Source organism: Mauremys reevesii, linkage group 7 (genome assembly GCF_016161935.1).
Source record: "Mauremys reevesii isolate NIE-2019 linkage group 7, ASM1616193v1, whole genome shotgun sequence".
Taxonomy (NCBI): domain Eukaryota; kingdom Metazoa; phylum Chordata; order Testudines; family Geoemydidae; genus Mauremys; species Mauremys reevesii.
The window spans coordinates 55,984,999-56,258,362 of record NC_052629.1 but is presented as its reverse complement, the minus strand read 5'-3'; the positions used below and the strand labels follow the sequence as shown (position 1 = coordinate 56,258,362).

At 42.9% G+C, this 273,364-nt stretch overlaps 6 protein-coding genes across 21 annotated transcripts; 4 read left to right on the top strand and 2 right to left on the bottom strand.

Annotated features, from left to right (window-relative positions):
• Window positions 1-21,405: 21,405 nt before the first annotated feature.
• On the bottom strand, window positions 21,406-37,996 carry DYDC1 (DPY30 domain containing 1). Of its 4 annotated transcripts, none has more exons than XM_039481375.1 (7): window positions 37,856-37,996; window positions 36,356-36,456; window positions 33,805-33,960; window positions 33,568-33,690; window positions 24,742-24,840; window positions 23,555-23,656; window positions 21,406-21,986 (listed from the first exon to the last, which is right to left on the bottom strand). In XM_039481375.1, exons 3-7 carry the CDS (start codon window positions 33,949-33,951, stop codon window positions 21,921-21,923), a joined length of 537 nt encoding a protein of 178 aa, XP_039337309.1. In that variant the 5' UTR covers window positions 33,952-33,960; window positions 36,356-36,456; window positions 37,856-37,996; the 3' UTR covers window positions 21,406-21,920. The 4 variants fall into 4 exon arrangements, with proteins under 4 accessions (XP_039337309.1, XP_039337311.1, XP_039337310.1 ...); XM_039481377.1 differs by having other exon boundaries at window positions 37,909-37,927; XM_039481376.1 differs by having other exon boundaries at window positions 37,750-37,860.
• Window positions 37,991-50,198, top strand: LOC120368804 (DPY30 domain-containing protein 1-like). 5 transcript variants are annotated; one of them, XM_039481365.1, is made up of 5 exons: window positions 37,991-38,117; window positions 40,908-41,090; window positions 41,206-41,328; window positions 44,131-44,240; window positions 49,143-49,910. In XM_039481365.1, the coding sequence occupies exons 2-5, from the start codon at window positions 40,944-40,946 to the stop codon at window positions 49,369-49,371; spliced, it is 609 nt and encodes a 202-aa protein (XP_039337299.1). In that variant the 5' UTR covers window positions 37,991-38,117; window positions 40,908-40,943; the 3' UTR covers window positions 49,372-49,910. The 5 variants fall into 5 exon arrangements, with proteins under 5 accessions (XP_039337299.1, XP_039337301.1, XP_039337298.1 ...); XM_039481367.1 differs by lacking the exon at window positions 37,991-38,117 and adding an exon at window positions 38,125-38,445 and having other exon boundaries at window positions 49,118-50,198; XM_039481364.1 differs by lacking the exon at window positions 37,991-38,117 and adding an exon at window positions 38,125-38,445 and having other exon boundaries at window positions 49,143-49,917.
• A 4,319-nt stretch (window positions 50,199-54,517) lies between these two features.
• On the top strand, window positions 54,518-61,486 carry EXOSC3 (exosome component 3; the record flags this gene model as incomplete). The annotated part of the gene is made up of 4 exons (XM_039547718.1): window positions 54,518-54,910; window positions 58,390-58,539; window positions 60,068-60,219; window positions 61,019-61,486. Coding segments are annotated over 4 exons (897 nt in total), but the record flags the coding sequence as incomplete, so codon positions are not given.
• A 13,893-nt stretch (window positions 61,487-75,379) lies between these two features.
• On the top strand, window positions 75,380-100,198 carry PRXL2A (peroxiredoxin like 2A). 5 transcript variants are annotated; one of them, XM_039481369.1, is made up of 7 exons: window positions 75,380-75,561; window positions 79,880-80,034; window positions 83,074-83,253; window positions 85,215-85,309; window positions 93,291-93,431; window positions 94,573-94,737; window positions 99,715-100,198. In XM_039481369.1, exons 2-7 carry the CDS (start codon window positions 80,025-80,027, stop codon window positions 99,820-99,822), a joined length of 699 nt encoding a protein of 232 aa, XP_039337303.1. In that variant the 5' UTR covers window positions 75,380-75,561; window positions 79,880-80,024; the 3' UTR covers window positions 99,823-100,198. The 5 variants fall into 5 exon arrangements, with proteins under 5 accessions (XP_039337303.1, XP_039337307.1, XP_039337305.1 ...); XM_039481371.1 differs by having other exon boundaries at window positions 75,385-75,561; window positions 85,218-85,309; XM_039481373.1 differs by lacking the exon at window positions 79,880-80,034 and having other exon boundaries at window positions 75,381-75,561.
• Window positions 100,199-101,891: 1,693 nt separating this feature from the next.
• Window positions 101,892-183,212, top strand: TSPAN14 (tetraspanin 14). 4 transcript variants are annotated; one of them, XM_039481361.1, is made up of 10 exons: window positions 101,892-102,044; window positions 103,120-103,325; window positions 141,733-141,830; window positions 160,330-160,380; window positions 170,010-170,156; window positions 171,616-171,786; window positions 176,032-176,157; window positions 178,407-178,451; window positions 179,108-179,227; window positions 181,166-183,212. In XM_039481361.1, the coding sequence occupies exons 3-10, from the start codon at window positions 141,750-141,752 to the stop codon at window positions 181,235-181,237; spliced, it is 813 nt and encodes a 270-aa protein (XP_039337295.1). In that variant the 5' UTR covers window positions 101,892-102,044; window positions 103,120-103,325; window positions 141,733-141,749; the 3' UTR covers window positions 181,238-183,212. The 4 variants fall into 4 exon arrangements, with proteins under 4 accessions (XP_039337295.1, XP_039337297.1, XP_039337296.1 ...); XM_039481362.1 differs by lacking the exons at window positions 101,892-102,044; window positions 103,120-103,325 and adding exons at window positions 107,686-108,093; window positions 108,175-108,310; XM_039481363.1 differs by lacking the exon at window positions 103,120-103,325 and having other exon boundaries at window positions 101,909-102,044.
• Window positions 183,213-187,433: 4,221 nt separating this feature from the next.
• Window positions 187,434-238,240, bottom strand: LOC120368994 (rap1 GTPase-GDP dissociation stimulator 1-like). Of its 2 annotated transcripts, XM_039481833.1 has the most exons (15): window positions 238,096-238,133; window positions 223,876-223,980; window positions 219,393-219,460; window positions 218,921-219,043; window positions 218,626-218,751; window positions 215,437-215,565; window positions 213,714-213,839; window positions 212,193-212,336; window positions 209,913-210,044; window positions 204,801-205,055; window positions 198,409-198,534; window positions 192,320-192,459; window positions 191,070-191,196; window positions 189,713-189,841; window positions 187,434-188,446 (listed from the first exon to the last, which is right to left on the bottom strand). In XM_039481833.1, exons 3-15 carry the CDS (start codon window positions 219,418-219,420, stop codon window positions 188,295-188,297), a joined length of 1,737 nt encoding a protein of 578 aa, XP_039337767.1. In that variant the 5' UTR covers window positions 219,421-219,460; window positions 223,876-223,980; window positions 238,096-238,133; the 3' UTR covers window positions 187,434-188,294. The 2 variants fall into 2 exon arrangements, with proteins under 2 accessions (XP_039337767.1, XP_039337768.1); XM_039481834.1 differs by lacking the exon at window positions 219,393-219,460 and having other exon boundaries at window positions 187,440-188,446; window positions 204,921-205,055; window positions 238,096-238,240.
• Between the last annotated feature and the right edge of the window lie 35,124 nt (window positions 238,241-273,364).

Sequence of the window (273,364 nt, the reverse complement as noted above, 5' to 3'; positions counted from 1 at the left end):
CCAGACTTTTTTCTGTATGTCAAAACATAGACACAATGGGAGCTGACAAACACCTGAGAGAAAAGCTTTCTGTGTGAACATTTCAGAACCTTTTCCTCTTCAACCGAGGACAGAGAAAGGTTCCACTCTAGTTCTCTTGTCCTCCAAGGAAACCTCCAGCAAAAACAGAACAGACAAGATAATGGAGATATCCTACCTCCTAGAACTGGAAGGGACCTTGATTTGACATTCTAAATATTTATAAGGTAAAACACAAACAGACAAATCAAAACACATACACAGACCTACCAAGCTTTCTTAGTTCAGTGTAAAGAAACAAGAACTCCAAAACACAAGCCCCAATCCTGCCAACACTGATGGATGTGAGTAACTGAAGGGGAATTGCCAATGAGCTTGCATGGACCACTGTTTGTTTTGCCTTTGCAGCTCCCCTTTAGGAATCCACATTTCTGGAGATGTGAACTAATGTTGCAGATCTTTAGAGAATTCTATGGCCTGTGTTAAGTGAGAGGTCAGACTAAATCAGATTGTTCCTTTCTGGCCTTGGAATCTATGAATCATCAAGTATAACAGAAGTGCATATGCTAATAATGTTCTAGAAATGCTATATAGCTACTGATCCATGTAAAAACAACCAGAAGTACTTGTGGCACCTTAGGTGCCACAAGTACTTCTCATTGTTTTTGCTGATACAGACTAACACGGCTACCACTCTGAAACCTGATCTATGTAAGACTTCCAGTTTGAACTGCTTCCGGGTATAGTTTTAATATTGGAAGTAACGCAACCAGAAATGTTTGTGCATGGAAATATTGCATGGCCATGGACCCCCTTGACATGCTGTTTTTCAGAAACTTTGTTACCAACCATGAGCCGTTATAGGTTACAATAATATTTAATTTGGCTTCTCTTCCCAAACTCCTTAATTTGTTAAATATTTGTAAAATGGCAAGACTGAGCTCTACTATCATGTGTAACTATCAACCCTCTAAGGCAAAAGAAACATAATAAAGTATTGCATGTGCCCAATTTTCCCCTTTCTCATTCTAGTGATAGTGGGCTCGATGCTGCAAAATCTACTCATTCTGGCTGACTGACTGCACTTTCAGATCATGGGATTGTCAGGAAAGTTATTTTGTAAAAACAGCACCTCCTTACCCATCAGTTCAGGTCCCTGAGTGTATTCATTCAGATCAGCTGACTTTAGTGACTACAAGGCAATATTCAAAGCCAATGAAGCCAGCGTGAATCTTTCCTTTGACTTCAAAGGTCTTTGGATCAGGCCCTATAATGAGCTTTTACTAATTTTTAACCAACCCAACAATGGGAGAATGTATTGTACTAGCTTCTGTCTCATACGTCGACAGAATCGTTCATTAATGTCAAAATGTAGGGCCAAATTCTGCTCTTAGTGAGCCCTGTGTGACCTCTTTGAAGACAATGTGATGGCACAGATGTTAATGAGGACTGAATGTAATGCACAGAATTTCAATCACTGGTGACAATGCACTAGCCAGAAAGATTTTAGGTCCCAGGTTGATCCAGAAAGGTTGGCAGCAATGAAAACAAATCCAACGTAATTAAGAGTCTAAAATATATATCAAGGGGTAGCTATGTTGGTCTGTATCCACAAAAATAACAAGGAGTCTGGGTGGCACCTTAAAGATTAACAGATTTATCTGGGCATAAGCTTTTGTGGGTAAAAAACCTCACTTCTTCAGATGCATGGAGTGAAAGTTACAACTGCAGGCATTATATAATGACACATGAAGAGAAGGGAGTACCTCATAAGCAGGGGCGGCTCCAGGCCCCAGCACACCAAGCGCGTGCTTGGGGCGGCAAGCCACGGGGGGTGCTCTGCAGCCTGTGATGTCTTCGGCGGACATCCTGCAGCATGTGAGAGGTCCGCCGAAGTGGCGGGACCAGCGGACCCTCCGCAGGCAAACCGCCGGAGGCAGCCTGCCTGCCGTGCTTGGGGCAGCAAAATCCCTAGAGCCGCCCCTGCTCACAAGTGGAGAACCAGTGTTGACAGGGCCAATTCGATCAGGGTGGTGTCAATTCCAGGAGAGGCAAAGCTACTCTAGCGACACCATCAGAGAACCCAACCACATCAGCCACACCATCCAGGGCTCATTCACTTGCACGTCTACTAATGTTATATATGCCATCATGTGCCAGCAATGCCCCTCCGCCATGTACACTGGCCAAACCGGACAGTCCCTATGTAAAAGAATAAATGGACACAAATTGGACATCAGGAATGGTAACATACAAAAGCCAGTGGGTGAACACTTCAATCTCCGTGGACATTCTATAACAGATTTAAAGTTAACTATTCTTGAACAAAAAAAACTTCAGAAACAGACTTCAAAGAGAAACAGCAGAACTAAAATTCATTTGCAAAATTAACACCATTAATTTGGGCTTGAATAGGGACTGGGAATGGCTGCCTCATTACAAAAACAGCTTTGCCTCTCCTGAAATTGACACCTCCTCATCTATTATTGGAAGTGGACTACATCCACCCTGATCGAATTGGCCCTGTCAACACTGGTTCTCCACTTGTGAGGTACTCCCGTCTCTTCATGTGTCATTATATAATGCCTGCATCTGTAACTTTCACTCCATGCATCTGAAGAAGTGAGGTTTTTTTACCCACAGAAGCTTATGCCCAAATAAAATATATAGATAGCAATCGAGAAATCATCCTAGAGCCAAGGAAACTTTATGGCAAAAATATAAGTATTATTTCTCTACAAAATATTCCTCAGAGGCCAAGGAACTTTCATAATTTTCTTAGCTGTTTTATGCTCATGCAAATACTTCCAGCACTGGCTGGAGTGCTAAGCATACATTGTGCACAGCCTGCACACAGCTTTTCCTGTCAATGCACCTCGTTGCTGACATGATGCAATAATCTCTTCTCTTGCAGGTCAGGGTAGGGTTTAAGAAAAGTGTCCTTCAGTGTGCACATATGTGATCCCTGTTGAAACTCAGGCAGCCTTTCCACACATTGTACTTCATTTCAGAAATCTAACAAGCCCCTATGTTGGTGATTCTTGGTCATTTTAGTCAGAGCCCCCTGAGAATTGTTATTTCTGTTTTTTAATCCCTGGGAGGTGCATAAATACTTGGGGTGTGGAGGGCTGTGTAAGAAAATAGATTAGATATGAGATAGAATTGACATTTTGGCCTGGCCCCAGACCACTCGTGCCTTGTTGCCATCACTCCCTTTTATTTGCCCATTTCCCCCCTCCCTTTCTCTATGCTGTCCTTATCTGCTCTTTTTGCCCCATCTTGTCCTTTTTTTCTCCTTTCTGTGTATTTTTCCTTCTGTTGTCCTCTTACCTTTTTTATTCTTGTTTGTCAAACCCATCACTCTCCCCTTTCTCCCATACAACTCACCATAAAGCCACAGACCACTCATGGAGAATCTATTGGTGGTGCTCATGGAGGAAATGGAGCCAGTGGGAGCAGAGAAAAGAAGCTTGAGTTAACAGGTTGAAGCCAGGTCGGCAGGGCTGCGGGGGGAGTTTTGCCCTCAGCTGTTTTCTTTGGAGTAATTTGCCACTTTATGAGTTGTGCAGGCCTGCTTTAAATCATGATTTGAGGACTTCAGAAACTCAGCCAGAAGTTATTGGCCTGTTACAGGAGTGGGTGGGTAAGGTTCTATGGCCTGTAGGAGGTCAGATTAGATGATTACAATGGTCCCTTTTGACTTTAAAGTCTTTGAGTCTATAAATAAGCTCTTTGGGTCTGCTTCTTATTGTGTGCTTATACAGTGCCTACCACAATGGATCATGCTCTTAGATGGGTCCTCTAGGTGCTACTGTAATAAAATAATTATTAATAACAATAATAAATAAAGTATAACCCAGACCCCATTCAGGCTTTGCCTCCAATCACAACAGAAAGATTACTTTATAAACATGAAACTATATAACTGTGTTGCCTGAGCTGAAGATATATTTGCGTGAGTTCACAATTAATATATTTTTTCATTCATTATTAAAGATATTCATTGGACTAAAATGGAAAAGCTTTTTGATCAGAAGTGGGCTTCCTCTAAACTCACAGTCATGCATGCTTTCCCCACAGGATAATTGTCCTTTGAAATGTAGATTAAATAATTGTCATTCATCTCAATAACATAGGGACAGATTATACCTAAAATGCACACGCATACACAACTCCCACTGAGCATCAGAGGGAATAATCTTGAATTTAAGAATCCTTGTTGGTACTTATCTATTTTTAATAGTAATTCTGCCAGGTCACCTGCCCATGTTGTCCCATACCTAATTAGATCAGTGGATTTCAATCCAGAACAGAATTTTGTCTTGAGAACCTTGGCACTCTTCCAAGAGCTCAGAATCTGTACAATTTCATCCATTCACATTGCTGGATATATTATTAGCATAAATAAATAAGATGCTCTGACCTACTAACTACCTCAGAAAATGGAGCCTTTTATCAGGGGTTCTCAAATTGGAGGTTGTGACTCCTCAAGGGGTTGCAAGATGGTTACATGGGGGTCATGAGCTGTCAGCTCCATGGGGCTGACAGCCCTAACCCCCATTAAATTAAATTAACTCCCCCATTTTTAATTTATAAGGGGGTTCACTCAGAGGCTTGCTATGTGAAAGGGGTCACCAGTACAAAAAGTTTGAAATGCAGGGGTAGTGTTTATAAGACTGTAAATAGACTTTGAACTGTGAAACAAATATTGACTCTAGCACATGAAGTCAGTATTTTGTGAACATCCAAAACCTACCCACAGTAACAGAGTTGTGAAGAGACAGCTTCTGTGAATCTAGGCAGGCTGGCTTCCTGACAAGGAACATTAGGTTAATTTCAGATACTTTGGACTTTGTCCAGGATATGAAACACCAGCAGACTCTTTCTTTCATGTGGTGCACAACAGTAATTGCATTACTTGATACATACTTAATTACCTACCGGTCAAAAAACATATATGAGTTTCTCTGCAAAAGTGCCCACAGTATTTGCAGTAGTACCCCATTTGCACATACAAAAACTCAAATTTCTGCTTGCCAGATATATACTAACAATTGCCTGATATAAGCATGTAAATGTCCATTTGTACACACAGATGGGGAGATTTGCACATACACGTGACAGGTCTCATAAAGGAGTATTTGGAGGCAGCTTGAAAAATTCGTTCCATTACGTGAAGAGGATCATAGGCCTGGTCTACACTACAGGGTTAGGTCAACATAAATTGCCTTGTGTCAACCTAGCTGTGGAAGTGTCTTCACTTACATTTGGCTCCCACTGACATAAGTGCCTTTTTTTCTGTTCCTGTTCTGGCAGAAGAATTCAACCCTCTGATGTGTACTTGCCAATTCTCACTTGATTGGAGTGAGTCTCAGACATTTGAGACAAATTTAAGGGCCATTTTTACAGCAGAGTCCCTCATATTCATGATGAAGGATTTTATGGAGTTTTTCAACACGACATTTAAAAATTCACTGATTTTTTTAGGTAGACTTGATGGCTTGGGGCACATTGGTAAAAAGCTCCAGAGCCTTTCAAGTTCCCCATTGCCTTAAATAACTAATGAATTCCCTCTCTCCCCCTCCTCCATGTTTGCAGCATTGTTGAGGTATTCCCTGTGGTAAATATAGGGAATATTATACTCTGAGAGCAATAGTGGCAAGTTCTTAAGGGAAATCATTGCAACAGTTGCTAGTTCCAATGCAGATCAGGGTACTAGTGAATGAAAATTCTCTTCAGACTTCGCTTCAGAGACCTATATGAAATGAGTGTGGTGGTCTAGGTCCACTTTCCAGTGAACAGGTGACTACACCACAAAAACAACATTATAGTTGTTACTAATATCCTTATTGGCAGACTGAACAGAAAGGCTGAGGCCTGAAAGAACAGAGATATTAAACTATCTTTGTATTCCTAGAGGCAGACCCTCCTGAGCAACGATGCAGCACATTAGTGGAGCAGTGTGGGGAAGCTGACAGAGCTGCTGTGCTCGTTTGGTAGACAGTATTTAGTAACACTTTATACTCACTTTGCACAGGTGTAAGCCCCAGGTTGTGCAACAACTCTCTTGCTCAGTGCAAAAGAGATTTCATTTTGACTAGATGAAATGGCAAAGCATGTAGCATTTAATATATCTGGATTGTTCTGCTATCCTGGATGGCAGATGAAATACATATCATGCATCCATATCAACCATTATTCCCCGTCCATGGCTACATGCTCCTTCCACCTTGCTGCAGGGCTTATCCAGAACCTTGACAATGTAAGGCTGCAGTAAACTGGCAAGAACATTACCTTATTGACCAACTCTATCTCCCTGCCATCCTTGCCACCAAAGCAGAGCCTGCCAGGGAGTAGCAGCAGGCAGGTAGCATATCTAATTACTTGTTCCAGGCAAATATATTGGCAAACAACATTATCTTTCACATGTGTTTGAAGGATTTTGTTGAAATTCAACGACAGCACAGTGGTTCTCAAACTTTTTTTTTCGAGGACCACTTGAAAATTGCTGAGGGTCTCGGTGGACCACTTAATGATCTTTCCAAATGTTGTTTGTACCATTAGCTAACTTTTGTAAAGCGCTTTGGATAAAAGTGCTATATTAAAAAAACTTAATAATCATTAACTTTTTTTGTTCTACAAATAAAAGCACACAACTCATATTTTAATATCAGTAGTCTTACCCTTCTAATGCAGTTGATGTGCCCTCTCCCCTGCCACAGCAGGCCCAGAGCTGGGGCTGGGAAGGAGGGCTGTTTCTCCCCAACAGCCACAGCCATGGAGCTAGGGAAAGTTGCCTCTTTCTCTGGCTACCACAGCCCTGAATGTCCCAAAATCTCCCCACCCCCTCTTCTCACCCCACTGCCCCCTTCCACCTACCCCCTATTCCTCCCAAGGCCATCACCTTACCTTACATGTGTGTCTTCTCCAGGGTCCAGACACCTGTGCAGCTCCACTAATTAGGTAGGTGGACCTTCATTCTCTCGTGTGTGGCTGCCCAGGCATGCACCTTAGAGCAGGGGTCCCCAACCTTTTTAGGATCAGGGACCGGTTTCGTCCTGCCCCCCAGGGCGGCATTTGCTGGACCCTCCGCAGTCATGCCTGTGGGAGGTCCAGCTGAGCCGCGCGACCAGCGGACCTCCCGCAGGCACGACTGCGGAGGGAGCGCTCGTCCCGCGGCTCGGGTAGACCTCCCGCAGGCACGCCTGCGGAAGCTCCACTGGGTCGGTTCGCGGCCCGGTTTCTAAGAGGCCGCGGACCGGTACCGGGCCGCGGACCGGGGGTTGGGGACCCCTGCCTTAGAGGGAACTATCCGTGAACCACCTGAATAGAGCTTGCTGACCACTGGTGGTCCATGGACCACAGTTTTGAGAACTTCTGGCTTAGCACATCTGAATAAAATACAAACCAAAACCACCAGGTGTCTGACAAAGAACCTCAAGATAGTAGGCAAAGGACATATAGCAGTAGGATAAGTGCATACATAGCACTAGGTACCTAATATATATTATGATCACTGGGCACTCCCAGGTGTAAGACTTATGGCCCAAAGCCTATGAGAAAAGAAAGGTAATTGAGTGAGCTCTCTGCTGTCATCTGCTGGAGAGCAAGCGGAGCCAACTAAAAGGGCAGGTCCTGGGGTGCACCTTAACTAAGGGTAGTTTGGGACATTGGAGTATAAGTTAACTAAATTTTGTATTTGAGGCCTGTATTTATGAGATTAGCCTTTTGGGAGCCCACTGGGGCAAAGCCTGAACAATAACTGGGTCTGGGGTCATCCTGATGAAAACTGATGTTTGCCTAGGTGGGGCAAGATGCCATGGACAGAGCTAAAGAGTGTGGGGGAAAGAAACTGCACTTTCCTGGCTTGCTGCTGGGAATAGCTTTCTGGGTGGTAGCCAGGGGCTTTGATGGGTTCCTAAAGCCCCTTATCACCTTGCATCTTCAAGAGTAGGGCTAAACACTATAATTGCCTTTTGTGGGTAGAGCTCACCAGAGATCCCAGTTGTCTAGCCGGTGGTGAGCAGAGAACAAAGCCCAGCCACAATTCCAGTCACCTGAACAGTGAGTAGAATAAGGCAGCAGCTGGGCCCAGCCACAACACCCAACAGGTGAAGCAAAGCAGCAGCTGGAGTCTTCCAGCAGGAGAGCTGCAGAGTGAGCACAGTTGTGTGTCCTACAATGGGAGAAGAATTCACAGCAACTATCTACGTCAGCCTAGCTACTCTGGTGAGGCCTCCCTATCCTAGCGGCTAAAATCACTATAACAGGACAGGTGGTAGACTCCCAGAGCTTCTTACAGAACAGGGACCCTAATTTCCTGGACTCCTGGAACCACAAACTCTGACTGAAGAAGGAGGCAGAACAAACTGTATCAGCCATTCAGGGTCTATGTGCTTGGAATTTATGCACCTTGAGGTAAATATGGTGGTGTTAATATTTGTCCCCATTCAACCTGGTCTTTCCATTTTATCCATGCCACCACCTAATACAGTTTAAACTTCTGTGCTTGCGAGTGGGTCCAGATTTGCCTAGCAAAGGCCTCAGAGGGATTATAGGTTCCCAGATTACTGGATGTGGGCTCGAGCCAAAATTAAAAAGAATCCCCTAAAATCAGGGCCGCCCGGGGGGGGGGCGGTGCAAGTGGGGCAATTTGGCCCAGGCCCTGGGCCCCACAGGGGCCCCCACGCAAATGCTCCGGCCCCGGCCCTGCCTCTGCCTTCCCTCATCCCCCGGCGCCTCAGCGCACCGTGACCAGGAGTGGCCCTGGACAGAGCTAAAGTGGCGTGGCTCAGGCGGGACCTCAGCTCCTCCCCGCTCAGAGCTGCGTGGTAAGGGGGTGGGGCTGCAAGCTCCGGTCCCGCCAGAGCCAGGCTTCTGCAGCGCTGTCCAGGGGCCAGGGCCGCTCCTGGATGCGGCGCGCTGAGGCTCCGGGAGAGGGGGGAGGCAGGGGTAAGCAGCATGGTAGGGGGCCGGGGATGGGGGGATTGAATAAGGAGCAGAGAGTCCCAGGGACAGTCAGGGCATGGGGAGTGTGCAGAGGCTCTGGGGGGGTGATCAGGGGACGGGGAATGCGGGGGTGGATTGTGGACATTCCGGGGGTCTGTCAGGACTTGGTAGGGGGGGATGAGGGTGGATAGGGGTTGGGGCAGTCAGGGAACAAGGGGTTGTTGGGGGTGGGTCCCAGGGTGGTGGTTTGGGGGCCTGTGGGGGGCAATGAGGGGAGTAGAAGCAGGATGGGTCGGGGATTCTGAGGGGAGCAGTCAGGGGGCAGGAAGTGGATGGGGGTCACATAGGGGGCAGGGCCAGGCTGTTTGGGGAGCACAGCCTTCCCTACCCTAAAGCTCATTCAGCAGTCTAAGGCTTGCAGACAGCTATTTAACACAAAGAGCCAAGCTGTTATCTTTTCCATGGTGGAGAGATTACATGAGAATAGCAATATCCTACACCACCTACCTCCTTCCCAACCCTACCAAGGGAGACTCCTCCCTCCCCCACGCTCCCGTGGATTCCCCGAGGCTCTAGAGGGGTGAATTCAGTAGTTCTCAAACTTTTGTACTGGTGACCCCTTTCACATAGCAAACCTCTGAGTGTGACCCCCCCCCCAAAATAAAAACACTTTTTTATATATTTAACACTATTATAAATGCTGGAGGCAAAACGGGGTTTGAGGTGGAGGCTGACAGCTCATGACCCCCAATAATAACCTCGTGACCCCCTGAGGGATCCCAATCCCAGTTTGAGAACCCCTGGGTTAATTTAATTTTAGCACCCTGTATCCATTCACATGCATGTGCTATTTTGAGCATTTCAGTTTTCACAACTTAAGCTCATCCCAGATTCTGGAACAAGCTCAAATGCTCAGTTCGTGGACTATGTACATAAGCTATACTAAAGACAAACCCACAGTAACCATCTCCAGTTTGTGAGGGACTCCATGGAGCCAGTCTCTAGGAAACAGATACATTCATGGAGGTTAAGTCCATTAATGGTTATTAGCCAAGATGGGTAAGGAATGGTGTCCCTAGCCTCTGTTTGTCAGAGGGTGGAGATGGATGGCAGGAGAGAGATCACTTGATCATTACCTGTTAGGTTCACTCCCTCTGGGACACCTGGCATTGGCCTCTGTCGGTTGACAGGATACTGGGCTGGATGGACCTTTGGTCTGACCCAGTATGGCCGTTCTTATGTTCTAAGCCAAATGAACTCAAAGTTATGGAGACAGATATGAGTCAAGGAAGCCAGCAGAGTATCAGAAACCTGGAAAAAAATCTCTGACTGGATGGGCTCAGGTGTTTGGTCACAAGCTGAGGTGGTTCAAAAGTTTTGGATTTTTTTTAAGCAGAATTTTTTTATTGTTTCTTTAAACAAACACAGCAAGCAGTAAATATTTGGCCACACACTTCTGAAACCCCAAACCATGTTCAGGTTTTGGCAGACTAATTTCAGCTTTTCAATTAAAAAAAAAACACAACAAATTTTGAAGGAAAGCAGACATTGTCCATGATTATTTTCTGCTTTTTAAAAACCCCTAGTTTTCGATCCAAAAAAAGTTTTGATGGAAAATATGTGTCCAACCCTTTTAATGAGCTTCAGTGCCTTTTAGCACTGGCTGATGCTGAGAACCAGTGATACCTTGTAAAGGTGACTTGAAAAGAAGTTTTCTCAAAACTGGGTTTGTGCCGAGATGCAGAAGGTTTTTAAATGTTTATTTTTCCCAGGGCTGCCCATGAGAATATAGTATTCTATAGTATTGCAACTTTTTTTTTATGGAAGGGGCCCCTGAAATTGCTTTGCCCCAGGCCCCCTGAATCCTCTGGGCGGCTCTGCCTAAAATAAAGACATGGCCCTTGTTGCTGCCAGTGCATTCATTGGCAGAAGGTTTACACAGGCTAAGGATACTCATTCTTAGGATGATGAGAGATCATGGTTTCAAATGGGTGTAGTTTTCACTGTATTTCATTAATCACTGAGAGCTTTCCATGGCCTCAGGCCAGGTCCACGTTCAGTATTCCCAGCTTTTGCAGTTTTATCATGTCTCATGATATTTGGTCTTTTTATACATAAACAACTTTCAGAAGTGTGAAACAAATCTTTTCCATTACTTTTTGTTCAATTTCCATCAAATACAAATGTTGTTTCATTATCATAGGGCTGCTTGGAAGAGCTGGCCAGCACACAACTGCTTTTTTATCGGGTTCTGTATTTTATACCTTGATCCTTCAGTGGTCTGCTGTGCCCACATGGCGGCCCATTTATCCAGGTGCAGCAGTCTGCCTGTGCATTGTACATTGCAGGGGCAGGGCCCTCCACTGTGTCCTCTATCACACAGCTGTTGCAATACAGTTTTGCGGCAGTTATGTTGCGATGTTTCATCACCATATTGCATCTGCCTTGGAGATATGTCGGGACTGTTTCAATGCCCTGTGAACTGTAGGATAGCCCCATCAAAATTGTGACTGTACCTTGAAAAAGAAAAATGGCGGGGGTTGGGGGGTGTGTGGAAGAGATAGAATTGATAAGATTGGCTGGGCTGTGAACTCTGGTTTTGTTGTTGTAGGGGTTGCTCATCATAAAGGCTACCTGCAAGTAATGTCTGTGGTTTTCAGTCATCAGTCGGTGCTTAAGGTGCTTTAAGAGCTGATTTATTCTGTGTCCATTTCCAACAGTCTCTGCATAACTGTGACCTTGGGAGCCCCTTAATGCCAATTGGCAGAGGGCCCATCATACTGTAACTCAAACCAGGCCTAACACACTCATTATCCCCAACACACTGTTGTCATAATGTGTATCTGAAAGGTGTCATGTCAGGTATTATATGTAAGCTGGTACCATGCTGGTTCTGCAAATTGTTCTGTGGTGTATGTACAGGTTGTGTACCCAGGGTTATATATGTCTGCTGGAATAGGTGCATAAAACCTATTGGGAGGCACAAACCCGACTTGCCCCAGACAAATAAATGTGCATTTATCTGTCTGACCAGCTTGATTACAGGTAGAGGACAAAGAAGGTAAATTTACATATAAGGCAAACAAAGCCATCAAACTAACAAGCAACAGAGGAAGGAGCTTAGTGAACTCACTGGAGATTGGAATCTGCACACCAGGAAGACTTCCTGGCTCTCAAATCTATTTATTTTGGTTAATTTAAGTGGAGGAAATCCATCACTTAGGGGACATAGAATACAGAACCCTCTGAACCTGTGATAGTTGGATCCCCTGGCTTGGAGGGCTAGAGATGCTGGTAACTTGAGGAAAGTAAGAAAACTGCTTAGGCAAAGATTGTTACTTGGTAAAATTAAATTTTAGTCACTAGAAAGCATGTTTTAGTTTTGTTTGTAACCATACCAGTCTCTTTTTCTCTTGCTTAGTATCACTTAAATCTCCGTTCTTTGTTAATAGACTTAATCTTGTTTTATTACAAAACCATCGCAGTGCTATGTATTCAAGTGAAGTGTGCATCTTCTGCTAATCTAATAGGCTGAGGTGTGCATTGTCTCTTTGGAGGCAGCAAATTTAATAATTCCTGTGAGTGTCACAGCGACTGAACATTGCAGAGAGGCATCTCTGGGGAAATTGGGAACTGGGGTTCACTGATTGTTACCTGCAAGGCAAGGTTCAGACTGGCAGGGTCTCAAGATGTTTGCTGGTAAAGTAGACAAGAGGAGTGTGTCAGGGAGCTGATAGTCTAATTGCCAGCAAAGCTCTCACTTCCTGAAGCAGAGGGGTAACGCAGTGGCTTACGGTTCTGGTTGTTCTGAGCAGAACATCACAATAAGATCAAGAGCTTCACAACATCTTGCCTAGACTCTCTGTCTGGGAAGCTCCACCCTTAAAGGCACAGTGCCCAGTGCCCATTTAAAAGAAAAATCTCTTGCTTTGGTAAAAAAAAAAATCACTAGATGCAGAGTTGCTGAAATTTCACAAACAATACAAAAATAGAAGAGACAAAAGCAGATCAACTATTTGTTTTAATCAACCTTCCCAATGTCCATTCAAAATGATAAGTAATAAAAATAACTGGTTCAAGCTTCTCATTTCCCATGTTGTTTGTTGTCCTGGAGTGAGTGCTTAGTGGTTTACACATCAAGAGTTTGTGATTTTAATATCGGAAAGTAAATGAGAACTACCACACAAACCTAGATTGACCTACATGCTTCCACTAGAAATAGCATATCACAACTTGGTCTAGTCTTTGTAAATAAAAGTCACTCCTAGACAAGTATGCACTAAGCCTATTTTGAGAATTTAAGTAGGACGTAAGCGGTGCACTCACCTTATTCTGGCCTTCACCACAGGGGGCAATTTCACTCAAAGGAGAGCCAAGTATGGAGGATGCCCCTACTGACACAGTCCTGGGGAAATGTATGAAAAGATAAGTAAAAACCTGAAGCTGCCCTGGTATCACTCCTTGCAGTATGAGTTAAGATTGAATATGGTTTTTGTTAGCTGATTTGGAATTAGCTTAAAATACAGCATGGCTCACATTCTGCTTCAACTTACACTCTGTGCAACTCAATTGACATCAGTGGGATTGCATGAGTTGAGCAGTGGGCTGCATTTGTCCCAGTGTATTCTTAAGTGTTTGTGATGTTTTCAGAGAGGGTGTAATGTGCACTCCTCTATTTCCACTAACAATAAGTTAAATGCAATGAGAAGAGGAAAACTGACACAGGAGTTATAGTAATTAAAGGAAATAAAAATGATTATTCCTTTCTATTCATTTTTTTTAAATAACAATATATCTTGTTATTAAATTCTTTGAAGATGAGAATTTTACAGACTAGGACCCTCTGCATGTAGCAACATGGAAAGCCAAAGTGTTTTTAACTAGCCCATATGTGATTAAACAGAAGAGAACAGATTAGCAGAGGGCATGTCATGTTTCAGTGTATCAACATGTTCACAAAGGTAAATATGTTCTTTTTCTCAACACCCTGCGAAAAGATCGATATTTGCCTACAGATGAAGAGATCTGCAGTAATGCCAACTCCAACTGTTCAAAAATCATGAGTGAGGCTCCAAAAAGCATAAGATTGGCTTACAAATCATGAGATTTTTTTAAAGAGTGTTGGGGTCTTCTAGTTTTTGATCCTTTAGGGTTCATGTTTTCAAGTTTTTCTGTGCAATTGTGAGGGCTAAACTCTTACATGTTTCCTTAAACATTAAAGCTGATATTTGCACTAAAGTATTGCTATCACAGTTATGGTTGATGATGTTTATTAGGGTAGTGCTGAGGGGCACTAGATCAAAGTGCAAACACAGAGTAATAGCTTCTCGTGCAATCACATCACCCCAGGAGCTGGGGTTTTAAGAAGCTTACTAACAATCGTGAGACCCACAATAAAATTGTGAGTTGGTAACTCTGCGTATAGGCTTTGATTGTGCCTTTAACACATTGGCCCATGTTGGGGGCTCTGCAGAACTGCACTGCCCCAGGGGAGTTCCAGAAATCAGTGCTTCAAGAAGGAACAATGCCTCCCCGGACAATTAGTGCACCAGGAAGCAGACTCACTCCCGTTGCCTTTAAAGGGGCACTTCCCATCACAGCTGGCAGCTCTATCTTCCTGTCTGTCCCTGAACTTAGCTCTAGCCCCTTCCCTTCCTTGCGTTGATGTATTCCCACACCCAGGCTTCCGCCCTCTTTTGTTGTTTGATGTTTTTGCTTTCTCAGCCCCTCTCCATTAATGTGTTGTTGCTGAGAGTGTGCCTCAGTTTCCCCCCATATTACCTCCTCTTTTTCTCCCCACCAGGGTTTCTGAGGATGGTGAGCTAAGTTCACACTCCTTCTTCCCACTGTCTAACAAGCATGTTGCCTGCAAATGAAGTATCTGTTCCATTGTAATGCCCCCACCCCAAGAAGCCAGAGGCCTCACCGGCAGCTCAGTAGGGGAGCAAAAGTCAGATAGGAGAAAGCACTCAGCAGTTTGAGCACTGCCACAGCTGCAGATTGATCTTTGGACCTCCCAAAAAGCCAGTACATGGGGCCCATGTCTCTGCCTGCAAGGTTGGCCCAGGACAAATGAGCCACGACAAACTTTCAGTCCCAGCAGCAGGTTTCCATTTCAAAGTATAGCTCAGCAATGGAAAAGGCTTGTAACTTACTATTTCTAAAAGGGAATATTGACATTAGCACTGGGCCATAAAACCAGCAGGCCTGTGGCCCTAGCCCTCCTGCACGTCCTGGCTGTCCGTGCGTTTGCACTCCAGAAGTAGAATCAGAACTAAGGCTGTGTCTACACCAGGATTTGTTGGCAAACATTTCCCACCATTGATCTCACTGCTGAAGCAACACAATTGTGAGTAATGGTGAATAGGGTGATATGGCTGCTAGGGTTTTCAGCAACATCACTCCATTTTGATGCCTCTGTGTCACTCTCTGGTAGCACAGAGGGTTCTCCAGACATAGGGAGCACCTTGGAGGTGTGGTCAGACTGTACCGAGGCAACAGCTGTAGCTGTTGGAATGGCCATTTGAGGTCATTGCTATATATAAAATAAAGCAGTTCTGATTTATGCCAAAAACCTGGCAAAAATACAGGGAGACATAAAGGTGGTTTAATTCCAGCTTTGATCCTACTCTATTTTTGTGCCAAGCACAGCTTGGGTGGGGTGCAGTATCAGGCCCCACATCACCTAACCCTGCTCAGAGCAGATCTAAGTGACTTGATGGTAAAAATGCTGGCAGACACAGGCACCTTGACTACACTAGTGTTCTCACCATTGCTATCACTTGTGCAGCTGCCCTGGTGTTAGCAGCAGTGGGAAACTTTTGCCAAAAATCCCCTGCGTAGACTGGTCAATGTCTATAAAAGCACGGAGTATGTGCCTACTGTGAGGATAAAGCAGTGGCAGTGAGGTGTGATTTGATTATGTTTTTATTAAGGAATCTGTTTTAAATGTCTTAAAAAATAAAACAAAAATGCATGGATGCCTTGCTTAACAGCAGGAGAGAAAATGAGCAGGAACAGTACCTTTTTCCATAGGTTACTCCCCTCCCTCCACCAACAAAAAAAAATGCTGTAAAATAGCTGCAACAAAACTTCAGTGCAAAAAGCCTCAGCCATGGAAATGTTCAGCTGTCTGTCAATGCCCATAGTAATTTTACAGTGCAGTTAGGGGTTAAAGTGAAACAAACAACTGAAGGCCATTGTTTCCAGGGTTACAATTATTAGCTAAATAAATACTTGGTTTTTTTAAATTACCGTATCTACTAAACGCACCGTTGGCAAAAACAAAACTGTTTGAGGCAATAGTGAATCAAACATAGGTGTGTTTGAATGCAGCCAGTAGTTTCTGAAAGAAGGTCTGAACAGGAGGTGGGGTGGAAATGAAGGATAATGATTGGACAGTCCCTCAGTACATTCCCAGAAATGCTACTTGAGACCGGCATGCTACTCAGAGGCCAGGCACTGAAAAAAGTGCATTAGCTGAACTCTTCTCTCCCCATCCCCCTGCAACAACTAATCTCATTTTTCTCCTGCAGAGTTTCTTCCCACACGTAGCCTGAGTCAGTCAAGGCACCCAAGTTTGTAAAGGCACACGGGGACTGTTCTTAAGGGACAGAAGCCCTGCTTGTCATATGGGCAGAGCCCAGAGCTGCTCCCCTTTTTGACTATGGGGGTTTTGCCTTTGACATCTGTGTGAGCAAGGTCAGGCTCCTGAGATGTTAACATATCCCCTGTGTAAAGAGGAGACCAAGACACAAAATTCAGATCCAGATTTTGAACACATCAAAGTTCAGGTCTGCTCAGAGCTGTGGTTTTGATTCAGCCCACTATAAATGTAAAGACAAACTGTGATATTTAGGTCTAGGTCCAGACTCAGACTCCATCCTTTCTTCCTCAGAAAGTTTCTCCATCTCTAGTTTTAAAGAACCAGTTTGACTATAGTACTTGCCCCACCCACACCAGAACCTTTATCAATTTCTCAAAGCAAATTCAAAATGAACCTTATTCAAAATTCCAAAATGTGCATAAAAGATTTTTCGCTTCCACTTTCCAGCTACAATGGAAAATACTGAAGTACCATGAGAATGGCCATTCTTGCAGTGTCTCTGCCCATGACTGAAAGCAGGAAGAGATGAGATCTCAGAAGAAAGTCTGTTCTCAGGATTTCCAACCCAGTCTTACAGTCTCTAAAGGTCTGGATAAATCAGATAAGCTTGGTATGATACCCAAAATTATTGGAGCCTGAGCTCCAAGCCTTTTCGGATTCACCAATTGCTAGTTTTAAGTTTGCTAGATGCATAAAGATGGGAGAGGGTGTATTTCAATTTATAGTTAATCATTTATATAATTACAGACAGCAGTGAGACTTTTTATTTGTTGCTTCACACTCAATTGCTCAGATAAGATGCAACATCTGTTTTTCCCCTGTAATTAAGACTTGATTCTTTTTTCATAATTTAAATATGTACCTGAACTAGTTGAAGTACACTATCATCATGCTAGTCGATTTCACTAACAATTGGTACATGTAACTCCCAATTCTAACCCTCCCATTTCCAAGTTTATTTGCTCCAAGACATGTTTTTTAAAAAATAGTTCTGTTCATGATGAGAGAGACAAGGTAGATGAGGTAATATCTTTTATGTGATGAAATTCTGTTGGTGGAAGAGGCAAGCTTTCAAACTTCACAGAGCTCCTCTTCAGGTCTGGGGAAAGTAACCAGAGTATTCATTTTGTTCATGACAGTCTTCTTACCCATGCCACAGACCCACCAGGGGTTTGCAAGCAGCTAGCAGTTTGAGATCTATTGAATCAGAAGACAATAATCCAGAAAACAACTTTGTCCCAAACCTTTTGATATAACCATGACATCACATGTCCTAATGGGCTCTGTCCACTTTTGTAATGGCACATTATACTACAGTTTGAGTTATTTCTTTCAGCCCAATTTTTTAGTGGGAGGACTCACATGCATCAGCTCACTTCTGGCACTACTCTTGGTGAAACTGCAGAATTAGCCACCTGTTTGCAAGAGGTTTAAGCATACATTAACAAGCCACTTTAGGCTGATGGGTTTGAAGCTGCAAAGGAAATGACTGAATCTTTCCTTTAGAGCTATATATTTCTCTGATGCCATCACAAAAGGGTACAGAATTCATTTTCTGTTATTACCAAAATGAATTAAGGCTGAGGGGTTGTGTCTAATTGCAGAATTCTGTACTACTAACCATGGCAGCTATATATTATTTTGGATATAATCTCTTCATTTTCCAGGGCATCAGGCACTCAGGGATCTATGGGAAAAGGTAAGCTTTGCATTCCCACCCTTTAACAAGAAGTAACAATGAGCCTCCTCTCCCCTTATTTAACTGTATATTCCTTTTCTCCTGAAAGGTAAGCATTTCACACTGTGTGCGACTGAGCTTCCCTTTTTTTTTTTTTTTCCTTTTTTTTTTGTGGAGGTCTGGCTAGTTAAACTAATTCATTTAGACCTTATTCTGGTCTTCATATCTGCTTTCCTCCTTACACTTGCTTCAGCTCTGGAGGAATGGCAACAGCTGTGAGGGGCACACTACTATCAGCACATTCTTTGGATGGTCTCTATATGGGGTCTCCTTTTAGCCTAAATAAACCTGCAGGCATTCTGAGGAAAGGAAGAGAGAACACGTTAATGATTCTTCTGTTAATATTTTGGCAGTATATTTTCCCCAACATTTTCTAACACCGGCTCCCAAATTCTACCTTTCCCCACAAATATATTTTAAGGGTAAATCATACTGCAGCTTAAGTTTCACTTACTGATTGCAGTTCTCAATACAGTGCCTTCCATTTTATTCAAGCAATGGTCAAATTTCATCCTCTGTTTAATTGGATTAAAATTTCTCAAATCGTGTGTATTAAGCACAACACAAATGCCACTCCGTGGGCCTCACAGGACGCACAGCCAAGAAGAGGAGAGGGCAAAGGTGATTTTAAGCCACCTTTGCACCCCTGGATTCCAGGACTGGCTGGGGACAGGAGTGGTCCCTTCTGTAATTTGCAAACGCGCTGCCCAGACCACCTGTAGACTACTCTGCACCCGAGAATAGTGTTGAGCTGTGGCCACTCCCTTTCTCACCCCTGTCCTCACACAGGAATGTCTCTATGAAAGGCCACAAACGTCAGCTCTGTTCTATTCCTGAAGGGGGGTGGGGCAGAATTCCCCTAGAAGCCATTTGAGACCCTTTATGAGCCCTCTAAGCTATTGCAGCAGTATTCATGAACTGCAGGGTGTAAAGGTGTCAGAATCTGGCCCTTATTTGATCCACTTAATCACTTCTAAGCAGGTAGTACTGGAAAATAAATCACTTCCTATAGAAAGCTGCTACTTAATAAGAGGGCTCATTCAGAATTTGGTCTAAGCAGAAAGAATCCAAAGAAAACCCACAATTATAACACAAAACAAAAAAAAAACTGTAACAAGACTGTTATGGACATTACAAATATTGCCATGTGAGACCAAGATATAATATGCACCCTGGTGGATGTGTATGTAACAAGATCAACAGTTTATTTCAAACCAAGTGATTGGAATGGAACTGAATGAAATAACAAGTAGGTACTGTGTTTCTATTGGTGTCATAGGGAATTAACAGCTGAAATTATTAATTAGCATGTTAAGGGCCACGGTCTTGTGTTTTGGTTGAATTTCCTAATTACATATCAAGGCTGAGATTTTCAAAGCTGACTAAGGGATAAGATATGGAGACACGGCTGTCATTAAAATTAGACAAATATGCATCAATTCAGAATAAATATATGCACTGCAACACTGGAACCCAAACCTCTAAACACTTATTCACACAAATAGTCCCATTTACTTTAATGAGACTATTTACATAATTAAGAATAGCTGCATGAATCAAAGTTTGTAGGAATGCATCCCAGACTATTGTTGCTATACTTTTGTGTTTTTAAAGCAAAGTTCTCTCTAAAACAGGCAGATGCCAATAAACAGCATAAAACTATCAACATGCATGGGCAATAGTATAGCTCTGGGTTTTCAATATTTATTTGCCAACAGAAATCCAAGGCTATTTTACATATTTTTTACTTGTTACTACAATGCAGCATTTTTTGGCACTTTGCAAAGATGCATTTAACCTATCAGCCCCATGCCACTTTCTAGCATGAAATTAAAGCATGATTCAAAGCCATTGTGAATCTTTCTGTTGACTTTAAGAGATGGAACCAAAGACACTAATGCACTGAAGTGAGGAATCAATAGCAGAGAGTGCACAAGGAGCAAAGATTTTCTTGGAGAATTTCATTATGAATCAATAGTGTTAAATCACGACATTTTGACAGGTTTCTGCTCAGTGCCAGCTTTACCATACGAACAGAGCAAGTCAAACTGGACAGGAAAATATTTATTGCATGACTGACCTTTGCCTGTAGGGTCTACATATTTTCTATCTTATAAAGGGCAGAAGAAATCCTAGAACGAGCTTTAGCACAGATTAATTATCAAACTGCTAAGCTATCCCAAAATCTCTCTTTCATCCCAAAACACAAAAATATCAATTAAAGGAACCATATACTGAATTTGTAATGGAGTAGTATTTTATTATATATTGTTGATCTTAACCGAATGTTGATTGCCCAACTAATCTGTACTGCTACAAGACACTGAGGTGGAAAGAAACCTTTTTATTTTATAACCAAGAGGCATCCAGTTTCTCAATTCATTCTGGTCTCCTTTCCAGACAAGTCAGTGTCTATTTAGAGCATGCAAGTTAACACTCTTGACAATCAGCAACAACGCACCATCATTTCCTTGTTAAAAGTAATCTGATTAAGAACAGAAGAAGCCATTTGGATAAAACTTGAACAATCAAATATCCAGCTCAAACTCAAAACAAATTTGAATTTTGCAAAGGTTTTATAGTTTGTTTTTTAAATGGACACATCAGCACTTGCTCGGTTCAACTGGGAATATAAGTAATGAAATATAGAAAAAAAATACCATAATTGTGGAATTTTTGGCCAGGAGAAAACCAGAAAATTTTGGAAATCAGGCTAAGTTCAGCATCTGAAGAAGTGGGCTGTAGCCCACAAAAGCTTATGCTCAAATAAATGTGTTAGTCTCTAAGGTGCCACAAGTACTCCTGCTCTTTTTGCAGATACAGACTAACACAGCTGCTACTCTGAAACCTTCAGATATGATGTTTATCTGATGCCTATTTGAAGTGAACTTCAAAACCTTTTGAGGTTTGCCCATTACTCACAAGAATTAATCAGATAACAACTGTAATTTAATATTCTACATAGCACCTTTCATTTGAAAGCATTTTGGACTCTGTCCTACAAGGTACTGAGCACTGCAGCCCACATACAGCAAAGCACTTAAGTATCTGTAAAATTTTCAATACATGAATAACCCCATTGATCCTAGAGAACTCAGATCAAGACCTTTATTATAAACAGTGTACATACAGGAATCACTTCTTCCACTAATGAAATGCAACTAGTTCTGGATGGAAGCAGTAACCAATCTAATAAATGAGAAGAGGAGAATTTTTGGACAATGACATCAGGATGAATCCCTAAGGTTACTTCCAGAGCTTTAATATTTAATATTCATGAAGGCCAGTCAGGATATTAGGTTTTGCGATACTTGTCTGAAAGTGAACTACATGGAATTCAGTGTATCAGCTTCAGAAGAGATTGTCTCTCCTGGTTCCATTGAATCTAGGTACAGTATTTACAACCTGATGCATAGAACACTACATGAATTAGTAATCAGTAGCAAGTCAAATCAGTTTTTCCCAGAATTTGAATGATTTTTATTTTTATGATATTTGCCTTAAATTAGCTGCCTTAAAACATTTTGTTATCTAACTCTCAAACCCCCAGGTATCATTGATAAATTCATTCCATATATTAAATACACAATTACAGTAAGTCACTAAACTTCAGGAATCAACTTTCATATCAGTTGGGTTTTCTTCCTCTGATTCAGCCGTGAGATTCGGTGCAGCCTAAGAGGAAAAAAAAAAAAAAAAAGGGAAAAGAATTACCAGTATTAACAGAAATTGGTAAAAAATGCTACAAAGCAAAGCAAACAGAAACAGTGTTTAGATAACCTTCAGCATGACTATGCATTCCCCTATTCAGTGAAATAACACTTTAGTTTTTATTCCCCTCTACCATCAACAAGTAAGACTGTATAGAGACAAATATCTCTGATTCCCAAGCCAACAAAGGGCACTAAAGGGTGCAAGTGTATAAAATACTGTACGAATATTGATCTGGTCCCACCGTTTTTATGTAAACTCGCTGACAATATCTTTCCAGAATGCAAAAAGAATGTGTCATCACCAGACTAAAGCTTATACAACTGTGAACCTAATTTATATGCCTAACAGTGGGTAATTACATAGGTGAATGGCTACACACATAATTATTACTTATTTGTATATTTCATTACCCAATTTGCATGTGAAAATGCAGTAATAACTACACACCAAATATGCCTGCAATTGCATGCATATGATTACATGAGCTTAATTGTGAAAACCTGACTTCAAATGTATTCTTAGATACATTAAAAATAAGAGCCACCTGTAAAACATTTGTAAAATAACAGGCTATTACATCCAAAACATGTTAACAAAAATTCCTCATGCAGTGTAAAATCAAAGCTGAAATTACATTACTGACAATAAAATAAGATAGGCAAGACAACTTAATGAATTTCAAAGAAAAAAAATTCTGGCAACAGCATACTGGAACTACAAACAGTCTTTACCACTATCTTGAGTTACACAATCATTTAGAACAAAATATATTCTGTTACTTGAAAACAACTTATTTCAAAAATGTTGAATTGAAAAGTGGGATCTAACACATTCTTTTGACCATCAAGATTTATGTAACTGGATACATTTCATTTCTAGTAGCTGGCCCAAGAGGTATTGTTATACACGCCACAATGTCTTGCACAAGTCAAAATCTGATTCACGTTCTCTCACTTCCCTATAGTGACAGATTCAAGGAGTATTGTGAGGACTGTGTGCTTTAGCACACCGGGAAAAGAAAGAGCCTCTAATTACTCTCAAGATTCACCTCCAGTTGATTAAATTAGCACTTATCATAGTCATATGATCACAGAGACAAAGGGAGGTAGCTGCTCCCCTGGGAATATTGAAACTTTCATTTGGAAAATGCGCTGAATGTACAAAGTTTGAAATTTAAGGATTTCCTTTACCACATTGGCTCCATCACCGTTTTCCTCAACTGCTGAAACAGGGGCACAGCTGGGGGAAAATGAGGCAGGGCAAGAGAGTTCCTATAATCAACTCATCCTTGGCTGTGGGAATGGCCTGTGGGGGCCACTGGCAGCCAACAACCAGAGAGAGCATTCCAAAGGCTGCTTTAACATGCACTGGGGATCAAGCTCTCTTCAGAAGGTCTGGAGAATATGGCCCAAATACTCTTTTTTAGGCCATAATGGAAGTGCTGACACAGCCTTAACTGTATAGACATCAGTGGGGACAGAAAAATCTCTATACAGGGATTACTTAGCCTTTTTTTTTTTCGTACTTACGTCAGATTGCCCACTCTCATCTATCTCCTCAACTCGGGTCAAATTAGGGGCTCCATATTTATCTGTAAGCTCAGCTAATGTCCTTGATTTATCCCCCGGTTCCTACAATTGAATTACAAATCTTACTGTGAGTTATTAGTAATTCTGTTAATTTTGTCACAAATGTATTTAAGAACTCAGAAGATATGTTAAAGAACCTTAGTATGCACTAAACTAATGAAAATAAACAGATGCCATAGATTAGAGATTTATGGTAACAAAGCCCTGGCATAAATAAATTAAGTGTGAAAAGGTCTATGTATTATCGTTAGGGCTAATATTAGTTGTTATTATTAGAAGAGTATGAACAACTTTAGGTTTTCATGTAGTACCTTTTCTCTATCTCACTTTTATAAAGTTTGATATTTAGAGTGATACATTGTGAATATTTTAACAAAATGATTTGAGAAAAATATTCTCCTTTAGATTGTGATGAACCCCATATACTGGAGGCTGGTCTATACTTAAAAGTTTTACCAATATAGCCATGTCAGTTGGGGTGTGATTTTTTTTTAAAGCCGTATGTAGACAAAGATATACCAGTGGAAAGATCCCTTATGACAGTATAATTTATTTTGCCTCACAAACCAGAATTAGCTATATTGGTATAAACACTTTTATCCTAGCATAAGTGTATCCACAGCAGGAAGGTTTCCTGCATTAGCTACAACATAGCTAAAGCAACAAAACTGTTAGTGTAGACAAACCCTAAGTGTGTTTGCATTTACAACTAGGACGACTGGGGAAGTTATTCACTTGTGTTCCCATTTAAACAAAAACACTGTCATAACCATAACTAAGGAAGACTGCAGCACCACTAAGCAAACAAATGTATACTAAGCTGCACTCTGAAACCATTTATACTTGGTTATGAAAAATACGCTGAAGAGACTGATAGTACAGCCCAGTGTGTAACTCGGGAAATTTGAAATGAAGCTGCAGGGCTAGACATGCATTCCAGAAACGTTCTTTCACAGATTTTGACATTTTGGTCAAATGTCCATAGGCTAAAAGCATACATACACAATTCCTGCGCTGATCAGAGAGGATGTTTGATATCTAAGCATGGATCTTGGAAAGACTGGTTGGTGATCTGTGACATTATCTAATTATTAATTATTATTATTATTAATGGAACTTTGTCAGACCTCTTCAGCTTTTTGCTGCAAGGACAGCTCTTCTGCTTTCTCTTTCTCTACCCTTTCTAGTTCCAGCTGAGCCTCCTCATGTTCTCGTTCCAGCTGAGCCTGCAGTCATTTTATGGAAGCAATATAACATGGACAAATTAAGAAAAAAAGGCGAACTACAGTAGGCTGACCTATGTTGGTGTTAAAGTTTGCAAAGCAGAGGTTTTATATATGTACTTTTTTTCAAGAGACAAGATGGGTGACGTAATATCTTTTATTGGACCAACTTCTGTTGGTGAAAGAGACAAGCTTTCGAGCTTGCACACCTCTTCTTCAGGTCTGGGAACTACTCGCAGTGTTACAACTACACCTCTACCCCGACATAACGTGACCTGATATAACATGGGTTTGCATATAGTGTGGTAACCCCGGGGCTCGGGCAGTGTGACTCGGGTCGCGCTTTAAAAGGCCCGGGGCTGCGGCTGCTGTGAGGAGCCCCGGACCCTTTAAATCACCGGCCCCGGGCCCTATAAATCACTGCTGGAGCCCTGCCACCACTACCCTGGAGCTGCAGCATCGGGGCTTGGCTGGTGATTTAAAGGGCCCGGGCTCCCCGCAGTGGCCGGAGCCCGGGGCTCTTTAAATCACCACTGGAGCCCTGCCACTGCTACCCCGGGGCTGCGGCAGCGGGGCTCAGCCGGCGATTTAAAGGGCCCAGGGCTCCAGCTGCTGCGGGGAGCCCCGGGCCCTTTAAATCACCATCGGAGCCCTGCCGCCGCCACCCCGGGGCTCCAGCAGCAGGGCTCAGGTGGCGATTTAAAGGGCCTGGGGCTCCCCGCGGCCGGAGCCTTGGGCTCTTTAAATCACTGCTGGAGCCCTGCTACCGCTACCCTGATATAACGGGGTTTCACCTATAATGCGGTAGGGATTTTTGGCTCCCAAGGACCGCGTTGTATCGGGGCAGAGGTGTAAATACAAGATGGAACAGATTGTTTAGCATAAGTAGTTAACATATTTCAAGGGAGCTTAAATTCATAACTAGACACTAAAAATCATGGACTGAATAGAGACACTAGATTTATGGCTTATTACAATGATCACCCACTTATTACAATGTTTGTTTTCTCCCCACTTCACCTTGAATGGTCCCTTGAAGTTTGTGTTAACTACTTATGCTAAACAATCTGTCCCATCTTTATGGCCCATCATTTCCAGTTTTTATTTTATTTATTTTTTCCTGGGCATGTATCAGTGTTTATTACTATAACAACAAAAAAAGCTGAAAATCAGTGCAAAAACTTTTACTAATTTTTCTGGGTAAATATTGGGATTTATTTTGGTGGACAGAAGGACGGGGGGAAAAGCATTCAACAGATTAATGCTTTCGTGAACAGAATTCAATGTGCTTTGCTGCAGAACTAAAACAGAACTCAAAACACAATGCCATCTCTGAGTTCAGGAAAACAATATATCGCTAATCCCCAAATAAAGCTTTTCATTTGAATAAGCAGTTTACTGTTGTAGACTTAGAACTATTAGACTATAAGTATTTACATTTAATAATTGGGCCCAATATTTTAAAATACTTATAAACACCCATTATGGGGTCCTTCAGTGTAATTTCCAAAAGTCCTGAGTAGTGTAGGCTCGCAGCAATTTTTTTAAGCAGTCTTTTCCCAGGCCCATTTTCCTACAGTCTTGGATGTAGCTGAATTTCAAAAATACTCTCTCCTCATCAGCTGAGCCAGGTGGGACACTGAGGATGCAAGAGACAGCATGGCTCAAAGTTGGACAGTCAGTGTGGTGGATTTTCCAGAATTCAAGAAGAGTGATGGAGTGGTTGTCTGTGGAAGGCACTGCCATATAGACACTTTCCAGTTTTGTATTTTCTTCATTAGAAGCCACAAAAAGGGAGATTATACAAGCATACTCTTTACATTTATCAGCTGAGGCCACACTTTTACTATGAGGGTCAAACAGCACAATGACTTTCCAGAATGATGATTCTCCCTGAAAAGCTGCAGGGGACACATTGCGAACATCAGGGGACGTATTGCGAGCTTCCCACTTCTTTGACAGCTCTTCGTAAAAACTTTTGAAAGCTTTCACAAGGTGGTCCTCCTGCACAGTGACTGGCAACGCAGACATGAAAAAATTTGTTTTTTTTCTGGAATCTCCCCAGATGTGCTTTTTTGAGAAAGTTCTGCAGAGATATTGTTAACCAGAATGCCAGACACCTCTGTATTAGACAGCTGTTAAAGAACTGGATTTCAATTTCTTCTGTGCTTCATGTAGCGGCTGAAGTGTTTCAATCAGGAATTTGAGTTTTTTACAAAGGCTTTGCCTAATTTCTTATATAGCTGCTTGAGATTTCAGCTTTTTGGCTTTTCCACTGTTGAACTCTTTGTGATCTAAAAGTTGCATTAATACACCTATTGCCTTCTGGACTCTCTGTGCAGCCAAATACAGACTAAACCATCTTGTCAGTACAACTGGAACTGAAATGCTGCATTCAAGTGCGATCTCTTTGCAAACATCATACTTTTTTTTTTATTTGAATGCTTGAAAACTGCACCAGCATCTATTACAGAATTTTTTTAATCAGCCATTTTGGGAACCCCTGTTGCATGAGAGACAGCAATGTGCAGCAGGTGAGCTGGGCAAGACAAACAAAGCAATTTAGGTTTTTCATTCAGCTTTACATCTTGTGTTAACTTCACGCAGTAAGAAGCTGAGTCAGAATTCACTGTAGCTCAAATCCTTCCAGATAAGTGCATATTCGTTAAAGTTTTACTGACACCAGCTGCAACTGTTTGACTGCTGACTTTACAAACTCCAGATCTGCCAAAATGAGTGCAGGCTTCTCCAAAACAAAATGAAAAATGAAAACAAAATCATGAGGATTAGCTGGTCGAGAACATCAGGCGATTCATCAAAAATCAAAGAACTAACTATATTTCCAGTCAACCTCCCTTTAATTTTGTTGGTCAGAGCATCATTATTCTCCTCCAGATATTTCTTGGTCATATTGATTGAATTTGGCAAAGATTTTTCTGCTGGACAGAAATTTCATACAAAGTCCTCCAAAGGATCTCAGCAAGGCTTAGCAGCTGCCCTGAAAAGCAGAGGGCATGTACAAATTCTCTTATTACATCGTTTTGATCTCGCTCTTTCTGCCGTGCCTGGACAAATGCTGATTCCAATGTTTGCTTGTTTCTATTTTCACCTTCTTGTTTTAGTCTTACTTGTCATTTGCTCTGCAAATGTTCTTTAATACAGTTTGCCTGAGTGTCAACTATGATGCCACACCACTTGCAGCACATACACTCAACTTCATCCTTTTCTCCCGTTTTGTTTATTTTAAATCTTTTGAATACTTCCTTATGTTCTGAATCATATTCTGATTTTCGTTTTCTTCCCATTTTAGTGTGTCAAATCTTTAAATCATTATCTAACAGCTTGAAATGGGTACAAGGTGAGTGTGAGATTCATCAGGACGTTCAGATGTGCATGCACTTCAGAGCTTGCGTGTAAGCCTGTTTGTTTATTGTGTGCATCTTCTAGACTAATATATAGCCTTACTTCAACAGGCAGCTTTATACACACAAACTAATATATTATCATAATACATATATCTCATGCAATGTACTGTATTTTCCTAATAAAACACGCTATTTTTATATGTTTTATTTATACAGAAAAAAACCAAATACTACTTTTTGAAAATACCAGAGATTTTTTCAGTAAAAACTGGTATAAACTGAAAATGAAGGGGCTTATCCATCTTGTATTTAGCTGTGACATTCTGGTTAAGTTTCCTAGACCTGAAGATGAGCTCTATGTAAGCTCGAAAGCTTGTCTCTCTCACCAATATAAGTCGGTTCAATGAAAGATATTATCTTACCCACCTCATCTCTCTAATATCCTGGAACTGACATGGCTACAACAACACTGCATACTTTTTTTTCACCATTTACAATGTATTTTATGCTTGAAAACATAAACATACAATAACTGAAATAATAAGAAGTTTAGATTTGTTGAAATATCAGGTGACTCAACAATCTTATCAGTTGTGGACCAGAATGGAGAGCAAGGTCTTTTAATTGTCAAAGGGAAAGCGGAATAGACAATTGAAGACCTTACCCTTCCATACCTCCCTCACACACTCTAATTAAAGGTCAAATCCAATGTCCATTTGAAGACAACTAGAACTCACAAGAATTTAAGACCCAGATTTTTAAAGGTGTTTTCGGTGCTACTGCATTTAGCGTTGCAATGTCTAACTCATTTAGGTGGCTAAATCTCATTTCAAAAGGGATTTAAGCACATAGGAGCCAAAATCTCATTGACAGTCTAAGGGGTTTAGGTTCCTAAATGCCTAATCTGTCTTGAAAATGAGATTTAGGCCCCTAAATCAGTTAGCTGTTGCAATGCTGAACGCATGAATGTCTACATACCTTTAAAAATCTGGGCCTAAGGTCTTTGCTGCCATAATATGTCAGAAATTGCATAATTTAAGTATACATAATGTTTTATTCATTAACACTTATGCTGGAGAATCAAATGCTGACAGCAAAAATCTTGTTTTATTTGCTGTCATATTTTGTGAAAATATATTAATAAACATGACCATTAAGTCCAAAAGTGGCATTCAGATGCCCTTTGGCCATATGCAGTCATGTAGAGCACATGCATGTTCCCAGAGGTAGTTGCTCAAAACTGTGACCCACTCACAACCAGTCCCTTGAAAAATTTGACTTTTCTGTGACAAAGCTGAGGGGAAAATTCATAACAAATAACTTATTTGATTAATTTAGCCTTTTCTTTCTTTGTGAGCCACATGCAGATATAACATCATATACTCATCTGTATTAATTATTTGAAATTAATTATTTGAAATTATTCAGCAAATAATTCAGTTTTCAAATTGTTAAATTGTAAATTAAAAAGTATAAAAATATACAATATGCAATTCATGCTATAACTTACACAACTAAACTAATGAGAGCAGCATGAGTTTAAAATTGTATATTTGATTGTCATATGCTTAGATTACACTGTTATGGTTAATTATGTAAGCAATCTCAATCTGGGAATGGCAACAGTACCATGTGATATACAAACGGGGCCATTTCAGACACTGCTCATTCAAACAGGTGGCTTCGGGTCATGGGGGGCAGAGGTCTGCTCTACCAAGGCCAGCTAGAAATGTGAGTGTAGTCTTTACTTCCCATGTTTCAGTTCTACATAATGTCACATACAAATGGTTTTATGCTGAAATAGCTCTACTGTGATGATAAATTGAGACATATGAAGAATCAGGACATCTCCTTAGCCCATGCTATCCCACACCACAGATTTTCCCTTCTTTTATTTAACAGGAAACCTCCATCCACTAATCCCGACTCTTTCCACAAACACACAATTTCTGGATACATTCACTATTACCTTCCCTTCCCACATGCAGATGTTAGAGCAGAGCAGTTGGGCAAAGTAACATGAAGAAGGTTACACATTAAGGCAGACATGCAAGTGGGGCCCAGTCAAATAATTGTGCAGTGGTTCCCTAGGTTTGCTTGAAGCTGCCCTTGTATGTAACTAACTAACACAGTATGAATTATGCAATTTATACTCAAATATACATCCTAAACATGTATTCTAAAAATATTGAAACATTCACTTTGCATGAACACTAGTAACAGTAATGCTCAAATGCTCACATAACATTTGTTGAAAGCAAACATGACAAAAATGCATACATGATCAAATCAAAATTCAACATCCAATTCAAACAAATATTTGCAACAAAACAAAAAAAAATTCTCAGCTCTAAATTCCACATAGGATAGGAGGCAACATCACAGATCAGGGAACCACAGTGGATGTGCTCCATGATCATACAATGGCAACCACTTGTAAAGTTGTGTGTGTGTGTGTAAATTACAGATTTGTTGATTGTCTGCCTCAATATAGGGAGCAGTCAACATCTACTGAGTACACCTACCATGTGCATGGACAGTAGGGCTGTCAAGCAATTAAAAAAATAATTGCGATTAATCGTGCTTTTAAACAATAATAAAATACATTTATTAAAATATTTTTGGAAGTTTTCTACATTTTCAAATATATTGATTTCAATTAAAACATAATACAAAGTGTACAGTGCTCATTTTATATTTATTTTTATTTCAAATATTTGCACTATAAAAAACAAAAGAAATAGTATTTTTCAATTCACCTCACAAGTACTGTAGTGCAATCTCTTTATCATGAAAGTTGACCTTACAAATGTAGAATTACATAAAAAATATAACTGCACTCAAAAATAAAGCAATGTAAAACTTTAGAGCCTAGAAAGTCCACTCAGTCTTACTTCTTGTTCAGCCAATTGCTCAGACAAACAAGTTTGTTTACATTTGCAGGAGAAAATACTGCCCGCTTCTTGTTTACAATGTCACCTGAAAGTGAGAACAGGCGTTCATATGGCACTGTTGTAGTCAGCATTGCAAGATATTTACGTGCCAGATGTGGGAAAGATTCATATGTCTCTTCATGCTTTGACCACCATTCCTAAGGACATGCATCCATGTTGATGACCGCTTCTGCTCAATAATGATCCAAAGCAGTGAGGACCAATGCATGTTCATTTTCATCGTCTGAGTCAGATGCCACCAGCAGAAGGTTGATTTTCTTTTTTGGTGGTTCGGGTTCTGTAGTTTCTGCATCAGAGTGCTGCTCTTTTAAAATGTCTGAAAGCATCTTCCACACCTTGTTTCTCTCAGATTTTGGAAGGCACTTCAGATTCTTAAACCTTGGGTCAAGTTCTGTAGCTATGTTTAGAAATCTCATATTGGTACCTTTTTTGCGTTCTGTCAAATCTGCAGTGTAAGTGTTCTTAAAACGAACATGTGCTGGGTCATCATTTGAGACTGATATAACATGAAATATATGGCAGACTGCAGGTAAAATACAGACCAGGAGATGTACAATTCTCCCCCCAAGGAATTCAGTCACAAATTTAATTAACCCACTATTTTTTTAACAAGTGTCATCAGCATAGAAGTATGTTTTCTTGAATGGTGGCCAAAGCAATTAGGGGCATACAAATGTTTAGCATATCTGGCACGTAAATAACTTGCAACTCCAGCTACAAAAGTGCCATGCAAACACTTGTTCTCACGTTCAGGTGACATTGTAAATAAGAAGCAGGCAGCGTTATCTCCTGTAAATGTAAACAAACTTGTCTGTCTTAGCAGTTGGCTGAACAAGAAGTAGGTCTGAGTGGACTTGTAAACTCTAATGTTTTACATAGCTTTGTTTTTGAGTGCAATTATGTAGTAAAAAAAAAAATCTACATTTGTAAGTTGCACTTTCATGATAAAGATATTGTACTACAGTACTTGTATGAGGTGAATTGAAAAATACTATTTTTTTGTTTATCATTTTTACAGTGCAGATATTTGTAATCAAGAATAATATGAAGTGAGCACTGTACACTTTGTATTCTTTGTTGTAATTGAAATCTATATATTTGAAAATGTAGAAAAATACCCAAAAATATTTAATAAAGTTCAATTGGTATTCTATTATGGTTTAACAGTACAATTAAAACTGCAATTAATCACAATTAATTTTTAATAGCAATTAATATTTTTAAGTTAATCGCATGAGTTAACTGCAATTGACCGCCCTAATTGACAGGCAACTATGCATAGTGAACGCCAGCACCCGACATGCCAATTGTAAGTTACTGATGCTTAGAGAAGCCTTAAATTGGGTATTCTTTGCCTCAGGGTTCTGCATTATTTAAGGAGATCATACTGCAAAATCAGTTTCCTTGCTTAGCCATGTTCTGGATGGTCATGTCACTTATTATTTGGCACAGATACTTTATGCAAGTCACATTATAGTGCTTTTATGCTGTGCTATTGTAACACTATTATACAGACATATGCAATATGTCAACCATAAGATACATATCTAGGCTGGTTCCAGTGTTATGAGTTAGGCTGTGAGTCTGTCGTGGAGGTCACCGAAGTCACGGACTGTGTGACTTTCAGGGACCTCTGTAGCGGCTGATGCAACTGGCCCGGGGGCCCCTGAACAGCTCAGGCAGCCCCTGGGCCCGCTGCACAAGCTGCTGCTGGGGCAGTCTCTGGCCACCATCTGCCTCCCCCAGCAGCAGCAGCAGCAGCAGGCGTTTGGGTGTGGGAAGGGGCTCAGGGCTGGGGGTTGGCATGTGGGAAGGAGTGAGGGCTCTGGGCGGCTCTTACCTCAGGGGGCTCCCTGGAAGTGGTGACATGTCTCTCCCTTAGCTCCTAGTCGGAGGCGCGCAAAGGCGGCTCTATGTGTTGCCTTCACCCACAGGCACCACCCTCGCAACTCCCATTGGCCGCAGTTCCCAGCCAATGGGTGCTGCGGAGCCAGCACTTGTGGAGCAGGCAGAGCGCGGAACTCCCTGGCCACCTCTGAGCCGAGGGACAGCCAGGGAGCCACGCGGAACCAGGTAGGGAGCCTGCCAACCCCGTCAAACCTCCTCCCACACCCAGCACCAGCGAGGGTCCTGGGTCACGCGCACCCCCACTCCTGAGCACCCACAGCACTACTGGGCTGCTCCCTCATCCCCCCATCCCTCCAGAGCACTCAAGATTTAGTCAGGGATATATAGTACAAGTCATGGACAGGTCACGGACATGAATTTTTGTTTACTCCCTCTGACCTGTCCATGACTTTTACTAAAAATACCTGTGAGTAAAACTTAGCCTTACTTATGAGGTGTCAATGCCACAGTATTATCTGCTAGACATTTTAATTATTTTTATTATTGACTATATTTTGCCATACCTGTTGCTCCTCTGCAAGTTTCTGCTGGATCATGAGTTCTTCTTCCTTCATTTTTTCTAACATTTCTAGTTCTTTCAGGGCCTCCTCACGCTCTTGCTCAAGTTCAGCCCTCTCCTGCCTCCTCTGTCATTGCAAGATATTGACAAATCAGAAACAAGATTAACTAATATTGGCTATATTCTCACTGAAGTTTGTGAAAGAGTAACAGTAATCATTTTTAAATGCAGAGAGATCCACCTGTTGTTCTTCATCTAAATTTCTCCTGTATTTGTAAATCCAGTATGCCAGGTACTCTATTGGGTCTATGGGCCGATGCTCTACCACTTCTGCAAGTCCCTTTGCCAAGCATATTCCTAGGCATCTCTTGAGGTATTCAGACTCCATTCACACCTCCTGAAAAATGTAAAGGAAGCAGACACTAAACAGTGATTGCCCATTTAAACCATATCAAATAGTTTAGCCAATGAATTCAGCCCTTTTTTTGTGAATGCTCTTTGAAGAGTTTGTGCATTGTATTAAAGACAGCGTTATCTAGTTCACAAGGCACTAGGTTAAGAGTCAGGATTCTCAGTTCTGCCACGACCTGCTGGATAACTTTGGAAAAGGTCATTTGTGTCGATTCCCGTCTCACCCCTTTGTCCATCTTGCCAATTTAGACCGCAAGCTCTTCAAGGCACAAACTTTCTCTCACTGTGTGAACAATGCCTAGCAGCAGGGGTCCCAATCTGAGTTGGGGGTCTATAGGCACTGAAGTATTACTAATAATAAATACTAATTTGCTCATTTTTTACAAGTGTTCAATACTTTGTGCATGAACATTTTATCACAGAGTTTTTGAGCTGGTTGCAATTAATATTTGCTATACATACTTTATGACCTAGTCATGTAAGTCACATGCTATTTGTCAGCTCCCTGATCAGATGGGCTAAACTTTATAAACTGGAATTCTCTTTTTTGTTCACAAATTATCTGTGAATATTTGTAAGTGTCAGACTAATGTGAGAGTAATTAAAACAGCTTTGCAACATGACTATGAGAGTAGTCCCAATACAAATGCTCTCATAAATAGATTTATTCATGCTAGGATTTGAGAGATTTTGCTTCCAGAAAGAATTCTTGTGAATAAAAGCTTGTTCTTCTGTGGCTAGGTGAATTAAAAGTCATGAATACAATCAAAACAAATTTGTAGGTTATATCCATAAAAATCTTCATTAATGCTGTGTTACTGACAAAGAGCGTGCACACATCTGATGTATTTTAATCAGAAAATGAAATGGACATGCACTTTCTGAAATAAATAATCTATATTATATGCCAGTATAGTATGATTTGAATAAAGCAGGAGACATCCCAGTCCTGTGCCTAACCACAATAACATCTTTAATTTACAAGCAAGCCTAGGCAGACCCTGGAAGTTGGTATGAACTTACACTGCCTAAGAAAGTACTTCACCCCAACTTTAGACATGCTCCCCTTTGCCAAAAGAGTGCCAATCTGCTAGATATTTTGAGAAAAACCATCATTCATAGAACATTTTTCTCAACTATGATTTACAGTGATTATTCATGAACTTGGCTTTTAATTTCCTCAGAATCTTAGACCCTCTGTCTTCTAACTATATTTGAAGCATATTAAAAGCAAATCAGACGAGGCTTGCTCTTGCTCCCATTGAAGTCAAAATCTCTGATTCGCCATTCATTCAGTTTGTAAAATAATATTTTACATAATATACTTCCCAGAATACCTTTGTTCTCCAGTCTAGTGAAGCACCACCATCGTCCATAGTTATACAGATAGTGAAATAATAAAAACAAGCTTTAAAATTTATTCTTACTGTATTCTGTTTATGTAAGGCCAGATTCTAAAATCTTACTTATGTTGAGTATAACCTTTCTCCACAAAAAAGTCCTATTGAGGTAAATGGGACTACTTGTTGAGTAAAATATTACTCAGTATAATTAAGGGTACTACAATCTATGTTGTACCAATTTCTTTACAATGTTATAACTTCTTGAAGGACATATCATTTCAGTTATTTTAAATGTTTTAACAATCTTTCTAACTAGATTACATTTAAGGAAACAACAAACTCTCTTAAACATGGCTCACGGTCAATTAGTTTTATAGAACTTCAGATGGTGATGCACAATGAGATATATATAACTCATCAATTCATAGAGAATTTATTACAATATGTACAGCGTAGCCTGTACAAGGGACCATACTTCTTTTACATCTGCCTGTATGTATCCAAAACAGAGAGTACAATTCTACTCCATTTGTTTCAAAATGTAATTTCCTTGAAGCAGTAGTTGCTTAATATAGTTTAGGAAATACTCACTTATCTCCAGTTACAATAGTACATGATCACTACAGTTTTCCTTATAGTGCTAAATTCTATTAGCTCTTCTCAAATAGTCCCAATTAGCTATTTTCTGTCCCTAAATACACACTTCACTGAATTCAATGTGGATTCCAAAGGAACCTAGAAGCTACTTAGAATTTAAATTATTTCTGTATATGATCTATTTAAGAAGAAGAAAACAGACCTACCTAAAGGCAAGTCACACAAATGCAGGAAGGAGAACTTGTTTGTGAGATCAGAAACATCACAGACTATTCCTTCCTTCTGGTCTCTTGCACAGATGCCCCTTAGGTATGCTTCCTGTTAAGTTCAAATCTTACTTTCTGGCACACTGGCATGTATCAGTGTTTTGTCACAATGCACCTCCATAGAATGCACATCTGAACACAGTTACCTCTTGAAGGTTCTATAGTTTCCTCTCACCTCAAAGGATTCTGCAACCCACTCTTCAAATATATTTACATTCTTGGCATGGTTTGTACACTTTGTTTTTGGGATGCTTGATTTTCTTGTTTAAACCATTTCTAGAACAAAAGAATAGTTAGGTATGAGACAAGTATAAATAGCATAAAAGACTTCATTTATGGGCATATGTCTCATCTCTGCTACTCATAAGATTAAAAATATATTCACTCCGAATGCAGGTTTTGTTTTCCTACAGCCTCATGTCAGCTAAGTTTTAAGCATGTGTATAAGTGTTTGTACAATCAGGACCCAATATATTACCACTATTACAATACTGTTATACTGTATAATAATGATATGACTATAACAATGATAATACTAACATCCTTGTTTTGGGATTTGTGTGTGAACACTGACCGAATATTGCTTATTGTCAGTACAGTACTGAAATCACGGTCTGTTTAGTATACGATTCCCAACGCTTTGGAAGTAATAAAAGATCACAGAAAAAAAATAATAGTTTGAATACACTTTCATTTTTAGTGTTAAACTTAGAACTCAAAATACATTTAGCTTTTTGCTATAATCTGCAAAATAACAGTTTTTTCTGAACCTTTTAGTAAGCACTGGCCCTTTACATATAGTTGAAGTAGAGGGTCAAACTGGAAAGCAAAAAATATATCAAGTGTAAAGAATATTTCTAATTTAGATACAAGGATAATAGCTCCCTTACAAATACTTAAGCACCATAAAAATGTAAAAGACCTAGTCAACATTTTATTTAGGCCAGGAGTATTCACAGTGCAATCTGTGGTGCGCTAAAACATAATTTAGGATTGTTCTCTTTGTATAAACAAAGAACGAGGACAGATCTGTCAGTTTTTAATGCTGGTGAATGGAGACGAAAAACGACTCTTTCCAGGAAGGTGAAAATGCAAGCAAAATTATGGTTGCCTGTATTTGTGTTTTGATTTTCAACAGCTGTAGCACCATCTAGCTTGGGCTACATCAGTGGTTTTCAATCTGTGGATCCCGGGGGCGGAGGGGTGTCCGCAGCCTATGCCTAAAATTTCCAAAGGGGTCCACACCTCTATTTGAAATGTTTAGGGGTCCACAAATGAAATAAGGTTGAAAACCACTGGGTTAGATGATTTGTTATGAACCAACACCATGACCCTGCTGGGTGGGGGGAGGCTGCTGGGAGACAGATGACCGGTAGCTGCGGCTGGTGCGTTGTTGCTATAAACGGACTGGAGGCGGTTTGGGAACAGGCGCGTGCTGCCCGCAGACGCACGGGAGGCCCATCGGCAGGGCAGAGCCACCCGCACGGGACCCCGGCCGCTCCTCGCGCCCGCTTCACCAGGGGAAACCGATTTGAAGGGTTCCCCCGCGCCACGGCGCCGCGCACAGACCAGAATCACTGGCGCGGAGCCGCACTGGGGACAAGGCCCGAGCTCATGCCCCCACCCCACTTCCCGGGGGGAGGCGCGACCCCCTGCTGCGGCCGGGGAGCCCTACCGGGCGCGTTCGCCAAGCAGCAGCGCAGCGCAGCGCAGCGCGTGCCACCGAACCGTGCGCGCGTGATGAGTAAACGGGCCTCGGCGGGCCAACGAGCGTCCCGTGTGGGGAGGGGGCGCTGGCCGTTGCTCCGACGCTTCGAGCAGCGCGCAGCCGCAGAGGACACCCCGCAGCGCGCGGAGGGGGAGCGTCCCGTCGCTAGGCAGCCGCCCGCGTGACCCGGGCGGTAGGATTGGTGGTGGGGTGGTGCGGGGGCTGTCACGTGAGTAAGGTGGCGGGATTAACCCCCTCGGGGCTGGGCAGTGGCAGAACATCGGCCCGGCCTGAGGGCAGCTCGCCTTGGAGAGCCGGGCACGGTGGGGTCCCGGCGTGTGGGCCGGACCGGGACGCGGCGGTGCCTGGCTCGGGGGGGCTGACCGCGCTGCGCCCACCCCTGGGCTGCGGCATCGCAGCAGGCACCTGGTGGGGTCAGCCCCGGGCGGGCAGGCAGCCTGGCTGGGGTGGGAGTGATGCGGGGCCCCCGCGTGAAGCACGGCGCGGGAGCCGGTCACCGTGTGTACAAAGGACTGGCCCGCCCCCCACACCCAGGGGTGAGTGACTGATCGTTACACAACAGGGACCTCCGCTACTTTAACTCTGTAATACCGGAGGCTGCTCATTGCGGTAGCTACCCATGGGGGGGGGGGGGGAGAGGAAGAGCCCCTGGGCTGTTCCTGAGAGGACACACTAACCTCAGTCACCTGGACAGTAGGGGGTCCCACTCAGACAGACGCCAGTGTACAAGACTTACTCCTGGTGGAATTCTGTGCCAAAAAATAAAAATTATGTGCAGTGTTTTAAAATTCTGCATATTTTATTTGTCAAAATAACAGTATAATTACACCAATTTTAATTATTATTGGTCATTTATTTCAAAATATCTGTCACCAAGTATGTCTGTGACAATACAGACAAGAAAAAATGATTCAGGAAATGTTTTTTGACAAATAGATTCCTTACTAGGCATGTTAATACAGAACTGAGTAATAATTCATTTAAACTACAATTCAGAACCATATTTACCACACCCCTCAGAAGCAAAGGCTTGGAGGACTCAGGGGTAATGGAGGAGCTGGGGGAGTAAATTGCTGGGAAAGAGCCAGGGTGTGAACTTGGAGGGTTGTGGGAGTGGGTGGGAAATGTGGGTATGGGTAGGAAAAGTATGTTTTTGAAGGTTTTTGAGGGGCGGGTAGGATTGTTAGAGAGCTATCCCCCTCTAGACCCTGGCTGATCCCTAGCATTTCCCATTCAGTCCAGCACATCTACCCCTGTCCCCATGTGTTCCCACACTCCCTATCCATGTGTCCCTCCACCCCCACTCAGTCTGCCCATCCCCATGTGGCTCTGTGCCCTCTTCCTCTGTCCCCAAGTGTCTCTGTGCCCCTACCTAGTCACTCCCTTGTCTCTATGTAGCTCTGCACCCCGTCCCCCATCACAATGTGGCCCTGCACCTCCCTCCCCCCTGTGGCCCTGTGCCTCCACTCCCATTCAACCCCTGCCCCAGTCTGTCCTCCCCAGCTAGCCCTTATGAGCCCCTGTCTGACACACACACACACACACACCCCAGCACTCCATGCTGTCTGTCTCCTGCTGTCTCATGACGTGGTCTGACAGGCGCTGCAAAGAAGGCAGGCTGTTTGTCTGCCCCAGCTGGCTGGGAGCTGCCGCTACTGTTCTTACACCACAGCACCCTGGTGGGCAGAAGGTGGAACTGCAGGAACATTTCGGTAGAAGCTTTTTTCTGCACAAAAAAATAAAAGTATGCACAGCTCGTTAATTATGCGCACACACAGTAGTGCAGAATTCCACCAGGAGTAAAGACTCAGTCTGAGGCCCAGTCCACACTAGGAATTTACATCACTATAGCTAAGTCTCTCAACGGTGTGAAAAATCCACCCCCCTGAGAAATGTAGCTATACCGACCTAACCCCTGATGTAGACAGCACTAGGTCAATGGAAGAATTGTTCCATCAACCTAGCTACAACCTCTCAGGGATGTGGATTACCTACACGAATGGAAAAATCCCTCCCCATTGGTTGAGGTAGTGTCTACACTGACGCATTATAGAGTTGTGCCGCTGTAACATTTAAATATAGACATCCTGTTAGGCTTTGCCTATGCTAGCACTTTTGTCAGAAAAACTTTTGTTGGTCCAGGGTGTGAAAAAACACCCCCCTGACCAACATAAGTTTCACCGACAAAAGAGCTGGTGTGGACAGTGCCATTGCCATGGCTGCCGCTTGGTAGGGGTGGTTTAATTATGCTGGTGGGAGAGCTTTCTTCCACTGGCATAGAGCAGCTATACGGGAGACCTTATATCGGCGCAGCTGCAGTGGTACAGCTATGCCGCTCTAAGGTCCATAGTGTAGACATAGCCTTAGTACTTAACTCCCATAATTGCCCTACACTGTCACTGCATTTTCAGTTTCTTATCGTTTACACTTTCTTCTGTAAAAGCCACTTACGCTGTCTAGATTAGCCTGGAAGCTTCTTTATAAATCCAACATTTTGTACTCTATTTGTGCAAAATGAAAACTAAGACTATTGCGTTTGGTTCAGTGCCATGCAGATTGTGCTAGTTAGGGCTACTGCAGATCCAGTAGGAATAAAATAATACTTAAGGAGTAATATTTTACCAAGATCGATACAGAATTTAATTAGAAGTGCAATACAGGGACTTTCACTTCTAGAGAACCAAGATGTTAGTAACCAAAAGTGGTTACCAGCGCATGTCTTTCCAACAGGCTATGTGAAATGAGTTGCTGGTATCACTGTGGTGATGTTCATCGCACAAAACCAACAACTCAGTTGCCACCTTTCTTAGCTGTGTCATTCAAGAATGTATTGGCCATTAAGGCTGAAATATTCCCTTACTACCAGAAATCGTTCCCCATGTCAGGGTTGAGATGTATCACCAAGGCAATGTAAACAGATTTGTATGACCACCAACGTCCATATGAAACCTTTTGTTAGTGCACATGTTCTCACTCAATAATGTCTAAAACATTTCAGTTAATATATTGGTGCAGCGCTTGGTGGAAGATAAGAATGGATACAGAGTACCTCAAGAAATGCATAGGAAAATGCTTAGCTGAGGGACTTGCAGAGGTGGCAGAGCATCGGCCAGCAGACCCAATTAATTATCTGGCATACTGGCTTTACAAATACAAGAAAAAATTAAATAAAGAAGAAGAGGTGAATTTCCTTTCTTTTTTAAAAAAAATCTTTTTTGACATTTAATCCCAACATGGCTGATTTTAGTTTCCATATTTTGTCATTGGTCAACATCATAATTTTTCTGCAATGCTAGAGGAAGGTAGAGAGGGACCAGCTGATACGAGATCGTGCAAAGGCCCTGATAGAACTGGAAATGGTACAAAAACTGAAAGCAGAAGAGCTCCTGATCAAGCAGAAAACTGAAGCACATTATCAGGTCTGGCAGAATTTAATCTTGTATACTACATTTTAAAACTGAAATCTTATTATCTTTACATGCTTAAGAAAATTGAATCTTAATACACAGCGTTCTTAATCTAATAATGCAGTAGTTTTCATCAATTTTTTTTTAATATTAAAAAATTAAGCCTCACAATTCTCCTGTAATTAGCATAGATAGGTAAATAATTTTTATCCCCATTTTGCAGACAAGAGATAAGGAATTCTCACCGTGTCCCCAGTTACCTGCCTAAGAGGGAAATTTAGATTATAATCCAACAGCTCATATTTATATTCTTCATCCTTGCAATGTCCAGGCTTACTCATATTGTCAGTTCCCTATCCGCTGTGTCACAAGTCATAAAAGCAGTTTGTCTACATTGGGAAATCTTTTCTAAACATTGGTAACATCGGTCCTGTTTCATCAGTGGTAGACACATTAGAAGTCCTAGTATAAAGAGACTGCCAGCATTTTGAATACCATGTCAAAATCACAGCTGACAAAATTTATGGATGATTCAAAGATTGGCAGAGTGGTAATGATGAGAAAGACAGGGCATTCATGCAGTGATCTGCATCACTTTATAAACTGGGCCTATTCAAACAAAATGCATTTTAATACAGCCAGCTGCAAAGTTATACATCTAGGACCAGATAATTTAGGGCAGTGGTTCTCAAACTGTGGGTCGGGACCCCAGAGTGGGTCTTCATTCTGTTTTAATGGGGTTGCCAGGGCTGGTGTTCAACTTGCTGAAGCCAAAGTCTGAGCCCCACCACCCAGGGCTGAAGCCGAAGCCTGAGTGCTTCATCCTTGGGCAGCAGGGATCAGGCTTCAACTTCAGCTCTGGTGGCAGGGCTCAGGTTACAGCTCCCCTGCCCAGGGCCAAAGCCCTCAAGCTTTGGCTTCGGCCCCACTCCAGGGAGGCGGGGCTTGGGCTTCGGTCTCTCTACCTGGGATCGTGTAGTAATTTTTGTTGTCAGAAGGGGGTCGCAGTGCAATGAAGTTTGAGAAACCCTGATTTAGGCTATACCTACAGAATGGTGAACTGTATCCTGGGAAGCAGTGACTCTGAAAAGGATTCAGAGGTCACAGTCGATGAGTAACTCAACATGAGCTCCCAGTGCAATGCTGTGGCAAAATGGACCAATGTAATCCTTGGATGTATAAATGGGAGTAGTGAGAAGGAATAGGGAGGTGATTTTTACCTCTGTATGAGGTATTTGTGTGCCAGATATGACAACACTGCAAACATTTCTGGTGCCCATATTTTAAAAAGAATGTTGCAAAATTGAAGAGGGTGTAAAAAAAAAAGCCACAACAATGATTTGAGGGCTTGAGAAAATGCCTTACAGTGAGAGATTTAAAGAGTGCAATCTGTTTAGCTTATCAAAAAGACTTAGGCTATGTCTACGATAGCACTTTTGTCGGTAAAACTTTTGTCATTCAGGGGTGTGAAAAAAACACATTCCTGACTGACATAAATTTCACTGACAATAGCACTGATGTGAACAGCTCTCCCATCAGATCAGATTAGGCAGCCTTCTGTCAACCTGATTATGTCAGTGTCTACACTACAGCCTTCCTCCCACCAATGCCCTACTACTCAAACATAATAACTCCACCTCCACGAGAGGTGTAAGGCTTATGTTGGTGTAATTCAGTAGTTCTCAAACTTTTGCACTGGTGACCCCTTTTCACATAGCAAGCCTCTGAGTGCAACCCCCCCTTATAAATTAAAAACACTTTTTTAATATATTTAACACCATTATAAATGCTGGATGCAAAGCAGGGTTTAGGGTGGAGGCTGACAGCTCGCAACCCCCTGTGTAATAACCTCATGACCTCCTGAGCGGTCCCTACCCCCAGTTTGAGAACCCCTGGTGTAGTTAGAGTGACATAGTGTCTGTGTAGACAATGTCCCTTACATTGGCTGTCTTGTCAATTTCTTGACAAGACAGCTGGGCAGATAGAGCCCAGCTACCCCCTGGTCCCTGGGAGAGCTGGGCTGCTGAACCCTGCTCCTGGCAGACCCCATTCCCAGCTGGGAACCAGGGCGAGAAGAGGAGGCAGCTTCGGACTCCACTCTCATCTGTGAGCCATCCCTTGGAGTGGGCTGGGGCTGAGAGCCAATAAGAATAGGCTGATTGGGAAGGCAGCCACAGCTGGGGCTACACAGCTGGCCCTATAAAAGGGCTGTGAGCCAGGAACTGAGTCTCTTTCTCTCCAGCCTTGGAGGGAGAAGGACCTGGCTGCCTGGGAGCTCAGGGAGCAAGGCAAGGCAAGGCAAGGCAAGGCAAGGCGAGCTCCAGCCTGGTAAATCCTCAGGCTGCAGGCCTTGCTAAAAGGCCAAAACAGGTAGTGGGGTTGCAGAGGCTGCAGCCTGGGCTTAGGCAGAAGCAGCTGGTCCGACCCCCTTGCCAATGATGAGTGGCCTTTACAGACTGCAGTTTGTCCCTGCTGAGATGAGAAACCCGAGCTTCTCTCTTCCTCCCCCCCCCCCCCCCCGCCTCCTTCAGGTGAGGATGTGCACCATCGACCCAAGGACAGTAGTGTGGATATACAGCCACCACAGTAATTACTGTGGTGATGCAAGTCAACCTAATATAGGTCGACTTAGGTTTGTAATGGAGACATACCCTTACTGTTAAAAAATATAGAAAAATATTCTGTATAGGGCTAATCCTGCTCCCACTGCAGTCAATGGCAAAACCTCATTGGCTTAACTGGGAAAGAGATGAGACATGTAGTCTGTCTGTTTCTCTTTTTGTTTGTTTGAATCAAATGTAACTTTTACCTTAGAAGATAATTATTGAACAGTATCCAAGAAAGATGACAGCAGAACTGACCACCAAGTCTGGAACCTCTAATTTGGCAATGGTTGTAGAGGATGATGAGGACTATTATTTAGAGTAAGTATTATACCTAGCAATACAAATAATGTCTAAACAGTTTTTCTCACCACATGTTCTAAACAGTCTTACTGGCTCCATTCATACGTACTACAGTTAACGTTCCTTCGGACTCAACCTGCTTTGAAAAAGTGAGTTGACGTATACCACTAGACAGCCACCAATCTTTAGTCAAATATAGAATGACTTCAGAAAACTCTTTTTTATGTAAATACATTTGTGTTTTAGATATAACATGATTTGTCCATAAAAATGTTTTTCTATAAAACAAGAAAACTTATTGCAACAAACAAGTAAAAGACAATCAATTTTTAATCTGCCAGGGAAACAATATGCTGGAAATGTGCTGCTTTTTTCAGTTTAGTTAAGGAATAGAATTTATCATAGTTTTGCTATTTGTGGGACTTACATTATGAACCAGTTTTTAAAAAGAGAAAATATTCCTGGAAGAATTTTAATGTGAGAAAACCCAGCTAAACTTGAATAAAAGCCATGTATTTAACAAAAAAAAAAATCACAAAGGTAATTTAAGTTTTGCAGCCAAATGTCTGTGTGTCTTTTTAAGTAATGTTGTGCCGTGGCCTGATTAAAGTTAGGAATTTCCAAAGTAAGGTAGTCTGACTCTATCTCCTTATCTATTAATTGCCTAGCTCGTATTCATACACACCCCTGAACAGTGTCACTGCAGTGCAGGCTCTTTGTGAACATCCGTAGTTCTGTTGCAGGTGGAGGGCTGATGATATGCCTTTTTAAACAGGAGCGATACCTTATGAGTGTAACAAAATTGTAGTTTGAAGCAGAAGCCGTAGCATGATACATCTGGCAAAAATCAACACCTGGGACCGTGGACTAATCTCTTAAATCACTGCCATGGATGGTATCTACACTCACAGATGTATGTCTCTAGTTGGTGGTCGGAAGGAGTTAAGGGAGGGAAAACCTGACCTTAAATAGAATCTATACACCTTCATCCAAAAAGAAATGGAATATGTATTCAATAACCACACAGCTATACAAGAGTGATAAAACAAGGGTTGAAAATCAAATTATATATTGCCAAATGAAGAACAGTCATAGTTTGCGATTGAGTGGACAATATTATGTGAGTAGAAAAGAAACTGGATAAATGTACTGCATACTGACAAAATAAACTCATGTACACTGATTGGCTGTGAACTAGAGTTCCTTGTGCAACAAAATTTATCTGTTGGAGTCATGAAGGTACCTCTCCAGAGCATATCAGAAATTAAGGACGCAAATAAGATGTTTGCTGTGTTTTTTAAAAAGCAACAAACTGTTCTAGCTTAATGTTAACCTCTGCAATTCACTGTCACAAGAAGTTCCTTCTCCCATCTGGTCAGAGAAGCTGCTTGAGTCCCACAATCCTGCTGACATTAGAAGCATTTCCTGTTTCCATCTTTCAAGGGAGCTGGATAGTTACAGTGAAAATAAATGGAGAAAATCTTGGACTTAAAAGAGGATTGTGCAAAATCCATTCCTTTCCTCCTCTCTGAAAACAAAAGCAACCTATTTTTTGGGTTTTTCTTTCTCTTTCCTGTCTCACTCTGAAATATTTACAGGAGCATAACATATATGTGAAAGGTTTTTAGATAGTAAATGCATTAAGTTTTAATTTCAGCACATGAATGAAAACTTTATTTTAAAAAGTTTAAAGTGATAAGAACAACAAATTTCTTGTTATACTTGTTATGAAACAATAAGAAAGTTGTAGCATTAGGTAAAAGCCTAGAAGATGAAGGCAAAAGGGTGGTAATGTTGGTGCCCTGGGAAAGGGGTAAATGGCTAGTGGGTGAAGTCACTTGTCATTGGATATTGAAGAGAGATCAGTGAGTGAAGTTATAAACTATTAGGTAGAGGGGGACTTGGTTTGCTAAAATTCAGAAATGTCAGATGTCCTGTCCACATTTTAAAAACATGGCTAAATAAAGCTGGCTGGCTAGCTCAACTTTCTTTGTCTTCACAGTGTTGAATTCACAAGGTAATTGTTTCTAACTGTGGAAAATGGAATAGTTGATATTTAATACCGTAAATGAGTGATTAAATGATGTTTGGTAATCAATAAACATTATCTGACTCAACATACTTAATATGAAAGAAAGACAAGGTGCGTGAGGCAATATCTTTTATTGGACCAATGGTTGGTGAGAGAGATGCTTTTGAGCCAGAAAGGTGGTCTTCAGGTCTGGGGGCAGGTGTACATTTAAAACACTGCATTGGCGCAGCTGTGCCACTGTAGCACTTAAATGAAGATGCTCCTATGCTGACAGGAGAGTGAATCAGCATAGTTAATCCATCTCCACAAGAAGCAGTAGCTATGCCGATGGGCGAATCCCTCCCGCCGACACAGCGCTGTCTACAACGGGTCAGGTCGGTATAACTACATTGCTCAGGAGTTTGGATTGTACTACTGATGTAGTTATACTGATATAAGTGTGTAGTGTAGACATGGCCTGGCAAAGCTACTCTGAGGGCAAGTCTACATTACAAAATTAAGTTGACATAAATTAGGTCGATGTACAGCCACCGCCATAATTAAATTGCTTTTTCATATCCACACTACACTCCTTGTTACGGCGGTGCGCATCCTCACCAGGAGCCCTTGTACCTGTTTAACTGTCAGTGTGGGGCACTGTGGGAAAGGTTCTGAAAGGCATCAACAGTTGCTGTAAACAATGCAGTGTCTACACTGACACTGGATTGACCTGTCAACCTAAGCCTCTTAAGGAGGTGGAGTTAAGTCGGTGTAGTAGGTGAGTTACATCGGTTGGAGCTACATTTTAATATAAATGCTTACAGAGTTAGGTCAACATAACCTAACTCTGTAGTGTAAACCAGGCCAGAGTCATAGCACAATTGCAAGGTGGAATAGATAGTGTAGTGTAAGTAGTTAGCTCATATTGTAAGGGACCATTCTAGAGTGACCCGTTAACACCCCTGCAGTCATAGGACAAAAAGAGGGAGTTAATGGGTTACAGATTGTTGTAATAAGCCATACATCCAGTGTCTCTATTCAGTCCATGATTTTTAGCGTCTAGTAAAGTTATGAATTTAAGCTCCCTGCCTTGTCTTTTGAGGATGAGGACTGATAGGTCAGAAAGAGAGTGATCACTTTGTGAAAAATATTTATCCACAGGTGATAGGGTGTTTTGTCTTATCATTCACCTTTGTGAGTTAATTCAAGAGCATGGTGATTGTCTGGTTTCACCTGCATAGTTACTATTGGGGCATTTAGTGCACTGTATGAGGTTTACCACATTATGATAGGCATGTGTAGGATCCATGGATCTTCAAAGGTGTGTTGTGGCGGGTGTTGACCATTGTAGCAGTGGAGATATGTCTGCAGGTTTTGCATCTGTTGTGCTGGCAAGGTCTGGTGCCACTTTGAGTTGGTGTGTTCTTGTCTGTGGGGAGCTGGCTCCTGATAAGCTTGAAGAGGTTAGGGGTTGTTTGGAAGCCAGAAGTGGAGGCTCAGAAAAAATTTATTTCAGGATGGGGTCCCCATCAAGTATGGGTTGTAGTTGTTTGATGATACCCCAATATGGATTCCAGTGTGGTGTGAAGGGTGACAACTAGGTTTGTGGTCAGAGAGGGTTTTATTTCTGTATTGAAGGATGTTTTCTTGGGGTATTTGGGTGGCCTCTTCCATAATTCAATCTACTTCTCTGGTGGAGTGTCCTTGTTTGGTGATGGCAGTTTTAAGTGCGTTAAGGTCTATATCCTGGACTTACTCTTCGCAGCATATTCTGAATGCTTGGCTGTAGGTAACAGATTTCTTGATGCATATAATATGAAAGAAGTAGTAGAAAAATAAAGACACAATGGAATGAGAAAATAAACAAATAATTCTTACAAAGTTAAATATAAGCATTGTCAAGAGTTAAGTAACTAGATAGGATTTGTGCTCATCTCAGAGAGTGCAGAAAATTGTAGGTGGAGGTGGTTAGTTATTCTCCAGGAATGAGTGCCATTGAATGAAACTTTGTCAATTGAAGTAGAAGAGCAGAACGTTGATCTGCAAGTGAGAGATTTTCAGTGCCATCATCAACTAAAGGTAGTGGCAATGATGATTTAAGTCCCCATTCCAGGCCTTTGAGCAACACCTCAACAGTGTTTTCTATGAATCACAAAATGATTTTTATAGGGATATTTGGCTCCAAAAGGAGAACTAAGGATCACATAGATGTGATTTAACCATACACTAAACCCAACTGTTGCATATAGGTACAAAATGTAAGAGATGAATGTATTAAAATTCATGAATGAAATTAAATTGTTCATGCCTACTTGCTTATAGAAAAGTAACAGTATTCTTTGCCTGCAACTCTTTGCTTATCATTTCATAATTGTAAAAGAATTACTCCATGTCATTGTAAACTTGTGGAGTAATTCTGTTTGTTTCAAGTGTTAGCTCTTGTACAAGTAAGGGCTGATGGTGTTTGGCTAGATCCTGGCACAGAGCAGACAAGCTACTGCAGTGTTCCTCACTCTGATCTGTCAATTCACCTCAGCCCTAACTTGCTGCTTATTTATTATTTTTCCAGCTCTGATACTCGCCTGGTCAAATACTCCCAAGTGTGCTAGATTATGGGTACATACTAGATTTCTGGTACAGTCAGATTTACTTCACAGATTAAGTTGTGGGGCAAAATGCTCTTGAAAGCTTTGATTGTACCCTAATTTTGGACCTCCAGAGACTGCTAAAAATCACTGAAAAAAGAGAATCAATGAATAAACAGTAATCCTGCCTTTTAGATATTATAAATCATTCTTCACTTGTGGAAATTAAATATTACAAAACAGATAATAATGTGATTTGATTATGTTGCCAAAAAGTGTATTTGTTTATGTTTGTACAGAAAAATTCATTCTTTTCATACATAGAAGGGGGGTAAGGAGAACGTTGTGGACATTTTGGCAGATGGTAAAGCTGTTGAAACAAACCAGGAACCATCAAGGGACAAACCTGACAGGGAAGACTACTCAATACATGAATGAGAGTGAGCTGAATGAATCACTAACAGTACATCTCATGAGGAAGCCTCAAATGAACACTGCAAGCAAAGATTCCATAAAGCTTTCTGAGATGACTGGTAGAATACAGCAAACCTAGGAATGAATAAGACATGCAAACCAAAGACACAGTAGTTCCACATGACAAATATGAATCCGGTGAAGAACTGAAATTAATATAAAGACAAAAAATAAGGTATGAGAATTGACTAAATTATCTTCCTATTGTGTACGGTGCTCTGGAAATGAGTAGGAAAGAGTCTTCCTTTCTGTTCATGATGGTCCACAGATACTAAGGCCCTGATCCTGAAATGTAATATGTGTGTGCAGCCTGGTGTCTGTATTTGCATGGGAAAGTAAAATAAAGTTTTTTCTTTAAACTTTCTGTACCTGTTGCATCCTACACCACCTATTATATTGATTTTTTTTTAAATATGTCCTGGGAAATATGACACTACTAATTTTATACTGATATTTAATGGATCCAATTTGATTACTGTATCTGTAATTGCTAATTTTGGAAATAGTGCATCCTTTTAAGAACACCTTCTTAAAGTGACAGATATTACTAAATCTCAGTCACAAAGCAAATGAAACTGGCAACTTTACATTTTGCCTATGAAACAGTATCCTGGATTTCTAGTTAAATAATTGAATAAAATATCTTCTGAATAAGTGCTACTGCTAAATTTAGAATTCTGCTTTGAAGTTTTTAATAAGGTTTTAACACAGCTTCTATGGCCGATCATATTTTAAAATCTAGGTTATTAAAAGCTATTTTATCCTGTATGTTCAGTTAGTTTATAGGTTTTTTACAGTTATGCATACTTTGGATCCAATTTGAATGAGGGAAGTGTCAAAGATCACGTTTTCTTGTATGTATTCAGGAGGCCATCAAAATAATTTGGATCAAAAGTTGTTGGGGTCTTTCCTCAATAAAAATGTATGATTTAAAAGTTTTATAAAACACTTATGCACATGACTTTGGACTAGAGAGATGGAATGTAAGAGCCTCAGTCAGTCTCTGAATAGGCTTTTCACATTGTAAGAAATTCCAGATGGGGTAAGGCAGAGGAGAAGAGGAATACTTTATAGCTGATCATGATTCTCCAGAAAGGCATTCACCATTAATCTATTTTACAGCCCTCATTTGCATGTAACTCCCACAGAAATCAGCTGGAATTCTGTGAAGCAAGCCCTAAATCTACAATTAGCAAACAAAAACTACATATAATGACAGTTAAGGTAGTAAATGGCAGGACATACACCATCCACCCCTCACGTTAGAATCATGGAAATAAGAGGAAAAACTTGTGCCCTTTCCACCTTCACATTACATACGACGACAACACATGATAGCACATGGGTTCTCAAACTGCAGGTCGTGACCACTCAAGGGGTCGCAAGGTGGTTATATGGGGGTCACAAGCTGTCAGCTCCATAGAGCTGACAGTCCTGAGTCCCCATGACATTATATTAAGCCTGCCTGTTTTTAATTTATAAGGGGGGGCCACACTCAGAGACTTACTATGTGAAAGGGGTCACCAATACAAAAAGTTTGAAAACCACTGTGATAGCACATTCCATAAGACATCCTCTTCCCTCTACAGCAGATACCCAAAAGCAATACATATGCCAGCTTCATCACATCTACACTCTAAAACAAAACCTTAACGGTGATTTCATATGCTTTTATATCAATTATATCAACATAGCACATCCAACTGTCACACATGCAATGCATTTGGGGAGCAATTGTGCCTCAACGTTACTGAGATCGCTATTAAAGGTTTGCTACTGCTATAACATAACAGCAATTACTATGTAAGTATGAATCTAATTGTATTGATCTTTTTTACACAATGAAGAGTCAGAGGCTTTAGGACAGGGGTGGCCAACCTAAGCCTAAGGAGCCAGAATTTACCAATGTACATTACCAAAGAGCCACAGTAATTCATCGTCAGCCCCTCATCAGTTTCCCCCTCCCACCTACCTGCAGCCCTGCCAATCATTGCCTCTCCCTCCCTCCCCACACCTCCCAATCAGCTGTTTCCTGGCATGCAGGAGGCTCTGGAGGAGGAGAGAGGGCATGGCAGGCTCAGGGGAGGGGGCGGGAAGCAGTGGAGTGAGCAATCCCGGCCCGTTGGAAAGTTGGTGCCTGTAGCTCGAGCCCCAGAGTCGGTGCCTATAAAAGGAGCCACATATTAACTTCTGAAGAGCTGCATGTGGCTCCGGAGCCACAGGTTGGCCACCCCTGCTTTAGGAGACAGTGTCATGAAATATGGGCAGTTACTTGAAGATTGCTTATTGTGACAGATATGGCAATTTCCCACACATCCTTGGGAGACCGTATTGAATTAAATTTAAGTATCTTTGGAGTCCATTGTATTCAGTTCAAAATATATGTATTATTGTGGGCCAGGATTACATATAACCTCTCCAGAAGGGAGATGTGTGGCCCGGGAGTTCAAAGGACTATACTGAAAATGTGCCAAATAAGAATGGACCTTGGGACAGTAAATGTGAAATAGATTTCCTGGAGAATACCCAAGGAGAGGTTAATGCAAATTCTTCACCTCTGGTTATGCAAAATCCCAGCCTTTTGAAGCTACACCTTGAGGTGTGGGTCATTGCTTGCTAATTACCTGTTCCCAGAGACTGGAGATCAAAAGCGTGAGCTATATAAACAAACAGCTGAACTGCTCAGCTGGGAGTTCTAGTTCTGAATCTGAGACAGGTATGAACCCAGTTGTGGATTTTTAAGGATTGACACCTACTAGAGCCTGTGGCTGGAGCTGGGGATGACCTCTGGTAACCGTTTTAGTACGTGTAGGTTCTTTCATTATTTTAATGTTTTCTCTTTAATGCTGTCACTTAAGAATAAATGTACTTTCTTACGAAGAGCTGTGTGGTAACTTGTAACTGCTGGCAAATCATAATGGCAAAGATCACACACACACACTGCCTTCCCACCACATGTCACAGTTTCAGGGTAACTGCACCTGTATTCCCAATTCATGGCCCACCAAAGGCACCCACTTGAAGATTTCTGGCTCCTTAGCCATCACCTGTGGAGATCCCCATCTCTCTCCCTCCTAACTGGGGTTTTTTAAGCTGCTTTACACTGTGATATTCTCAGCAAGCCAGACTGCCTAAAAGGGCCAGTGTCTGCACTTCGCTTTTCTCTTCACAGACTATGAACAGTGTAACTGCCAGCAATTAGAAATTACCACGCAGTGCTTTGAATTCCTAGGCTTCACAACACATCTCCCCCCTCACAGTCCACAATAACATATAAAAGTTGCATTTAATACAGTGGACCCCCTCAAAGATACTGAATTAAGTTTAAGGTAAATCTTCCAGAAAAATACAGGAAATTGCTATATCTGTCACACTTACATTTTAGTAGTATATAATAAAGATTACTATATATGGAGTCAACTTTTTTAAAGGTGCCTTAACTTGTATCCTTCGTTTGCTCATGCAGATTATACTATTTGCATGCTCAAATGACTGTGCAGCCAAAGTATATGGTAGAATTGGAAGCCACATTTAAAAAACTTGGGACTAAAACAAAGAAACAAAAGCTAACACACTGAAAAATGTATTAACTAGCAGTAAGGCTGTCAAGCGATTAAAAAAAATCGCCATTAATCGTGCTGTTAAACAATAGAAAAACATTTATTTAAATATTTTTGGATGTTTTCTACATTTTCAAATATACTGATTTCAATTAAAACAGAATACAAAGTGTACAGTGCTCACTTTATTTTGATTACAAATATTTGCAATGTAAAAACAAAATAAATAGTATTTTTCAATTCACCTCATGTAACTTTTGGAAGCAAGACAAGATTTAAAAGTTTTGTGTTACATCTGCCTTACGTTATTTTCTTCAATATTCTGAATATTCATGTTACATTTTTGAGCTGCAAATAAACTCTTGGGTTTCTTTTTATTTAAGATCATGGTACAAGATTATTTTGTTTTGCATAATTACAATAAGCCCTAAGAGTTATATTTCATATTTCTAGTCCCACACATGAGTGTCATACAAATAGGATGATCACACGCAGTAGATTATAAGCTTTGTAATGATATCTTATATACCCATTGGGTTCTGGGAAGATTGGCAGGTGAATTTCTAAGTCAATTTGATATGATTGTAGAATAATCAACCCCCTAGTACTTTTTTTGGCCAGGTGATGTCGCCACTGGTTAACAAGCCAGTGGCAGATCAGTCTTCTGTTCCGTTTTCTCATTCTGAGTCCAGTTTTCTAGTTTAGAAGTTAGTATTTATGTACACAAGTGAATTATTGAAATATTAGAGAAAAAACTGGCCTGTGTATATTTCAAATAGAACCAGTCAACCGTAACGAGTAAGCACTTTTGACTACAGCCAGTTCCTGCAGGCATCCGGGAGCTGGTCCTGCAATGTGTCGCACAGGGGCAGAGCCCCACCTCCGATCGCAGTTTGACTGTGAAGTCTGGGCACGGGCGGGAGTGACGCGGAGATGGAGGCTGACTTTACAGGCTTAGCAGCCAGCTAGGGCTACACTGAGGCCCGCAGTTAGTGCCTAGCAGCACAGGTGTGACCAGGGCCGGCTTTAGGAAGTGCAGGGCCCAATTTGAACAGTTTCGACGGGGCCCCGGCAGGGATGACTTAAAAAACAACAACACACGTAAAAAACCACACACATGTAAAAAAAACACGTGGGGCTTGTACTCCCCAGGGGGTGCTCCGAGTCTTCGGCGGCACTTTGGCAGTGGGTCCTTCACTCGCTCCAGGTCTTTGGCGGCACTAAAGGACCTGCCGCCGAAGACCCAGAGCAAGCGAAGGACCTGCCAAAGTGCCGCCAGGTGAGTAAAAATTAAAAAGGTATCTCTAGCCAGGGAAGGGATTTGCACTGGGCACGGGGCCCTCTTAGGCGCGGGGCCCAATTCGGGGGAATTGGTGGAATAGGCCTAAAGCCGGCCCTGGGTGTGACACAGGGCAGGGCCAGGCCCTGCGGCTGCACCAGGCAGCCCAACGCTCCTCGGCTGCGGGGCCCCCTGGCACCGGTACGGACACCCGCCGCCATGGCAGGGCCCCCGCGCGCCCCGCCCCGGCTGGGACAGCTCCGAGCGACGGACACCCCCGCTCCTTTCTCCCCAGCAGCAAAACTGCGCCGCCGCCGCCGATCCCGCAACTAGGTAAGCGCCAGCAGCCAGGCAAAGGCTAGTTGTGCGCCTGCGCACGGATGTGACGCACTCCCCGCCGGCTGTCTGTGCTTTCTGCGCACGCGGCCCCTTGTCGCGCACGCGCGTTAGGCTCCGGGAAGCCGGGCGGCCCGAGGAAGGGCCCGACCCTGAGCATGGCGGCGGCAGAGGCTGGGGCCCTGCCCGCCGAGGAGCGCGTGGGGCAGGTGGTGCTGCCGGGGGACGTGCTGCTGCTGCCCTCGCACCCCGAGGCGGATGGGGAGCGGCTGTGGCTGGGCCCGGGCGCCGCTCTGCCGGGCCGGCTGGTGTGCGGGCCGGGCCTGAGGAGCTGCGGGGCCGGGCTGCTGGTCACCAAGTGCGGGCTGCTGCGCCGCCGCCAGCCGGGCGGGGCCGGAGGCGGCTCGGGCGGGGCCTACTGGGTGGACTCCCAGCAGAAACGGGTGAGCGCGCCGGAGCCGGAGCCGGAGCTGGAGCTGGCGGGGGCGGGCCCCAGGCACGAGGGGCGGGTGGCGCTGCAGAGCGGGGGTGAGTGCGGTGGGTGCCTTTCCCCCGCTGGGCTCCGTGCGGCTGGAGCCCGGGTGAGCTTGCTCCGAAGCTCGCCCTTGCTGGGACCGTCCCTCTCTTCCTTCCCCTCGCCCCACTGTCTCACTCTCCAGGAGCTGCAGCTGCCTTCCTCTTTAAAGCTGGCTGGGGCACCCTTCGTTCAGCGCTTCATAGTCGCAGAGCCGGAGTGGAAACCCCTTCCACTGCTTTTCTTGGGAATTGCGGGGCTGCAGCCAACATCTGGTGTCCATTTAGTCCCCGTCCACACACAAATTACTACTATACTTTGCCACTAGTCAGTGGCGTGATTGACTACAGTCTGTTTAGGATGCTGCTTATAATCCCCGATTTGAAGGCTAGTGTGGCACAGGGATCAGTCCTCGTAAGAAGTTATGCACGCTATTACTTTGTTGTGCAGGGGTCACTCACTACTGTGTTCCTGTAATAACTAATCCTACCATAACACTGTACAGTTGTACATCCAAGGGTGTATATAAATTGCTGTTCAAGGCAGGGCAGTCCCTAGCCATTTGGGTTTCCTACACAGCCCCCCCAGACCCCTCCTCGTCTGGCTGCCCCGTGGCCCCAGCTGGAATGCGGCGGCGCACCCCGCAGTCCCGGCTGAGCTCCAGGCCCTTTAAATAGCCCCCAGAGCCCTGGGGTAGTGGGGGGCTCCGGGGGCCTCTGCCACCCCAGTCTTTTAAATAGCCATGGGAGCTCTGGGGAAGTGGCAGGGCTCCTGCGGCTATTTAAAGGGCGGGGGGGAGGTAGAAGCAGGGGAGCCCCGGGCCCTTTAAATAGCCCCCAGAGCCCTGGAAAGGGGGGGGGCTTGGGGGCTATTTAAAGGGCTGGGGCTTTAGCCAGCCCCTGCCGCGCCAGCCCCTGCCGCACCCCCCTGCCTGAAGCCAGCTAGTCTCACACTTCTCTGTCTCCAGCCCTGCCGCACCCCCCTGCGGCCCTGCCTGAAGCCAGCCCGACCCACACACCCCTGTCTCCAGCCAGCCCCTGCCCTGTCTCCAGACAGCCCCTGCCGCACCCGCTGCCCTGTCTCCAGACAACCCTTGCAGCACCCCCCTGCCTGAAGCGAGCCAGTCTCGCACTCCTCTGTCTCCAGCCCTGCCAACCCCTGCCGCACCCCCATGCAGCTCTGCCTAAAGGCAGCCCGCCCCCACACACCTCTGTCTCCAGCCAGCCCCACACCCCTTGGCCTGCCTGCAGCCAGACCCTACCTCCTGTCAGCCCCTGCCCTGCCTCCAGCCAGCCCCATGTCCACTGATGCCCTGCAGTTCCCAGGGCAGTAACCCTGCACACCTGCTTCAATGAGGGGGGCAGGGAGCAGCTGGGACCCACACGTGCACACATGTGAAACGGAGGTCATTAATAACGGATCAACAGCATATATGACGCAAGGTACATAATATATAATTCTATTATTTATATAGTTATGGAAAGTAAAATAATACATGGAAGAAATGAAAGGCTTTTTTTAACTTTTTTTTTTTTTTTTTAGTCATCCCTGCCGGGGCCCCACTAAAAATGTTCAAATTGGGCCCCACACTTCCTAAAGCCCGCCCTGCTCATAAGTACCAGGCTTTGGGCATTAATTTACCACTGATGTGGTTTCTCCAGTGGTAGCGAAAGTGGGAGTGCTACTGTATACAGGGTTTTTCTGCCCTTTGCTGCGTTCAGCAAACCAGCTAGATATGTTCCTTATTGGGTCGAGTGTTGCAACTGGTAGCTGAGAAAGCTAGAGGTATCACTGGTAAAAATACACTGCTGCTGGTAACAATGGGAGATTTTTTTCCTCTTTGTGCCAAAAGTGTGGGAATCCTCCACAGCATCTAAGCTTACCGAGAAGACTTAACTGTAACCTCATCTGGAAAGAAGGGGGCTGAGGAGGTACTAAAATAACCACACTAGGTGCAGGCTGCAGCAACTGATCGGACACTGTGGGATAGCTGGCCAAAATTAGGCAGAGTTGCTAATTACAGAAATAGAAACATGGCCCTAATGGCTGAAAAGTTGCTGTGTGATGGCAACTGTTATTGGTGAAGCTGACTGTGACCCTAATTGGTTGAAACTCTCAGTTCTAGTTCAAGGGTCCTCCTAAAAGAGAAACCATCCAAATATATACCAATGTAATGTTCAGCTCATTCTGCTGCCATACTGAAACAGTATCTTTGTGATGTGTAAATTGTTGTAGTAACCTTATTGGAGAGTTAATGCTGAAAATTAATGAAGATTTAAATTGCACAACTGATTATTTCGCTAGTCATCAGGTTAACAAATTTGTAGATACAATAGAAGTTAAAAATGAAGACCATTACTTCTAATTGATCCTGTTACCGTAGGGTTAGGGTTGTTCATTATAGCATCTTTACCAATGTCTTGTCCAATTTTAAATGTCCCTTGTGAATTTCCTGTCACTTCCTCTTAGAGAGAGACACACTATCAGGATGTCTTTTCCGCACTTTTTTTGCAGTTGTAATTTTATAGTGTTACTCTAAGGCCTTATCTTCACTGTAGTTCTTGTTAGTTTGCTCATTACTGTACTCAAAACTAGGTTAGTTCCAGTGAGAGTGACCACCACAGTAGAAAACAACACTGGAGTTACACAGAGTAATTGGATTTGCTACTGATGAGACTCTTGTAAGTTGAGCTGTTGCATTCACACCGCATCACTAGATTCAGCATCACTCAAGCATCAACCCACCCACTCCCTCAACGGGCCAGCTAGCTTGAGTTTAAAGCAACAGTTAACTTGAGCTAGAGATTTGTGTGTGGATGGAAGTCAAGTTAGGTAACTCTTCATCTAACTGCTGTGAAGACACACCTTTAGGGTATGTCTACACTACAGCTGGGAGTGTGCTTCCCAGTGCAGGTAGATAGGTGTGCTAGCTCAAGCTAATACACTAAAAATAGAGGTGTGGCAGCAGCTAGTCTCCTGTGGACATACCCACAGTGTCTGGTATTATTGTAGCCTGTGCCATCCTGGCCGCACTGCTATTTTTAGCATGCTAGTTCAAGCAGAGCTAGCGTATGTGTCTGCTCGCACTGGGAAGCATGCTTCTAGCTGCACTGTAGATTTACCCTTATTTATAAAGACTGAAGCCCTAATCTTGCAAACGCACATGCTTAACTTTTATGAATAATCCTGTTGAAGTAAATAGACCTACCTATGGTGTAAATATTTTCAGTGGGTCTGTGCCTTCTAAAAATAGAAGTTCATTTTGATACTGTATCGATTTTTTTTTCCAGCAACTTTTATTTTGCAATTGTTTTGTCACTCAGCTTCTTTGTACACAGTGCTTGTGTGTGTATATACATGTAAAAAGATATATTTATTTCTTGTACATGTCTTTGTTTTAATTTTCAGTATGTCCCAGTCAAGGGAGATCATGTGATAGGCATAGTGACTATCAAGGCAGGTGACATATTCAAAGTGGATGTTGGTGGAAGTGAGCAAGCTTCTTTGTCCTACTTGGCATTTGAAGGTGCAACCAAAAGAAACAGACCAAATGTGCAGGTAATGTTCTTGTTATATATATTGGCAATATTGAAGCCTTTAAAGTATTATATTTTCACTTTCTTGCAAAGTGACAATTTAAAATATACTCAAAAAGATTTGCATGTATCCCTCAGTTATAAGATGTTCTGATATGTGATAGATTTTCCATTTCATGTACAAACTTCTTTCTGTAGTGACTTTGTTCCCATCCCTTTCTCCTAGGCCTTTATGTTGGGCTATGGCAGAGGAATTCAGTTACAGATCCTGGATTATTTTCTTTTGATCACTGACTGTCACAGCAATAGGTGCCAGGCTTTGCCATTCATTGTACAGAGTATGTTGCAGCTGTATCTTCTCATGATATCACAGGCAGAAGATGGCAGTTCTGTGGTAGAATAGCCCTTCAAAGAGAGTCTGAGATCAGTTTAGGCCTAAAATTCACATTTCATAAATCAGGCTCTTATGAAGTGTGACTGTCACGCTGTCTGGAATAGCTCCCGACTGTGAGAGCCTATCTAGGACAGACTGTCAAACAGGGTAGACACCCCCCACACCCCGGTGATGTGTTCTATAATTAGATTTCACCAAGCCAATAACAAATGTAAACTCCTGGATCACTGCAGCAGTCTTACCAGGGAATCACAGACACTCCTCTTAGACTCTCCAGTCTATCTTGCCACCCAGACAAGCTGGACTAATAGTCACTTAAACCAAAAGTCACTCAATGTTCAGACTGCTTTGTTGCTTTCAGTCCAAGAGACATTTATCCCAGATAATTTGGTACCCAAGATCTTATATACCAAAGACCATGCCTTTAGTTTATTACAGGATTGGCTATCTAAAAATTTGTTAATTAGGAAAAAGAAATAAGAGTTACTTACAGGTTAAAGCAAGTAAGTGTGTACATATAAATTAGTTATAACCTAAATCCCAAGAGCATGAGAGCTGTAATGATCTGTCAATTTCTCTGCCTCAGCTTAGACTGTCTGGCCCAGTCAGAGTTCAAACAGCAAAGAGGGAGACAGAACGTTTTCTTGAGACTTTATTTCCTTCATTCAGCTTCCAAGTCCACAGGATGAACTTCCTTGCACATAGCATTTCCAAGATGGGATAGGGTCATTAACTAATCCATTGTATCTCAATGTTCCTTGATGGCCCATCTGATTTTGATAGCCCTACTAGAGGGGGGGGGGGGAGATGATTCCAGTGCCTGGGTTCAGAAGTTCAGTGCAAACATTTTCAAAGTTATAAAGAAAAATGTAGATATTTTCTTATAGCATAGAACAGGGGTTCTCAAACTTCATTGCACTGCAACCCCCTTCTGACAACAAAAATTACTACATGACCCCAGCAGGGGGACCGAAGCCTGAGCCTGCCTGAGCCATAGGCGCCGACTCCATGGGTGCTCTGGGGCTGGAGCATCCATGGGGAAAAATTAGTGGGTGCTCAGCTCCCACCGGCAGCCAAGAACCTAGGGACGAGTTTAACAAAAAAGATATACAGACATGATACAGTTTCTCTGAACATTTCCCATCACTTGTTTTAGGTGGGAGATCTTATTTATGGTCAATTCGTTGTAGCCAATAAAGACATGGAACCAGAGATGGTCTGTATAGACAGCAGTGGAAGAGCGAATGGAATGGGAGTAATTGGACACGAAGGCCTGTTGTTTAAGGTTTCTTTAGGTCTGATAAGAAAGTAAGTACTACAATTTTTTAACTTCCCAGGAATGAGAGAGAAGCTGAATTGTCTCAATTTTTTGAGTTGTGACAGATGAGTGAAAATCTTTATCTTGATGGAAACTGGTATGCACCCTAATGTTTAATGCTGTAGCATTGGATGTCCATAACCAGCAGGTCTGAGCAGTATGACAAGTGGAGTAACAGATGTGTATTATATTGTTCTTAGGGCATGTATTGTCAACATTATTGCCTGACAAAGTTATTTGATCTTTGTGATCCTAAGTTTGTAATCTGCATAAAAATATAATATAGTATAACAAAAAGGGAAATGAATGATAAAATACAATAAGTAGAAACCAACAGATGTCACAAAACTAAAAATGCTCCTCTCTCTGTTCCTCAACTACAAACTGGCCTTTTAAATTAATAAGCCTCTGGCATGTTTGCTGCTTCCTTGAGAAAGCTGTACTCTAACCATATTCTACTGTAAACTTTACCTTTTAACTTTAATAGGTGGTAGTGTATTGAAGTGGACTTTCTTTTCTACTTGATCTTGTTGCTACATTATTTAGAAAATATTGTGAACCCAATCCATCAGAAACTTGCTTTTGTCACCTATGGAGGCTAATCATAAATTTGCTATGAACATATTCAGTCTTCAGTGGTAGAGTAGAATCTGTATATAGCATCTGTATATAGTATGCCTTCATACTACTGGTAGTATTAGCAGTGGTCCTGTTATTGACTAGCAACACTGAAATATATTTGTTACACAACAATTTCTTCTTCTGACATCCCTTTTACGTTGTTTTCAGGCTGTTAGCTCCCAATTGTGAAATCATTCAGGAATTGGGACAACTCTATCCTTTTGAGATAGTGTTTGGAATGAATGGAAGAATATGGGTAAAGGCAAAAACAATTCAACAGACTTTAATTGTGGCAAATATCTTGGAAGCCTGTGAGCACATGACAGCAGAACAAAGAACGCAAGCATTTGCAAAACTATCTGAGAGGTGATGTAAAGAAAACATCTTGGGTTCATTTCAATCTTTGCAATGATTGTAATATTTTTGTATTCAGATATATATTAACAACTCATTTTTAAACTCTGTGTCTCTCCCGTTTGTTAATTTTTTTACCCACCAGTCCCTCTTTCCCGTTCCCTCAATCTGTTTAGTCTTCTGCATTCAAGAATTCTCACTTTCTTAGCAGCAGTGTTTGATTATTAAAAGATTATATCTATTTGTTTCATAAAGTCTCTCTCAATAAAGAGTTATTGCAGAGCACAGTGATTTTTGCCACACAGAATTCAGTAGTAACACTAATTCTTCCATCAAATGAGAGCAGAAAACTCAGTTGATCACCTACACGCATTTGGTGTTACTTCCACCAAGAGGTTCTATATATTGCTTTCTTTGCTGGTTCTTCAAGCTCATCAGTGTTTTAAGCCTTAATATATTAACTTTTAAAGAGCCAGTTCTTCTGCCTTTCTTAACAAAAGATCCGGATGGCACAGGCCAAATGCTAAAATAGAAGATGAGGAAGACATGAGGATGGAAGTTCAAGTTTCTTTAATAAGCTACGTGGGAAGTAAGGCACTAGAAATGACATACTGAACAAAAAAACAATAGATCCAGAATTACATGATGGTTCAAACATCCTTTAAAGAATAAGCCAATTACTCCAAAAGCCAAAATCAATTACTCCATATTCCTAAAAATATATGGCTAGCAATAGTTAAGCAAAAAGATAACAGTGTAAAATAATCATCTTATGCCACAGTGATTAGTAAGTGTCCAAAATTGATGTGATTATAGTGCTACATACCCCTCCATGGGGAACACTTTATGCCCCTGAGGCATATTTGATTACCATTATCTTAGCATACACAGCTGCAAATAGTGTTGGCCATAAAAAATTATTCAGCTCTATTTGAATTCTTTCCATGGGCATGACTCAATCTTCTATGGAAGTAAATTCCACAGGTTGGATATACCAGTGCTGTTTGAAGTATTTGTTCTAAACTTGCTTGCCACTGAGTGAGTGACTGTCTTGTTATCAGACTGCATAATCAAAGGACCATCGGTTTTCATTACAACCTGCTGTTATCTTGCACTTAAATTGTATGTTCTCTGGAGTAGGGATGGCCTTTTTGTTCTGTTTGTACAGTGCCTGGCACAATGGGGTCATTGTCCCTAATTGGGGCTGCTGGGCATTAGGATAATACTACTACTAATAATGTTAAATACCCCTGAATAACTCATGGGGGGACATCACTTCAGGGCCTTTCTCAGACTCTTCTACAATTGTCTCTCATCCTGCAAGTTTGTGTTAGCTAAAGCTTACTAATTCACAGTCATTGGTTCCATTGCATACCAATCTGGTGGTGTATAAGCCTTAGTCATTTTTATCCTACAATAATATGTTCAGAAGCATGCTGAGTCAGTCATGCTGCATACATGACTCCCACTCTGGCTTCCAAAAGATAGGGATTTGGAAAACGCCCTTCTTCAGCTCTTGGCCCTGGTCTACACTACAAGTTAGGTCGAATTTAGCAGTGTTAGATCGATATAACCCTGCACCCGTCCACACAACAAAGCCATTTTTGTAGACTTAAAGGGCTCTTAAAATAGATTTCTGTACTCCTCCCCGACGAGGGGATTAGCGCTGAAATTGACCCTACTGGGTCGAATTTGGGGTAGTGTGGACTCAATTAGACGGTATTGGCCTCCGGGAGCTATCCCAGAGTGCTCCATTGTGACCGCTCTGGACAGCACTCTCAACTCCTATGCACTGGCCAGGTAGACAAGAAAAGCCCTGTGAACTTTTGAATTTCATTTCTTATTTGGCCACCATGGTGAGCTCATCAGCACAGGTGACCATGTTCCAGAATCGCAAAAGAGCTCCACCGTGGACTGAACGGGAGGTACTGGATCTGATCGCTGTATGGGGAGACAAATCTATGCTATCAGAACTCCATTGTAAGACTAAAATGATTAAGTGCAGCCAGACACCAGGGTGATTAGAAGAGCGCAGCAGGGCATGCTGCGCATCAGAGAAGCTTTGAAAACCAGTTTCATGACTGGCCAGGCTACGGTCACGAGCGTAGTGAGCGGGGGAGCGACTGCTCCCTCACTGAGCATAAGTAGCGCCTTGTCAATTTCTTGGTGCCTTTGTACTCACCCGGGGGAGTGATTTAAAAAAAAAAAAAAGATGCCACCCCAGTACCCCAGGAGGAGTGGGGGAGGAGGGAAGCACAGGGTTGGGGTAGTTGTAGGGGCACCCCCTAGAATGGCATGCAACTCATCATAGAAGTGGGATGTCTGGGGCTCTGACCCGGAGCAGCTGTTGCCTCTATGGTTCTAAGTTAAGCTTGCCTGATATTCCAGGCAGGACTGAATCTCCATTAGACGAAACTTAAAGAAGGGAATGACATGGAGTCATTCCCATTTATGTCTAGGTGCCCCCAACCGACCTCACCGAGGCCAGGAGCACCCATGTCTGCCCAGGAGCTCCCAGCTGACCTCACCGGGGCAGCCAGTAGGAACCAGGAGACAGCAGCAGATGGTACAATATGGCTGCTAACTGTCGTTGCTAATTTGCAAAGGCAAGGAGCTGCAGCTGTGTAGTACTGCAGTACTGCGTCTGCCAGCAGCACCCAGGAGACGTATGGTGACAGTGAGCCCAGTGGGCTCCATGCTTGCTGTGGTATGGCACCTGCACGGAAAAAAGGCGAGAAACGATTTTTTGCTGTTGCTTTCACGGGGTGGGGGGCTGACGACATGTACCCAGAACCACCCACGACAATGTTTTTGCCCCGTCAGGCATTGGGAGTTCAACCCAGAATTCCAATGGGTGGCGGAGACTGCGGGAACTGTGGGATAGCTACCCTACTCCGAAAGTTGACGCTAGCCTCGGTACTGTGGATGCACTCTGCCGATTTAATGGTCTTAAATGGGGACACACACAATCAACTGTATTAAATCGATTTCTAAAAAATTGACATATTAAATTGACCTAATTTCGTAGTGTAGACATACCCTTGACAATGGGGTTTTAACCATTGCCTTTCAATCCTGGTTGAGAGATGAGACCTACTCATTCTTTCACATGGTTGTGAGGGGATCTCAGTGGCTTTGCCTGGCATCTTGTTGAAAGGGCAAAGATATCCTAGAAATTCCTCCTCGATCTTTTCATGAGAGAGATATGGTTCTTGCTGGCACTTCCTGTAACTGACCACAGAGATGGAATTGATCCCAAAACACCAGTTGATATTTGGGCTGAGCATGGCAAGTGGTGCTTATCTCCTTCTCTCCCTGACTGTTCTTGGAGGGAGCTGAAGAACGACCTTTTCAGCCAGAGCTAAGGCAGAAGGCCCTGAGGCATAATTTTCTATTTCCATACTAAAGGTAATGGATTCTTTGGAGCCCAGTACTCGGTCTTCCTAAATTTGGAAGCCCCTCTCCAAACAAAGGACCTGGATTCTGCCTCAGAGTGCCATTTCGTGCTGTTTGCTTTCTGGCTTTCCTGCTTTGTGAGTTTAAAAAAGATTTTAAATTTTTTTTAATCAGCTTCTTTAAGCAAAGCACTTTCTCCAAAGCATGTTATGTAATAGCAGGACTAATCAAGAAATGGAAACATGTTAATATATCATGAAAGGCCTCGGGATGCTGTACACTCATTACAAGTTGCTATCAAAACATTGGGAGTGTTGTCCTTTTAGCATAGATGATGGGTATCTGTTGTTACAAATCTTAGTGATGAGCTATGTAATGGCATGTTAGGGAAAAATTGGAAAGTTTTCAGAAAGACATTCTTCAAATGCAATCAAGCATGCTGCTGTGTCAACAGATTATGCAGAACAAAGGAAAATAAGTCAGGCTGGGTTTTCTTTTTATTAGCATTATTAAAAGATCTGACAGGAAAAATACTGTTTGTGCTTTAATGTTGGCATCTGCCTAGTCCAGGGGTAGGCAACCTATGGCACGCATGCCGAAGGCTCATTTTCATGCAAGCTCATTTTCAGTGGCACTCACACTGCCTGGGTCCTGGCCACCGGTCTGCGGGGCTCTGCATTTTCATTTAATTTTAAATTAAATTCTTAAACATTTTTAAAACCTTATTTACTTTAAGTACAACAATAGTTTAGTTATATATTATAGACTTACAGAAAGAGACCTTCTAAAAACGTTAAAATGTATGATTGGCACGCGAAACCTTAAATTAGAGTGAATAAATGAAGACTCGGCACATCACTTCTGAAAGGTTCCGACTCCAGGCCTAGTCTGTGCAGTGTTTTCTCAGCACATTTAATTCAAAATGGTTATTAACACAATTTTTAATGAAAGAATCTATAGTGTAGGATTTGAGGGGTTGTGTTGGAAAACTAAACTATCACTGATCACAAGGAGCCTCCCTCACCAAGATAATGAAGACAGTAGGAGTGCAGTTTAAAATATTTTTTTAAAGTTAGTTTGTTTTCCAGGCAACTTTCCTGCAGTGACCTAGATGCCTTTCTATCATCATACGGGAAGTAAAGCAGTAGCAGCCCAAAGAGGGCCAAAATAACTGCTGGAATAAGATGGTGAAATTTCTCTAACTGCAGAGCAGCTGAACCCTTTCCCCAGTGGCGAGTGTGGCCCTGAGCCTTTGTGATGAGGGGGTCTGTTAGCTATGCCGGCTCCAGTGTTTTGGCTCTACCATTTTCATTATGCCACTGGGCCCTTTTTATTATCCTGGATATACCATTGAACTAATAGTATGAAGTTTTCTCTTTGCAGTGTAAAATTAAGAAAACTGCCTTGCTTGAACTCAAAATACATTGGATTTCCGCCCCCCGGTCTAAGTCCCATGAACTCAATTAAGTTACACCAGGGACTAATTTTGTTTAATTTATGCCCCACCCCTCTGCAAAAATGTCAAAGTTTAATTAGGAAATGTGCAAAAAGCTCTGAATAACAATGGATTTCTACAGTAAGTAAAATTCAAAGGACAAAAAAGCTGAAACTACCCATGTAGAGATCTTCATTGCTTCTGAGCAATAGAACTATCAACCAGATCTGAAGGGCTTAACTCTTTAGTAACCAGTCTTGTAACTTTTGTAGTCTTCTCCAGATATGGAATTCCTGCAAAAAGGTCTGTCTTGGTTTGTTTTGTTGCCTTTCCAAGGCACCATAATTTAATGATTAAAATGAAGGCTGCAGCTTCAGGAGCCCAGGGTTCTGCCTTTTGACAAACAGCAGGGCCAGCCTCTTGTAATGTTATACTATGATGATTCTCAGGGTACCCAGGAGTGAGTCACTTGTTGCTGCCCTGCCTCCAGGAGGAGGGAGACTTGTTTGTGCTTAACTAGCCTGTTAGCCACCCAAGCACTCTCTTCTGGCCTGTGGCAGCCCTTATTTTGCCCTGTATGCTAACAGTAAGTGCATGAGTCCCTTCAAAGTGTTCCTCTGTAGTCTCCATTAGAGCCGTGCGCAGCACTTCTTTTAATCCCACTCCCGCTGTTATGGCAGCAGCTCCTGCAGGACCCATGGGATGCCAGTCCCGCTGCAGGGTTCTACACAGGGCCAGCTCCAGCTTTTTTGCTACCCCAAGTGGCAAAAAAAAAAAAAGACGAGTGGCAGCACTTCGGCGGCAGCTCAACCGCGCCGTTTCTGTGGCAGTTAGGCAATGGGTCCTCCCTTTCTTCCTCTTCGGCGGCAATTCGACAGCAGCTCAAAGAGGAAGAGGCAGAATGAGGGACCCACCGCTGAATTTTCGCCAAAGACCCAGATGTGCCGCCCCTTTGAATTGGCCGCCCCAAGCAGCTGCTTGCTACGCTGTTGCCTGGAGCCGGTCCTAGTTCTACACTAGTTCCGTACAGGGTTCTAGGCTCCAGTCCTTTATCCACTCACTACAGAAATACTAGGTCTGCTGTCCCCAAGGAAACAGTTTGTATGAGTCAATGCAGGATCAGCACCTTGCTTAATACCACAACAGTGAGAGATATTTGTGGTAAAAACAATAAGTTTTATTAGCAAAGAGTCAAGAGACAGTGAGTAAGGATAATGGAAACAAAAGGTTACATATAAAACAAAGTCATAATGTGCTTTCTAGAGATTAAACAAACAGGCTAACCCCATCTAAAGAAGTTTATCTTATCCTAAATGTCCTACCCAGCATTGCAACACAGACTGGTTTTGATTTCGTTTTCATGAATGTAAACCACTGTCTGTTTACTTCCTAGGTTGGGGAGGACGGGGTATCTTTTTTTGTTGCCCAAACAAAGCTTTGAAGTTCATGTTAAAATAAGGTTCTCTTTCCCCTCTGTGTACCTGTGTACCTGTTAGTTCTTTCTGTTGACTTCACATCTCTCTGTTGACTTAAAGTGTAAGCGTGCCTCTCTTACAATGCTTAATTTACATGCCGACAGAGAGACAGGAGAATAAACATCCAGTGTCTGATAGAAAGCCTGTCTTAACTCTGCCTACATACAGACTTTAAAACATATTTGCAGTATATATACATAACTCCTTATATAGTATCTGTGCATACATTTCACAACTATATTCGTGACCAGTATGACCCTGGCTGTCATCTAAACCTTGCATGGCATTCTTTGATGAACTAGAATGTACATACTATACCAGAATCAGGATATCTTTGTACTCTGCTCCCCCTTGCCAGTTGGCATTGACGGGTTCTTGGGTCACAAATACCTACATGTGGGATCATTCAAACAGCAAATAATTTCCCTTTTATGCTGTTTGTTTACTCTTTAAATCCTCTTAGCTTGGATACCCTAGCTGTACTGTTTAGTTTCACTCCTTGTTTATCATCACTTTCTGATTCTTCTACATTGGTCATCCAAGTTTTGATCTTCTGTCACAAAGCAAAAACAAGTGGTGGTCTCCAAGCAGTGACACTTCCTGGGAATTGCAACCTAATCTAGAACACATTCAGGCTTTCCAGAGATTATTTTTCTGCAGACTAAAAACACCCCAAGCACCTCTGTCCACCCTGCATGGCTGCTTTGTATTTTTTTAAATGTACCTTAGATTCAACTTGCCATTAAATTTGTACATAATAGGAAAACCGGAGGGGCAATGAACATACAAGAGTACAAAACTAGAATCAGAAGAGATTAGAGAGTGTCTCCTGCCACTGTGGGAAGATCTAATGCAAGTAAAGTCCTACAGTCAGAGAAAAAAATAAACAGAAAAAATATAGACTGGGGGGCCAGAGTCAAGCAGTCACATCCATCAATTTAAAACTACTTTATTTTCATCTTGTTTCTCTGATTCTGTGTACTCAAGTGCTCCAGTTGTTGTAAGGAAGCTGTGGGACTGAGGCTGGAAGGGGAGTTGGACCATGCAGATCAGAATTTGAGAATGAGTGCGCTAACAGCTCATCAGTAGATCTCAAAAGACTTACAAAGGAAGTAAATATTATTTTCTGCATTGTATAGATGAGGAAACTGAGGCATAGAGGTGAAGTGACTTGCTCAAGGCCAACCAGCAGGCCAGTGGCAGAGTTAGGAATAGAAGCCAGGTCTCTTGAGTCCCACTCCAGTGCTCTGTTCTCTGGGAACCACTAGTACAATGCCTGTTGGGTTAGAATTTTCTTCACTAAATCATCCCAACAAAAATTTTGTTAACTGACATGAAAAAAAAATAATCATGAAAGCATTTATTAGGTAGTCTTAAATGTCATTTGCTCCCTCCACTCCTAACATGCTTTTCCTTTTTTTTTATTTAAACAAAATCTGAATTTTAGGCCAAACAGATTTGATACCTCCTTTAAGACCAGTTTATCTCTGATGAGTTTCCTTGCTTGATTGGTTTCATTCAGAGCTGCAAGGCTATTGAAGTGTAGTATCTGCATTACTCCCTGTGGGCTACTGGGGTGAAGTATTTGAAATTTGCTGTTAGTTAATTTATAAAAATTGTTGTCCTTAATGTACATGCACCCAGAGCACTGACACACATTATTAAATGTGTGCAATTGGTGTAAGTCTTTATGGAAAACTCCACTGCAAACTCAGTGCAGCAGACCATGCAGGAATTAACTAGCTTTTGTATAATACAAAAATTAGGCATAAACTGCATAGGAATGGATGTTGCATCTTCTAATACAGACAATGATGAACAGCGAAAATCTGAATCAGTATATCATCTACCGTAAATAAGCTACACACTAAGGGGGTATTTTTACTAATCATACAGATTACAAATAATTAAATATTTATAATTAAGCTAGGCTCCTAGGCTTTCCTGCTTGGCACAGATTTATTCCAGCTCTAAAAAGCTACACTTACTAGAGTATAGTAGTTTTAAAGTAGGTTTTCATCATGCAATTTGTTCTTCAATCCTTTTTTGATTGAAAATCTGTGAAAACAGGATTTCATGCTTATACCTGTTGGGATAACTGCCCTCAGGTTTGACAGTTACCATTTAAAGAACCCAGCCCTGAGAAGAAGGAAACGCACATGCTATTAGGGATGGGCCAGTGCTATTGCTGAAAAGTCAAAGCTGGTTTCAAAGTTCAGAAACAAGGAATGCTGACAACCTGCAGAAACCAAGATTTTAATATATGATGACAGACATAATTTATGGCAGTCATGTTATCACTGTATCATAATTATGTACAGTGAGGTGGGGAGGAGAGAATCTATTTTGTTTCCAATTTGTCTTCAAGACAGTGAGAAAGGCACTAAGCTGTATTATGCTTAGTGGTTTAAAGAGAGAATTCTTGCACTGGGTGGGGGCTTAACTAGGGAATTATATCTTCGTAACTCTCACCAGCCTGTCTCCCATCACAAATTCTAAATCCTGGGACTGCCTTGCTTAGAAAATCTCTCTTCTGCTTGTTCTTATAAATGTTGAATTTAGCCTGGTTATTCACTACCCGTACCAAGGTGGCTTGCTGATTATTTTCTATCCATTGCCTTCGCCTGGGACAATTAGGGTACATTTTCAAAGGCAGTTGTAACAATTTCATGGCTTCATAGACTTCATAGTGCTCCTGTATATTCTGCACACCATGGTCACATGTGCTTAATGGCTGTCATTGGGCATAGGATTCAGTTAACAAAATACAGCCACTTGACCTAAAGAAGCGTCTACATTGGCTGTAGGGGTCTTAAGGCACATAGCTTCAGTAAGACGCAGCCCATAGAAGAAACATTAAGGTCAGATATTCTATCAAGCAAACTGTAATGGTGCACATGCATAGTGACAAGCCACTATATATTAGAAGGTGCACAGGATGTACTACACCTCTACCTCGATATAACGCTGTCCTTGGGAGCCAAAAAATCTTACCGTGTTATAGGTGAAACCACATTATATCGAACTTGCTTTGATCCACTGGAATTCGTGTTATATCGAGTCGTGTTATATCGGGGTACAGGTGTATATGGTGCCCCACTATTGAAACATGATCGTTGTGTGATGTGTTAAAAATATAATTTGGAGGAATACTACAGCAGACACATTTCTGGGTTTGTGTGTGTGTTTCTATAGTATGTAAAATGTGATAATCATGCACATCCCTGATGTATACTCCACCTAATTTGGGGCCTGACCCTCAAAGTGTTTTTATCCATAGATGTAGTAGCCTCATGAATAGTCTGAGTCTCACAATATGACAAACTTTTATATTTGAACATCCATATACTTTTGGGGGAACTGCCCTGTATGATTGTCCCAAACATTTGCTAAAATGATGTAAAAGCTTGTGGTGGTGTTTTTTTCCCTAGTGATTGCATATGGTCTTAAAGAAAGCAGTATTGTGTAGCTATGTGAATCCTGGTATCTTCATATTTTTAAAGCCAGTTCAGTTTTGCTGCTACAATAATTCACAATCAGTAGAATAAAAAGAAAGTAAACTCACTTTCAACTTTCACACATTACTGCAGTGAAAATATCTATTGACTGTCTTCTGTTTTTCAGCTGTTGTGGGCAAAGGTAGAGGAGTAGAGTTAAGGTAGTTTGAGTGACTTTAGCTGTGTATTTCCACACATAGAATTGCAGTAATGTAGGGGTGGAAGGGACCTTGAGAAGTCATCAAGTCCAGTCCACTGTACTGGGGCAGGACCAAGTAAACCTAAGCCAACCCTGTCAGGGTTTTGTCTTAATTTGTTTTTAAAAACCTCCAGTGATGATAAAAACCTCCACAGCCTCCCTTGGAAGCCTATTCCAGTGCTTAACTACCCTTAGGGTTAGAAAGTTTTTCCTCAAAACCAATGATATTTCCAAATGTCTAACCTAAATCTCCCTTGCTGCAGATTAATCCCATTTCTTCTTGTTTTACCTTCAGTGGACATGAAGAACAATTGATCACCATCTTCTTTATAACAGCCCTTAACATATTTGAAGACTATCAGGTTCCCCCCTCACAGGCTTCTGTTGTCAAGACTAAACATGCCCAGTTTTTTTAACCTTTCCTCATAGGTCAGGTTTTCCAAAACTTTTATTATTTTTGTTGTTCTCTTCTGGACTCCCTCCAATTTGTCCACATCCTGCCTAAAGTGTAGCACACAGAATGGGACATAGTACTCAAACTAAGGTCTCACTAGTGCTGATTGGAGTGGGACAGTTACCTCCCATGTCTTACATACAATACTCTTTTTAATACACCCCAGAACAATGTCAGCCTTTTTCATAGTTGCATCACATTGTTTATATAGAATTTGTGATCCACTATAATCCCCAGATCCTTGTCAGCACTTGGCCAATTATTTCCCATTTTTAGTTGTGCATTTGATTTTTTTCTTCCTAAATTTAGTACTTTGCACTTGTCTTTAATGAATTTCATCTTGTTGAATTCAGATCAATTCTCCAATTTGTCAAGGTTATTTTGAATTCTAATCCTGTCCTCCAGGGTGCTAGCAACCTTTTCCAGCTCAGTGCCATCTCCAGATTTTATAATCATACTCTCCACTCCGTTATCCAAGTCATTAATGATAATATTGAATAGTACCAGACCCAGGGCAGACCCCTGCAGGACTCCACTTGATACCCCCTCCCAGTTTAACATTGATAACTACTCTTCGACTATAGTCTTTCAACCAGTTGTGCACCCATCTTACAGTAATTTCATCTAGACCACATTTCCCTAGTTTGCTTATGAGAATTTCATATGGGACTGTGTCAAAAGCCTTACTAAAATCAAGATATGTCACAGTGACTGCTTCCCCCATTCCCTAGGCCAGTAACCCTGCCAAAAAACATTGCAATGTCTTATGTAAGGTCAAACTTGAATTTCCAAGATTTCTAATATTTGTATTTTTATGAGAAAAGTACAGTGTTCTCAAATATTTTTCTTCCATAGTTCATTGACAGGCATTCTTCCAACTTTATTCCCGGTTAACTTAGTTTTTCACCTTGGAGTTTCTGTGGATTTTGAATATATCTGGTGAGAGTGCTCATGCTACTTTGGTGTCAATTACAGTCCATTACATTTCTAAAAGGTGTATATATTGGTTATTGCTTCAATTAAAAGCAAAACAACGTGAGTAACAGCACTGCAGCATCATGTTTAAAATACAAAAGCTTTATTATAAAAAGTCTACTCCAGATATCATAAGGCAGACATGGCCTAGCAGCAAAGACATGAGCCTTAGGAGGGCCAAAACCATGACATTGCTGCCATCATGGCAAAATCCCCCAAACAATTGCACTGCAGATTCGTGGCTTGCCAAAGTGCAGTTCAGTAAAGTTCTACCGCAGTACTTTCCAATTTATAGTAGTAATATAATGTCCTGTAGAATATTTAATAGTCATGTTCATATGCTTTTAGGTATTTATTGTGATGCTAAGGCCTAGTTTGGAGAAATGTTTCACAATGACATTCTGTAGTGGAATCCCATCAATGCTTCCTGAACCCTAAAACTGTGGACTTTTCTAGCCTTGCAGCAGAAACCCACCAGTAACTTGGTGCCAGCCTCTGGCTTGTTGACAACATACGGGGAACAGGCTGGAGGAAAGATTCTCAGAAAATGGAGCTGTGTATCAGCAATGAGAGCAGTTGATGGTACTTGAAGCTGCAAGCAACTAGGTGGAAAAGTGCAGGGCGGAGGGGATAGCTCAGCCTTGGTCTTGGCCTTGAGTATTAGCCTGCTAAACCCATAGTTGTGAGTTTAATCCTTGAGGGGGCCACTTAGGGATATAGGGGCAAAATCAGTACTTGGTCCTGCTAGTGAAGGCAGGGAGCTAGACACAATGACCTTTTAGAGTCCCTTCCAGTTCTATGAGATAGGTATGTATCCATATACCATGTATCCATATGCAGGAGGGATAGCTCAGTGGCTTGAGCAGTGGCCTGCTAAACCCAGTATTGTGAGTTCAATCCTTGAGGGGACCATTTAGGGAACTGGGGTAAAAAACTGCCTGGGGATTGGTCCCCCTTTGAGCAGGGGGTTGGATTAGATCAGTGCTTCTCAAAGCTGGTCCGCTGCTTATTCAGGGAAAGCCGCTGGCGGTCCAGTCTGGTTTGTTAACCTGCCGCGTCCACAGGTTCGGCCGATCATGGCTCCCGTTTGCTGTCCCAGGCCAACGGGGGCTGTGGGAAGCAGCATGAGCCGAGAGATGTGCTGGCTGCCCTTCCTGCAGCCCCCATTGGCCTGGAGCGGCAAACCGCAGCCAGTGGGAGCTGCCATCAGCCAAACCTGTGGATGCGGCAGTTAAACAAACTGGCCCGGACTGCCAGAGCCTTTCCCTGAACAAGTGACTGCCTGACTTTGAGAAGCACTGGACTAGATGACCTCCTGAGGTCCCCTCCAACCCTGATATTCTATTTGCATTGGTAGATGACGAGAACCCTGTGCAGATACAAAATTTGTATCCACACACCTGCTCTGCAGATATCTGCAGATTTGCAGGGCTCTATAGGTGACTTCCAGACAGGAACAGGAATGAATAGATGTCAAGAAAAAGTCACAGGGAAGGCACTGGGGGACTAAAAGCTCTCTCATTGTTTTGTGGTACTAGTGAACACACTACAGATAGCTTGAGTTAGCAGCTGACACAGGAAACATACTCAAGGTCTGGCCTCTATTCCCAGTCACGCCACCCAACTTGTATAGTTACAACAACTTCACATGACCAATGCATTTGTGTGTGGACAGGGGTCAAGTTCATGAGAACACTCAAACTGTACATCATATTACCTCACTAGTGAGGATAAGTAGAGCCCTGCAAATCTGCAGATATCCGCTGACCATGTTTGCAGATCGGATGCAGATACAAATTTTGTATCCACACAGGGCTCTAAGGATAAGCACTTGGACTGGTTATGGGTGATGCCTAATAACCACAAGCAGTTGGCAGTCTCTGTTCCTGGGGGACTTCAATGTTTATTAAACATTGTGACACATTACTGGCTGATTAATGCCAGGAAATATAGTCTATTGAATAATTGAATCTACCTGTATGTAAGCATTTCAGAAGCAACTATCACTGTATTAACTAATGAATACTGGAATACACTGTCTTTGGCTTTAAACCAGTGATTTCACTCTTTCCACTTTTAATAAACTGAAATTCACCAGTGAAAACTCTCAAAATAAATCTTGCCCTCCACCACCTCAGACAGCTAATGTAACCCTAGTGAAGAGACAAAAAGCTCGTTTAATAAAAAACTCTATGAAAGGCATTTACTCATTTTGCCTTCTTAAATGAGATACTGTAATCTTACTTATCAAAAGAGCTTTCTGTAATTCCAGTGTAGTAAAGGATGGCTGAGACCAAGAGGTATATTTATTATGCAAAGAGTTGATTAGGTACAAACTACTAGTGTTAAACGGCATAAGGAAGAATATATCAACATACAAGGTTTTCATTGACTGGGTTGAGCATGAGGGATTTAAGAAAGCACTTATGCCTGTTCCCCTGCCCATCCCTTTCAACAAAGAATTTGAGCATAGGCTTAACTGTAAATTGAGGCTTAATGGGACTCCCACACCTCATTAAATGCTTTGCTGAATGCGGATGGATTTAAGGCTGGTTCTGTGGTTTCAGATTTTGCAGGTACTGATTCTCCTTGGTTCAGCTAAGCCACGTTCCTGAGCCGTCACAAATAACAACACATTCATGCTCCCTGGTTTTAACTCCCCTTATCTTGCTATCTTGCTGAGTTACGCGCGCGCACACAGTCCAGCAGTCCCCGGCGGCGCGCTGCAAAGGTGCTCTCCCAGCTTGGGACTCGGGGCACGTGGTGTTGATGAACCACCCTGCAGGGAGGCTGGGAATATCGCGCCGCGCCGCGCGGGGGCTGCGAGCGATCTGTCTGCAGAGGCGGGGGGCCGGCTCCCAGGAGCAGGGAGGAGTCGCCGCTGCGGCTTCCCTGCGCACGTGAGCTGCCGGGATGCAGCTCCAGTGTGAGTATCAGCGGCCTCCCCCACCCCGGCCGGGGCTGGCGGGCCCAGCGATCGCTGATGTGCCTGGGGGGCTGCAGCTAAACAGCCCCAGTCCCAGCCGGGGAGAGCGGGTTGGCGAGCCCGGGTGTAGAAAGTGCAAGGAGGCGGCTGGCTCTTCTGACTCCGTCCCTTGCACCCCGCATGTCAGGTTGGAGGGGGGGCTGAAGCACGATCCCGCAGAGCTGCATACAACAAAGGGGGCCGGGTTGGAAATTGTAGGTCGGTGCCTGGGAGGGGGGAAGGGAAGCGATCTCTCCTTGTAGTGCCTCCCCAAAGGAACTCGGGACTCACCTTTGTTGACTCTTAAACGGGGCTTCTGACGGTCTAATTAGCGTGGGGCCAGATGATCGGATTGGAAAATCTGCCTGATGCTGGTTGTTTAATTTTGTATCCTCGCAAAGGGGCTCATCATTGGCCAGCAGCCAGCAGGAAGCTGCCATGTTTATCATCTGAGCGATTGAGGAAACAGGGTTAGAGATTGGGAGGAGGGAGCAGCAGAGCTGTGCAGTAGATAAACCCTTGGTGACCTGAATTGTGGTGACAGGCTGGACTTGTTCAAACGTATTGTGTAAGGGGAGGTGCATTAGTAGCAATCTCTGCCTTGCTCTACGGTCAGTCCACAACATTGCTAAGCTTCATCTTTCTTGTGTGGGACCAAGGCCATTTTGATAACACAAAATGTACACAAGGATCCCAGGCTAGATTTCACAATCTAAACAGACAAGACCGATAACAGGTAGGATCAAGGAGGTATTCCTAGTCCCATTTGACAGATAGGGAGCTCAAACTCAGAGATTAAATGATCTTGCTTTGAGCCACATAAGGAATCTGTAGCAGCACTGGAATTGGACCCAGATCTCCTGAGTTCCAGTACAATGGCTTCTACACAAGATCTCTCAGCTGAGAAGAGAGAAGCACTAGCATCTGTGTTGTGGAGTAATTTGGGCTTCTGGTAGTAAATTTTTAACTTCCATGTATTTGAAAACCAGACCAGATTGCTTAATTTAATTTTTCCCTAATGAAATTGTGCATGTATGGAAATGGATTGTTGGTTGCCAAGTCCTGAGTCTGCAAGAAGGCATCTTGACTTGCCCTAGAAACATTGGCATCCGCAAATCTGCTACAGCTTCAAAGCTCAAGCTGTTTGCTTTGCAGTGGTTGCTGGAGGGGTGTGGGGAAAACCCATTGAGGTGATTCAGATGGGTGACTGAAGTTTCAGAATAAGGAGCTATCACTCTTCAATAAAACTGGCTTTGGAATTGCTTTTTTAAAAGGTTTAAACCTGTTGGACTGAGGAAGAAAGAGGTGGAGGTAAAACTTGTTTTCTTTTTGTTACTGATTGACAGACATCTGTTAGCACTGCACTGACATTGGTGTCCTGTATCAAGGAGCAAAGGACTTGAACTTTGATGACTAATAAATACTTGTGTAGCTCCATAAATGTCCATGGAACATTGTGCAACATACAAAAGACACAGCCCCTGCTCTGAAGGACTTGCTTCTGTTCCTCAAAGTGTTACCGGGGGGGATGGGGGGGAGGCAGAATTTGTCCCTTTATCCCCACTTTTGTATGATTGCAAAACTGATCTCCGTTCTTGATGTGTTAGTGGTGCATTATATAAAATGAATTAAAGTCATTTCTGTGATTGGCTGAACTACTTCTGATGCTATAATCCTTTCCCCAATCTACTCATCTCACAGTGGCCTTGAAATCTAATAGCCACTTCTACCGACTGCACTTCTTGTGATGACTTATTTAACCTGTTCTGGTGTTTCAATATTACTAGTTGTTCTCCCTCTTATTAGACAATATATACGCTGAACAACAAAACGAATAAAAGGAAAGCGGGGGATTCTAGGTGTTGTTAAAGAGTAGTTTATTCTGTGTTGCTAAGATCTGAGATGCTACATACATTTGATGTAAACTATAACAGGGCCTCATCAGGACCCTTTTAGTGTCAGTGAAGGTCCCTAAGACCTTGTATGACACTATGTCAGTTTGTGCACATTACTGTTACCTCATCCTTCCTATAGCTATTTGTGAATGTCATCATCTGTTTGTTGTCACAGCCTTGATTGTGAGGGACTATCTCTTTACAGCATGTCTGTACAGAGCCTAGAACAATGAGGCCCCACTTGGTACACCACAAACAATGATAATAGAAATGGTGCAACAATAATTAACGGAGCTTTCTTCCTTCTTACAAAATAAACAGTTGCTAGTGCTCTGGGTTTGGAGACTGTGACAGACACTAAAGCTAAAATCCTAAGCGTAGAGCCAAGCTCACAAAGGTCAAAGGCACAAGGCAAAAGAAGGAAATTCTCAATCTGAACTTGCATTCATGGCAGCTATCACAGGATTTAAGCAGGAGAAGAGAGCCCTGAGGGTGCCTTTTGGGAACAGTATTTCTGCACAGTTTACAGATCTATTGGCTACACTCCTGCCTATCCACCAGCTTCCACAGAGCTTGGCTCTGCAGCATACAGAGAACCCCTGCAGCCCCTGTTGGAGTTTGGGGAGCTCAGCTCTTCTGAAAATCAAGCCCATAGAATCCCACTAGATGGACACTGCCAGTTCTCCCCTTTTCACATTCCTCAAGAGCTATGAGGATTTTTTCAGTTCGTGGCTGGAACAGGGCTCTGCATTCACCCTAGCACGGTATCTAACTCATTATCATTCACTTTTTGAATACCACATGTGGGGCTTGGAAACTTTGGATAAGTGAGAGGGGTAGAGGGCCATGCTAGATCTGCTGTTGCTGATGTTTTCCCTGGAGGGGACTGGGAAGCCAGGGAGCAGGGATTTTGTTAACAAGTCTTTATAAAGAGAGAGAGAATGCTGTTAGACCATGTGACCTGGCCTCAAACTCCCTTTCTTTGAAAGAACGGTAGAACATAGCATTGCTTATTTGACACAATGGAGTTCTCTTGGATTAGATGCTATGCTGATGAGTGCTGTATAAAAGCCTAGCTGACCAGAATGCTTGATACAAGAAATGACCTAAAAGGAGAAAGTTCTTAAACAGTAGTGAATAAAAATCTTCTCCATGGTGGGAGAACCACTTATGTTCACACCTCAACAATTTGTTAAAAGGTTCTCTCATTTGTTTTTATGTTTCATCTCTGAATGCTTGTGGTAGAAAGAGTGACAGTCCACAATAGATTTGGTAATGTGCAGAAAGAGTTAATTTGATAAGACTTCTACAAAGCCTACATGCTGGATGTAGGTAGGCAGAAACTGGCTGTGTGTTTGTAGCCCATGCTAAGTGTGGCTGTGCCACATGTAGAGGCTTATGAAGATGCTACTACCGCCTAGCATGTGTATGGGATGATTTACTACAGCTCTCTTGTGTGTTTTTACTCGTTGGTAGGCATGTGTTGCTAGCACTGGGTAAACTGCACTGGTGCTACCACAGTGGTGAGATTTTCAGAATAACCCAACTGTAGACAAGGCCAGCGTACACGGGAATTGGCCACCAGTCTGGGGGGCTCTGCATTTTAATTTAATTTTAAATGAAGCTTCTTAAAAATTTTAAAAACCTTATTTACTTTATATACAACAATAGTTTAGTTATATATTAGAGACTTGTAGAAAGAGACCTTCTAAAAATGTTAAAATGTATTACTGGCACATGAAATCTTAAATTAGAGTGAATAAATGAAGACTCGGCACACCGCTTCTGAAAGGTTGCCGACCCCTGCTGTAGTGAATGGAAGCTTCAGGCAATACTGGTAACCTGATGTGTACACAGTAGGGTTAATTGTGTGATTTAGGCAGCCAGTTCTGAAAACTTGGTCTTGTATGTTGTTGAACCTTCCTTCCAATAGTGCTGCTTTGTTTCCAGAGTCACAGAATTGCTTTATCAGTCCATAGAGGAGGGGAGGTTAAAAGTAGAATTGAACAAAACATTAGGAGTTGGACAGAGGATATTTACCATTAAAAATCCTCAGTAACAATTCTGCATGAAGCGCTCTCCGTTATAGTACAGAACCCTCTCCTCAGTGCTATGGTGTTCCCTTGGGTTGCCTGTGACCCTGCCCCACCACCACCACCTAGCAGAGTAACATTATAACCTAGATGGCTTCAAACTTCTCAGCATCTTAGAATACCTTTTAAGCAGTCTCATCTCTTGAGGGACAGCTGTTATCTTGTAATCCAACCGCATTTGAATGTGATGAGTATTGCTCAAAAACGTTCTGACTTATGCACTGGCAGTAACATAAAAGTTTCCTTGCTGGAATCCTGCCTGGTCCTGCCCACCTAATCTGCCTTCTTTAGGAGGAACAGCCTAAGGAACCTCCTCAGGACCAGCAGTAGCACACAGTAGCTGTTTGCCTTCTCCCCTGGACCGTTCCTGCTTCTCTCCTGATTCAAATGGAGTTCAAGTGTTAAAGTTGGTGAGGTGTATGCGCACACTGGCCCCATGGGTTCTGGTGAGTGCATTATTCTAAAATGTTAACAGTCTGCTATTATGGGATGCTTTGGGTTTTTTACATGTAAAACTCCTCATGGCTTTGAATCAAAAAGCATTAATATTGTGGAGCTTCGGATCACTTTGAGATGTGTCACAAGAGCTGCAACTGATCTGTGGAAATGGAAAAAGCAATGCTACAGCATATGGGCAGTGAGACTAAAGAAAACTATCTCTAACTTGCTAAGCAGTAGAACAGATGTTTCAGGGCTCAGGATCTTCAGTCTGCTAGTGTTTTATTGATCATGGTAGTTGCCGCTGCACATGTGCATTATTTAGTATACTTCACTGTTTGTTGATTCCCACTCAGCTGAGCAGAAGCAGGAGTTTCATGTTATTGTGGAGCGAGCTATTTCTTCCATGCCCCTATTTACTTGATCAGTAGGTTTGCTCTTAGTTTCTCTAGAACAGCCTTTGTGTTAGCCAAGAAAGAAACATCAAAATTATCCCAGTACAGCTGAAAAAGTTTTGTCTCTTGGTCCAGGCTAATGCTGTCCTTTCTATTGGAACAAAAACCAACTCCTTATAGAATTGTAAACTACAGGCCAGATCTGAAGTGTGTATAAATCAGCATAGCTCCATTTATACCTGCTGGTGATCCGACTGTGGCTTTTTAAAAGACATGATAGGGGATAGTGGTTTGTGGGGAAATTTTTTTACATCACATTTGTTCTTGAAAGATAATCTGCCCCAACCACTGTCAGTAATCTTCTGAGGAATCAAGAATTGTACAATACCACTTTTGTCTGGCAAGATAGGAGCTGGTGGGTGTTAACCTCCACTTTTATCATCCACCACCCACACACCTAATAATTAATTACACAGGACCAGACAAGACTCAAACCTAAAGAGTAGACTTCTTAGTTTATGATAGGAAGGACAGGCTCAGTGGAGCAGAGTTATGGATCAGTGGGGATACAAAAAATCTTCTCTCTCAAGGGACGTCTCAATACTTACTGCAATATCAGGTTACATTATACAAACAAGCTCTGGCAGTTTGTATAATGAGTTGGTCTCTGACTCAGTTAATTTCTTTTCAGAGTTTTACAGACCATTTCTAAAATGGCCTTAGTAAACTGCATTCACTGGCCAGCCAGTTTCAACAGGTGATCACTAATTTAAAAATTACTGTCATGATATGGCCTTATGTTGAAAAGTCATTGCATTTAAAAACCCACATAGGGGAAATCAGTGTTGACATCATTGGAAGACTTCTACATTGGAAAGAAGAGATGCAACTGGCTAGACCTTGCTCTCTTATCTGCACTACGTTTGTGTAAACCGGCCTTGTCTCCCATTCAGTGTCCTGAAATACAAGATATTTAAGAGTCTGAGACTGAATGCAGCACAAGAAGAACAAAACAATGATTAAATGCTTCCAAATTCCTTTAACAGTTTTGCAGCAAATACTAGCAATTCTGGAATTAGGATTTTTACCACTTCTAACTGAGAGTCTACCTTTAAAGGGGGAGGGGGAAGATGGTGTCAGGGAATCTCCATCCTCAAAGCATTTTGATGCATAACCAACAAAATCCAATCAATCTTTTTTCTGTACCATTTTCAGTTAATTGGTTGGATTCCACTATTCCCTTCAATAGCGACAGGCTTATATTTGCTTCTGTGCAAAGTTCATAACTGCTGCTCTCTCACTGAAACAGTGCTTCCAGGAGGGGTAGCTTGGGCCGACTCTTTGAATGTTGGCAGGAGTAAAAATGGGGCGTTTGGGGCCCTTCAGGGAGGATATGTCTAGCCTTTAATAAAACAATATGAGCTACAGAGAGAGTGGCACCAACATTTTGGTGAGGTGCAGATATGTTCATAACATCCAGTGGCTGCCTCTGGGACAGTCAGCACAGTTTGTTTCCATTTCAGCTTTATCTATTTCAACCAGCCAGGCTAAGGTTAAGTTGTTTGTTCCTGACATGTCTGCACAAACTGATAAATGGAATCTAGTTATCAAGGCTAAATTGCAGAGGCCTTAATGGGCAGTAGGAGCTGTCTGGAGTGTATTTGTAAGGCTGGGTCATATACGGTGATCTGAATTATGTCAAGGGCTTAGATGTTTCTGCATCAGCGCTCCAAACTGACAGATCTGCTCTGTCTCACTCTGCAGCTTCAGTTTAGGGTTGAAGCAGAGACAGCCAATTGTACTGAACTGTATCTCGATATTCTGTTCCTTCTCTCATAGACGCACTGTAGCATATTTGCAAAATCCTCTGAACTTTTCTAAAATAACATCAAGACCAAAAAAAGGCAGGGCCCATTGTAGCCCTACCAACATTCCTTTGATTTAAACTATCTGCCATGTTTTACAGTAATGGCTTAACATGCATTGCGGAGTAATCCTAATGTCATCTTTTGTTACTGTAGTTAGGGAATCCCTTTTCTAACAATCATTCTACACAGCAGAATGCCATAATAGCTGAATGCCTCGCAGGCTGTATTTATTCTTCATACCCCTGTGAGGCAGGGAAGTAATAATACCCCATTTTACTGATGAGGCAGTCTGGGTTAAAGCTGGGATTGAACGTAGATCTCCTTAACCATCAGACCATCCTTTTACCTATGCCAAAAGGTGTTATCCAGGGGTGCCCAACCTCTGGCCCACGGGCTGTACACTGCCCACCAAAGTATTTCATAAAGACCGCAGCCTGCTTCAACACAATCTACTAATCAATTCACTAGCGTTTTGTTGTCACGTTTACATTATTTTAGTTTACACAGGTATGTAAATAGACAATACTGTACATGGAAACAACCTATCTAAATACATACAAAACAAGCTGAACTTAAAATATAAATCAATACAGGTGACTTTAAATCTTATTAAAATATGTAGAATCAGTTTGGCCCACACAAGGTTGTGCTTAGGTTTATGTGGCTCTCCAGTGTAATAAGGTTGGGCACCACTGGCTGATGACTTCTTCTTAACTCTCCCTCCCCTCTCCTTGGAATTTATCCAGCAGCTGGAATAATTCTTTCTTCCTCCTCTTATTTCCAGAAATGTCTTCCCTGCCAGACTTGGAGCTCTTCACCATGGGGATGTGGTCTATCGGCCTTGGGGCTATTGGCGTTGCCGTGACAGGGATTCTTCTTGCTAACACCGACTTGTTTCTCTCCAAACCGGAGGCAGCCTCGTTGGAGTTTTTAGAGACGACCGAGCTAAAATCTCTGGGAGAAGGTAAGAATTGGCTTCCTCTGGAAATCTGAGCTCACATTCTACAGTGATGGACTTTATAAAAGTACCTAGGTAGAGCTAATCTTACCGTTCGAGGCCAGGGTTGAAAACAAGGGTTCCTAGGACAAGTGGAGTGTGTTTGGAAGGGAGAGTTGTCCCAGGCTAAACCCTATCTATTAGCAGTTCAGGGCGGGCATCAGACCACTCTTGCCTTTCCCTGCTTCAGTAAATGGTGTGGGCAGTAGCTGACCCTTCTTGAGAAGGGAAGGATGGTGCTGAAGTGACAGACCTCTCTGAACAAATAAGATGCATCTAATTTTGACTGAATGGCTGCCAGATGAATGATGATAATACCCAGCTCTTATTTAGCACTCTTCATCCATATATCTCAAAGCACTTTACAAAAGAAGTCAGTATTATTATCCCATTTTACAGATAGGGAAATTGAGGCACAGAGCGGTGAAGGTCAAGGCCCAAGATCAAGTAGCAGGCCAATGGCAGAGCTGGGAATAGAACCAGGTTTCCCAAATCTTATCCAGTGCTCTCTCCATTAGGCCATGTGGCCTCCTCTACAGTTCTGTGTCGTCTTTTGCAGACTTCGTTACTTTCTGATCATTCTTCATGTCAGCTAGATAATTTTTCTGCCTAACATACAAAATGTTTTTTTCCTGTTGATTTGTTGCTTATTTCACAAAGAGCACTTTTTTCCAGCCTGTCCAAACCATCACATGCCTGATGATAGGATAGGGATTGGCAACCTTTGGCCCGCAGCCCGCCAGGGTAAGCACCCTGGCGGGCTGGGCGGGTTTGTTTACCTGCCACATCCTCAGGTTCCGTCAATCGCGGCTCCCACTGTTCGCGGTTCTCCGCTCCAGGCCAATGGGGGTGGCGGGAAGCGGCAGCCAGCACATCCCTCAGCCCGCGCTGCTTCCTGCAGCCCCCATTGGCCTGGAGCAGTGAACCGCAGCCAGTGGGCACCGCGATCGGCCGAACCTGTGGACGAACAGGTAAACAAACTGGCTCGCCAGGGTGTTTATCCTGGCAGGCCGCGGGCCAAAGGTTGCCACTTCCTGTGATAGGAGCTAAAGGGTGAAAACAGACTGAGTAAACATAAACAAAAAATTTAAAACCCTTCCCCAAGGTTCTGTGCAGTTTAATTCTATTACAAAAGCCCAAAACGAGGTGGAGAATTATTCAGGTGTGCAAGGTCACACGCAGAAGTCAATAGAGATTAAAACAGAGAATGCCTCTTTAGAGTTTTCAATGTCATTAATATTGCCTGTTACTGCAGGATGGGGGGAAAAAATTCAAGTGAACACATTGACATCTGATTCACAGATGTACACAGGGGAACTGAAAGAGGATGTTTTGTGCTTGAGTGGGAAGTAACTTATACACCATAATGCTATTTCCAGACATAAGGCCTGATTCTGCATTGCTTACGTTTGACTGTTGAATTCAGTAGAGTTATACTAGCACAAAACTTGCATAACACAGTGGAAAATCTAAAATCTAAAAATGAGAGGGGTTTCATTCTATGGCACAAACTGATGGACCGCTTTTTGTGGCAATAGCTCTTGTTTCAGAACATAAGCAATATTATTCAAAACGTGCACCACTAATAAATACAATTGGAGGCAACCAAGCAGGGGATGGAAAGTTGGGATGTTTGGCAGAGCTGGGAGCTGACTCCCATGTGCAAAACTAGAGATGACAATTCACACCTGTCTTTGAAAAGTGCTATAAATTCAGGGATCTTAATAAAACTGATACTTTAAAATGGACTTTTTTATATACATTTAATTGGAATTTAAATACACTTTGAAAATCTCCCCCTCTGTCTTAATTAGAATATAAACCCACATGGAATACTGAACTGGGAATCTTTCACCATGCTTAGTGTTCATCAGAAGTTGTAGTTATATAAATAGATGCCATAATTCATGCTATTTCTCCCTTATAAGCAGAAGAAAGAACATTCAAGGCAGGTGAGCTATGGAAGAAGAATGGTGCAGTGATCATGGCTGTGCGGAGACCTGGATGCTTTTTGTGCAGAGAGGTATTGTGATGGGCTTGGGGGTTAATTCAGAGAGTTTTGCTGGAGTTACGTGTCTTTGTGTTAGATGTGGCCAGGGAGGCAGTCAGCTAAAGCACGAGTTTTGCATATCTGAAAATCTTGTTTTCAATCCCAGATTTGCTCCCACGTGAAAATGAGCTTCATTTATCTCTGTCTCCATTTGTCAATATTATGGGCTAAATTCTCAGCTGGTGTAAATCAGCATACATTTATTGACTGATGGGGTTATGCTGATTTACACAGGATGAGAATCTGGCCCCGCAGATCCAAAATAAATTTGGCTAGATAGGTGGTCTGTGGTCAAGAGAAGCCCGGAAATGGACTAGCAGGAATCTTGCAGGTACTGATACAGCAGCATTGCATGGGAGGGGGAAACATCTATCACCAACATGTTCAAGTCAGTGTTTCATTTCCTGGAGATTAAAGTCATTCTTTCAAAGGGAGGAAGGAAAAGCCTGCTGTTCACACATCTGCTGTTCACGATCTGTTCGATACTCTACTGAATGTAAAACCTGCCTTGTATTTGTCACTTATTAGGCTATTTCCACCGTAGCAATTATGTTATTACTCACCAGTTAATAAAACAGAGCAATTAGTCTACCAACCACTTAATTATAGGGTCTACTTAGTCCCTACACTGCATAATATTGGAAAGAGTTGTATGCTTCAGTGAATTTAGTTCTCATGGAAAGAGACAGACAGATTGAAATATTATGATCATGGAACAAGTCCTTACTGCTGGGGGGATTCTGTGGGACAAAATGTGCCATGACCCCTCTGCAGATTTTGTGTGTTTCCCAACAGAAAATGGCAGAGAAGCAAAGGGAAACCATGGGTGCAGTTTTTTTGGGAGGATTGCCCCCTTCAAACAGAGGCAAGGCATGGGGGGGGCGCATCGGGGGGCACATGGGGTTACATACCACTTCCCCCTCGCCCCCATTCTGCAAACGCAGAGCTGCCCAGCTGAAGGAGGCTGTCTCTCTGCTCCACTGACTGCAGCTGAGCCCGCCTCCTGGGTCTTAGTGCCAGTTGTTCTCCCCCTTTCTGTGTGCTGGGAGCCTTCCTGTTTTCTATTCTGTGCAACAGTGAGTGCCTGCGGTGGGGCTGGATACGGGGTGGGTGGTGGGGAAGAGGCCATGGGGAAGGAAGTGGGGGTGGAATAGGGCAGGTGGGAGGGGAATGTGGGAGTGAGGGGAGGGGATGGAGAAGAAAAGGGGATAGGGTGGGGGGAAGTGGGAGCCCACCATGCAGCATCCCCCTCAGCAGCAGCTGGGGCTCCCCCATTAAGCAGGCCCATCAAACCTTCACCCTGACAAGCCCTGCCCCCATACACTTGGACCCCTCCGAGCCCTCCACGCCCAGATCTCTATCCCACTGATCCCCAACCAGCTGCACCTGTGTCAGGATCAGGTGCAGCCTCCCTGCCGAGTCTCTGTATTGCGGGGAGGTGGGGGCTTCAAGGTGATCTCCCACCTCAATGCAGCCAGTGGCCTGTGCTACCCACTACCATGCTGGAGCCACATTTATTTATTGACCAATAAAATTTCCAGAATTTTGCAGAATTTTAAAACATTGTGTGCATAATTTTTATTTTTTTGGTGCAGAATTCCCGCAGGAGTAACAGGTAGCGTGCAGGCAGGGACAGAGTAAGCTCCACCCCCCTCACACCCATTGCTTCAACAGTGGACCTCAATTCTGAACTGGAGGGGACCACCACTAGGGAGTGCCACACTCTCTGTCACCTTGGGGGTGGCGAGGGTGGGAGGGAGGAGATTTTTCAAAGACATAAAGGACAGTTAGGTACCCAGCTCCCACTGACTTGTGCCTTTGAGAAGCTCTTCCTTAATCTTTGCCTTCTCTGCTGAGATGGCCAATGGTGGTTTTGCTTGAAGTGGTGGGGTTGTGTAGAAGAGATGTGGATACTTGTCTTTCCACAAGGATTGGGGCGAAGACCAGCCGTTTGCTTCACACAGGCCCCAAGCTGTGGGCCATCAGGTGGCAACAGCATGTAGTGACACTATGGGCCTCCCCCTTAGAGGTGGCGAGAACCCACAAATCCCATTAAAATTAGTGCTCTGAGAATCAGGCCATGTGGACTTGGAGTAGAGTTGAGCCAGTGACATAGAGGGGGAAAGCTCTGTATACCATCATGTATCCCCTAAACCGTCCAGTCCCCTGACAGTAAGCAGTCTTCACTGTATTAAATTGGACTTCTTTTAACCAAGTTTTAATATGAATCTTAAAAATACCTATGTAAACATGAGGGAGCAGGTTGCCAACTTAGGAGGAAAAGTCGATGATCTGAGACTAACTCACTGTCAGTTTCTTGCTGCTCTTTCTACCTTGTGGTTCTGACCAGGGGCACTGGGGAGAGGCTTGCCCTTGAGATGGACATGGAAGAGAAAACTACTGTTTAACCATTGGTTTTGCAGATGATGATACAGTGATTTAAGTGGGCAAAAAGGCCAGAGGTATGCTGAATGCCATAGGCTATGCTGCAAATGTTCACTGTGTCCTGAGTAAGGGGTGAGGTGTAGCTGCTGCACCACCCCATGAGCAGACCAGGGAGGGAACTGTGACAGACTGACTTTTCTCGTTGGCCACCCCTTGCTTGTTGTGGGTGGAAATAATCTGTTTCTGGTGCAAACCTGGTTTGCCAGCTGGCAGGGAAGGGCAGAGCCAGGTTCTCCTCCCTGCCTGGGGATTGCCACTGTTCAGTCTGCTCTCCTCTCTGATTTAGACTGACCGGGTGCATACCCTGCCCAAGGGAGTGGTTTGTTCTCTTGTGTGGGCACATGTTGCTACGCTCAGGGCACAGTTGTATTAGCCTCTTTGATGGGAGTTTAAAAAAGCCAAGCAGAGACTGACTTCTTTCTCTGCCTCTGTTCCCACACCTATGTGCTAGGGCTTCCCCTCCCCCTGGCTACTGACAGGTACATGGGTTCCTGATCGTGGGGGAGCTTTTTGTTTTTATAAGCAACACTGCAGTAATGGTCTGCAGCATCATGTTTCAGAATTTTAGACAACTATCATGGAATAAAGAGGTGGTTTTCTTTAAAGTGAGTATTCCGTGGTGGCTGGTGCATGCTGGGTTGTCTTGGGGTTTTGCTTAATTATTGAAAGAGAGTCCAAGTACTTGATTTAGGGTAAACAGCAAAGAATTAACAGAACTTTGCAAACAGATGGGGTGGGGAGGCTGGTGGTGAAGCGAGTCCAAGAAGCCTTTACTACATTCCCTGAAGGATATATTCAAAAATAAGAGTATTAAGTATACTTCCCATTCCCTGCTTACTGACTGTCATAGGGCCGATTCATGCTAATTCATTTCCTCTCTTTATCTCCTCTGAGCTTCCAGTGTGGGGATTGGCAGTAGCAGATTGGAGCTCTGCCCATACCCTTATACAGACTCACTCTGGCCTGTTGACATCTGCCTTGTAATGTCTGTGAATTTTGCCATCTGCCTTCCCCTGAGTGTTCTACTTGGAACTCTTGATATCTTCCCTAAATTATGGCAACGTTTTGTTCAGCCAAGGCAATTCAATCACTTCTCCTCAAACTGGTTGTATGCAGATTGTGCCGTTTAAGCAGTAAGTCTGGTGTCTGAGTTATTTTGCATAGCAAAGGCCATATTCTCCCTTAAAAGGCACAAAAGCCCCTCAGCCACTGTCTCTCTGTCACATCTTTTCCCTAGTGGAACTGGCACTGGAGGCTAGGAGATGCTGGAAAAAACTTTCCCCCTCCACAAACTGCTTTTACAGTCTTCCTCTGCAGTGTGGAAAACGCATAGATGGGTTGGTGTTGCTGCTGCTATCACTTCTCCTGGGGGAATTCTATGCCCCAAAATAAAAAATTCTGCAACAAAAAATTAAAAATTCTGCATATTTTATTTGTTAAAACAACACACTATAACAGGGGTCGGCAGCCTATGGCATGCATGCCAAAGACAGCATGCGAGCTGATTTTTAATGGCACATTGCTGCCTGCCAGAGTACCGGCAGGCAGCAGTGTGCCATTAAAAATCCTGCCCGGCCCGGCCCGCTCTCTGCCGCCCTCCGCTCCCCCCGCGGGGGCAGGAGGCAGAAGCATAGGCGTGTGCCCAAGCACACCCTAATGCAGGAGTGGGCAAATGGCCCCACTCTCCCGGCACAGCAAGCCACAGGGTCTACGCTCCCAGGCCGGAGCGCCCGGCCGAGCACAGCAAGCCGCCGGCCCTTCCCCCCTCCCCTGGAGCCATGCTGCCCCGCACGCAGCACTCTGGGGGCCAGGGCTGTATGCTCCTGCGGGGCACTGTTTGGCTCCGTGGGGAGACACTCCCCGCTTATCCGGAGCCATGCCGCTGCGCGGGCAGCGCTCTGAGGGGTGGGGCTGCCCACTCCCGCAGGGCAGCGTTTCTGGCTCTGCATGAAGCAGAACATGCTGCTAGGAGCCTCATGGTAAGGGGTCCGGGGCCAGGGGGGGTTGGATAAGGGGTGGGGGCAGTCAGGGGACAGGGTGCAAGGTGGGTTGGATAGGGGGTTGGATTCCGGGCGGGATGGTTAGGGGTGGGGGGGGTCTCTGGAGAGAGCATTCAGGGAGCAGGGGGGGTTGGATTGGGCATGGGAGTCCCGGGGTCTGTCTGGGGCAGGGGTGTGGATAAGGGCCGGGGCAGTCAGGGGACAGGTAGGGGGTAAGGTCCTAGGGGGGCAGTCAGGGGACAAGGAGCAGGAAGGCTTAGATAGGGGGTGGGGTCCTGGGGAGAAGTTAGGGGCAGGGGTCCCAGGAGGGGGTAGTCAGGGGACAAGGAGCGGGGGGGTTGGGGGTTCTGAGGGGGGCAGTTAGGAGGGAGTGGATGGGGGCAGGGCTAGGGCATGGCAGTGGCGGGGCTAGGGCAGGGCTCCCTGGGTGCACACCCTAATGAAATGTGCTGAACACGCCTATGGGCAGAAGCTTGGTCCTGCCAGCTCACCTGCCTCTTCCCATAGTGTGCTGGGTTCCTGCCCATCTTCCCACCTCTCCTCCCTCCCTGCCAGCCAATCAGCTGATGGCCCTTGCGAGGGTGGAGGCAGAGAAGAAGCGAGGGCAGAACCTTGGGGAAGGGGGTGGTGGAATAGGGGCATGTCCCCTCCAGCCCCCTGCCCTGACCCGACCCCCCCCCCCACAGCCTTCTGTCCTGAACCCCACAGCTCCGCACCTCCCCCCGGCCCCTGCCCTGAGCCCTGTACCTCCCTCATACACACCCAACCCTCTGCTTGACTCCTTCACCCCCCCCCCCCATATCCAGCACCCCCCGCCCTGACACTTGCACCCCCCTCACATGCCCCCATCCCTCTGCCCTGACTCTTGCACACACCCCAAATACCCGACCCTCACCCAGAGCACCAAACGGGAGCTCCTGCACACACACACCCCACATTCCCACCTGCACCCCTCGCACCAAATGGGAGCTGCCCAGGTAAGTGCCCCACACCCAAACCTCCTGCCACAACTCTGAGCCCCCTCCCTCATTCTAGCTCCTGGCCAGACCCTTCACCCCCAGTCCTGTGCTCAGAGCACTCCCACCCTCAGCTCAGTGCAGAGAGAGAGGAAGAGAATGGGCCAGAACCAGGGAGAAGGTAGGTACCCACTGTATGTGGGCAGGGCCGGAATCCCAGACTGGCAGCGGGCTGAGCCGGTCCGGCAGCTGGGATCCCAGCTGGCAGGAGCCGGCAGATGGAACCCCTGAGCGGCAGTGGGCTGGGGTTCTGGCTGCCGGATCCTTGCCAGCCGGGGTCCTGGCTGCAGGCCCCGCCCAGCCCGCTGCCAGTGGCATAAGACCAACAGTTTAATTTAATTTTAAATGAAGCTTCTTAAACATTTTGAAAACCTTGTTTATTTTACAATACAACAATAGCTTAGTTATATAATATATAGACCTATAAAGAGAGACCTTCTAAAAAACATTAAAATGTATTACTGGCATGTGAAACCTTAAATTTAAGTGAATAAATGAAGACTTGGCACACCACTTGTGAAAGGTTGCCAACCCCTGCACTATAATCACACCAGTTTCAATTATTTTTGGTCATGTATTTCAAAATACCTATCAAACACTGTAACAATACAGACAACAAAAAAGATTCAGGAAATGTTTTTTGACAAATAGATTCCTTACTAGGCATGTTAATACAGAACTGAGTAATAATTTGCTTAAAGTACAATACAGAACTATATTTACCACACCCCTCAGAAGCAATGCAAAGGTTTGGGGGAGTCCAGGGTAATACAGGAGCTGAGAGGGAGGGAAGTAAATTGCTGGGAAGGAGCCTGGGTGTGAACTTGGAGGGTTGCTGGATATGGGTGGGAAAAGTATAGAACAGGTTCCTTCCGGGGGTGGGGAGGGATTGTTGGGGAGCTTGCCCCATGCAGACCCTGGATGATGCCCCTAGCCTCTCCCATTCAGTCAGGCACATCGGCCTCTGTCCCAGGGCCGGCTCCAGACCCCAGCGCGGCAAGCACGCGCGTGGGGCGGCAGATTGGGCCGGCGGACCTGCCGCAGTCATGCCTGCGGGAGGTCCACCGGAGCCCCGGGAGGACCGGACCTGCCACAGGCATGACTGCGGACGGTTCGCTGGTCCCGCGGCTCGGCTGGACCTCCCGCAGGTACGCCTGCGGCAGCTCAAGCGAAGCCGATGGACCTGCGAACCATCCGCAGCTGCGGGAGGTCCAGCCGAGCCGCGCGACCAGCGAACCCTCTGCAGTCATGCCCGCGGGAGGTCCGCTGCTCCCACGGCTCTGGGGCGCCTCCCGCGCATGACTGCTTGGGGCGGCCAAAAAGGTAGAGCCGCCCCTGCTCTGTCCCCATATGTTCTTGCACCCTGCCCACGTGTCCATCCACCCTCACTCAGACACCCACTCCCTCATCTCCATGTGGCTCTGTGCCCCCACCCAGCCACTCCCCTGTCCATATGTAGCTCTGCATCCCCTGCCCCATCACCATGTGGCCCTGCACCTCCCTCCCCCCTGTGGCCCTGTGCCTCCACTCCCATTCAACTCCTGCACCAGTCTGTCCTCCCCACTAGCCCATCTGAGTCTAGAGGAACTGCAGCAAATGTCAACAGAAGCTTTTTTTCTGCACAAAAAATTAAAAATACACATGGCTCATTAATTATGCACGTGCGTAGTAGCGCAGAATTTCCCCAGGAGTATATCACATTGCCTGGGACACATAAAGCAGCATAACTGCTGGTATCCTGAAAGTGCATGCAGAAGAAACACAGTTTCACTGTATACACTAGAAAAAATAACTCATTTTTACCTCTTCCTTGTATAATAAAAGCTGCATAGCACTCTTCGATCTGCAGCATGAAAGGAGTACGTTCATGCCTATTCACCATTTTGCAGGTGGAGAAACTGAGGCACGGAGAGGCCTTGCACACAGTGGCCATATCTTCACTAGGAAAGAATGTGTGTGTTTAACATGCTTAAATCCCAGCATGGATAAGGCAAGTTACAGTATTAAGACTTTCACTTTAGCCTTTGCTAGGATTTTTGCAAATACATGTTTAAAACTATCCCCGTCGCCTAGTGAAGTCAGCCCTCGTAAGGGTACTGTGAATGAAGGAGTGATTGCAGAGAGGTAGGCATACCTACACTAGCTTTAATCTACCTAGCATGGGTAACAATAGCAGTGAATATGCAGTAGCGTGGATCTTCGCACAGGCCAGCAACCTGAATACATATCCACTGTTAGCTGCACCATCTAGATTAAAGTTAGTGTGCATATACCTGCCTGCACTGCAATCACACCTTCGTCTCTGGTGAAGATGTCTCTATGCCAATAGACAGCCTAGGACTAGAACTCACTCATATGCCCTGTTTATTACACTTCATTGCATCCACTTTGCACCTCTAGCCACCATCTACCTAAGTGGCTACATGCCAAATGTTGAGCCTTTCAGATTTCCATCCAGTAGTTAAACCTGGCATCACACTCATTGTCTTCTAGGAGGCTTCTGAACTTTCCTCTCTCAAACCTCAACTTGACCAACTTGGCGTCCCCCTCTATGCTGTTGTGAAAGAAAAGATTGGGACTGAAGTGGAGAATTTTCAGCATTATTTCAAAGGGGAAATATTTCTGGATGAAAAGGTATGTTTGTATTGCTCTGTTTGTTTTAAGCTTGCGTGAGTCAGCACCTGTATCCACTAAGCCTTTTCAAGCAATCTGCATAGTGTGGCCTGAATGAAACTTAGGTATCTGGAAATTGATTGAATAGCCTTTTGTAGCTTAAGAAGTTAATCAGCTTAGATTTTCTGTATATAAGTTTGCTCAGTTTACAAGCTCAGCTGTCTTTCTGCTGTGTACTGTTGACATGTTCTTGCATGATTTTTTCCCCCACACACCCCTAAGCAAACAGTAAGATCATGCCAACTATTTTTCTCTTTTCTTGCACTGGGATGCACTGTCTGATAATTATCCTGGTATTAAAAACAAGGACTAACAATAAAATAGAAGGATGTGATAAGTTCATGTTGCAGTGCAACATTCAAAGAACAACAAATGGTAGTAATATAACTGCTTGTTGCAATGTTTACTGAAAACTTATGCTGTTGCCAAACACAAGAATTCAGAAATCATGCGTCACACCCTCAAAATCTTGAGGTTTAGAAATCACGATATATGGTTCTTTTATTTGCTGTCTGTTGTTTTTGGATCTTTCTGGGTCATGTTTCCCCAACATCTCTCTCCAACACTGAGGACTAGGAACAGCCTCTTGAGTGAAAGCTCAGGTTCTCTCAATTGCATGATTCCAAAAACAGGGACTTTAGGAAAAACAGTATCATGAGACTGGTAATAAAATGGTGAGTGGTGGGAACCCCGTCCCTTTTTTCCAGCACATGAAAAAAGACAGGCTATTCTAGAGGGAGTTCTGCCCAGTAGTTCAAAACAAATCTGTTAATTCAAAAACACGCTCTGATGTCAGCAGTCAAGATGTCCAGGATGTGAATGTAGTAGGTTGATCAGCTCCATAAATCTGGAATGGCAGCAGTGACAAAAACAACTGGATGTTGCTGATTGTGTGGAAACTGGGTGACCTCTTACTGTTTTAAAGGAACTTCTGTCCTGATAAGATTACTAAAGGCATCATTCAGTTCTGTATACCCAAAGATTACTTGTTAGAAACTGTTCTGGATGCAGACGCTAGCTGGCTGCCTTGATTACAGTTAGGAAAGTCTCCTCTGTCACTGTTGTTTCTTGTTTATTGAGTTTTCTTTCTGTCCTTCTACAGAAAAAGTTCTATGGTCCTCACAAGCGAAAAATGCTGTCGATGGGTCTTATCCGCTTAGGAGTTTGGCAGAACTTCCTTCGTGCTTGGAAGAATGGATACAGTGGTAACCTGGAAGGAGAAGGGTTCATCCTGGGAGGAGTTTATGTGATTGGTGCTGGGAAGCAGGTACTGTATGGCTTTGGGGAATTTTGTTTTTCTTCATCCCCTCTTTCCTTCAGTTTCCTTCATGCCCCCTATGAGAGCCCAAAGGCCTCCTGCTTTAGCCACTTACTCTTAGAGCATGACAAGGCCACAGTCAGACACTAATTTCAAGCCCACAACTATGTTCTAGTTGTGGGCTTGGGGCATCTCTTGTCTTGTGCAGTGACGTTCACAGAACATCTTCCAATCAGCTCGCTGCCCTTGAAAACAAATCTCTTATAATCACTTCCAAATATTCTGACACTTACCCATTAAGGAGATTTTCCATCTGCTACTCTTCACTGATGATCTACCATTCTCTTAAAAATTACAATTGGCAGTTCACATAACTTTTCACTCAGCTGGTGGATGTGCCCCTGGTAATGACTTCTCATTTTTTAACGTAAAATTTTGGGGGTGACTTTGCACCAAATAAGTGATCTTCTCCCATTACTGGTTATGAGGCATGGGGGGTGGGAAACCTCAGTCCTAAATACTGTTGCTATTTGTTCATGTTCTTAAACAAACAAAGATTTCATGATGACATTGACTCAAATCAAACGCTGTATGGAACGAATGATCGATACACATTTTTGATAACCATCCTCAGTTTGTTTACAAAACAGCATAGTACAATATCCCTGAAAGATGGGCTTGAACTATAAATCTGGATTTAACCACCATCACATTTTGGAAAAAATCAGCTCTAGATCCAACTTGGGGTCCATCTTTAAATATAACATCCTACAGGCTTACTGTATAGTATGATCTTATCAAATGGTTTTGTAAAATTTAAGAGTATAGAGATAAATATGTAGCAGACTTCATAAATTGTGATTTAAAACAGCAAAAAACTTGGGCTTAAATTTCCAAAGGTGGCATGCCAGCACCTTCTAAAAATCAGGCCCCTTTTAAATTGTCTCAAGTTGGGCACCCAAAAAATCACTAGTCGCCTTTGGAAATTTAGTCCTGGGTAATTGATGCTGCCAAGAAACATTTGCTTGGTTAGTAATCACACAGGTAGTTAAAGCAAGATTTAGAATGGGGGTGTGTCTGTCTGTCTTGACAGTGCCGAAGATTGGGTGCTATCAGGGTATAAATTTATATAAAGTATGCAACAAATGTCATAGATTCATAGATTGTAGGGCTGGAAGGGACCTGGAGAGGTCATTGAGTCCAGTCCCCTGCCCTCATGGCAGGACCAAATACTGTCTAGACCATCCCTGATAGACATTTATCTAACCTACTCTTAAATATCTCCAGAGATGAAGATTCCACAACTTCCCTAGGCAGTTTATTCCAGTGTTTAACCACCCTGACAGTTAGGGACTTTTTCCTAATGTCCAACGTAAACCTCCCTTGCTGTAGTCTAAGCCCATTGCTTCTTGTTCTATCCTTAGAGGCTAAGGTGAATAAGTTTTCTCCCTCCTCCTTATGACACCCTTTTAGATACCTGAAAACTGCTATCATATCCCCTCTCAGTCTTCTCTTTTCCAAACTAAACAAACCCAGTTCTTTCAGCCTTCCTTCATAGGTCATGTTCTCTAGACCTTTAATCAGTCTTGTTGCTCTTCTCTGGACCTTCTCCAATTTCTCCACATCTTTTTTGAAATATGGTGCGCAGAACTGGACACAATATTCCAGTTGAGGCCTAACCAGCGCAGAGTAGAGCGGAAAAATGACCTCTCATGTCTTGCTCACAACACACCTGTTAATGCATCCCGGAATCATGTTTGCTTTTTTTGCAACAGCATCACGCTGTTGACTCATATTTAGCTTGTGGTCCACTATAACCCCTAGATCCCTTTCCGCCGTACTCCTTCCTAGACAGTCTCTTCCCGTTCTGTATGTGTGAAATTGATTGTTCCTTCCTAAGTGGAGCACTTTACATTTGTCTTTATTAAACTTCATCCTGTTTACCTCAGACCATTTCTCCAATTTGTTCAGATCATTTTGAATTATGACCCTATCTTCCAAAGCAGTTGCAATCCCTCCCAGTTTGGTATCATCTGAAAACTTAATAAGCGTACTTTCTATGCCAATATCTAAATCATTGATGAAAATATTGAACAGAGCCGGTCCCAAAACAGACCCCTGTGGAACCCCACTTGTTATACCTTTCCAGCAGGATTGGGTAACATGAATAACTACTCTCTGAGTATGGTTATCCAGACAGTTATGCACCCACCTTATAGTAGCCCCATCTAAGTTGTATTTGCTTATGTCATAGGTTTATTCCCCACTTTGAACTTTAGCGTTCACAAGATGGGGACCTGCATGGACTCCTTTAAACTAAAATTCTAGTTTAGATCTGGTTTTTGCTGCCAGCAGTCAGTTTTTAAGTGTCTGACACACTCCCTGTTTCCCCAAAACTTTCCCTGGGGAACACAGATTCAAACCTGAATCTCAACACAAAGGGAAACAAACCATTTCCCTCCTCCCCTCTCCTAGTGCTTAGGAGAGATACCTGATTCAAACTCCTTGAATCTTAACACAAAGGGAAACAAACCATTTCCCTCCTCCCCTCTCCTAGTGCTTAGAAGAGATACCTGATTCAAACTCCCTGAATCAAACAAAGAGGGATTCACCTTTCCCCCTCCCCTTCCTCTGAAAATCCCAACAAGGGAAGAAATCAATCAAGTTCTAAAAAGAAAAGAGATTATTAAAGAAAGAAAAAAAAGTACACTCTCTCTGTATTACCAGGATGCAAAAATACAGGGTCTAACTTATAAAAACTGGAGAGACTTCCCCTCCCCCCTCCTCAGAATAATCAAAGTAACAGCAACAGAAATAAAGAATTCTTTCAGCAAACACACAATTCCAAATATAGAAAGCAACTCAAAAGACTAATCCGCCTTTTTAACTAATACTCACTATACTGAATAGTAGGAAATACTCCAGAAGAACTTGGAGATATGTCTGGCCTCTCTTAGATCCAAAGAGAGCACACAGAGCAAACAAGGAACACAAACAAAGCCTTCCCTCCACAGAGATTTGAAATTATCCTGTCCCTTGATTGGTCCTCTGGTCAGGTGTTCCTCAGGTTACTGAGCTTGTTAACTCTTTACAGGTAAAAGGGACTTTAACCCTTAACTATCTGTTTATGACAGCTTAGTTTATTGATGAGAATATCATGCGAGACCGTATCAAATGCCTTACTAAAGTCTAAGTATACCACATCCACCGCTTCTCCCTTATCCACAAGACTCGTTATCCTATCAAAGAAAGCTGTCAGATTGGTTTGACATGATTGGTTCTTTACAAATCCATGCTGGCTATTCCCTTACCACCTTCCAAGTGTTTGCAGATGATTTCCTTAATTACTTGCTCCATTATCTTCCCTGGCACAGAAGTTAAACTAACTGGTCTGTAGTTCCCTGGGTTGTTTTTATTTCCCTTTTTATAGATGGGCACTATATTTGCCCCTTTCCAGTCTTCTGGATAATAGCTAGAGGCTCAGATACATCCTCTATTAGCTCCTTGAGTATTCTAGGATGCATTTCATCAGGCCCTGGTGACTTGCAGGCATCTAACTTTTCTAAGTGATTTTTAACTTGTTTTTTTTTTATTTTATCTTCCAAACCTACCCCCTTCCCATTAGCATTCACTATGTTAGGCATTCCTTCAGACTTCTCAGTGAAGATTGAAACAAAGAAGTTATTGAGCATCTCTGCCATTTCCAAGTTTCCTGTTACTGTTTCTCCCTCCTCACTGAGCAGTGGGCCTACTTTGTCCTTGGTCGTCTTCTTGCTTCTAATGTATTGATAAAAAGTCTTCTTGTTTCCCTTTATTCCCATAGCTAGTTTGAGCTCATTTTGTGCCTTTGCTTTTCTATTTATACCTGCCTTTCTATTCTATGTATACAGTCTACTGTAAATCTGTTTTAGCTAGATTTATGCATTATGGGAAATTCTAACTTGCTGTTTGGTTAAATGTGCTTAGAGCCTAATGGTTAGGGCCCTACCAAATTTCATGGTCATAGGATTTTAAAAATAGAAAATTTCATGATTTCAGCTATTTAAATCTGAAATTTCATAGTGTTGTAATTTTAGGGGTCCTGACCCATAAAGGAGTTGTGAGGGGTCCCAAGGTTGGGGGCAGGGGTGTATGCAATACTGCTACCCTTACTTCTGCTCTGCTGCTGATGGTGGCGCTGCCTTCAGAGCTGGGCAGCTGGAGAGCAGCGGTGGCTTCTGGCTGGGAGCGCAACTCTGAAGGCAGACCTGCCACCAGCAGCAACACAGAAGGATGGCATGGCATGGTATTGTCACCCTTACTTCTGCGCTGCTGCTGGCAGGGCACTGCCTTCAGAGCTGGGTGCTTGGCTAACAGACGCTGCTCCGCAGCCGCCCAGATCTGAAGGCAATGCATAAGTAAGGGTGGCAATACTGACACCTCACCACACACACACTAAAATAACTTTGTGACCTCCCCCCACAACTCTTTTGGGTTAGGATCCCCAATTTGAGAAACGCTGGTCCCCCCTATGAAATCTTTATCGTTTGGGGTAAAAGCACACAAAAGACCAGATTTCACGGAGGGAGACCAGATTTCATAGTCCGTGACGTGTTTTTCCTGGCCGTGAATTTGGTAGGGCCCTACTAATGGTGCTTCCATGGCCTTGAGCAGATTACTTGAAATTTGTATTTGCACTAATCTTGCTGAGATGGAAGCATGAATGTACTGTAAGAAGAGTTTATCTAGTTTATTAGAAAACGCCACAACATGTATCCTTGCATAACGTGCCCTAACATAAGTAATAAGAGGGGAAACTCATATATTTGTTTGGTTGACTTGATTAATCCTGTATCTGAGAAATTGGATCATATCGTCTTTTACTCCTTGTTTCTCAGATAGAAAGCGAAAAGCAATGGTTTTGAGTTCCTAAATACTGCATGCTATTTAAATGTATCCCCATATAAAAAGGAATCACTGCACTTTTTTTCCTTTCCCTCTCACTAGGGTGTTCTCTTGGAGCATCGAGAGAGAGAATTTGGAGACAAAGTGAGCCTTCGGTCTGTCCTTGATGCTGCTGAGAAGATAAAACCACAAGCTGCAGACACTGACTAATAGTTACACATGTTCAGTCTTGGCTCGAAAATGTAGAACATGTCTGTATGTGAACATGCAGTGTAATTGCTTTCTTAGACTATTCAGTAATAGCTCAGCTGGAGGATTCTCTCTGAAATTAGTCAACAAAAGAACAACCTCTTTGATGGTAGCTGACTTGTTTGTGCTTTGTAGTCCCTCAGGCACCCACAGTTTCAACTAGTTTTTTGTCTCTTACCGCATTAATGAAAGGCTGGGCTCAAAATCTTAAAGTGTAACCTAGATGGGTCCAGTTAGAGCCAGAAAAATAAGAGAATATCTGGGTGCCTGGGGAGTAGGACATTGCTAAGGCAGGAGTAAGTGAGGTTGAAAGATAATAAAAATTATGTAAATGAAATGTCTTGGTTTTCAAATTTAATTTTATTAAAATAGTTAGTCTCTGTGTTGATGAGAGTCCACCCTTTCTCCTTGCGCTGAGAATCTTAGACACATGTCTGATTGCTACAGTTTTTACATATGGGGTCCAATCCTGCTCCCTTTGAATTCAGTGGTAGTTCTGCCATTGGCTTTGTTTGATTGAAGATGGTGCCTTATATGCTTCATATTCTGATTTGTAAGGAAACTTAAAAGTCAGTATTGGACATATTTAAAAGGTGGTGATAATGACCACAAGGTGGGACGTGCCCAGTAATAAGTGAAATAAGGATTCTAAATACAGCAGAGAATAATAAGTGCATATCAGGTAGCAAAAGTGAAACATGTCAACACAGTGACAGGGCTGCTGGCATGCTCTCCTGTAATATTGGGAGGTGGGCCTGCCATTACACATTTGGATCATGTGAGATACAGAACCAGGTAAAACCAAATACCTAGATCTAGCTGTATGTTGTAAAAAAGCCTGATATTGAGGAAGGAATTAATTGCCTTTGGGGAAATGAAGGGCTTGAGTTTTTCATAGGTACTGAGCACTCAAAGTGGAAAATTTTAACAGGGAGAGCAAGTAATAATTGGAACAGATTAGCAAGGGATGTGGCAGATTATCCATCACTTGGAGTCTTTTGAATTAAGACTAGATTTCTCTCTAAAAGAAATGCGGTAGGCTAGCCACAAGTTATTGGGCTGATGCAAAAATTACCGAGTGCAGTACTATGTGTTGGGTTTATGCAGAAGGTTGGACTAGATCAGTGGTTCTCAAACTTTTGTACTGGTGAGCCCTTTCACATAGCGAGCCTCTGAGTGCCATAAATTAAAAACCCTTTTTTATATATTTAACACAATTATAAATGCTGTTCTTTCCCATGTCTCTGCCTTTCTTCAGGAAATTGCCCTAGACTCTCCTACATCTTAAGTTGGTCTACACTCAGTTTATATACAGATTTAACTCTTTTAGTTTGTGTGTGTGTTTATTACTGAAATAGTTAAACCCGTTCAGCCTCCAGTGGGGGTGCAGTTAGATCAGCATAAAGGCGCCTTATGGGAATAAGCTATAGCAGTATAATTTACAGAGATAAATTATGCTGGTATAAGTACCTTCATACCACTATAACAAAATCCATACTGGGAAGGATGTACCATTTTAATATATTGATATAGTTAAAAGGTTACATTTTGTGAGTGTAGATAAATTGTTATTGTGAGGTTCTGAGAAACTCCAGTGCTTTTGTATCCCATCCTGTCAGAACATGGGCCTATGTCCCTCTTTAGTGGCTATACCATGTAAGAGATTTTAAGTCTGCTGTTGACTCCAGGTTCAACCCCTGCATGACCCATCCAAGTCACGGTTACACCTTCATCCATTTCTTCTGCCATGCAGTGGGGTTAAGGAAACTGAGGCAGGAAGCCAGCTTTCATCCTGTCCCACTTCAGGCTTAAAATGCTTAGTCATCGCATAAAGGGCATTATATGTATCCCTTCACCCTGTTCAGCCAGGCTGATCTATGACTATGCCTCTCAAAAGGCCCTGTGCAATGCTCCAGCTGCTTTATCAAGGACTGGAGTCTCCCCTAGGGGCTGTCAGGCCCTCTTGCACTCAGGTCAGCCACAGCACATAGACTATTCAGGTGATGCCTCCGGCCGGAGAAGGGAGAGAATGTTAGAATCAGAATGTCCCGTGGCAGTTGGACATGAGCAGTTACGGGGCAGTGCTACCAACTCTGGTGATACGTGGTGTCTTGTTTGAAGCTTGAGACTCTCGAGTCATGTGGCTGTATCAGCATCTCAGTTTTCTTTCGGTCTTTTAAAATGTAAGTTTCTAGTTTTTCCTGATTTCAGAGAAAACTCCAAAACCCTAAAGGTTCAAAATGCAAACAAACTCCAAATGTAGTATTTTTAAAAAATCTTAAAATCCCATGATTTTTAAACCAATCATGAGACTTCTGGAGGCCTGACCTGTCTTTTTGGAACATGCAGCAATAGTAGAGAGAGAGAGGACTGAAAAAAAATCTAGTGAGGGCTCCAGGACTGAGAGAGAAACAGGGAATAGGTTGGGAGGGAAAGTTAATAGGAAATTGGATAAATAGTGTGAAGCAGACAGTTTCTAGGAGATAATGCAAGTGATCTTGAGAATGCAAAGGAAAAACAAAATCTACTTGGAATGATAACAGAGCACTTGGTGAATCTGCCTCACTGCAGTGTGTGGGCAGGGGAGGTGGAGTCAGAATAGCTGCTTTATCACAATATTCTTTACGTGAATGGAAAAATTCAATGTATTTTTGCTCATTGTGATTAGCTGCTGTGTTGATGGTTGCTGTACAGCATCAGTGACCCCTGCTGGCTCAGCTTCTTACATTTCTTTAATTTGTTCTGGTCTCTTTTTTAATAAATAGGTACACAAAATCTGAGTGACTCCTTTAAAGAGACATCCTCAACTTTTAAATCACTTTGGTCTGGAAATTGTTTACCTACTTTAGTTACAAGTAAGACCTGTGGTAAAATGACTATAACTAGAAGAGATCGGAAAGCAAATTCTGGTTTTTCAGTTAGTTTACTCTGTGTTTGTGAAAGAAAGCAATTTGCGTAAGGTCTGTTTCACTATAGTCTGTTTCCCCTTGTCTGGGGATGGGTTTTTTTTTCTTTCTCCCCACACAAATATGAAAACATCCTTTTAAACAGCAGGATACTGTTGTGAAATCACCCAATTAGCCGGAAGACTTGGGGGAAGATGTTAGTAGCTGAAACTGCTTTTAACTCATTCTTTTAAAAATATTGATGTAGATCTCAGGTTTACAGTCTCCCTTTAAGTCATCTAGTAAACTGTCTACATGACAGGGGTCTTTTCTGTTTGTTTTCTATGCTGTGTTTTGTGTTTCACTTTGTCAGTTATATATTCTTGTTGCTGTGAGACCACCTGCAGTTGGTGCCATTTACAAGCTTGTGAAAAAAGAAGAGAATTCCAACAAATCCTCCCTGCATTTTTCAGATTTATTTCCTACAAAACAAGAGAGCATTTTAAGGCAGACATACAAGGAAATCTACTCTGTATAGTTTCACCACTGGATGTCACTGCTTCTCCAGTCGCAAGGAAGGTCGGTGCTAAAGGGGTACTGCAAAGAATTTGCATAGTAAATAAATGTGCCAGAAATTGAACACCAGGGATTCTGACTGGGCTAGAAGAAACTTGTTAGAAAAGACTTAACAGGAGCTGCTGAAAGACAAATAATCTTATGCCCTTTTTACTGTTATGTACATTCTACTTTTCTAATATAGGAGGTTTGGGATGGGATTAATGGGGGGAATGGTACAGTCTGGCCATTTTAAAAATACACCATATATATGCATTTATAAAAATGGGCTTGGGAGGAAATTACTAATGTAATCAACTACAGAGAAGATGCTTGATAAAACATTAGTGGGGATGACAGTGGTTCAGTCCATGTGGATTGAAGATAATAGACTCACTGTCATTCCCATACTAATGCTGAGACTAAGTTAGTGGATGAGCCTCTACATGCACCACCCTATTGGAAATGCTAGAGGGAGATGGGGTGGGGGGAAATATGGAGAAATATGAAATAGCAGTTACAATGTGAGTTAGCTGAAATAAATGGTCCAGTCTAATCCTACTGGCTGTTTGATTCAGCCAAACTACAGCTGTAGTCCCTGTGCCTCATTCCAGCAACTCTTCCTGGTCCCTCATTAATGTCAGGAAACATTTTGTGATGGCAACAGGAAACAGTGTGGATGAGCTATGTGTAAACATGACAGTTTGTGTCTCTTATCAGTCTTGTTTTCCACTTCAGCATCTTCATTTTGGTGAGAGAATTGAAGCCTTGGCCAAGCAAAGCTTTACAGACGTTACAAGTTTGCCTTTGCAGTTACAGTTACTGCAATAGAGGGGATACTATTTAAACTTTACAATGAGATGGTATTGTGAATATAGAGGGAACATTGGTTAGTGGCAAAGGCAATTGAAACATTTTTAAGAGTGACCGCTGTGGTAATACCCACCCTTAAAGGTTAAAATATACCCACTCTAATGTCCCCTGCATACAGTATAACAGTAACCCTTTCACAAGCCTGTCACAAAGGATGTGGAATCTCTTTAAAATGTTGATTGCTGCAATCTCTATGGCTAGAGGCTACCAAAGCTTCCTAGACTCCCTCAGCTGCCACCTCCCCCGCCCCCGTCCCCCCTTCCTTGTTGATCAGATCATGTCAAATGAAAGTCTGGGATGCTGGTGGCAGGAGAGATGGGTGGCCACAGGCAAAGGATATGGACAGAGATTAGAGAAGTTGCTGACATACACCAGTTCAGAGAGGAGTGGTGTGAGTGTGACAGTGCATTTCCCACCCAACTTTCTGCACTGTTAAAGAGGAAGAGGGCATCTTGGAGAGAAGGCGGCACCAAAGGGCAGCACTGCATCCTGCAATGCTCAGTCAGTGTTTCTCAACCTGTGGCCTGCTTGCAGCCCAATCAGCACAGAGCTGCGGCCCATGTGACATCCTCAGGGCCATACAGGTAGTACTGGATGTGGCCCACATACGCAGCCCACAATGGTAAATAGGGTGAGAACCACTGGATCTCTTCTCCTCACTGCAGAATCACTCAACAGGACCACACCAAGACATAGACACCATAAGGCCTGTGCCTCAGGCTCCAGCTCAAGGGGGGCATGGAATTACATCAGACTCTCAACTTTATTCCTTTTTTTTAATTTAAGTTTGCAGCCCTCAGGTTGCGAAGAAATGCTTGAAAACATAAACTGAACATAACCAAAGCAGTGCTGTCTGCTTGAATCTGCAGACAGTCTGAAACAATAGCTCTGAGGGGTGGGAACTGCCTCTTGTATCTCTGTGGTGTATTAATTTTAAGAGCCCTTGTGCTGGGGATCCCTGCTAATATTACCCAGCAGTAGGAGTGAAAGTAACTCACAGGACTTACCAGTCCTGAGGGGGGCATGGCCTCATCCAGAAGAGGTGTGGCCTCAACTGGAAGAGGCGGTGCCTCTCAAGATTTAAAGGCCCTGGGGCATTGGCTGTGGCTGGGAGTCCTAGGGCCTTTAAATCAACCCAGGGCTCCCAGCTGCAGAGGTGGCTAGGAGCCCCCGGGGCAAATTAAATGGCCCCGGGGCTCTGGCTGCCACGGACCTCTGGGCCCTTTAAATCCCCACTGCAGACCCCCTGCAGCTCCGTCTGCCAGAGCTGCAGGCAGGATTTAAAGGGCTCTGGGCTCCCTGCAGCCGTGGGAGCTCTGAGCCCTTTAAATGCGGCCCCAGCCTGGCCGTGGGAGGGATTTAAAGGGCTCTGGGTTGCCCGTGGCTGTGGGAGCTCTGAGCCCTTTAAATCTAGCCCTAGCCCTAGCCCAGCCGCCGGAGCCGTGGGTGGGATTCAAAGGGCTCTGTGCTCCCCGCTGCAGCAGGGAGCCCAGAGCCCTTTAAATCCCCACTGTGGAAGCCGGTGCAGTCCAACACGGTGTACTGGCTCTTGCTGGTATGCCAGACCGGACCAGTTTACTTTCACCTCTGCCCAGCAGAGACTCTGTGGGTCAGGAGGGTCCAGCCTACTACTCACCCCAGCGAGCCAAGTTACTGGTGCTCCTTGAATAGCTGAGTGGTAACCATCAGAGAGCAGCTGTTTCCGGAGCAGCAGGTGCATCAATGTACAGGAGCTCAGCACTGCAATCAAACGATAGCCAGGGGCAGCCTGTGAAGGTGGTCTGAGCAATCTAATGATTGCCAGGTTCAGGGACAGGGAGCTATTTTTCATAAACATAATCAGAAGACTGAGGAAATCTCCTTACATGGGTGTGTTCCCAGAAAACCAGATGATATGATTACTCTCACCTCTCTGAATATTATTGCCAAGTGCAAGTGTTCAAAATCCATTAATTAGTACCCCCCCCCCCCAAGCAGGAAGTTGATTTAAAAATCACAAGACATTTTTAAAAATGTGTTCTTGGATTCTTTGGTTGCTGAGCCTTTAGCGTGGCCTCAGTTAAATGTTTTCAAGCTTTTGTCCACTGTGGCATAGCGACAGTAGAACCTCAGAGTTACAAACACCTTGGGAGTGGAGGTCGTTCGTGACTCTGAACAAAACATTATGGTGGTTCTTTCAAAAATTTACAACTGAACATTGACTTAATACAGCTTTGAAAATATACTACGCAGAAGAAAAATGCTGTTTTTAACCATCTTAATTTAAATGAAACAAGCACAGAAACAGTGTTCTTACCTTGTCAAATCTTTTTGTATTTCCCTTTACTTTTGCAGTAGTTTACGTTTAACACAGCACTGTACTTTTTTTTTTTTTTTTTTTTTTTTGGGTCTCTGCTGCTGCCTGATTGTGGACTTTGCTTCCAAATGAGGAGTGTGATTGACCGGTCAGTTAGTAACTCTGGTGTTCCACTGTACAATGGCACCGTAGGACCTGACCCCCAAGAAGGTTAGGGAATGGAATGGCATTCTGGCACTTCACTCAGCAAAACCACTCACTCAAAGTTGGCCCTGTTGCCCATCCCCATCACTGCAGAGGAGGCAGCTGGGGCAAATGTGAGCGAGTGGCATTGCAACTTGAAACATGGGGTTGTAGTGCCACTCAGGTTTGGCCCAGCCTCCCCTGCACCATCATGAGGCTGGGCCAAACCCGGGTTGAGCTTTGGCTCCACGTGCAAGGTTGTGATGCCACTCATCACTCAGATTTGGCTGATATTGTGACAGGGTGGGTCAGATGGTGGGAGCAGCTACCCTTAGGCTGGGATGGGGCAGAACACTGAAGTAGGGGTGAGTGACTAACAAATTTCCCCTGGCAATGGGTGAGGTGCTAGGGGCTAGGTGTTGGTGGGTGGGGGTGAGGGAGTGGAGGATGTTGGTGAGCTGTGGGGAAAATCTGGATATTGGGGGCAAGTAAAATTTTAGATTTCAGAATTGGGAAGGGGGCCCCTAATCTATTCTTGCACCAGGGCCCTCTGAGGCATGATTACACTATTGTTGTCACCTAGTCACAGGACTCCAGGAGCTGGGGGTTGAAGGCAAACAGCAAATAGTGCAAGACTTGTGATTAAAATGAGGACTGTAGCAATACTGTGTATGATACATTAAAAACTGATTTAAAATCAATCTAAAACAAGTGATGGGGGGCAGGTCTGGAAGTAGGCTAATTATAACCTCTCAGGAAGGCTGTGTGCTTTAATTAATCTCCTGGGGTGTTTTAAGTACAGCTGAGCCACTGTCAGGCTGGTGAGTGTTACAAGTATTAAAAACAGTGGGTGTGGAGGGGGAGGAATATTAAACTGAATAAAAAATTAACTGGAGGGAGTGTCTAAAATGCACGTGACTGGAATTACTGGGTGTTTCTCTTAGCTAAATTTAGGCCAGTATATGAACTTTCCCCCCAAACCATTAGAGAGACGGGTTAGGGGGGGGAGGAAGCTAGATTATGTCATAAGGAACTAGCTAATGTGCATGGAGAGATCAGGGTAGAATTGAATCCAGGAGCAGAGGCAAAGTTAGGCAAATACTCACTGGAAGTTCTCCTTTGTGTAAAATGACCCTGCCTGTGTGTGCGTCCTGTTGCGAAAGAGAGGCGTGGCCTGATAGACATGATTAGTAGATTTCCTGTGCTGCCAAGAAGGAGTACAGCAGCCGCACACTACTGGAGAGCTTGCTAGGGAAATCCGCTCTGCAGAATCGGGTGTCATTATTTACTGAGCGCGGGGGAGTTTCTTTTCACGTGTGATCCGCTTTCATGGACTAACCAAGGCAGGAACCAACCGAGGAACGCCTGTGTTTTTGGCAGCCTCTTGCCTTTCGCTCAAGTTGGTGAAACTTACTAAGCAGACTCTAGGGCTGCTCCTGGGTGAGTCTCATTTCCTGTGCTGATCTCGGCTGTGCACCGAGCCTCCTTGTGTGCTGCCGTCATTGTGTCACTCTCTCTTAGGTGCTGTTGTTTCCCGATCTTCGGCTCTTTACAATCCTTCTCACCCGCTAATTTCTCCCTGGGCTTTTTCTAAGAGAGATTCTCGTTGGTGGGCAGGGGCAGCCCCATTGTTAACGCTGCACTCAGCCTTCTGTCTGTAAGTATTTTCTCTCTCTCTCGGGGATTTAGACAATGAATGAGAATGTTCTCTCTCGTTAGTCTGCCGAGCCCGTCGGGACTCGGTCCTATTGGGTTCCGGGAAGTGGGCGGGCACTCCCACGGTTCATGTACATTAGCCCCAAGTTTTGTAATTGATCATGTTCGCCGGGGTGGCTTCGAAGAGCCTACGTGGAATTTATTTGCAGAGTGAGAAAGACGGAGTGTGCGTGAGTCCGTCTTAGTTCCCACCTCTACGTACATAGGAGAGAGAAAAGATCTGCTTAAAACTTCTAAAAGGCTGAGCAGATCGAATCTTCCGGAGGCTCAAGAGAAAAGAAGCTCAAGAAGGCAACCTTGAGAGACTTCTCTGGGAGTTAAAGTTGTAGCAGGGCTTGACTATGGTGGCTGAGCTGCAATTAGTGCCACATGGGAGAAAGTTTCCTGTAACCCTAGTGTTGCTATTTAAGAAACAGGTCTGCCTACACTGTGCAATGCCCTTTAAACCATCCACTTTGAATTCTACAAGTCATTTAATATTGATTTACTGGGCTGATGGGGATGCTCTCATAACAATTTCTTTTAGTGTCTCTCCCCACTCCCTTCCCTCCCCCCACCCCAGTTTTCACAAAGCTCATAATGCAATTAAAGGGCATTGGTATATTGTATTATCTAATGGTTTCAATTGCAACCTTCCCTGATGAGTAAAGCTCTGATCCTGCAACAGACTCGTGAGCCTGAGATGGAGCTCTGTCGAAATCACCAGGGCCTATTTTGGCTTCTGTTAACAGTATTTAAAATGTGACAGGGTTTCCTATATCACCCAGCCATAATGTTGTTCGATCTGATATTGCTAACCAGGATTCAACTGAGCCAGTACTTGAATGAGGAAGATAAGGTGCTGCAGGAAGTGGTGGCATCAATACACAGGTGGCACTCTTCCCTCTGGTTCAATTACAAAATACTGCCAAGATGTGTTTGGATGGGCTATCTTCCAGATGGATCAGAAAGTGGAGGTCCTGTCCACTTGAGGCCATTAAAAGGGCATCTTGCAGTAGTAGAATTAACATGTGCAGGTCCAATTGCAGTTTAATCAATTGCATTCTAATTAGCCCCTCCCCCTGCAGTTTCAACAGAATATGCTATTACAGAGCACTGTTTAATGGTTGCTTTGTTCCACCCAGAGAGAGGGTTGAGTAATACTCCTTCTTTTAAAAAAAAAAAAAAAAAAAAACAGCAGTACTTGTGGCACCTTCTTTAGGCCTCCTTTACATGGTAAAGGTTCTTTTGGTATAACCAAAGGGTGTAAAGGTAAACCTCTGTAGTTATGTTGGTATAACCTCTCTCCCTCATTATAGTATGAATGTCCCTACCCTTTATTTAAAAAAAAAAAGTCTTCATTAAAGAAGGGGTTTAAGCTAAGCTCAGTAAAGTAACTCGTACCACAAGTGCCCACATGGGAGCTATTCTAGTGTAACTGCAGAATTGGTGTAACTGGTAAAACTTTCCTATGTAGACAAGGTACTAGAACTTTACTATCTTCAAAGTGCTGTGTGAACATTAAGGCCTCAATTCAACACATGCCTAACCTAAGATTAAAGTTAGGCACATATTTAAGCACCTTGTTGACTAAATGGATTCCATTTGGAATCCTTCATGATGCTTATTTGCTATTTGTATTACTATAGCACAGGGGTGGGCAAACTAAAGCCCGGGGGCTGTATTTGGCCCTTCAGACATTTTAATCTGGCTCCCGAGATCCTGCCAGGGAGTGCGGTCCAGGGCTTGGCCTGCTCTGGTGCTCCAGCTGGGGAGCAGGATTGGGGGCTTGCCCCACTCCACATGTGCCATGGCTCCACGCGGCTCCTGGAAGCAGTGGCATGTCCCCCCTCCGGCTCCTATATGTAGGGGCAGCTAGGGGGCTCTGCATGCTGCCCCTGCCCCTGCCCCAAGCGCTGCTCCCATTGGCTGGGAACCATGGCCAATGGGAGCTGAAGGCCCCTGCAGATAGGGCAGCATGCAGAGCCACCTGGCCACACCTCCACATAGGAGATGGGGATATGCTGCTGCTTGAAGTAAGTGCCATCCCCAGCTGGCGGCCTTACCCCCTCCCAAACCTGTTTCATGAGCATTCATGGTTTTCCTCCCCAATACAATTTCCATACTCGGATGTGGTCCTCGGCCCAAAAAGTTTGCCCACTCCCGCTATAGCACCTAGGAGTCTCGGTCATGAACCAGGACCCCACTGTGCTAGGTGTTGTACAGAAACAACAAAAAAGGCTGTCCCTGTTGCAAAGAAGAAAAAATACTGTAAATAAGAGCTTACATTCTGATGGTTGGGGTGTGTAGGAGGGAGGGGATGAACAATCAGGCCTCAGTCTCTCATGGGAGGGAAAAAATGATTCAGCACTGTAACATCTAGGCACTCTGCAACTCTTGTTTAAGTGATTAAAACTGGCAGTGCCTTAAAGCAATGAATATCTAAGAAAAATGATGAAAGCAAAGAGTGTTTCTTGAAGATACAAAGTCACTCTTAGCCCAAGGCTGCATCTCTAGATAAATGCCTATCAGCACCAACCACTTGTGAATCCCCAGGCCAGGTCCAGTGTTGATAGCTGTATTTGGCCCTTCAGACATTTTAATCTGGCTCCCGAGATCCTGCCAGGGAGTGCGGTCCAGGGCTTGGCCTGCTCTGGTGCTCCAGCTGGGGAGCAGGATTGGTGGCTTGCCCCACTCCTCATGTGCCATGTCTGCAATAGGATCCTGGAAGAAGTGGCATTTCCACCCTCCGGCTCGTATATGTTGTGTCTGGTAGGTGGCTCTGCATGCTGCCCCTGCCCCTGCCCCCAGCGCTGCTCCCATTGGCTGGGAACCATGGCCAATGGGAGCTGAAGGCCCCTGCAGATAGGGCAGCATGCAGAGCCACCTGGCCACACCTCCACATAGGAGATGGGGATATGCTGCTGCTTGAAGTAAGTGCCATCCCCAGCTGGCGGCCTTACCCCTCCCAAACCTGTTTCATGAGCATTCATGGTTTTCCCCTCCCCAATCCAATTTCCAGACTCGGATGTGGTCCTCGGCCCAACAAGTTTGCCCACTCCCGCTATAGCACCTAGGAGTCTCGGTCATGAACCAGGACCCCACTGTGCTAGGTGTTGTACAGAAACAACAAAAAAGGCTGTCCCTGTTGCAAAGAAGAAAAAATACTGTAAATAAGAGCTTACATTCTGATGGTTGGGGTGTGTAGGAGGGAGGGGATGAACAATCAGGCCTCAGTCTCTCATGGGAGGGAAAAAATGATTCAGCACTGTAACATCTAGGCACTCTGCAACTCTTGTTTAAGTGATTAAAACTGGCAGTGCCTTAAAGCAATGAATATCTAAGAAAAATGATGAAAGCAAAGAGTGTTTCTTGAAGATACAAAGTCACTCTTAGCCCAAGGCTGCATCTCTAGATAAATGCCTATCAGCACCAACCACTTGTGAATCCCCAGGCCAGGTCCAGTGTTGATAGCATTATCGTTACTAGTTCTAAGTAGCTAAGTGTATATGACTAGCTTCAAGTGCTTGTGCATGGTTGAGTGTGTGTCATGGCTGTTTGTGTGACGCTGGAGTTCTGTGTGGGGGAATTGTGGGAAAGCATAGGCTGGGAATCGTAATCCATTTTGGGCCTCTTAATTGGGATAAAATGTGGCTGGGCTTGTGGGGGAAGAGGAGTGCTGCTGTTTTTGTATTTTAACTCCTCTCTGTCTTTACAAACACACGTCAAGGGCCCTCTCTGCCTTGGATTGGCGTTCTGTGATGTGGGGTTATTAACTCTTATGAGCGAGCCAGTGGGGCATTGTGTGGCACTCTAGTAATGGTATTAAAAGAAGACCGGTTATATTCATCTTGAGCAAACTATGCTGGAAACAACAGCAATGCTTCCCTAAGAAAATAGGAACACAACTTGGTTTTATTGAAACAGGGTGGGTTTTTTTTTTTTGTTTTTTTTTGAACAGAACTGGTGTTTTTAAAAATCTGGGAACAAATGTTTATAGCACCATTGTGGTGGTTCAGTGAGTAGTTTTAAGTATTCTGTAAGGTTTTTTTTTTCATTTTTTAAAAACTAAGCCTGGCAACTTCCTGGGAGGTAGACATTGTGTTATCTCCTCTTACAGAGGAGGTGTCGGAAGCTCCTGGTGCCTGAGTGTCATGCTCAAGATCCTACAGCAAGTCAGTGGTGGTGATCTGAATAGAATCCAGGGGCCTGATTCTTGGTTACTCCCTGCTAGGGTTGCCATCCCCCCTGGAGTCTCCAGGAATTAAGTTTAATCTTTAAAGATCATGTCATGTAATGAAATCTCCAGGAATACATCCAACCAAGATTGGCAGCCCTATTCCCTGCCTTTGCTTGAGGCAGGAATGAGTGGGAAAGCCACCTTTTGAGCTCTTTATACTCTGGGCTATGCAGTTATCTGCCAGACCCCTAATGACAGTCAGAGCAAACTTGAGACTGCTCTGATTTGTGCTCTGTGTTCCATGGCCCCTGAAAAACCCAGAATAACTACACAATCTGCCCTAAACTGGGGGATGGGAACAAGGCCAATGTATAGCCCATAAATCAGTACTGTCAAAGGGTCCATTTGTGTAGGAGGTGACCACCCTAAGGCATCTTTCTGTGGCCAGAGAGGCATAATACTAGGCTAGATGTCAGTTTAGAGCACCTTCTCTGGGACTGATATTAAAACACATCAAATTGTAATCTTAAGTCTATAGCACAGGTACTTGGGATGCAGGAAGTTAAATAGCACACTTGCAGTGGATGAGCAGTTGGGGAGCTACTCTTTTGAAGCGGTAGCTCAATATGTTGTGATATTGACGTGTTCTTTCTTTAAGGGTGATTAAATGTGGTCCATGGAGCCTTGAAATGTGAACAGTAGCCATCCTTTCCCAGCAACCGAAGGGTAAAGATGACAAGGATTTTATTGCTTGGAGCCTTGACGACAGCAAACCTTTCCTATTCATCTATCAAGTTCTGCCTGAGCAGCCTCAGGTGTTGCGAAGTTTGAGCACCGTTAGTTAGAACAGGTTGTGTTTGTGTCTGGTTCTGTGTTGTCTGTTTGTTTTTTTTTCCTCTCCAATGTGAACTCTGCAGGGTTTGAATGTTGGTCTGTTAGAGTTCAGTAACAAAGTAGAGGATCTTCTGCCACCAAACTGCAGTTGGCTGGGGGGAGATCAAAATGTGTGGTTTGTATAAATCTGACGCAACTGAACTGCGCTTTTTTTTTTTTCAAAGTTTGCATTACAGAGCCAAGAGTGTGCCTCCCCACTAGCTTATTTTCATGCCATGCTTCTGTGCACTCTAGGCTTTCTGAGCCAATACTTCTCAAAAGAAGGAGACTATGGTACTGTACTTCCTGCTGGCATAAATGATGTGTTTTTAAGAGTACTTAGTGTATAATTCATGGATGCTGTGTCTACCTCTTTGTGACAAGTTGTTTCTGTGGAACCACCTTGTTTTAAAAGAACAAAACCAAGCTTGGTTTCCACTTTAGTGTGAGTTATATATATTCTTTATCTATTGCTTCAGTTTTTATTATGAGGGGACACCTATTGTCCCTCTCACCTTCCAATCAGAACAAATAGACACATGTATGTGTGTTTTGCTGTCTCAGCCACTAAAGGTAGAACAAGAGGCCTCCCTTGGAAAGCATCTGCCTCCAGTGCAGGCTAGATGTTCTTCCACATCCTCGTTTGCTATTGCCACTTCCAAAACAGGATTGTTGGCAGATACAGACATGCTGCTAGGGACCATCCTAGGTTTCATAAGTCTATCTGGGTACACTGAGTGGTGCTGGATTTCAACAACTGGGGATAGCTGTGCTGCATGGGTAGGAGGCCAGGGGATGACCGCTCCTCTCCTGCTCTATATCAGCTGCTCCTGCTGAGGATGAGTCAAAGGAAGGGAGTGTAGCAGCATGTGAGCTCTTCACTTTGCGCAGATCACATGACCTGAGGATTTATCCATCTCGAAGCTGGAAGTTCTCATCATAGGGGGCTTCAGCAGATGAGACTATTTTCTAGGAGTTTCAGTTATCAATGTATTTATCACACTCAAACTCTTCTGGCTCTTATTAACCTGACCTTATTTACAGCATCACGGCTCTGAACAAAACTCCAAGAGGCTGCTCTGCGGAGGGTGGGGAAACAAGCCTCATTCTGCTTGATTGACTTGTCGCTTCAGTGTTGCACCTGCACCTCAGTGTCTAAATATGCAGCATATAGCTGGAAAATGAAGTTCAAGATGAAATAGCTCCAAAACCTGTGCTTCCAGCAGGATGTGGAAGCAAAGCAAACTCCTTGTGTTTCCTGTGCAGTCGGAAGGCCCCCGGTAGAACCCAGCTAACAAGTGGGTCTGACAGTCTTCTTTTTGTTTTGGCTTCCTGCCCCCACCCCTCCTTCTCTCTATCTTCCTCTTTCAGAAGCAAATAAGTGCTCTCTGCTGGGAATGAAGCTCATGCTTCTAAAAACCGTGAATTCCCCTTTCTGATCAGCCTCTCCACAACCAAACATTGGTTTTGCTTGGACAACAGCTTCTGTCCATCCTCATCCTTGGAGTGTCAAGGGCTGGAGCCTTTGGCAAAGCAGTGACTGTTAGGGTCGTCCTCACCCTTTAATCATGGACTCAGAAGTCATAGGCGAGGGTTTAAAAGGCCTGTGTCTCTGATTTCTCTCTTTGTTAACTGTAGGCATCTTGGTACTATTCCTCCAGTCACTCCATGCATATTATTATTATTTGACTAAATGCCTCCATCTTGCCTGTCTGGTTTTGTGACTGAGAATATAAGTGAATAATGGTAACAATCTCCATGGTAAGAACCTGATCCAAAGACCATTAAAGTTGGTTGGCAGTTTTCCTTCAACAGCTGTGGGCTTTGGCTCAGGCACTAGTTGAGTCTGTAATTTAAATGAATTGATGGTGGACTGAATAGGGATTGGTACCATACTTGTCCTTTTAGTAGTTCATGTAGGGTTGCCAACTTTCCAATTTGTCAAAACTGGACGCTACAGGCTCCAGGGTGGAGGGGTGTGTGTCAATCCCAAAGCGAGGAGCCGGGGACAGTTATGGCATGGCAGGGGTGAGGAGCTGGGGGCAATCTGGGTGGGGAAGGGTCTGTTTCTGGAGTAAAGGGGGTGAGAGAGCTGGGGTCTCAGGAGTTTTCAGAAGGCAGTACCCACATACTCTGCAGGAGCCAGTTCCTAAGCTTCTCTCCAGTCCATCGCTGAACTCCTCCAGCAGTAGCTGTTCTTTCTGCCCTCCTGTGACCGGACTTTTGATGTCTAGTCAGCAGTACTGACTGGACGCTGCCCAGGTCCCCTTTGGACCAGACTTTCTGGTCGAAACTTAGGGTTGTCCCAGTTTAACACCTTTTCAAAAGTACAGTTTTCTGTGCCAGATTAAATTTTTAATATGTTTTTCCTAAATAATAGATGGGGTTTAGAGGGGTGTTTTTTTTTTAAGTAGCTTCTAAAGCAGTAGGAAGTAGAATGAATCACTACAGCTCTTTCCGTTGGGACAGCTGGCAGCTGAATGCTGTGAATTATAGGAGTGGCACAATGATATTTATTTATTTTGGGGTCCGTTTTTGTCTTGAGGCATAAAAATAATTCTAAAAGCCACAGCCTGACACCAGAAGCACCTGGGAGAGAAACTGGGAAATGTCATCACTTTGCCCAAGGTGCTGAACTTTGGTCTCTTGTGTGACAGTGTGTTCTTGCTGCTTGCCAAGGCATGTAGCTGATCTTCTTCATACCCACTTCCTGTCTCTGACACCTGGCTGTTAAATTGTATTGGATCAATGGTTCTCTAACTTTTGTACTGGTGATCCCTTTCACATAGCAAGTCTCTGAGTGCGACCCCTCCCCCTCAATAAATTAAAATCACATTTTTATATATTTAACACCATTATAAATGCTGGAGGCACTTGGTTTGGGATGGAGGCTGACAGCTTGCCACTCCTCATGTAATAACCTCGCAACCCCTTGAGGGGTCTGAACCCCTGTATTAGAGGAAGCACTTAACCTCCAGGCAGGTCAGAGAAACAGCTGGGCAATCATCACCTAGACAGCATAATGATACTTGCAGTAAGCGAATGGAAAAATGATAGCATAGAGTGGAAGTAGGATTACTGAAGGAACTGGCTAATTTGTTGCTACTACTTGGAAGTCTCATATCGCAAGAGTACTGTTAGACATTATATGTTATCAGTGAAATCTTGAAGGTCCCAGTGAGATGCTCCCCTCTGCCCATAGTGTACTGCTCAACAATGAGGAAAAGGGACTCTTGGGACTGGAGGTGGTGGAAAAAGGATCCCTTGTTTTACCAAAAAAAGTCAGGACTTCAATTTTTAAGATCTCTGAGAGAAATGCTCTGCCTCTCATGCTTTCACAACTGGGCTGTACTTCCTTTGTCGCCAGATATCACCAGCCTGTCAGGACAGTTTCAGCTGTCACTTCTCACTTTAAGGATGCTTGAAAAAATAATTACCTCTCTTACAGGTACTGACTAGAAAGTTGTAATTCATCCTTTGTGCCCTTCAAATGATTACAAATACGGGAGCGTCCCTTTCTCACAAAGGGTGACAAATATATAAGGCAAAGTCTGCATTTAAAGGAGCTCTGACGTTCTTACTGATGAAGGCAGCAAAGCAATTTCACTATGAGCTAGACAACTGTTTCTTGGCATGCTTCACAAGAGGTGGAAAGCTTGTCCTGATTCCCTGGGGAGGATAGGGAGTCCTAGTGAAACAATTGACAAAGTTTCTCATGACCCCATCACCGCCCTTTGTGTGTGTTTGGGGGAGGGGGAGAAAAGCGAGACTGTCTGCCAGCTGTATCAGACTACAGCAGTTTGGTTTTTGTCTTGCAGTGATGGGCCCTGAATAAACCTGGTCACCACACACATCTCCTCAGACTTGCGTGTCTCTTTCACAGTGTGCACTGTCTCACTTTATCTTGCCTTTGAGGACATCCTTCATGACAAGCCAAAATTTTGCTCTTAGCTCAGCTGCATAAAAGTTGTTGAGGCTGAGAATGTGCCTTTTGGTCACTCTTTCTCATGGGCTCCACTGCTTTGTGTTTCAGGGCTCTCCTTGCTAGTTCTCTTTCAAAAGTCTCTCAGGCCCATCTCTATCAGAAATGCTCAGTCTGTAGGCGGATTAATTACCATATAGAGTTGTTGAGCTGTCTAAATGGCCACAAAGAGCCATTTTCTTTGTGATCCATGTGCTTGACTCTCATGAACTGCATGTAAAACAAGGTCCTCTCTGAGTGCGTTTTGAGTGTGACTCGGGACATACATTCCTTCACAATCAGCTCTGAAATTTAAACTTTGAATGTGCCAGAAACCTGATAGGATTTGCCTCAAGAGAAGGTGCATCCTGTGGTGATGGGGTGTGGCTTTATTATTATAAAAGCTTCTCCTACATGGGAGAACAGCCATCTTTGTCTTAAAAATCGAACTCTTTCAGTGATTCAGCCTCACATATCTCAGTAATACGGACATTACCTGGCTGAGTATACTAAACAAATCACAAATGTAGCTAGCATTGCATAGAAAAATGCATCCGTTTTGTGTCACAAGATAGCTGATAGCGGAAGAGCTTTTCTTTCTTAAACTTTGAAATTAGCAGTGTCCTTTTAACTTGTTGCAATAGTAGGTTTAAAATTTTTTTATCAGTTTGAAGCACAATTCTTGGCCTGCCAAGGGCACAGTGTGTGACAGACCCAAAATGAGACATTTAAATAAATTAAACAAAATTAGCAAACTTCAATGCTGCAGGATTCATTCCTTCTGTGTAAATGGATTGAAAGTTGCATATAAATAACTTTTTAAATACACCTCTACCCTGATATAACACAAATTTGGATATAATGCAGTAAAGCAGCGCTCCAGGGGGGCGGGGCTGCGCGCTCCGGTTGATCAAAGCAAGTTCGATATAACGCGGTTTTACCTATAACACGGTGAGATTTTTTTTTTGGTAGGCTCCCGAGGACAGGGTTATATCGGGGTAGAGGTGTAGTAAAAGGCAAGAGGATGCCAGTTAGCGTGGCATGTAGGTAACTTGGAGACTAAAATGAGTGGCGTCCATTGAGAAGGGCAGTGAGGTATGGTTAACAGTGTCGGGCTTTTTAAAATTGGTGTTCCTTTAAAATTGGCAAAGAAACCAGTTCACTTCCTGTCTTGATTCTTTTAAAATATGACTTTTTATTAAAGATTTTAGTTGAATTGTACAATAAACAAAGAACCTCATCTCCTTTTTCCTGAAACTGACAGACAATCGGAAAAACTGGGCTCCCTTAACTGCCAAGTGCACATGACTTTCTTGTTTATGGTCTTAACCGTTCTGCTTTTTTGTGCAGAAAGTTCAGTATCTGAATAAACATATGTGATTCAGTGCAATATGCAGATGCCCGCCTCTCAATGATTTACCAACGTCCCTCTCATTTAACAGCCAGAAGGGTGTTGTTTTTAATCTTGAGTGTTCTGAGGGTGTTGTCAGTGCTCAAAAGTACAAATAAAAAGTCACGTACATCACAGCCAGGCACTGTCCTTTGGCCACACAGCTCAGTCAGTGCAACTCTGGACAAATCACCGTTCTTCCAGGCCTGATAGAGGGTATCACAGACTTTAAATGAAGATACACTTGTGCAAATCTGGCATACCTGAGAACAGAACTCGGTGCATTAGGTTTGCCTTGCTTTGCACCTACTCTGGACTTAAATTCACTTCTTCTGCATTCTTCTGAGATGTGCCGCTATCTTGGACAGCCTCTGCTTTCAGTCACACTTTCTATTAAGAGTATTGCCAACTTGAAACGTGCAAGAATCATGAGACTAACTTAAAAATAACAAGACTAAAAATATTTTGGGATGGCTTTTATTTGCTTTTTGGCTTCTGATCCTTTCTGGCTCATGACTTTCAAGATTTTCTCCACAGCTACAAATTCTATCTTTTTTTCTTTCAAACGGAAACTGAGATCCTTTGCTTAAAGCCCCAGTTCCTCCCAAATATCTTGTGACTTGCAATTAAAATCAGCCACAGAGAATGTATTGGAAGATTCATCCAGAGGGAAGGAAAAGGGATCTCCATTGGATATGTCTGAGGATGGATGCTCAGCCCAATCCTTGAGGACATCAAATGGATCTAGAGAAGAGTCTAGACAATCCCCGCAGTGGGGACTCATTGTTAAAGAGAGTGGACAATACATTCTGCAGGTGACAAAAAAAACAGCAGGACTCTGTGCAGTCTCTTTGGAGTGAAGACAATACATGTCGCTTAAAGGTTGTATGGGATTTTGAAGACTTCAGGCAAGGATCCATTTGGCTATACATATTGACACTTCAGGGATCTTGTAAGAGAGTTGAAGGAGGGGGAAGTATAGGTGATCTTCTCAAAGTTCCTTCCTGTTCCAAGAGCAAGAGAAGATAGGCAACAGAAGATATTGGAGTTAAGCATTGTAGAGTAGAGGGTTTCCGTTTTGTGGAACAGGGGGCCACCTTCTATCTGGAGAGGAAGATGTATGTTTAGACTGTGTGTGTTTGAAAGGTGTAACTTTTTTAACTTGTCAGAAGCCAAGTAACCTTTGTTTTAAAAATGTTTTGTTTGGAGAAAGAAGAAATGCTAGGCTAGCTCTTCCTAGCTATTGCCAACTCAAAGGTGTGGTTTCCACTATTTTTAATCACAGGGGTTCTTTTACGTACCTTAGGGGCACACCAGGATCAGGACCAAGCAAATAATCACAATTAGTAACCATGGCTATTTCCTTAAAGAAAGGAAAAGGAAACATTGAAAACATGAGACACTGGTTATTTTGGTTTTTGTTTATGAAGAGGAGTGCATATCTCAGAGGTGTGCACTCTTAAGGGTGTAACCTCTATTAAAAGCTCTCCACAGACACACATACAGAAGAAATTGTAACCGAAGTATATTTCCCAAAATTATTGTGAATCCATTCTTTAATATATCCTTAGATACCTAGGAATATTTATATGGGCAACAGAACTTCATTTCAGGGTAGATGGACCTGTTTGGTTCTTAATGTATAACCACTCAGTTTATAGTTGGCAAAGTAATAGGGTGATCATATTCCCATATGCTGAATATGGGACACAAGCGAGTTCAATGGCAATCAAACAGAACTAGGCAGTAGTGCCCCTCCACTCCAATATCCATTGAGCAGGCAGCTGTGGTGTTCTCTCCCCAATCCATGTTGAAGTCTTGGGGTGGTTTTCTTGGGTTGGTTTTGTCTGGAGTCTTCTGTTTTTTCTTGTCTGTGGCAACTTGCTTGTGGAAATGGACAGGATGCGTTGTGAAGGACTTCCTGTTACTGTGCTTAGACAGCATGTGAGTATTGGATGCTCACTTCATAGTCTTTTTTATACCTTTATTTTAATGAAACAATAGGAAAATACATCTTTCATGCTTGTTTAGATTCAAATTGGTTGCTGTTACTGTTTGCTTAGGTGGCGCTTTCAGCTCCTGAATATAGGGTGACCAGATGTCCCAATTGGTCAGGACGCAATTAGTCTTGATATTTTGTGGCACTCTTCTCTCTGCCGGCAGCACACAGCCTTTTTTTGCTCTGCCGGCAACGACCCCCGCCACCACCACCCCAATGTGTCCTGATATTTTCTTCCTCTCATCTGGTCACGCTACCTGAATATACAGTCTGTTTAACGTATATGCAACATTTCTTGAATTGCTTCCATTCTTCTTGTGGCAGGAAAGCTTTTTTTTATCCAGTGCACTTTCTGACTTTAAAAATAAATAAGTTTGACAGGAAATTCTGTTTTTGAAAGATCCAGAGGCTCCCATTCTTCTGCATGAGTGTTTTGGTTCTCAAAACAGTCTTTTTAAAATTAAATAACTCTTAGAAAGACTTTAGTCTGAGTTCTTGACTCCACGAAATCATCATTTCAAATTTTGTCATCTTGCATTGGGTGAGGATTTGCTCTAGCACCATCAGTAATTAATTAATTCTCCATTAATGCTGCTTACATTAGTTATTAGCCTAGCACCAACTTATCTTTCTATATTTGTACATAAAACATCTTACTAGTCATATAACACTATCAGGCAGTTATGTGACGGTTTTGAATTTAGATACAAAATACTTGCAAATATACACATTAAAAGAAGCTTATGCAACCTTAAGCATTTGAGACCCAACAAAGGTTTTCTCCTTTTAAGTGGAAAAATTAATTGAACGTAACCAGTATCTTCTATAGATCACTTACCACCATAAATGTTCTCCAAGCTTAAAGAATGAAGAAGACAATTTCAATAAAGATGTTTCTAGAATACTTTGGGTTTAAGCTCAAGTTTTACTTTGGAGAAAAAAGGTGGTGGAGGACGATTTGTTATACCTCCTGGGTTTATTGTTCTGATAACACGACGTTGCATTCTTTTCACAGTCAGATTTCTTCCAAGTGTTTGTGGTTTGTAGGCTTGATGTTTGGTCTAGACAGACCAAAGTGTAAACATTCTGGAATTTCTCTGATTTAGCTTTAAAGTTTTGTAACAATAAGCTAACTGTGTATATTGTTATATTTCCAAACATCCTGGCTATAACTTCTTGTAGCTGCATCTTGATATTTAGTGAACATGCAAACAAGTTTGTAACTACTTAAATTTCAAGTTTTTAAATTTTATTTGTTTTCATCAATATTAGGTCTTACCCCCACAACTGCCACCTACTTGATAGAAGGGGAACTAAGCTTCTGGATAGCAAGCTAGACATGGAGTAGTCATGAGGCCTTTAAATTAGCATCAGAAGGGAAGGGTGCTAAGAGGATAAACACAGGACGTATACTCAAATATAACTGTCAACAAATCAAGGAATGTAGAGAATAAATTCTCCAGTTGCCTGTACGCCAAAGTTAGAAGTCTGGGTGGTAGATAAATGAATATTTCCAATTCTTATGAAAAGAAACTTGATATGTTTGGTATTACTGACGTGGTGGGGTGATTCACGCGACTGGAATGTTATAATAGGGTGACTCTAGTGGAAGACAGAGTGGGCTGAAGAGAAGGTGGGGTGGCACCCTATGCTAGGGATACCTTTACCTGCTTTTGAGTTGCTGACAAGCCTGATGTTGATAGGACCTGTAATGCATATAGGTGGATTGGTTGTACTAATTCAGCTGAGGGGATAGGATATGCCTGTCATAAAATATCTATCTGTATTGCATTATCATAAGGGATTTCAATCTGGGGGCCTTGATGAGGTCTCATGCTGCCACTAGTAAAACTTCTTGGAGTTTCTAAAGATTATAGATGATACATTTCTAACACTTGCAATTAACTTGAGTAATTCTATTATGAGACCTCATTCTGTCAGATAAATGTGGACTGAAAACTGGTGGTTGCCTAGGTACAAATGATGCCAATGTAACTTCATTTGCTGCATGCAGAGTGTAGTCCCAGCCAATTACATAACACTTCTCCCCCGCACCCCACCCTGATTTTTAAAAAGCCAATTTCCAAAACTGGAAAAAATTATGAGCATAATTCAGTGTGAGGAGATATTGAATGACTGGAAATTAGTTGAGTGCATTATGTTCCCTCACCCCCAAACATATCCTTACTAAAAGGGGATGTGATGAGAACAATCTAAATATAAGTAAACTGAAAAATGGCAAAGCTGATAGCAATGAATATAAATCAGCAGTTTAGGTAGAAATATCTTTCTTTCCTTATCAATTTTATGCATCAGTGGGAAAAACTGTGGCCAGTAGAGTTAAGGACAATAAGGAGTACTTTAAATATATCAGGAACAAACTAAATCCTAGCAATGATATAGTTCCGATACTATAAAAGGATGGTAAATATGTCAATTGTGATGTAGAAAAATATCTGTTCTGTATTTGGAAAGCAATAGGATGCTGTATTCATAGTTTACAGAGATAATAAAATACTTGCCTTGGCCTGTAACTAAGGAAGATGTTTCAATAGTAACCATAAAATATGCATGACTGGATAACTTGCGCAGAAGGATATTTAAAAAAAAACAAACTCTGGAGTTCTCTGAACTGTGGGTGGGCGTGTGTAAACAAATCTTGGAACACTGGGAGGGCTCCAGAGGAGAGGGGAAGCTACCATTGTGCCGGTACAGTAACTCCTCACTTAACGTTGTAGTTATGTTCCTGAAAAATGCGACTTTAAGTGAAACGATGTTAGGTGAATCCAATTTCCCTATAAGAATTAATGTAAATGAGGGGGTTAGGTTTCGGGGAAGCTTTTTTTTACCAGCCAAAAGACTAATATGATTACTCTCTCTCTCTCTCTCTCTCTCTCTCTCGTTTTAAACAATTTGATACTGGTACACGATGATGATGATGATGATTGTGAAGCTTGGTTGAGGTGGAAGAGTCACAGGTGGGATATTTCCCTTACTGCTAAATGATGAATTAGCAATTGGCTGAGCCCTCAAGGGTTAACTCTCTCACTCTACAAGGCAGCAGGAATGGAGGGAGATATGTGCATTTCCCCTTTAAGTACATTGCCTTGTTAATTAGATCAGCTTGCTGAGACTTAGCTGCTGCAAGCTCCCTCTGTCCTGAGCCCTGGTGTGTCTCCCCACTCTCCCAATGGAAGATGAGGTAAGTGGGGTGCGGGAGTGGGAGACCGACATTAGCCCCTCCCCCCCAGCAAGCAGGAGTCTCGGGGAGCAGCCTCCAAGGCAGAGGGCAGAAGCAGCACATGGCAGTGGTGGGAGGCACAGCTGCAATTGCTAGCCTGCTGGGCAACTGCTGCACAGGGAACTTAAGGGGGCTGCTGGTCCACCTTGGTTCCAAGCCCCCACCAGCTAGCTGCAATGGGCTGCTCTTCCTGCAAGCAGTAGACAAAGCAGGCGCCTGCCAAACAACATTAGAAGGGAGCATTGCACAACTTCAAACGAACATGTTCCCTAATTGATCAGCAACTAAACAACGTTAACTGGGATGACTTTAAGTGTGGAGTTACTGTATTTAAAAGACCTGAGAAATTAACTATAAGCCAGCTTTCATGACCCACATCCTAGGCAAAACCATGGAAAAGCTGATTTAGGACACAATTATAGACTCATAGAAATGTAGAGCTGCAAGGGACCCTGAGAAGTCCTCTGGTCCATCCCCACACTGAGCCAGGTTTAAGTATACCTAGGCCATCCCTTACAGGGTGTTTGTCTAATCTGCTCTTAAAAACCCCTAGTGACTGGGATTCTGCAGCCTCCCAAGGTAACCTTATCAGTTCTTACAATCCTTATAGTTAGAAATTAGAGAATAAAACTATGCAATCTATATTTCCATTGCGTAAACTAAGTAGATTACTACTTGTACTACCCTTGCTGGAAGTGGAGAACAATTGGGCACTGTACTCTTATATACTCGAAGATTGTTATCTGGTCCTCCCTCAGCCTTCTCTTTTCTAGACTGAACGTGTCCAATTCTTTTAACATTTCCTTATGTCATGTTTTCCAAATTTCTTTTGTAGCCCTCCTTGTCTAGGGTGACCAGACAGCAAATGTGAAAAATCGGGACGGGGGTGGTGGTGGTAATAGGCACTTATATAAGACAAAGCCCCTGAAAATCAGGACTGTCCTATTAAAATCGGGACATCTGGTCACCCAATCCTCGTCTCCCTCTAATTTGTTAAAGTCTGGTGCCTAAAATGGGACACACAAGATAGTGAGAATGGATAACAAGATCCAATTGTTAGAAGGTAAATCTAGACAAACAGAAGTTAGGGGCTTGATGCAAGAATTACTGGGTGAGACTCTTTGGCCTATGTTATGCAGCAAGTCAAATTAGATGATCGTAGTGGTCCCTTCCAGCCTTAAAATGTCTGAATCTGAGTTGGTAACATGTATTAAGATTCTAATTATAAAGACCTAATAAACTATTAATGGATGTCTTTAACAAAGAAAGATTGTGAGAATTACATATTGGGGTGAAAATGGCCTTAACTTCCCATTCTTTTTGGAGGAAGATAACACAAGGTTTTAGCGATATTAAAAATACAACCCATTACAATCTCTGCATAACTTTTTTTAAAAAAAATATTAGATTTTATGGCCATTGTCTTGTGTAAACTAAGATAAATGTAACTATATATTGGATGCTGCAGGGCATACAAAGTTGACATTTGTGGCGGTGGGCCCCCACTGTATGTAGCACTGCAAAATGGACTGATGGAAGGTTTTGTTCTGAACAGGCCCTTGCTGGAGGAATTATACTTGAGTTGATGACTAATGGTTTAGTCAAGGGCATCAGGCTGTATTCAACCTTAGAGATTTACTGATATTGTAATTCTTTAACTCTTGTGCCTTTTTATAATGAACCATAAATCCTGTGAGAATTGCTGCCGTATTTATGTGTATAACAATAGCTCCTAGGAGCCTTATTCATGGACCAGGCCCCCATTTTGCTAGAGGCTGTACAAACACAAAACAAAAAGATGATCCCTGCCCCAAGAAGCTTACATTCAAAATGTGCATGGTTTTTAGTCATGCCTACAATACAAATGCATGCGTTTCTCCCCCTCCCCCCTTCTGTCCTATCCCTCTGATCTAGTACTGGGGGTCAAATACTAGAAGGAAAACTATCTGCTGATAGTGTTTTGACTTATACCATGTGAATATTCATAATATGTGGTTAAAAAGAAGCTTCAGTTCAGATTTTTATTCTTGGATTCTTCTTACTGTCTAGTCTCCCTCAAAGTACGTTAGGCTTTTATTGCTGTCTTCTGTTTGCCTTAGGTCAGTTACTAATTCTCTGAGTTTAGTTGTTTCCCTTTGCTGCCTCCAGCAGTTTTGTGTCCTGGAGTTAATGAACCCGTGGTCAAAAATGATTTGCAGAACCTCTAAACATTGCACAGTATTTAAACCTACTAAAAAGTAAATAGCTTGTTCTTTTTTTGTACTGGATTGGTAATTTTTGCTCATTAGTGTTACAGACATTATAAAATGTTTGCTAAGTGAATTTATAGTGAGTAAGTGGACAGTGTAAATATAACATTTCAAAACTCGCACACTGTGAGCACCAGAGTACTCTTGTCCATAAGGTGTTATCTGTAATTTTGATTTGCAGTGATTCCACTCAGATTATAGTCCCACCTGAAGTTTCTGCAGCACAGCTTGAATTTTTTGGTTTAAGGCATTTGCCTGTAAAGCCAAATTATCAATAGAAAGTGAAGCAAGCTGCTATCTGCTGGGTTCCTTCCCTGGTGCTCCATTTGGAAACTGGATTGATATGCCCGCTGCTGGCTTCTCTCCAGGAGTCCCAAAGCCTTTGGAATGCTAGGAATCCAATCCTTGACTTTCCTGCTTCCAGTTCTGCCTCTGCTTCTCAAGTTTGTCTTCTCCCTCTTCCACCAATTCAGGAAGTTGAATGGGACTAATAACCTGATTAAAGTTAGGCACATACTGTACTTAAATGCTTGACTGAATCAGGGCCTTGTGATGTAGAGCTTGAGCTTACTCCACTGGATAAGTGTTGGTAGTTCCACAGACACCAATGGGATGACTCTCCTGGATAAAGTTACTCCTTGTGCATAAGTGTCTGCAGGATTGGTCCCTTAATCACTACTTTAGGAGTCTACTGAAACTTCACTGGAGGAGAATGATCTTATTTTAAAAACAAATGTACTCTTCTCTGTGCTCAAACCTTTAATAATAATTAATAATAAAAAAACCCACACACAAGCTGAGATCCCGCAGGTATTTAAGCCTATCACTTTAATTGGACAAATCATCCAACTGACTTTAAGGGAACTGCTCCATGTGAGTACAGTTACTCATCTTTAAATGTTTGCAAGATCAATTCCTTTAAAATCCTTCAAGACCTACATTTCTTCCCTTTCCTGGGACCCCTGGCATGAGTCTGAAAGAAAAACACACATCCAGATGGCGTTCTTCAGACATTGTGTCTACAGAGTCTGTAAGAAAACACATTAATTGGTGGAGAGAAGAAAATTTACCAGTGCAAACTTCCTGGGAAAATGATTGGCTTCCAAATGCAGGACATTGCTATCTATTATGTAGGGAAATAAATTAATATTTACATGGATTTTAAAAAAGCTCAATAATTTTGGTCATGATGCATCTCCTTTTTTAAAAGTCTGGCAATATAAAAAATATTTGGGATGGGATTTCTAGGAGGGTCCTTATTAAAGCTGGAGAGAGTGCCTGGCTTAACAAGCCCTCCTCCTTGAAGGCCCTCAGCATATCCACCTGCTAAGGAGGATGGATCGGAATTCCATTGGAAGCTTTTTACTGCTGCTCTGTAATCAACTATTGAAGATTGCTGTTCAGAAGTCTGTTACTGGCTACATACAATTTATTTTCTGTGATGCCTGATGCTTGCTTGCTTCCTGACACCAAACTAAATGCGACACATGCCTGCAGTTTCTAAGTCTCTTATGACTGCATTGTAAACAGTTAGTCAGAACTCTAGTTAATCATTATTGTTAATATGACATCATCCTGTCTGATGTGATTCATTTTTGTTGCAAATTGCTGAGACTCTAGGAAGCATATCACTCTTTTTATTGCACTATTGTGGGTGTAAATTCAGTTGGAAAATCTTCTTGCCATATGGGAGCTTCCCAAGATCCCCCAGGAGGTCTCCTTGTCAAATTAAGCTCAACATGGAGAAACTTTAATTCCTGATCTCTCCTCCTGAACTTTCTGCATCCCAATACTGTCACTGTTGAAGATTACACTGTCATCCCTATACATAATGGGTATTAGCTTTGACTTCCTTACAGTCAGCCTGTGTCCTTATCCTGACTCTTCTTCCTCCACAGTATTTCTAAGATTCAACATTTTCTCTTTCCAGGCAGTTAAAATTCCTCATCCAGTACCTCATCACCTGGCTTGACTACTTTAGCAGTTCTGAATGGAAGATGGCAGATGATCTTTCATGCTGATTGCTTGGTCAGAGCAATCGGTGTGAATTGTGCCTTTCTGAATACCTGCATTGGCTTCTCCTTCTCCACTACATGAACTCTTGTCCTCCTTTTAAAGTCTCTGCATAACTTTGTCCCTCCCTACTCAGTGACCATCTGTTGGTTTCTGAGAGTTTGGTTTCTGTCTAGTTCCTAGTGGAGAGATGTCACTGTTCTAGAATATTCCATGAGATCTGGTTGTAACAGGCACTGTAGTTGGTCTCAGTAAATAGTACAGTCATGGAGACTGGATTCCCCTCTATCCAGTATGGGCTCACTGGTGATGTGGGGGAGACTGCACTGCTGCTGCTCATGTTGAACTTGTTGTGTGGAAAAATGGAATACCCGGACCTTCAGAATGGCACTGATGATCAAAACAAAAATTCCAGAAGTCACTTAGCAAAGATATCGTCTGCCACTTCCGCTGACTTCAGGAATCCTAGAACAATTCTCAGCCCTTATTTTCTAGTCAGGCCACCATGTTAGAAATGGTTGTACGTTGCATGACTATAGAGTTGGTTTGAAGTTGCCTGCCCCACTGAATTCTCAGGTGCCGTGATCCAGATCTCCCTTTCTTGTAGCTTTCTCAACATTAAATGCTTCACCTGTCTCCCAGGAGTGAGCAGAGCCGCCTCCACACTTGCACATCACAGCTGAAGTAAATGTATGTCCTTAAGGAAATCCTTGAGCCATTTCATTCCAGCCTCAGTCAGAGCTCTTGGGAAAGTGACTGACTGTTCAGTGACTCACAGGTGCACACCCTCAGATTTACCTGATACTGTACTTGATGATTCACAATCTCTTCTATTGAAAGAATCGACAGCTCTTATATTTTACCTCACAGTAAGAGGGTTATGGTGTTTGTTGCAGCCTTGGGGGATCCCTCAGGTTTTTCTTTTCTTTACAACTCATCAGCTTAATGTAAAGATTTCTAATACAGCCATCTCCATTGTATCTGGGTGCTGCATATAAGAGTTAGTAGAACCATCACTGCACCTGTTCTGTCCGATGGAATATTTGGAGGATACTAATGAGGAGGAGAGAAATATCAGTGGACTGGTTTCCTTCTTTGTAGAGAGAACTAGTGAAAAGTGCTGTGAAATGGAATACTGGGAGCAAGGTGAATAAAAATCAGGTGGTTTTTAAACCAAAATAATTGGATCTTTTTATACTGGATTATTTTTTTGTTTAAATATCTTTCCAAAAATCTTTTAAAAAATCTGAATTTAATAAAATTTACCCCTTAGCATATTTTATATTAAAATATTTAAATATGCTGCATCCATGCATCTGTCAAACTTTGAATTTAAAAGCTGCTTCTCTATATAAAGAGAAAATCGGGAGGGCAGGGGAAGGACCATTTAACTTGAGATCAACCTTTTTAAATATGGCACAATGAGCCACGTACTGTGCTAAGAGCTTCTTTTGTTTAATATAAATTTTTATATACTGTTTTGTGTGTTTAAATTCTAAATGCCACCCTAATGCAGCTTGCTACAAATCATGAGCAGAAAGTTAATTATCTAGTGAATAAGCAATGTCATTCACCATTTTCTAATATACTAAAAATGTACAATTAGGTTAATATTTTGAGATTCTGATGTAATTGCTTAAATGTATATAGCTATGGTGTACCTTCATAAGTAGCAAAAAGATGCATCACATCTAGTCTTAAAGCTTTATTAAGTTGTAAATCAGAATGTTTTAATGGTTATATCAACCAGTGCAAACGCACTCTTCCATTTGTACTTCAGTTATTTTCTAAAGAAAAGTTTATTTGAATTCAGTGACTTTTTTTTTTTTAAATGGAGACTTTCTACTTGGTGTTTTAAATTGCCTTGATTTTTAATCTACCCTGTCAGGGTGAGAAAAGGGTAATTCTGTATTGGGATAGTTTGCTTTCACAAATGCTTACCATACTTGGCACTTCTAAATAGACATTAACCTGTCGGCTTCAAGCATTCAGTTGGACGTGGTAAATCACATGCTGCCAGATCAAAAAAATTAGCTTGTTATACTATTTAAAAAAAAATAAAATCTAGAACAATACAGTGTGGATGAAATAATGGCAGTAACTAGCATGCCAAAAGATTTGACAGGATGTTTTTCTCTCCCAATAGTTCACTGTTTTGTTACCAGCAGCGTTGTAACCTTCTTGAAACTCTGCTTTGCTCTCATTGTTTTGATATTATGAAAACAACAAGGCTGCAGCTGAAGAAGTGGGGTTTTGTACCCATGAAAGCTTATGTGCAAATAAATCTGTTAGTCTTTAAGGTGCCACTGGACTCTTTGTTGTGTAGACTAACACGGCTACCCCTCTGAAACTTGATTTTACTGGTTTTGTTGCTTCGATGGCTAGTTTTATGTGGACCTGCTAACACATGTCTAACGCATAGAATATTGGGGTTAGAAAAGACTTCGGGAGGTCATCTAGTCCATTCCTCTGCTCAGAGCAGGACCAACATCAACTAAATCATCCCAACCAGGGCTTTGTCAAGCCGGGCCTTAAAAACAGCAAAGGCTGGAGATTCCACCACCTCCCTCGGTAACCCATTCCAGTGCTTCACCACCCTCCTAGTGAAATAGTGTTTCTTAATATCCAACCTAGACCTCCCCTACTGCAACTTGAGACCATCGCTGCTTGTTCGGCTGTTCTCAGTGGCAGATGACAGAACTCCATCCTCTTTGGAACCCCCCTTCAGGTAGTTGAAGGCTGCTATCAAATTCCCTCTCACTCTTCTGCAGACTAAATAACCCCAGTTCCCTCAGCCTCTCCTCGTAAGTCATGTGCCCTAGCCTCCTAATCATTTTTGTTGCCCTCCGCTGGACTCTCTCCAATTTGTCCACATCCATTCTGTAGTGTGGGGGACCAAAACTGGACACAGTTACTCCAGGTGTGGCATCATCAGTGCCGAATAGAGGGGAATAATCACTTCCCTCAATCTGTTGGCAGTGCTCCTACTAATACAGCCTAATATGCTATTGGCCGCCTTGACAACAAGGGCACACTGCTGACTCATATCCAGCTTCTCGTCCACTGTAATCCTCGGGTCCTTTTCTGCAGAACTGCTGCTTAGCCAGTCGGTCCCCAGCCTGTAGTGGTGCATGGGATTCTTCCGTCCTAAGTGCGGGACTCTGCACTTGTCCTTGTTGATCCTCCTCAGATTTATTTTGGCCCAATCCTCCAATTTGTCTAGGTCACTCTGGACCCTGTCCCTTCCCTCCAGCTTATCTACTACTCCCCCCAGCTTAGTGTCATCTGCGAACTTGCTGTGGGTGCAATTCATCCCATCATTCATATTGTTAATAAAGATGTTGAACAAAACCAGCCCCAGGACCGACCCCTGGGGCACTCTGCTTGATACCGGTTGCCAACTAGACATCGAGCCATTGATCGCTATCTGTTGAGTCCGACAATCTAGCCAGCTTTCTGTCCACCTTTATATTTCATTCATCCAATCCATACTTTTTTAACTTGCTGGCAGGAATACTGTGGGAGACCGTAGCAAAAGCTTTGCTAAAGTCAAGATACATCACATCCACTGCATTCCCCATAGCCACAGAGCCAGTTATCTCATCATAGAAGGCAATCACATTGGTCAGGCATGACTTGCCCTTGGTGAATCCATGTTGATTATTCCTGATCACTTTCCTCTCCTCCAAGTGCTTCAAAATGGATTCCTTGAGGCCCTGCTCCATGATTTTGCCAGGGACTGAAGTGAGGCTGACCTCTCTGTAGTTCCCCGGGTTCTCTTTCTTCCCTTTTTAAAAAAATATGGGCATTATATTTGCCTTTTTCCAATCGTCCAGGAGCTCCCCCGATTGCCACGAATTTTCAAAGATAATGGCCAATGGCTCTGCAATCACATCAGCCAACTCGCTCAGCACCCTCTGATGCATTAGAGCTGGACAAATAATGGACTTGTGCATGTCCAGCTTTTCTAAATAGTCCTTAACCTGTTCTTTCACCACTGAGGGCTGCTCATCTCTTTCCCATACTATGTTGCCCAGTGCAGCGTTCTGGAAGTTGACCTTCTCTGTGAAGACCGAGGCAAAAAATGTACTGAGTACTTCAGCTTTTTCCACATATGCTGTTTTATTCCACATTCTGTCACTATGTTGCCTCCCCCATTCAGGAAGGGTCCCACACTTTACCTGACCACTTTCCTGTTGCTAACATACCTGTAGAAACCTTTCTTGTTACCCTTCACATCCCTTGCTAGCTGCAACTCCAGTTGTGCCTTGGCCTTCCTGATTATACCCCTGCATGCTCTAGCAATATTTTTATACTCCTCCTTAGTCATCTGTTCAAATTTCCACTTCTTGTGAGCTTCCTTTTTGAGTTTAAGCTCGAAGATTTCACTGTTAAGCCAAGCTGGTTGCCTGCCATATTTGCTATTCTTTCTGCACATCGGGATGGTTTGTTCCTGCGCCCTCAATAAGGCCTATTTTAAAATACAGCCAGCTCTCCTGGACTCCTTTTTCCCCCTCATATTAGCTTTCCAAGGGATCCTGCCCATCAGTTCCATAAGGGCATCTGAGTCTGCTTTTCTGAAGTCCAGGGTCCATATTTTGCTGCTCTTTCTTCCTTTTGTCAGGAACCTGAACTCAGCCATCTCATGGTCACTGCTGCCTAGGTTGCCACCCTCTTCTACTTCCCCTACCAATTCTTCCCTGTTCTGTAAGCAGTAGGTCAAGAGGAGCACAGCCCCTAGTTTGGTTCTTCCAGCACTTATTGGGGACAACTTCCCCATACAGTCTCCAAAAACTTCCTGGATTGTCTGTACATTGCTGTATTGCTCGCCCAGCAGATGTCAGGGTGATTTGAAGTCCCCCATTAGAATCAAGGCCTGTGATCTGGAAACTTCAGTTATCCAAAGAAAGCCTCGTCTACCTCATCCTTCTGATCCGGTGGTCTGTAGCACACACCCACCACGACATCACTCTTGTTGCTCTTGCCTCTAAACTTAACCCAAAGACTCTCAACAGGCTTTTCTCCAGTTTCATATTGGAGCTCTGAGCAATCATACCACTCTCTTACTTACAATGCAACTCCTCTTCCTTTCCTCCCCTAACTGTCCTTTCTGAACCGTTTATACCCATCCATGACAGTGCTCCAGTCATGTGAACTGCCCCACCAAGTTTCTGTTGTTCCAATCACATCATAGTTCCTTGATTGTGCCAGGACTTCCAATTCTTCCTGCTTGTTTCCCAGGCTTCTTGCGTTCATGTACATGCACCTAGTATAACTAGCCAATTGCCCTACTTTCTCAGTATGAATCAAGAGGCTTCCCATCTTGTACCCTCTTCCTGGTGTTTCTTCTTGGTATCCCACTTACCTCTGGGCTTAGGTCACCATCCCCTGGCGAACCTAGTTTTAAAGCCCTCCTCACTAGGTTAGCAAGCCTACCTGTGAAGATACTCTTCCCTCTTTTCGTTGGGTAGATCCCATTTCTTCCTAGCAATCCTTCTTCCCAGAACAACATCCCATGGTCAAAAAATCCAAAGCCCTCTCTCTGACACCACCTGCATAACCACGCATTCACCTCCACAATTCGACGGTCCTCTCTTGACCTAATGTGTACTAGGTGGAGCTTTCATTTCCCCACCCCTGCCCCCCATTTCCATATCTGCTCTGGTTTTTGTCTGGGTTTGCGCTGGGATAGTTTTAAAAACATTGGGTCAGATCCACAGCTGATATACGTTGACTTAAATCTACATTGCTGCATTAACAGTAGCTGAGGCTCTGGTCCAGTCTTTACAATACTTTTGTAGAAAAATCACAGTATTTTGGAAATCTGTAACATTCCCTTTTCTCTGTTTTGAAGCCATTTTATAGATAATATATAGAAAAGGCTTATCCTGTTTAGGTCACACGTGCTGTAAGGGTTAAAAATCTATCAGCAGTGAATCATATCACAATTATCTACAAAGTGCCAGGATTCTAAAGTTTTTATAAGTATAATCTGTGGGTGTTGAACTGCCTCTGACTGCAGCATTCTTTTGCTGAATGGTAATTTTTTTTCCTTCTCAGTGTAGCTGGGAGCTGAAATGATACTTCTAGCTTTTTAAAGATATCCCTCTGTATTAATTCTCTGAAAGAAATTCCCATTGCTATAAGTGGGAAATAACTGTTGGCTGAGTGAGTCGGTGCAACTCCAGATAGAATAAGATAATTGCCACCTACATATCGCTTTATATCTCTTCAAAGCACTTCACAATATTAATTAGCTAATCTATGAAACCTATGAGGTAAGCTAATATTACTAACCGCATGTCTTTATTTTGGTCTGGCAACTGACACTTCTGAGCATCTTCTACGCTAGGAAACGTACCAAGGGGAAGAGATTAAGTGACTTGGTCAAGTGCACGTAGCCAATCTATTTGCAGAATTAGGAATAAAGTTTGGGAAGGGAGTTGGATGTGCCCAGTCTTAGTTGCCTAGAACATCTTGTGTATAACAGCAAGATACTATCTCTGTCACTCTTCTTCTCTTCCCCCCCTCCCCCCAAAAAGTGGCAATAGGCCAAATCCTGACCTTTAATTTAGGTGGGAGTAAGGGGCACAGAAGCCCTTTACCTCTCTATTTTCAAGACTCCAGGATGGTCAGAAGGGCTTTGAAGCAGCTCTGAAGATAGGTCCCAAGTTTCTGCTAAAAGAGGATGAACTCCATAGAAATGTCCCATCCTGTCATCCTTTCTCCCTTCAGGAAGCTGTTCAGTTTTGCAGTAATTTTTGCACAGCTGTCTGTTCGCACATGCTCCTCTACCCCTTCCTGGAAGTCATCCCTGTGGAGGAGGGAATTTTTGGGGGAGCATGGCGTGCTGTCCTGCGTGCTCCCTAGCCACCTATGTGGGAGGACAAGAGGGGTGAGAAAATTTGTTTCTTGGACCAACTTCTGTTGGTGAAAGAAATGAGCTTTTGAGCCACACAGAGTTTTTCAGGTCTGGGAAAGGCATTCAGTGTGTCACCCTTGAATACAAGGTGGAACAGATTGTTCAGCAGTGTGGAGGGAGACATTCATCCTGGCAGCTCTGAAGGGGAACTGTGTGTGTTTCTGCTGTGGTGCCCCTTTTAAGGATCTCCATTGCAGATGCAGTGTCTTGGAGAGCCACCCTATTTCCTGACGAGGGAGGATGACTTGTAGCTGTGTGGTTTGATCAAGTGTGAATCCCCTGGCATCATGTGGTACTGTAGCATTCCTCACTACCTACATAGTGACACTCCTCCAGGTCAGGCAGTTGGTTCCTCATGGCTGGGCAGCTGGCCAATGGAAAGGGAAGTAGGGAGAAATGTGTTACCAGTCATAGAAAGGTCAAGATGATTAAGCAGTTGGGATCCCTGCTTGTCAGTAAGGATGTGGGAGAAGCTGATATTCCTGTAGTGGGCTTTTCACTGAAGTTAAGGCCTGAACAATCAAGGTAGGTCTTGGAAACAGTGAGGGAAGGAAGCCAGGCAGAAAATAAAATCTCGGGGGGGTGTGTGTGTGGGGGGGGGGGGCAGGCGGGGTGTGTGTGGGGGGGCAGGGAGTTCCTTCCAGGTTCTTCGATGGCTTGGCTGTCTCTTTGTTTCAGTTGCATTTTAGGACTGTAAACTTGCTGCTTTTTTTTCTCCTGAATCCTCCTGGTCTACTAGATCAGAGGCAAGATACCTGGGTTATATAAAAAAAAAACCAGGAGTACTTGTGGCACCTTAAAGACTATTTATTATTTTGGCAGCTGAGCTTTTCTGAGCTAGCTCTCACTTCTTTGCGGATGCATCGAAAAGCTCAGCTTTCATGCTATAAAATATCTTTTTAATGTGCTTGTCTGCTGTTTCCTTTTTTTTTTTGGATGCTGCTACTAACACGTAACCTGAAACCCCTCTTATATAACTAATTCTCTATTTGCAGCTTGATACTTAACAACATATTTAAATTGAAATACTCTGCGACCCTTCCTCCCCCTCACAAGAACCAGGGAGACTCTAGCCCTTGTTTGTTTATGTGTGCATCATCTTAGTTATGTTTAAACTACAGACCTTGCAGCTGTACCACTACAGTTGTGAGCTCTTGCACGTGGCTGCTCTATGCTGGCAGGAGAGCTCTCTCCTGCCAGCATAATTAAGCCACTCTCAGCGAGCGGTGTGAGCTATGTCGGTGGGAGAGCAGCTCCCGCTGACATAGTGCTGTCCAGAACAGCACTTCTGTTGGTCAGGGGTGTGGGTTTTTTTCACACCCGTGACTGACAGAAGTGCTAATGTTGGGCCACCCTTCCTTTTATGCTTTGTGGACATGTCTGTCTGCTCAGTTTCCATTTGGGCTTTGTTGTTTCCGGTAAACACCCTCTTGCAGGTCCTGTGCCAGGGTGTGGCTGTGGCTGTGAGCTTCCCCCAGAACACGTCATGGAAAGTCATGTTGCAGTGCTAGAGCATGAGAAAGGGAACCTGATCCTAACAAGGTACATACAAGGCAGTGGAGAAACAGGCCCAGGAAGTGCAAAAAACAAAACAAAAACAAAAAAACTAAAGTAGCAAAACCTTGACGCTGACTCTGCACAAAGTAAACTGAAAGAGTGTGGGTGGGTGGGGACAGCCCTGTAATCCTGTTTAGCAGCCTTAGATGCACTTTTAGCCCTAATAGGAGTAATACTGTCAGGTGGTATGTGGGTCTTCTCAAGCTGATGGAAGTCTGTCATAATTACAGAGGTAGCTGCAGCTTTTCACCCCTCTCTAGGGTTCAAGTATTTCAGACCCCTTCAGTCCAGGCTGTTCCTTATCTGGGCAAAATGAGCTTTATAATTTCAGTATCATCTTTGCAGTTTAATAACACAGACATTAGGAAACAAATCTCCTGCCTTCTTTACCAGGAAACGTTTATAGCTGGAGCTGTTGTTACCTGCCGGCTATTAACCTGAACCTCCATGTGCCCACAGGAAACCCTTCTGTATAGTCATACAATAAACATTTCCCATGAGTTGCTCACTTACAGTCAGGGGCATGTGCAGGAATTTAAATTTGACCACTTTTGGAGGGGGCACATTCTGTGCCCTTGCCACAGCCCCGGGGCTGAAGCAGCTCACTCTCCCCACTGTGGTCCTGGGGCCAGAAGAATTCTGTGCCCCCACCCATTATTTGGGGGCCTGTGCCCCTATTTGCCCCCCCCTCTTTTGTGCAGGCTCCTGCTTACAGTATTGTTAAATTAATACAGATCAGTCCCCACCCCAGTCCTTCAGTGGCCATTGAAAAGGTTTGTATTCACATCAGAGTGGAGACTATGAGAGTTCAGTAGTTAGATCCTCTGTTTTTAGAAGTTGTTTACTATCTCATTAATCTCTAAAGCCTTATATGGCCACACAGTACTGCTCCTGCAGTCAAGAATGTACTGTAATTATTCTTTCATTTGCTAAAATGCATGTTCTTTGTCTGTTTCAAGGGGAATGATCATAAAGTTTTAAGTTGCACTGAGGGTACGATCTGTTGTGAAAAGGAAAATTGAAATGTACTTCCTTTCGTGTGCCCTTGACCTTAGAGATCTGAATTAGGTGCTACCACTCTCTATATATTTTTAAAAGAATAAAGGTCCATCACCCATTTCTGAGCACAAGTGAGCACATTTGCACATGGTACAAGAACCAGAGTTGTCATTTGTTTTTGTTTAAAATAAAACACGTGCACAATTCCTTTGTCCTAGCTACGGGTATTCTTGTTTGGGGTGCTGTGTAGCAACGGTACCACATTCTTCAGCATTCTCTCTCATTTTTCTTGTTTTAACATTTTTATTACAGTAGTGACTAAGGGCTAACCAGCAGTGGGGCTCCATTGTGTTAGGAAATGTCAGAGTAGCAGACTGTTCCTCCCTGAAGTGCTTAAAATCTAAATGGACAAGACAGACACAAGTGCAGGAAGGAATAGAACCCAGTAGCAGAATGAACAGTATGATAGGTGGGGATCAGCTAAAGAGGAAAGGAAGTTGAGAGGGGACAGGAGAAGAAGGGCAGATACAGAGTGAAGAGACTCTGCAGGAGAGCTGCAGCAAACAGCCAGTCAGCGAAAGTCCAGTCAAAACTGATCCTTTGCATTTGGAGAACTGTCTACCAAGGTCCTTGCTTTGGCTGCTTCTACCCTCTACTGCTTGGAGTCTCTGGCTTGCTCCTATTTGTAATTTTGATACCACCTGGGTCCTGCTGTCCCGTGTGGGTACGGGGGGAGAATCTCCCCAGGACACTGCTGGGGGACGGGGTGGCCCCAGCTGGTCCCCAGTTTACCACTTCCCCCCACACTGCAGTAGTCCCAGCTTTGGCTGTTTCCACCCTACTGCCTGTTCTGTACGTCGGGGGGAGTTGATAATCACTCAGTGGAGAGATTTTTCAAAAGCCCTCTACAGTGGCCTAATTCTCTGCTCACATTGAAGTCTAGTAAAATTCCCACTACCTTCAAAAGCAGCAGAGTAGCCTAACACGGAGCAGTTTTGAAAAGCCTCACCAGTATATTTTGGGTGAATTGATCCCAGGAAAAGGAAAGCCTGATTATCAATAATGGGATTATCCACTGTTCATATTGACCAGAATCCATTTCTCATCACTTACCTTCTAGTTTTCCATTATGAGCTTCTGCTGATAGGTGAAAGGGCACGCTGGCTGAAATATCCTAATGAGAAAGGGAGGGAATTGGTCCAACAGCATGGAGGTTGACTTTGGCTCTCTTATGCCTTCTCTCTCTCCAAAATAAACCTCCCTAGGTCCTCAGCACTATGAACTTTAATTTTGAGTTCAGTGTTTTGATATTAAGAGATGCTTCTCTGTATAAATAATGTTAGTTAGCAGTACCTGTATTTGCTGCCTGGCTATTTAGAGGTCTAGGTATAGCCCAAAATAAGTAAACCTAACTCCCATAGTCTGAGATAGATAATGAACCTCCTAATTAGGATTTGTGTTTGAATTAACGGGAGTTTCCCAAAAGCTGTGTGAGGAACATCACAAAGGGATGGTGGACGCCAGTGAGTAAGCATGGGATGAGAATCTTTTGACTTGTTTTCTAAATAGGGAAAGACCATAAAATGCAGCTGGTTGTCAGGAAAACTGCAGAGGCCCCAAAGTGACCACCAGGTGATATCTGGTCTTGACCTCCCCAGACCTATGAGACCACTTAATTTCCTTCTGAGAGAGGTGCATCTTGGACACTCCACACCTGGACCCCATGGGCAAAGGATAATCCTGTCTTCTCCCTAGGGGCTTGATTTGGCATTGCTGCCTTTTTGCAGCCAAAAGTTTGTGCTTGGTGCTGAATTTCAGGTTCATGGCAACTTGATATGAGACAGGGTTTGGTTATGAAACTTAAAAACAGACCTGGTGGCAGTACTCCATCATGCTGCTGGAAACATTTAGCAATGCCTTTTGAAAGCTCAAAGAGGCAGTCTTATGTAAAATGGGATATTCTTCAAAATCGATAATCGTGTGGAGGTTTGTGGGGTTTTTTTGATTTTTTTTCTTTTTGCAAGGGGAAGAGGGTGGTAAGGGGTGGAATGATTTTTATAGTGAATCTGTGTGACAAACCTCTCCATCATCCTACTGAATTTCTTGTTACAACCAAGAATACAACACAACTTTGTGCTAGACCATTGTGTGATGCCTCAGACACACACCAAGGGGTAATTTATTATAGAAGTGCTTGATTAATTATGAGGGTCCTATTCACCCACTTGTCATACACAGCTTGTGACCCCAGACACAGCATGGGGGATGGAAGAGCAGTAGTTGTTCACCCTGAATTCCACCGCTGCAAAGAAGTGAGCAGATGGGTTGGGGGTTAGAAGTAGCCCTGGTGCTGTCCTTTCTCTACACCTCCTCCCAGCTGGCCAGCTGACATGCAGGAGTATGCTGCGCTGCAAAAAGAAGTGAAATAACTTGCTCACTCTCCAGATTGAAAGGGGAGGAGTTGTGGTTGAATCTGCTTCTGGGACTACGCTGCTACGTGCCCCTGCCTTACTCTAGGCAATCTATAAAGTTACAGTCTGGTGCTATCAGGCTGGGACTGTGGATGTCTGTTTCCCCCCGCTTTCCCTTTTACACCATTTAATGTAATTCCACAACAAACGTCTTGTCTCACTTCTTATTTGGGGTCAAACCATTTGAAAAACCTTATTACTCCCTCTCCCTTGCTAAGCCTCTACTAAAATCCCCTGGAAGGGAAACCCTTGATTTAAAGGCACGATTAGAGGGTTGAAATGTGGAAATGGTGTTAACCCCATTCCTGCCCAGGTCTCAGCGTGACAGACCAACTGGTGTTGGCTGCTGGGCCTTTCCCATACACTAGGCTCTTTAGGACTTCTTCAGCGTATCGGCTTTCGGCTGGGAGGCTTGGCTCTTTGTGGTTTTGGTTTTCCATATGGGGCATTCTGCTGCATTCCTGTGGAGAGATGGGTTAGGTATAATGCCCTGGAAGGCGTCAGTTTTTTGAAACATTGAGCAATTCCCGTGGCTGATGCTGACCTTAGAATACGAGAATCACAGAAAGCAGAACTCTGCAATGCCCATCAGATCAAAACTTTCGTAACTGCATGACTTGTGATCTAAATAAAACCAGTTATGCAAATTTGATGCAGTATAGGAAGATTAAAAATACCACAGTGCTACAATCTGTCAGAGCCTAACAACAAAAGCTCCCACTGCAACATTCTTTCTCAGTTACTTAAAGCTGTGTCTTCTCCATCTCACTGCGTACCACCATATTTACCATCACATCTTAAGTCCACCAGGCATGATGGGGGGGGAAAAGGACAAGCAGCCTGTATGCAAAGTCCAAGTCCATGTATGTGCATGGAGTGTCCTCGGTCAAGGAGGGTGTAAAAGGGGTTGTGTCTGCTTAATACAGAGTCTGAACCCATCGATCTGGGTCTTTGGGTTTAACTAGAACTGTATAGTCAGTTTTGTTTATCTCTTTCAGATGGCAACAGGGAGACAGAACTGGTTTAAAAACTAGAAAATATTGTAAAGCCACAAGAATTGGCAGTGGGACTTGGAGTCATAAGAACATAAGGATGGCCCTACTGGGTCAGACTAAAAGTCTATCTAGCCCTGTATCCTGTCTTTTGACAGTGCCCTAGAGGGAATGAACAGAACAGGTAATCATCAAGTGATCCACCCCCTGTCGCTCATTCCCAGCTTCTGGCAAACAGTGGCTAAGGACACCATTCCTGCCCATCCTGGCCAATAGCTATTGATGGATCTATCCTTCATGTATTTATCTAGTTCTTCAAAAAAGAACTAGATGTCAGGTGTGGTATCTGAAATTTCACTGAATATCTTTTTGAAATTTGACTAGATTTCAAATTACAGTAATCCTTTTAATATAAACTTTTGGAATAGGGACTCTTTTTTTTCTGAGACTGAAGAAAGCTCACATTAAACATCAGAATTTTTAGGCTGAACTGACCCTTTTCTCTCCCCCCCCCCCCCTTCTCTCCCTCCTCTGCAGATATTGCTCTATAGAAGATGCACTATTACCGATACTCTAACCCAGAAATCAGCTGTTGGTACAAATACCTGCTTTTCAGCTACAACATCATCTTCTGGGTGAGTACAAGGCCAAAACTCCTTCTGTAGCATGAGATCTTCAGCCTGGGACTTGTCTCCCTGAAATGATGTCCTTCAGCGTGTGCATATTACTCAGAGAAAGTGAATGGCATGGACTTGGTTGGAGGCTTTTGTGATATGGCCAAGCATGACTGAAACATTCAAAGTAACTTCACTTCCAACTTTAAAATGGAGGCAGACAAATGTCCAGATGTTTGGATATTGTCTTGTTGGTTTCCGTTATGTCAGTAGGCTCAGTGCGGTACAAATAATAAAGAAAAATGTGGTCCTTGCTCCAGTGAGTTGACAGTTCTGTTAGAAAAACAATATAGAAGTTGATTGTCTAGTCTCAGAAGCTTGGATGTCCATCTGAATTATGGATGGCTCCTGGCAGAGACATCCAGGTATATGGACTGATTCAGATGCCTCTCCAGTCTGAATCTTTTGTTTCTGGAAATATTACTTGAATAGCCTTTCCTGGACACTGTGGCTCTTCTGTCCTGATTCAGGCTGGAACCTGGAAGCAGCGAGTTTGAGAGTGTGTGTGGGTGTGTGTGTGTGTGTTTTTTTTTAAGAATAGTAAAATGGGAAGTTATCAAAGATCTTCTGAACATCAAAAACATTAATTTCACTTTGAGTAGTGTCCCTTTAGGTGCTCCATTTCAGATGCACGTGCACCTCCTGAATGCTGTGGAGATGCGGCTCAGAAGCCACATAAAGTGGAGCACCCATAGGGGCACAACTTGAAGAAGAAGAGATTAGTCACCTTGTGCAGGAACTCTAGCTCTTCAAAGTGCGTGTTCATATGGGTGCTCTGCTACTGCCCTCCTTCTCTGCTTCAGACTGTGTTCTGTGTTAGACGTTCAGATAAAGAAGGCAACTGCCCGCACAGATCTATATCCCCTCTTTGTGTGGCATGAGATTGTACAGAGTGCGTGTGCAGAGCAAATGGACAGTAATGGAAAAATCTCTGATCAAGGGCTTTAGAGACATATGTGTAACCCACACATCTCCTGGGTGTGGTGTTCTGTCACATCTAGTGGTACCAAGACGAGGTGAATAACCTCTGAATATCTTGGTCTGAGCTGGTTCTTATGACTTCTTCTGAATTATTGGCCTAACCCTGACTTAAACAGGATAAGGAAAAGGGGTACAGAAAACGGTATCAACTCATTCTTGTTGCTTTATACTATGTACATATTAAATTAGGCTTATATTCATTAAATATCCTGGCCTTTCAACATCTGTGCCTGCAAGGTGAGGAGATGCTCTCTGAACCAGAAGTTTAATAAAGACCTCAGAAGGGCCATGATGCCAAACTGTGTGGTGTCCAATGTGTGTCGCTGTCCTTCAAGACAATGCAATTGGAAGACTGGCATAAACGATGCAAGTATCACTTGAGAAATGATGCAGCCACGTATCCTTCTTGTAGACAGCTTGGGCCAAAATGACCACTAATGAAAACAGGTGCAAAATGGAGCTGCCCCTTTGCTAATATCATTTATAGTGATACATGCAGTTGGTCTAATATGTTGACTCTTCAGTGTAGTGAATCAAAACTTTACTGGAGCAAACTTAAATGCTGGAATTTTCAGGGGAAGACATGAAAATTACTTCCCCCTTCATAAAACTTGATACCATGACACCAGGGGTATAAATTGACATATTTCCATTAAAGTCAGTGGAGCCATACTGACTTACACCAGCTGAGGATCTAGCTATGTTGGAAGCTGCTCTCACTGGTGACCATCCTTGTTTAGTAGGCCATATCCTTAGCCAAAGACATTTCATTTTTAATGAAAACTGGGACCTCTAAACTGAGGTACTGTAGATGATTGCTCACAATAGAGCAAGTAATGTGGAAAAAGAGAGAGAGTCTCCAGCAGGGGATATTTCTGTTTTCCCTGATAGCATTATGATAGTCTTAACCTTCTGTAGTAGGCTTGTCATTTAACTGTCAAATCATTTGTTTGTGTAACTTGACAATAGGCATGTACAACACTTGGAAAGGGTCAGAAGTCCCTGACATTTCTGCAAGACTATCAATGATCTGTAACTGGTCTCTTATAGTGACTCAGTTTTCCTTCTCATTCTAAGTTCTCCCATCCTTTATCACTTTTTTTTCTTTATCTTCACAAAGGATAGAATGATCTTTTTCTTTACCCCTCTGTTCCCAACCTTTCCAAAAACTGATAGTAATCTTTAACTGTTCCTTTTCCTTACCTCTTGGTGTTCAGTTTGCCTTGTTGCTCGCTGGAGTGAGAGCTGATTCTGAGAGAAGAAAGAGCAAAGATTTTGCAAAGGCTCTTTGCTAAAGAGGGATAAAGGGGCAGAGAACTTGAGCATTATGGTTTTGAGCTACAGCTTTTCCCTCCCCCTCCGTATCATGGTTTAATGTTTCAAGTGCTGAATTTAATCATAGGGTTGTAATTTTGAAGAGATGATAGTTAAGTCTTTGCACCTTTCCAATTTAATGTTTTGGGGGTTGCATTAAAAACTGTTAGTGTGTGCTGGTAAATGATTGTACCTTGGGCTCAAACTTCCTTAATAAGATACAATATGGTGACCCATCTGTTGTAGAAGAGGCTATTTCATTAGGGGGTGTGTACACACACCAACCCCATGGAAGTACCCCTCTCTGCTGACCTGGCAGTCTGTTGCATGAGGTCAGGACTATAGTGGTTGGGAAGGTCAGGTTGTGCTTTGACAGTGACTTCAGGACTTAGCCTTCCTCCACAGAAGGAAGCAGGAGTTGCAGAAAAGTGCAGGCCAAACACATTCACAAGCCCATCTCAACCATTTACAGTGCTGTGTTAGTGATCTTGGAAGGGGCTTGTCTGTCTTGCATAAGACTTCAAGGAAAAATGCTGTGGGTGTGTGCAGTATCTCAAAGGAAAAGATTGCAAGACATATCTGAAAGGTCCTTAACCAACTTATCAGGATGGGGTAATAACTTCCTTTAGTTACAGTTCAGAGATTGCTTCCTACATGTACTCCCCTCCCTCTAGACATGTAGTGTACCAACAAAGGGTAACATTGAAGACTCCACTATAAATTATAAAATGTACAGGAGAAAAATAGGCCAAATTATACCTGTTCCTGCACAATATTGCTATGGGGGAAAGGCCCGGGAAGTACAGATGCAGAGGGCAACCATAATCTCTCTGAGCACAAATGCAATGGGGAAAAGGGGTTTACCAGCATTGCCATGAGAGCTGAACATCCTCCAGGGTCCTGAACTTGCCCCCACCCAGCCTCTCGTGTCCACTAGTTCGTGCTGATAAGCAGCACTGGGATATAGCACAAGCCACACTTTTTTTATGCAGGTGTAGAAACTGCTTAAAATAATCTCACTCCTCCAGCACATGTAGGGTTGCTAACTTTCTAATTCCAGAAAACCGAGCACCCTCCCCTCACCCCATCCCCTGCTCACTGCATCCTTACCACCCCCGTTGCTTGCCTTCCCCACCCCATCTCAAGTGCTCATTTTCACTGCAAGGCCCAAACATTCATATTTATTGTATTGAGAGATGTATTATGCTAAGTTCAGGTTTTGTTTGTTACAGGACGCTAGAGCTGGGAGCAAAATAGTCCAAAAAGGGTCATTGTGAAATTTCATTTAAAAAAAAAAAAAAGCTTTCCATGATTCTTTCCCTCCCCGTCTTCCCACTTTTTGTAACCAGCTCCCGTGTTTTTTGTTCCTTAAAGTTGTTGTCACTGTATGTGTGGAATTAGGACCACACATTATCACAGATCCAATTGGTCCATTAAAGTCTCACTCCTGAAGCCCAAATACATAGACTACAACCAGAGAAGTGCACACCTGTCCAAATCTGTAGAAACTGACTCCCACACCTACATGCAGATACACACACGTGTATTCATGTGTACACATTTAGTATGCACTAATATATATATGTCCACATTATTTAATATTACAATTGTTGTTTAGTGCCTAGAGACCCCAACTAAGATCAGGGCTCCAGGGTGGTAGGTGCTGGACGTACACACAAAAAAAGTTTGCAACAAAGAGTTTATAATGTAGCTAGACAAAGGTAGGGAGAAATGTATGATACATTGACTAGTAATTGCAGAAGAGCCAACGACCTTCACTTTTTAAGAAATAATAAATTTCTTTTAGAGATGCCTTCTCTTTTAAAAACTTGTTATGAAATGAATACACATCTATTTTATGTCATCAGTTTTTTTTTTTGTGCGGAAGCCAGCAAAAAGACTAAGTCAAAAAGTTAGGTTGCAAATTTTATTCACATGGGTATACATACATGCGGCAATACACACACCTCCCTACTCAGACACACAGTCTCTTACACACATACAATGCATGCATGCGCACACTTGCCTACACAGAGACACTTTTTCATACACTTTTCCAGGGGCTGCCTAAATCACCCAGCTGGGAAGGGAGCAGGGTGGGCTGGAGGGGAAAAGATGGGGTGTGTGTGTGTGTGTGTGTAGGAGAGCGGATGGGGAGGGAAAGAGGCCAAGGACAAGAGCAGGGTGAGGGTGAGAGGGGGCAGTGAAGGAGGGGTGTGTGTGTGTGTGTGTGTGTGTGTGAGGGGGAGTATGTGGGGTGGATGGGGATGCAGGAGGAGGCAGAAGGCTACAGGTGCATGAAGATGTGGGGGGCACCGGGGTGTATAGGGACATAATGGGAGTGCAGCAGTGTATGAAGGTGAATAGGCTGCAGGGCTGTGGGCGGTGAGGGACATGAGGGTGGCGGCTCTGGGAGGTGGAGGGGATGGGTGGGAGAGCACTGTAAGGGGTACAGGGCTGGGATGGGTAGGTATGGGGGACAGGATGGGATGGTGGAGGGATGCAGTGAGAGGGATAGTGGTGCTGGGGGGGGTTGGGGCGAGGAGGGATACAGTGCAGGGGGATGGGGATGCAGCCCCATATCCTTGTCGCCAAACGCTGGGTACACATACCTCAAACTCCTGGGTGCTGGTGATTGGGGGTGGGGAGGCCAGCAGACAGACGGCGGTTCACTGCATGGCATGCGTTGCAGCTCAAGCCCAGCCACATGAGGAGGAGGAGGAGGAGAAGAAGAGGGCCAGGCAGCAATGGGGGAGGTGTGTGCCACGTGACCCTCAACAGATGCCAGCTGAGCATTCACTTGTCGCACTTGCGCTAGTTCCTCCCCTCTCTTGACCCAGCCAATTGAAGCTGCGCTGGGGGCGAGGCAGCACCCCCATGGACCCCCCTGGCCGCTGGTAAGACTAGGAGCCGGACGTGCTAGCTGCTTCCCAACCTGGGAGCTGCGCAGTGCAGTGGCTAGCAGGGAGCCTGCCAGCCCCGCAGCGTGGCAGTGCCGCCAACCTGACAGTCAATGGCCCTGTCGGCAGTGCTGACCGGAGCCACCAGGGTCCCTTTCTGACCAGGTGTTCCAATCCAAAACCAGACACCTGGTCACCCTAAGCGCGCACAGAACATTATGCCTGTTCGTGCACTTTTCAAACCTAGACTTTAGAGCTATCACAACCCCCCAGTGCCTTCAGCTGCCACCAGGAAACAGATTTTTCTGTACACTCTTGACTGCATGTACATAAAATAAAACCGGCGGCACAGACAAACTAGCAATATTATAATGGACTCCTGCATTGCTTGGGGACCCTTTCATCCAAGGATCTCAAAATGCCTTGTGAGCATGAAGAGCCCCAGTAAAGCCTGGGCGACACTTAAAAATTAGATCAACATAACTACATTGCTCAGGCTGTGAAAAATGTCATGCCCTGAAGGCCATAGTTAAGTCGACCTAACCCCTGGCGTAGGTATAGCCAGGGTTCTTCCATCAACCCAGTTCCCACCTCTCAGAGAATGTCATAACAGTATCACTGTAGTGTAAATATTCCCTAAACTAAGTATAGGATTCATTTCATGCACTCCTAAAAAAAAGCCAGCCATCTGTGGACTAGACTTGCATGAGCTGTTGAGCAGTATTGCTGTGAGTTGTTAGCTCAGACCAGGAAATGGAGAAGTAGGAAGGAAAAATGAAATGTACTGAGTGAGGTTTGGTCAGGACTCTGTGCTTAAATACATTTTGGAGCTTAGTATGTTTTATGTTGTACCCAAAGTCTGCTAGCAGAGTTCCCCAGTGCCAAGATAGGATATTTGGTTCAATACAGATTTGGAAGGAAGAGTTCCACCTACTGAATCTCCAGTGCCCTTTCATGTAGACAGCAGGGTATGTGATACAGTTTTGGTGCTGCAGCTACCTTTTCAATCCCCTGACGTACCTCCATATGCAGGCTTATGGTGCAGATAAGGCTTGAAGTGCTACTCGGTGATCCCTATCCAAACACTTTCCTGACTCAGCCTAATCTTCCCTAGCTTGTGAGATCCAATGGAATTGGATTAGCTAAAAATAGGATAGTGTTTAATCTAAGTACGTATAGTTAAAATATTTCTTTGTAATATTTCAAATCAACTATAGAGATATAGTCAACCTGGCAAGATTCTGCTTGCTTAGGGCCCAGTAAAATCTCTAGGTTTTTCATTGTCCTCACTCATGGGAGAGAGCAGGCAAGTAGCTCTTGTGCCTGGACAAACAGATATTCATTAAGGCTGAATAAAACCATACAGCTTAAATAAACATAACTCTCTCTTTAGGGAATTTTGGTATTTTTTCCTTTTTGCAAATAGCCATTTTCAGAGATGTCCATTTCCTTGGGGAAAAATAATATAAAAACTTGCTTCCTTTCAGGAAACTGTCATAGCCTTCTGCATTAAATCTCTTGAGTACCTGAGATGGTCTCTCAGTCTGTTATGGCACTACATTTTCCCGTTAAGTTGTTGTCCCTTTTTTTTCCTTCCATCTCACACCAGAAGCTGTCAGGCTGTGACCTATAGATTTGCTGAGACAGACTTTCAATTTTCCTGAAATAAATACAAAATATATTTTTCTTTTCTTTCCTCCTCATTGAAGACACCACATTGTGAACATTTCCTGCTGTTGATTTGCCTGATGTCTGCTGTTTGAAAGGTAGCAGTTTAAACTATGAGGTTTAGCCCAGTGTTTGCTATGCTTTCATTTTTTTTCTCATGTGTCTAGCTGATCAGAGATTTAGACGCTTTAACAAGGCTGTGACCTTTCCCTGTGTACTCCGAATGACAGGCCACCAGTAACTGTGATCAGTGGCTTTGATGCATACAGAATGTAGTTGAGCAATGTGATACAGGCATGAGTTTTTTAAGACCAGTATAATTTTAACCAGGGCAGGCCCAAAGTTTAACTAGGCTCTAGAAAAATTCTCCATGCTTATAAAACCTTTGTTCAGATCAAGGGTTGTAAGCAAGAAGTTAATGATCTCATTTTCTGATGAGAAATACGGGTCTCTTAGTATCTCTATGGTATATTGGAAGTGGCATAAAAATTACCAGCTATCACTATAAATCCTAAGGGTTTTTCTGGTCCCGTTTACAGGCCAAGGGGCTCTGAAGGAAAGCATGTAATCAGTCAGTTCTGCAGAGAGCCAGCCTCGAGATGGGTTGAGTTGTGCCTCTCTGTTTTAGGGAACCACTCGCTTGCGCCCACTGTCTCTCTCATTTTTAGTTCTTGTGTGTTAAGGGTTGTGTTTTTTAAGCAATCATGTTTTATGTTGCAACCTTCTGCAATAGTTAAAAACATAGAATTCTAATTTCTCCATGTGTATGCCTGAACATAATGGTACAATCAGTTGTGAACGTGTGCACATGATGCAGCCCACACAGTAAGTCATTTCTCTGCTTTGTCCATCCTTTCTTGTAAGCAGAGGGAGTATAGAAATGAGTAAGAGTCCTGTTCTCCCCCATGTTCCTCTGGGTGGGAGGCTCCTGTGCTTTTCAATACATTGTCTTAATAAACATTTTAGAGGCACTACTACTTTCTAAGTGTGGTAAAGCCAAGAACTCTCTCACAGCTGAATAAGAGCCTTCACAATATACTAGTTCTTTGCCTCATTAGGTGGGCAGGTCTTTCATTACCTTGGGAGTGCAGTTTTTCTATATAACCATGAATAATTCAGACAATCCTACAAAATAAAAGGGCATTTCTTTCTGAACAGAATATAAAAAGAAAACCCAACATTTCAAAGTTGTCGTGGATCTATAAACCCAAAGGCAGGAAGGGCGCAGCTGCTGGTGGCTCATTTGAACTTCCTGTTAGCAGAGGTGTGGCGGATTTGTTGTATATGTTTCCATCCAACCTCTTTCATGGTGCCTGTGGTTTTACTGATTGTAAAGTTTAGAGGCCATCTGGATGATCCAAGATGATGTTCTTGTTTTAAAACATATTGTTTGAGGCAGATGTCTAAAACAGAAACTTTTGTAACATTCCAAGGCTCACTAATTTGCAGCATGACTCACTCACTCTGGGTTAACTTTTTTAAGGCCATTTGTCACTACAGAATATCATTTCAGAGCTTTTTCAGCAGTTTATCAATGAGGCATTTAAAATCTCACTTGGAATTTAAAAACAAGGAGCTCTCTAACTCATTTAAATGTTGGCAATTTGGGAGCCATGTGAATCTGCTTCATCATTCTACTTCTATAAATTCACTGGTAGATGTGGAGTTCTGTGACCTATTTCAGCAGATTATTTAAAATGCAGAGCATCTGGGGCCTGATCCTGCAAGATACTACATGCCCCCTGCTCCCCGTTTGAGGTGGAGGATTAGGCACCTAGACCAAGAAGAGTACCACCTCTGATGGTAAGTCACCTCAGTACTACTGCTACTACTACTACCACCATGGTTGGATCAACTCCCAGCCCACGTGGATAGTAACCAAAACTGGTGATGTCTGATGACCCATGTAATGATGGGTTTGCTCTCTGTCCATTGCTTCTGGACTGGTATCCACAGCAGCACAGTTAGATTTATTTGCAGTTCTTGTTGGCAGTCTCTGACCTCTCACCAAAGACCAAATGAGCATGGATACTGAAAAGCCATCCAGCTCTGAGGTGGGCCTTCTAGCTAAAGTTAGAGGCACACAGGCTGGGAAATAGATCTGGGAGAATAGTGGGGAATAAAAATCACAGTGAATTCTAAATTTGGGTATGCTCACACACAGCTCCTTCAGCACTCACTTGTGTAAGATTTTGTTCTCATGTATATCTGGAGCATTTAGGAGGGGAGGGTGGAAGCTCATGCCTGGAAAAACATGCTGGTTCACTGTGTGGTCATGCTAGAAAGTGTATTCATTTCAGAAGTGCTTGCATGGTCGTCAAATCATATTGCTGAATTTGGATGTTAGGCTCTTAGTCAATTGAGAACGCACAGTAACTTGAGATAGGCCTCCACAAATTGTGACTACTGGCAGCAATACTCCCAGGGCCAGATTTTGATACCTTTACCTAAAGGCTACGTAGCAAGTAAGGGTGTTACAGATTGGCCCATAGTGCACCATTTGACAGCAATTCATAAGCTAACATGCATTCATCCAAAACATTTTTTCAAATGAATCTAAACAGGGAAACAGCTCTTTTCTACTGGGCAGCTTGCACTGCAGTTGTCATTGATGAAATAAGCTTCTACATCTCTTAGTTCTACAGAGCCAAATGGATAAGAAGGATTGAGCCTGATTCTATTTCTGCTGTTGATTCTCAATGCATAATTGACTGAGATTCAACAGTGAGGCTGCAAAGGTATTGACGGTGTGATCTGGTCTACAGAATAGCTGGCTGGTGATGCACACAAAGGAAAGCATGGAGCTGACTTTCAGAGCACAACCTGAGAGCTTGTGGTGACAGAAAAATATATCCTTTTAATTGTAAACTGAGCATATGGGACTTGGAAGGTGCTGGAGGTGGTTAATATGGAACCCCACAGTGCCATTTTTAGTCACTTTTTTCAGAGGAGACTTACACTTTGTCTCATTTCTATTATTTCTTTAAGACTTGTAACAGCCAAGTCAACAACCTCTCTGAGTGACAGTAACATAGCAAGGGAATGGGCAAGAGTGGAATGTACATAGCAAATCAATTTTAATTTTGCTGCGCTATGTCCAAAGGCTTGTGATCCTTCATCTAGAGTTAAAACATTGTTATACCAAAGAGATGAACATGTTTTTCTACTATCCCCAGATTGGGTGCATCAAAGATGCATGGAACTGTAGAAAGAAGTCAGAAGACACTGTCTTCCCCTTTCCTTCTAGGACCAATGGGTCAGCAAATGTCTTTTCTGCTGAATCTTAATAAGTGGAAGCAGTTTTCCTGTCATAGTCTCTGAAAAATTCTCTGTGGCCTCTTGCAGTGCAGTAATAAATAATCAGAAGCAACACTCGGCTGTTTTAATTGTTGGGTGTCCAGACCCCATGCCCAGTAACTCCTATCTAGGCAGGGTAAAATATGCTGCCTAAACCAAATGCTTTGGAAACCAAAGTCAATGCTTCTCAATTAAGCAATCTATTTTTTTTTAAAATTAGGATGGGAACAAAACAGAGGCTGTAATCCGTTCAAACACAACGAACACAATCATATTAAATAACCCAGTATGCATATAGCGGCATGGCTTTCTCTTCTTTTTTTTGTGCGTATCAGCTAGTCCCATTTAATTAATTTTCTAGAAATCTTCCTCAAATTCCAATTAACCCTTTACCTGCTGCCAAGATTAACCCATGCTGTGGCAACTTGCTATCTTGTCTACTTGCAACCTACACCAGCGTCTTCTCTTGCCTTCTGGCATCATTGTGGCACATGAGTAGGAAATAGATGGATTTCTTAAAAAGCGCTGATTGAAATTCAGAAATCCCTTTCCACTGGACATGCCAATGCTTTGAAAAGAAAATTGTTCCTAACTTGAACAAAACCTAGAAATTGTCAAAATTTTCCTTAAGACGAAATTTTGGGGGGGCGGGGGGGGGAATTGAAATATTTCCATTTGTTCCCTTCCTTTTTGCTCCCCTCCCCCAACTGTGCCCCTGGGCTGACTCCTAGAGTTGGGGGAACCTAGAAACCCTGAGAACCCCAGTTCAAACCAGGACTTCCAGTTCCACAGCAGGGGCCCTGGAAGTCCTGGACTCCCCCAGTCAGGCTAACTGGCAAGGCTGTCCTGGAAGCTTGATGCTGGAAACTCAGGCTCCCCAGCAGCCCACCAGGTGACCTGGCAGGAAACTAGGTAGGGTTCTCTTAGAAGTTTGTTGAAACCAAAATGTTTCCATAGATCAGCAGATTCTGATAAAAATTTGTGCTGGAAAATTTCCTAACTAGCTTTAGCTTTGAATTTTGTATAATGTTTAATAGAAGATCCACAATGAAACACTTTTATTCCCTACCTGAAAAAGTCACTGCTTAGAGACACAGGTGTGGTCTAGGTCACTACTACTTTTGATACATCCATGTGTTTTTCAAAGCTTATTAAAAAGGGGGAGTCTTTTTTTTTTTAACACTCAAGGTGTGTACTTGCTTCAACATGACCAAGTTGCATGTTCACTGTATGCTAGTTAAAGCTCTCATTTCAAGGTTAGAAGAGCAATAGCATCACTTTGTCCACCCATGGCTGTTTCGTGCATAATTGTTTTGCATCACTTTCTGTGTGTTTGTCCTATTATGTGGTACTGAGCTCTTGCAGAATCATCTGACACTCTTTTGAGTGACTAGGTATAAAATGGCTTATACATCACCCTCAGCATTTTTAGCCACAGAGCCAACCAGGAATTTCTCCAACTCTGATCAGTGCCATGCCTGTGGCAATAGAAGCTGTGACACTTCAAAATCCTGACATCTGCCTAACGTGTAATGATGATAAAGCTCTGTCTTCTCCCCTTTTACTACAGCATGTGGAATTAGCTGTAGTGTCCCGTTCACTGAAGGGGGTAGCTCCAGATATAGCTGCTTTTGCTAGAAAAAGGTTACTTTTTTCTTTTTTTTGTCAGAGAGGGTTGTTTGTTTTTTTGTTTTAAGATATTGGGCTCTACTTCTCAGCAGGCATGTATTATCAAACTTAGAGGGCAACAGCAGATCACAGACTCAAGAGAAATGAAGCCCTCCATAGTGGTAATAGAAGTACTGGTTCTGAGAGAGTGGAAGTGTCAGGCAAGGACACCATTTAATATGATCTCAAGGGGAGAATTCAGGCTTACTACAGAAGACATGCTGTGGTCAGCCCAAAAATTATATTGACAATTATAGATGTAATGTCACTTCTTCATATTAATGTAAAAATAAATATGGCCAGCTGCCTAGCACTCATAAGTAGTAACAAAAGTGCTTCTGTAGAGTGAATGAAGGGAGGGAGACTATAGCACATGCCAACAAACAATTTCAGACCTGGGAGGCATTGCAGTAAGTAATAAGGAAATTAAGGGAACTCCATTACAATCTGGAACACAGTTAAGCCATCCCATAAAAAGCAGTGGGGGGGATACCTAGCAAGTGATGGTTGGGTACCTTGTTGCTAAGCACCTTAGAAAAGCCAGTGTTTGGTATCTAGTGTCTGGTTATGGCCTGTCAGCAAGAAGGCAGGGGGCAGCGATCAGACAGCACTCCCCATCAGTGCCCGGGCTGGGGAAGCTAATGATCCAACCAGTGGACCACATACTTTGTTGACTCCTGGTCACGTGCCATGTGAGGCGTGTTGCATATATGCTAAGAAGAAGCAAGAATGCACAAAGTAGAAATCATGGCAAAGAGCTGACTTCAGTTTAAAAGCCAGTGTTCTGCTAGCACAATGCAGCTCTTGCCAACTGAAACTCCTGAAAGTTGGTTATGATCGCAGGCTCTGGACGATCCAGTTAGCATTCCTCCTGCACTTCCTTTTGGCTGAGAGAAAGCAAGTACGGTGTCAGTCTAATATTGGATTCAGCCAGTTTCTGGGGAACTGTACCCTCCCTGCCAAGGGCAAGGTAGAGTTTTTTTCCATCTTTAAGTACTCTGCACCCAGAAGGCAGCATTCCCAAAGCTGGTTGGGTATCGGTAAACTAGGCAGCAGCCTAAGATGGCAGATTTGGCCCATTCACCCCTCTGTCATGAAGGAGGGGCAGATTGGCTAAATCTGCCGCTCTAGGCCTAGATGGCACGCTGAAACGTTGATTGTCTTTAGTGGCCTCTGGGTGGGTGTCTCCTCTCCTTCATCTGAAACTGTTTATCCATAATGACAGGTTTCAGAGTAGCAGCTGTGTTAGTCTGTATCCACAAGAAGAACAGGAGTACTTGTGGCACCTTAGAGACTAACACATTTATTTGAGCATAAGCTTTCGTGGGCTACAGCCCACTTCATCAGATGCAGTAGGAAGATATATGTATCCGATGAAGTGGGCTGTAGCCCACGAAAGCTCTCTCTCGCGCGCGCACACACACACACACCATGAAACAATGGGTGTTACCATACACACTCTAACAAGAGTGATCAGTTCCTCACAACTTCTTGTCAACTTCTGCAAATGGATCATTTTGATTACTGCTACAAAGTTTTTTTTCTCTCCTATTGGTAATAGCTCACCTTAACTGATCACTCTTTTTAGAGTGTGTATGGTAACACCCATTGCTTCCTGGTGTGTGTGTGTGTGTGTGTGTGTGTACACACACACCTTCCTACTGTGTTTTCCACTGCATGCATCCGATGAAGTGGGCTGTAGCCCACGAAAGCTTATGCTCAAATAAATTTGTTAGTCTCTAAGGTGCCACAAGTACTCCTGTTTATCCATAGGTTTCTGAGATGCCTCCAAGCTTTTGGGTAAATGGTTTCTATTATAGACTTAAAGAAGTGAGAATGAGACCTCATTTACTTTCAAACAATGGAAAAGCTTTTGCTATAGCAGCCATATTATTAACCTAAAAGGTCAGCAGGTATGCTCTAGGGGAGCGAATTACTGCTTGAGCTGATAAAGAGCTGGTAAGCTCAGACATTGGGGGTGGAAAATGTCATCTTTGTTTGGATACTGATATTGGGTGTGAAGACAAAGGCTGCCTGTGACTACAAAGTGTTGAGGATGGCGAGACAGGTCGCGAGGTCAGAAGAAGGATCAATTTTTTGCTTCACATGAAAGAGCGGAATTAATGGAGATTGTACAATGTTTAAGTCAGTGCAAAATCTGGGTTAGGTGTGTCTCAAACTTGCTGCTTTCTGAAAAGGAAGGAGTTGGAGACCATCCCTACCACCTAATTCGGGAGCAGGAAGCAAAGAAATGGCTTATCTAATTGAATGGGAAGGAGGTTAGGTAATGGATCTTGGCATAGACAAATCATTAAAAAAGGGAATCCAGGAGCACTTAGTCTAGTACTATTCTATAAAATTACTAAACAGGGAAATGAGCTGGGGGAAGTAGTGCATGAAATTCTCTGAAATCTTCATCAGAGCGCAGATAAGCGGTTTAAAAAAATGGAGCATGGGATAATATCCTTTACACAGGAATATATAGAATGATCCCTTAAGGTGGCAGCATGTGCTTTTTTTGATTAACAGTTTTTAAAGAGTTAATTTTTTATGTGTAGGAGGCAAAAATGCAGCGGGCTAAAACCAAGCCCTGAAAAGGCTTGTTTTATGAGGAGACATTAAAAAGAATGGGGCTTGTCAGCTTAGAAAAGGGATGGCTGAGGTGGGCTATGATAGGGGTCTCTCAAATCATGAATGGTGTGGAGAAAGTGAAAAACGACACTTCTGTATTCCCTTCACATAACACAAGAACCAGGGGTCATCTGATGGAAATTATTAGGCAGAAGGTTTAAAACAAACGTACGGAAGTACTTCACACAACACAGTCAACTTGTGGAACTTGTTGCCAAAGGATGTTGTGAATTCCAAAAGTATAACTGGGTTAAAAAAGAATTCGATAAGTTTGTGGAGGATAGGTCCATCAATGGCTATTAACCAAGACAGTCAGGGAAACAGCCCCATGCTCTGGGTGTCCCTAAACCTTGGACTGCCAGAAGCTGAGACTGGATGACATGGAATGGCTCATTCAATAACTGCCCTGTTCTGTTCATTCCCCCTGAGCATCTGGCACCAGCCACTGTCAGAAGACAGGATACTAGGCCAGACGGACCATTGGCCATACTGGGTCAGACCATTCTTATGTTTGTAATGCTGCTTATTAGAAGGTAGTACCTCATGGGAGGCAGTCTCCAGTCCTGTACCTTAGCCTCTGGAAGTTGGGAGATCTGTATTCTGTTCCTGGCTCATCACCAATTTGTGCTCTGGCCTTGGACAAGTCAGATAACCACTTGTTTGTATTACTGTAATTTAGGGTTGCCAGGCATCCAATTTTCAACCAGGGAGCACCTGGTCGAAAAGGGATCCTGGCAGCTCCGGTCAGCACCATAACTGGGCTGTTAAAAGTTCGGTTGGTGGCGTAGCAGGGCTAAGTCAGGCTCCCTGGCTCCGCGTGGCTCCTGGAAGTGGCTGGCATTTTCCTCTGGCTCCTAGGCAAAGGCATGGCCACGGGGGCTCCGCATGCTGGCCCTACCTCAAGTGCCGGCTTGAACAGCGTGGTGGGAACAGTGGCCAATGGGAGGTGCAGGGGTGGCACGTGTAGCCGGGGGCAGCATGCAGAGCTGCCTGGCTGAGCCTCCGCCTAAGAGCTGGAGAGAAATGCCATCCACTTGTGGGAGCCACTTGAGGTAAGCGCCTCCCAGAGCCTGCAGCCCCTCCCGTCTCCCAGTCCTGAGCCCCCTCTCACACTCACTCCCTCCCAGAGCCCACACCCCAACCTGCTGTCCCAGTCCTCAGCCCCCTCTTGCACCCAAATTCCCTCCCAGAACCTGCACTCCCTCCTGCACCCCTTATCCCTGGCCCCACACCAGAGCCTGCACCCCTAGCCGGAGCCCTCATTCCCTCGCACTCCAACCTTCTGCCCCAGCCCAGAGCACCTCCACCCACTCCAAACCCCTCATTTCTAGCCCCACCCTGGAGCCTGCACCCTCAGGCAGAGCCCTCACCCTCTCCTGCACCCCAACCCCTGCCCATCCCAGTGAAATTGAGTGAGTGAGGGTGGGGGAGAATGAGCAACAGAAGAAGGGGGGATAGAGTGAGCAGGGGGCGGGGCCTTAGATAGGGGTAGGGCATCAGGATGGGATGGGCTGGGGCAGGGGGCAAGGGTGTTCAGTTTTCTGCAATCAGAAAGTTGGCAACCCTCCTGTAATTCATGGGGTTCTGGTCTATGATTTGAGGCTAGTAGTGCACTAGGTGCCATAAGAACCAAAATAAAAAAAATCCCTGCCGCACAGAGTTTATAATCTAATATGGATACTTACAGACAGACTGAGGGAATACAAGGAAACAATGAGACAATATTGGTCAGCATGACAGGCTGCTGGTGTGCTGAGACCACTGCCTAATTGTAGTCAAGTTTTTTGTAGGCATGACAGCAAATGATGAATATGAAGGAGGATAATCAGGTAGGTTTGTGGACGTTTATGGGGATCTCCTCCCAAACATGAAGGGAGGAGTATGGGAGGAAAGCATGAAGGCAGGGCCGGCTCCAGACCCCAGTGCGCCAAGTGCACGCTTGGGGCGGCGTCCCGCGGGAGGGCGGCAGCCGGCTCCGGCGGACCTCCCGCGGGCATGCCTGTGGAAGGTCCGCTGGTCCCGCGGCACCAGTGGACCTCTCGCAGACGTGCCTGTGGAGGGGCTGCTGGTCCCGCGGCTCCGGTGGAGCATCCACAGGCGTGCCTGCGGGAGGTCCACCGGAGCCGTGGGACCAGTGGACCCTCTGCAGGCACGTCTGCGAGAGGTCCACCGGCGCCACGGGATTGGCGACCGGTAGAGTGCCCCCCGCGGCGTGCTGCCCTGCTTGGGGCGGCGGAAATCCTAGCGCTGCCCCTGCATGAAGGTGCTTGTTTGAAAATACAATAATTGCACAATGGAGGCTACGCTTATTGACTGATCAGGTGTGGAATTTGACACTGAATGAAACATGATGGCTAGGGTGAGGATAGGCTGTAAAGGGCCTTAAGAGTGACAATAAGCGGCTTATATTTTTGGTGGGGTCGAGGCAGAAGCTAGTGGAGGGATGCAAAGCGGGAGGTGATGTGGTCAAATCAAAGGGCTACGAGTGACTTTTAGCAGCATAGTGAATGGGTATAAGTGGAGCAAGATAGTATTTGTCAATCCTAGAGAGAAGGATGTTGCAGTAATTCAGATGCAAGATAAGCGCCTGGGTGAGTGTTTTAGCTGCATTGATGGATAGGAAAGGTGGCATTTTAGAGAGATTATTTTGGCATAACCTGCAGGATTTAGATATATGTAGCTCAAGGTCCAGTGAGCTTCAATAGCAGCCCTGGGAACTACAAGTTGTGGACCACAAACTGCAGCATGTTGGGAGAACCAGGATGTACCCTCTGTTCCCCCAGCAGGAGGTCTCAGCACTGACTGAGCTGGGAGCACATAGCAAGCAAGCAGAGAGGAGGCTGCTGGATGGAACCCAAGGGAGAGCAAGATTTAAAGAAGGAGAGCATGGTCAACTGTCCTCAAGGAGGATGAGGATGGAGTACTGGTTCTGAGCATTGGCTAGGAAGAGGCCATTAGAGATCTAGTTACTCTGCTGCAAAATGGGGATATGATGCTAACTATCTCAAAGTACTCTGAGCTTTAAAGAGGCAAAACACCAGAATTATTATTTTATACCCTGATCTTGCAAACATTTATTTACATCCTTGTCTTTACTCAAATTAGTATTCCCCTTGAAATCAATGGGATTATTTATATGCATAAGTATTTCAATATCTTGGTCTTAAACCCAATGTACATTATTTTCAAGCACATCTGTTGCTCTCTGCCTTCTATTGTTGCAAACTTTGTGTCAGCATTCCAGAATCACAAGTCCGAGAGTCTGAGGATGAGATGGCTCAGACCCATTCATCATTAGAGTACCCAGCACTAGCCACAGCTGATGGTCAGGCCTGATCCTGTGAATTGCTTAGAGCCTCTTCAGAGGTATTCACAGAGAACTGAGTGGATTCAGCACATTTCTGGGAGATGTTTCCCCCAGGACAAGCTTAAGGCACACATGTGGAATGGCAAAGAGGGAACATGCACTGCCACTGCCCAGCCATGTGGCTAGCCAGAGAATCTCATCCTCTAGTTGTGCTTTAGATCAGGTATCCTTTGCCAGCATTACATTTACTTAACATTAATGAAAGCTGTAGGTGATGCTTCATGAATTCAAGACTTTTTTTCCCTGTGTCCCTCAAACATTGAGAGTCTTTGTCCTATGGTTTTTTTTCTTCAGTATGGATACAATGATTGACCTCACATGGAGGGAACACACTTATACAGAACTTTAGAGTCCTAACAAGCCCTTCTGTTCCTACAGGAAATGTTAATTTAGTTCTCTCCTATCAGATTATTTTAGTGTTATGCTGTAACAATTTTTTCTGAGAAGAGGACTGCTGTTCTGTGTAAGCCCATACACATACAGATACTCATAAATACGTTCTCCAATTTACTTTATTATATGTATTTATGGTGATTATTTCAAAGGAGGGGGAAGGGAGCATATTATTGCACATTAGGAAGTCTTGTTTTCATTCCTGATTAGTGTACTAATCAAATTTTCTTCTTTTCTGTAGCTAGCTGGAGTTGCTTTCCTTGCAGCCGGGCTTTGGGCATGGAGTGAAAAGGTAAGATTATGATGGACTGTTGATGTTGCATTAACCAATTTCTTAAGTGTTTTTTAGCTTCTCATCCTCAAGAAACAATAGGAGTTTAAAAACAACATATGAGCTAAATTCTTAAGGAAAGAAATAATTTACTACTTTATAGAAAGTCCTAGTTTTTCCCTTCATAAGGATGGTTGTGTCTGTAGGGCCTATGTACAATACACAGCACAAGTATAATATCCCTCTTATATTTTGCTAGTTTAACCTTTTCTTCCCTTCAAAGCCCTGTGGTAGTCACCCCAGCATTACGCCATTATTTTTCCATTTGCCACTTGGAATGTGCTGGACTAAATATGTACAGGTATACAATTCAATCTACCAAGTGTGATAGCTGGAACCATCCATTATGTTGATAATGGTACGCTTTAGTCACATGTTTTTGACCTTTTTTTCCTTAAAATTTCTTTCTGTTGCTACTAACATTGCTGTGACTTGCTTGTGATTGGAATGAAACAGGGTTTTGGAACTGCCAGTGCCTGGCGTATGTATTGTTGAGTTGCAGTAATTGTTAGTGAAGGTGAGATATTTGTAGGGGGCAAAAAGTGAGCCCTAATGTTGCAACTTCTGTTAACAGACTTTATTTTAGACTCTGCTGTAGAGATGTAATACACCTATTTGGGTTATCTAGTCCAATTCCCTGCCCGTAAATCATCTTACTGTACACCTACTAGAGTTTTATCTAGTCAAATTTTAAATGAGATGAGATTTCTCCCACTTGATGTGAGAGATTATTCCAAAGGCTTGGGAAGCTGTCCTGATATTCAGCCTAAATTTTCCCTTTCTTAGGCCTTGTCTACACTATGGGGGTAACTCGACCTAAGTTAAGTTAAGCAACTGCAGCTACGTGAATAACATAGCTGGAGTCAGCGTAGCTTAGGTCGACTTACTGCAGTGTCTACACTGCACTGGGTCAACAGGAGACACTCTCCTGTCGACTTACTTGACATGTCTTGTTCCGGTGGAGTACTTTACACGTCTCGTTCTGCAGAGTGATCTGTGGTCGATTTTAGCAGGTCTTCACTAGACCTGCTAAATCAACTCCCAGTGCATCGATTGCCACAGCATCGATCCCCGGTAAGTTTAGACATACCCTTAATTTCTTCCCATTACTCCTTAGGTGTGGTAGATAACCGAGATATCTATTCCCCATCTCACTTAATATGCTGTTGATGAACTGCTAAATAGATTTGAGAACAAGGGCTGGAATTGGCAAAATTAAAACGGTATTGGGAGAAAAAGCACTTATTGGAATTTCAGCTACAGATTTGACCAACAACTGAAGTGAATTAGATCTGAGAAGGATGAGGCAAAAAAAGCTTTTCCTTTTAATTGGTTAAAGAAAGACATGCCAAACATGCACATCTAAGAGCTTTTCTGTCTGTTTTCTTAATCCACCTGTCTTCTCATATACAGTAGGCCAGGGTGACATTACTTAAAATCATGAAATGTAGGGCTGGAAGGGACCTTGGGAGACGATTTATAGGCCCAGGGCTCCGGCTGCTGATGTCGTAGCGACGGTGGTAGCCCTGGGCCCTTTAAATCGCAGCTGGAGCCCTGGGGTAGCAGTGGTGGCAGCTGGGAGCCGAAGAGCTCTGGCGGTGATTTAAAGGGCCAGTGGCTCTGGCTGCTGCCGGGAGCCCCGGGTCCTTTTAAATTGCTGGGCTCCTTTTGTCCCCCTCATCACCGTCCCTGCCAGTACAGTCATCTGTGTACCGGCTCTTACCGGTATGCCGTACCGGACCGTACAAGCTTACTTTAATCTCTGAATGATAGTCACCTATTTCACAACTGCCTTACCTTGTTGGCTTACATTCAATGTGTGATCTACTATAACTCTTAGATACTTTTCTGGAAGTACTACTGACTAATCAGTTCTCCATTTTTATATTTATGTGTTTGATTTTTGCCTGCCTGTCTATGGTTTTGTTAAGAAGTTTTCATTTCATTGGTGCTGGACAGACATGCTCTCTAAGCAGCTACCTTGCTCAGTATGTGCATGTTAACTATAGACAAGTATGAAATGTTTGCTTCCCTTCTTAGTGATTATAGAAATCTGAGCATTTTCAGGGGTCCAGCAGAAGCAATGTATGTAATGGGGCCTATTCTTCCTTCCATGTTTTGGAACATGGAGAAAGTTTGAGCTAATTGTATTATAACATACTAGGTTTTCCACTGTCCAAAAAAAAAAAATGCAAACCATGAATTTGTTTTGGATTTCTCCCTATTCTGATAGGACTGCAGTATGAAACCTAGTTCAGTGTATGAGATCATGCTGCTACTTGTTACGCATTTCCTAGTCATTCTTTGAACATTGTAAAGATAAACAATTAACAAAACTTTTTTCCTTTTCCTCTGAATTTTATGAGAGATTTTAACGTAATTAACACTTTTCTGTTTATAAAACACAAACAGGTCTTGAATATGCCTTCTCTTCTTAAATTTAATTAAGTTATTTCTATGCGGTCCACAGTTTAAAAGAGGTGCCTAGTATTGTAATTAGAGAAATAGCTAACGCATAACCCTCTCCATCTGCCGGATGGCTTCTATAACACACTGGGTTTGTTTTAAGGGAAACATTTTTGCTAAATTTATATTCTTACATTGTAAATTGTTAGATTTCTTTAACAGTTCTGTAATTTTTGCATGTTGCATTCTGCTTTCCCACCAGTTAGCTTTTGCTGTTGAGCCTCCCAAATCTTGACAATGAGCAATAAGATACCTAAAGTCTGTGGCTTAAACATTTGAATGACCCATAAGCTGTTCATGTAGTTAGCTACAGATAAGATAAAACAACCAGTGAGGAAAAACTAGTGTCTAAATTCCTTGATGTTACTGATATTCTTCAGCTCTGGTGCAGATGAAGTGTGGATCTGTCCTGTCTACTTGCCTGTGCAGATGGAACTCTGAATGTACAGTAAAGAAACCACTCCATGAGCTATGATGCTGTAATAAAGCGGGGAGATGAATTTATTTATAAAGCAGAACAGAGTTCACCAATGATGGAGGTGGATGTGGGAAGAGCCAAGGAGAAGTTCTGAACTCTCCCCCAATGCAAACAGTTAATCTCATCCAAACGTATCTGGCTCCGACAATTCTGATTTCCTCACATTTTTTTCCTCCAGTCGGAATTAATTCAGCTTGATTCTTCAGCAGGGATTTTTATCAGCTGGATTCATTCCTAATTTTTCTATCTGGGAGTGAGTGCCAGAGTCCAGCCTGTTCTGCTTTTTTCCCAAAACAACCTTTGTTCACAGGAAAACCTCATCCAGGCAGATCCTGCTTGAGCTGACGACTGGCTGGGGGGAAAAATGAGTTCAAGGTGGGAGGAAATGAGTAGAACAGTTGTGGAAAGCTTCATTTGTGTGCAAACGTGTTACTAACTGATGATTTCCATTGCTCTGTGGGTGTTGTGCAAAAGCACTGTGTTATGCCAGAGCTATGTTATGTTGGGCTGGAAATGGTAAATGTAGATTCCAGGCATATCTGTTGCAGAGAATGAAAACATGTCTCCAGTAAAACCGGATGGACAGCTCACTGCTTCATCTAGCCAGAACACTTTTTATATTAGACATTCATAATCATGAGAGAATCTGTATCTCGGGGTCGGCAACCTTTCAGAAGTGGGGTGCCGAGTCTTCATTTATTCACTCTAATTTAAGGTTTTGCCTGCCAGTAATACATTTTAATGTTTTAAAAAGGTCTTTCTACAAGTCTATAATATATAACTAAACTATTGTTTTATATAAAGTAAATAAGGTTTTTAAAATGTTTAAGATGATTCATTTAAAATTAAATTTAAATGCAGAGCCCCCAGACAGGTGGCAAGGACTTGGGCAGTGTGAGTGCCACTGAAAATCATCTTGTGTGCCGCCTTTGGCAGACATGCCATAGGTTGCCTACCCCGATCTATATATTCTCAGTGACTTTGGAATGGAGAATGCCCAGGCTATGATAATTGGTCAGAGTGAAGTGTAGCATGCAACTGCTCCTCTCTAGTTCTTGTACTTTTTGACAAATGCTGATTAAAAGTAAAGTTCTGTTAGCATGTTACTGCTGTCAACCTGGCAGCTCTAATGAGAGCCCAGTCTGGCAGTTTGTTTTAAATTATAGAGGAAGGTGTAGTAACTCTTAAATATCATTGGGGTGCTAGCCATGTCCAAAGAGCAGCAACCCATACCCACAACATTTCCCTAAAGCAGTATCCTTGCCTTGTATTTACATGCTTATTAGAGGATAGTGTTGTGATGTGTATTTTTAGTTATTCCAGCACTGGTGTGTCTGTTGAATAGCAAGACGGCAATATACAATACTTTGACGGAAGTAGGCTGCTTCTGTGAATTATATTTCTGAATTCTCTCTGACCTCTCTTTTTACTATTAGATTTAGTTTGAGAGAACCACACATCTTCATTTCATGGCATAATTGCCAGCACTGCTTTGTAAATGGCATTCTATAACCTGTTGCTATTTACCCATTTTTTCAGTATAGAGTGAGACCAAGGTCTTCCTCAGTTTAGAATGCTTCTTGTATTCATATTGCTGGTAACTTGTTGGAAACCTTCATGCTTTCACAAAGTTGGCAACCACATGGATATAACCAAAGATCGATCTTGTACTCCCCACTTTTCTTTGTCCTGTCTCTCTTAATACTAACCTTAGTTTGTCCCATGCTCTATTACTATATTGAAAATTATTGCAATTATGCTCTTATTTACTTTCATCCATCTAGAAAGATCATCTTTGTAGTGTACATTTTATAACTGGTTGTACACTTACATTTTGTATATAATGTTTAGTAATTTCTATTATGGTAGTGTTAAGGACCTCAGTCAGCACGGATCAGGGCTTCATCATACTAGGTCCTATGCAAACACATAACAGAAAGATAGTCTCATAGACCTCATGTTCTAAGATTAGGTAAACTACAGTAAGCAAAGAGGAGGTGGATGAACAAGGATATAATAGACAGGTGCATATGCATAAGCTAGTCATAATGGTCAATGAAAGCCAAAACAATATTGTATTTTGGTATGGGAAGGGAAGTGTTGCTAAATAACCGTTATGTGTTCACATCATCATATGGTCTCAAGGAACTATTAGTTTGATGTAGTTCCCCTGTAACACTGGCATAAGATTTTGTTTGTTTATACATTGCTTTCCCTCAGTTTGCAGCAAGATGTCCAAGGAGACACCCAAAGCATGGTAGGAGTCAAGATGAATTGAATTCACGAGTACAGCAAAATGTCTTGAGGGGAAAACACCCAGATCTCTCAAGACAAAAACATCCCCCACAGACCTATCATCTGTAACTGGTTCCTTAGCAGCTGTGACATTGTTCAGGGCTTTAAGGTGGGAAAAGGCGGTTCTGAAGCGTGAAAGCTCCCTTGCTGTTTGCCGCCCTCAACATGCTAATTGTTTTGCTGTGGCCCTAGTTCAGGGGTTGGCAACCTTTCAGAAGTGGTGTGCCAAGTCTTCATTTATTCACTCTAATTTAAGGTTTCACGTGCCAGTAATACATTTTAACATTTTTAGAAGGTCTCTTTCTATAAGTCTATAATATATAACTAAACTATTGTTATATGTAAAGTAAATTAAGTTTTAAAAATGTTTAAGAAGCTTAATTTAAAATTAAATTAGAATGCAGAGCCCCCCAGACCAGTGGCCAGGACCCGAGCAGTGTGAGTGCCATTGAAAATCAGCTCGCGGGCTGCCTTTGGCACGTGTGCCATAGATTGCCTACCCCTGCCCTAGTTCAAATCCTATGGCTTGAAGCTAGGTGGAAATGTTCTGATGGTTCCAGGCTTTTAGCACCATCTTGTGGTAGCCTGTTTAGTTGAAATCTCCATGAAGATTGATTTTTCTTCAAAGCTAGTGCTCCGTTGTGAGTTCTTCTGTCACCTTTCTTACCTCAACTCTGCTTCAACTAATTTGCTGTGCTGGATGAAGAAATGGTATCTCTGATCAAACACCTATTTATAAACAATTTCCCAGTAAAACCTTCTTGTGGTGTGCAAGCTTCCCCTAGGCCTAGAGGGTCACATCAAAAGGTATTCATGGGCCTTGTGTAACCCACACACCTTCTGTGTGTGGTGTTCTGTCCCATCTAGTGGCACCAAGACCACTTAAAGAGATAAGTCTGCTCTATGCCTTACCTAATAGCCCAGGCCTGCACAACTCGTAAAGCGGTGAGGGCCATATTACTCCAAAGAAAACAGCTGAGGGCCAATCCTGCCCCCCCATTGCCGCCGAAACACCCTCCTCAGCCCCCTCGAAACACAACACCCCCCCCAGCACCGCCCGCCCAGCAGAAACAAACCCTCCTTCCCCAGCACCACCCCGCTGAAACAGCTGTGGGCCGAAAAGGAAGGTGGGGGGGGGGTGATACTTTATTAATAATTTTTCAATTAAAGCAAACAATTGTATGGATGGCACACTAGGAAGGCACTGACAGTGTGTGGAAGCCTGTAGTGTAGAGGGGGAAAGAAACGGCGTACATAGGATGACCAGATCACAGCATAGGACCCACCCCTTCCTTGCTCTGCCCCACCATCACACCCCTCTTCACCCCCTAGCTCCCCCGCTGGCTTGCTGCGTCCCTCCTAGTCAGTACCCCAACCACCACTCGCCTCCTTTCACCTCCTCCCTCCCCTGCCAGAAACCCCCATGCCCACCCCTAGAACTCCTGCTGGCTCACTGCTCGCCTCTTTGCCCACCTGCCACTTGCCCACCCACTCACCTCCGACTCCACCGCTCACCCCCCACCCCTGCAAGTATAAAGCTTCATTCAAAGACCCGGGGGTCACTATATTACTGCACACAGCAGTCAATCAGTGCAGTTGTAGATAAATCTCTGCATTATGCATTTTTGTATAACTTTTATGACTTTGTATTGAATCTTGGTAATATATTATAGTGGGCACCTGAGGTAGTATAATTAAGGTAAAAGAAAAATGTCCTTTTGCTAGAAGTAGAATAAGATCTTCCCCTCACTTTGTAATCAATTGCCCTGTTGAATGAATCAGGTGTGACTGAGGAAGGCGTGGAAGGCAGGCACCTCCAGACAGCTGCAACCCTTGGAGAGGGGATGGGAGCCAGATCAGGCCCAATGCTGCTACAGAGACGCTCACCCGGATGTAATGGGCCAGTGGTAGCCACTCCATAGTTCAGACTGATCCTAACTTACAACTAAGATCCATTTTAAACTTCCCTGTAACTTCTCCAAAAAATTACCAGATCCCCTGAGCTCTCTTAGGCCAGGTAGGATTTGTCTGGGAGGTTTGGTAACCTTCAGAAAAGTGGTTTAGCAATTAAGGTATTTCACAAATATCCTTCATTCCCTTTCTGAACATTTTCCTAGCTTCCTACCCCCAAAATGGCTTGGCCCCAAACACCAGGTGTCTGGCTGAGTTGGACAGGGCCCCCTGAGTGTTACTGGGAGAGAGCTGGGGGATCACAAAGACCTGTGTCATGTTTATAACATTGATTCTGTAAATTATTTAAACTGCCTTTCTTCTGAGCCCTGGCTCTGCGGCAAGGGCTGCTCTGCAGAGGAAGAAGTGGGGCCCTGGATCGGGTGGGATGTTGCTAGGATTCTTGGGGGTAGGGGGTATGGTGAGGAACAGGGAAGAATGATATGGCTGTAGGTTGGATCCCTGAACTGTTCATTTCTAGACTGTCCTGCCTTTTGGGTTTTTAGGGAATCTGTCAAGTATTTGTAAGTGAGATTTATTGATGCGCTAACTGGGTTCCTCTAAAATTTACAGCTTAACTCTTCAGCTAACAAAGTGGTTCAGATTTATGTGCAGTATGTCATAGTTCTCTCTTCTCTAATGTGGGGATGGACATTTGATTTGATCCTGTCCTCACTTTGCCTTCGCACTGCTAGGGACAGACTCAGCTGCACAGGTTCCCAAAGTGTGGGGGGATTGAGTTTAGAGAGCTGGGTGTGTGCATATGGGGCCAGCTTCTTCTGACTGTGAGATAGAAAAAAGCTAAATATACATGTAAGGGTCCTCCTAACGTGGCTTTTCCATGGAAACAGTTCCTGCAGTGAGGACAGCCACATGAACCCCTGATCCAAACACAGCAGCCTGTCTGGTCCTGCGATTAGCAGTGATTTTTCCCCCCCCCCCAGAGGCTGTCAATCCTTAATGACCCAATTTTCTTTACCACCCTGGGGCAGTTACTTGAACATTTGGGACCATCAGGGCATTCTGCCATTTCCCTCTCCCAATTGTCCCACCACCACTGCCCCCCCGGCCCGCTTGCCTTCTCAGCTACCCCTCCCCCTCCTCGGCTTACCTTTCCCCCCCCCGCCTCCTCGGTCCCCCGTCCCCGCCTCTGGCTCACCTGCCCCCCCCCCCCCGCTTGTCTCCTCACCTGCCCTCCCCCCCGCTCGCCTCCTCAGCCCCCCTTCCCCCACTGCCAGCTCACTTGCCTGGCCTCTTACCTTCTGCCGCTGCCCCCGCCTCCTGCCACTGGCTCACCCTCACTCTCCAGAGTCCAGCCTGACACTGGTCCCTTTACCACCCCACCCGCCAGCCAGCCAGCCGGCCGTTGGCTTTCCTACTCACCCTATGTGGGCCACACAGTGAGCCCACGCGGGCCGCATGTTGTGCGGGCCTGTAATAGCCAGTTGGCTTTTAGCTCATGTAGTAGAGGCTCATGCACTAAGCTCCAGAGGTCCCTGGTCCACCGGGGTCTGTCGGTGTTACAAGTGGGACAGAACACCACACCCAGGAGGTGTGGGGGTTACACTTGCATGTAGCCTTTTGTCTATGCACCTTTTACTCCTGTTCCAGAATTTCCTCTAAAACATCAATGTGGCATTAGTGGCTCCTCCACGCTTAGTGTTGTTTTTGTTTTTTTTTAAGTGCCTTTGCATTCCCTTTACTGAAAGCCTCTCCTAGCTCTAATTTAGCATAAGACAATAACAAAATAAAGTAGACTTTTTTTAAAAATAAAGATTTCACACATTTGAAACTCTTCTCTCCCTGATAGTAGGCAGGGCTGCTGAAACAGAAGGGTTTATATATAAAAAAAAAAAGCTTACATTTGTGGAAAGTTGACATAAATGTGCAGATTACCATGAATGTTTTTTTTTCCCTCTAGCTTTCTTTGTTTTCAGGTGTGAAATGGGAGAGGATTGGGCTCTGCCATGTCTTCCTGGGGTAATCTCACTGTCTCATTCCCTCTGGGGCAGAAAGGCATCACACTGCTCTCTGTCCCTCTGAGCTTCCCATCTCTCTTCCCTCCCACTCTGTCCCTTCTATTTTTTCTGGTTTGTTGGGCGACCTGTGGGGAGGCAGGTTAGGGAGGCCTGGTGTTTGGACGGCTTGACCTTTTGTGGGACATATCTGTAGGTATAATACACAAATTAGCATGTGGAAGATTGCATATTAACATTTTTCCGGAGAGTATTTCTGTGTTATGGTGGCTATTTGCAAACACATTGAATTAATAAAGCAAGTAATGAATGCAGGAGGAGACAGAAGTAGAACTTGGAGGGGTGGGGGAAATAAAATACAAGTTCTGATCATGAAATCGTGCTTATTTTGTTTACCTATTTTCCCTTGTGATTCTTCTCTTTAGGGTGTATTATCTGATCTCACGAAGGTAACCCGTCTCCATGGCTTTGACCCGGTGGTACTTGTCTTGGTGGTTGGAGGAGTGATGTTCGTTCTGGGATTTGCTGGTTGCGTAGGAGCATTGAGGGAAAACATCTGCCTTCTGAAGTTTGTAAGTAACTTGGTGGTGCTGTGTGGTGGCTCAGGGAAGAGAAAGGATGGTGTCACAGTTAAAAGGAGAACTGCTAAGTGAAACCTAATCACATCAGCCACGCCATAAGGGGCTCGTTCACCTGCACATCTACCAACTATCATGTGCCAGCAATGCCCCTCTGCCATGTACATTGGCCAAACCGGACAGTCTCTACGCAAAAGAATAAATGGACACAAATCTGACATCAGGAATCATAACATTCAAAAACCAGTGGGAGAACACTTCAACCTCTCTAACCACTCAGTGACATACTTGAAGGTGGCAATTTTGCAAAAAAAAAAAAACTTCAAAAACAGACTCCAAAGAGAGACTGCTGAACTCAAATTAATATGCAAATTAGATACAATTAACTTAGGTTTAAACAGAGACTGGGAATGGTTGGGTCATTACACTAATTGAATCTATTTCCCTATGTTAAGTTCTCCTCACACCTTCTATGGGTCATCTCAATTATCACTTCAAAGGTTTTTTTCTCCTGCTGATGATAGCTCATCTCAATTGATTGGACTCTTCCAGTTGGTATGCATACTTCCACCTTTTCATGTTCTCTGTATGTATAAATATCTCCTGTCTGTGTGTTTCATTCTGTGCATCCGAAGAAGTGAGCTGTAGCCCACGAAAGCTTATGCTGAAATAAATTTGTTAGTCTCTAAGGTGCCACAAGTACTCCTGTTCTTTTAAACAGAACCACATATTTGAATTAAGCGCAGATATGTATGTGGTAAATATTCCTGCTGACGTGGCTGGGGCTGGTATCCAGAACAGCAGTACATTTAGACTTTCTTTCTCTTACATTCTGGAATGGGTTCCGATACCAGAAGTCTCATTGCAACCCATAGCACTTGTAATGTCACAAAATTAGGCATTCTAGGAAACCTTCAATGAAACAGGAAATGTTGAGAGGATTTTGTGGAAGGTTTTTATAAATTTATTTTTTTCTTAAGTTAAAATGCATTTCTCTTCTGAACAGTTGGTAGGTGGAACTGTAGGACCCCAGCACAGAAATCAGTGCTTAACTCAGTTTTAATTCTAATGTTACACTGGATCCAGAAGCTAAGCGCTAAATTGAGAAAAGAATTGAAATGAAAATCCAAGTAGCTACCTTTGTCAGGACCATTATTTTTGTGTGTTGCCATCTCTGACTGGCTTATTCGTTTTTCATTATCTCTGTATTACAATGGACCATGACACGGTGTCTATGGTCACTGCAGACTTTAAGATGACCAAATAAGATAACTCCACCTATTGTATTTTGTTTCCCATTGTGTTTTTATTTAATTGGCCTTGTGTCTTGATCAGATTTGTACTTTGTAAGCATTTTACTGAAGTCCTTGTATCTACTTTTAATTGAGTTGAGACATGGTTATATTTGAAATAAGAGTTTTTATAATCTATGTCCTGTGACTTTATTTTGCAGTTTTGTGGAGCAATCGTACTTATATTTACGTTGGAGCTGGCTGCGGCAGTACTGGCTTTCTTGTTCCAGGACTGGGTGAGGGACCGGTTCAAGGAATTCTTTGAGAATAACATTAAATCCTACCGAGATGACATCGATCTACAGAACCTCATTGACTCATTGCAGAAAATTGTAAGTCATCCTTCAACTTGTCACATTTTCTTCCTCTTTTTCACCCTAAGCACAATCTTAGTCTTTGAGGTTTTCCAGGTGTTGGGATAGCATTTCCTCTCAAGAGACTTTAAAAAAAAAAAAAAATTATGTTCTACCTTTTTTGGACTGCCTTGATTTTACTCAATGGTGTCAATAGCTGTGTCCCTCCAGCAATATGAAGATAACTCTTAATACCCTAAAATAATTCTGCAACCAAGCAAACTGCATAGCTGTTGACTTAATCGTCACATTGCGTTTACATGGACTTCGCTGTCCGTGTACACAGACACAGTGCAGGACCTTTCTGTTTCAGAAACCTAGACCTCTACCACTTGAGCCAAAGGAGAATATCTCAAGTATAAAGGTATTGGGTCTTATCCTCAATAGGCCAGTCTCAAAGGGTACTTCTTCACTACAGTTTGTCTGGGTGATCAATGCCTGAGTGCCCAGGTTAGCCTAGCTCAGGGGTGAGCAGCCATACTACAAAGCCCTACCTGAGTTACCTGCTTGTATTATGAGGACTTCTGGGGGGCATGTCCCATGGGCTTTTGTGCTTCAGTAAGCTGAGTTGCTCTCTGGTTCTTTCAAAATGATTTGCTGGAGAACTTCTCTGCCCTTCTGGGTATGTGGGAAGGCATTGTAGGCCTATCAGCACTCAAGTGATTTAGCTTGTGTCCTGCAAAGCTGGCAAGTTACCAGTCTCACTGAAGGCAGAACCTGGGCTCTAACCCTGGGCCAGCTAGCCCAGATTGAAAGCACCACTATACTCAGATGAGAGGTCTGTGTGTATGGCAGGAGGGGAGTTAAGAGCAACACCTGAGCAAGAGCCCAGCTTCACTCTGTGCAGTGAAGGCATTTCCTAAAGAGTAAGACAATTCTACTAATGGGAGTGGTGCTAACATTCCATCCATTAGAGGACAATGGCATGCATGCACACCAGGATATTACAAGGCCTACAGTAATAATTGAGTGATGGTTTCTAGATCAGTTGGCCAACAGCTTCTTACCCTAATGTAAGTATGCAAGGCAAAGAACACCTCTAACACTACCCAGGTGCTCAGTCAGCACTTCATCAGGGACAAACTTTCTAATAGAACTTCAAAGACTAACCATTGTGTGTGAGATCTCACACAGGCTGTGGTGAAGGGGGTCAACTTCCTCTGTCCAGTGCTTTTCTCCCATGGCACAGAGGATTTTTACAGGCAATTTCTTTCCATCCTTTCCAGGCTAAGAACCAGAAATCAGTCTCTTATCATTGCTACCAGTTTCTGAATCCTTGGCAATGTTGCACTTGCCTTCCACTTGGATGGTTGATGCAAGCAGTGCCAGCAACAGCTTCCCCTGTCCCAATGCTCTTTTCGTCCATTCCTCCAGGTGTTCAACACTAGATGTAGAAGTGGTTAAAGACTATCTTTCTGCTAGCTCAGATAGTCATGTAGACCCTTGGAGATGTTCTAATTCTCCGATTTCTACACTGGCGGATGCCATAGGCAATTTGTGCAATGTGGTGCTCTTTAGTAGACCCGATTAAGTCACCACAGCTCATTTTTACCGGCTCGCAATGAGTTCTCAGCATGAGTAAATGTCTCAGCTCAGCATACTATTTTCATGTTTCTTGGTGTTGCTATTGATCCAGGTTTAATGCAATGAGACAGGCTAATGTGCTAAGCTGATTTACAGGTGAACCCTTATTAAATGCTCTTAATAAAAATAAAAGGCTAAATTTCCCCAAAAGAGTTCCACAGCTAGATTATCAGGCTAAGAAATGTGGAAATAACAAAGCCAGAAAATCTCTGAATAAGCCTGTCACTCACCCACAGTGGGTAACAACACAGTTAGGCAACAGGGAAACAACTTGACATCCATCACTAAATGTAGCTCTGTAAGACTGAGGAAACCCTTCAAGAAGGTACTGCCATATTTTTTCAGTGCCACGTTGAAATCCGTCTTCTAACGAGGCATGGGATGACTTGCGTGCCTTCAATATGTGACCCAGGGATAGTGGAAGAGCTTTTTGTATACAGCTCATTTGCACTGACTAATGCAAAGCCATATTACCTTGTGGCTTACATTTGAGCAGGACTTCTCCTTTATGGCCTTACCTTACTTACATAGACTGATTGGCAGTTTTAGTAGGCGCATGGCTTCTAGCAGTGCTTTTTGTAGGGGGTGGAGGCTGGGGGGGGAGGGGGGGAGGGAGAAGGGGTGGATGAAAAAGCGGAAATCCACTTCCTGTTGTCTTCAAGTTTTTATGTACAGCCTCTGAACCATATGGATATAAGGAAGTAGAAGGAAGGTATTGGCCCAGAATAATTTTTAGCAGTTTTTTTTCCCCCCTTCTTCTAGCCACTACTGCAAACCTTTTTTCCTCCAAAGTTAATGCATTTTTTCTGAATTGCCCAAACTATTGTGACACGGTCCATTCTAAAACAAACTTATTTTCCAGTGTTGTGTATTGGATGTTGCTGTTCCTGAAGTTATTGTTGATTAGTTTATTCTCTCTAATGGAACACAGTATATTTGGTCCACACTTCCCATAATAATATAATTTTAAAATTATAATGGAGACTTTTGAAAATGTCGTTTCATTAACCAGGCTATTTTCTCTGGATCAGTAAATTTGATTCTTTGTCTTGTTAGCTCAAATCATGTGTATATATCTTTTTGGTGAAAACACTTCAGGAATGTGTTTCTGATTAAGCTTTGTGAATTTTGTAGGTTTTGTATACAAATTCCCCGGTAAAATGGGGATGGGAAAATCCTACATTGTTGTGGAGATTAAGTGTTTAATTACAGTTCCATAAAACACTGACATTTGGGGAAAGTTCAATCTCTAACAATTTTCTATATTTGCTTATGGCAAATGCTTGTGTAACTGGTCTGTGGAGGGTGGGGCAAAGTTGTACCCCATAACTATTCAAAATTTGCCAGCTGTAGTTTTGCTTTGCTTAACAGTATCTCATCCAAAGTATATAAAAACATAAATTGCTTGATTAATACGAGAACGAAGCCCTGTTTATATAAAATGGGTACAGCATGGGTGGACAGTGGAAGTGCATGGTTTCCATAATGTATCTACCTGAAACCAGTGGGATCAACTCATAGAAGTGAAGTGATACTTCATTTTCTAGGCCAAGTCTGTCCATAGCCTTTCTTCTGATTATATCATTTAGAGTGCCATTTGTGATGACATTTCTTGTCATGTTGATGTCTGTCTGTCTCCAGGAACTGGATGGAAGTTACAATTTGAACAGATACCGTGGTCTAGGGCAATGGTTTTCAAACTGCGGGTCACAACCCAGTACTGGGTCGCGGAATGTAAGGCACTGGGTCGTGGCAGCTCTGGTCAGTACCGCTGACTGGGCTGTTAAAAGTTCAAAGTCCCATCGGCAGTGCTGCCCAGCTAAGGCAGGCTAGTCTCTCTACCTGTTCTGACACCGCACTGCACCTCAGAAGCAGCCAGCAGGAGGTCCAGATCCTAGGCGGGGAGGCAATGGGGCTGCCCCCACTCTGAGCACTGGTTCCCAGCCAATAGGAGCTGGGGCAGGGGGGTCGATGCCTGCAGGCGAGAGCCACACAGAGCTGCTTGCGTGCCTCTGCCTAAGAGCTGGACCTGCAACTGTCCGTTTCCGGGGCACAGCACGGTCTGCAGTGCCAGGACAGGCAGGAAGCCTGCATTAGCACCCCTGCTGTGCCGCTGACTGGGAGCCGCCCAAGAGAAGCCCGTGCCCCAACCCCTTGCCCCAGCCCTGAGCCCCTCCCAAACCCAGAGCCCACTCCTGCACCCCAAATCCCTCATCCCCATCCCTACCCCAGAGCCTGCACCCCAACCCCTTGCCCCAGCCTGGAGCCCCCTCCCACACCCTGAACCCCTTATTCCTGGCTCCACTCTGTAGGCTTGAGCTCCTCCCACACCCCAAGTCCCTCATCCCCAGCTCCGTTGGGTCACAGGCATCAACAATTTTCTTCAACTGGATCGCCAGAAAAAAAGTTTGAAAACCTCTGGTCTAGGGTAAGCAACATGGAGCTGGATGTACTAGGGACTTCAGAATTCTAATTCTTGCTTGGCCATTGATTTACTGTGCCTTAGAAAAGTCACTTATCTCTGTACCTCAGTTTCTCGATCTGTTAAACTGAGCTGATAACACTTGTCTATCTCACAGGACTATTACGAAGATGATTTTCTTTATACAGCACTTCTACGTTTTTCTTCATCTGTTGCAGAACCATTGCTGTGGTGCTCAGGGGCCAGATGACTGGGATCTTAACATTTACTTCAACTGCAGTACTGAAAGCAAAAGTCGTGAGAAGTGTGGGGTCCCCTTTTCCTGCTGTGTACCTGATCCTGCTGTGAGTTGTTTCCTGGCTTTGTATTTCTATATTATTATTGGAGAATTTTGAAGGGATGTGCTTCCTGAATATGCTGTAATGTCTAGGGTTTTAAGAAGAAGGGAAATAAAGATTGGGAGGAAGAGAGTTTATTTTCAGCATATTTTCTCCTTTTCTATGTGTTTGGGAGTGGGAAGAGTATGGAAAGACCGAAAGAAAAAGAACAGGAAGAGTAAATGAAGATGATGGAGGGGAGAGCCTCTGAGTCTATAATGTATGCTACATTTGCTCCTATCTTGCTGAAGAATCTGTTTCACTGTACGTTGCTATTCCAGATTCCTCAGAGATCCAAAGAAACTTTTTATAGTCTATTACTGAAACACACTGGTGTCAGAACTAGAGAAACTATTTTTGTATCCCTGAAGCCTGTGGATGTTGGTTTTAGATATTGTTTTCTTGAGTTTCTGGTCTCTTGTTCCCAAAGCTGATGGGATCTGGGAGCTCTGTCTGAGCAGTGTGCTCAGCCCCTAGGGTGAAGGGTCTTAAAACTGTTCTATACCCACCCTTGTGATAGATACAATACCATGGACTCATTGGTTCTATTGATAAAATGAGTAATCGTATTGGCCTCAGTGGGATTTATACACTTTAGTACTTTGCTGGATTTGGGCCCAAAAGCAGTCAATTTGGCTTGCTTGCCTGGCAGTGACATGAACCTTTAGTTGGGCATGAGGAATATAGGATCTCAGTGCTTCAGAAGAGTTTGAAGGATGCCCCTCTCTCAAGGTTTGATTTTTTTTTTTTTTTAAATAGCAGTCTGAATTAGTCCCACTCAGTTTGATTTCATCACAAACTGTTTCTGGCATTCGCTACTCTGAAGCTATTTTTGGCATTTAATTCCTATAACTGCAAATTATGGTAAATTGACAGCTCTAATTATGAAGCAAACAGGTTTTCATTTTTATTTTATCTTATTTTGCTTTCCTCTTAACAAAACTGTGGTCTTGAAATGAATCTCAGAATTGCTCACACACACAAGTATCTCTTTATCTATTGAGGCCACAAGTAATTTCAGTAGTCTCTGTGCTCTGTAAGGCTTAGAGTTCAGTACACTTCAACATCAGGTCCTACTTTTAGGGTTTGTTAGAATTTTAGAGTCTCTGGTTACTTGGTAGACTTTTGAACTAAATGCACTAAAAATAATCCAAGTCAAATAGCTTGTGATATTGTAGGAGTCCAGCTACTAGCTGATCAAAAACACAAACATGTCCCCAGAAGGGGGAAGGAGGGGAGCACGACTGGCTTACAAGCATCCCCTGCTTTCTCATGTAAATAAATGAGCTTCTTTTTTTTTTTTTTTTTTAAATCCCTTCTTCAAAATGTTCAACTGTTGCGTGGGACTTCAGCCACACACAGGGCCGGCTCCAGACCCCAGCGCACCAAGCGTGCGCTTGGGGCGGCATTTTGCCGGCAGGGCGGCAGCCGGCTCCGGCGGACCTTCCGCAGTCATGCCTGCGGGAGGTCCACCGGAGCCGCGGGACCAGCGGCTCCAGTCGACCTCCCGCAGGCATAACTGCAGACGGATCGCTGGTCCCACGGCTTGGGTGGACCTCCCGCAGGCATGACTGCGGATGCTCCACCGGAGCCGCTGACCAGTGAACCCTCCACAGCTGCGGGAGGTCCACTGGAGCCGCGGGACCAGCGGACCCTCCACAGTCATGCGTGCGGGAGGTCCGCTGGTCCCGCGGCTCCAGTGCACCTCCCGCAGGCATGACTGCTTGGGGCGGCCAAATTCTTAGAGCCGCCCCTGGCCACACAACTCCATAAGGTTGGTTGAAGTCAGTTGGCTGAAGTGACACAAGTCTTCGAAGGTGTAGGTATTTGGTCGTTAGCCTTTCAAGAAGTAGGTGTTGGAGATGTCTGCAGAATAGTGATACCGCTGAGGGGGCTGTAATTTATTATGTTGGGTAGGCCTTGGTGATGAAAGCTGAGAGGTGGAAGAAACAAGTTTGTAAGGATATGTGGGGCCTATAAAGTAATGGGAGAACATAACCATGTCCTTCAGCACGTCTCATGGTCTTATAAAAAGATAAGCTTTTTCATTTTAAAAAAAATGAAATAGTGGAGCATGAACAGAAAATAGAAAAGTTCCCTCAGTTGGTGTTGGTTGTAGTTTGATCATGAGTCTTCTAACAGATAAACATCTTCCTGTCAACTCAAGCTGGTAGGATTGTATTAATATTTCTAACTTTTTCCCCCCCCCCTCCCAGCAAAAGGTTGTGAATACGCAATGTGGATATGACATCAGAGCACAGGTGAGCATCTGCTACCCACAGTGTTGGTGTTTCTAGCTGGTGGTTGTTCAGCTGTGGGATCTAACACACTGATCAATTAGATTGGGTCACTCTTAAAAAAAACTTAAATATTTTGGCCTATCTTTTAAATTTGAGAAACTAAGAGTAATAGTTAATGTTTATTCAGGACCTATAACATAGAGCAGCAAGGCAAAACTATGAGAACAAATAACTGTATGCTGGTCTATACCATCACCTGTATGGAAGCTGCCCCGGGAATTTCCTGTACCCCGTCAGAGGGTCTGCCTGTACTAGGGACAGGGGAGAGAGACAGTGGATATGTTTCATCGGCGGGAGGTGGTGAGGTGGGGCTGTTATCACTGAAAGAAGAGACTCAAAGTTCAAGTGTATTCTAAATAAGCTTCTATGCTTCTGGTTATTTAGCTGAACTTTTGACTAATTAATAGTCAATTTTGCAGCAAGAAATATGTACTGATTCATGAAGCTCAAGACAATCTGAGTTACAAGTCTCTAGTTCTTGTACTTCTGGATTCCTTTTAAAAATACTAGTTCTGTCAACTACAGACCCATACAAAGAAATGTCACCTGCATAGTTATAGTAAATATAAGGGAAAAGTAACATGCTTTTTCTCCCCCCCCTCTCTCTCTCTACGCAGAAGAAAAACCAATGGGACAATTTAATTTTCACCAAGGGTTGTATCCCTGCTCTTGAAGCTTGGCTACCCCGAAACATCTACATTGTTGCAGGCGCCTTCATAGCTATCTCATTGCTGCAGGTCAGTGGTTTCATTCTTCTACTGCTACAGTAAAAGCTTCAGCCTCACATCTTCTGCCTGCTATATGGTAGTTGGAGGAAAATAATATATTAGAAACTTTGAAATCCTTGGGTTTTGTGAGGGGAAAAAAATAACACTGTGTTTTTGCAGGGTGAAAGTGTATGTGGTTTTATTTTAATTTCTTAGCTTTGTGAAATGTTAAGTCTCTCTTTAAGGGAAAAATGCATGGCTTTTAGGTTTTTTTAAAATCACTAGTAAGGACAAAGCTGCAAAGTGGGGAGATGATGTTGTAACCTCTCATTTCCATAGACCTATGTTCAAGCTTGCCTTTAACTTGTGACACAGTGGGTTTGCTGGTCTCATTGCATTTTCATGCCCCTTTTCGTCAATATCCTAAAACCACCCCATGGTCTGGTACCGCTGAACGTATTTGGTAATCTGTGCTCAGGAGAAGCCCAGGACTAGAACGGTAGCAATGTCTGATCTTTAACTGGCTCATCTTTGAGATCATAGAAGTCTTCAGTGACTAGGTCTTCTCCTTAAATCAGTAAATTATTTTATATTGGGTGATGTACCCACAATGAAATGTAATCTGAGAAAATTAAATTTCTTCCTCTTAAATTTTCAAAAATGGCCCAACTTTTTGTTAAAAACACGAAAGTTTTACCGTTTTTTTTGGGGAGGGAGGGAGGGAGAACACATGCACATGCACAACCTTTTTCCAAAATTTTCAACCAAAACCAGTTTTCATTGAAACACTGCAAAAGTTTGAATGTGGGGGAAGAGGGTGTTAATTTGAAAAAGGCCATTTCATGGCAATTTTTTTGAAAATCAGTTTTGGTGAAAGGCTCAATGAGATGAAATTTTTCACACTAAAGTTTGTGGTAAATGTTTCATCCCTTTTGGCACAGTTAAATGTGAATTAAACATACAAAAAACTGAAAGAGAGAGAGAGGGTCAGGCTATATGATGATCAAAGGGATGGAATGCATGGCATATGAGCAAAGACTGAAGGAACTGAGTATGTTTAGTTTGGAAAAGAGGAAATTAAGGAGGAGGGATATGTGATAGTGCCTTTCAAATACTTGAAAGGCTGCCCTAAAAAAAAAGTTTCTTTTTTCGTTTTCCCCTCTCTTGTCCCAGAGGGCAGGACAAAGGACAATATATTCAAACTACTGCATAGCAGATTTAGATTAAATTCTCAGGAAAAACTTCCTAAGAGTAAGAACAGTAGGACAATGGAACAGACTGCCTAGGGAGGTTGTGGAAGCTCCTACAATGGAGGTTTTCAAAATGAGGTTGGACAGCCCATCTGTCTTGGATGGATTAGACCCAACAAATTCTGCATTTTGGCAGAGGGTTAGACTGAGCAGATGACCCTTGTGGTCCCTTCTAACCCTCTGATTTTAAAAATCTTCAAGTTGAGTCACTGAACTAGGCAGAAAAATGGAAATGCCTGAAATGTTTAAAAGTAACTAAAGTGATGGGAGAGTGTTAGACCTAAAGGAACCTAGCTGTACCTGGCTCCCAACTCGGGGACACACAAGTCATATGATTGTTCCCAGCCCTGTAGAAGAGTTACATGAAAGCATCTTTTTTTTTTTTAATCACCTTTTTTTTTGTTTTGTTTTATAGGCCAGATTATGCCACCCTTACCCCCACTGGGTAGTGTGTACCTATTTGGGTGAGAAGTCACTGAGCCTGCAAATATCTTAAGCATAACTTCACTCACATGAGTAGTTTCATTAACTTTAATGGGAACCCTCATTTGAGAAGAGTTATACATGTGCTTAAGTGTTTGCAGAATTGGAGCCTGACTAAGGGTAGCAGAATCTGGCCCTTTACTCAGAGCAGCCTCACAACTTGGTAATCTTCTGAATGTGTGTTTTTCCCTCCCAGACTGCTTACAGGTTTTGTCTTTTTGTGTTTTGTCTTTAGATTTTTGGGATTTTCCTGGCCAGGTCACTGATTTCGGATATTGAAGTTGTAAAGGCAGGTCATCTTTACTGAAGACGAAAGCAGACACCAGCTGTGAAGACACACACATTTCACTGCTATTGATTTGACATCCAGGGAAAAGAAATTGAGACACACACAGGCCTTGGAGTGCTCCAGGTTTTAAAAGCCTTATTTTTGTATCAGCCAGATGTTACTCCGCTTCTGCTTTTGCTGCAGGCTGGTGCAGAAAGAACACACTGCTTCCTCCCCCAGATCCCCTTCTCCCCAGTGCAACATCAGTTTCTTTCTCCAAGGGGAAGACTAGATGTAAACCTTTTTTGGTGTGGAAGAGATTCCCCTAAACCTATGAGGGATGGATCAAAAGACTCCAGTAAGCAGAATGGAAACTGCTATAAACCAGTCCCTTCCCTTACAGCAGCAAGTTCTTCAAGGTCTGTTTTGTCTTGGCTCCTAGCTACCATCATTGGAGGTTGCCAATGTTGCATTCATTATGTGGATCATAGCTGCATCTGTTGTGATGTTTGTCATGGTCTTAGAAGAGAGTGTCCTAAAGATCGACAAATGACCGCATTGATGGAATAGGTAAAGGAGGTTACTTAATGTCTATTCTCAAAACATTGTAGTCTGTTCTCGAAACATCAAGCATTTCATTGTGTTCTGTTTGAGTGGAAGGCCCAGGCAGTTATGTCATTGGATTATTGTGAGTCATGATAGTCTTGGTATTAGAGACATTTCTTTACAGTCATTAAGTCTCTAATTGTCAGATGGAACCTTAGCTGTGCAGAAGTAGGGAGCGTCCCTATATGACCTGAGCTAATGTCGATATTTCAGTAGGGACTCAAATGCTTGAGTAACCGAAGCCACTTATTTTGAAAGTTCTTGCCAACATAAGTTTCTCAAGACGGAGTAATTTAATTATACGTTGATAGCATATTTGGAAATCTTTTCATGAGGGTAGGTGGATTCTCTGATGCTATTTCTCCTTTTTAGCTGTTTGTAAATAGTTTTAATTTATAGAGGAGAAAATCTCACCATTTGCTTACACTGTTTTGTAGAGCAATTACTTCTAAAAAGAGTGATATCTGCTGGGCTGAAGGCATTTAAAAATACTGCTTGGTACAAGAGATCATTGAATAAGCGATTGTGTCCGTCAAGAGCTCTCTAGTCTGCCATCTGTTCTCTTTCACACCTGTCCACTGCACTGTTGTTTATCATCTTCTTTGACTGTTGATTGCCATATTAGGACTAAAAAGAAATTAAAGGACAAGCTAAACTCTGTTAGGCCTTTGATTCAGGATTTTCCAGGCTAGTCGAAAGCTGATCTAACGTACATAAGAGTCTAGAGGAGCACTGGAGTTACTAGCATTAATTTATTTAAAAAAATCTTTTGAATGCATTGTTGTTTCCCATTCCATTTGTCCTTTGCTGCTCAGCCTTTCCTGCAAAAATGCCAGATCCAGTCATGCTGAAGAAATGCTCAGAGCTGCGTCTCCAGAATAATGCTGTAGGCCCTGGCCCAAAGTGAGTGCAGCTCCCATTGAAGTCAAATGGGTGTGGCTCCCGTTTACACCAGGGATGAAATTAAATCCTTATGCAGTTTCCTGCAAACTGGGGTGCTTAAGACCTGATCCAAAGTCCACGAAGTCCAATGGAAAGACTCCCATTGACTTCAGTGGCCTTTGGATCTGGCCTGCAGTGCTAGTCCAAACCATTCTTCTGCTCTTCTGTGAAATCAAAAGTCAGAGCAGAAATAATTGTAAAAGCTGAAATGTGTGATACGTAATAAGAAACTCTTTTAAACAGTTGTTGCAGTGTCAATTTTACTGTGGGCTATTTACTAGCAAACTGTTCATTGCTTGTAGTGGCACCCTATTTTTCAGGGATAGCAGTTACTTGCAGTGCCTAACGTACATTCTAGTAAAGTATATATTTTTGTAATTATATTTTACTACATTAATGCTTGTTTCCAAAGTGTTATGCTTTCTTAGAATGCCAAACTTCTGAATATATCTTTTTTTTATATATATATGTGTGTAACATTTTGTGTGTTATCTAAGTATTAAAGAGCAATTCACTGGAAGAAAGGTGATACCAATAGGGATCTGTACCAGCCTTTCTTGCATGAAAGCTAGAAGGCGGCTGCTTTGACATTCTGTGAAACATTTCATGGACAATGCTATATTTTGTATGTGGCTTTCAGCTGAGCTTTCTTGTTTCTTTTTCTGGCCAATGACTGAGACCGAACGGGAAAAGGAAGCCTGTCTAAGAATGGCTGATTTCCTCAGAGACTGACAAAGAATACAGTGTCTATTGTATTCTTCTGCAAGACCTGAAGGTATAATCTCCAGGCATATGCTGTGACTTTTTTTTTCTCTTTGATCTACAACAAGAAGAAAAACAGTAAGTAGGAGAAGCTGGAAAGAGGGCAAAAGAAGCTTCTTCTACAGAGCCCTGAAAGTGAAGTCTGTGCCACATGTTTGCTGTATCTATTGCAGTGGCAACAGGCTCAAACTCTCTGCTGATACTTGCATTTAGTAGGTAGCACAGCAATGTCTATAGTTATTGCTTCAAGTTCTTCCACTAAGAACGTTGGTTTGCGGTGCCAGACAACCCAAGGCTTAGAGCTACATCAACCAATTTATGCTTGTAACCTGCAACAATACAGTAATCCATTTAGTTTGAAAACACTACATTCTGCTTGTGAAATGTAGCACCTGAATTGCATCTTGGGAATAGGTTTTACTATTCTCTGAACTTGTGAAGAGGTAGCACTTTCCTAAAAGACCAATAACATCAGCAGGCCATTTCCTTAGCTGGCGAAAATCAACATAGCTCCACTAGCTTCATTGGAACTACCCCAACACCAGCTGAGGATCTGGGCTGTAGTAAGACCTCTCTGTGGTTCTCTATATCTTCAGGTTTCTTCTGCTTGCTTGATGGCAAATGAGTGTCTAACTCCTCTTGTCTTATCAATCATGTCTTCTATGCAAAACAAACTTAATCTGAAGTGTAGCTTCACAATTAGATGCTTATTCCTGTTGCTTTTACTACTGTTAACACTTAAAGTTAATAGCAGCTGTTTACAACACTGCTTCAGTGCTCTGGTAAATAATGCTTAATGCCTCAAGAAAGCAGAGAATAGGGTTTTTATATAATTTTTCACTTTTCTGCTTTTGAATTTTCAAAAGTGCCTAAATCCCACATATAAAAGCGACTTGGGACTTAAGAGCCTATGTGTATTTAAAAGTGACTTTCCATATGGGACTTTGGCTCCTAAGTCACTTAGGTACTTCTGGAAATTTTGTCCCCAGCCATTTTAAAGAGCAGTTCTGCTGGCAGTGGCAAATATGGTTAGGAAAAACTAGATCCCTGAATTGATGTGAAACATGAACATTTGCCCATTGCTTACTAAACACATCTTTAAACAGAACATCCTTTATGAACCTGCAGTGCCTTAATTGCTAGAGATATGTAGGTTCTGATTGCCTGAGTCCTGCAAAGCTAACCAGCTAACTGCTTCTGCTGCCTCTCTAAGGCTTCTAATGAGGAGCAACTCAAATCATTCCACCACCAACTGCTTGAAGTTGAGATCTCAATGGTAGCATTCAGACGAAGTCCACCACACTACAATAGAAACAAGTTCGTTTTTTTTTAATTAAGATATCAGATGTGAGCTCTAACTTATATGACCTGAACTTGAGAGACAAAAGCAGAACTAATGGATTGCGCTATGAGAGGCAGGGGGCTCTTTACCACCAGCGCCGCAAAGCGCGCGCGGCGGCGTTCGCGGCGGCATTTTTGGCTCTCGAGGAGCACCGCATGCATGCTGCGCGTCCACACGGGCCGGGGCCGAGCGGACGGACGGCCGCAGCGCTGCGCGGGCGCGGTCCTTCCGGGGCTCCTCGAGGCCCGCCCGGCATGACTGGCAGGTCCGCTGGTGTCCCCCGGCTCCGGTCCCGCGGACCGCGCGCATGCCGCAGGCATGAGCACGGAGCAAGAGGGAGAGGACGCGCGAAGGAGGACGGGGGCGCGGCGGCGCTCGCGGCTGCTTGGGGCAGCCCAATTTCTAGAGCCGCCCCTGATGAGAGGACATTTAATTTCTAGGAAGTGAGTGCTTTTATTTCTGGGATAAATTTATCTTTATTTACTTTTTCACTTAATGCACCTGGATTCAGACACACAACTGCTTACAGATCAAGATGAGAATACATTCTTTTGTGAGCCCCAGATTGAGCAAAGCACACAGAAGTGTATCCTCTTCCCAAGGGAGAACCCCCGCCCCTCCTGGCAATTTGAACAATCCCTGCCCCATGTTGCAATAATCTTTTCTACAGCACAAGAAGGCTGGAGTGTGCTCCCACCAGAGTCTGTCAAGGCTGCTCCACAACTCAGCCTGAGCTGTATGTCAAGCAGTTCCCTACTCTTCCAGAAGCTAGGCATGTAGCTTTAACAGTGTTTCTAGTCCACAAAAGGATGGATCAAACTCTGCTCCCCAGTTGTTTTCCTTGGGGTTTGGTTTCCTTTTCTTCCAATACCTTTGTCTTCTAAGCCTTAAAATAAATTGACTTAATATATCAAACCTCATGTCTCTCATCACTGGAGCCGTGTTTTCTTTTCAGCTCTGAAACTTGTTGGATCCAGTCATTTGTAAATTGAGTGTTTTTATTGCTGAGGTTTAAATTCTTCATTGTTGCTTTTGATGACCAGCACAAACGATATGGTGCCTTTAGCATAGGTGCTTTTGGTATGTTTTTATATCGAGATCTTTTTAATTCATTCTTGTGTTGCGCTCCCAGCTGCCAAATGTTGCTTATGATTTATCGCACATATGTGTTCTGTATGGTCTGCCAAGTCAAAGACTGTAAATGAGTGTTCAAAGTCAGTGTCAAAGTGTTTCAAGGAGAACTGTAAAATGCGTTGTAGAGAAACAGTGGCAGAGTCCCTAAAATTTGTATAAATAAAGTTAATTTTCATTACCTGTATCACACTCTAATTTTATTTTTTTTAAGAAAGGACTTTAACGCCTCTCTGCCATGACACTTCGGGTCTGTTAATTTCAGCACTTGATGATATTGCACATTCCTAGGCTTCTGAGACCAGCTACATGGACAATTTAAAAAAAAAATAAACCCAACCATATAGCTAATTTGAAAAATGTCTTCTATACTTGGAATTATTGAAAAACTTAAACCATGTCTAAAAAATAAATCCTTCACCAGGAGGCGGAAGGGTCTAGGGATAAAAATGAAGATATCTGAAATTGAATTTGAAAGCATTAAATTGAGACAATAGTTTGTATTTCAGCCCTTGCTGAAAGGTGAGTTGTACACGTGTGTGTTACAAGTATGCACAAACCTATATTCATTCCTTGTGTGTAATGAGTCTTCTATGCTATTGGACCTTGCTTTCTATCAACATTCCATTCAATTTTAATTGTCTTCCTTTACTTAATGACTAGTTTTTTCTGATGTCATATGGCTGACATTTAAATATTTTGTACAAGAATATTCATGCAGCCATGTAAGATTCCTATGATAGAAAACTGACTGAATATAACCGTTGGTGTAGAGATTGAATATTTGAAATCATTCAGAACTAAACTTTTTTGGCCCTGATTCTCCTTTTTAGACTACATCTAGGCTGGAGTTTAGAGCCCTATTGTAATCTGAGTTGAGAGATTGCTAATTAGCTGGAGCTGACTAACACCTTTGTGAAGGTTTAATCTAAATATTCCACAAATGTTTGTTCTAGAGTACAAATGTTTGATTTACTCTGAGGGATGCTCCAATTCACAACAGTTTCTTGTGGGCTGTCCATGAACTGGTCCAGAATCTTCATAATGACGTGGACTGTGGAGATTCCCTCTCACCCTGGATGTGTGTCCCCTGTGCCAGGGATTCAGAGAAGGGCAGGATAGATCTGTTCATGGCAGCCCTAGTGTGTGCAGGAGCCGAGTTCTTCCCAGCCCCTTACAGCGCAGTCCTGTCCCTTTCTGCCTCCCACTTACCAGATCAGAAGCATAATCTGTCCCATGTCACCTTATAAAGTCTGACATGTTGCAGTGTCTCTTGGAGCATCTAATGCAGCTGTCGATGCTTGGCTCCTCTCGGTTGGTGCAGTCAGTAATGTAGTGATGTATACTGCAAGGAGTGTGGGGGCGGTCCTTTCCCCAGGAACAATACGCATAACCATGGAAGATTTAAAACAAAACACAACCTAGTATATCCATGCAGTTACTGAAATTTATTCCTTAAAAAGACATTTGGTCATGCATCATGATCAGGAAAGCAGATGTAATTAGGGAGGAAAACAAAATCTGAGACCATCAGAGCTACTCTGGTGCTGTAAAAGAGCCTTTAAAGGAATGTAAATACAACTTACTTCCACTTTAGGGCCAGTTTACTCTGCCAGACCAGCATAAAGGGATCTTAGTTTAAAATGAGAATCATTCTAATGAGTCACATGATGAGTTAGCAGACATTCTGAAAGCCCAGAGAGTGGGAACTACTCCATCCATCTCACACTGTGCATGTCAAGACTCTCAGCTCTGAGGCATCCTGCCAACACTGCCTCAGCAGAGGACTTTGTGCATGTTGGGAAACAAAAATTGCGGTGGTCCTGGCCCACTTCTCAAACAAATTACCACAGCAGCCAGGGTGTAAGACTGGGGGTGGGGAGGACCCCTCCTGCTCCACCTGTCTCTCCAGAGGGCTAAAGGGCATATCTTGCCACTAGTGCTAGGCCTGAGAGGAATGAGGGGGCAGGGGAAGAAGGATCTTTATTGCAGTTTCTATGGAGGGAGGAGGCAGCTCCTTGCCCCGTCCCTGCCATAGGGGGTGTCCCTGCTGTAGTGTAGTTACGGCCTTGGATTGCCTGTGAGTACCTGAAGCTGAAGTAACACGGTGTGGGTGCAAACTAGATGTACAAATGGATATACAGTGTTCCATGTACAGTTTTGAAAATGAGGCCCTACATGTCAACGAGAGCTGTAGCCTGCACTGTGTTTAATAGCATTTAGTGGACATCAACATGATAAATATGGTGGCTGTTGGCAAAAGATAACATTTTCTTGAAATACCCCAGCTGCCACAGAAAGCAGCACCAACAGCTATGGCGAAACAAAGCCGGTGTTTTGACTCTCATCTCTCAGTATCTGGAGAGTCATTACAGCCTGCTTGACCACATTTGCATTACTATGGCTACAAAGTTTTTCCAAGGTTTCTTTAATGTTGTCCTCTTCTACTTCTTGTTTTAAATCACCTGAAGGGAGATCAAACACAGACTTTAATGGCATGCATTAGTCCATACGCTGAAGGAGATACTACAATGTAAGGCTGTATTGCAGCCACGGGTTAACTCCACTAGATTTTATTTAAATAGAAACAGAGTCTCACTTGGGATGATGATTTTTGTAAAGAAGTTAACTTCTTTGCAACTGTTAACTAATTGCCCTGTTTAAATATCTTTTCTTTTGTTACTTCACCTTCCCAGAAGAACTAAATATAAAATAATTTTTCAGACTGTATTACAAAAGTCATGCTCCTGCCTCCACCTAGTGCTTTATATTTTGCTTCAGCATTTCATACCAGGAAGATTTGACTCTCAGCATCAAGGTTAAAAGATGTCTGTAGCGTGCTAATGAAATAGACCACTGAGAAAATCTTTATAGGTCAGATCCCCAGCTGCTGTAAACCAGCATAGCTCCACTGAAATCAATAGAGCTTTGTTGATTTATACCAGCTGAGGATCTGACTACCTGGTTTATGGTTCAGCAGTCTGGGTACATGGGGTGGTCTGAGGACTGTTGGGATATAATAAATGGAAAAGTCTGCTCAGGCAATAGATTTTTAAACTTAGAAATTCTTGCGTTTTCAAAAAGAAAAAATCTGGAACCCATTTCAGGTTTCCCCTGAACCGGTTTAGAAAAATGTGGAGAGAAAAAAAAATCAGAACTATTTGGGCAGACTCTCCATTGGCACATAACAGACTTGGAGCCAGCTTAACCAGGCAGCTGGGGATTCCTCCCAGGAGAGAAATTTCTAGGCAGCATGGTGCCAGCATGGCAGTTTTGTCCACACCCATCCCTAGCCTCTGTGTAGGGAATAATATGGCTAGGAGGTGGGTTGGGTCAGCAAGCCAGTATATCTGGCTGCTGTAAAAGCCCCTTGAGCTAATTGGTTGCAAGGCTGTCGTACACATTTTGCTATGGGTATGGGAGCTGGTGCATGCTGGCCCTAAAACTGAGGAAGCATGAAGGTGTCTCAATGTTACTTTGCTCCCTCCTCTAGACTTTTGCCTTGACTCCATCACAGGTAGTCCCAGTGACCTCAGCGGACTTCTCAAAGAGAAAGGTATTATCCCACGAGAGGAAGAATGGCTGTCAGGTCCTTGCCTGACAGAAATAAACCTCCGAGTCTTTCTGCTGCTACTTCATTGTTTGGATGCAACCTCACAACTGATTGAAAACACTTCAGTGATTTCACAGTAACAGAAATGGATGGGATCTTAGTGCCAAAGTGAAATTACCTGAATTAAGAAGGCTGCACAGGAGGCCCATTGAATTATATTTCACCTCAGGACCTGTGCACTCATCTTGTAGAAGCTTATGTAAGCTTTGAACTAGCCTCGACTCCTTAAGTGAATCTTTGATGACTTCTGAAAATAAAATAAGATGTCTTGGAAATAATTCTGAAGTTTTTAAATGAAAAATTCTTAGGTAACTTGGATATGAAAAATAAAGGTCTGTCAAAGTAGATAGACAATGGCTGACTTGCCTTAATGCAGATATAATGCCTGATGCAGTGAAGTGCAGAGCACCCCACAGCACCTCACAATATCAGGCCCATAAAACAGCTGAGCCAGGTAGTAAATTTTCTACATCATGGCTTAATTCATATGTATCAATCTTTACTAGCCTTCCCTCACATTCTCATAGTCATGGGTAGCTGACTTAATCTTCTGTATATAGATCTTTTTCTGACTTGACCGCTGCTGGCAGCATTGATCCATGTCTAAGACTACATTCCTTTCTGGCTTTAGTCCGTGATGGAGCTTAGCATTAATATTGGCTTCTTGTAGTTGGGTCTTAAATGCAATTGTTGTTGTTTTTCAGATTAGACTGTGATCTTCAGGATAGTGTCTCTTATGTCCTATATATGCAGCACCAAGCTTAATAAATATCAAGCACCATTTTCAAAGGTGCTGAGCAACTGCAAATCCTTTTGAAGCTGCCAGGAGCGCTCAGTGCTGCTAGGAATCCAACCTATTAATTGTAATTGTGAAGAGGATGGTATTTTCATTTTTCAGTCAGAGCTTCTGCAGGATCCTTTAGCCTATTTTGTCATTTCTACTTTCTCAAGTCTATCCAAAATGCCTCTGCTACAGTCCTCTTCCTGTCTACCTTGACATTGCTTTCTCCTTGAATCATCTTGCCTGTTGTTTAAGAATGAATGCCCTATATAATTTTGACTCCATCAACATCTCTACACTCCTTTCCCCTGTTAAAATTCTTGCTTCCTTTCTGCTCTTCCTGATTCTCCCTTTGTCATGATCTTGATTTCATGCCTTCTAACACACTGCCCAACAGCTATCAAATAACTTCTTGTCCCATCTACCAAGCATCCTCTATTCTTCAAATCCCTCCCAAAAACCAACCTCTTCAAGAAATCCCTTGTTCCTGCTTCTCACTGGTAATCCCCAGTCCCTCTGTCTTCTGTACTTTTGACTGTAAAATAGACCATAAGCTTTTCAAGGCTAGGAATATACCTTCCATAAGTTCTGTAAATCACTGTGAAAATTAGCAGGGCTATAAAACACTTGTATTAATAACAAGAACATCATCTTAAATGGTACTCAGGCCAATGCTCTGGGGGAGGGAGGATACCTAAATTAATTGCAGATGCTATGGCCAGTGCAATCAGAGCTTCATTCTGCATGATAACATGTTCGCTTGTTGTCATGGAAACCAGGTGCTTCATTCCTTGTGCCTGCTGGATGGCTTTGACCACTTCCTGTTGTCAGTCAAACAAAAGAAATGGGTCAGGTGAAAGGACCACAAATCAAAAGCTGAGATACAAATAACACTGAGGTGATAAAAGGAAATAACAGTTCACCCCTGAAAGTCTCTGAATTGATTGGAAATGGTTTCCCTGCCAGCACTGAAGTGCTAATCTGGATACATTTGTTGTATTTTGCCTGCACTGCTAAAGAGAGAATTTTTTGTCTGCATTAGTCATTCACCTCAGCTTGAAAGCCACCTTGAATTCATTTAGCTGAAATATCAACGTTTAGAGGTACTTCCTTTTTCTTTTACTCTTGTGGTTCATCAGGGTCAAACTTTTAATTATTAAAGCTTCTAAATTAGTAGTGACTCAATTTTGCTTTATCAACTTTATGCAAATTATAACTCCATTTTACATCCTCTCAAAATAAAGCAGCAGTTGAGAGGCTTCTGTATAATCAATCAGAATAGCCTTAGCATAAGCACCAAAGCCTTTGCTAACATATCAACAGCATATTGTCATCAGAAAATCTACATTCACCCCTCCCTGAAGTAAGGACTAGGCAGCCTACGTGAACTCAGTAGAATTTCTGAAAGAGATTTTGATATGACACAGGTGCATTTTTTCAACTGTTTGTGTTTTGTTTTTGTTTAATATTGGTTTCATGTTTGAACACGGTCAAATCTTTATGAAAAAGAAGATTGTACCTAGGATGCTTGATGGAGGAGTTAGGAACTGGTATTCAGTTATGGTATTTTTCTCTTCTAGGTTGCTGGTTCAAATCCAGCCCATCTTGCTGAGTGACTGAAAGTTATTACCAGCTGATGTCTGAAATTAATGTGGTGAATTAAGTCCATTCCAATTGACAGGTGTCCGTATCACAAAACAGCCACCACAAATGCACTAGGTGACTCCCTTAGGGGTAGTGTCAGCACAAAGGACTCTGGCTATGAAGGGTGATCTACTCTCTTACCCCAGAAAGGGGTCCATCTGAGACATGTTGGAGGGGTGGTATGGAAAAGCTTGCACAGCTGCTGTGTGTGCTGTCAGCAAGCACACAGCAAAAAGGATGTCAGCCTGGCAGCGAGCACTCCTGACAATTTAAAAAAAAATTATACCAGTAATTTCATACTTGGGATCTGCTGTGCCGCAAAAGCGATGCCAGCAATCGGTTTGCTTCTCCACAAACGCCAGCATGTTCCTGGGCATCACACCATTGCACAAGTCTGTTGATAAGCAGGGGGTCCTGTCCCAGCATCTCTGCAGTGTCAGCTGAAAAGAGAAGAATGGCATGTCCAGGTGTTTACTCAGAGCCTGTAGTAGAGAGGATGCAGTCTAAAAGAGAATCCTTGCAGCTGTCTAATTCTGCTGATGTCCTCACTTGCCCTACTGAAGGATACTGCTGTTTGATGTGCATGGTACCACACTCTACACACAAGCTGTTTGGGACTACAGTACACATGTCAGTCAGACATAAGTTCCAAGAAATTAAAATGTTGTTGAGTGTTAGAACAGGGGAAGAGGAGTTAGGATTCCTGGCACTTGGCCAAAATCCCCCTTCTTATAAAACTGGGTTGCTTCATTGAAATCCAATGAGGCTACACTGATTTATGGCAGCTGGGCTTCTGGCCTAGCCACTAACTTACTGTGCAACCCTGAGCCAGTTACGTAAGATATCCATGCAGGAGTACAGAATGGGGAGGGGGGTGTCCATGGCTCCATCACTTTAAAAAGTCCCACTTCTTACCAGCTGTAAGGAGGGAAAGGGCAGAGAGGAGCAATTGAGGTACAAGGTCTTAGAAGCAGGGACAGCTCTAGGCACCAGCATTCCAAGCATGTGCTTGGGGCAGCCCTTTTCAAGGGGTGGCACTCTGACCTTTTTTTTTTTTTTTAATGCCAAGGGTGGCAAAAAACCTGGAGCCGGCCCTGCTTGGAAGGAGGAGCACTGTGAGGGCAGGACCTCAGGGAAGGGGTGAGGTGGGGCCAAGATTCAGGCACCTGTGGGCCTCTCACTTTTAGGGAGTTTCTGCTGCTCCTGTACCCATGGCTACCTACCTGTAAAACAGATCTAATCTGTATCTTCTGCCTGAGCTGTAGCGATACTTAATTCACATCTCAAGTGTTTTGAGATCCCTTAAAATGAAAATTACTATTATCGTTGCCTTTTATAGAAGGCATAAGGTAGCTGTCCTTGTCTTCTCTCCCCCATTCCCTCTGACTGTTTCTTGCACTCACTCTTTAAGTGTTGTCCTAACTTTGACTGTATGCTCTTCAGAGCAGGGACTGTCTAATGCTATAGTCCAATGCCTCTAGCACAATCATTATTTGTATTGTGGTAGTGCCTAGAAGTCCTAGTCATGGACGAGAACTACTCTGTGCTAGGCGCTGTACAAATGAAAAGATGGTCTGTGCCCTAAAGAGCTTAAAATATAACTAGGACCATATCCAGAATATGACTTTTGGATGCTGCCATAATACTCCCAGCAGAAGAAAGGAGGGCTGGGAAAACAATTCCATCTTATGCAAAATGTTGAGGTTTTGAAATTTTGTTTTTGTTCAGCATTGGCACAAAATAGAGCCCCTTTACATTTTTTGCAAAAATATCAGAGCTACACCCAGCCAGAGCTAGGGTTGCCAATCCCCCAGGATTGTCTAGGACAGCGTTTCTCAAACTGGGGTCTGTGGACCTCTTGGGGTCTGTGAGGGCACTCCAGGGGGTCTGTGGGTCCCACTGATCAACTTCTCTCACTGTTCAGTGGCATGCAGGAGGTACTGGGACAGGGCACGCTGGGGGGAGGGGGCAGAAAGAGGTGGGTAAGAGGAGAGGTGGGGCGGGGCCTTGGGGGAAGGGGAGGGGCTTGGAGGTCCACAAAAACATTTAAATCAAAATGAGGGTCCTCGGGTTGCTAAAGTTTGAGAACCACTGGTCTAGGAGACTCCAGGAATTAAAGATTAAGCTGGTCTGGTCAGACTCCAGAATAACCAAAAACTGGTGATTAGGGCACACCTATGGGACGTGGAAAATCCAATTCAAGACCCTGCTCCAAATCAGGAAAGAGTAGGCACCTGAACCTGGGTGACATCCCAGGTGAGAGCCTTAACCACTGGGCTATTGGCTTTTCTGTGGGTGGGTGGGGTGTCATTTGTCTATAACCATCCATCCAGGACCTAAGAAAACTTCTGGACAAAATTTTCATCAAAACTTACATTTTTGAAAAAAAAAAAAGTTTAGGTTTTGACAAATCAGCACTTTTGGGGGAGGAGAGGAGGTGGAGGGGAGAAATTGTCCAAAGATTCCTTACCAGTTCTACCTAAAACTTCAGAAGCAACTGGAAATTCAAAGTTACTTAGGAGAAAAATTAAATAAACTTTCTCAAACCTCAGAAGAACATTTTTATTTGTCAGACTCAATTCAAATTTTGAACAATGTTTGCAGGAGGTTCTTATTTTATCTGAACCTATTCACCCATCCTTCATCAGACCAGAGTCTTCTCATGAGCTATCAAGATGTCAGAAATTCTAATCTTTGTGGGTGTCATATAAAAACAACTCGCTTGATAATCCTCTTTATAACAAAATGAGCCTCTGATTGTCTGCAGTAACTCATGAAGCCTAGTGCTTCTGAAGAAAATTGCTGCCACAACCCTTAAAAGTTCTGACAACAGCAAAAGAGAGGTTATGCATAATCCTGATAAACTCCTTTGATATCCATATAGTTGTAGCACACACAGTTCCACAGGAACATTATTGCAATTTAACTTAATTAAAGCCACATTGTTACAAAGTGCTACTGATTAAAAATAGTTAGAATCTGGAAAGTGCTACTCAGTGCAAGAAAAAGTGCTGAGAAAAGGGGGACTAAGGCATATGAAGTGTTTTGTTCTAACTAAATATGATGCTATCTAGGGATCCACTCCTGTGAAGGTCTGAGCACCACCAGGCAGACGTTTAGTGCCTCAGTCCCTGTTGCCTGCAATAGAAGCTGAGGGTATTCAGTACTTTTTGTAGGATAAGGTCTTAGGACTCCACAAATAAATGCCAGAGTTAAACCTGGAGGTGTCCTTTCAATGTATATTTTTAAGAGATGAGGTAGGAGCAAGAGATGAGATGCAACTTGTGTCACCTCTCCTAAGCCTCACTGTAGGAGTAGAGTGCTCATCCACATGGCCACAGAAGCATTTAGTGCAGTAATTAATAGTTGGGGAGGGGTGCACAATGCCCTGTGCCCCATAGCCACAGGATATAGCTACCCAACCTCCCCTCCCACTCCTTTAACTCCTCTCTAAGCACCAGCCAGAGTGGTCATAGAACAGACCTGTCCTTTTCTATCATGTTTAAGCTTTAGCTCTAGCTTGTAGTTTGTGATTCAGTTGACTTTAAAGACTGATATATTTATTTTAGCGTTTCAGGAGTGGGGGTAATGTTGGTTGACTTTTTTGGTTGCCATGGGGCCATGATGTACACACGTAAGAAATCCAGGATTAAGAGGTGTTCCTTCTTGCCCTGCAATGTTCCCTGCTTCATCTGGGCATGAAATATGCCTTTTATGTCTTGAACAGAGTTCATTTGGTACAGGCTGTAGTGTTTGCCAGGCCTACTCAAAATGGGTCCAATAGGAGCATAAGATGACTTTAGCATCTACTCCAGATCCACACACATAAACACATGCTAGGGGTGTGGGGAGGGAGGGCATTTTATATTTTTCTTCCATTTTCTCTCAGCCCCAGAATACCGAGGAAGGGTGGACAGGACAAAGTCAGAGTGGCAGCATAAACATGAACTGGTTCTCAGAGCTTCTGGACCTGTTCAAAGATCTCCCTTTCACTGTTTTTCTGAGTGAGGATCTCTTCACCTGGCAGAATGACAGAGACTTTCACTTACCACCGCAAGTCACCTCACAAGAGAGAATGGCAGCGGTTTGAGGCCAGAACTGCTTGTGTTTGTCTCACGAGATAAGAGCAGTCCAGTTAGAGTCCAAACAGCTTTCCTCTAAGAGGTGCCATGTTGGCAAGTAAAACCAGTTTAAAAGGCTTGCTCAAGGCAGAGGCCCTGACCCAGTTTCTTATCCAGTTGGACTTTCTGTTGACTTTGCTGGCAATAAAACACTCTAAGCCCAAGTCTAATTAGACACCATTTAGAAGGAGAGACATCTTTATATCTTCAATTTATGGAATGTGGGCCTTGTGTGAATTGTGCCTACTTCCTAACATCCAGCTATTGCTTAAAAACTACTGTGGCCATGTGGCTAGGTGCATAAATCCGTCAGTGTGGCTCCATCAGCAATACATTGGGGAAAGGAGTCACTGTTGGGAAGTACCTCCTTTTTGGTGGTGTGATGCTGACCGTGATAAGCGTGACAAAGACATCTAGATTGCTATAATTAGAGAAAAACATGCCTTTCTCAATTCTGCAAGCATCAGCATGCCCAGCAATTGTCAGAGTAACAAATTTACACTAGATAATGCAATTAACTAATTTAGTAGGAACTTGTTAGTAGACACATGTCCATGAGAGTGTTTCATGCGGTGTTAATTAAGGTCAATGTTGGCTCATGGGTAAATAGAACATAAGGCAATTAAAGACGGGCAGCTTCTGCACTTACTACCATGGAAGGATAAAACTTGGGTAGCATTTTAGATTTTTCCTACTCTACATTAGAACATGCTACATTATTTCAAATTCAGAAGAGGGTTCTTGTTTTAGCTAGTGCTGTCACATTGGGGCCAATTTCTGATCTCACTTATACCAATGTAAATCGAAAATAATTGAACTGAAGTCACTGGAATCTTATTGGCGTACAACCAGTGTGAGCAAGAGCAGAAGTGGCCTCTTAGCTTTTTGTAATTCAGGGCTTATCCTAATGTTTCTTAATTTCCAAAATGTATCCTCTGATGCCTGTCTTCTCAACTCTGAAGTTGTCACCTTTAATATTCTTCAAATAATCATGACAGACTGAATGTTTTAGCATGAGAAGGAAAAATAGTTTTATTATGCTAAGCTTCCTTGTAGTTTGTAATATCATCCATCTACTGTGGTGAGATGTAAATGGAAACTTTCCATTGAACGAAAGATTTTTGTACTGATCACACAGATTCTAGGTCTGATTCTCCATTGCCTTGAACCTGGTGTACTCATTTACAAAATGAATGCAAATTGCTGCCAAACCAACTGCGGTACTTTATGTGAGGCAGTAGCGAATCAGGTCTATGTTTCCCCCACCTAGCTGATGAATCTATATGAGTTAAGATGCTACTCTGCGTGTGCCAGCAATATGTGACAGTTCTGAAATGGGAACCCATCACTCAGTTTTCTGGATTTTTTTTTCTTGTACTGGTCCTTAAACCTGATGCACAAGTCTATGAGGAATATTGTTCTAGGTTAGCTGCTCATGTGCACTGAAATAACTAAGATATTGCATCAAAAAAGCACGGGATTTGCTTTCTCATGCCATGATATTCTGGTAGGATACTCTCTGTTTTGTGCTAAGTTGAATCACTGTATTATGGTAAATGGAGAGCACAATTTTCAAACTTGGATGCCTAAGCTGAGCACCCATTCCTGCATCTTGGTTCTCAAAATGGCAATTAGATGATTAAATGAGTTGTCATACTTCATGCCCATCTGTGTAGCCAACTGTAGGCTTTGGGCTTCCAAACATGGAATTTAAGTGCACAATATCATCCTGTTACAATGCCCCAAAAAAAGCCCTGAATCTCTAAGATATACAACCAGGATGTAGGATAAATCTGTAAGAATCAGGACCCTACAGACATGTTTTAGAGAGCTAGAAACCTTGGCCTCCACTCCACATCTTCTTGATCCTTTATAGTCCCAAATTCCACTGTTCACTCACTTTAAACTGTCAGATTCTAAATCTTTGCCCTGATTCTCCCTACCATTGTACTAATTTTATGCTGGCGTAACTCCATTAAAAATCTCTTGTTCAGGCCTTAGTTATCTCTCACTTAGATTTTTGCAGCTTCTTTGTTCAGGCCTTTCCATATCTCATCTATTGCTGTCAAGATGCTTGAGTTTTTTGCTCTAGTAGACTTGACACACTGGACAAAATTCTCTGCTGTTTTAACTCTGCTGGCTTAGTGGAATTATCTGCCAAGCAGTTGTCCCATTGTCTTTTCACATTTCCAAAGTGTATTTTCCCTTTCACTTGTAGCTCGCAAAACATTTCAAGGTGACATTAGTCTGTGCTCAGCAATTCTCTACCTTGACCATCTATTAACATTCGCAGTGTTCCAAGAAGTTTAAACTGCACAGGAGCCATCTCTGATCTCAAAAGCATCTGGATCCGCTCTGCTACGCCTTCCTCCAGCATCTGAACCTTGTTAGCAACTAGAAAATGGAACCAGAAAGAGAGAATTTGATCATTTTGGAGAACATGAACTTGTAGCTCAAATACTACAATGATGTAAGTATCTAGACAAGTTAGATATATTCAACTCATAGTGTAACAGTTGCTTTTTCTGTGGTTACTGAACATTGACAAGGGGTAAGCCTGTAATGATTCAATTTGGTTCAAATAAAGGTCAGAATTGACCAAACCTTTTGGTCTTATACTGAACTATGCATATCATAGAAACATTGTTTTTGTGAAAACACATTCACTCACTCACTGCGTTTTCAAACCTGTTGGAATGTGGGCAGGGTTCAGAAGATTGTGCTCTTTCTTTGTTTATCCCTATCCAAAAGGAGATACAGTAAAAATAATTAATTTCAGTTTGTTTGGAGGGTGAAGTGCCTTTGTATTTGTGGGTACGTCTACACTACGGGATTATTCCGAATTTGCAGAAACCGGTTTTGTAAAACAGAATTTATAAAATCGGGTGGAGCACGGCTATACTAAGCACATTAAATCGGTGGTGTGCGTCCATGGTCCGTGGCTAGCGTCGATTTCTGGAGCGTTGCACTGTGGGTAGCTATTCCCTAGCTATCCCATAGTTCCCGCAGCCTCCCCCGCCCCTTGGAACTTCCGGGTTGAGATCCCAGTGCCTGATGGGGCAAAAATCATTGTCGCGGGTGGTTCTGGGTAAATGTCGTCAGTCACTCCTTCGTCTGGGAAAGCAACGGCAGACAAGCATTTCGCGCCTTTTTCCCCTGGATTGCCCTGGCAGATGCCATAGCATGGCAATCATGGAGCTTGTTTTGCCGTTTGTGACTCTCACCGTATGTGTACTAGATGCCGCTCACAGAGGCGATTCAGCAGCGCTACACAGAAGCATGCTTTTGCTTTTGCATGACAGCAGAGATGGTTACTAGCCATATTGCACCATCCAAACCCTTCCATAAATTGGAATTGAGGATGATCATGGCTACCAGTCTTTTGTACCATTTGCTGCTAGTGCCCCTGGCCAATCAGCCAGGCGCAAAAGCCAAGATTGGTTACTAGCCATATTGCACCTTCCATCGTTTTGTACCATTAGCTGCTGTCATAAGTGCCCTGGCCGATCAGCCAGGGCGCAAAAGCAATATTGGTAATGACTCCCTGAGTCAATCCCTCCTTTTTGGTTTCTAAAAATAGAATCAGTGCTGCCTAATATAGGCAAGTGTGCTAGAGAACCACCGTATCATAGAACCAGAGAGCACAGCTGCTCTGTGTCAGAGCCTGCAGAAATTATTATCTGTATGCTATTCACAGGGGTGCTCCTGTAACAACCCCACCTGTTGATTCCGTTCTTCCCCAGCCTTTCTTGGCTACCATAGCATTGTCCCCACTTGTGTGATGAATTAATAAAGAATGCAGGAATAAGACACACTGACTTGTTAGTGAGAAATGAGTGGAAGGCAGCCTCCAGCTGCTATGATAGTCCAGACAGGACATTAAGCAGTGTGTAGGAGAGAAGCCCAGCATCCCACTGCTAGTCCAGGGGCAACTGAATCTTTTCTTTACACATGAAGGGTGGGGGCTGATGGAGCTCAGCCCCCTGTTGCTATGATGAGGATGGTTACCAGCCATATTGCACCATCCATCCACCAGAAAAATTAGGGCAAATAGTCTGATGACGTGGTCTGTTACCAGTCCTTTTGTACCATCAGCTGAGGCTGATCATGAGGATGGATTTCTAGCTTTTGTACGATCAGCTGATGCTGATGATGAGGATGGATTTCCATCATATTGTACCATCAACCGCCCATGGCGAGGAGCAAGGATGTTGGTGTTGAGTGCTGCACTATCGCGTCTATCTGCAGCATTCAGTAAAGATAGGGTGACATGTAAAAGAGTCAGAGGATTGTTTTACCTTTCGCTTCTGGGGTGGGTGGGGGTGGGTGAGTAGATTGCCAAGCTATGCCCTGACCCGCGGACACTGTGTTTGACCCTAGAAGCATTTGGAGCTCAGCCAGGAATGCAAATAATTTTCGGAGGCTGCAGGAACTGTGGGATAGCTTCAGTCCTCCAGTCCATGAGCGTCCATTTGATTCTTTGGCTTTCCGTTACGCTTGTCACGCTGCAGTGCGCTGAGTCCCTGCTATGGCGTCTGTCTGGAGATTTTTAAAAAAGGATTCTGAATTTCATCTTCTGTAACGGAGCGCTGATAGAACGGATTTGCCTGCCCTTACAGCGATCACATCCGCATGGTCCATGCGGAGCTCTTTTTATTTTGATTTCGGACTGCATCGCCACCCGTGCTGATCGGAGCTCCACGCTGGGCAAACAGGAAATATTCAAAAGTTCGCGGGGCTTTTCCTGTTTACCTGACCACTGCATCCGAGTTCAGATTGCGGTCCAGAGCGGTCACTGGTGCACTGTGGGATAGCTCCCGGAGGCCAATACCGTCGATCAGCGTCCACACTAACCGTAATCCGATATGTTAATACCGATACTAGCGTTACTCCTCTCGTTAGGGAGGAGTACAGAAACCGGTTTAAAGAGCCATTAAAATCGATATAAGGTGCCTCCGAGTGTGGACGGTTGTGGCGTTAAATCGGTTTTACGCTCCTAAAAGCGATTTAAACGCCTAGTGTAGACCAGGCCTGAGACACCTGATGCTTTTGTTGCAGATACCATTGCTTCTGTGCTCTGCTTCCCTTCCTAATCCTGTTTCTCTGCACCATGCTTTAATGCAGTAATTCCTGGTAATGATCAGAAGCTTCTCTGGAAAAAGCCTGAATGCTGCTTAACTTAGCTACCAAAGACTTTCTCCAAAGTAATTTTATCCTCCCCTTCTGCATGTTTTTGTCTTTCCTGGGGCAACTGCATCAGGCAAGAATCCTTCTGTCCTTTCCCTTACCGACCTTGCAGGCATGCTGAGAAACAGATACTAACTGTTAATTACCTTGTTTGTAATTTCCTTTGGTTCCAGTAGCACAAGCTCAAACCCCAGTCTCTTGATTGTAGTAGAATTCACCAGGAAACCCCCCTCTGTACTACTCAGTTTGAATCAATTAACAACACCTCTTGTGCCTATCTGTAAGTTTTAGAACGTATCTAATTGATTTCCATCTTATGTTCTCTTTGACTTCCCTTGCAGTTTTATCTTATGCCCCTTTAAAGGTGTAGCCTGTGCAGTATTAATGCTGAAGGGGTATATGTCATCAGTATTGGAGCTCTGCTGATAATTTCCATATTTTGAGGTTTACTTTAGTGGTGATGGCTAGCAAAGACCTGGGATGAGAATAGGATTTCACAGAATTTATAAGTGCGGTGTTCCGCACATTACTGCTCCTTTTAAGTAAATCACAGTGTGTGGATTTTCTTTCTTTTAAAATTCTCCAGTTGCTTTTATTAGTTCCTTTCATGCAGCCTCTGGTAACAGATAGATTTCTTTATATAGCCCTCATCTATTATTTTTTTTCCTTTTCATGTTCTGAGGCACAGCTTGTTAGTTTCCCAGAAGAAACTCACACTTCAAAAGATCACCAAAAGATTACCAAAATTAAATTAGACTCTAGATCAATGCACAAATATCTGATAACACATAGTTCAACACATTAAAGTACAACCACACAAGCCATTAAGATTGGCTGGCATTTGGTCTATCCTAGCAAGGAAGGATACAGGAGGAATTAAACTTCATCTTGTTAGATCCTATAAACTACGCAAGGTCTGGGTCATTCACTGCTTGTTTAAGAAATCTCCAAGGAACAGTTAGGTACTATACTACAGAAAGTGGGATTGGGGATTCACTGAAGGGGGTTCTTCCTCTTGAGTTTGTATCATACCAATGTCCCAGACTGCTGTTAAGGAGAACTGAGCACTGGAAGAGCTATCTTTCAGATGAGAGATTAATCAATATCCTCGCTAATTGTGATCATTAAAGATCCCACAGCATTTAGTACAAGGATAAAGTCAATGAGAGTTTTTGAAGTTTTGAAAATCGCACCCTACATTGTAATGTATGTAATTACATCCTGCCTACCTAAATTACCCTCACTGTTTCAGCTGGATAAGGTATTATTTCCCCCTTCCCGGCTTAAAGTGTTGTGTAGTATTGCTCTGTACTGTTAAACAGCTGTTAAATTTCCTCCCGGAGACTGCAGCAGCAGTGTTTGTATTCCAAGGTCAGACTGTTTGTAAAGAGTCTGCCTTGTGCTACTCTGTGTAGTGCAGCAGTGAGGAAAGGTGCCACAAGATCCTGGAAAGGAGCTTTTTAAAAAGCAGATGCAGGATAAGTACTGTCATTGCCAAATCAGGGCCTGTACACATGATCCTAAGGCTTAGCCACTGAAGGGAACAGGTTCCTGGTTAAAGTCAAGCAGAGAGACACTGGAAGGTCAGCGCTAAGGAGCTCCAGGAATTGGAGAACAGAAACTTTAGGTTAGTTCACGTGCAAAGGCACAGTCAGACCATCAGTAGAATGTGATGTCTGTAGAATAGCTTATTAATTTTTGCTGTATACAAGCATGGGTATTATCTCAGCATTTCTGTGCTAGAAGGCTTCCCTGAAATAGGAAGTAGTGCTCAACCATCTGTTACTTCTAGGTTATGACTAATAAATCACCTTTCTTTGCTTTAAACATTCGTCCTTCTCTGTGCTCCTGCACCACAACATAAGAGCTTCCATGTAGGAGGGTAGGTATCTGACTTGTCTGGGATTTATATGCCTGCATAGCATGGACATCTTGTGCACTTGACCCTGTTATGCACTTGTAACTAAAGCTACTTTGCAGTAATAGCTATATTTGTCACGCAATGCCAGATTGTTCTTAAATTAAGGAAATATGGTTTAAATATAGATCTGGATGGGAACTGGATTTTCCATTTTGTGGGAAATTCCATTATTTAAAAAAAATCTGATCTAAAATTGATCAAAAGCAAATAATGAAATTTCCCAAAACAGTATTTTTATCAAAACATTTAATTTGGATTTTTGATCCTTTTAAAACTTGTAAAAACTTGTTTTGGAAAGTTGTTTCAAAAACTGAAACAGCGAGTTCCAAGAATGTCAAAATGGGATGTTTCAACATTACATTACAAAATTGTCAGAAACATTTTAAACACTTTGATTTTGATTAAAAACAGCTCAGGTTAAATATGCCATAAAATTGTTGTACACTTTTAGCACCAAGAAACACCTGTATGTTGGGCTGTATCCACTAACACACACACACATATATGCTGGTTCAAGCAAGATGTTGCATTAGAAAATTTTTGAAAATTTCTCCTCTTCACCTTTCAAATGAATATCACCAGTTTAGAACAATTGACAGGGACTGTGCTCTGAAGCACATTGCATTAAAAAAACAAACAAAAATACACACACACACAGGTTATGGCCAACTTTATCACTCTAGTTTGATCAACACCCAGGTCCCACCCAGTACACCAGGGTACCCAACTTTAAACATGAGTATTGAGAGAAATGAATGAACTTCTGAAATGAGACATGTTTTCTTCAGAGAGAGACCATTTACCAAATATTAAAAGGAGGCAGTGGAGAAGAGGCACAAGATCTAGCTACTAGTCAATAGGAGAAGGATACAAATATATTCCATGGCACTAATTTTGCTTTATTTTGACAAACTCTTGGACATTTTTATCATAGAAAGTCACCATTTTGTGCTTAGACAAGTTAAACAACCTGGTCAGTTTAGTATTGAGAGAGGGGACCTCCAAGAACACCCTGTTGCTGCAGATAGTAGTACAGTATTGGTGGCTCTGGAGTTGGCACTTTTTCCTCTGAGCCAGTGCTAAATCAATGCCCCAACATCATTTTGGGTGGCATTGTACTGTTAGAAGTGTTCTGACAAATTAATTCCTACTCTCAATTGCACTCCCAGACAGCAGAGCTGCATTTGACATGAGATGATGTATTTATTAATGATCTCAAGAGCAGAAACTCTACACTGCAACATATAGGTCAAATTTTAACTGATTCTAAATTAGTATTGGTTTCAAAGAAGGAGAGGAGCAGTTTTGTAAAATCCCTTGAAGATATAGTGGGATATAATTCCTTCCTGCCTCCTACACTGCTTAAAGTGTATCTACTGTTCTTCATTTCCTGTCCTGTTATATAGTATTTGTGTGCAATGTTAAGCCATTGCAGTAGTGACTAATAAGATCCCTATGAATAATTGCAAGCTCCTTAACTTTCTGCACATGAGTAGTCCCAGTCAGTTATTCACATGCATGAATTATTTTGCAGGAAAAAAAGCTCAGATACCTGTCAGAATCTGAAAATGCACCAGAATCTGTGACTTCAGTGGATCTACACTAGGTATTGACCTGTCCCTCCATGGACACCAGTTGTTTATGGATAGGAGATTGTCTACCAGCTCTGTACCTGGGATAGCAAGGTTTCGAAGGGCACTCAGTGCAGCATGTTGAACAGAAACATCCCCATTGTCCATGTGTTGCTCTAAAAGGTCCAAAAGCTGAAGCACCACTCCCAGCTGCACCATCCGTACACAGTTGCCATCTTAAGAAAGAGGGGAAAACAAGCATTCAGGTGGAGAGATGAGACACAGTGATAGTTGTTATGCCCAGCAGTGTTCCACTGGGGAACACCAGAAACTATTAGATGTTTTGTGGTTCAACAGGGATCACCTTTTAGCAAGAGCAATAGCAATCCTCAGCTGCACAGAACTTGCCCTCATGCTCAGCAAAGGTGACCTTAAGCTACCTTTACACCTGCCTGAGCTGCTACATATACCTTTTATTTCTAAGAACCCTTTTGTTATCAGAGCTGCTGCAGCCTCCTACAGAAGAAAGACATGAAATTGTGCTCTCAGGGAAACTTTCCTTTAGATCCTTCTTGTGCTTGTTCTAATTTCTCTTAATCCATGTCTCCCCTAATTCCTGTGTGTCCAGGATATCCTTCCCCAAGAGAGTGTGGTGGACTTACATGCCCTTTGGTGCAGTAGGGTGCCTATACAGCCAAAAAGCAAATAATTTTTGCTAGTATAATTATTGGCCCAGAGGAAAAAAGTCATTTCTGGTATTAGTGGTTGAACTTTACTATAGTCTGGGCAATGCTTCCCACACTCACCCCCTTTTAATGTAAACTCAGATTGGTAAAATATGGGAAAGAGAACTGAGTACTGCATACCACAGGCTGGTATAAATCTGTGAAGTTCCATTCACTTCAATGGCGCTATACCAGATGAGGATCTGGCTCTAAAAGAGGGTTTAAATCAGGATCGGGCAAACTTTTTGGCCCAAGGGCCACATCTTGGTATGAAAATTGTATGGCGGGCCATGAATGCTCATGAAATTGGGGTTGGGGTGTGGGAGGGGATGAGGGCTCTGGCTGGGGGTGTGTGCTCTGGGGTGGGGCCAGAAATGAGGAGTTCAGGGTGTGGGAGGGGGCTCTGAGCTGGGGCAGGGGGTTGGGATGCATGGGGTGGGGAGGGGAAAGGCTCCAGCTGGAGGTGTGGGCTCTGGGGTGAGGCTGGGGATGAGGGATTTAGGGTACAGGATGTGCTCCAGGCTGGGACCAAGGGGTTCAGAGGGTTCAGGGCTGTGGCAGGGGGTTGGGGTGGGGTGTGTGTGAGGGCTCTGGCTAAGGGTGCAGATTCTGGGGTGGGGCCAGAAAGGAGGAGTTCAGGGTGTGGGAGGGGCTACAGGCTGGGGCAGGGGGTTGGGGTTCAGGAGAGGGATCAGGGCTGGAGCAAGGGGTCAGGGCACGGGAGGGAGTTGGGGCACAGGAGGGGGTCGGGATGCAGGATCTGGGCAGCGCTTACCTGAAGCAGTTCCTGGAAGCAGTGGCATGTCCCTTCTCCAGCTGCTATGCAGAGGTGTGGCCAGGCGGCTCTGCGCACTGCCTCGTCTGCAGTGCCTGGGGGGGGGGCGGGGACATGCCGCTGCTTGCGGGAGATTCAGCATGCGTCTGTGGAGCAGCCTTGGACTCAACTCCCGACTCAACTCAACTCCCCAGCTGGAGCGCAGAAGCAGGGCAAGCCCCAGACCCTACTCCCCAGGAGCTTGAGGGCTGGTTTAAACAGGCTGGAGGGCTGGTTTAAACAGGCTGGAGGGCTGGATGTGGCTCCTGGACCGTAGTTTGTCCACCCCGGTTTAAATCCATTATACAGTCAAGAAAATTATTTCAACTGATACATATTTTTTTTGTTCAGAATTTACCTCCCTGCAACTTATTGACCTTATTTAGCTGCTTCTAAACCAGGGGTGGGCAAACTACAGCCCGGCGGCTGCATCCGTACCTTCAGACATTTTAATCTGGCCTTCCTCCTCCTGCTGGGAAGCAGGGTCTGGGGCTTGCCCTGTTCCAGTGCTCCAACTGGGGAGCGGGGTCAGGGGCCTGCCCCACTCTGTACATGCCGTGGTTCTGCGCAGCTCCTGGAAGCAGCAGCATGTCCCTCCTCCGGCTCCTAAACATAGGGACAGCCAGGGGGCTCCGCACACTGCCCCTGCCCCAAGTGCTGCGCCTGTAGCTCCCATTGGCCTGGAACCATGGCCAACGGGAGCTGCAGGGGCCATTCCTGTGGATGGGATGGTGTGCGGAGCCGCCTGGCTGCCCCTACACGGAGGAGCTGGAGGGAGAACATCCCTCTGCTTCTGGGAGGTGCTTAAGGTAAGCGCTGCCCAGAGCTGCACCCCTGACCCCCTCCTGCACCCCAACCCCATGCTCCAGTCCTGATCCCCCTCCTGCCCTCTGAACCCCTTGGTCCCAGGCCAGAGCACCCTCCTGCACCCCCAGCTCCTCATCCCCAGCCCCACCCCAGAGCCTGCACTCCCACCCAGAGCCCTCACCTACTCCCACACTCCAACCTCCAATTTCTTGAGCGTTCATGGCCCGCCACACAATTTTCATACTCAGATGTGGCCCTTGGGCCAAAAAGTTTGCCCACCCCTGTTCTAAACCATAGGATTATTCAATGCCTTTTCCGCTGCAATGTCTCTCTCTTCCTGATCTGTGCTGAGGGATGCAAGGTTCTTTTCATAGGTTCCTTTTTGATGTGTCTCTAGCATCATCATTACTATTGCATTTCAGCTAAACTTTGCTTTTTCCTTTGTTACATATCTCAGTTGAAACTTGTCAAATACTTGTGACATTTAAACGTGTACTTGTGAAAACTGACATTCCTTCCAATTTTGCAAATTTTATTCAAGAAAAATCTTTCATTAATTTCCATTCATTAATGCAGCTTTTAATGGTGACATTTTGTATGTGATTTCTCAGACATGCTCCCCTGCAAGATCCTGGGTATTTTGAGATCAGAGGCCTGAGAAAATTCACAAGTCTCTTTGGATGGCCATGTATCCTTTCGGGAAATAAGTCAAGGGCTTTGTTTGACAGAATGTTACAGGTAAAATATGTAGTGTGAGGTTTTTTAATAGGCTCAAGTCTATACTGAAATAGTCTCACTTTCACTGAACTTTAACTTTATACATACACAAACGAGAGAAAGAGAATGACAATACCCTTCCTCCTCTAGTAATATGCAAACAGCCACAATCCCTTTAGTGGCCATCTTTCTTTGACTGTTGCAAAGCTCCCAAGTGGCTCTTTCTGTGGATTTTTGCCTGTATGGTGGCAGCCTTGCATGTGCCTTCAATTTAATGGCTTACAGTTAAAACTGGCTAGGAATAGCTATTTTCTCAGCTGCAAAAGCTGTCATCTTTTCACTGCCTCATCAGAGGTCCCTTAGCACTGCAATCAGATAGTCACAGGATTTTTTTACTTAGATTAAAGACTGTGCATACATCAGCAGCACAGACTGAGGCCAGACAGGGATTATTCACTTCTTCTAGCCAGAATGTCTAATGTGGGGGTGGAGGGAATGGCACAGGGGGAGAAGGAATTAAAATAAAAAGTCATTCAGCCAAACATTAAATCTATGTTAGCAAGTTTTTAAAGGCATAGAGGACATTTCCAGTGAGCGATAATGTACAATGCTCACTGCTAGGCAAAATGCAATCAAGAACTCAAGCCTCTGTGTATGTGTGTTTGGGGGCGGGGGGGTTTGAGAACAGAAAAAGAGTTAAGGATGGGGCTATGTCATTTGTTAAAATGACTGGGTGGCTCCATTAGCTCTTCCAGTAGAACTGATCAAATATTTTATTATGACTACCCACAAAATGTAGGAATTCATCTGGCTTTAAGTTGGGTTATAAAAGACCCACTGTGTTAACTGAGAGTTTTTCTATGGACGGCACTGCTCAAGGCCTAGCTGTTAGAAACCATGTCCTTTTAACAGTGCTATCAATATAAGTGCAGTTCCTTCCTTCCTATCCTATAGGCAATGCCACTTCTTTATGTTCCTCTGCTTATAGTCCTTAGCAATCACTGTTGCTTTCTTTACACTGCGGGTACGTAGTGTGACAAAATGGTCTCCCTTGAAATTTCTTTCCTAAGTTCAAGCTACTCAATTTTTCTTCTGAGATGACTATGGGTAAAATGTTCCAGAGCAAGTAAGTCTCTTTTGGAAATGGGCCTTACACACTAAGGAACCTGCATCACTTGGTGATTTTGAAAGTTTTATCCTACATCAGAATGAAGGGGAAGTGAGGTGCACACAGAGCCCCTGGCATCAGGGGAATAGGAGGCACTCAGAGCCCCTGGCAGAGGAGGAGAGAGTGGGTGGGATGCATGGAGTCCCTAAAATAGGAGCAGGAGGGAAAGGTTGCATGAAGCCTCTAGTATGTGCAAGGACCTTGACCAACAGAAGCAAAGCATTCAACCCTCTAGTAATAGCAAGTAACTGAGTGAAATGAGGCCTAATAGTCCATTCAATGGCATTTTGAGAACTTTTGAAGACTACTCCTGCTTAATTTCTAGTTTCAGGGAAAGTTCCAGGTATCAGTGGGAAGAAGTCTATCTGTTTGGGGGACAATTGGAAAAGTGGAACACCAGAAAAACCTGCTTTCCTCACAGGGTCCATTTGGTGCTGCAGGCTGAGGAGCATTGTGACATCAGAGGTAATTAAACCAGTCAGAACTTCCTCCCTCTAATTCATTTGCATACTTCAATCAATGGAAATGAACTAAGTCAGCAAATGAAACTGCAGGTCCGGACTGAGGTGCTTTGACATTTGTGGGGGTGCTGGGGTTCAGGACTGGAATAGTGGAAGATGCTTTAGAACAGGAGCTATATTAACTGAGTCAGAGTGAGGCTGGAGCCCTGCCCACACAATGACCTTGAAATGATTAGCATCCATAACGTAAAGATGCATGCATCACCATGGAATAGGAAAACAAAAATGTGTATGCGAGTGAGAGAGTGCCATGAAATCTAATAGTATTGCACTCTCTAATAAGAAACAAACAATACCACCTCTCTTGATAACTTTGATGGGTAATGAATAAGCAATCTTACCATTCCTGGCAAAGTTAGCAACAGCCAGTGCTCCTGTTAGCTGCAGCTGGGGGTGATTGGATGCAAGCCAGGTACCAACCTTCTGGTAGATAATGCCACATCCATTAGCAAACATCTTCTGCATGGATTCATCTATTATACAATAAATGAAGAGAAGCCTAAAAGTACATCTAAGCTCTACTTTGCATCTATTATAGAATAGTACTGCTCAAGGTTTCAGAAGTTTGTAGACTATTGTTTCCTCTAACAGAACATCAGAGTTGGCAGGAAGGTGAAGTGAAAGTTATAAAATGTATCATTCCAGATGTCTTGCACTAATCCACACGCTCAGTATATGGCTAGTAGCCTTATGCAAGATTCCCCACACTACTTTTTGCTATATGCTCCAGTCTTGCATGAAAGGACCATCCTCTTCAGAAAGTGTGAAGTTATTCAGTCTTACGGTAGTCCACTAGTGGGTTTCTCCCAAGCAGAGGCATAATACAATAACAATTGTATATGAAGATTTGGAGGAACCGAGCCATTCACTCTGTGTTGAACTGATGCCTGTATAAATCTGTCCTCCAGAGTGCTAAATTCCTTCATCTTTTCATGAAATCAGTACTTTGCAGGATGGAATCTTAAGTGGCAATGTGATCACAGTTGAGATAAAGGCTAAATTGTGTGTGTGTGTGTGTGTGTGTATGTGTGTGTGTGTGTGTGTGTGTGTGTGTGTGTGTGTGTGTGTGTGTGTGAGAGAGACACACACATGTAATCCATGCATGGAAATCTCATAGGATTTACAAGTGGGGACAGAGGAAATAGCATGTATCTACGGTGTTTCCAAGTGTTCAGTGTCACTACATTACTCATTGAGATCTGCATAGGCTAAATGCAATCTTAAGAATGCAAGCCATAGATTTGTGATTAGTAATCTGGAACTAGTTCTTTATACTGAGAAATCCAAATATACTGTAGTGTTTAATTCAAATGTTTGCCACAGCTTCATAATTTTTAAGAAAAGTTTAATTAAATTGTCAGTTACCTTGAGATTTTGGCAAAGGATGCAATGTAAATGCATGATTCTGTGCAGTTATTCTTTAATTCATGTAGCCCCAAATGCTGCAAAGCTGTCAACCATACAAGGCCATGTGAACCAAATTACAATTAGGATCAGCAGAAATAGCTGCTAACATTTTTCTGCTCTATCTTATGGTTGAGTATGGAGTCTGTGTCTCACCGATCTAAAGCAGCATTTCAGATGTTTTCTATGACATTTTATGCTCTCTGTTCTCAAAAGCTGCTGCTGGACTCTGTCCCTTCTCACAGTGCAGCAGTGTGACTGAGGAAATGAAAGGTCTGGGGCAGCAAAATGTATATTCTAGAAGGTTAGTGTTCTCCATTTTCAGTACATAGAAACATGTAATACAAAGCAATTTTAAAATTCTTATGTTTCCTTCAGTAATTCAGATGGCTGAAATACTTGGTCCATTTTTGAACAATGAATGAAGAATACATAATGGGTACTTAAATGTACTGAGTGAGTTAAGGTGTATTGAGGGGAAAAATTGAGAACACTAGTCTATCAGATTGCCATGTCAGAAGCCAGTTTACTTGAAAGGACCCATCATACTGTGAAATGTCTCCATGAAAAAGGGGGCAGATACAGGGTCTTCATATAGACCTATGACTGCATTAGTCAGCAGCAGAGCTTAGTCTGTGGAGACTGATGTAGGCACTGTCTATGCTACAACAGTAGTATTCTTAGTCCTTCACTTCACATTATGGGCCAGATTGTGGAGCTACACTGGTTTACAGCAGCTAAGGATCTGGCCCTTTAAAATTGGAGGCTAACTCAAGAAGTATAATTTGGCCCTATATCTGAGCTTTCCTTACTTTTGGGGAGGACTGTAGATTTCTGGCTACCCACAGGAGTCAGGTTATCACAAAGTTGGAGAAACCCAGCTCTAGATGGACTGGACTGACACACAAAGCCACAATTAAGGCGGCAGTACCCTATTCTATTGCATTTCTAGCCTCCGCCTAGGAGCAGGCGTAGTGGCATTAAATGCCTGAGGCAAAATGTGTATATGCTTGGAGGAAAATATGGCAACATGAGCATTACAATCATACTGTAAGTGGAGAAAAAAAATAAATAGAATGGCTGTTGAGAAGAATTCCCCCAAGGAATCTTGAAACAACAGGCTGCAGCTGTGCCTGCAGAAAGGAAATGAAAGCACAGGAGCAGATGGCAATCCCTGCTGCTAATGGGACTTTCTACTACTTCTCCATGCATCTTACCTCCAAGGAGCAGAGACACAATGAGATTTGATGCAGCCTTCACACTGCACATATCTTCTGCCTGTGAACTTCCCTGGAGCCTCAGCAGGATCTCTGACAGTGCCTCATGCACACCCGCCTCTACCATTTGCACTTTCAAAGCATCTGCAGAGGTCAGGAGAACATGCATATTAATGGCTTCCTCTTTGGGTCACTGCATAAAAAGTGAATGCAAGGAGGCTAAATCCCCAATACATTTAAGTCAGGATGTTTCCAGGTGCAGTAATTTGTGGGACTCTTGTTCATAAACAGGGATGTTGCCATTGGAAAACACCACACTCAGAATAAATACACCTTTTAGACAGATCATTGTAATTTTTTTGAGCAAGGGGAGGGGGAGAGGGAGACGATGAGGCAACTGTGGAATTTCTATTGCAATTTATAATGTTTTGTGCTTTAAAAAAATTACATTTCAGATGGTCTGTGTCACATACTTTATAACTAGAGTGATATCTTTTGAGAATTGCAAAATACTAATGTGAAAGACAAGTATAATTTAATAGCTGTGTTTTGGTGTTGCTAGCTTGCAACTTGGCAGCACCATGGCCATATTTCTCAGAGTGGGGGATTTTTTCCCAGTGGTGTTAATATTGAGTTTGAACAAAATTAACAGCTTTGATAACATCTCTAGCTATTACTCTTTTCACTCTAGTGTGGGGAATGCTGTTTGACCACTCATTCCACTAGACTTTCTGGTTCTGATAAACCCTGAACAAATTGTGTGAGATAGCAATGTCTTGAAAAAACATAAATAAAACCCCATAAATATTTTGATGGAGGAAATTAAAAACTGGGCCATTTCAGGCACCCTAAAGAAGTTCCTTGGACATCATATGAAGACAGGGGCCTGTCCCTGTGAAACCTGGATGTGTGATCTCTTTAATTATAAATAAATACACAAAGGTAAAACATTTGGAGTTAGAAATATTCATGGAAATACCATTTTCATAAAATTATTGATTTAGCATTAACTATCATTTGATTCACTGAAGTCAACCTCATTAGTCAACCACTGCCGATTATGATTGTTTTAATAAATGGGTGGCTTTTATCTCCATTTATACCCATTACAATTTTTGAAATATATTTAGGATCAGCTCCCAGTAATTTTTCTGAGGTCCCAGTAATCTTCTGCATTCCCGTACATTATGGAGGATGTGTGTATCATACACAAAGTTATCAAATGGTTCATTTCACACTACTACCTCACCATATATTTTATTCAGGCTCATTTCCTCCTCCACTGTCTCACAGAACCATGTTTTAAAATGATGGGTGAAATCCTGGCCCCACTGAAGTCAATGGAATTTTCCATTTAGATCAATCTGGCCAGGATTTCGCCCATCATTTCTGTGAGGAGGGGCTTATGTCCCTGCCTCCAGTAACGGAATGCCACTGAAACCCCCAGAGTGTTCATTGTAGCCACTATGCTAGTATCCTCTATCCTAAGGAGCCTAGTAGTCAAGATAAGAGAACCCTTACCATTCTCCGCTAGCATCTGTAGAACCTCAATGATGGTTTCTATCCTCTGATGATTCTCTGCCCTTCTCAGCTGCTTCACTAGATGTTCAGCAACCTTTGTCTTGCTTAGTACCTCCTTAGCTATCACTGTGTGGACAATAAAGGCATGATTTTTGTATGTTTTCACACCCAAATGTAATACTGTTAAAAAAAAAAATCTCTCCCTAGAGAGATGAGTGGATGCTACTTTGAATCTAGTTGCCTTGCTAATTTTCCCCCCTTAAATCCTTCCCCTTAAATGATTAAATGTTACATGTATGAAACAATCTGCCTCATTTTTCTTCTGCTGTCTAATCCAGTTGTGTAATTCCTGTGGCTATGCCTTTTTAATAATGGTCAAGCAATTGCTGTCCTAACTTCATTGCATTCAATAGCAGTGATGAATTAGTCTTGTGGTATGACAACATGTACCACTTTACCAGAACATTTTCTATGCAAAAGAAAGTATCCCAGCAAGAATCTAACCAACCTGTTCAGGATGGGCACTTACAGAGCTTGTGTGGAAAGTTTTTCAAAAGCTATAATGCCATGAGATATAGAACATTTAACAATTTAAGAAAATATGTATAAAAGGACATGGCTGAAATAGAATGTGTCCAGAATGCAGTATTGCCAACATTAAGAGTTCAGAAACAAAGTCAGCCCTTCCCCAAAAATCGAGATTGGCTTAAAAATAATGAGAATTTAAAAAAACAAAACACTTTTTTTAAAATAATTGGTCTTCTGTTTTGTGAGCCTTTAGGGTTTTTGTTTCAAGATTTTTATCAGCAACCATGAGGGCTAGAGATTTTTTTTTCCCCAAACCAAATTTGAGGTTCTCACAATCATCACAGAATTCCCTTAGTAAGAGAAATTAAAGACTTCACACCTGATTCTTCTTTCACTAAGCTTGTATAAATCAGGAGCAACTGTTTGAAGTTAATGGAACTACACCATTTTTAAACAAGTATAAGTGAGAAAAGAATCAAGTCATTTTATTAAGACCTATAAAGTGATGAATGGTAGAGAGAGAGAAGGTGTATCAAAAATTCCTAGTGTCCCTTGTCCTGTATGAGATACATGAACAAAGATACTTAATGAAATTAAATTGCAACACATTTTAAATAAAAAAAAAGTAGTACTATCATATACTCTGTGATAGAAGTCAGTAGAGCTACATCAGTTTACACCAGCTACATTAATTTTTTCTGGGAAGAGGCTAGGACATGTATTGAATCTTAATTATGTGTGTGTGGCTGGTCAGCAACTGCTACAGCAGCGGTCCCCAATGTGGTGCCCGGCAAGCAGCGTCAGAGAGGTGTTGCCGCCAAAATGCCGCAGAAATTCAGGGGCAACGCCTCTCGATGACACCGCTTGTCAGATGCAAAGGTTGGGGACCACTGTGCTACGGGTTCTGGTGTTTAGTTATGAATGGTTAAAGAGTATATTTAGGTTGGCCACAAGGGGGCACGTAGCAAGGAGGTAAACCTCTGTGTAACAAGAAACAAAGAGTCTTGCATTTATCCTAACTGCAGGTTTCTAATCTCTATGCAGGGAAGTGCAGTGACTTCATCTGATACTAGGTCAAAATATTTGCCTACTATGGCCAACCCTACTTGTGGAAACACTGCCTAAGAACAAGCCAATGGTAGCATGAGAAAGGAAACCAATACTGTTGCAAATTTGGGAGTGTTTTAATGCCCACCTAGGTTTGCGAGGTTGCATAAGGCCAACAGGTTGACACGGACAAGTGGCTCACTGTCTGGGTAGTCAGTTAATATCCTGACCAGTGATGTGATCACTCCTGCCTCCACCAGCTGCTCCTGAAGGTCACCTGGAAATCAAAAGCATAGAAATGAAAGGCAACAGGAATTTCATCTTGGATTAATCCATCATTATACTAACTAGGGCCTGGAGGAGGTATCACTAAGGTAAGAGTTAAAACAAAATGTTGCTACAAGATACAGACTATAAATAAGGTGCAAATTTTAACTGAGGGTAATTAACCATAGGAACAATTTGGGTTGTGGTGGACAATCTATCACTGGAAATATTAAATTTAAGATTAGATTTTTATTTTAAAAAATGCTCTAGTTAAACAGGAATTAATTCAAGAGGATCAAAATTTGATCACACTAGTCCATCCATTCTGGCCTTGTATCACATGATCTTGAATCCATTATCCTTCCAAACTAACAAGAGTTTTGCCTTGCCAATTCAGGTTAATTATATCCAATAGAAGTTCTGCATGTGGATGGAAAATGAAGAATTCTGCTGTGAAATTACAAGACCAGAACTGTGTCCTTAAACTCTACCCTCATGATAAAATTGTTTTTTGGGAGCTGAGCAGTTAGGCCATTATAAAAAAAGGTGTTAAGGCAATTGTAGTGGGAGTGAACATGTCAATGAGAGATGATACAACAGTCTAACGTAGGAGATGACTAAAATGAAGACTGAGAGATGAGGTTTTGCAGTGCTTTAAGGATGTCATCATTTAACTGACTGCTTACCTCATTGTGGGTAGTGTCAAGAGCCCTAAATTATGGAGCAGGTGGGTAAAGCTGTAGCAGCACAAGATTCAGAACAAACTTCTCAGGACCATTATAGATTCGTAGATTTCAAGGCCAGAAGGCATTGTGATCATCTTGTCTGAGCTTCTGTATAACAGTCTGTAGAACTTCCTCAAAATAATTCCTAGAGCATATCTTGTAGGAAAACATCCAGCCTTCAATTTAAAATGGTCAGTGCTGTAGAATCCACTACAACCCTTGTGTGATGGGGTATCTGCCCCACATTGGCATGTAGGGGGTTAATAGAGGCCTTGGAGGCTGCACAGGGAAGCAGCCAATAGGAAAGAGGCTGTGAGGAGCAGCCAATATAAGAAGAGCTGCAGGGCTGTGCAGGGTCAATAGCTGCATAGAGCTCAAGGAGGGAAGTTTGTGTTCCTAGCAAGAGGAAGGCATGCCAGTACTTTGGATAGAGAACAGTGTCTGAAGGCCCTAAGATGAGGTGCCAGGACACCAATGGAAGAGGCTGAGGGAAGCATAGCAGTAATAGGGGAGTTAAGGAGACACAACATGGCTATCAGACAGGGTCCCTAGCCTGGGACCAGGAGTAGTTGGCAGGCCTGGGTCCTCATCACTGGAATTGGCTGGACAGTTGGACTGCAGTACTAACCTGCAGAAGGGGGGAGTACAGATGGTGACATGGCCAGAGGGCTGTGTCATGAAGAGGATGCCACAGTCCCTGGAGTGAGATGGGTCAGAGAGCAGAAGTGACAGTGGGCAAGGCACCATCGGGAAAGGGTGTACCGACCTAAAGAACTAATCTCCAAGACGGCAAGGAGGGGGTATGGTGAGTCACACCTAGGTCATACCGTGGTAAATTGTTCTAATGGTTAACTATCTGCACTGTTAAAAATGTATGCCTGGCCCTCATGCAGGTGTATGGGAGGGGGGAACAGGTAGAATCTTAGGTAGGTCCCTCAGTGTATCAGTCAGTACAAATGAACTGGAGCGTCAGGCTTAGAGGTGGTTCAGGTTACTTTACTCACTGGAGCAGGATGAGAACTAGCAACCAGATTGTGACTCTGGTTCACAGTCTAGTTCCAGCTGTGTTCCTGGGGCAGTGCAACCCTGTATCTTGCATGAAGTTTGTGACACTGCCAAAACTTAGCTCTTTGCATTCTAGAATAATTGTGGTTGTTTCTGAGAAGATGACTTTATGAAAGATAAAAGGTTCTAAACATGTACCATTACAGTATGTTCTCTAGAAGGAAGACAGCATTATGCTTTCATATTGTTTAAACAGCTGTTCTCTTTCAGATGGAGAGGTAATCTGTGCTGTTCCAGTGCCAAAGAGTCTTAGGACATATAACAGCACTTCAGTTTAGCACCTCTCTGTATGGTGTTTTTATGTCTTAGAAGCCAGATCCTCAGCTAGTGTATGTCAGCATAGCTTCAATGAAGTCAATGGAGCTGCATCAGTTTACAAGAGGTGGGAATCTGGCTGTAAATATACACGATTATTTTCCCACTTATTTATGGAATTTCTGACAGACTCAGATAATTGTAGTTATTCTACTTCTGAAGCATCCAACCTGCTTTATCTACAATATTTAAATTCCCAACATGTTGCACTGTTTTGGGTTTCATCAAAATAAATCAAAGATGCCACAATATATGCCCAGATTTTTCCCTATGGCAAATTTTCTTAACAGTGAAACAGCATAGTTTTTATAAACATGTTTTACCATGAGAGGCAGTGCAGTTCAGTAGGTAAAGCAATGGACTGGGAATCAGAAGACCTGAGTTCTCTGCTACTGACTTCCTGGGTGATCTTGATCAAGGCAGTCCATCTTTGTTTCCCTTCCTCCCTTTGTCTTGTCTATTTAGACTAACCTCTTTGGGGCAGGAAGTGTCTCTTATTGTATGCATGTACAATGCTTAGCACAATGGGGCCCTGATCTCAGTTGGTCTCTAGGCACTATTGTAATACAAATAATTACAACTTAGTAAGAGACAGTTTAATAAAACATGCTGTTCCTAAGTGAAAGCTACTTAAATGATTTGGCTGGGGGGTTGGTATTAACTTACTGTAATTACAATGAGTAAAAAAAGTTATTCAAAAGTGACTCCAACCCCTTAATTATTGTCTCCTTGCTGTCAAAACCATGCTGTGTTTGCTAGTATGTGTCTATTGTAGAAGCAATTGGAAACTGAACTAGCACCACTGGCGCATAGCACTACATATAAAGCATGTTAGCCTCAGTCTAAGTAGAAAGCCCATGTTTAAAAAAAAACAAAAAAACCAACAACCACACAACACACACTACCCACAACCTTGCTACTGTAGCCAGAATGTACAGCACTCCTTCAGCAAATTGAGTACTTACTGTTTTCATAGCAGATGCGGCCAATGGCCCTCCCAGCATGAAGCAACATCTCTTGGTCCGTGCTTTCCAGCAGAGGTACCAAAGCTAGAACCAAACCTGCATCGATACATGGCTTCTTCATTTCCTCTGCACAGACACAGGAGAGAAGCTGCTAGGAACTTGCCTTGTTGAAATAAAACCAATACATCAACTGCAAGGCCAATAATTAGCATCCATGGAACAGATAAGTAGATTGAAAGTATACTGTAATAACAGGTTTAACATTATTTATAGGAACGCTACCCACTTTACGTACCATTCTTTGCTATCTCTGCAATCACCTGGGCTGCCTTTACTGCACAGCTTGGATTGCCTTTGAGAATTTGAGCTAAAGTTGGGAAAATCCCAGTGTCTGTGAGTAAGCTGGAGGATCTTTGCTCTGCAATGATAAACAAAGTTAACAGTAGCAGCAATGAATTTGATTTACTGTATTTGCCTTCATGGTTTCTGTAGATGTCTAGGCAGTGTTTGGAATCAAGGTCCTGATTCAGCAAGGTACTTAAGCGCCTGTCTAACTTTAAGCATATGCAGTCACTGGGACTACTCATTTGTTCAAAGTCAGGAATTGCTTAAGAACCTTGCTGAATGGGACCCTATGTGTCAGACCTAAGAGAGGAAACATTTCCATCTTCTCCGACTGTGAGAAATGAACTGTGGTTGATGTCTGGTCTGTCATCCAGCAGCCATACAGCTGCTCCTAGCAATTAGGATTGACATTATAGACCTACCCCACAATAGGAATCCCTGCTGTCTCATGTCTAATTGTCATCAGGACACCGAGTCTTCTGGAGGATGGCTATATAAACAAACACAGGCTCATGTCAGCTGAGGAAGAGTGGTGGGAGAGGGAAGGTTGGTCTTTTGACAAAGGGCTATAAGAAATGCTACTCTTTCCTACTTGAGCACTGGCTGATACAAGTCTTTTTATGCTTTGACACTGGCTGAAGGAGGCTAAAACTTCAATAGAAGAAGTGGGACTCAGCCTCGTCATAAAAAATTTTCCTAGCATAATGGGTTGCCTTATTCTATAGTCAGTCACACATACCTTCCATCGTATGCTATCCTGGAATAAAATTCCATGTTTTATGTAGATAGTAATAAAGATCTTTTGTTTTTTTTAAAGTTTCTTTATCTGCTAGGATGGATTGACCACCAACCTGCTTTTATTTATTTTTAAATAAACAAACCTGCCCCAACCCAGGCAAATAGACCATCATCATACACAAGTGACATTTAAAGAATGAAATCATGCTAGGCATTTCTAAACATTATTACTTTGCTTGAACTACAACAATGTAACACAGGTGTTAGTAGCTCTGTGATGATAGGCATATCACTATTGTGGTCTAGCATGGTGTTTGTGATTCACCTCTTTTACTTTCAAGAGACTTTCTATTGGTGCTCTAAAAAGATCTACATGTTTCCTTTCCTCAGTATCCAGAAACATGTAATCTGAGGGGGTTTTGGACATGTTTTCTAAAAAGCACATTTTCTTCTAATGAAACTCAGTAAGTAGCAGCATACACTATAATAAGTAAAACTAACATGTTTGTAAAATGTTGCAAATAAGCTAAATATCACCACAAACACAGCTAACAAGATTTCCTTCTTAAATTAAGAATAAGATTACAAGAGGCTTGTGTATAAAACTCAGCACAAACTTTAAATATTGAGCTCCAATCGCCATTTGCATAAGTGTTTTTGATTGAGGAATTTGGTGCCAAATCAAATGCCTGTGCCGACAGGTGCAAGCTTCCCCAGTGCTACTGTTCTAATATACCTCAATCCTTAAGTACAGCATCTTCTGTTTTTCCAGGCCTGTGCCCCAGTGTGCAGAAAATACATCTGTGCCAAATTATGCAAGTCTTTGTTATGCAGGAAAATCACCTAGAAAATCTCCTGTGATTTCTAACAGTGATGAGCCCAGTCCTGCAACCTTTTATTTGTGGACAAGTAATGAAGACAGCTGGCAGTACTGGGCAAGATCCACTCCAGGACAGAGGGATCCTTGCATGCCATTGAGTAGGCATAAGAACTCTTATGTCATCCTCTCTGCAGGTGGGGGAGAGGGCCCAAGAATAGTTGAAATCCACTTGAACATTTATTCTTGAGATTCCTCAAGGGTCGATGTCTGAAATAAGTTAAATGAGGAGATAGAATAAAGTTCTGAAAATATGATTAGTGGGTTTCTTTCAAGAGCTGTCAAATGCACATGTGTTGTACAAAGCACACAGTCTAACCTTCAAACGCAGACCACGTTGCCATGGCAACTGAATAAATCCCCCAAGCTCTGAAGGAGAGGCAACTAGTGCCAAGCGAATGCTGACAGGTAAAACCAACCTACTGCCACCTCAGCAAAACATAAGTGAAGCTGCAAATAAATAAGAAATTAGCCCTCAGACAGGCCTATTTACTGAATCTTCAAAGGTGCGTGGTTTTATTTTTGTAAGCAACATACTTGGGAGAAGCAAAGGGCTCTGGGGATAGGTTGGGACTGCCAGACCTTTCTACACAGCAGCCTCTGGAATTAAACACTAATAGGCTGACAATGCTTCAGAGAATGGAAAGTGAGATCTAGCCTGTATAGTACAGATGACTTGTCACCGTCTGCAGCTTTAATATTTAAGCCCATGGTGAATGAATGTGAGCTGACCCCTTGATAATAATGAAAGAACAGAGTTTCCCTAATGTCCAGTAGAAAAGCAGCTTCAAATTAGGTTGCAGATTAGAAGGGGAATGTTACAAAAGCAACAGCCTAGTGTTTTAATCTTTTCAGTGTCCTCATCTTTTCTTTGGGGGTATGAAAAGTGGGGGTGAGCAGATCGTGAGATGAGAGGATGGGTGGTTTTTAATAAAGTAGCTGGGGAATAGCGATTGTTCATAACTGAAGTGTTCATAACTCTGAACAAAACATTATGGTTCTTCACAACTGAACATTGACTTAATACAGCTTTGAAACTTTGTTATGCAGAAAAGAAAAAAAAACTTTGCTATGCTTTCCCTTTTTTTTAAAAAGTAATTTACATTTACTACAGTACTGTACGTGAGGGGTTTGTTTTTATTTTTGGTGGGGGGTAGTGGTGGGTGTTGCTGCCTGATTATATTCTTCCAGTTCCAAATGAGGTTTGTGGTTGACAGGTCCGTTTGTAACTCTGGTGTATATAATGCTGAAATTCTACTGTAATGTTCATCATGTATGATAGTTTGGATTTGTGAATAAACCATACTTATTCAAATAATTTCAGGAATTTTAGCACAGATGTTTATTCATATGAAAATTCCTAGTAAAAAGTTCATTATTTTCCTGTTTAAAAATGATTCACTAATCCAATCAGGGAGCAAAAACAACAACTTGTGACAGAAATGACCAACTACACACCATGAACAATGAAGAACAGAGTGGAAGTGAACAATGTGATCAAACTGTAGACTGAAATTTGTAACAGAACTTCCAACTTTGTAAAGTTAAATGCAATGCTTCCCAAGTGAAATGAACAAGTAGATTGTCTTTTAAGAAGATACTATGTCACTATTAGTGTATTAGCTTTTAGAATAAGAAATTTGTATGACTTATTTCTTTATTAAAATAGTTCCAAGTGAGTGTAGATTTCAGATTTATTATTAAAGGCTTCAGTTAGTTTTCTAGTCATACACCTTGAATCACATTCCAATATTTTAATTGCTGTCTAAATGTATAACTTAGCCCAGTGCTTTATTATAACTAGCTTCTGATAAAACAATCTATTGGGAAAGTCACCAAAAGATGATTTTAGGATTCAGGCATATTTCTTAGGTAAGAAATTAAATCTGGAATTTTTGCCCCTTCAGATTTTTTTGATCAGTATATTTGTCTGCTCACAGTCAGACTTGAGGAAACTCCAGAGTTTTAAATCGAAGTGGAACTCTATTTGCTGCTGTATTTCTGGATCAGAGGTAGCTAAAAATAAGACATTGCTCAAATGATTTATTGAAGCTGCTGGCCTGTTCCCTATTCCATTTAAACAAGTCTTTTCATATCATCTTAACTACACTGTAGCCAATGGCTATAGTTGTGAATCAGCAGATACAACTCCCTTTTGTAAATCTCTGCCTAGAAGGGAATGTAGTTGTTTGTTTTAAGGCTACCCCAATTAATTCTCCTCTGCTTAAATCCTCCCTCCCCCACAGCTCTCATTTACTCTTCAGGTTCCACAGTTGTCCATCTTCCAATAAAGAACCTCAGTTCAAGCAGCAGGCTTGCAATTCATTAGTTTCAAGTACCCTTTGAGGACTAATAGGACATTTCCACTGAGAAGCTAAATACTCAAGGCTGGATCATCCCCTCCATTGACAGATATCCCCACACAACTCCCTGGGAATCCCCTAGAAACCCATCTGCTGGGGCTCTACTGGGTTATGCTGGTGTGGGAACATCTGTCCTATGCAGACTCTTGCATTTCTGTGTGACACAGTCAGGGAGGAGGAAATTAAGTACTCATAGCATCAGAAACAGCTAGATAGAGCTCAGAAATGTTTTAATTCTCTCTTGGTCCCATCCATGGCTACTTCCGAGGGAACCCAGCCAACTTATGCCATCAGCATGCTGACAGGGTAAGGGAGGATAGATCAGTGCCAAGATACACACTTGCAGAGCACCTCTGAAGATCTGGAAGTCTTGAACACCTCACCTCACCCTGCTCTGCTGCCTCTCCAATCTGTCTTCCTTGAGAAAACAATTTAACATTGAACTTTTAAAATATTTAAAGTGAAAATGAACCAATGTTGCCAAAACTATATTTTTCAATATCCCCAAAATTTAAATGTTCAGGATTTAATTAATTTAAAAAGAGAGAGTTTTGGTTCTTTCTAATTTGGAGTTATTTTTTCCTCTCAAAATGTCAGAATTTCCCATGGAACAGAAGTTCAAGTTTCTGACCAGCTCTAGATTATATTTCCTAATCCAGTAAAACTGAATTTATGGTCCCATTAGCTAGGAACCTGATATTGTTTTTATATTGCTACCTTAAAGCACTCTCCTGGTAGAGTAGGACAAATTAATTTATCCATTAGCCTGTTTGCAGCAGAGACTTCACTCCTAAAATGCCCTGTTTTCTGTCATCTTGGGTGGTGGGATCTCCTTATCTAATAGATATCATGATTATATGTGAAAAGTGCACAGGAAGTCTGCTGGTGTGGCTAGGCAATCCAAAATGGTTCGGAGGGATACTTAACTGTTTTCAGCAAGAGCCAGAAGAATCCCATTTAGACTTTCAAGGATCTGATCTTCAGTTTCATCTCCAAAGAGTTTGAGACATTCCAGGTGTTGATTTAGGGACTCTGTTTAAAGAGGAAACAAAGATATTACCAGATCGCCAATATTCCATTTCATTAAGGGTCTAGGCATTCTTTTTTGGTGAATGTTTTAAAAAACAAAAACACACCCACAACATATTGCATTGAAAAGAGTGGCCCAAATCTTTCTTTGCCCCAGATCTCAGATAACAGAATTTCTATGAAATGTTTGAGGTGGAAAGGCACTCTAGGTAGTGTAGGCATAGATCTTGCTGGGCATTAGTAAGCTTGCCTATAGCTTGATTTGAAGCTAAGGTTAGACTGTAAACAAGGGTGTGACAAGCTGTGTGCTGAAGAGAATATTTTTGGGCTTGCTGAGATAAGCCGGAACACGCTGAACTGATAAGCTTGAAGTGTAGCTAAGGTGAGAACATACATGATGGATCATGTAAAGACCAATACAATGTCCAAACCAATTAGATTCAAGTATAGATTTTAGCAGCTAGGAAAAAAGTGTACATAAACTGTGTAGGATGTGATAGGATTTGGAATTGTGGTATCAACTATACCTAAATCCCCAGTGTCTGGGCCTGTCAAGTGTGGGCATAGAGCTGTTACTTGGCTAATGAAGTAACCTGAGTGACGAGCTGGAGCTGAACTGAAGTGTTGGATCCCAGAGAGCTGGCAACATGTTCTGGATCAGTTGAGTGGAAAAGATCTCTGAGGGAATCCCAACTGGTATTACGGACATACAAAATGAGCCCACTAGTTAATCTTACTTGAGTTCAGAATTCCCCATGCCAACTAGGGCCACAACTAGCAGTTGCACAGGAACAGTTTACCACAGTCAAGTATACAAGAAAAAATACTGCCTTGCATAGATATGCAACATAGCATATATAAATACACACACAAATTTGCCCCACCGTACTAATTTTTTTAAATAAAGAATACTTTGAAAAGTGTTCAGAAAGAGAAATGACTAGACAGAGGGGCAAAACAAACAAAAAAAACCCCCAGAACCATTTTTCCCCCCCAAACACCTTTTCCTCCTCCTCCAACATGACCTTTTTGTACTAGAATAAAATTAGACCCCGACCAATTCACTCATGGTTTCAGTTTAATAAAATGTTCATGCATCTGAGGAAAGTTGGCAGAGCCAATAACAAAAATCTCAGGTGTTGCCCATTCCTAGAAGAGATTAAAAAAGGATGCACAAATTTAGACTTTGAGGGAAGGGGTTATTTTTGGTTTTGGATGAACAGTGAAGAGGAGGTGAAGATTTTGAAACAAGATTCTGTGCTTTTAAGAAAATCATTCAAGCTTCTTTAAGTGTGATAGCGGTGACCCTGATCTAGATTTCCACTAACCCATAAAGAATGGGTGCCACTCCCAGTGACATTGGTGGGGTGCTAGACTATGCATAAAATGTACTTGCTTGATGATTTATGGCTCAAGTTCATTGGCTAGACTACAGAAATTACATTGAAGTGTGCAGAGCCTTTGTTAGCAGAACTGCAATAAAATAGTGACTAGTTTGTGGAGTAAAAACTAAGAACTTTGTTTTTCCATAAAAACACGTGCATATACTCAGCCCAGACATTTTTCTGCATTTTCCTAGTAGTGATAATTCATCATTCCCATTTGTTGTTGTCGTGAAGCTCGTGACATTTTTGCTACTTTCTCTCTCTCCGTGTCTGTCTATTAAGTGAGGTGAGTTTTTCTAAATGATGGTGTGCATGCTGTGCAGGAGCTGTTTTTCTCCAGCAAAATAACAGGTGTCTTGTGCTGTTTGTTGTTTTTAAAAGGAGTGGAGCAATATTGAAGGTTATTGTTGCCTATAGGACAAAAGTTGTTTTTCGTTGAAATGGGAAAAAAAAAAAAAAGAGCAATTCGACTCAGACTTTAAGGCCAGAAGAACCATTCTGATCATCTAGTGGGACTTCCTGCATATTGCAAGCCACAGAACCTCACTCACTCCTGAAATAGACCCCTAGCCTCTGGCTGAGTTACGGAAGTCCTCAAATAATGGTTTAAAGCCTTCAAGTTACAGAGAATCCATGACTTGCTCTAGTTTAAACCAGCAAGTGAGCCAGGCACCATATTGTAGAGGAAGGCAAAACAAAAAACAAAAAACTAAAAAACCACACACACCACACAGGGCCTCTGCAAATCTGACCTGGGGAAAAATTCCTTCCCAACCCTAACTATGGTGATCAGTTGAACCCAGAACATGTCAGCAGGGCCCATCAGCCATATACCTGGGAAAGAATTCTCTGTAGTAACTCAGACTCCCTATCTAGTGTCCCGTTTCTGGCCACTGGAGATTTTTGCTACCAGCAGTCACAGATGGACCACATGCCATTATAGGCAATCATACCATGCTCGCCATAAACTTATCCAATTCAGTCTTGAAACCAGTAAGATTTTTTGCCCTCACTGCTTCCCTTGGAAGGCTGTTCCAGAATGCCATTCCTTTGATGGTTAGAAACCTTCTAATTCCAAACCTCGGACCTGTTGATGGTAGTTTGTAGCCATTTGTTCTTGTGTCAACATTGGCATTTAACGTAAATATCTCATCTCCCTCCCTGGTTTTTCTCCCGCTGATGTATTTATAAAGAGCAATCACATCTCCCCTCAACCTTCATTTTGTTAGGCTAACATGCCAAGTTCCTTGAGTCTCTCCTCGTAAGGCAGATTTTCCATTCCTCTGATCATCCAAGTAACCCTTCTCTGCACCTGTTCCAGTTTGAATTAACCTTTCTTCACATGGGGGTTCAGAATAGCACACGGTATGCCAGATAAACACTCACCAGTGCCTTGTGTAATGTCAATAACATTTCCCTATTTTTACTGGAAATCTCACCTAATGCATTTTAGGATTTAATTAACCTTTTTCACAGCTGCATCACAGTGGCAGCTCATAGTCATCCTGTGATCAACCACTACACCTAGGTCTTTCTCCACCTCTGTCACTTCCAGTTGATATGTCTCCAGCATATAGCAAAAATTCTTATACATTTAGGGACTAACACCACTTTGCACTATTAAATTTCATCCCATTTTTAATTACTCCAGTTCTCTAGGTCCTCCAGATCTTCCTGTATGATATTCCTGTCCTACTCTGTATTGGCAATACTCCCAACTTTGTGTCATCCACACATTTTATTAGCAGACTGACTTTTTGTGCTAAGGTTATTAATAAAATTTTTAAGTGAGATTGAGATTGGTCCCAAGACCAAAGGAACTCTACTCTCTCCAGCCTGAAAGTTCACCTTTGTACAAAATGGGGAATGACTGCCTAGGAAGGAGTACTGTGGAAAGGGAATCAGGATTATAGTGGATCACAAGCTAAATACAAGTCAACAGCGTAACACTGTTGCAACCCAAAGAAAAAAAACAAACCCACACACCACACACACCAACCAACCAACCCCCACACCACATCATTCTGGGATGTGTTAGCAGGAGTGTTGTAAGTAAGACCCGAGAAGTAATTCTTCCACTCTACTCCAGGCTGATAAGGCCTAAGATGGAGAATTGTGTCCAGTTCAGGGTGCCACATTTCAGGAAAGATGTGTGCAAATTGGAGAAAGTCCAGAGGAGAGCAACAAATTATTAAACGTCTAGAGCTACGAGGAAAGATTGAAAAAATTGGGTTTGTTCAGTTTGGAGAACACTGACGGGGACATAAGTCTTCAAGTACATAAAAGGTTGTTTCAAGGAAGAGGGTGAAAAATTCTCTAACTTCTGAGGATAGGACAAGAAGCACTGGTATTACAAAGCTTATCTGAGTGTGTTCATCCTATTTGTATGAATGTATCGTTCTTGAATCTGAAACTAGAAGTATAAAATATAACTGAGGTCCTATTGTAATTATGCAAAGTGTGGGCCATTAATAGTGGTTTAGAATCTTGATGACTCCCATCAACTAGGACAATTGACTGTAGATGGCTGTTTACTTGCAAGCCTTCCTGTGAGTCAGGCTGGGAAGAATGAAGGCTTGGGGTCTCACAGGACATGTGACCATGTCACCTGGTACTGGAATCCATCTTTAACCTGGTGCTTTTCCATTTAGAAGGAGGGGTGGGGACCCAGAGAGACAAAAAGATTCCTGCCTTGTGCCAAAGCCATATAAGAGGGTGGAACAGAACAAAGGAGGCTGCAGTCATGAGAAATCCCCTAGCTACCACCTGAGTTGGAACAAGGACTGTACCAGGTGAAAGGATTGGGCCCACAACAGGAAGGAGTCTAGTCTGTGAAGAAGCTTATTGGGACATCTGAGGGTGAGATTTATCTGTATTTAGTTTCCTACTGTATTAGGCTTAGACTTGCATGTTTGTTTTATTTTGCTTGGTAATTTACTTTGCTCTGTCTGTTATTGCTTGGAACCACTTAAATCCTACTTGTTAAATTTAATAAATAAGCAAAATGATTTTTATTAACCCAGAGCAAGTAATTAATACCTGGCATAGCAAACAGCTGTGCATCTCTCTCTATCAATGTTATAGAGGGTGAACAATTTAGAGTTTACCCCGTATAAGCTTTATACAGAGTAAAATGGATGTATTTGGGGTTTGGACCCCACTGGGAATTGGGTAGCTGAGTGCTGGAGACAGGAGCACTTCTTAAACTGTTTTCAGTTAAGCCTGCAGCTTGTGGGGGCCGTGTTTGCAGCAGGTTAGTGTGTCTGACTCAATAAGAGAGGGTACTGAAGTCCCAAGCTGCCAGGGAAAATGGGCTCAGAGGTAGTCTCAACACATCAGGTGGCAGTCCCCAGGGGCTGTGACCCAACCCATCACAACTCTCACAGCTGTCTATGTAGCAATCGTAGCCTTCCCTCCTAAATGCCTGTCAAAAGAGAAAAAAAGGACACACACAACACCACATACTCCCTCCTGCGAACTCCCCTTAGAAACTCCCACTAAAACTCCCCAGCTTCCATCTCTGTTTGCAGGCTCCTGTGCCATTGGCTGGCTGCCTTTATAGGCTCCCTAATCAGGGCTCTACTGTGATCAAATGCCCTGCTTCTCTGTCAGCATGCTGCCCCCTACCAGCCCCTAAACACAACACACACTCAAGAGCTCACTGGCCATTTGGGCTATGAGAATTTTATGCTTTGGTATTTTATAGTAATTGTGCTATTAAAGAGGGCCGGATTCCCAACAGGATTTCTTTGATCAATCTCTTTCTGTTCAATGTTCCTTATTTATCCTGAGTAACACACTGTAGGCATTGATCTGTATTGGACCTATTGTGCTTTTGTCTGAGCACTTAGCTTTCCCAGAAACCACATGCGAAGGGCAACATAGACATAACCAACAGGGGAAGTGTCAAAGCAAAGCAACTTGTGAATGTATAGCATTGCTTAGTGGTGCAAACACAGCAAGAGCTGCTGGAATAGGGAAATTGATAAGAAGAATAATTTCTTCTGACTTGCTGTAAGAACTTAGTGAAGCTGTCTCCCTTTCTGTAGGGCTATGCACATGAAAATAACAGGAATATATTTTTTAAAAAGGGAATTTCATTTAAGTCAAATGATTCCAGAATGCAGCTTTAAGAAATGTCACACGAGCAATCCTGACTGCTGTGCAGTCTTTAGGGCTGTAGCCCACGAAAGCTTATGTTCAAATAAATTTGTTAGTCTCTAAGGTGCCACGAGTACTCCTGTTCTTTTTGCGGATACAGACGAACACAGCTGCTACTCTGAAACCTATCTTTAGGTTAGGTTTCTTAAAATGTAGTTAACAGGCAGGGATATAAATGCTAATAAAAATATGGAGGTAGATTGGGGTCAGAGTGAATGATCTGGTACCTCCTATGATTCTTCCTTTTAAAGATTGCCTTATGGGGTTGGGAATCTGTTTAATCTCTAATCAAGGCAATGATATCTTAGCTGTACTAAGAAATTCCAAAACTAAATTTCCAATATTTGAAAGTGAAAAGGTAGAAAACCATATCAATGCAATGGAGGTTGTTTAAAAACAAATAGCATGCAATAGAATCAACATTATCCTAGGCTATTCATGTAGCCTGGTAGAGTGGTAATTAAAAATCCAGGTGCTTTGTTATTCCTTTAGGGACTAGATCAGTCAAGTAACACCGTATGCACAATGACTCTTGTAGTCCTTGAAAATATTCCATCTGATTAAAATCCATTGTGTTAAGGAATTAAAATAACCACTATAAGGAAGAGAATAAAATGTGATATATTAAAAGCTACATTCAAGAAAGATTGACTTGCAGAAGAAAAAACATTTAAAACCGATATTTGAAAAACCAAATGCTTCTTTTTAGATGCTGCTATCCATCTTTCCCCTCCCCCTCCCAGTTGTTTACTGCTTACTAGAGCTTTGAGTGTAATCAGTGTAGGACTGATCAGACTCATCTTCCTTTGTTTGATCCTGAAGTGGAGTAATGTGGCAGAACCCACCCTCCCCCATAGCCCTTTCATTGAGGGCAGATCACAATGGCACAAATACAGGTTATGACTTAAGCTGTCTGGTAAAAGGAAGTTCCACATCTCAATCAAAGGTCGACGTGGCAGAATTTCTGGCAAAGCAGGCTACTAGGGAGCTGGCAGGAAAGCAGGCTGGTTAGGTAGCCCACCTGGCTTCTGTCAAAGGTTTGATGGAATCAGTACATTCCTACAGAATGTTTCAGTCCAAACAACATTTATCACCAGAAATGTGTTCCGCCAGTTCTAGCTGTGACTGAGCTGGGGGCAGGGTGTGTGAAATGGGCTGTGAGGGAGAAAGCTGATTAACTATGCCCCTGGATGGGTCATCTGCAGAGACTGGAACTCGGATGGAGAGAAGGAAATGGTTTCACTAATCTTTTATTTGCCGTGATGTGGCAGATCTTCAGCTGATGTAAATCAGCATAGCCCCATTCATTTCAATGGACTACCCCAATTTATGTCAGCCAAGGATCCACTCTGTCTAGTTTGTTTTTTTTAAACTGGTCTTCCCCACCCCCACACCATCAATTTATACACTACACTAAACCCTTCATCTGCTAATCTTTAATTTTTGAGAAGGGTTTTCTAAAATTGGGAATATAAATGCTCTCTAGTTATCTAAAGAGCATACTGTATAATAGATGGGAGCCTATGCTCATGCTATGCTAGGAGTTCTGCTTCAGGTTAAGAAAGCACAGGGTAAGGTCATAATGCTGGAAAAATAGCTGTAGGGTCTTACTCTGGGCACAGTCCAAAACAATTTGACAAGTCTTGTTTTAGTCTCCTATATATCTTCAAAAGCCATGCAGCTCATTGTAAGCTTTTGTTTTCTCATAGCACTTTTCCTCTTCAACTCTCATGAGTTACTCTACAACAACAAACCTGCCTGCATACTCAGTGGAAGAAATGCAAGGCTCCAGGACTCCTTCCCTAGGAGAAAGATCAGGTATTTATTTGATAATGAAACAGAGGGATAAAAATCAGATATGAACAAATATTGGTGATTGGCATGTGTGCATGTGGAACTAAGTAACTAATACAGGAGGTCAAATAGTCCAACCTTGCACATGAGAAATAATGTATTAGACTGTTTACAGTCTAATTGAAATAAAGGGTGGCAGAATTTGCTCCATTGACTTCAGTGAGACTCTACTTGTGACATAAGGTGCTACATAACATGCATAAAGGTATTAGGAGCTAGCCTTTAGTAGATTGATTGATTATATTCCATCTTTGCAAAGGCATGACAATGTCTCAGGATTGGCTGATTTATGTTGTTTCCAGTATAAGTATCTCATCTTGGAGCATAAAATACAGGTAAAGAAAGAACAGATTTGCCATCTCTTCAGACTTTTAAACCCGTAACTGGAAAATTGTTTCAAGTCAGATAAACCATTATCTTTGTGAAAAGCCACTTACATCCATGTTAGACTATATGTCTTGTGCCGTCATTTCACTCAAGGATGACTAGAATTCTAAACCAGTATCAGCAGATTAAAATGCACTTTGGAAGGGATTTAAAGCTAGTATCCAAAATTCTACTATAACTGTTAGTTTCTCACCAGACCTTCCTTTTTTGTAGTTTCTCTGGACAGTGTTGTAGGTTACTCATGCCTTGTCTGTAGCCATAAAGAATTTGCAAATAGAAGTACATTTTCAGGATTATACCAAGCAAGCAAATTCTTGCTGCTCCTTGCATTACCCCTACTAAGAACAGATGTGGGAGAAGGTTGTTTGTTTTTTCTGAAGAGTGACTATTGTTTTTTGGTGTGGAAGGCATTTAAAAGAATGACTGTGCTCTCCCAGTCACTCCCATAAACATGGAGGCTAGTAAACTTTTTTAAAAAATGCTTTGAAAAAAAATGTACAATAAGTTGTGCCATCTTGGAGAGAGGGATCCCTAATTTGCAGTCTTGTGGCCAAATGAGCCCTGCAAGGTTTTGAATATGACTGCATGACCTGTGTGTATGTGCATGGGATGAAAGATGAATCTAGGATACTTTTCCACCTCACCAGATCCTCTGCCTGACTGGGGCTGCTCTAAATTACTCCAGCTAAAGCAGTCCCCTACAGACCAATCTGTTCACTGGGAGTCACTAGGACAAACTGAGTTCTCTTTGAATCCTCCCACCTTTGGCTCAGCCCCCACCCCCAAACCCTCCAAGGGAGCAGGTGACTATAGAGGACTTAGCTAAGGAATTGAAGCCAGGATGCCAGCCCTAAAATGTTGTATCTCTTGCTCTCTGCCTGTAATTGTATGGGGAGGTCCAAGCAGACTAACTGCAGTTTTGTTTTTATTTGCTGGTGAATTCAAACAATAAGCAACTTCCGACAATCTGACAAACACTTAACTTCTGATATTTAAATGAGGCTTGGCCATTGCATGCTTGGAGAGTTGAGAAGGTGACTGGTAGGGTCACAAAATTTGACCCCTCCATACCGAATAGTTAAAAAAGCCACTGAACATTTTTTCCCCTCAAACCGAAGCCGTTTAGAAATGCTTAAAGTCTAATGGCCCAAAGGCCTGGAGAGTCTAAATGTTCTTTTAAACATCTCTCACTTGTTGAGAGTTAAAATATAGGGAACCCCCCCCATTTATTTAGGGTCCATAAAAATAGTATTTTACTGGTTCTGCATCCATCCTGGACAGCTGTGAGCCACCCAACCTCCTCCCTAAAGAGATGCCTCTGACTTCAGTTTTGTACTGTACTATACTTTCCTGTAGTTTTTAAACTCAGATTCAGATCCAAATCCAGATCTAAACTTTGTGACCCAGACCTCCCTGTTCAGTGGATTTATCTGAACATTTACTGTCAGTGCCCAAAACTGAGGGAGTTAATTTTGAGACTCTGGCCCCTCTCTGTACATGAGAATCTGTGACTGATGATGGTACTGTCCTTCTCAGAGTGTCTTTTGACTGATTTATGCACTGTATTGGCATTGCACATCAGCTCAACTTCCTGCCCTGCTGACTGATACATGTGAGAGAGAAGAAACAAGAAAGGACTAACAATTAAAATGACTGAAAATGCTTTCGCCTTCTGGGACAGGTTTTTGGGTTTCTCTGTTTCTCTTATAAAATTAAAAGGCCTCTAAATAGGGAGAAAACTACATTCCTTACACTTTCCTCAGGTCAAGGTGGTTTCCCTTTTTATGTTAACAAAGGGAGATCAGATCATTGGGGGTTGGAGGATGGAGTGGCAAAGGTTTTGCTTTGACACATACCCTTCCTCAATGCTCTGATATGGCATAATTCATCTTTCCTTTTGTTAGAGTGTTTGGACAAGGTCCATTTCTGTATGTCTTACTGGCAGTGCCTCCAAAAACTGACTGTAACAAGTTCTGTATTGGTAAACTGATGGTAGGCTAGTAGCTTATCCTGTCCTTTCTTCATCTGTGATTTCTCTAGTTAGAGCTTGGAGGCAGAATAATATGAATCTCTACAAAAGGGCTGTCTTGGAGCTCACACACTACTGTGAGAAATGCAACTGTCTGGCCTTTTTTGTTTCTATGGGATATTGGGTATTTTCGGTCTACTTTTTCTTTTCTTCCTTTTTTAAAAATCATAAGCATTTTTAAAAAAATTGAAGTGACTCAAGAATGATAAAATAGTTTAGGTAGAATGATACTTCAGGTATGCAAAATATTTTTATTTCAGTTAACAGGTCAAATAAGAAGAATCTCTCCAATACTCCTGACATTGCCAGAAATGCAGTGCTTACAGTGAAATACCCTCCCTTCTCAGATGTGGGCTACCTCTGACAGTAGTGGGTATTTACTCATAGTACTGTGTTACATTTTAAATTACTTGTGTGGGTCCCTGTGACACTCTCCTCAGGGAGCCCAGAACCATAAGCCACTGTGTTACCTGTCTGCCTCTGCTAGAAAGCTTTGCTGGAGCTTAAGCTGTGTGACAGCTCCCTGCCACACCAGTCTGTCTCACCAGCAAACTCCTTAAGATTCTGCCAGTCTAAACCTTGCTTTGTAGCTAACATTCAGCAAATCTCAAGTTCCCCAGAGACATCTATCTCTCTGCAGTGTCCAGTTCCTTTCACTGTGACACTCACAGAAAATTAACCAAGTCTGCTGCCTCCAAAGAGACAATGCATACACCAGCTTGTGGGCCCTCGCCTAAATGTTTTACTTTAATACTTAGCACAGAGATAGTTTATAGTAAAGCTAAGCACAAGTTTATTTTAAAAGGACAGATTTAAGTAATACTAAATGATACTTAGCAAGAGAAAGAGACAGGTATGGTTACCAACAAACCAAAAACAACATGCTTTCTAGAGTCTAAAACTTAACTTGAGCAAGCCACAATCTTTGCGTAAGCACCTTTCTCATTTACATCAAGTCATTAGCATCTCCAGCCCCTCAGCTAGGAGGATCCACTTCTCCCAGACTCAAAGAGATCTGTCCCCTTTGTCCCCCAAGAGACAGATAAGAGTCCCTTTTCTTCCTTTTTGACAGCTCTTCATCCTCAGCTCAATTTGCTTTGATCACTTCATCTACCTTAGGTAGAAATGTACCATTTTCCTTTGCTTGTAATGAAGCCATGCTGTTTTTCTTAACCACCCGTTAGCGTGATCCATGCAGACGGGTAAAGCTACATTCCTTTGTCTGGGGCAGGCTTGTTTATCAATTGCCTCCATAACCTATTTTCAGCACAATTTTATACATAACCTGTATATATAATCACCAATCATATTCATGACCAGCATATCACCAGTTTGCATATGATACCTTACAAGGCACTGTTTGGCTAAATATTCTGACAAGAGTGCAGGGTGTTCCCTTTGCCTTTTGGCATAAAGGGACACTTAGGGTCACAGTCTCTTTCCTGTATTATACTACTATAATCAGACCCCTTTCCGAAACAGTTGTGTTTCTGACTGCTGTAAAACAGTTGTCATATAATCACACCCATTTCCATGGTGGACAAAGGGATTCTGGTCTGTATGTGGTTTGTAAAGTATTTTGAGATCCAGCTATACGAGAACCATGCTGCTAAATTCTGCTCTTATTTACACCAATGTAAAGTCAGAGTAACTATGAATAAGCATCCACTATAGACAGAATTGATAGTCCACTTTTTGACATGAGGGTATTTTATTGTAATAGCTGCATTTCTGGGTAGGTCCAGGAAGATGCTGTCTTAGTTCAAATGCCTGGAGTTTCTTCAGGTTTACATCAGTAATAACCAGGATAAGGATTTGACCCAACATATTTTCAATCCAAATATAATAGTGATTGGGGCTATTCTGCATTTGCTCTTCTAGCAAAGCATTGAAATTAAGGGGACTGCCCACATGGTTAAAGTTTGGCACATGCTTATGATTTTGCTGGACTGAGTCCTGGATTATGTATTATTAAAGGGTCTAGAAAAATATAGAACATATTTTGGAGATTATGGTATCTAAGCAGAAGAGTGTTAATGAAACATAAAAGTGTTGTAAAACACAGTTTTTACAATACCCATTCACTATTGAGTAAACTACAGGAACTATATTTAAAGATGAAGACAACTTTGATCAGCATAGGAAAAAAAAAGTCTGTCAATGAAAGTCTTTCAAGTTCTATCAGTGAATGTGAAGAAAGAAAGATAATCCAGTTTAAAAAAAAATAATCACATGACCAGAAGATTGAGGGGCTGCTGGGCCTGTGTCCTTGACAAGTTTTAGTTACACAAGACTTGGGGCTTGTCTACATGGGGACATTTAGGACAACCAAGGTGAATTGACTAAAAGGTGTTAAATCAATGAGAATAATTTAAAAGCACATTAACCCCCTATATGTGGATGCTGTCACTCAGGAGTAAAGTGGCCTAAAATTGTTAGACTAAGGTGCCACAAGTGCTCCTCATTTTTTGTGCTGATACAGACTAACATGGCTACCACTCTGAAACCTAAATTCCCTGTAACTTAATCTGGCCCTGGGTCCTGCAAGGTGCTGAGCACCCTCACATTCTATAGGAATTGAGGATGCTCAGGGTCACTCAAAACCATGCAGGTTTGAATCCAACTGGCCAGATTCTCAGCTGCTGTAAATCAGTATAACTTTATTGACTTCAGGGGAGCTGACATTCCCTCAGGCACAGGCAACAACAAGCTTTGTTGACTCCAATCTATTAAGCACATCTGACACACTCTCCCCCTCCCCATCTCTGAAAAAAAAACTTTGACCCAAAGGCAGCAGCTTTGGGATTTCCCTGTGGGATTGGTGTGTTACTGTAATGCTGTTGAAGAATTAACCAGTATATGGTCAGATACTATGGAATCTGAGATCCACACATGTAAAGAATTGCCAGCATCATCTAGATTAGGTTGCAATAGTGCTGAAAAAAAGAATATTCAACTGTTTCAAAAGACTGAATGTTTCTTTCAAAAGATTAAAAAGGTTCACAAATCCATACCAGAAGTGGGGTGTTATTTTCCATTTGCTATTCTGCTGTTTAATATTTTCATTAATCTAACCAGGGACCAGAAACAATGTCATGTGACCTATTGCACACTGGGATTTATAATTACAGAAGAGGAGACGTGAACAATTTGCAAACAACACATAATCTGCAGTTTATTCTTTTGAAATATTCACTGAATACATAAAATGGGACTAATTGATGAAGAATGCATAAATAAAAAAACCCACAAACTCTAATTCAACCATCTCTAGCATTTACCCTTTAGGATAGAACCAAGTGCAAAGAAGCTTGTATTATACTGGTTTACTCTATATAGGATATTATTATATCTAAACAGTATAAGAGTGTGTGTGTGTGTGTGTGTGCGTGTGCGTGTGCAATGCTTTGAATACTACCAGAAAAGAGCTTGTAGTTTATTTTTAAATTACTTTGTTCTATTATTTATATTTATTAAGGTAATTGTTCTCAACAGCAGCTCAGTTGTCATAATCCATTTAGGGACAGCTTCTTTCACATTTACTCATGTTTACTCTGAGATTAGTCTCAGTGATGTCATTAGGTCTAATTGAAAAGTAAGTTACTATAATATGATTTAGGGTGACAGATTCTGACCCTTAATAATTGATTAGCGCTTGCTGGTATTTTTTAGTGATCATTAGAAGAACAGAATTTAAATCTCAAATATATTTTAACTCCACTATAAATGTGACCCCTTTCACAAAGCTGGACAATTCAAAGTTAGGCTTTACCCTCCTCCTTTACCTAGCCAGTTGCTGAGACCTGTTGACCCACACTTAAGACCAGACTATTTAAATTCAGCACTTCCCCCTTGTGGCACTTAATAACACGGATCTAGATCCATTAATATACAAGCTACTTTGCTTGGATGTATCTTATTCTGTGCATCCAATGGGCAATGAAGCAGTTAACCTCCCTCCTCAAACTGCTGTGCAGTATTTTATTTTGTTCTTACAAATTGGTGGGTCCATATGAAATTGATGCCTTCTTGCAGCTTGTTAATATTCAAATACACCTTATTGTTTGCATTCTTTTGGGACTGGTTTTATTCCAAGAATGTTTGATATGCAACACAAAAGATTTCAGGTCACTTTAGTAATGCATGTACTGGAATATCAACCTTCCATAATTAAATAATCCCAAGGCAATCTTACATATATATAAAATCCCAAACATTTTTGCAATTCCTATGTGAAGAAGAAAATTAAACATCATGTATTAAATATCATTTCTATCTATATTTAGCATAAGCTTTACTCACCCATAAAAACCACAGATCTCCAAACTGAGAACAATAAAGAATAGCCAATCTGTAGTGTGAAGCTCTGTCCTTTACAGCTTCCAAGCTGTGGATAAGAAGAATATTTTATAGCTGTCAGGCAGACAAGCAGCCCACAGCTCTTTCTCTCTCTCCTCTTTTTCTATGACCCTGATCTTCAAATGCATCTAATACTTCCTAATTACTTAATCCCCCACCACTGCTTGTGTTTCCAGTTCTTAGATGTCATTAACAGAAATGGAAACACAGTAATTACTATGCCAGCAGAGAACCTGTAGGAACTTAAAATAATTTCTGTTGAATCTGCCTCTGCTCTCATATAGGGGAGTGACAATTGAGCTAAATAAGGGCCAAGTTTTCAAAAAAGCCCAGATCTCATTTGGCACCTTAGCACTCTGGCAGTTTTAAAAAGTGCTCAGCACCCAGACGTTAATCAGTGTTGAGCATTCTTGAAAATCTGGTCTGTGTATTTAGAGCCAATGTGTGCTGCGTTCTTTCAAAAGCCTGGTCCTAAGCATTTGAACTCAGTTGATCATAGTTTACTCTTCATATTCATTCTAGAAAAAGTTGTATATTTTTTCATAAACATCTTGTCAAAATCTGAAACTGCCCTGTCCAAACTGTATTTTTTTGCTAGAACCTTTTCTGAAATGTTTCGCAATTAAAAGAGAAAATGTTGCTATTTTTCAATGAATAGTTTCAAAAATTCACTTTTTTTCTGCATTTTTCAACCAGCCCTACTTTATTTTGTGAGTCAAGTATCTAACAGCTGAACAAATGAAGTGAAATTTGGCTCACTGGGGACAGTTGTAACCAGTTTGTAACCAGTTACAAGCCCTGAGCTGTGGCTTAGTATGCGTTTAAGGGAAAAACTGTATGTTAACACTCTAAAGATTATACCAGAAAGTAGATTGAGCTGCCATGTGTGGTACCACCCAGCAGGCATTAAATGTTAGTGTTGGTTATAGTAGTACAATGCTAAGTTAAGTTTGTTACCGATACTTAAGGCTGCGAGTCTGTCACAGAGGTTACAGAGGTTGGGGGAGGGATAGCTCAGTGGTTTGAGCATTGGCCTGCTATAAACCCAGGATTGTAAGCTCAATCCTTGAGGGGGCCATTTGGGGAACTGGGGTAAAAATCTGAGGATTGGTCCTGCTTTGAGCAGGGGGTTGGACTAGATGACCTCCTGAGGTCCCTTCCAATTCTGTGACTTCTGCAGCTGACCCCAGTGCTGCCTGAGCAGCTGGGGTGGCCCTGGAGCCAGCTGCTTGGGTGCCCCCAGAGGAGCAGCAGAGGCCCCCAAGCCCCCCCAGAGTACCTAAGATTTAGTCATGGGTATTTATAGTACAAGTCATGGACAGGTCACGGCTGTGAATTTTAGTTTATTGGCTGTGACCTGTCCATGACTGACTAAATCTCAGCCTTACCCTTACTGATACTTTATGTTGAATCATGGTACTAGGACCACTGAGTTGTTTATTGTATTTAAATCACTCAATCCTACAGACAATGGGTATTATTTTAACCAGCTTCAAGCTTGGAAATCCAGTAACGGAACAGGAAGTCTGGACTTGTTAAAGAGTGTGTATTGATAAGTTTAAAAAAAAGGTTCTCCACTCCACATGGGGCAGGAGGGCAAGCTGACTGGTAAATGGATATTTTTTCAGTCACAATGGGATGTTTATGAAGTTGTAAGTGTACTGGAAAATAAAGGTCCTAAGCTCCATTACATCCAATAATGGGGAAAGCTGCTTACATATTTATCAGCATGTCATGCTGGCAGACGCAGAAAAAACAGCATGTTCCATAGGCATCAACATACTGGAGAAATGTTTCCAAGTACTCAGAATATTATGGATATGCATGACGTACTAAAAGAGACTGAGAACAGTCAGTGCTGTAGATGAGTATGTCACAAAATACAGAGAGCCTGCTGCCGTGTGCAAATGTGGAAGTGTGCATAATGAATTGATACATAACTGCATGGTGCTGGGCATCAAAAATATGGGTATTGGGTCTAGGATGTGGACAAAATCCAAACTAGATTGCCACATGCTGCAAACATGTGCAGAGGTAGTAGAATTTCAGAATAAATGCAAGTGAGAGGGATAAATACTGGCGTTTCACAGACAGACACAATAAATTTTATAGGCCAAAGAGTGACAAAATTCAAGTGCAAAACCAGCACAGACGCACAGTCCAATACAGAGAGTCACAATACAGGTGGTGGTTTTATAGCATTGAGAAATGCCAGTAGTATCTAGCCTATGTAGGGGCCTCATCCAACATCCAGTGGAAATCTTGCCATGGATTTCAATGAGCATTTGGTCAGGCCCAGAGATATCTTTAGAAAGTAAGAATAGTTTCTCTTTGCAAAAGGTTGTACACAACAAAAACAGCAAAATAAAGTATATGGTGTTATGGCTGTAGCAAAGAGGAAAGTACATTTGATGATCTCATCTTCAGTATCACACCAAGATGCAGTGAATATCAATGGGACAAGGAGGTTCATAGAACTGCACAAAGCACTCAAGCAGCCAGGTCTGGAAATCCTGTGCCAAATTAACTGTGGTTCTATGTGCAAACTAATCAGCTACAAAGATTACTGCAAAATAAAACAGGATGGGAATCCAGATTGGCAGAACAGAGCCAATCTAAAATCATATTACAACTCTAATATTGCTCTCTACAGCCACATACTGAACTGGACATACTGCATAATAACTATATGATAGTAGCACCTAACTACCCCAAAGGAGATTGGGGCTCCATTGTGCTAGGGGCTGAACAAACACATAGTGAGAAACAGTCCCTGCCCTTGAAAAGCTTACAACCTAAATTACCAAGACAGACAAAGGATGGGAGAGGAAACGGAAGCACGTAGGTGAAGTGAATTGGACATGTAACTGCTAGAAATATCTATACAATATAATATTGTGTGCTGAATGCGTATTAATATGTGGTGTGACTAACACATTGATAATGTGATTGACGTATATCACCCCAGCATAAATTGGTCAACAAATGCATTTGGATTTTTCTAAAGGGAGAAAAAAGTGATGCGTTCTATTATGATTGTAAGTAAAACAGCCTCATTTCAGACAAAATTGGACACTTGTTTTGATATGAAAAGGGAAAACTAGGAAACAAAAAGAATGTTACCAAAGGCCTCCTCTACACTGGGTAGCACACAGTAACTCCTTTGAATGATATCAGATTTCTTCTTCTCCTATGAATACCAATGAAAGGACACTCTAATTTGTTCATGGCTCCAGTAGATGCAATTATTTGGGGGGCAGTTGAATATTTTAAGACAAGAAACCATCACTTGCAAAGCATGCCATTTCCATAACTGAGTTTAAAATAAATCTAAGTAAAACAGAAGGGAAAGCAGAGGCGTTAGAACAGAGGGTGAGAATGGTAGCGGCTAGAAGCAGGGTTCAGGATCATGCTTTAACACACTTACTTAGAAAGGAATTTGAGTTAAGATGTGATGCTCTAGAAAACTAGAGGTGAAGTCCTGGCCCCACTGAAGTCAATGGTAAAATTCCCATTGACTTCAGTCAGGGTTAGAATTTCCCCCTCCAGGATTTTATAGGACCCAGTTGTGCCTGAAAAGCACAGCAGTGTGCTGGAGGTGGTGCAGAGATGTACTACCCCATGTGGAGCTCTGGGAGAGATTGTGCATATCAGAAGCACAATCCTCCCACACCTCCACAGGACACAGGAAAGCAAGCCTACTGCATTAGCCCTTAGAACATTCTCTAAGGAAATTACTTATTAATAAATGACTTTCTGCCTGCAACTGGCAATCAGTTTATCTCCTGAAGCATGAAAATGAAGAGTCTAGATTAATGCTCATAATGTGCTTAGAGATCCTTTTCAGAAACAGGCTGTATAAATGAAAATGATATCACTATTACTTAAAACTATCTGTAACTAGGGATGCTATTCATTTGTGTAAATAACTCACAAAAGCACATACAGTAATATAAGGAGCCCACCATGGGCTTGTCTACATGAGACTCTTGCACTGGTTGAACTAAAGCTGTTATTCTAAACTGATCTGGTGCAAAAGGCTGTACAAACACTCTTACTTCAGTTTAAGAGGGGCTTCTTTTGGTTTAACTAAAGTCAATTAGTCATGAATGCTAAACCAAAATAAGCCATCTTGAACCGAAATAAGAGAGTACAAAGGTGTTTGCTTTGGTTTAAATAAATCTCTTTACAAAATGATTTATGGCAAACAGTTATGATTTTCTAGTGTAAATAACAAGGCTATTCATCTACTGAAGATGATGTCCTAAACTACAAGTCTTATCTATAGTATAGAAGTACATTATTATATTTTTTAAACCATGCACTATATTAAACAATCTCCTGGGCCAAATCCAGGAATTTTTACTCTGGCAAATCTCCTGTTTGTAAGTGTATAGTACTTATCTTTCTCTGGAACAATGTTTTCCTGTAGTGTGCAGTAGATCATTTTGAGCAATATGGTTCTCGTATATTCCTTTTTTTTCCTTTGTAAACGGCAGGCTTTCTGCCCAAAGCACCACACCGGATTTGGTTTATGGTTTTCTTTTGTACCTGTTTATGTCCTGATCCAGCATAGCACTTAAACCCATATGTAACTTTAAGCAAGTGAGTAATCCCATTGACTTTAATATGTCAGGAATCAGGGCATGCAGCACAGCCAGTCTGGAAGCTGGGCATTTTGCAGAACGAGTCAGTCTCTAGGCCACCTTACAAGCAAATCTGGCCTGTAATAGGCTGCCTGATTGACTCTTCTAATCAGGGGCTGTAGCCAATAGAGAGAATCTTAAACCCAACAATAGCAGCTACTCATAGCATTTGCCCATGGCTGTAATGGTGCATGTGCCTGCTTGCTCCCAGCCCTGCTCCAGCCATGTTCAAGGCCTCTGCAGCCTTGCCCCCACCTTGCCTCATTCCAGGTAACCTGGTCCTAAGCTTGAGCTCTGAGTCCTGATTTCTGCTCTAACCACTGGGCATGACTGCCCCAGTCCCAGTCACTGACACAATGAGACCAGGCATGTACTTCGTATAAACTGGATTGGAACCTTAGAGAACATCTCTAAGGAAAATGTCCCTTGTGGGAATCAAATTGCTCAAATAATAAGTTCATGGATATCCCATGAGAAAAGTAAGGGCTGATTTCTTATTCTTTTTAACCTTTTGTTAGTCTGATGGAGAGGAAATTCATTAATCAAGGAAGTGTTGAGAATGTACTACAAATAAAAACATGCCAACTAGAGACACGGAGAGGGGGGGGAATTCTTTCTGCTGGTTGATTTCTCTCCCTATTCTAATCCTTCCTCCCCTTCCCGCCACAAAGATCCATTTTCTGTAGGTCTGAGCCATGTGGAAACTTCTACTTACATTAAAAAAAAGAAAAGAAAAATGCAGATAGGCAGGGCTCATAGTTTGGCATTCCAAACCCTTGAAGCAATGTCGCTGTGTGGCACTGGATTGGCACTGGATTCTATTCCTGCCTCTGCCACTCACCTGATATGTGACCTCCAGCAAGTTACTTCACCTCATTTGTTTCTATGTTCCTCTACTTTATCTCGTCTATTTAGAATTTAAGATGTTAGCAGCAAGGACTGTCTCTTGCTAAGTATTTCTACAGTGCCTAGCACCTTTGGGTCTTGATCTCAACTGCAATACTACTACTAATGGATAATGATTGTCAATTGCCCTTGTTTTCTGATGGTTTGTCTTTCCTCAGTTTCCCTTACTGCAACGCTTTAACTCGCACATTTTACGTCCTGTTTAGTTTTTGTGTGAATTTAGTGTGCTGCTGCTATAATAAAAATATACATGCACTGATTTTTATGCTTTTTAGTACAGAATAAAAGTGCCTGGCTACAATGGAAAAACACCACATACCCCTTTCCAGTCAGCCTGCTATCTTACTTCCACAACTTAAAAAAGAACCATTATCCTCTCTTTTCCTCCCCTCATGCTTTTTATGAGCTGACAGAGAAATTTATAAGGTGCTTATCTGCAGTTCTAAGATGACAAGCAAAGGCCTGGAGGAGTTGAAGTTATGCTTTTTGGGGTCAGTAAGAAACTCCTCTTCTGAGAAGACGCAGATGAAGAAGACTCACCATGCTGCTAAGAAAGAGGGTACTCCTGGAGGGCGAACAAGTGACTAACAGAAATATGCATAATAGCGTGTGAGCTGGGTTGAATTTAGCTCTAGTTAGGAAGTTTGTACATAAGGATTCAAGCCAGTGGTATCTGTGTTATGCTACCGTTTTTCTTTTCCTGCGTGAATCATTTTCACAAGGCCCACATGCTAACATTTCTCAGACTTGTCAAAACATTATTCTTAGCTTCCTTTGATTGAGGCTGCGGAAGTGTCACTGGAGGAGCTCAGTGCAGCTTTCTCAAAGCCATAAGCATCATTAGTCTCAGCATACTGGACAAATTCCTGTGCAATACAGGGACTACATTGCTCTTGCTATGGATTTGGACAATTACTCTTCTCTTCCCTAAAACCTTCTTGCTGCTGGGGAAGAATGGCTGCTCTGATTCTAGCCCTCATGAGGCTGCATTCCAGCACTAGGGAAAGGGATCATTAAAGTAGAGACTCAAGATCACTCACTCGCTATTAATCCCAGGTGAAATTCCCATTGACTTCAATAGGGTTTTTGTTCTTCGTGCAAAGGCCATACATATATGGACCTCAAGCTGTAAAGTATTTTGTGACAATAAAAGGGACTATATAATTCTAAAGTGATGTGAGCCTGTACTGTGTTTTATCATAAATTCCATGGCGGTTTCTTAAAGTAGCCGAGAATATATGCCTTCAAGCTTATTCCAAGAATATTCACTACATGGATTCTATTCGCAGCTGTGCTTCTGACTTGCTGTGTGGCTTTGGAAAACTTTGGGAGCCTCTCTGTATTTCAGTTTATCCAACTTTAAAATTGGGACACTACTTGCCTACCTCAGTGGAGCATTGGGAGGCCTAACTGATTAGTATCTGTCGATCAGTTTGAAGCCCTCAGATTCTATAGAAGTGCAAAGTACAGAAATGTGATGAACTGGGAAAATGAGTGTATGCTGCACATCCCTGCTATCTACTGAATGGAATAAGAGCTGCTCATCTATATGTCATATGCCTTGTATTGCTAACAGCTAATGGAGATTTTCCTTTACTTGAAGTACTAGAGCACTTCGTTATGGAGCAGAAGGATCAGATCTCTCTTCCCTATTGCCACTGTAAAGTTTTGAATGTCAGAATGTGCAGCACACAGACAGCTGTGAAGTGCTAGATTACCATGGATCTGTCACAGTATTTTATTACTCAAAGCAAGAGGGAGGCTCCTTTCCACCATTGGTCCCTGAGCTTTGTGGAGTGGGGAGACATCACCACCTTACAGATCTATGGTCTCCAAACCCTTCTTACATAAGTGGATGTTTCCCAGAAAACTCCCCAAGAGAAACTTCCTGAAGTTTTCTACCTTCCTTCCACTGAGTTTTCTGTGGAAGAAATATTTGCTAACTGCAGTTAGTTACAATCCTGAAGGATATTGACCAGTCCCTTAAGCAAAAGTGTTACTCTACGGTGTGTACTGTAAAGACCTCTGCATGTGGTATGGATGTAAAATTCCCAGGACAGATTTTGCTATATATATTGTTTTGATGTTTACTCGGTTCAGTAAAAGGACAGTGTAACAGGGTGGTCTGCCCCTTTAAGTGCTGGGGGGCAGTCAGGGGACAGGGAGAAGAGATGGTTTGATGGGGCAGGAGTCCCCAGGGGGCAGTCAGGAATGAGAGGAGGGGTTGGATGGGGTGGCGGAGGTCCGGGGGCTGTCAGGGGACAGGGAGCGGGGGTGTGTGGATGAGGCAGGGGCTGTCAGGGGACAGGGAGCAGGGGTGTGTGGATGGGGCAGGAGTCCCGGGGGGAGGCAGATAGGAGGTGGGGGCTGGGCCACAACCTCCTCCCCTAACCGGCCCTCCATACAATTTATGAAACCTGATGCGGCCATCAGGCCAAAAAGTTTGCCCGCCCCAGGTATATTGTATTGTCGAATGGTTTCAATTACAATCTTCCCTGATGAGTAAAGCTCTGATCCTGCAACAGACTCCTGAGCATCGAAATCACCAGGGCCTATTTTGGCTTCTGTTAACAGTATTTAAAATGTGACAGGGTTTCCTATATCACCCAGCTGTAATGTTGTTAGATCTGATATTGCTAACCAGGATCCAACTGAGCCAGTTCTTGAATGATGAAGTTAAGGTGCTGCAGGAAGTGGTGGCATCAATACACAGGTGGCACTCTTCCCTCTGGTTCAATTACAAAATACTGCCAAGATGGGTTTGGATGGGCTATCTTCCAGATGGATCAGAAAGTGGAGGTCCTGTCCACTTGAGGCCATTAAAAGGGCATCTTGCAGTAGTAGAATTAACATGTACAGGTCCAATTGCAGTTTAATTGCATTCTAACTAGCCCCTCCCTCTGCAGTTTCAACAGAATATGCTATTACAGAGCACTGTTTAATGGTTGCTTTGTTCCACCTGGAGAAGTGGGTTGAGTAATACGCCTTCTTTAGGCCTTGTTTACATGGGAAAGGTTCTTTTGGTATAACCAAAGGGTGTAAATGTAAACCTCTGTAGTTATGTTGATATAACCTCTCTCCCTCATTATAGTATGTGTCCCCACCTTATTTATTTATTTATTTATTTATTTTTAAGTCTTCATTAAGGAAGGGGTTTAAGCTAAATTCAGTAAAGTAACTCCCACCACAAGTGCCCACATGGGAGCTATTCTAGTGTAACTGCAGAATTGGTGTAACTGGTAAAACTTTCCTATGTAGACAAGGTACTAGAACTTTACTATCTTCAAAGTGCTGTGTGAACATTAAGGCCTCAATTCAACACATGCCTAACCTAAGATTAAAGTTAGGCACATATTTAAGCACCTTGTTGATTAAATAGATTCCATTTGGAATCCTTCATGATGCTTATTTGCTATTTGTATTACTATAGCACAGGGGTGGGCAAACTACAGCCTGGGGCTATATCCAGCCCTTCAGATGTTTTAATCTGGCCCTCAAGATCCTGCAAGGGAGTGGGGTCCTGGGCTTGTCTTGCTCCGGTGCTCCAGCCAGGGAGCAGGGTTGGGGGCTTGCCCTGCTTCACACTTGCCGTGGCTCTGCACGGCTCCTGGAAGCAGTGGCATGTCCCCACTCCGGCTCCTATGTGTAGGGGCAGCCAGGGGGCTCTGTATGCTGCCCTCGCCCCAAGCGCTGCCCCCGTTGCTCCCATTGGCCGGGAACCATGGCCAATGGGAGCTGCAGGGGTGGCTCCTGTGGACAGGGCAGTGCACAGAGCCACCTGGCCACACCTCCACGTAGGAGATGGGCACATGCCGCTGCTTCCAGGACCTGCTTGAAGTAAGCCCCACCTCCCCATGTCCCAAACCCATTTTGTGAGCATTCATGGCCCCCCATGCAATTTCCATACCCAGATGTGACCCTCAGGCTAAAAAGTTTGCTCACCCCTGTCAAAAGCAATACATCTCCATGTACCGTGTTCGCTTTGACAAAATTTAATTTAATCAAATGTTCCAACTAGCTCTAATATCATTCCTGTGTGGAGCAGCACATACTACCCAGAAAATAAGATCATTCTGCTTCTTACAATTAGTGCACTTATCACTCAGGGGAAAGGTTTAGAAAAAAGCGTCAGATTCAATTGTTTACAATTAATCTCATTCACGTTCTAACATTCCAAACTCTTGAACATTAGATGCAATTTATTACAGTGTTACTTGAAAAGCACTAGTGAGAGATTATCCTATATGTAATTTATTACTTACATTAAAAAAAATCTCATCTCCGTTTCCCCCCCACTTCTTTTGTGTGCACCATTCGTGTTCTCAACAGGGTTTTTTCACTACTATGGTTACATTTTGGTGACATCTCCTGTTCTTCAGCCCCCTATCAATTCAGTGACTTTCTGTCTTTGTTTTTATTGCATGTTGTATCATTCACCTTTGATTGTTAATATCGAGGGCCCAAGGGACTAATGCAATGCCCATTTGAAATAAATGGAGGATCCCATTGACTTCAATGGCCTTTGGATTAGGACCCAATTGCTGGTTGGCTGCCCCTCATAGGGGGAAAACAGGTGGAGTTTGCAGCTCAGCCAGGTCCAAAGTGGCTAAGGTAGGGCTGCAGTCCCTGATATAAGAAGTGCTATAGATGGTGGGCGAGGGTCCAAACTGACACATAAAGGAGTTCCTTAAGTGTATATGCCCCATGGTTCAGTACTCCTTGTTAGATGAAGTAGTATTCTGACTTGGTTAAGAAAAAAGAAACATTTATTTATGTGTGTGTGTGTATGTATATATATATATATAGTGTATGTGATGCTGTTCTGTACCACAAAAGAATCAAATTACTACTTTTTAGTGGAAAATTTTAGTTGCATTCTGACTGCAATACTCTAAACCTGTGTGAGGATTAAAAATTCACATGAACACCCCATTTGCTCTTTCTTGGAAAGAACACCCGTGAAAAGGTAGATGATACCTGAACCTCAGATTTCTAAAGGGTCGTGCAATGTGTTTCACAGCCAAAAGAAGGATTTATTATTCTTGCCACATTTGACACACCTTGATCTCAATTTGCAAAGCCATAATACTGTAGGAACTTTACCTGTCCTTTGTCTCTCCCTCTCTGCCCGACCCCTGAAAAAAATATGCAGTGCAGATGCAGGTAACTGTCAATGCTCAATAGAATGGGGCTTTTTTCTGAGCTCTCTTATGGGCCTTATTAATCATGATCCATCCTTAGATCTCTGCAGAAATATTTCACTTAATGAGGACTGATATCTTTGCACCTTATTCCTGGACAAACACATCTTGTCTATCAGTGTGCAGCCTGCAAGTAGAGATTAGCTTTCTAGTAACACATGTCTTAAAACAATCTGTTCAAGAGCCCCCTTCTCCTCATCTGTTTTTGTGTCAGAGGCTGAAGCGAGAAGTTCGTTTTGAGTTTTATGTGCTAAGGAGAAGGGCACTCTGTTTCTATGCCAAGGAGACTGAGCTAATGGCAGATCATATAAATACCAAGCGCCTTAATGAATTTCAACTCAAATAGTAACTGTATACTTCCATTGTATTAATGAGAGTTATGGGCATGCATTGACAGATGAAAATACCAGTGTGCATTAGGCAAGACTAAGCTCAAGATACAAAAACCTCAAAAACTGGGGCCCTGATCAACAAAGATATTTAGGTGCTTAACTCCCACAGAAGTCACTGGGAGTTAAGCACCTAAATACCTTTAAGCATCTAAGCCTGTGTGTCTAGTGTCTAGAAGAGGTAAACACAGATAATCCTCTGAAGTTGAAGTGGAGTGTTAAGAACCGTTGGTCCCCCTTTCATTGTAAATGTTTCCAGTCTCATTCACATACTGGTAGCATGCCAAAATGTTTGGTGTTCAACTTTGTTGAATTGGGATAGATTTGGTTTCCTTCCTTTTGTTTTATTTTTAAACACAAAATCCAGTGCTGACATTTCTCTCCTTCGCCTCCCTTTTTTCTAATGTGTCCATTTAAAAAACAAAACACAGCTCTGAATTTAAGAGGGCTACTTATCAACCCTCTGCATTTTCCTGCAGCTTAATATTTTCTCAGGCTACAGTCTATTTAATCTCTGTTTTACATACTGTATGTCTGTGGTGCCTCGCCTGAGTAATGCAAACATAATTCACTTGCTGTGCAACAGATTTTCTTTTCAGAAAATAAAAGGTTATGTAGCATTTTTGGAACAGAGCAATAATAGCCATATAAATATTCAGAGAACCATATTTATTTGGACTTGATGGTGAAAGAAACAAAGAAGGGGGAAAAGAAAAGCTAAAATTATTTAGCTACCTTTAGGGCCAGGTCTGGCTGAGCCATGCTTAATGCAGATTGGAGTGGTTGGGGAAGCACTTTATGCTTCCTTTCTGGCTTCTCAACCCTGGGGCTTGCTTGGGCCAGTTCAAACCCCAGTGTAACTCAGAGAAACATCAGGGTAGCTGTAAGTTTTATGCCTGGGTGTCCTCAGTCCCAAGGGTCTGATGTGTTACCCAGAGCACAATGGGGACTTCTCCAGCCATAGTCTGTTTTCTCCATCCAGGCCTCCTATGCTGGGGAAGGCTACCCAGGGAGTGTAGGGCTATTACACTGGCTGTACATCATCCAGGAATTCCTCCTCTGTAGTGGAGGAATCCTCAGGCTTAGGATCTGACACACACACACACACACATACACACACACACACACACACATATATACACACACATATGTATATGTATATTGTATGTGTGTGTATATATATATATATATATATAATTTATATATGTGTATATAATTTATATATGTGTATATATATATAATTATTTTTTTTCTGGAGCAGGAAATGTACAGCCCTGATCTTGCAATGACTTAAACTCATACTTAACTATATGTAGCATGAGTAATCCCATTGACTTCAATTGTGTCACTCAGAATGGGAACAGTTAAGCACATGCCTAAGTCCTTGCAGGATTGAGGCCTATGTTTCTCCACTTTCAGCAGGACCAACAAAGAAAGAAATCACTGAAGATTTTAAATCTGCAAGCAAATCCAATAAATCCTAGAGAAGGATAAAAAATTGCTTAGTTTTCAGTTCTCTAACAGTTATTAAAGTTATAAGGATTATTATTTTATACGCTCAAAGTACAGACTAAATAGAATTACCAGATTAAGACCGTTCCATTATCCCTATGCCTGCTGGAAGTTATGTGTAAGTGCTGGTTTCTGTGTACCGTTCAGTGAAATCTCCATTTGGAAACAGTCTCTCACTCCTTGGGGAGTTCATGTTACAAATTCATAGACATTAAGGCCAGGAGGGACCATTAGATCTTCTAGTCTGACCGCCAGCATAACAGAGGCCATTAAACTTCACCCAGTTACCTGCAGTACTAGAATATGAAGCTTGATATGCCAAATTCACCATTTATCTTGCTTCCGTAGAAGAGAACAGAGTGACCTCACAAGAGTTATTGCAACTCCTATGGTGATTAAAATTCAGTTTTAATTTTGTCTTCACAGCAGCTAATTGTGATTTCCCAGTATAAGGCTGGGAGGTTGGGAGTAAGCAGCAGGGAAACATGGGGGACTTGGTTTGTGGGTATATTTGGCCCCCTCAACCTGCAGACTGTTATGCACATGGCTAGTCCCATTGACTTCAGTGGGATTCACATATTCCAAGGCCAGAAGGAACCACTGTGATCATCCAGTCTGACCTCCTGTACAACACAGGCCTTAGACCTCTCCCCAAAATAATCTCTAGAGCATATAGTTTAGAAAAAAATCCAGTCTTGATTTAAAAATTGCCAGTGAGAGAGAATCCACCACAACCCTTTGTAAATTGTTCCAGTAGTTAATTTACACCCTATTTTCAGTCTGTATTAGTCTAGTTTTGACTTCCAGCCATTGGATCGCGTTATATTTTTCTCTGTTAGATTATCAAATATTTATTCCCTGTAATCAATTCACTCCTTAACCTTCACTTTGTTAAGCTTAAAGTTACTCACAAGAATAATTCTTTGCAAGACAGGAGCCCTATATAGCAACAGAAAATGAGGGAAGAAAAAAATCCATAGAGACATGTTATGGAAGCACAATTTGCTTTTAAATAACATATTTTCAAACAGCCAATGGCTCTTTAACAGCTCTAATTTAGGGCCTTGTTTGGCAAACCACTTAATCATATGCTTAAGTCCCTTTGAAGTCAGTGAAGTTAAGCATATGCCTAATGGTTTTGCAGAATCAGGGCCCAAAAGAATGTAGTTGCTCAGAACAATTACCCATGAACAGATCTATTTGAGAACTTTTCTGCAGAACCAAGTGCTGGGTGAATAGAAATGGAAACCTATAGAAACATTCAGGTAATGCTAAACTTGATACTCAACCAGGTTTCTGGAAGGAAATAGTTTGTATAGAAAAGTTAATATGTAGAAATGGACAGTACTAATGAAAATGTAAATACTGTATATATACCTTAGATTGGACAGTATTGGCTTGATTTACCCCTTAAAAATTGGTTGACTCTTAATTGTCTAATGTCTGTTTTCTAAACACCACATTGAAAATCTATTAAGTTATATCAAACAAAAACAAAAAACTAATGGTATTTTCAAGGGTGAATGAATGGTGGTTACACTGTATATATGGAATACTTTTCCAATGAATATTATATGGTTAAAATGATGTATTCAATATACGCTGTTAATTAAAATGTCATACAAAATACCAATATGCTATACATTTAATTAGGGTGATTTTAACCATGCACAAAACAATGTATTCATATTTTTTGCAAGGAATGATTTGACCATAAAATCAAGGTAACGTTAACCTTAAGTGACAAAGCATTGTGTTTAGACTTCAGCCGCTGAGATATTGAGTCTTGTGTAACCCTTCAATTCTGGTTGAGCTAGAGCATATCTTTTAGAAAGATATACAATCTTGATTCAAACTTTTCCTGTGGCGCACGTGCACACAAAAAAATTACGATACATTTACTGGTCTGGATGCTCGACTAGTGGTAATCAGATGAGCTCCTTGATGATCGTTGGCCTTATGCTGATTTACATCAGCTGAGAATCTGGCCCACTGTAAATCTGTAAGTTATTTTAATCATGCTGTAATTAACTCTCCAGTCATGAGTCTTTTTAAGTGAGGTTGGTTTGTGAAAACTTAACTCTGATCCTTTAGCTACACCTACTGCCCACCTTTCCTAGGGTGTGATAGGAGCCATGTCAGCCATGAACTAACCTCGTTATCTCTAGCTTGCTTCTTGCTTGCATATATATACCTGCCCCTGGAAATTTCCACTACTTGCATCTGACGAAGTGGGTATTCACCCACGAAAGCTCATGCTCCAAAACGTCTGTTAGTCTATAAGGTGCCACAGGATTCTTTGCTGCTTTTACAGATCCAGACTAACACGGCTACCCCTCTGATACATGATAAAGACTGAGACACAGGATATGTCTATACTGCAATGTAAGCCCAGGGTTGTGAGACTCAAGTCCATGGATCCCGGATTTGAAAGCCCACAGCTTGAGCATCCACAGTGATTGGCCACCCTAGGTTAAGAATTTTTGAGCCTGGGCCCCACACCCAGGCTCTGGTCAGGGCTGCCGAGAGTGGATTCGGACCCTGGTGAAAAATTTTTTTTGGGTCCCCCAGCAAGGGCAGACCGGCTAAACAGGGCTGATGAAGCTGGGCCCTGGGCCTCCTTCTGGACTGCTGGGCCCCAGTAATTTGTACTGGCTTCCCCCCCACTCGTTGGCCCTGGCTCTGGTATGCACACCTGAATCCAACCAACCATATCCCAGACTTCCTATAGACCTCCTGAAATGTGGCCACTCTAACCTTTTTGAATCATGGTACAGTGTGGGGGAAAAAACTCTCCATCCTACATGTCATAGTAAGTTGTTGCAAACCTCCAACACATCCTGCCAAGCTGCCATTTTAATCTGCACACTCCCAACAAGGGTAGCAAGCACCATTTAAAGAGCTTCTCTTGCTTTTCTGAAACTGGAGAGAAAGTGAAGCAGGCAGCACTTCCATCTGACCCACTGAAATCCCCTGATGACGGAAGAGGAGGATGACAATACAGACATGGAAGACTTGAATTGGCTCATCTGGCTTATGACTCTTGGTATAGCTGCTGATGACTCCTATGTAGACTGGCACTTGTGGAGCAGGACTACAAGCACAGACTGGAGGGATCACATCATGCAAAGCTGGGATGATTAGGAGTGGGTCCAGAACTTTTGCTTCAAGAAAGCTATATATCTGGAGCTTTTGTGAGCAGCTTGCCCCACCCAGTGTCATAATACATGCATGAGGATGGCCATATTGGTCTAGAAGCAGATTGCTATCGTTGTCTGGAAGCTGGCTACTCCAGACTGCTGCAGGTCCATTGCTAACAACTTTGTGTTGCAAAGTGAGCTGTGGGTGAAGTGGTGGCACAGGTTTCTGAGACAATCAGGCGTGTGATTTACCCAAGGTGGTGGGCATAAACAATATCCCTGATGTAATTGCCGGTTGTGAGAGAATGGGGTTTCCAAACTGCACCAGGGCCATAAATGGGATTCATGTGCCCATAGTTTGCCCTCCTCAAGGAGAATGAACAAGTACCTAAACCTCAAAGGATCCATTATTATGCAAGCATTTTTGGACCACAGAAGCTGATTTATGGATGGCAGCGTGGGCTGCACTGCAAAAGTTCATGATGCCATGGTTTTCCAGTGATAGTGAGTCTACATTCATGGACAGACTGGGACGCTATTCCTACCAAATGATATTGTCAGAAATGGAGTTATTCTGGGGGACACTGTGTACACTCTTTTGCCTTGGCTTATGAAACCATAGCCTGATCTCAGAGTGCCTGGCAAAAGAAGGTTCAATTACACTCTCAGCAGGTGGTTGAATGTGCATTTGGCAGCCTGAACTCCTGCTGGCACTGTTTACAGACACATTTAGATGCCTGTGTCATCAGTGCTGTCTTCATTATTGTGGGTTGCTGTGCTCATCATTACCTCTGTGAAGCCAAAGGTGAGCCATTTGCCCCTGAATACAGTTAAAACAGTAATGTATTGCTGAACTGCCCCTAGGCAACAACTCAGGGATGTTCTGTGCTCTCTCACTATGGCACCTGTGTGGGCTAATGGAATAGGGATAATAGTAAGTTCCTGAATGTTTCTGTACAGCAATATTTACGGTATATGAAGAATGATTTTATTTAGTGTTTGCGTATTTGACAAGCCAAGCAATGGCATTCTCGGTGGCAAAGTGGAGCTCTCGGAGCTCGCTGCTGATTTTTGTTAGCTGGCACTCCTCAACAATGTGTATCATTGTTTGATCGGCACTGCAGTTGCAGCGTGGATTGTCTCGAAGGCCCCAGTGGTGCATGTTGACTGCATGAAGGCCCTGCCCAGTCCCGAATCAATTAAGAGGGATCCACAGACAATGTGGCATGTCACTTGAAATTCACATTGTGTGACGTGATGTAGTGATAGCAATAAAACTTTCTTCATTAAATAAAAGCCTTTATTTGTGAATATAGATGTACTGCAAAAAAATTGTTTTAGCATTGCCAGGCAGGCCACCTGCTATCAGAATGCCAAAACAATGCTCATAGACTAACACCAAAGCCAGAAATAAAACAAAGTGCATAAACCAAGCACTAACCAGTGCAAACAATGAAACCAGTGCTGTCACAGAGTGCTTCTTCAGCTACCCAGTGAGCAGCACTGCCTTGCATGTGTTCGTGGTCTCTCAGTAACAAATACAGTCTGTACTTTTCCCCATCCCATGCACCTTTAATCCTCTGTTTTCAAACAGATTAGGACATAGCACAGGCATATACAGCAGGAGGAGCCTTCTGAACAGCTTTCCAGCTCCCTCCTTAACTTCCTGTTCCTCCCCTTACTAAGCCAATTACCTCACTAGCCATCAAGGGTCAGTAATCCTCCCCACCGGTAACAGGGCAATTGATTCCAATTAGGCCTGCAGCCTTCTCTGTGCTGCAGCAAACTCAGTGAGCAGGGTGCAACGTGCACTCTGCCACAAGTCAAGTGCCATCAAAACAATCCCTTAATTTTGTGTGTCCTTTGGCCTGTTCTCCGTTCCCTTTTGTAATGGAATGCTACAGTGAATTATACTGCTCAGCCTCTAGCTAGCCCTGTGTGTAACAGATCTTATTTATGCTAACCTCAGCCATATGGGCAGGGCATTAAAGGATCTTACACTGAACCCCGCTGGTGTGTCTGTGGCTCAGAAGGAAGCTCTGGAGCCAGTCTGTATCTGGTACAGGAGCATGACACCTTTTGTGTGCACTGAGCATATGCTTGGTGCCGCTGCATAGGTGTGGAGGCCTGCAATGGGGATGGGGCCTGAACAGGGATAGAAAACTGCAGTGACTCCCTTTATACCACAAAGATTACCGGTGTGTGTGTGTGGGGCGGGGGAAGAAGCATTTTAATTACTGGATGGTTTCTGTATATTCCCTCTAATTGGGCCTGTTTTCACTTCTTTTCTTCTTTAAGTGGATTTTTGTTGCTTGAGCTTGATGTTCGCAAAACAAGAATTCTTGATCTCTTTCCTCACCAGCCTCTTTCGACATGCTTCTTGCTATGGGAATCCAATTATATCCATTTGAGTTTTCCTAAAGGTTATTTATCTTTAAACAAACTAGGAAAGATTTCCAGCATTGTTAGCAGTACGTGATTTCTAAAAATGGCTTCTTAAATTATTCAGGGTCGTGTTGCAGAACCATATGGTGTTGCAGGTGCCTTAACCAAGAATTGAGGCCCATTGGGCTAGGTGCTGAATACACGTATAGTGAGAGAAAGCTCGTGAACTCTTTCGGTAAGAGCCTAAACAGACAAGAAGGAAAACGGGTGGGGAGTGGGGGAAGGAAATAGTGTGTGTTCCTGGTCCATCTCTGTAAAATGAGGACAAGAACAGAAAGTTATCCAGGATGTCTGTGACAGCTGGGAAGTGAAGACAAACCTCCCGAGTTCCAGTCAAAGTCACAAACCACAAGGCTTTTTTCCTGTAATTCAGCTTGTCATAATTTTAGTCAGTGCTCCTAAACTTTGTTACAGTTTGCTATGCATCAGCTATTCATCATTTTGAAACCGTTTAGAAGATGCCTCTCTACAAGTAATAACCTATAATACTGAGGAGTCCTTGTGGCACCTAAGAGACTAACAAATTTATTTGGGCATAAGCTTGTGGGCTAAAACCCCACCATGCATCTGATGAAGTGGGTTATAGCTCACAAAAGCTTATGCCTAAATAAATTTGTTAGTCTCTAAGGTGCCACCATGACTCCTCATTTTTGCTGATACAGACTAACACGGCTACCCCTCTGAAACCTATAACACTGTATCTCTTAAAAAATCAGTTCCCAATGTTTAGCCCTGTGTAATCTGGCACAACTTTATTACCTTCAGTGAAATTTCTTCCATGTAGTAAAGGTGTGTGTGACGTTGCAGTCTATATAATTTTATAAAAATATGCTAATGAGTGAATATAATGTAACTGGAATATGCTTCATGAAAAAGGTCTCTTGTAAGGTATCATTACAAAGCTTATAAACTACTGAGTGTGATCATCCTATTTGTATAAAAGTACCACTCTTGTATCTGAAACAAGAAATATGAAATATAACTCTGAGGGCCTATTGTAATTATGCAAAGTGTGGGCCATTAATGGTGGTTTGGAATCTTCATGACTTCCATTAACCAGGACAATTGACTGCAGATGGGTGTTTTACCTGTAAGTCTTCCTGTATACGTGTGTGCTGGCAAGTGGGCACTGAAGTCTTGCAGTGACATGTGATCATGTCACTTGAACTGGAATCCATCTTTAACCTGGTGTCTTTCCATTGAGAAGAAGGGGGTGGGAACCCAGAGAGGGACAAAGGATTCCCGCCTTATGCAAAAGATATAGAAAGGGGTGAAACAGAACAAAGCGAGAGGAGCCATCATGAAGAATCCCCTAGCTACCACCTGAGCTGGAACAAGAGCTGTACCAGGGGAAAGAATTGTGCCCAGGTCTGGAAGGTGTCCAGTCTGAGGAAAAAAACTTACTGAAGCATCTCTGAGGGTGAGATTATCTGTATTCAGTTTGATTAGACATAGATTTGCGCATTTTATTTTATTTTGCTCGGTGACTTACCTTGTCCTGTCCAGGGCCGCCCAGAGGGGGGGGCAAGAGGGGCAATTTTCCCCAGGCCCCGCGTCCCACAGGGGCCCCCATGAGTGTTTTCCGGGGCCCCTGGAGTGTTTCCATGCCTGCGGCAGGTGGCATGACTGCGGAGGCGCTGCTCGGCTGGACCTCCGCAGGCATGACTGCGGCAGGTCAGCGGAGCTGCGGGACCACGGCACCCGCCGCAGTCACTGATCGGTCGACCTGCGCAGGCATGCCTGCGGAGCTCAACCGAGCCAAATGCCGCCCCAGGAAAGGGCGCCTGCTTGGCGCTGGGGTCTAGAGCCGCCCTGGCGGGGCCCCGCCGCCACCCGGGCCCCGGAATTCTCTGGGCGGCCCTGGTCCTGTCTGTTACTACTTGGAACCACTTAAATCCTACTTTCTGTATTTAATAAAATCACTTTTTACTTATTAATTAACTCAGAGTATATATTAATACCTGGGGGAGCAAACAACTGTGCATATCTTTCTATCAGTGGTATAGAGAGCGAACAATTTACGAGTTTACCCTGCATAAGCTTTATACAGGATAAAACGGATTTATTTGGGTTTATACCGCACTGGGGCAAGTAATTCAGACCCTGGGTCTTTGTTGGAGCAGATGGGAGTGTCTGGCTCAGCAAGACAGGGTGCTGGGGTCCCGAGCTGGCAGGGAAAGCGGGGGTAGAAGTAGTCTTGGCACATCGGGTGGCAGCTCCCAAGAGCGTTTCTGTGATCCAACCCATCACAGTGTGAATTTTGTAATTTGATCATTTATTAATTACTGTTTATATGCTGGAGACCCTAGTTTTGAAACATATGTGCTAATCTTAGGTGCTCAAGTCAGAACCTGGCTACCTAAAACGGATATCTGGATACCATAAGGACTACTGCTCATTATGGTCTGGCTCTAGCAATGCATTTATGCATGTGCTTAAGTTTTAAGCATGTGAGTGGTCCCACTCAAGTCAGTGGAACTATTCACATGATTAAATGTTCTGCTGGATCCAGGCCTATATGGCTGACAGGTGTCTATCTGTGAGTGTGAAAACAATTAAGTTCAAATTCTGATCTCAGTTACAACAATGTAAATGTGGAGTGTCTCCACGGAAGTGAATGGGGCAAGTCTGGATTTACACCAATGCAAGTGAGAACAGACTTGGTCCAATTACTTCAATTATAAAAGTCTTCTTACCTAAGAAATAACACAGAAAATGTCCCCACTGTATGTTGGGAATACAATTTTTATGAAAGAGCAAACACCTCACATAAGGTTTTTTTTTTTAAATGTGAAGTCTGTCATCCTTTAAGAGTACATTTAGAAATAGTTTATAAGGGATTAATAGATGTGAGTAGTATGTGCTGTAGATGGTTACAAGCACATCAGTAGGGGTGATATAAACCTGGGTTAGAAGCAATGCATTGGACTCTATAACTTATTAAAAGATCTATTCATATATGAACACTCTATCCAATATATGCCCAAGAGCTCTCCCAGCGCTGCACGTACTCCACCTCCCCGTGGGGATTAGCTTGCAGCACTGGGAGCTGCGCTCCCAGCGCTGCGGCACTGTTTACACTGGCGCTTTGCAGCGCTGTAACTTGCAGTGCTCAGGGGGGTGTTTTTTTCACACCCCTGAGCGAGAAACTTGCAGCGCTGTAAAGCGCCAGTGTAGCCAAGGCCCAAGTTGTGCTGTTTAGGCATAGTCAGGGCTCAGGGTAGGGTTGTGTCATCCTGCCCCAGCGGGAGGGCAGGGTCAGGCTGCTCCTTGGGGCCTGCAGGAATAAGAAGGCTGCTCTGTCCAGGGGTGATTGGAGTGCTTAATAGGACAGTGTGGAGGAAGAGGGATAGGACTCCACCTCCTATGGGACACGAATGTACAGAAGGTGCAATCCCTGCACTCCCCAGAGAACAAAGGCTGCTGTTATTCCTGGTCCACGGTATATGCAAAGGAAGGGAGAGGGCCTGGGACAATCTGGCTTTTTGTGAGAGGGTAAAACACATACAGAGACAACTGAAAAGCATCCTTTTGCTGCAATTCAAAATAGCAACTGACTGCATCTATTGTGTGATTGGCCCAGTCCCACAGACAATGGCAGCCCTGTAGTCAAAGGGAATCCCATGCAATGTCCCTAGAGGATTATGGCCTGCCTCTTGTAAAACATGCATGGTTTCATTCCCCAATAAGGTGATGGAGAGGGTTGGTTTAGATGAGCAAAATCTCATGCATTGCCACAAAATCTGTCACGATGTGACTAATCCAGGAAATTTTTTTGCATAAAACTGATAAGTCATTAAATGATTAACAATTTTCCTATCGATGGCCTTCAATTATACCACTCATTAATTTAGCTGCTATAATGCAAGGTGCAATATGATGTTAAGTTAATATATTGTGACTGCTGTATTGTACCAGGGACTGTATTAAAGAAAACTAGCACTCACATGGTGCATTTGATGCATTTACAGTAAGATGGGAGGGAAAGGGTGAACTTCCTAAGCATCTTGCTAAATTAATATATGTCCGAGAAAGGAAACACGTGTAACTTTTTAACAAGGAAACACATGTAACTTTTAACAAGCTTCATAGGGAGCTTATTGTGGTGAAGTTCATTGAAAATGAACTTGATCCTGAAGAAATGAGTTCCAGTGGCAATTGGCTCCTGCACTCCACAGGCACATCTATTAACTCTTCTAAAGGAGACACACTTCATCTTCTAGAGGGGCAGAATTCTGAATTCTTTCCCAATGGTAGAAAGCCTGTGATTATGCTGGCAACTGGGGTCCTGGAAGCAGGGCCGGTGCAACGATATTTTGCGCCCTAGGTGAAACTTCCACCTTGTGCCCCCCTTCCCCCTCCCTCCGGACCATCGCTTATTATAAACTTTCAAAAATGAATACTGCATAATGTGGCATTGTTCATTAGAATTAATACATGTTTGGCTTGAAAATTTATTAATTTCATTATTTAGTCTACATATTTAATTAAAATAAATGGCCTTGGGTCTCCTGCACGTGGCTAAAGTTCCTCCTGCCCTCCCTCGCTCATGGATCTGGAAAGGGCTGTTTTGGGGATCAGAGCACAGAGCTGGGAGTCAGGATCTGGCTCTGTTCTCCATCCTGGCACTAACTCACTGGATGACTTTAGGCAAGTTACTTCCCTGTTCTGGGCTTCAGCTTCCCCCAGCGCTAAGGTGTGAAATGGTTCCTTGCTCCTGGGCTGGAAAGTGCAATGCAGGCGGGAGGGGGTGTCTGAAGGCCTGTCTTCCCCACAGGTGTGAGGTGAGGACAGAGTTCCAGCCTCCGTCATGACTGTCCTGGTTGCTTTACTCTGCCCCATGCCAACTGCTGCTGAAGCCCCTTACTCAGAGAGCTCTGGCCCAGGGCAGAGGCGTCAGTGTCATTCTGAGCCTGATTTTCAGAGATGCTGAGCACCCGTGGTTCCCCCGATGTCTGTGGGAACTCCAGGGTCTTCAGTACTTCTGAAACTCAGGGCAATTTATTTAGAATGCTGGACTGAGCCTGCAAAGTCAGGTCCATATACACCCCTCAATCCACAGCGGATCTCCCATCACTAACAATACAAGCAATCAGGAGAATGATGAGGGGCAGTTGGCCCAATGCTGGGAGTGGGGAGGGTATGGCCCTAATCTGGTCACTAAACTTCTACCTAGTAAAGTTACTGGTGCATCTGCTGTCATTCAGTGAGAGAACAAAAATCTCTTAGGTGCTGCAGCCTGTCCAGGGTTCAGCTGCACTTAACCTGAGTTGCTTGCACACTTGCAGTGCTTGTGCACCACGCAACTGGTCACCCATGTTACATGAAAATCTGGCTCTGACAGTGCTGTAATTAGACAACAGTTATTGCTGCATTTCCTAGAGCTGTTGTCCCAGGCTGGCTGCAGACTCAGGCAGACAGCACTGTGTCGGCTAGACGCCCATCACCTTTGGAAGATTTTCCTTGTAGCCATAAGGGCTCAAGACAGCCGTGTTTCTTCACTGAAAACTTGCAGTGTGCTGCCCCTGAATCCCAGATTAATACCTTGTGTGGGCAGGTGCAGAGCTCAGGGCTCTGGTCTAATGGTCTGAGCCAGAGCAGAACTAGGAGCCTTGATCTCCTGTGTTCAAAGCAGGACTCCGACAATGACTCCCCAACTGACCTTGGGCAAGTCATGTCCCTGTTCCCTGCCTCAGTTTTCCCCAAAATGGGGCTCTACCATTTTTGCCACCCCAAGCAAAAAAAAAAAGCTGCTCGGACAGCCACCCGAACTGCTGCCCCAAGAATAGATGGAATGCCGCCCCTTAGCATGTGCCGCCCCAGGCACGTGCTTTCTCTGCTGGTGCCTGGAGCGGCCCTGTCCACAGGGCTGCAGGGATGGATGGGGATGAAGCCTTGGAAGGTGGCATGTGCTGAGGATGGTTACACTTTTGCAGCTCTTTCACCCTGTATCCTCTGGCAGGGCCATGATCCACCCCTGCAGGTGGACCAGTGGCCACGGTCTCCTCTTGCTTTTCCCCACCCCCGTCCCGCCACTGCATTGCTGTCAATAGGGCCAGCTGCAGGTGGGCTGATGTCACCCACTCCGATCTGAAGCTGGCAATCCTTGGCGGCAGCCGCTGCTGCAGCAGGGGGTCCGGGACTGCCAGAGCCGGAGGCTAGGGAGTGATGCAGCAGCCCGGGGGCTTGGGGAGGAGGCGGCTCTGGGCTGGCAGGTGGGTTGTGATGTGGGGTGTGGCGGAGGAAGGTGGCGGGGCCCACGGTTGCAGAGGATGCCCACAGAGGTAGGTGCTAATGCAGCTGCGAGCGGACCGTCCCCCTGCCAGGAGCAATAGTGTAAAAAAAATTGGGGGCACTGCTTTTTGGCACCCCCAAATCTTGGCGCCCTAGGCGGCCACCTAGTTTGCCACTGGTTACACTGGCCCTGCCTGGAAGTGAAAGAGGAGGAATTCAGCAAGTCTGATGTGCTGTGCTAAAGCAAGCTGGGGCTAGCAACCTGCATGTACAGGTATTTTTTCTTGGCTGACATCTCCATTCTAGAAGTCACATGGGGAGGAGCAAAGAAGAGGGTCATGCCATCTTAAGACCGAAAAATCCTAGCAGTTGGGCATCAGGAGTCAATTCATTCCACTTCAGAGCCCCACATCAATTTGGGGAATCAGCCTACCCATATGCTACAGGGAAGAGGGACTATTGTATTTTGTGCCAGTTGGTGCTAAGGATGCTTCAGTCCTAAATATAAAGTATAAAATTAACCCTGAGGGGATCACGTATGCCTGGATTGCCATGGCCAGCCTACGTCCATGGAGGTTAGCTTTCTGGTCTGTTATAGGGGGTGGGGCAGGGGAGCACTGGGTATCCCCAGGTGGCAGGTTAGAGCAATTCCCAGGCTGTTATAACCTATGTCAAAGCTAGGTCAGAGGCATGCAGAAACTCAGGAAGCCATAACTATCTCCCTGATCAATTGCATTCTTTGACGCATGAGCAGATTTCCTCCTTATCAGAAGATCTGGCCCAAAGAGCTTGATTACTCATGTGTAAATAGGGAATAACACCACAGAGGTACACAGTACAAACGAGAGAAGAATGTGGCCCAAATGTTTTTTATGCAAAATATGGCAGGGACCTCTGGTGCTAGGTAGCTATGTATTAGTCATCTGTAACCTTTTCTCCACCCTCTGAACTGTGCCTTTAAATTTCTAGGCGTCTGCTGAAGTCAGCTGCGATTTTGTGTACAGTTCAGATGCAGCTCTGAGGGGCTCTGTCTTATGGAGCCTCTATTTTTGTTCTTTCTTGTTTCCTTTAACCTACAATAACAGTCATCCAGGGTCAAGGTGTAAGTTCCTCTCCAGGTGTGGAAAAATGTCACAGGACCTGCTAAGTGTGTGGACACTCACTTATTTTCAACTGAGTTTATCTAATGGCACTGCATAGATATTAATATTCAGGTTGAATCCGTATATAGTACCATGGAGGGAGGGAAATCACAAAAACTCTGTAAACTATGGGTAGGGAAGTTCACACGGTTGTATTAACCTCGGCTCTTTGTAATGTAGGTCAGAATTTCAAAGGCCCACTACCGATTGGAACAAAAATTGAAGTGCTGCCCTTTCTGACCAACTTGTCAAAGCTGTGAGAAATTCTGCTGAACTATGCAGACTTGCACAGGCCCCAGAGTAATCAGATGTAGAACAGTGGTGGCAGGGGACACAAAGGGACATATCGAAAGTCATCTTGTGGGGTGGAACTGCTGCTAGGCAAAACTAATGCTGAACTGACTTTTACTAAGGGCAATCAGTGTTACAAAGCACTGAATTCACCTAAAACTTCTCCTTGTGTTAGTAGACTGATTACCGGTAGATCACTCTATTCTTTGAAATCCTGTACTGCAAATAAAGTTTTCTTTGTATTAATTCCTATAACTTTTTTCTTGATATCCAGAATATCTGTCCTTTTAGGAAGTCTTAAATTTACTCTAGGAATGTCTCATTTTTGAGATGAGAACAGATGAATGATTCACTTTCACTTCAGCAATCCGTATCTCCTACCTCTGCCATCTGGAGGCCTCTCCACTGCAGATTTGCTGGCACTCCCTTTGTGGGTTAAAAATAAGGGCTGAAGCTTTGGGTCTGCTTCTGTCTTCCACACTGCAAAAAGGCATGCATCTGTATTCTTTACAGAGGAAGTGTGGTATAGTGGTTGGAAGAGGTGACTGGGTCACTGACTAGTCCTGGAGTCTATTTCCAAGTCTGTAACGGAGTTGACATGGGGAATTCTCTTCACCTATGTGTCCTCTTGCTCTTCTGTAGCATGAGCATAACAAAACATAAATGCTTCCCAGGTGTATTGGGAGTCTTTTTAATTAATATCCCAGGCTTGGAAATGCTCAGAAAAAAGCACCTAGAGAATTGCCAAGTATTCATACTGAAAAGGGGTATAAAACTATCAATGACTTTTAAAGCTCTTTATTGGCATTCCTGATGTGCACGTTGGACCAATTATCAGGGCTCTTCTATAATAGCCACGCGCACCCAGGAGCTAGGTCTCAAGAGCTAATGAATGTTGCAATGGTGCAATGATTTAAACCTTAACCAGGGTGCCAGAAGTGTTTCATAGGGCTCCTATATATACAACTTTAGATTCTCTTCTCATTTACACATATGTTACTTTGTGGACTCCACTCTTTGGTTGGTGTAAACTGTCCTTATTCTGTTTAAAAGCATGGTCTTCAGGCCATGACTCCTGACTTACAGCAATGTAAATGAGAAGAGAATCAAGCCCCTACCCATCTTTACTGATTTGTTTGATATTGTACTGCTTTTTATCTCTTTAGGATAAAAGCCTTTTTCAAATCCATTTTCTTCCACTCTTGCTATATAAAACTTTTATTTTTATTTTTATTTTGGTAGTACCTGATGTCATGATCCCTGCCCCAAAGAGCTGGCAATCTAGCTAGTGTCTGCAGTCCCACTCAGAAACATGGAAAGATAAAGCCACAGTAAAATAAATGTACCTTCATCTCACTTCAATGTGCTATTCTCAGCTGGTCACTTCACAGTCACTTCTCTAGATGAAGGTTCTTTTTAGTTGCTTCGGTATTCTAGACTACATGGTATACAGTCTTTGCAACCCAGCAGGGGATGGAAAGCACTACATAGCCAAGCAGTTACAACAGAGGACTGAAAGATGCTTTCCTAAGTGCCTTTTGCTAATGAGCTCCTGTGGAGCTAATGCAAGGAACAGAGGCCCTCCTGAAATGTTGACCTATGGTTGCCAGGCTCCAATCTTAAGTAGCTGAATTAAGTACATAGTCCTGAACAAATGAATAAAATAAAATCCTTAAGGGAAGTCATTGCAGAATCAGTGAATTCTTCAAGCATATGCAGTGACAGGAATCTGGAATTCTTTTTTGCTGCATACCATGTATGTCCTTTGGAGAACAGATGGGTTTGCTGTCCCGTTTACAAGAACAACCAATATGTGCATGTACTAGAAATCGTGGAAGAAAAATCCCCTTCAGTCTTCTTCCTTTAAGATTGGCAACTTGCATAACTATTCATGAAGAAAAATCATGACACAAGTTCTAAACTGAATTGTTGCTTTTCTTCATTTTTGTGTGTGTATTTAAAATTCCGATTCCTTCTGCAGTATGCTGTTAAGCAACATTCCTGCCCTGGTTGCCTTCCTGCATCTTTGAAGCACAGCTGACTTTAGCCCTTAGAGGGAGCCACAGACTTGACTATGGCTGTTTGAAGTAAAAATAGGGTTGAATAACCAGTCTATCCATAATTAAGGAGGAAAAAATTGTTCAGGACTGTCTCTTTCCATTTTTCTAATTGACAGTGATGTCTGTGCACATCAGACACAGCAATGGTTTGTTTTGGTGAGTGCGCTAATCCATTTCCTTCTCCTGATGAGAATCTTTTGTGAAGAAGGCCTTGAACAAAATGTGAATTTTAGCTTTCTTTTTTTCACATTTTCACCCCCCACCAATCAGGCCCCCCCAAATCATTTTATTCCAGATTCCACTGGAATTGCTCTGATGCTGACAAGCAGTTACGCTCCAAGACTTGCCAAATTATAAACACTGTACATACCACTGCCCACCCTTCAAACTCCCACCCCCCGGGGTTAGGCTGCCAAGTTCACTGCATGGAAAATATCCTTGAATGCCTGGTTTTATGTTTGCTCTGTCATTCTTTTCTCTGACCCCTATTGCTAGGGGAAGGGTTATTTGCTATCTTGATTTACCATCTGTGGATTATAACCGAACGCTTATGTAAATTACATGACTGAGGTAGGTTTATATGGGTATGTCATAAAAACTGACTGGCAATTCTATTCTGCCGCATCAGCACTTGTCCTGTCAGAATGCTAGTCAGCTCTGGGACTTGGACAGTGCACACTTCATAAAGAAAATGGATGAGGAAACAAGCATGACTTATCCAGTTAAACACATTCTAAAACCCCCACCCTACACCAGCTTTATGTCAATTTAGTATTCTCAAAAGGTGCTGAAGTGACAGTGCCATCAACTCACATCCTCTGTTTAGCCACATGACATCTACAGCTTAAGGAGGCAGCAGCAGCCTGACACATCCATGCTGCCACGCAGAGGGACACCTTTAGGGATAAAAGGGTACTTCAGTCTCCAATCAGCCCCAGTTGTGGGACTGCCAATTAGTGGTGGCAGTTTCGTGATGAGAACAGCTGTCTGCTAGACACTGGTATAATATTATTCGCTCCCCCCTTATTGGGTCTCAGAACCTGGGCTCCAGCCCGACCTCAAATGTCTACATTCAACATCCCTCTTCTTTCCTAGTCCTGGCTTCGATGGGGAACTCCTCTTTACAAGAAAGGAGAGCCGTGCTTGCCCATGGCCCCCTGTTTCTCTTCTGAATTATTCTCCTGCTCAGTAGATGTTCTATTCCAGCATAGGGATGTGGCTGGAATCCAGTACTGGCAAACACAAGCATTCAAAAATCATGACTCAGGCCCTAAAAATCATATTTTTAAAAATAATAATAATTTGGAGTTCTTTTTATTTGCCTTCTGGCTTTTGAACCTTTATGGGTCATGTTTTCAAGCTTTTTTTCCATAACCATTAGGATTAGAAACTTACTTTTCTTTTCTTTTTCTTTTTTAAATGAAAGCACAGATTCTATTGCAGTTGCATGATGCCAGGGTCCAGGGCCCTAAGAAAAACATCAAATATAGTGAGATTGATGACAAAATTGCAAGAATTGGCAACACTGAGAATCCATTTTGGGAAGGCTGATATCTTGTCAGAGGTTTGCTTGGACAGCATTGGGAGCACTTTATGTACTGTCTGCAGAATCACTTTGATGGCATAGCTAAGAGATGTGCAATACTTCTGTCTCCTTCTCAATGTCACATCCTTCATGATGCCAGCCCATGCTCTATTAGGTTGGTCCCCTTATCACAGCATAAACAAGGAAACCCTCCTAATGCCAGTGCTGGAGAAAGTCGCTGACCAGATAAGTCTAGTTAGGAACAATTCTTAGCTATGCAAGGAAGTCAGTTACTTCTCCTCATTCATTTTGACTTAAAGCATGATGGGTTTAGATCAGTTTCATTGGCTTCTCTGAACATTTAGCTGCTAGCTGTCACTTTCACATCAGCATCTGTCAATTTTTTTCTGAATTTGTTAGGGTCTTTATAGAAGACTGTATTCTTGTGGCCCAATGAAGGGAGAGGACAGTGTGTGTGTGTGTGTGTATGTGTGTGTGTATATCTGTATATCTATATCTATAAACATCTCTGTTGGCACAACTTCATTATAGCATAAGGCACTGTAGCCAAGCTAACACATTCCTGATGCTCCATTGTGCATTTGTGGCTTAAACATACATGTAAAACTAAATATCAAGTGTGAGAGAGGCATTATTATCCAAAAGGATGTTTCCTATGAAGAGACAGAAGCAATGTGTGAAGCCTAGTGCTGGACTAGGGGGACCAGATAGTAAGTATGAAAAATCGGGACATGGGTGGGGGGTAATAGGCACTTATATAAGACAAAGCCCCAAATATCGCGACTATCCCTATAAAATCAGGATATCTGGTCACCCTAGGCTGGACAAAGAGTTATAACTACGCAGGAAGGTTTTTGCATTTGACCTGCCAACTGAGGAAATCGGTGTCTGAGGAAAGTGCATCTGAGAGGGTAGCAAAGCGCAAGGGGAAGCTTTGTGTGAACTAGCCTGGCAAAGAGATCTGGCATACAGAGGTGGAGGGAAAACTTTCCTACACTCCAGCTTCCATATGATGCTTATTACTACGTGATAGAATGATTAAAATCTGAGAGTCAGATCTCCTCATCCTTGCTGGAAAAAATAGCAGTGGAGGAACTGGATCATTCCTCAGGGTGACAGCTATAATAATGTGACACACTGGAGCACTGGTAAGAGATTGAACTTCACTACCTGGCCTGAGTCATGTGCCCTGACTCAAGGGCAATTTATACTCCTGCCACATGACTGGTCAGTGGCTAATGCTATATCACCCATTCCTTAGCACTGCTAGTTTGGTGTGTGGAAAGGAGCTGCTCTTTCATTCCTAGTAATACAAGCCTCTCTCCTGCAATACTTCCTGGAAGAGGAGGCTGGGTCCCATTGACTCCTATGGAAGTCATTAAGGTTTGGAGTGCTGAGTTGCCCTCAGGAGGTATTAAGGTTTGGATCAACAAAATGTCACTGGGCCAGAGAGAGAGTAAGAATAACTTGGTAGGCTGGTAGTTAGGGCACCCACATGGAGACTCAGGGTCCGGTACTGTGCTCCAATCCCACTGTGAATAATCAGAGTGGAACAGCTTCAACAGGAGAGATTGAGGGAGCCTCACACCAGAAAACCCCATAGCTCAGTGGTTAGCGCGCGTTCTTGTGAGTGGTGAGAGATCCCCTAGTCAATTTTTTTTCTCTCCCTATACATGGGGGGGAGGATTGAACCTAGGTCTTCCACTTCCCAGGACAGTGCTCTAACCACTAGGCTAAAAATCATAATGTGGGCAGCAAACAACCTCTTCCCCCAATTCTGAATAGAACCCAATCTGATAGGCGGCCTCTGCACTTGCCTGCCGGATCTACCCTGCGTGTTAGGTGGCTCAACACCTAAGGCTCTGGTGGGAGGTGTCTGCATGCCTACAGCAAGGCAGCAGTGCATGTGCTCAGAGGCAGAAACTTAAGCACTGAGGGGAATTTTACCCTGAAAATTTAGTCACTGATAGAGATTAGGTGCCTACAAACTATGGTGGGAGTTTTGAGGATTGCACTGGAGCCTAAAACTGGGACTTAAATACTTCACAGGCCTATATTCTTCAAAGGTTCTGTCTTTCTGGGAGTTGCATCCAAATTCAAACCCTTGCTGGTAGGTTGGGCCTTATCAGGATATCCAGAAGCACTTCCACTGTTACCCAAAAGAATAGAAAATCTCAGTCAGATAGGTATCCTGGATCCTACAACTAGGTGGGTGGGGAAAAATTGTCAATGGAATGTCACTGAACAACAGAAAGCTAAGGCTGGTGAAAGCAACTTCCACCTCCTACTAGTCCTTCTGGGTTACCCTGTGCCATCCCTTCCATAAACAAACATGCAACCTCGCAGAAAAAACCAACCAGTTCCCATGTTCCAGCTGGCAGTAAAAGCATATTGGAGGATTGGAAAGTTGAAAACAATACATCAAGAGGGAGCTGGAAGAACTACTACCTAAAGTACACCATCATTACCTGGACAAGAAAGCCAATGGCAAGTCTGATATTGTCTCATTACTTTTGTCAGATGCTGTTGTTTGGCTTATACTCAGGAGGACTGTTGTTCTCTCCCATTCCTCCCATTTTTTAAGGTGTTGTATGCTTCAAATCTTAAGAAGGGGCAACTAAAAGAGAGCGGATCAAACACTTTGTTGTGAATAATATTTGTTACAAATGTAATCTTTTGCTCTCTTCTTCCCCTCCTCCCCCATCCCAAGCAACAAACCAATCTTGATTCAACATTTGTTTCTAGGGTGACCAGATGTCCTGATTTTATAGGGACAGTCCCGATATTTTGGGCTTTTTTTATATGGGCTCCTATTACCCCCCACCCCCATCCCGATCTTTCACACTTGCTATCTGGTCACCCTATTTGTTTCTCAAATAGTTTGGATGAATGATTTTTCAGGCTATGAACTATTTGTTTCAACTCTTCACTACTCATTTTTCTTACTATGTGACTGATCACCCAAGAGACCTGGCATTTTCAGGAATACTCAGTGGTTGTTTCAATACTTGGGTATATATTGCCTTGTACTTCGGTTCATCTTCCCACAAAGTACCTGGAGCTTTTCCAGCAGTTGGATGTATTATGAAACTCAGGGATGCCTCTCTCTCCTTATCACACTTAAATGCACATACTCCTTGATGAAGAGTTTGTTCTTCACATTGTGGTAGCTTGTGATAAGGATTTGACTTCTGGTCTGTGAAGTCAAATAAAATCAAATAAAAAATATGAAGCCTGGGAACAGCAGAAAAATCATCTGCCCTGAAGCCTTTGCAAGCGTGAGTCTCTTTCACTTAGTACCAAAATGTGAAGCCATAATTGTAATATAATTGAGTAAAACCAGAGAAAAAGACCAGATCCCCAAGGGCTTCTCCTTCAATACACGAGCAAGTAACAGAGGAGAAAGAAGTGGCAATATATTCCTCTTTCTCCTAGGTGCTTCCTTGCCAAACTGCATTTTTCTTTCTCCCCACTCCTTTCCCCCCAAAACATTGTTTTATGAGACAAAATTCCTACATTGCAACATAAGAGAGGCTCTGAACTGCAAATCATGGGGGTGGTTCTGAACTTCTGCAAAGCTCTGGTCCTTTGGGACTTGGGGTTTTGGTTTGATCCAGAGAAAGGTGGCTATAGCTACTCAAGTTCAGATATGAATCTGTATCCAGATCCAAACTTCCATCTGCTTGAGATAGTCTGTTTGGATTCTGGGTTTTGGTTCAGGCTCATCTCTAAAAATGAGGGTACAGATGTTTTCTGTTTAGCTATAATCTATTAGCCACTCAGAAGCAACAGATTCCTTTTAAACTGAAGAGTGTGTGTTTATGCTTTTATATGAAAGAGGCTGGTCCCTGTGAGTAGGGTTCTAGCTTGATACTTGAGAAACCAAATTAAACTCACTTAGTCTGTCTCTAGGCCTCTGTTCCTCATACCTCAATTTCCTGTCTGTAAAATGGGGATAATAGCACTTTACTACTTCAGAGGGATTTTTTGAGGGTAAATATACCTTAAAATGTTCAGATACTATGGTAATGGTGAGCCATATCAGTACCTACGCTATGTCCTTCAAGGCCAGAATCCTGTGGAAAAAATAATATGTGGCTATGTAATTAAAGACATCATCATAATACCAACATACAAGGGGGGCAGAATTAACATTGCACAGGCAATTATAAATCTGGAATTTCCTAGATTTATAGTGCTTGACTTTGCAAGTGCTTGACTTTGCAACCTAACCATTGTTCTTTTAACAAAGTGCTTGACTTTGCAACCTAACCATTGTTCTTTTAACAAAGTTTTTTGTATTTAATTCCTTAGATCCTTTCTTAAAGGAAAAAAGTGAAGAAAATTCTATTAGGTGCAGTAACAGCCTCCCCCTCCCCAATCATGCATCAGCAGCCGGGTCTGAACCTTGAGAATTATAGCTCAATGTTAGCAGTCCATGATACATGATACAGAACTAACTAAATCAGCAGGCACTAGGAGAAAATGGTTATCCCAGAGGTGGGAGTGAGCCTCTGGAGCCGTGTTTGTGTGATTGGGGAGCATGGCCAGGTGCTCCCTCTATCTCTCCCAGAAAGTGGAAGGACCACACAGTCCTGGGAGGGGAGGAGGACTGTCAATGCAGCCCAGCTCATTGGGGGAGCGGGGAAGGGTGGGGGAGGGAGGAATGTTAGAGGGGAAGGAGAGAAACAATAAGTGGGGGGAGCTCCAGTCCCATGCGGTGGCCCCAAACTGGGGAAGGAAGAAGTGGGACCAGGTGCTGAGGTCCAGGGGTATTAGGGACAGTCCTGCCAAGTATAAGGCATCTTGCCTGACATGTATTCCCGCAGTTTGGCCTGTATGTCGTGTCTCGCTCAGCTGCACTTCCTCCTGTAGCTGCTAGAGCCTGCTGGGGAGCTTGACTCAAATCAGTCAGGCTGTGTTTCTGCTTCTCCAATGGCCTGTGTGCATTCAGCCCTATTTTTAGACTGACGAGTGCTAAAATAGAGGCCTATGAAATACACGCAAAGTGAGGGGAAACCGCGCAAAATGTGAGTTCATTTGCCTTTTGCTACAAATGCAGAAATGGCCGTATTTTGGTTTTGCTCAAAAAAAGGCCTCTTTTCAACTAAAAATGAACCAGTTCCCCAGAGAAAATAGGCACACTCAAAGGAAAATTGGCTTTGGAAGTTGATTGGATTTAAAAATAAAAAAATAAAAAAATTATACTGCTATTGGACTGATTGCTAAAATAATAGTATTTTATTGAGATCAGTGAAGTGACTTTTTACTATGTAATGGCATAACTTGCTTGATCAGTAAACATATCTTTCTCCAGTCAAAGTGGACAAATGAATTAACACAAAAGTGTTACATAGTCCACCTGAACTGTGGAGGACTGCCTCTTGTCTAGTTAATATTAATTCGCTACTTATAAAGTGATAAGAATCTCACGGCTTTTGTTGCCTCTACTTTTCCCTTTAAATCCTCTGTAGTCAGTTTGCTGAATCACCATGTCTGTTGGCTCTAAGTAAACGTGAGAGGCGATGATGATGATGATGTGATAGGAGTGGCACACCCTACTGAGACTGGTTAGGGAGATTATACTAGGAAATATACTGCAAACTAGTTTCCTCTCTTATCGGAGATCAATTCCCCAAGGGAGCTGGAGTGACATAGATAGTGCCAGTGTAACTGTTACTTTTAGCCATGACATCGCTC

What these genes read in the sequence shown, in the direction of transcription:
- PRXL2A (XM_039481369.1), top strand. An exon ending in GATGCTTTTTGTGCAGAGAG is followed by an intron (nt 85,310 to 93,290) that starts GTATTGTGATGG and finishes ATTGTCTTCTAG; the next exon opens with GAGGCTTCTGAACTTTCCTC. An exon ending in TGATTGGTGCTGGGAAGCAG is followed by an intron (nt 94,738 to 99,714) that starts GTACTGTATGGC and finishes CCCTCTCACTAG; the next exon opens with GGTGTTCTCTTGGAGCATCG.
- LOC120368804 (XM_039481364.1), top strand. Translation starts at nt 38,365, where the DNA reads ATGCGGGGCCCCCGCGTGAAGCACGGCGCGGGAGCCGGTCACCGTGTG. An exon ending in CCCGCCCCCCACACCCAGGG is followed by an intron (nt 38,446 to 40,907) that starts GTGAGTGACTGA and finishes AAAACATTTCAG; the next exon opens with TTAATATATTGGTGCAGCGC. An exon ending in AATTAAATAAAGAAGAAGAG is followed by an intron (nt 41,091 to 41,205) that starts GTGAATTTCCTT and finishes CTGCAATGCTAG; the next exon opens with AGGAAGGTAGAGAGGGACCA.
- LOC120368994 (XM_039481833.1), bottom strand. Translation starts at nt 219,420, where the DNA reads ATGAGACAGCAGGGATTCCTATTGTGGG. An exon ending in CCGCATCTGCTATGAAAACA is followed by an intron (nt 215,566 to 218,625) that starts GTAAGTACTCAA and finishes TTTGATTTCCAG; the next exon opens with GTGACCTTCAGGAGCAGCTG. An exon ending in AGCATCTGCAATTAATTTAG is followed by an intron (nt 189,842 to 191,069) that starts GTATCCTCCCTC and finishes TTTTATTTTCAG; the next exon opens with AAGTCATCAAAGATTCACTT.
- TSPAN14 (XM_039481361.1), top strand. Translation starts at nt 141,750, where the DNA reads ATGCACTATTACCGATACTCTAACCCAGAAATCAGCTGTTGGTACAAA. An exon ending in GCTACAACATCATCTTCTGG is followed by an intron (nt 141,831 to 160,329) that starts GTGAGTACAAGG and finishes TCTTTTCTGTAG; the next exon opens with CTAGCTGGAGTTGCTTTCCT. An exon ending in GATATGACATCAGAGCACAG is followed by an intron (nt 178,452 to 179,107) that starts GTGAGCATCTGC and finishes CTCTCTACGCAG; the next exon opens with AAGAAAAACCAATGGGACAA.
- DYDC1 (XM_039481375.1), bottom strand. Translation starts at nt 33,951, where the DNA reads ATGGAGTCTGAATACCTCAAGAGATGCCTAGGAATATGCTTGGCAAAG. An exon ending in ATTTAGATGAAGAACAACAG is followed by an intron (nt 33,691 to 33,804) that starts GTGGATCTCTCT and finishes TTGCAATGACAG; the next exon opens with AGGAGGCAGGAGAGGGCTGA. An exon ending in AACTTGCAGAGGAGCAACAG is followed by an intron (nt 24,841 to 33,567) that starts GTATGGCAAAAT and finishes AAATGACTGCAG; the next exon opens with GCTCAGCTGGAACGAGAACA.